At 42.4% G+C, this 255,149-nt stretch overlaps 3 protein-coding genes across 15 annotated transcripts; 1 reads left to right on the forward strand and 2 right to left on the reverse strand.

Moving 5' to 3' along the window:
* Window positions 1-9,509: 9,509 nt before the first annotated feature.
* CDC42BPB (CDC42 binding protein kinase beta) lies at window positions 9,510-100,226 on the forward strand. 11 transcript variants are annotated; one of them, XM_066321753.1, is made up of 39 exons: window positions 9,512-9,930; window positions 37,886-37,977; window positions 50,211-50,294; window positions 53,859-53,954; window positions 58,288-58,436; window positions 60,399-60,492; window positions 61,829-62,029; window positions 62,912-63,160; window positions 64,105-64,184; window positions 65,210-65,376; window positions 65,464-65,583; window positions 67,438-67,571; window positions 69,269-69,511; window positions 71,059-71,169; window positions 71,574-71,818; window positions 71,997-72,102; window positions 72,609-72,733; window positions 73,473-73,578; window positions 75,180-75,328; window positions 75,977-76,071; window positions 76,159-76,238; window positions 77,664-77,714; window positions 78,798-78,887; window positions 79,310-79,399; window positions 79,782-79,887; window positions 82,295-82,431; window positions 83,006-83,145; window positions 84,697-84,778; window positions 87,909-88,125; window positions 88,515-88,577; window positions 90,819-91,415; window positions 94,326-94,423; window positions 94,535-94,619; window positions 94,766-94,886; window positions 94,987-95,104; window positions 96,033-96,071; window positions 96,201-96,306; window positions 96,391-96,461; window positions 98,486-100,226. In XM_066321753.1, exons 1-39 carry the CDS (start codon window positions 9,753-9,755, stop codon window positions 98,615-98,617), a joined length of 5,247 nt encoding a protein of 1,748 aa, XP_066177850.1. In that variant the 5' UTR covers window positions 9,512-9,752; the 3' UTR covers window positions 98,618-100,226. The 11 variants fall into 11 exon arrangements, 10 of the variants coding, with proteins under 10 accessions (XP_066177850.1, XP_066177841.1, XP_066177840.1 ...); XM_066321744.1 differs by lacking the exon at window positions 77,664-77,714 and having other exon boundaries at window positions 94,769-94,886; XM_066321743.1 differs by lacking the exon at window positions 77,664-77,714 and having other exon boundaries at window positions 9,513-9,930.
* A 5,786-nt stretch (window positions 100,227-106,012) lies between these two features.
* AMN (amnion associated transmembrane protein) lies at window positions 106,013-127,804 on the reverse strand. The gene is given in 19 exon segments (XM_066321742.1): window positions 106,013-106,304; window positions 106,567-106,669; window positions 108,739-108,845; window positions 108,847-108,914; window positions 109,646-109,832; window positions 110,747-110,829; window positions 111,883-111,921; window positions 111,924-111,968; window positions 111,971-111,989; window positions 112,070-112,134; window positions 112,137-112,206; window positions 113,659-113,712; window positions 113,714-113,803; window positions 113,806-113,896; window positions 115,353-115,398; window positions 115,401-115,446; window positions 125,400-125,444; window positions 125,559-125,677; window positions 127,744-127,804. Coding segments are annotated over 19 exon segments (1,434 nt in total). The 3' UTR covers window positions 106,013-106,208.
* Window positions 127,805-137,270: 9,466 nt separating this feature from the next.
* On the reverse strand, window positions 137,271-203,421 carry TRAF3 (TNF receptor associated factor 3). Of its 3 annotated transcripts, XM_066321754.1 has the most exons (14): window positions 203,299-203,421; window positions 202,942-203,076; window positions 202,285-202,340; window positions 182,225-182,368; window positions 167,402-167,658; window positions 164,305-164,356; window positions 162,014-162,118; window positions 161,004-161,171; window positions 156,750-156,830; window positions 154,015-154,089; window positions 152,118-152,210; window positions 147,572-147,712; window positions 142,470-142,644; window positions 137,271-141,309 (listed from the first exon to the last, which is right to left on the reverse strand). In XM_066321754.1, exons 5-14 carry the CDS (start codon window positions 167,641-167,643, stop codon window positions 140,738-140,740), a joined length of 1,704 nt encoding a protein of 567 aa, XP_066177851.1. In that variant the 5' UTR covers window positions 167,644-167,658; window positions 182,225-182,368; window positions 202,285-202,340; window positions 202,942-203,076; window positions 203,299-203,421; the 3' UTR covers window positions 137,271-140,737. The 3 variants fall into 3 exon arrangements, with proteins under 3 accessions (XP_066177851.1, XP_066177852.1, XP_066177853.1); XM_066321755.1 differs by lacking the exon at window positions 182,225-182,368; XM_066321756.1 differs by lacking the exons at window positions 182,225-182,368; window positions 202,942-203,076; window positions 203,299-203,421 and having other exon boundaries at window positions 202,285-202,434.
* Between the last annotated feature and the right edge of the window lie 51,728 nt (window positions 203,422-255,149).

Here is a 255,149-nt window from a genome sequence, read left to right on the forward strand (position 1 = left end):
TACTCTTAGAAACTACACCCAGGTGGATGGTTCAGAGAACAAATGTATTTAAATTAGGCATGTGGATTTGCATCTTAATCATGTTATCATGATTAAGTAGTACCTCAGCATTACCTGAGGCAACCATAGACTACACACCTAAACGAAACCTGAAATAGTCAAAGCCCTTCTGCTTTACATATGTCAGTGCAGATTTTCACATCTGCAGGGCAAATCATAGATTAGCAAGCAGCATTTTAATGATTGAAAGAGACAGCCTTGTCCAGGACAGGCCCCAATTAACTGCAGTAATGATGAATGCTTTGAAATAATGTATCCTGTTCCTGGACCATCACAAATTAAATTTAGGTCTTGTCCTACTCCTGACATAATCAATAACAAAACCTTGGGGTCAGATGGACATCAGTGGATTTCAATGAAGTTATGACCGAGTCTATCAGCCCTGGGGAGTTTAGTTATTGACAGAGTGAGTCTCTGCAATTTGCTATTGACTCAAATGAAGTCATGGCAATTTACTGTAGCTGAGGATCTACTGCTCCCCCACCTCCTTCTTAATATCAAGAACAAAAGCAGTATCCATTTGGAATGGAACAGAATAGCGGAATAGAATAGAATAGAATAGAATAGCATAGCATAGAATAGAATAGAATAGAATAGAATAGAATAGAATAGAATAGAATAGAATAGAATAGAATAGAATAGAATAGAATAGAATAGAATAGAATAGAACAGAACTATTTCAGTCTCTTTGGAAGGGACCTATAGTGATCATGCAGTCTAAGCCTGTTCCAGTGTTTGATCACCCTCGCAGTAAAGAAATGCTTCCTAATGTCCAGCCTAAACCTCCCTCATGTAGCTTTCCATCGCGTGTTAGGTCCCTGGATTTCAGAGAAGAGACCAGCATCTCTCTCTCCACTTCCCCTTCTCAGGAAGCTGTGGAAACCAATGAGATCACCCCACAGCCTCCTTTTCTGAAAACTTGACAGGTCCAAAGTTCTTAGCCACTCCTCACAGGACATTCCTTCCAGCCCTTTCACCAGCTCTGTTACCCTCCTCTGGATGCATTCAAGGACCTCACACCCTTCTTAAATTGTGGGGACCAGAATGGCACACAATATTCAACAAGATCCTCTCAGAGAAGATCACAACTTCATGTTCTTCTGAAAGGCCTGAGCCCTTCAGCCTGTGGCAATGGCTACTGCAGTCTCTTCAGTTTTAGAAAAGTTCTCATTTCTCCATCAGAGAGCTAAGACTCAGAACAAGTGATAACCACAGCAGCTGCCTCCTCATGCACCATACATCTGCTCTTATATCTCATGTCAGGGAAGCAGCTCTCAAACCCAAGGCTTCTTGGGTGGGGAATCCTTGATTGCTGTTTCTCCCACAGTGTTTGCTAGTCAGACCTCCTCACATGGCCCTCCTAGCACCACATGGTAATCACTGCCTGGTCTTTTACCTCTGAAAACAGCTTTGATAAGACATTCATGATGCCATAAAATGGATTTTTGACACTGTCACACACCCTAGCAGATGCAGCCTCTACCCCCATGTTAGTAGGAATTGTACACACACCTCCAACATGGAGTTTGTCTGGGAAGCTGAAATCCCAACTGAAGCAGCTCATCATAGAGTACATTTCCAGAACCTCAGGTAGCTCTAAAATGTGGGGAACATTTCAACACTAAATGGAGAAAGCTAAAAAGAGAACAAGATTAAAGAGCTGGAGCTGTAGATAAATTTATACTGGTTGAGAGCTGGCAATTACAGAGCTGGCTGGAGACCTGTGTGGGACCAGCAGCTGTCCTTTCCTTCCTCACTGAAGCTGGAGAGCAAGTCTTGCTGCTACTCCTTCTGAAGCGAGGTGAATGCCCTACTAGGGGCATTGCCAGTCACCATACAGCCCCCATCTCCAAATTAGCTGGTGCATGTCCATCCAGCTCGTCAGGATCCTCCCTAGCTTCTTGTCTTCCCTTCTCCTTGGTTCCTGCAGACAGTATGACCTCCACAGACCTCTGAAAAGTCCAGGGGTGTGCCACTGGAGGATGAGTAACTCATGACTTTTTGCAAAAAGAAGGGGATCAACATGGGGAATGACAGAGAGCCAGCCCTCCTCAGAGAGGTGCAAGTGGGCAGATCGAACACTTCTGGTGGACTGGTGGTGTCTGGGAGCAGGGCAGTCAGGCAGGGGTAGCATCCACCCTTGCCTGCAGTGCCGTCAAGTCCACGTCTCTTCTGAAGTGCTGTCAGTGTTGTCACAAATCTTTGTAATTGCTAACGTGTGAGACGAGATGGAGGGCTTTGGCACAGCTCTGTGCTGTGGCAGGGTAAGTCTGCAAATCCAGACTGAGTGCCTCTGGATGTGCAATGGTGCAGTCAAGATCAGCCTGAAGCTTGGCTGAAATCTTTATTCAGAGCAAATGAATAGGAGCAAAATGTCTTCTTTGCACATTGTCAGAAAAATCACTTTGTTTTTGGAAGAGGTTTTATTGAACAGAAAAGAGAGAATTATCAGGAGTAGTCTTTCAGGGTATTTGATGCTGATACAGTTATTTTTTCACTGTCCCAGGATACTGTGAATTGAAGCCATTTTGGTCCCACCTATGCCTTTCTGAGCAGTGATCAGAAATTTATGACAAAGAACCATCAGCTGGGAATGGCTTGCCAGGTCACCATTACTGAAGAAGTGAAAGCATTTTTCTGCATAGTGTCTCCTGCTGCTTTTAGGGCAGTGTACAACTGCATTTTTCCTGCATGCTATTTATGTTCTGCCTGCATCTTAGAAAGAGATTGGAATATTTTCTGATTTCAACTTCTCATTACCACAAAACTATTATCTATGGATTGTCCATTGTAGAGAGGGAACCAGGGAAGACAGTACAATAGAGCTTCCCATTTATTTTGATTACTCATTTTCTGAAAAATCAAAGAGCACTTTGTCAGAGAAGAATGAAGTATGTATTAAAGTAACATTACTTAAAATGCAAAAATATTTCATTCAAAGCAGATTAGTTCTATTCCTTTTCAAGAGACTTAGTTGTGCTTATCTCCATGGGAACACTACTATTAAAGTCAGTGACAGATTTTTAAAGGTTCAAGAGAGAAGATGGGAGAAGTTTTATTTTTCATCCCCTATCATTCCTCTCAAAAAAAATTTTTTAAAATGCAGTATTAATTTAAAATGTGGTATGAATAACATTGCTACTTTCAGCAACCCAGGAGAACTAATCCTACAGATTAGCTAAGAAAAAGGAACACATTTCCTATCTATTGCATATATCACCTAAAATTCCCCTTATTCTCTGCAGTGAATAGTACGACTGTCAGCTTTGCTGAACCACAGTGCCAGAGCATCTAGCAAAATATAAAAAAGCCCACAAAACAAAATCAGATAATCTTAGTCTAGTGTCAACCCAGGCGCAAAAAATTGCCTCCAGCAATGATGCTTTTCACACTTTGTACAAAGATTGATCTGACCAAGTCTGGCAGATGTGAAGTTGTAGTAACAAACACTATTAAATGACAAAATGGTAGGTGTACAGACAGCAAGACATGGCGCTGTGACTTGCAAGACATCATAATTGTTGACAAGTATTTGGGGTTTCTAACATCATCTCTGTACCACGGTTTCCACCTTCTTTGAAGATCCATGAAGAAGTATGAGCCTAGGGAGGATTTTATGTTTTATCTTTCTTTCAACACTTCCATGCACCTAAACAGATTAGATCATAGAGCCAGTGTTTTCCTTAGGATATTGTAGACTCGAAATCAGAACTGAAATAAAAATGAGCTGTTGTCTTGCCTAAACATGGTGACGACATTCTGTTCCAGATGTCCACGACAATGACTTCATCTAAACCCCTAGTTCTCTACACTTCAGTCTTTTTCAGACAAATACTGGGAGGGAACAAAAAGGGCAAAAACAAGAAAGAAAAGAACAAGTGATCTCATAATGATTTTGATGAAAGCAGCTGCCCACTTCAGTTAATGCTGCACTCGAAGTGTGAATGGAATGGGAAGTCTTTTAATTTGAAGGGATCCATTTCAGGCTCCTCATATTAAACTGCCTGTAATCAAGAAACATATAGATCAGTAAGACCAATGGCTTCTTGAAACAGCAGCAGAGAGGCAAGATCCCTTCTTTCAGGTGAACTTACAAGGGCATAAATTATTGAGTAAGACATCTATATGAGCATGAAAAAATAGATAAAATTATGTGTTTGGGAACCTGCTGCAGCTAGACTGGGGGAAGTGAGGGATTAGCATGGTTCCTTTGCTTATTAAGGCACTCTGCTCCCTAAGTCCTACAAAGCAAACCAGTCAGAAGTGACAGTATCCCTAAAAGTCTCTACTAATACACCTAATCAAATTTTGCTTCATTTTTTGTTTTCTTTAAGGAAGCATATTGTAAGTACAAAATCTTTTCATATCTTAGTTTGCTTCACCTTCAGTTCAAAATGTTGGGTTATACCATCACTAAATCTAGATGCTTAGAAAAGCAAAACAGAAGCACTGCCAACAAATGCACCCAATGGAAGAATGCACTTAACAGGAGGTAATTTGCCAAATAGTTTTGTTGCTCTCTCTTATTTTTTTTTCTTTAATTTATGTTATGGGAAAGCATTTTAGTGAGAATTGGAAATGACCAGACTCTCAGCCTTTCCCAGCATTTTCCTGTGAACGACTGCCCGTTCTCTCCTCCCACTTCACTCATCATCATGTGCAAAGGGAAGAACATTAGTGAACCTCCCTTGCTTGGATATTGCATTACAGGAGAGCTGAAGCAGACAGAGCTCTCTGGAAGCTGAAGCACAGTTCTAGCATTCACCAACAAAAGAGCAGAGACTTTGTCTTCTTTGAGAAATTTCCTATGTACTTGCCCTCATGGTTAACAAACCAGCGGTGACCTCGCAGTTGTTGTTTTTAATATTGACTGCATGAGCTCAGTGTTCAGGCTTACATGGTGCAATGTCATCAAAGACAGCCCCCACTGATAGATTAGTTTTGGCTCCCAGTGTAGATGACAGCTGTATATTTACACTGCGTTTGGCAAGAAGGGATTTTTTAGAATATTGCCAAACACAAACAGAGCTGGAAAGGTGACAGTTTCCTAAAAAATAATTCCAGGAAGGAAAGTCCATGATAACAAGATACAAAGCAGTCGTGTGACTTTTAGGCATGTTTAACTCTTTTTTATATTCTACCTTTAGAACTCATTACTGTGAGCTTTCTCTGATTTCAATGTAATTATATTTTGCATTCTGGATCCTTAGAAAACTCCTCCCTTGCTGCATATTAGTCATCTTCTCTCTTAGTTAAAAATTTAATCTAATTTCCTTAATGAATAGAATATATTTAGGTCTTCTAGCTACATTTTCTAGCTCTTTAGACTTTCCTCTTTGTTTATTACTATAAAAATAATTTAGGCAAGAAACAAATAAAATATTGAAACTTGGGTTATTTCTCTTTTTTTCTAGAATTATCTGTCTGAATGTAACAAAGGAGATAGTTGCAACTTCTTCACTTTCTATTTTTAGCATGCTGTTTTCCTTGTTAATGAGACATACTTGCAACTTCTGTCCATACTCTACATTTCTTCATTTTCCTCAATTCCAAAATGATCCGTGGGTGGATTTTCCTGAAGTCATAAGGCAGTGACACAGCTATTTCCTGTTGCCATCAAAATTCTGTAACAGAATTTCTTCCTCTACAAGTTACTAAGTTACTTGGAGCACAGCCAAAACAAAACAAAAAATAAAACAAACAAAACAACAAACCCAAAAAGAGACCTAAGTTAACTGAGTTGATTTGATCCACAAAAACTTTTCAGTAGCCACATGGACTTTGTGTCTTCAGTACTGCAGATCTACAATGATTCCAGATAAGTGAGAAAACTGAGAACCTGTTCACTTGCCAAAAAAAAAAACCCAACCAAAAAACCTAAAAAACCAAACCAAACCAAAACAACAACAAAAAAAGAGCCCACCTTAAACAATTTTAAATCAGATCCGTTAAAAAAAAAAAAAAAAAAAAAAAAAAAGCTGTATTTTTCCACCTTAATATGTCATAGGAAAAAGAAACTGGTAAGATGGATAATTTAATTCATTTTAGCCAGGTCACATTTATTTTTAGCCTATGGAATTGGCACAGATGAGTAACAGAAGCAGAATACCTTCAGCTACACTTCCAAGTTTACCTACAATTCCCAGTCGGAATACCAAATGTCACCTTTTAGCTCAGTAGAGTTTTTTGTAGCTGAAACTCTTGCTATGAACACCCAGGACCATTTACAATGCACATGGCTTTTAACTCTTCCCAAGGGTTTTTCAAAATAAAATTTCAACTAATTCTGGAATACCTACAGTATCGCTCCTAAATAATCCTGCACGTGCTGGTCTGATGTACTAAACCTCCCATAGCTGTTAAAGCCGGATTCAATATCATCTGTCACCCATCTGTCGTTTTTCCCAGCACTGGACCCTGGTTCTTCCCTGCTACTGGTGCAAGTCAGGAATAGCTCCTGAAACCCCTGAATTCTGCTAATGCAAAAGACTGAGGAGAGTGGAAACAACAGGGCGATTGGTAGGCAGAGATGGCTATTTCTTCACCGAGCTGCAGTCTCCTTTATCTCTTCCTTGCTGAAAGAGGTGATGATAATCTCCACCTGCAGGAACAGATAAGAAGGGCAAAGACAGATATTATAACAGGATCTTTAAAACTCTGTTCTCCCCGGCCATTGCTCTGATCAGCTGCCCGAAAATTACTCTCCAAAGTGGTAATGAGCTGAAAATGTTAGGTTCTCCTTTTAAATAAAGCAACAGCACCAGAAGAACAATTAGGATTGTTAAAGCACCAAGGCTCCCCTAAATTAAAGTATCTGTGATATGACACAGTATGAGGTCAGATGAAACAACTGTAACCAAGGAGGAACACAGCGAGAGAACAATGAAAACTTCAAGATCTGCTGCGAATTTTTTTTCAAGTGGATGTTTGCAGAAGGAAGTAGAGAGAGATAGAAGTTATTCAGGAAAAAGAAAACTATATTAGTTTACTCTGGGTTTCCTTTATTTTAGAATTATAGGTTCTCTATGTGATTCTAGGATCTTCTATCAACTTGCATTTTTTTAGAATTAACAGGTCCCAACACACCTGTATCATCTTGACCCAGGTACTAGGTCCAAATGCACAGGATGGTATTATTATGAACTGAACAGCTTTCAAATGTAAGAGATGCTGTCAAAGAAGTATCAAACATGCCTGATGGCCAAGGGATCCTAGAAACAAATATGTCTGTAATCAGCTGCTGGTCCTCTGTGTCACATGGGAAGCAATACCTCCTGCTCCACAATAAATGCCCCATCGCTCTGCCTGGGTGTGCTGCTGACCCTCGGGAAAGGGCAGCTCCCCGTGGGCAGCACTGCTTGGGTTTGGCCTTGCTATTGGCCCTGGAGGTGACAGATGGGAACGTCCAGGTCTTTCAGCAGTGACTGAACAAAGCCCAGTCTGGCTCCCGCTGCCAGAGGCAGGGTGTTCCCAGCCCAGACAGAACCAGCGCTCGGCTGCCGCCTTTCCGGTGCGATGGTTTTGAACGCACAGCACTCCAACTACCTGCCGGAGGAGACAGGCAAGGAAACAGCATCCTTGCCAGTTCAGCTTTGCATCAGGACCTGACTGGCTGCATTCCTATAGAAGTAAACTCCCATCCCAAGCTACTCAGCATCTTGCCTTGAGGTGCTGCAGCTTTCAGAGAGAACAGTTCTCAGAATAAGCTGTGATGGGAAAAAAAGCAGTGCTGCAGAAAGTTTTGAGTGCCTTACACCCAGCTGCCTTCTCCTTCAAGGATATCAGGAACAGCAGCTATAAACACGCAGGGATTTTTTCGCCCAGGCTAGCTGCTGCTGCTTCGGAAATAAAGCACCAGGGAGGTTCTGAGAGGCATAAAAAGCCACAGCTTCCAGACACCATGTCCTGCTGCAGAGCCATGCCTACCCTGCCAGCCTCCTGCCTATTGCCACTGAGGCAAGTCACAGAGCAGGGAATCATGACCAATGCTGGGAAAGAGAAGGCCCCACTCCCAGTGTGGTCAAAGAATTCTCCCAATGGCCACATCCAGTGAAGGCCTGTGGGGATGGTGGCCCTGAGGTCACCATATCCTTCATGGGAAGCCATGGCCTGGTATGGCCAGGTGTGGGGTTGGGCAGCTCAGGCAGGAGCTGGGTGGCTTGGGCAGGCTGCCTGGTCCCCTGTGCACCTGCCTGAGCACTGGGGAGCGGACTTTGCCCCGGAGCCCTGTCGGGATGGCACAGGCCAGGGCACACACCCTGGACACACATGTTGTCCATGAAATGGGAATCATTATCTGGTGTGCAACAAGCCAAGAATTGCAAACTCGAGAGACATTGATTACTTATTTCAGCATTGTGCAAGCCTGGGTGCTCAGTGGTATTCCACAAATCAAGCACAAGCAACTGGAGTTTCTCCACCATTATTCATAAACAGAAATTCAGTTAGCAACTTCTCAAGCTCAGCCCCTCTACTAGGATTGGTTAGTCATTTCCATACAAGTTACATAACTCCAGCTAATTTGTACACGTGCTCAGAGAAAGGGTCTTCATCTGGGCAGGGGTCTTTTTGACCTGTAGGTGAGATCTTTAGCATTATAATTAAGGTTGTTTAGCAATAGGATACACAGACCTTGAGGGTTTTGGCGAAGTTAGCAATGGAACCCCTGGAGCAGGTCCAGTGAAAGACAGCAAGGATGACTGGGACTCTCTCTTGTGAGGAAAGGCTGAGGGAGCAGGTCTGGGAGGGGACCCCATCAATGTCTACAAGTATCTGAAAGGAGGGTGGCAAGGTGATGGAGCCAGGCTCTTGTCGGTGTGCCAAGCGATGGAACAAGAGGCAGCGGGCAGGAACTGACGCCCAGAAATTCCACCCGAACATGAGGAAGAGCTTTACCGTGCAGTCACCACGCACTGGAACAGGCTGCCGGAGAGGGTGTGAAGTCTCCCTCACTGGAGACATCCAAGAGCCACCTGGATGCCACCCTGTGCCATGTGCTCTGGGGTGACCCTGCTCGAGCAGGGTTGGACAAGACGCCCCGTTGTGATCCCAGACCCATTCCAAGAGCCTGTGATTCTGTGCACGTAGACAGCAGCATCGGGACGTGCTGCGCGCTTGAAGCTCATTTGCGCCAGCATGTCTGTGAATGAGGCATGCTGGCTGCTGCCGGTTCCACTGACGAGGGGTCCTTTGTCACGCTTGAAAGCGCACACAGATCTTACACCAAAGAACCTCCTGTCGAGGATCACACACACACACAACGCACGAAACTGCCGACGCGGACGCGCAGCCCGCGCCGCCCCTGGCGCCCTCGGCGGCGAATCTGCGGCTACGGGGCGCAGCCCGGCCCAACCTTCCTGAGCGGCTTCGCGCCGCCCTGCCCACGTCGGAGCGCGCGGGCGCCGCGCGGTGGGCGTGGCCGGAGCCGCTCCGAGGGACGCGCCGGGCCCGGGGAGGAGGAGCGGGATCGGGAGCGGGAGCGGCCCTTCCCCGCCGCCGGGGCGAGGCCGCAGCGGAGCGGGGCGGGGGGTGGCCGGGTCCGGCCCATGGACCGTCCGTGCCCGAGGCGGAGCCCGTGGAAGGAGCCGCTCGGCCGCGGGAGGTGGCGCGGGGCGGCTGAACGCGGCTGAGCCCCGGGGCCTTCGCTTCGCCCCGTCCCGTGCGTGCCCCGCGCCCGCCGCCCGAGCGGCACCATGTCGGCCAAGGTGCGGCTGAAGCGGCTGGAGCAGCTGGTGCTGGACGGGCCGCAGCGGCACGACAGCGTGCTGAGCGTGGAGACCCTGCTCGACCTCCTGGTCGGTGTCTACGCCGAGTGCAGCCGCGACTCGCCGCTCCGCCGCGACCGATACGTGTCCGACTTCCTCGAGTGGGGTGAGCCCGGGCGGGGGCCGCGGGGCCGGGGGCTGTGCGCGGTGCCCGGGCGAGGGGCGGCGGGCCGGCCGGGGGCGGCTCGGCCCCGCGCTGCGCTCCCACCGCCGCTCCCGGCAGCGGCCGGAGACGCCGCCCCTGGATGCGGCGCCTCCCTGGGGAACACCCCCGCCGCCAGCCGGGCCTTGACCCTCCCGGTCTCCTCCCTCGGTCCCAGCGAACCGCTTGGCAGCCGGCAGCAGGAGCAGCAGCGGAGTGTCCTTGGCCTGAAACCCTGCTCGGCTTAGCCCGAAATGTCAGGCTAATCCGGCGCTCCTCGGAGGGTTTCCTACCTGGGGGAGGGGAGGAGGGGAGAGCACCGTGCTCAGGCTTTGAAATGTTGCTCTGGTGCCGGCTCATTGCTTTGGAGAGGGCGTGTGTGTGTGTGTGGCTCCAAGAAACAGTTCACGTTCATCATGCAGTCTTTTTTAATTTGGGCATGCCCCCCAAGGACAGAGTATTTCTAGGCAGCCTTTCTGAGAGCTTTGTTTAATGGTTCCCTACTGTTAAGCAGCCTGATAACGAGAGACCTCCAATAGTCCGGAGCGTGCTGGCAAAAGAAAATGTGGATACTTTTGATGGCACTTAGGATAAAGTTTACTATCCAACGTTGTTTAGTTAAGGCTATTGACTAGAGGTATGTGGAGAGCAGAGATCGTTCCCTGCTGCATGTCTAAATGAATTTATGTTAAAACGTCCATGGTGGCTGACTGGTTTATTCAGCTGAGTAAGTTATGAATAATAATGTATGACGAAGGTGACTTAAGTTCTCCATGGAATAAGAATTGGAGGGGAGGGAGGAGAGATCATTGCTCACGAGAATGTTGTTCCGTTTATCAGCTGTTCCATGCGTGTACAGTTAATTAGGCTTTAAAAGAGCACTCTTAAGAAAATCAAAAAACACCCCCCCCCAACCAACAAAACAAAGGATTTCCTAAGGGAGAGGGAGGGGCAGATTTACTTCAGTAAATGCAAATGTGTGTCTTTAGCACTAGAGACCAGAGCAGTAGCATGAAGAGACAGCTGGTTCTCCTTAATTTCTGTGGGGACCACCACTCTTTGTCATACACTAACAAACTAAGAGGATTCACTTCCTGGACTCTTCTATTGACGTCAGTAATGCGATTGCCAACTGAATAATTAACCACTTTTATCACATCTGCCCCGCAAGGCTGCAGCCTGGGGAACATTGATTATTTGTTTTGTCATGGGAGCTTTGTATGTCTTCTGTAAAGAGCATTCAGTTTTTTTGTTTTCAAGCTGATGGTTTGAACGAGTGAGTACCAGCAAATTGTGAAGTGTGATAGATCAGACTGCAGCATACTTTGAAAACTGAAGTTGGAAGGATTTGGGGCAGGCCAGAGAATGATACGCTTTTTCTATAGCGCTGCTGGTGGTTGTGTCTTACTGATTGATCCCAGCGTTGTCATTTTCTGTGTGATGGAGAGGCCGATTATCCAATTGTTTATAAAATCGCTTCTTTTAATTCTATTTATTTTGTTCACTGAATGTGAAAAGGTTACCGACTTGATGAAAAGTATAGCTCGCAATAAAAACAGTGTGTAGGTTTTACTGCAGTGTGGGATTACCCTGGTATAACAAAGTGCCTATTCAATAAATAATTGAAATGTATGTGAGCTACCATCTGGTGCTGCAGAGTAGGGATAAAAGTTTATAATCCAGGCTCTTGATGGTAAGGGGGCGGGCCTAAGTCTGGACTGTATATTTGTGTTCCATTGGCAAGGGATACCCTTAAAACCAATTACAGTTGATACTGTGTGTTCCTTCCTGTCCTTCAAGCTGTTAAACACAAATCAGTGCCAGCAAGGAGACACCTTTTATCTGTGTCCTAATGCCCTCACAGTGTGTTTCCACTGACAAGGAACTTGTTTCTGCCTCCAGCTAATAAGGAAAATATCATGCCAAACATGCTAATCTTCCTTATGTCATGATGTGTCTTAATTACAGCCTGATTTGCTGTTAGAAGATATTCTGGATTAATGTGCACAAGTTTTCTGTGCTGCTATGTGTCTGTAGAAGCATCGGAGTGTAGTTAAATACTTGAGATATACTTTGAAGATCAGTGTTTCTTTATCAACTGGAGACAGAAGGAATTTTCTTTTGACAAAATGGAGACTTACCACTGACAATGGAAATAAGCTGCATAGGTATTAAGTTTGAATTAAGATGAGCTATATAACAAGCATTCTTTTACAATTCTGATTTTAAAACTGGGTATGAGGTATCGCACATATAAAATTCCCTTGAAATGATTCAGTGTGGCTAATGGACTTGCTTGCCTTCTTAATTGGCTGGAGAAAATAGAGTTCAGGCGTGGTAGTTGAGGCAGGATCTTTCCTGGCTGTGGGGTTCTGGATATGGGTATCTCTGCTTTCTAACAGAGCATGGTGCCGCACATACTCTGTAGCAAGTGGATGCTGGAGAAATGGGGAGTACAGAAAATTGAGTCCTATGTTCATCTTGTGTGACTTAGGCCATCTCCTATCGACATGCATGGAAACCTTGCACCTTAGCTGTGGAGGCTGATAAACTCCAAATGCTGCATCCCATTGTTTCTGTCCGATTAATTCCTCTGCTGCTTCCTGGTAGTCCTGCCACAGGCTCATTTCTTCAAAATCTTCTTCCTATTTGCTAACCATAGAAGAGCGCAGGGTGTGGTCCTTTGCCTTGAGGCAGCTTGTGGCTTCCATTGCTTTACAAATCTTGTAAGAATCTGCCATTTTAACCTTGTCAATTATAGCTTTCCCATGGTGAATGGCGCTTTCAAACAGACTGTTCTTTCCCTGTACTGGATGTGTAATACACATATCTTTATGCCAAGTGTCTTTGGAAAAGAGCTAGCTGAACTGCAAGTGAGGAGTCCAAAGTCCTTTTCTTCTAGTTATTTTTATTTTTAACTTCTGTTGGATAAGCTCTCATCAAGTGGTTATCACTGTTATATTGTTTATATAATAGATACTGAAATAATGCTCAATATTCTTAGTGGGAATTGAATCCAAGTTTGTTAGGTAACAGACCCATGTCTACATGTTCAGAAAGAACTTCTCAAATCTGTGCTTAGTGTCTTTTAAATTGTTGCTGCATCTGCTGCTCCTAGAGTGAGAAATAGTGAGGAGTTCCTGTTTATTCTAGTTGGCTTTGCTCATTCCTCTCTGAAAGTGAGACTGCCTGAAGCTATCAGCAGGCACAGAGGAAGCTGCATGGACTTTGGACTTACCTGATGGACAATGGGAGCTGCACTGTGGTGTTGTCCATGTGCTGCAGAGGGATGTCCCAGGAGACTTCCTGCAGAAAATGTATGCTGTCCCTTGTTTACCCTGACAAGGAGAGAAGTACAAGAGTGCTGGAGCAGCACAGTCACAGCTCAGGTGTCTGTGCACCACCTGTCCTTTAGCTTTCAGGTACAGTGTGTTCCTCCCTGTGGAGCCTCCTGTTTTCTCATATTGAGGCATCTGAGTCTTGCATAACCCAGTGCTACAGTGGCTGCTCGCAGGGCACCTTGCTGGCTGGCATCACTTCTGTGCTGGTTTGACATTACGTTGTTTTTCCGGAGTTATCTTAGCTGGCTGTGGCTGGTGCTCACTGCCCCTTCCTTCCAGTCACCTGGGACTGGTGCAACCGGCTGCTCTGTTTCTGGACAGCTGCTTGTCACAGTTTGCAGCCAGTCGTCAAACGTGTTCAGAGGAGAGTCTGACAGGAATGGGCCTTATTTGTATTCAAAATGATCCTGGTGCTGCACAACCTCTCTTGCTTCAACCTTTGTTTCCTCTGGCCCTGTTTCGTACTGCTGGCCTGCTATAGAGGGCAAGGTGGCACGTGTCCCTGTACACTTCATTTAGTGTTGTTTCACTCCCAGACTATCTACTGGCTGGTTCTCTCTGTAACAACACCTCAAAACCCATGTCAGAGTAGTTTAGGCTGATCTGTGTTTGGTTTTTTGTTTGAAGCAAGCTCAGAAGATACTTCTGAGGACTGTTTTTCCTCATTTGTTATGAGTTTTCTGTTTGAATGCTAACTTACCTTCTGTATTCCCAGTTTGTGCAAGGTCTGCTACCCACCTAGAGTGGTGTTCTGCTTTTGGGTGGTGGTGGTGGAATTTTTTGTCTCTGTATTTGTTTTTCTTTTTTTCTGAGAGGAACTTCAAGTATGCTGAAGCTGTGGGCAAAATGAAGAAGATGCAGATGATTAGCACAAGTAGGCCAGCTTGGCACCTGCTGCTGAGCTCTTGAAGACAGTCTGGTATAATAGACAGTGGATGCTGTTGTAGTAACATCAATATATTACCAGTCTGGACTAGAGGAGAGAAAAAATGTACACACAGAATGCTCAAAGCAGCCTCTAGCCTAGCCCTGAACTGCCACTTTTGGGTATATATTTGTTATACTTGAACATGGACCATAGATGGAAAAAATCATGCACAGAACATGGACTTGGAAGGGCTGCTGTGCTGATGCAGTGGTTCACAACTTTAGGTCGCTGTCAGGACTGGTGCTTCAAGTTTGGATCCTGCCATTTGGAGGGGCTCTGTGAGCTTTGCAAATTGACTCCATGGCCTAGTCTTTCCTCCTTCCCGTTCTGCTTATAGAGACACCTTAATCTTTCAGATAAAAAAAATACCTAATTAGGGAAGGGATAACCTTGCAGGGTGGCCTTTCTGTTAGAACAGTGTAGAGCCTGTTTTCTCAGCCTGAAAGCAGTTGTGTTCAGAAGTGTACATGTGAGCCTGAGAAAAGGTCTTTCCAGCCTGTATTAGAGCATCTTCTAAACCAGCTGCAGGGTTGACCTAGTCCTCTGCCACAGGTACTGCTGTACTAGAAAAGTACCAGGTAAGGGCAGGAGCACAGTATGTGGCAAGTGTGCTGCTAGCATAGGAGGCAGAACTATCCTTAAATATTTTTGAGATTACCTCAGAGCTGATGGACTTTTAGGGTTTCTTGTGAGGATCTGTTGGTCTTTTGCGGTTACACCAGGAAGAACTGTCACTTGGTAACACATCATATCTCTTGACTTGAGGGCTTAAATTCCTCTCTTCCTTCCCTTTGGCATTCCCCCCCTCCCCTGCTTGCAGAAATACACATAAAAATCCAGGAAGGCACCTCAGGCTCTGCCAGTTGGTATAATGTCTTTCTCTGTGCAGGCAGAGACTGTGCAGTGAGAGATAAGCCTGTTGGGCACGTGTGTGAAGTGACAGTGGTTGGGTAATGAAGATAGCTCATGAACAAGAAAACTGAATTTCAGATTTTGGCTAAGTTTCCTCTACGTCATCCTCTGTCCACCAAAGCCTGATACAATCCCTTATACTAGAGCTAGTGGCAGGAAGGAGTGAACTGAGGGCCCACTGGGGCAGGGTGCAGCTACAGGTGCCTTGCAGATGTTCTGGAAAGGTGAGTGGTGGTGGTGACCATGGGGTTTTTTGTGCAGTGTGGATGCAGCTAGAACTCTTCCTGCTCCTGGAGGCTTTCCTGTGGGCATGGATGGGGCACCATAGCTTAGATCACCTTCCGTAACAAGGTCATGATCATCATCTGGCAGAATAGTGTGACCCTGGGCGCTGAGTCCTAGTTTCCTGCATTCTCTGCTTTGATTAAATTGATTTTGTTCAGAGATGTATCTTAGGATAAATTCATGCTGAAGTATCCCAGACTGCCATGTTAGCTTTGACAGCATTGTAGTTTGGCCTAGTGACACGAGGGCATGTGGGTTTTAACCACTGCTGCTGTATGATGATGGACTCTTTACAGGACATCTGTTTTAATCTGTTATTTTTAGAATGAGGCAGAATCTTTTAATGACTTTTTCTGTAAAACTTCATGCTGTGAAGCACTGGTGCTGAATGCTGCAGTCATGTTTTAGTAGTGGCAAAGTAACATGGTCTGGAGGATGAGAGGCCCATTGGCATGTGCTATTAAAGTGACAGATGGCCTGGGTGAAGATTGTCTTTTGTCCCATAGGAGGAAGTTGTATTGCTTTTCTGCTGTGGATGAAGGTGCTAATAAATAGCACCAGTCTTTAGTTAGGGTTTGAGGAATTATGTGGTGTATTGAAGGCTATGGTCTGTATTTTGCATTAAATCTTTGTTTATCTATGAAAACTCAGAAGGGGTAAATAAGTCACTGATAAGTTTGTCTTCATACAGGAAAACATGCTACTAGTTTCTCACTGATGGTACATGATAAAGTGTAAGATTGTAATGCAGAAGTAAGATTTCATAAGCATCCATAAATCTAGCTTTTTTTCTCTCTTGTTTCACTTGCAAATTAAATTATTTTCATATTGATTTTTCACAGATAATATTAAGATATATTTTGCAAAAAAAATGACTCAATTTACATCCTTAAAACTTGCATGGTCAGTGGAAATGCCTTGAAAATCAGTTCAGTCAACAGATCCAGCACAATGAACTTTTTTATCAAATTAAGTTGAACTAATCTATTTTTGCAAACAATTAGTGTGTGGGAATGAGTCAGTTTCTTCCACACCTACTAGAACAAATGATTTTAACTGTGTGAATCAGAACTGAAAAGACTTGTTTCATTAGCATTTTTTGCAAGTTACTTCTACTTTATGATTGTATATTAATGTTTTAGGAATGTTGATCTGTAGTTGCGATTAACTGGGAATGTTAAACTACAGATTCTTTTAAGTTATAAAAAATTACAGTTTTTTCCCTTACATGTAATTTGAGGCAATTCATGAAAGCTGGTGTAAGATGGGTATTACAAAAAGGAAGGATTATAATACTTAACAATTACATATTTATCTGCACCATTAACAGAATGCAGTCCCTAGGATTACAAAAAATTTTATGGGTTCATCTTTTTCATTACCAAAGTCTGAAAAAATTAATAGGATGATGGACCACTAATAAACTGTTTAGAAAAATAGAAGGGAGTTGTTAAAGCTTTTTAATGTATTTTTCCTTTTGATAATACGTTAGGTAGAGGTGACATTTGTTTCCTAAGTATTTAATGAGGTATGCTTGAGAGTTCCAGTATATTCTTCATGTTAACCAAAGGGCTTGTATCTTGCTCCCTATTATAATGCATTGAAATGCTAGGGAGTTTTGCATTTTATTTTATTTTAAATTTGGGAGGTTTTTTTTAAGAAAAGGGATTTAATTTAAAAAAAAATTCTCCAGGTCTGAGAATTTTTATGTGCATTTGCTCTGTGGTTCAATGTGATCTGTTCATTTTTTAGCTGTCTCCTAACACTAAAAGCTTCCAGCCTATTTTTCTCATCAGCATATGCAGATTGCCAGAATGCAGGCTTTCATTTATAAAGATCTTGTTCACTATAATGAATATAGCTTTCTTCAGTAGGAAACTACGTGCTGTTTTCTTAAGCCCTGATTTTGCATAGACCTCAGTAATCATGTCTGTAGATATACTTAGAGTGCATTCAGATTAAGTGTGTGCATCCATCATTTCCAGCTGAGGCCTTAGGCATCCTGAAGTGCCTGAGATCTTAATTTCTATCATTCATGTCATCAGGGTCTTAACACTGAAATGTGTTATTACTTAACCATGGCCTAAAGCTTCAAATGTGATTAGTACCTCTGGATACCCAACCTAAGACATCTATAAAGGACTCTGAGATTTAGGAAATGGTGGGGATATTTTTACCAAATATTAAATCATTGAAACTGTGGAATTTATTAATCAGATGTGCATTTGTAAAGTCTGAGGGATGGTTCTTAATTTGTTTAAGTGCAGTGCATTTGAGGGGTAAATATGTATAGCTGCCTTTCCCCAAAAGGCCAAGAAAAGATCAGAAGCAGCACCAATTTCAAATATATTCAAAATTCTTTTCATAATTTATAATTGTTCTCCAACATAAAAATAAACATGAATAATTGCTTTGTGAAGTCTTGCTTGGAACGTGTTTATGCCAGTTTAGTGAAATGTGCATGTTCAGGGTTTTGGAAAAGTCAATACAAAATTTTGTCTGGACTTTTAATTCAGCTTAAGCCTCAATTATGTTCTAATTGTCATCAAAAGATTTGGTGAAAGGTGAAGTAACAAGTAAGATGACACCTGTTTTAAATTCACTTGAGTAGGTTTATGGAAGTCAGACCTAGAGAAGTGTTGCAGCTATTCTGGCAATATTATACTTTTATTTGGGACTGTGTACTTTGTGGGATGTGGATTCATCCTTGTTACAGGAGGTATAACTTCATCCAAAGCATAGCAACCACTATAGAAATATGGGGGTTCTATATTATGATGTCCCTGCCAGTAATGGTCCCTTAGCCTAAGAACTGAACTGTATGCCTATGAAATCTCTGTCCTCATCTGAGGAAGGATAAGGTTTCTAGTAATTGCATGGTAATACTCATGGGACATCTGGAATCTCTTTCCCACTCTGTCCCTGGTTCCCCCCACTACTTCTTACAGAGATTTGACGTGTACCTTGGTAGTGGATAGGTATTGTCTCCATAGCCTTTCACACCGTAGGATTTCTGATGTTATAACATGGCTTCTATGATCTTCATTTTGCACATCCTTGCACAAAAGTTGGCTTCTTCATGGATCTTTTCTGTGTGCTGCCAGCCTTATTGCTGCCTGTGTGACTTGGATTATTATACAGGAAGCTGGAGTGTTCAGAGTGCCTTTTATTTTACTGTAATTAAGGCAGAGTAGAAACAGCAGGAGGGTGACTTCAGGCATGAAGATCCTATTATATTGTTTTGAAATATGTTCCCAAAGATTTGCGCTTTAAGATGCGTGTTTAGTCTTTAGATTTAGCTCTTTTTCTGACAGGATTAGTTAGGTTGTCAAGTGTTGTTGTTCCCTCCACCCTCATTTCTGTGTATCATGGCTGCATGGCTGTGGTCTGTCTCTCTTGAGCCCTGAGAGATGGACACCCAGTGTGCGGGCTCTGCAGGCCTTGTTCTTCAGGCTTCTGGCCAATTTTGGACTCTGGATTTGAAGGAGAATAAGCAATTTTTCCTATTGTTAGGTGTTTTTTCTATAGCTGTGTGTACTTTAATAAGAAGTCTGTATTGAAATTTTGAAATTAAGGATTTAGTCTGTCTAGTCTGTGATTGCTTGCATTATGTCAGTGTAAAATGGGAATGTAATATCTGACCACATTTTCTTTCTTTTTTGTTTGTGTACTCTTTAAGCCAAGGAGGGAATGTCGCTGTCTTCTCCCTATCAGTGGTTCCTCTTAGGGTGGTGGTGTTGACCTGGAATGCTCTCAATTACACACTTTGAAGGAAACAACATTTTTATGATTCAGAACCATGGGACTTCCTCCAGGAGGCTGTGAGAAGAGAAGCTTTACGTGCACAAGAGGCTAAAAGTGTTCTAGAGGTCCTAGTGGAGTAACTGGTAGCTAGAAACTGGAAGATGTTGGGTTGTAAGTGCAGAGTGAAGGCTGGAGCCTGTGGTATTTAATATTTCTGCCTTTAATGGGTAATAGGTATTTTCCTAAACTCACAACACTTCATCTGTCAGAGCAGACTTTCTGAGAAATTGCAGATCAGCTGTGTCACAGAGAAGAAGCACAGAAATTTTCCTTCCAGACCAGCTTTAACTAGTTGTAGTAAAACGCCTTAGGTCATGTGGCATCATATCACTGCATAGAGGAGTTAAGTTTGACTGTGTTGACTTACTCTGGTATGTAATTGAAGATTTCCATTACCAGTTAGTTCAGCCTTTGGTTTCCTGAGCAGTTGATATTTAATTTGGGAATAATGTCAATATACACACAGCTGTTTTCAAACTGTGGTTCTTCTGGCCTGGTACTCCAGATAATATGGGACAGCATAGTGTGGAGATGCCTAACTGGAGGCTGTACCAGGCCCACAGACTGTCCTTATCTTACCCCTAGAAATATTTACTGGTTATTAAGGCAACTGAACTCTGGTTATCAGTCTGTGTTTGTTGTTGTGGGCCAGCAAGATTTACTGGATTGGATGTAGTGCTGTACTGGGCAGGCTTGACCCTGGCAGGCAGGACCTAGTCAGGTTTACATATGTGGCTAGAAATAACCAATCCTGGTGCACCCTAAAGTTGACTCTGATGGGAATTGTCAAGATAAAAGCCTTGACATTTTTGGGAAGGAGGGAAGTGGGAGATTTTTAATTAAGAAAATTAAAAGCCATTTGTGAAGAAGCTTTTACTGCCCTTAGGAAAGGGCTTTGCAGTAATTTTCATCAGTGCTAAAGGTATGCATGCATTTGAGTGGCTCAGACCAGGAGAAGTTGCCCTGGTTTATCCTGACAGAACCAAAGCTGTAGGTTGTCTAGGTATAGACTTCCTGTTCTTGTGGGTAGTGTTAAACATCATAAAGATTGTGTTTAATGTTTCAGGCATGTTTTGAGGGTGGGGATAGCAGATACTACATTCCATCCTCTACCTTTTGTGTACAGCATTATACTTCCTTCACACTGTGAAACATCACTAAATTCAGCATGACAAATGCAAAGTCTTGCTCAGTGCAGCTGTAAAAGTTGGGGAGTAACCAACTGGACAGCAGCCTTACAGGAAAGAATTTGTGGATCCTGGTAAACAATTAGTTGAAAAAGTTAGTGATGCATCATTGTAGAAATGGAAGCTGCGTATGTGCAGGGCTGCATCTGGAGAATGTAGCCAGCAGGCTGAGGGAAGTGGTTGTAACTCTCTTTACACCACTCTTCCGAGGCCACTTCTCTACTACTGTGTCTAGTACAGGGCTTCCCAGTACAGAAAAACCACTGGGAAGCTGAAGTGAGTCTAGGAGTAAACTACTGATGAGGTGGAGGGCCTGAAGTACGCAACATGCCACAAGAGATACCTGGATCCAGATCAGCCTGGAGAAGGGGAATCTCATTGTTATCCTCTGCTGCCACACGTGTGCTTAGGGAGAGCACAGAGACTGATGCTCCCTGGGTGCCCTGCCAAGAAGGACAGTGGATACAGGAGGATGCCGACTATGTGAGAGAAAAATAGAAGTTCTCCTCCTGAGGATGGTCTTGCACTGGAAGAGTCACCTAGAAAGGTGAGAGGCTCTTTATTCTGGTGACAAACCTCAGCTGTACAAAGGCCTTTGTTACCTGATTGAACTTTGATGTTATCTCAGCCTGGAGTAACTGGGTGGACTCTAATGTCCATAAATCCTTTCCAGCCTAAATTTACTCTGTGGTTCAGTATATTTTTTTCATGTGTTCACAAATGTATTTAACATCACGGCTGAGCTAATAGAAAGCAGTTGTTCTTCATACTTCTCAGAAGAAAAAGCAATACATGAAATAGCATCTTCTTGTTGTAGAAAAAGTAGTTCACACAACTTGGTTTTTTTATAGTCTTAGGTGGTCACCTTGGTTGGCTGGCATTTTACCACAGTCTGAACATAAGTATTGACAAGCTTGTAACTAGGCTTGAAAATGAAGGGAAACTAAATTTCGTTCATGTTGTTCTTCCATGTATTTAAAGAAAGCACCAGTTTCCTTGTTCCTGGCAGTGAATTGCCAGAACAGGTTTTAATAACTTTGGACCTATATTTTATTTTTATTGCTGTTTCTCAAGTGTGGTTTCCTTGTGTCTAGTTAGCCTTGAGAGCACTTGGATATTTTAAAGCATTCCTCCGTGGAACTGTCAGAAGAGCCTGCAATCCCTGCACAACTGCAAGCCTGAATCATCCTTTATGAGAAATACAGGTTTAGTTGTTATAATAGCTATGTTCCCACATCACAAAGGATCTCTATCTAGTAGGGCTCCTGATATGCTTATATCTGACACTGTAAGGAGTCTGGCTAAGCAGTTGCTAACAACAGGGTGAAACAAATCTTCTTCATAAGAGGAAGATCTAATGGGAGATACTGGCTGGAGTTTTTTGTTTCCTCTGTAAACTAAGAACTTATATGACTTACATGAAGTTGGACTTGCCAACATGGTTTTAATGCTGATATTCTCGATTGATGATAGTGGACTCAGCTCACCAAAATGCGCAACAAATTCAGTGTTTCAAAATCGTATTGGTATATGGAAGTGCTATCAATGATGAGGATAACAATGTACAAATGGAACAAAATCTAAGAAATGAATCCTTTATTAGTGGTGTTTTATACTTAGAAGGTATCCAAAGTGGCGCTTGACTTTCCTTGAAATGAATTTATATCTGTCTTTGAGTATTTTGCTTACAGCAAAACCCTTGGAAAATAACAAAGTTCTTCAAAACTCTTATATTCCTAAATGCTTGGAAGTCTGGTAGATATCCTTCTCTGAGAACATACATTGTCAGCTGTGTCATGCAGGCATTCATTGAGAGCACTATATAATGTAATGGTCCACTGCCCTTCTGGGACAAGGGCTGTGTCTGTGAGCATTTTATAATGTGTGTTCATTTCTCAGAAGAAACTTTGTCTCAGAGTGTTGTGTAGTTGTTTCAGATGCTCTGGTAGCTGCACAGTCTGTAATGGCAATAACTTTTTTTGTGGACTGAGACTTGCTACTTAAAACTACTGAGAAATATCTTTCTCCTCCTCCTCTTATGCCTTAATTTTCTCTTTCATTTAATTGTTCAGACTCTCCACTTTTCATTTTTTACTTGTATTTAGAGAAGGCACTTTGCAGTGATGTCTTTAAAACAGCAGTGCACACTTGTGCACACATGGCAGCAATGATCTTTTGTGTCAGTTACTGTAATATGTCATTGTGCACTTTGGTAATGATAGCTCTTTCTTCAAGCATATGCTTGATAACTGCAGAATAAATAATACAGACCTCACTGGAAAATGTGCTCCAGTAATTCACCTTCAGACCTCTGTGGGTGACAGCTGGTGAAAGATAATGGATTATCTTTCTGCAAAAGGAAAGCATGGGCAAGACCTACTTCTTACTTCAATCTCCTTGCCCTCATCTCTCCCTCCCCCCTTATGTCCCATATAACACTTAAGAACCTGTCCTCTCCATTTTCTGAGAGACTTGGGTGGAGATTGCTTGTTATCACTTCTGTGTTTAAAAAAATAAAATAAAAAAAAATTAATTGGCAAGGAAATAAATTTAGCTGTGCATAACAATTCATGGAAGAGGAAATCAACACTGTCTGCTTGTAATCTTTTAACACATAGCCAGAAATAGATTGTTGAAGAGTCACAGTATTTGTTTTAAAATCTGTAGTATTGGAATAAAAAATAAGCAGGTCTGTGAATTAGAAAGAAATGGAAAAAACCATCATTTAAAGTCCAAAATATTGGTCAATATAGTACAAACATTGGTCAAGCCAAATGTCTTTACCTGGTGCTTCCAGAAGTTCCTGTACTTTAAAGTATACTTTGAGATTTTTTTTACTAAAATGTCTGTTAAGAAAAATTTTGAAGGAGAGATGGAATTGATGGTACTCAAAGAAAAACTTCTCATATGATATAACAAAGAGTCTTACTAGACTTAGGGATTTTGATCTGTCCAAATATGTTCACATAAGAAAGGTGAGACCCCAAAGTGACCTCTTGGTTCCTTGAAAATACATTCCTTAAAGAATGTTTCTTCAGAAGAGTAATTCCTTAAATTTTGACTTCATGTAATACAGTTGTAAGTGCTCCTGTTTTCTTTCCTTCCTGTAAAATACAGCTGAATAGTCAGTCAGGAGTGAGTTTTTGCCAACAACTGCATAAGATAGTCTGCTATTATGAAATTTCTTAATTAGGTAGATTTTTGTTCCTGTGTAAGAGTAATGACTGGTGCAGTCTGAGCATAGTAATAGACATAGTGACAAAGTGACCCTTGGTGCTTATGTGGATAATAAAGTGGAGTAGTTTAATATATGACTGTTATTTCTTTTTTATTATGACTGATACTTGTTTTGAAAGATTTTATGGACCTAGGTTTTGGGGTTTTTTTTAATAATGCTTCTGTGCACTTGTTTTAAAATTCAAATTATATAAGAAACAGGATCTCAGCTTCAAGAAATTATTATAGAAGTTAAATTTTAGGTATAAAAATATGTTAAGGTATAAACAGTAGGACAGTTGCCAGAAGTTTAGTCTTCAAGGTTTTTAACTTCTTTACAGACAATTTCATCAACAAAAAGCAAGTTTTATAAGCAGAGTCCTCTTTCCCTCAGTGCTGTGGGATATTTGTGTCCTGCAGACCATTGCCACAGACCTGTGTTGTGTGTGTACTTGCTTATGAGAACCAGAGTCAAGTTGTATGTTAAAGACTGTGAAACTACCAAGAGATTAAAAACATTTTTGGTAAAGGTCACGTCCTTGCTTGATTCGCAGTGGCAATCCAAACATGGAATAATGTATTACTTAAAAAAGGAGTACTGAACATGTTTTTCATAAGGAAAAAAAAAAAAAAAAAAGCCTTTGGTGATATCTATATTATCTTATGTAAAGTAAAGGGAAAAAAAATACAGCTCTTCCAGACTTTTACGTTAAAGAATTACAAAGAAGTTTATGTAGAAAAAGGATTACATACCCTCAGCTCCATAATACTAGTATCAAAAATGAACTGGCTTGTCTGAACTACTGTATCAAGGATGAAGAGTTTGACAGTCTTTATAAGATTGTGGTTTGGGACTGGATGTGTTTTTAAAGTGAGTCGATGCAAGTGGAAAATATTACTGAAGAGCTAAAACAATCATGAAATGGGCCAAGTACCCAAGGTTTACTTAGATGACACTGGAGACAAATTAGTAAAGGAAAATATTAAATTCTTTATGGAAAAAGGAGAGGAGTATAACTAAAATGATGTGTAAGAAAGTAGAAGGGCAACCATTTGGCTTTTGTCTGTGTAAATATTGGCTCAATGTCTATAGTCGTTTGCAGTTGCATTGAAGTAGATTAAAACATTTTGTAGATTGACTGAAATTCCTTGCTTTTCTGTTTGCGGTCACCTCTTCTGCTTGTGGTCTTCTCAGAGGCCAAGTGCTATGTCAGAAGATTTCTGGAAAGAAGTTAATGTGTCTTTACTGGTTCCTACTCTGGAAATGGGAACTTGTAAAAGCACATCTACACCAGTAGGGTTTTCCAGCTGCATCTGTACTGGCATGCAGGTGCTCACCCTGGTGTTGCATAGGAGCTTCCAAATGTTTGGTTGTTATTTCCAAGTATGAGTAAAGAAAAAGGTTGGAAGCCAACAGAATGGACCCTGAGGTATAGATGAAGATTTGAGATTGCCAGCCTACTACAAGCTTGTTCTGAATGTCTTAGTAGTTGATATTCTGTTTTGAAATCAACACACCTGTCTAGATGGGCTGTAAATGAGGAAGAAAAAAAGGAATTCTCTGCTTAAATGCATGGAAATAAATCTTAAAGCAAAAGGATCATGGATGTAGTGTTTATTAAACATCGATGGCATGTGGATAATGTTACTCTTCAAGTAAGGAGGAGTGTACAAAACTGGCAACTTATGTTTAAAACAAGCTTAAAAGCAGAATGCTTTAAGATACTGCACCTGATATAAAAACTTTGTGGGATGATCCTCACTTGATACGCCTATCTTGCAAAGCTGAGGAAGAAGACATAGAGGTGAGATACAGTATTTGCAGTTGTGAGTACAGTGGTTGAACAAATTTTTGTTCCCTACCAGCTTTAAGAATATGCAAGAAAAGGGAGCAGCTAGAACCCAGGGATCTTGGCCTACTGCTGATCATGCTGGAGTGTACAGTAATGGGAGGTATGATCTGGATTGGAATGGTAATGTGGAGGATACAAGATTCCAGGAGCCTACAAGAGGTTTGGGAATGCCTAGAAGCATGTCACGTGGGCTGGCAGTCTGTTGAGAGCTTTCCTAAAATCATGATCCAGAAACTAGATTTAAGAATTTCTGAAAGATATCACAGCAAAGATGTTAGGAAAAGATGGGCTATGAATACCAAACAAAACCAAAACTGTTCTTTGAAACACAAAATACTGAGATAAGGGGAAAGAGCTTATGCAGTGTACTGTACATAAATTACCAGAATTTGGATAGGAAAGCATGATAAAAATACAGAATGAGGGGGAGAGAAGAAGGAAGAACTTCATCCTGCCTTTACTAGAGAAAGCTGAATTTATAATGCTCGGAGACTTGGAAATGTCTCTAGGAAGAGGCTTGGGGTTCTATTTTTAGTTTCCTGTTCTGTATGCTTTGCATACACATGTGATGTTAAAGCTCTATAGTCATGTTCTAATTCAGTTAGATTTTAAAAATTCACTCTTAACTGTTCCAAGATTTGCCTCCACTAACAATGACTTCTTGATTTGAAGGGGAGTTTAAAATTTTGAAGCGGCATAAACGGTCATATGTCTAAAATTCTAGATTATCGTTTATCCAAAACATTTTGTTTCTTAGGTATTCACTGTGTGTTAAAAAGCCAAACCCTGTTTAAATGATTTTTTTTGTTATTTAATAGCAGATGTAATGGTCCTGGTCAGTTTGAAACTTCAGAATAAGTAGCTGATGCTAGCAAGCTGATAACATAAATGGCCAGTAGTCTAAAACAGAATTCTGCAGGCTTCTTGGTTTATTTCACTGATAATTACAATTTTGGGCTTCTTAAAAATTATTTTAGCCATAAGCCCTTTAAAAAACATTGGTACTGCTAACGATTGACTCCAATCAATCAAATGGAGTTTGACTCCATTTTTTGAAAGCTACATCTAAGGCCAGGGTCAGATTTTCTCAGTATTCCAGTAGATTCTCCCCACCCCCGTTCTTGGTAAAAAATTAGACCTTTCTTAACCATTTTAAATTTAAACTCTTATTATGTGGAAAGCCTGGGAATAGATACAGCCAAATTTTGAAATATGCTGAGGCAGTGTCAGACATTAAGAAAAAGTTGCACAGTGAAATTTGAAGCATGTTGCCTTATCTGGGTAAAGTTTTCATCACACATTAGAAGGCTGAGAGATGTATTTCTCTTCCCTTTTGACTCTCTTTACATCCTGTCTGAGCAAGTAATTTGTCAGGAAGCATCCTGATAATGCCCTCTGGAGATGTGCTTACTTTCTGAGTACCCCAAATCTCAGTGACTTTTCTGTTACAGGCAGCTGGCCATGCTCCTGATGCCCTGCTTGCCCTGAGTTTTGTTGGTAGTGACCTTTGGAACTTGAAGTCAGTGAAGGCAGTGCTGCTGTAAATGGTCTTGCTCTTGCTTGTTGCCAGCCAGTGGCATTGGATTGAGTAGCGCAGGACAGAATAGCTTTGGCTCTAGATTCCTGGTCTAGAGGGGGAACTGAAGAAGTGAGAGAATTTATAATAATAAAAACGCCACTCTGAGCCGTCCACTATAATGTGTAGCAAATCTTAGCATGGGACTTGTTAGTATTGTCTGCAGATTAAAACACAGTTCCCTTCTTCTCTGCTTCTGAGTAACTTGAGCTACTCCAAAGATTCTTGTGCCTGGTTACAGTAATTGCTTGTCGCATGTCTTTGTGGCCTTTTCCTACAGCAAAAATCTGACTTTCAGTGACCTTTTAATTAGATCTCAAGCTCCAGGCAAGTTTTGAAACAGGGTGAGTAATGTCTGAGAAAATGTCCTCCTGCCTGCTGCCATTTAGAAAGAAGTGAAGAGAAAGATGTGCCACACCTGTTCTTAAAGTAGCTGTTGCTACCTGAACTCTTGAAATTGAAAAACAGCTCAGGGTATTTATATGTGTAGTGTTGCAGCCTTGAAAAAAGTCAGGTGCAGTTCTATAGCACCGTAAGCTCACCTGATTGTCCCATCCCTTTAGTCTTGTATTTCCTACTTTGTGATGTTGATCTGGTTGGGAACTGTCAGGCAAAAGGTAATTGTCATTTGGCTGTACTTCCTTATCCATAGAGCTCCCTGTGTCAGCAGCAAGACAGGCCACCTCTGCAGCAGCTGGACGCGGTGCAGGCTGGTGCGTGGGCAGCTCATCACACCCTGTGCCACTTCACACTGTGGCTTCAGAAGAAATGCTCTGCTCCTTTACCCTCCTTGCTTGTGCTGGCGTAGCAGCCTCTCCTGACCCATCAGCTATGATGATTCAATTTCTTCAACTACAGGGTGATAGTTGTGTTATATGTCTTGGTAGCTTGGGATCCTGCTGGTTTAGTGATTAGAATCAGGTCAGTGAGGTGAGACCAGCTGGATTTGTTGGAGCGGATGGAAGGAAGAGAGTTGATCTGTAGAACTGCCCCTCTGGTCACAGCAATCTGCTACAGTCGTGTCATTGAACTACTTTGCTCTAAATTTATAAGCAAAGAAAAGGGATCATCATAAGGTGGATTTCACTCCTGTCACTCTAAGTGCATTTGTAGGGTGTTTTGGCAAGAAGAACTTACTGGAAACTTCTAAGTTCTAAAAATAAAGGGGGTGGCATGTGGTAAATACAGTGCCAGCATAAAGTGTAACTTGTTCTGTTATATAATGCACGTATTACTGTTATAGTAACTTGAGAGAAAATCTGCTGTATATCTGGAGAAAAAAGGTACATTTACTATAAGTGATTGATAAAACAGCTATGCTGCTCTCTTGTTAAGTTTTACTTCTAAGATGAAATAAAGCATGCAGTCAGGAACTAGAACCTTGCTCATACATTGATGATGTAAGTTGTGGCTTAACGTAAGTGTATGTACGCGTGCTTATATCAGCACAATGTGGTCATCAGATTGGAATTGTTCTTTTTCTTAGGATGTGCAAGAGGTGCTGGGTCTGATGAAATTTAGTTTCATCCTATGTTATTGAAATTTGGGTGAGCTCAAATTTGAGATTTTCTTAATATCTACTTTGAAACTATCTGAAAAATGCCAAAAAAATTTTTGAGCAGTGATTCTCAGACTATTCTACCAAAAAAATTATTAACTATGCTTTTAAGACTGTTTATCATGCAGTAAAATAAGTGTATTTTAACAATATTTACAACGTTGTTATGGGATTTAAAAAAAATAGAAAAATTGAAATTTTACTGTTTGGAACTAGTGATTCATGTAAACCCTCTGAAACAACTTTTCCATTACTGATGTGCTTCAATATGTGATTGCCATTTGCTGTGGCTTAAATGGCCTCCCCAACACCTGCAAAATCTGGCCTTGAACTAGGAGTACAGAAAAATTGAGGCAAGAATAATGCTAAATTAAACAGATACTGCATTCTGTGGTGTTCCTTACAAGCTTTGAAATGTGTTTTGGAAGAGCCTGTCCTAATGTGGTGTAGGTTGACTGGAAACAGGCTCTACTATGGCCACTTCCATGGTTGCTGTGCTCCATGCCATGGTCACCTCAATTTCCAAAGCCATTTTGCACTTCTGCAGCCTCGTCCTGCTCTCTGACTTGTGCTGGGGCTCCAGTATCACAGCTCTAGGGGAGTCCCGTTGGGGGAATGGTTTGGTGAGAGGGGGTGGAATAGGATAGACAAGTTAGCTTTTGCCTGGACATATTCCTTGTTTGACATACCACATGAAGGCTAATGATGATCCAAACAATAGACTGGAGAGTGGTGAGAAGGAACAAGGAGCAACTCCTTCAGGAGAGTGAATTTCCTGGGTTGAATGGTCATGTAGTTCCCTATTCAGTTGTCTCAAATGTCTGGGATGTCAGGCAGTCCGAAGGAAAGTCTCTATATGGCTTGATGTACATGTGTCTTCCAGGCTGGGTACTATCATCATGAGGAAAATAAAAGGAGTGAAGTTGAAGCTTATGAAGGCATGGGATATCAACAGTTCTATAAGAGCAGGAAAGTTCCTTTATTGTGGAATAGTAATCTTGTCTTTCCATTTTTTTTTAGCAAGACTAAAGAGGAAGTAAAGTACCATCTTTGAAAACCTTGCAAAATTTGAGTAGAAGCAAGATCCACTTGTTTCAGTCTCTTCAGAAAGTGCCAGCTTGTAGACATTGTTGGATATCTGCTCATTATTTTAGTTAGTGAAGGTTCTAAGGCTGAAGAGGCTGATGGACTGCCAGGGAATCTAGGGCTTGGTACACAGTCTGATGAGAGAGCTGGGAATCTTGGGAAAAAGGTTAGAGAAGCATGGCAACTTTTCCTCTTCCAAACAAATGTGGCAAGTTGAAAAGAGGTATGAAAAACTGGACTACTAAGTGCAGTCAGGAGCACTTTCTCTAAGGGGCTTTCTTTGTTTCCCATGAGAGTTGGGCTAGAATTTAATCTCAAACTGCTGAGTGTTTTCTGAAATGTCATTATGAGTCTTTATAAAGGTGCAGGTTTTCTTGTCCAGTCTTCCTGCTTAAAAAAATCCTGTGTCCTGACAGCACTATTCTGAAATACTACGTTTTGTGAAGCATCACCAGGTTTGTGTGCATAGTAAGTCACTTCTGGCTTTCCTGAAGTCAATGCTACTTACAATCACATTCTTCTTCAGTGTTAGTACTAACAGTTTCATCTTCCAGGATGAGATAAGACAAACACTGCCTGAATTTGTTCTGGAAACGAAGGTCTCATTCCCTAAATTTGGATTATTCAGTGACAGTAACATGAGAATAAAAAGAGAAATTGGGCGGTGAGCTTCACCCTCTGTTTGATTCCGATACAAGTCTCTTCTCCTTGTACTTGCATCCCCTGTAGTACTAGCACCCACCATGGTCTGCTTGGCATGGTCTGAGGTTTTTATTTTACCTATTATTTTTACTTTGGTAAAGAAAGGTCTTGCATATATATGAGTACAGCAAATAGTCGTTTGGTGTGTTTCTTTGGATGTGTGAGCCAACCCTTACTTCTCTCACCTGCTAGAACTTTTGTTTATGTTTAGTTCTCAAAGACACGTGGTGGCATTGACAGGAGTTAAAGTGGCCAGATGTTTTGTCACTTGGACTACTGGAAACCGTCTTTGTGTTCCTCAGTACTTGTCTGTACAAACCTTGAGGATTATCTTGGATGTCCTTTCATTGTAAGCATGGAAAGCAGTGAATGGGCCGGGCAGGCAGATAGCCAGCTATTAAGTGTTTGTGGTAACATTCATCAGCGAGCTGGCATATTGCTGCTGATTGAGTCCTTCTGTGTGGCACTTGCTTTTGGGACTTGCCACACAAAAATAACAACAGTGAACACAGATGATATTTCAGGGTAAATGCCTTGCTCTTCCGCTGGCAAATTTAGCAACACTAATAGGGTCAACATCAGAGCTACTACTTGATATTTTTCTTGAAAGCGTTTCCCAGTGCCATTAGCCTTTAGCTTGATGATAAGTTTTTCATGCAAGTTACCACAGACTAGTGTACAAATTCCAAATGCCAGAATCAGTTCTCCTGTAACTGATAAAGCCAGTTATGGAGCAAGATGCAGAAGCTACAAACAGTCAGTCTAGGTTTATGCCTAAAATCAGTGATGTTTTTATCCTTTTAAACCTTCGAGGGGTTTTGCATGTAATTATTGAATTCAAATGTTATCCACATTCTTAGTTCTGTTAGGTGTCAGCAAGGTATCTGATTAAAGGTGCTCAAACGCTCTTTTACATATGTCAGAAAACTTTCATAAAATGAAGCAAAATCCATAACTGGCTGCAACTGAATGCCTTTGTGCCATAGTTCATCACAAAGCTTGAAGGCTTTTTAAGCATTTGTATACCAAATAGAGACTAACAATTTTATATTTAACTTAATAATTGGCTACCACCTTCTGTCTTGAAAAAAATCAGCCTCAAGAAGACTCCGACTTTATTGCTGTTGTGTTCGTGTCTGTCTCTTTCTGCTGGCATTTTAGTAAATGCCAGTAATACTGTTATAAGATAACAGTACCAGCCACTGTTAAACTGGCTGGCCTTGTTAAGGCAATAAAGAGGACTCGGACAGCATGTGAAACAGTTTTGTAGCAGCAGGCTGCGCTGCAAACTCTGCAGGTACTGTAAGAGGTAACCAGGTTGAGCTTCTTTGATTTTAGAGCCAGTGGAGTTTGTGTCATTGCAGTGATAACCAAGAGTGTTGCACCACTGCATTGGTCCATTGGATGTTGATGAGTGATGAAGAACTGGATCATTGGCCAAGAGGCAGACAGAGTAAGCGAGGTGTGTGTATGTATGTTATAAAAACAGGAAGGAGGGCATGGCAGAAGTAAAAGGCCCAGAAAAAAAATGTGTCAGAGAACACAAAATGTGTCACCTTTGACTTGTAAACAGCAGAACTTTGGTGAAGTTTGTCTTCCTGTAAACTTGTATTTATCAACTTTACTAGGCTCAGTGGAATAACTGCCTGCCCTTCCCACTGCATGACCTTCTCTTTTCTGCTGCACACTTCCTTTCTTCCCTCTTCTGTGCAGTATTGCCCCAGTGTTCCTGCATGACTGTGAGGTATGTCTGCTTTGCACCTGGGTGTGTGCTGGCTGCCAGCTAAGCAGGTGACTGCTCTATTCCTGCTGCCACCTTTTTCTTAGTGGAGGTGGTACTGTGGGTGTCTCCTATTCGCTGCCATTTTTAAAATAAAACTTCTATCAACTTGCTGTCTTTGGACAACTTCAGTGAAATTTGGTAAAGGGGAAGGGTCTTTTTTGAGATCAAAAGGTACTGGGTGAGAGGAATGGCCTCAGAACTCAACAGTGTGATCACACATACCTTACTTCCTTAGGAAACCAGACTGAAAAAAAGCATTCACAGAGGTAGACAGTAAGAGGAAACAGGCTAGCACAGGAAAAGGGAAGCAAGGATCTATATTTGGAAAAATTAAAACTGGAGTCAGCATAGTATGGAAGAATAAAAATAATTTGCATTTTTAAAATACAGGGGAAATTTCACAATCTGATACAAGAGGATTGTACTTCTTTAAAACTCAAGTGTGGGTTGTAACAGGTATTTATCACCTTAGTAAGCAGGTTGGGGCTACCTGGGTGTGGGTATCTCCCGAGACATGCATACAAGCACTAACTTGCTAAACCTGCCAGCCCGCTGTTTTAGTAGCAATATCATAGGAGCACTGTTTCTTTGAAAAGGGTGCACAAAGGGCACACAAGTTACTTGATTTCTAGAATGTAAGTTAAGAGAGGTGGCTGAGGGAAATGATAAAATTTGCTGCTCTTTCATGTTCTCCTCCAAAGAAAACATCTTAAATAAAATACTGGATCTGCCTGGCAGGAGTATGGCTCCACAGACAGTTATCTGCGTCATTTTGTTTTTCCCTGACATTAATATTTTGCAATTCACATAGTTTCCTACCACAATGTTTTGTAGAGGGGATGAGGAGATAAAGGGAGCATGGTGGCAGATGAATTTTTGTCTGACCAAACAGTTTGGACATACCTTCAGGGTAGATCCACCTGAATGTTTTTATTGTGTTATATAATTACTTAAACCCCAAATCACTCACAGGATCGGTTCTGAACTGTGAAACTATCTGGTGTAGGCAGTCTGTTATATGAATAGGTTGTCCACAGAGCCCATGGAGTCTCCATCCTTGGAACTTTTTGAAACCTAACCAGACAGAATCATGAGTAACCTGGTCTGAAATCAATATTGACCGTGATTTGAGCAGGAGATTGGATTAGAGGCTAGCTATTCCCTTTCAACCTGAACTGTGAGTCTGTGTATTATTTTCTTGCATTGTTGTCACATTTATTTAAAACTTGGAGTTGGCAATGACACAAAACATCAGGTGTTCTTGAACATTTGGCAGCTTCAGCTAAGTGGTTTTTGTGAATTTCTGGAAATTTGTACTACCTAACAAAATCTGGAAGAGTCCTCAAATAAGAATACTGGGGTAATTCCACCACTGAAGCAGGAGTGATGGTAATCCAGCAGGTTGCCTTTTGCCCATTGCAATGTAAGGGTGTTAGCTTTTGTGATTCCAGATGGTAAATTTCTTACACAAATTGAATGATCCAGAATATGAACAGAAACTGGAAATTCAAAACATACCTTGATTGACACTTCTCATTTTTAACCACTCTGTAGGTGGAAAGAGTTGGCCTATTACTTTTTGAGGATGCTGTTGAAAACACTGCCATCCTTCCCTGACCTGCTCTCAGAAATGAGAGGAAATTTGACATATAAAGCCAGCATGCACCCATTCCTGGGGTAGCAGTGCAGAGTGCCCAGTCTGCTGTCAGATCATCTCCACTGGCATTTCCTGCAGCTTCCAGGCAATCTGAAACTGCCTGCAGATATTTTCTATTAGGTGGCATAATACAGATTGACTGCACTGTAGATGCACCAGCTCTCAAACCTAAATCACAAACCTATTTACCTGTGAATAAAACATTCAAATTATGTTTTCAAATTATTAGAATCGATGATTTCTTTTTGTGTAAACAAAATATCCTAATCCCATTTGTCAGTGGAAGAGAAGAATATGATCAGAATAGAATTTGTGTGTGGAGAATTATGTCTTTCATATGTACCCTGGTTTTCAATGAGGAAATAAATGCTGGCATTTCACTTCTCATTATGAATCAAAACATCAACTGTTACTGTTTTGTATTATTTTCTGGAGAGCATACATTACTTGGCTTCTGAAAATTAGTTGTTTGGGTTTGGCTTTTTTTCCTTGCCTGGTGTTACAGCAAACACCCTTCTTCCAGACAAGTCCAATAATGCAAAATCAGCTTGAGGGAAAAGGCAATGGTGCATATAAAGATACTGCACATAGAATGTCTACCCCAAATTCTTATTACATCCTCACAGTCATGAATAAACAAACTCTTGCAATTACTTGCAGCTAATGTTACCTTGACAACAGTGTGTATATATAACAAAATTCAGTAATCACTGCCAACAAAACCCCCAGTACAGCTAATGCTTCTGTTTGCCAGGATGAAATACTTTCATTAAGGATTAAATCAACTCCAGATCATAAGTTCTGCCTTCAATATTAGGATCAAAAGTAATTATTCATTCCAGTATATGGAGATTGGTTTGAGTTCCCTGTTTATCAAACAGTGATATGTAAAGGGACAAGCTGTATCTCTTTTTACCAGTTAGAAAAATCACTTAGCATTGTTCTGGCAAACACAGTGGATACAGTCTGTCTCTGATGCTTTTTGGGGCAAGTTTCTTCTCACTCAGTTTTGCCAGTTCTGTGCATGTTACTGGTCTGCATATTTGCAGTTGAGGAACAGCAGCCTCCTGGGACAACTGCAGGAATGCAAATTGGAAATATTTTTTGATTTAACTTACTAAGAGATAGAATTGTGGAATCCAGTACTTAAATGCAGCAGGTCACATCCTGCTGTAAACAGGGTTTTACTTCAAAATGCCAGTAAAGTATATATCAGTTTAAATAAATTACTGGTCTGCTGCCTCCTCTGAGCTCTGATACATTCTGTTGTAGTCTCTGTGATCATTAGATTCTGTTGACAGTTTTATTTTTAAGTTATATTTACTTTTAAGAAATCTTCAGTGCTTTGACAAAGACTCAGAATTTTTCTAGTTCAGGGGAAGTCCTGCCAAGTTTAAAATTTTTCTTTACATTCAGATGTTCATGTTTGGTGCTTTCTAAGACAGAGACCACTGAAGCTGCAGTATTTCTGAACACCATTCTGCTAAATACTAAAAGCAAACATTAGTGAAGTACACTAATGGCTTGTAAAAATAGTAGCTTCCTTCTATGAGTGAATTCTTTTAATTTACATATGTGAAACCAGTTTATTTTATCAACTAGTACTTCAGTTGACCGATTGAGATGGAAAAAGCAGGACCAACCTAGGACTCCTGTAGATTTTATCAGGAATAGTGGTCAAGAAAATGAGGGCTGCTCAGCCTTCCTTCTTCAAGGATACAATTTCTAGAAAGATGGCAGTAATGCCCTTCCCTGCAGACTCTATTTCTTCTGTTTACTGAAACTTTAGCATGTGCTGTGCTCAATACACCGTATTCATTAATATTAAAATACAAAACTAATCAAATTAACTTGCTCTTATACAACTTCATGCACTTCTAAACAGAATCCCAGTTTTAGTGGTGTGAAGTTTGATTGCACAAGTGGGGAAATTTGTAGATGAAATAATAAGATATTTTGTCAGCAAAAGTGTAAGATATAAAGGGGGGTTTTTTGAGTGTACAAGAAAGCTTGAACTTTATTAGGTTTGTGTCTCCTGGCTTTGAAGGTTGCTTGTGATCAATTTACAGCAGCAGGGCTTTTTTATCATTAAACCAATTGTTTTATTGCCCAGAGAAGCTGCAGATGCTCCATCCCTGGAAGTGTTCAAGGTCAGGCTGGATGGGACTCTGAACAACCTGGTCTAGTGGAAGGTGTGCTTGCCCATGGCAGAGGGCTTGGAACTAGATGATCTTTAAGGTCTCTTCCAACCCATTCTGTGATTCTCTGATTTTGATATTTTGTTTACTTAGTAGAATTATTGCTAAAATTTGTTATTTATTTAAAGCAAAAAGTTATTATTGGGTTAGTGTCCTCTAGAAATAAATACTAGATTTCATTTCCTCTTGAATTTTAATGACAAAGCTGTTCTGCAAAATTAGTTCAATGACCAGCATTCTATAGTAGCAAACCCATACTTAATAAAGGACCTTTCATATTTGTCTCTTGTCTGCAGTTGTGTTATGTCCATCTCTGTTCATTTGATGGGAAGGAGGTGAGAGAACCTTGCCAAATAGTTGATAATACCGCTGCACATAGCTGTGGTGCATTACTTTTATAGGTGTCTGATTGGACTGGTGTGTGTCTCTGACTGGTTTGAGGTGGTGGTGCTAAGGAAGTTCAGTGGAAATTATTTTGGGTTTGAGGTGATAATCTCATTGACCTTGTGGTGAGGGAAAGTGTGATTGGCATTTCTGCCCAGCTGAAATAGGGAGTCTAGCAGAAAATGTAGCAGTGGCTCTTTATATTTCACACTTTGGATAGACGAGGAACTCTCAGTGAAAGGGGTAGTACTTCTGGAGGAAGCCTTTTCAGTAACACTCTCCTAAATACAAAGAAGCCACACAGCTGTTCTTCAGTACGGCTGTTTCTTCATTATTTGAGCAGTTAATGCGTTTTCAGTGAGAGGTTTTCAGGCATTCTTGGTTAGACTTCCTAATGAAATTTTCAGTCTCCAGTTTAGACTTCGGTATCTCTGTGTGGTTGTAAGGTTTGATTTGTTTGTGTTAGCATCTGAAATACACTATCAAGGCAGTGACCTCTCTTGTAGGAATTCTGTTTGGCTTATAATTTATTAGCTTAATCATAATGTAAGGTGAGGTAAAACAGGAGTCTGGGCTGAATTACAAGTAGCAGTTCTGTGATGTTTTATTCAGTTGCAGATAGGAAAAAAATACAAAAAAATCAAGTGTTGGAAAACTTCGGTCTTTTTAGTCCGATAGTGTTTCTGATGAGTTGAAGAGCAGCAACATTTTTGTGCTTAGTTTGAGGAGTAAACTGCTGCTGTGCTTGTGCAAACTCGTCCTTGTGCAGTTGGCTTCCACTTGCACTGCTGTTTTTCCTTATTGATCTAGTCTTCAGAATAGTGACTTGTGACAAACGTTCTATCTAAATAGAGATCCACATGCTGTGATATGCTGGAAATAAATAAAGTATTCTGAATGGGATCTGGAGAGGAGCAAACTGATGGATCTGCAGGTATAGTGGAATTTATCTACCAAATATTTTGAGATATGTAGGACAACCAGAACAAAGTAATTGTAAGCCAGTTAATCGCTGGACATCTTTTTAGACTGCAGCCTTTCAGTGCTTGGTCTAATTGAGATCTGGTGAGTGTTGCTTAGCAGAAAAGTTCAAAGTAAAAACCTTAAATTAGCCACAGATCTTGTCGGAAATGGTTTTGCTGCTGTTGAGTAGAGACAGCTATCTCTTGAGTTTGGGTTGTTAAAGCCTTAGCTGGTACTGGCTGAAATAATAAAAAGTAAAGCTGCACTCCACTTAAGAAGAGAATTAATCTAGTGCCTGCAGGGTAGGACAGATTGTCCATAGGGTTTACCAGTAATGAATGAGCTTTCCTTTTCACGTGGTCCTTCACTGATTCACAAAATTTGCTAATGCTCTGGGTGTGTAGTGGATATTTATGACCTCCAGTTTATGGGTTGGCTTGCAGTATTTCTCTTTTTTAATTGATTTATTTTTTTTTTGTTAAACAGCAAAACCATTCACAAAATTGGTAAAGGAAATGCAACTCCATCGAGATGACTTTGAAATTATAAAAGTGATCGGAAGAGGTGCATTTGGAGAGGTAAGAGATTTTTACTTTCAGTTCTAGCAATAAAACTTTTATCATTTGTTCATCTGATTTCTTGTTACGGTTGACCTGAGGAGAAAATGTCACACAGATGTGCTAAAATACTTCCAAATGTGGGATATAGCTAGGTACCTAATGCAAAGTCCCTTTGAAGCAGGCTATCCAGTGTCCAGGTGTGCCATTTCAGTGACTGGCTTTCTGACTTCAGTGCAGCCAAACAAGTGTCTCTTGGATGTGTGTATGAACGGGGTGGTCCCACCTAGCAGCTGCACAGCTGAATTTGGGATCTCTTCTCCCACTTGCCATATGTACTGCTCGGTGCTGCTCTAATTTAACACAGAGCTGGGCTGCTTCTATGGTAGGAGTGCAGAGGCTGCTCCACCCATCTGCCTGTCTCTGTAGCAATCTGGTAATGCAGAAAGACGCATTTGGCTGCCTCAGAGGCTGTTCCCTGTCATCTTTGAAGATCAAAGGCTGCTGGATCTGTTTTTTGGACAGCAAGTTGAGTCATGCTGGGATGATAGGAACGCCTTGTGTTTTGAGGACTCGCCAGTCCCAGGACCCTGGACTGAGGCTTTACTTCTTAATATGTTTGATGAAAGTCTCATCAATCACACAAGCGTGGTAGGGCTTGCCACTGGCTAAAAGCATTCACGGGCACCTGAGACTTCTGGAGAACCTCAAAGACCACATTTTCAGCATTTAAGAACAGGTAACTAAAGTCATAGCTATCAGCAAAAAAGGTTATTAACTAGAGAATTTCTAGAAGTAAAAAGCCCCTTATATTTATTTCAGGAAACTTCTTTGAAGTAATGCCACACGAAAGTGAAACACAGAGACTGCCATTAGTGGCTCACTTCAGCCCATTAGCACTCGGTTGCAGCTTTTGCTGCCGGTGGCTAAGGATAAGCTTCCTGATCCTCATGTCCTGTTGTCTCCAGAGAGAGCAGGACTCTCTGCCATGCCAGGCATTCCTTCTAAGCGTGGTGTGCTCTGGACACCTCAAACTCTTTCATGTAGGGTTTGAATGTAGGACAGGGGTAGCACAGGGCAACCAGAAACTCAGCTAGAGAAACATCAGGCCCCTACATGACCTGGGTTCTGAAAACAACGAGGTTTCTGTGTGCATATGCACTTGGTAGTGGGTGAAGTAATGACTTCATATCCATGTAATTTTTAGTTACTTCAGAAACTACCTTTGAGAAAAGTGAACACGTAAGACAAAAATTAATGTTTCAAGAATATCTCTTGGTGTGTACCATCAGCTAATGATGCGGTAACATGTAGTTTACATGTAATCATCATGAATACAGCTGCTGAAGGAAGTGGAGCATTTTAATAAAATGTCCAGATGAGCAGTAACATCTTGCCCTGTAAGACAAAAGTTCACTTTCTAGTGGATGTTGAACGTTGATGAGTGCAGTATTTGTTACAAAGAAGGAAGTGTTACCTGAGAGTAATGAAAATACTGCATGAAAATCATTTATTTCATTTGAGTGAATCACTTCAGTATGATTTGAACACAAATTTTAGAGAAAAAAGTTAACTATAAAAAGTCTTCCAGGAAAAAGCAATAATTGGAAAAATATTTGTTAGTCTAAGGGAGAGGACTGAGAGCTACAAGGTTAGTTCAGAAAAGAAGTCTAAGGAGGGAGGTTTATAAGTAGATAAAAGGCCTAAAGAATCAAGACAGTAGTAGGTACCTGTCTGCTTCTCTGTTAGGGTTTTGGTTCAAAGCAGTGGCACAGTTTTGAAGACAATGCCCCCACCTACTGCATAAGGATTTTACTCTCCATGAGCTGGGTGTCTTCTGGAGGAAACTAACCAGAACCTCCATTCCAGGTGTGCACCAAATGGCCTTTTGGATCCAAGGAGTGCATAAGAATCAATCACTGGGTTTGACTCTCCTAACAGCTTCAAAGCATGTTTGGTCCAGGAAATTGGGCTAGATACAGTCTGAAACAAAATTCCTGAGCTGTATACAGTATAGATGGGAAGGCTCAGCACTGGATACTTTGATGTTGTTCTGCTCTTGCTGTGCCAAATGACTTGCTATAGTGGCTGTGACCAGTGATATCTAAAGAATTTTAGATTAGCGTTTTGGCAGTTTGTTTTTTGGCAGGATTAGAAAAGGTTTCTGGATCTTTTCAGAACTAGACTTGTGATTGCTTTAGCTATCAAGAATGGGAACCCTTTATAGTGACTTTCAGAAGGAGTCAGTGTTGGGAATGCCTTCCCACAGTATAACATTCAAGGAAGGCCTGTTTTCCATAGTACTTGTTCTGTTCTTTTTCAAAAGATGCTTTTCTCTACTTAAGGAAGTGACCAGCTGGAAATCTCAGTACAACAGCAGATGAAGTATTTATATGCATTTCAAAAGACTTCAGTTTATATTTGGTAGGGGGTTTAGGATGACCTTAGCTTTGGATCAAAGTCATAAGGTGCATAAAAGATACAAATTCTGGATGGAAGCTCGTGTGAATCGTGTTTGGGGTGCCAGAATCAACAATGTGTTTCATACTCTTTAATTTGCAAAAGCATGGAACTTTACAAAAGCAATTCACACATCCCATCCCCCCCAGTGGAAATGAAATTTCACAGAAGTGAAATGAGAAAGTATCTTGATTTCATCCTTCTGTTAGAGCTGTGAGTGCTCACAGAGTCAGTGGTGTCAGTTACCTGTCAATATCACATCTTGTTCATCTCTTATCTAGAAAAGTTTTAGTTTATAGTTGCAGCAGCTTGAAACTTTTGATCAGTTTAAATTATACAGGAATCATTGATTTTAAGTTCATTATACTTTAATCGTCCTTGCCACAGAATATTTTGTGCTTTTTGCTTATGAAAGAATCCTTTGACCCTTGTGTATACCACAGTGCTGTAACTGCCAGATTTTATAGGTATTATAAAATTGTAATTATTTAAAGGTTGACATTCCATAATTAGAAAATGAAATATGGTTTCATGAAAGGAACTGGTGGTATCTGACTTGTATAAAACAACACTTGAGAAAACGGAATACGGGAGCTGTGAGTAATTTTTCCATAGTACTTTCATACATACATGGGAACTGTGTTGGAAATTACTTGATGGGCTTTACAATGAAGTAGTTTAATTTAAAAACTGAACAGCTAAACAAGGTAGACTTCAAAAAGGATGAAAATTAGATTCCATACTTCTCAGTTTAGCTTCTTTGGATTTTTTTGAGAATACCAGGGACTTTATTCTTCCCGAAGAACTTTCTCATAAATAAGTAGCTTTGAAGAAATATAGTTTAAACAAAATAAAAGCATGATATTAGCTATTAGTCAGGATCAGTGGTCAGTTTTTGCCAGAAAGTATGTAAGCCAAGAAACGTGGTATTTGACCAAAGAGAGGATTGAGAGCACATGTGAGCTTATCCCTGTGAATACAACTACAAAATCAGTATCTAAGACAGATTGATACAATTACCAGAGCACATCTGTACTGGAATGTCAGTACCTTTTTCTCTCTTTCTTTCTCTTTTTCTACTTGGTTCTTTACACTTCTTTCAGGAATATGAGAACAAAACACAATGCAAAACCACCTGAATGAAAGTTCCTGTAGCGCGGCATATCTGAGAAACCAAGAGGAAAAACGTTTCTTAAATTCTCAGTATTATCCTAAGAGAGAAACAGCCTAGCTTAGAGCCTAGAGATTTCCTCTGTAGCCACCTGGACTTCTCCTTTCACATAAAGGAAGCCAACCACTTTGCAAGCAGGGTGAACTGAATTGTCTGAATATCCCTTACCAGCAGCATGTAAAGCTCTGACTCAGGAAGCCACTGGCTTGAGAACATAATTTATTTTTTTCAGACTTTTCATAGTTAGGAAGAAAAGTTTGAAATGTTATTTGAGTGTGTGATAGTTAGAATAGCTTATAATTTGAAATGCTAGAAGGAAGGTAAAACTGCTTATGGTTCTCCTCATCTCCTAGGCTGTATTTGCCTGGGTATATACCCAGCTGGGTGGAACATTTTTGTAAATGCCCCCGTGTTACTTTCAGATTGTCGTTTTCTGGGTCATACATGCAAGTAACTCATGTACACAGGGAGAACCTCCACAAGGAACAAAACTAATAATAAGTGAAAAGCCCCCAGAAATAAAATCAGAAGTAAAATGGTACTTTGTTATCTTAATTCTGGTTTCTATGAATAAAATGACTGTAGAAGTCTGTGTTTGTCGACAAGAAAGTAATTTGTGTAGCATGAAGTTTTTTGTGAACTACACGGAAAGCACGCAAACTACACAAGAGTGAAAATCACTTTTGCAAACTACACAGAAGTGAAAATACAGTCTTTAGAAAGTTTAAGGAATATCAGCTTAGAATGCAAAACTCTTGCAGATTTTCAGCCTTTAGAAAACCACACCAAAACAACAAAGAAACCAAAAAAGCAATCCACCTGTGGTTTGAAGTTTGCCTGTGCCTGACTGTTCCTTTCATTTAGAAGCACCGTGGACCGTTACTTGAAATGAAAAGATGTCCTGAGAACCTGTGCTTGGTGGGATTGTGCCTACCTGGGAAACTCAGGCCAGCCTGAGAAGTGCTTTCTTCGTGCTTGGTATTTGGCTGTGCATGCCGAAGGAACAGGGAGCAATTGTGCTTACAGCAGGGTGAGAGGGATAGGAAGAGGACACTGTATATATGACTGCGGCTCTATAAACACTTGCCTGTGCTTCTTTGCAAGGTTTATCTGCCCTCAGTAATGTGCTTGTATGTCTTTAAGGTCCCATGTCCTCATTTTGTGTAAAAGACCATTTAGGCACACTGCTATAGATCAACACATTCCAGTCAAAGAGCAGTTGTTGAAGGAAAAATGCGTCAAAATGCACCTTGTTTGAGAACTTGGATTGTATAACGTGGCTGACACCTCCTGGAAATTTGGCAGCGTGAGACTGAAATAGTTGTTTTCCTTCCCTCGTTTGTTAGCAGAGATTTCTTGAATGAGCAATGCTTACTGTGGTTCCAGCAGAAGGGTGGAACTGCTTGGTCTTGCTTAGCTTTAAAATAACTAAAACTCTTAATGTGCCCCACCTAAGTATTACTGCTCTGAATGGATTAGAAATACCTTTTCATGTAAATGCTGTTGTGTACAGACTTGATCTGTGTAGTGTTCGGTAATAATACGTCACCTCAACTTGGGATGCTTAGTCAGAGTCTCAGCTGGGATCAACAGACAGAAAAATGTGTTTGCAGGAGAAAAGAACGGCTGTGAGAGAATAAGACTGACCCTTTTGTACCACAGGTTCTGATTACTGATGTAGTTTCTAATGAGAGAGATACAGGCTGAGGTTGCAGTGAGAGTCAGAAGTGAATATGTAAACCCTAGGCTTCCCGTGGTCAGTGGTGCTTGGCAGTGAGAGGCAGAGCTCTTTGTGCCCTTTTCACCTTGTAATCACAGCTGTAGGGTACTGAGTTCAGTGTTTTGATGTACTTCTAGAAATTAACCTGGGGCACAGGGAGCCTGTGGACTGCAATTAAGTCTGTCTCACCTATTCAGAAACTTTGGTGGCTCCCTTTAGGTGCCCAGCAGGGACTATACCATCCTAGTAGTAGATTAATAGAATTCCAGAGTATTGCACGCCACATAGGACACTTTTCATTCAACTATTCAAAGAGTCAAAGCATTCAGAATACGGTGCAAAAGAAGTATTTAATTAGCTCTGCTTTTCTTTAATATGCCCTTCGTGAAAAAAGAAAATTAAATCAAAGCAATCTATTTTCTGCTGTGGAAATGGATGAAGAAAGAAGCTGCTTTGTTTTAAAAATGCTTCAAAGGAGCTGGTTGCTATCTCAGTCCTCCCCAGCTCCTTGTGTGTTTGTGTGGCAGCACCAAGTAACTATGGAGACAGGCAGGTTACAAGGAGCCGGAGAGACACACACAGTTCATTGTGGTGCTGCTGTGAGAGCAGCCATTTGTCTCTGCAGGCCCCCCGGTCCTGGGGAACGGCTTAGGTGCTATTTGGGGGCCTTTCTTCTTCTGCAGAATATTTCTGGCTGGTACTTGTAAGGCATTTCTTATTTGCACAACACAAGGATATACACTGTATGCTCAAAAACCCATGATTTTGCTTTGGAAATCTGCACCATGGCGTATGAACTCTATCAAAAGACACTGCAGTTTTTAAATTTATATGTAAAATAGGCATTAAAAAAACTGATAGAGCAGCCCAAACTAGTTTTTCCTCAAAGATGCAGTATTAAAACTATCAACTAATGAGCTCTATATAAAAGATTTTTTCCTCTCTAAAAGTGTCAGGAGGATAAAGTAGTTCCTGCAGTGTTTTTGCAGTAGCTGGTATGCAAGGTATCAATAGCATGAGACAGAAATAGTAGAGTAAAAGTGGCATAAGCAAGGTTTAATCAAAGGAAATGAATGTAATATTCGATTATAAATCTGGTAATAAGACATTATGGGTAAATTGTTTACATCTGAAATGACATTTTGTCTCTTCTCCCAGTTGAAAGGCTTGACTAAAATCTCTCCTCAAATGTCTAAAGCCTTTCCAAGTTCTCGTCAAAGGTTAATTCATGGTATTTTACACTGGTTTATCCATGTAATTTTATTGTCTGTTAGACTAAGGAGATCTTTTATGATCCACTTTTATTGATGCCCTTGCTTCCGATTTTATTTTTAGGTAGAATCATAGAATTGTTTTTATTGGAAAGGGCTTTAAAGATCATCTCGTTCCAACCCCTCTGCCATGGGCCAGGGACACTTCACTAGACCAGGCTGGTCAGAGCCCCATCCACCCTGGCATTGAATAATAACAGTAATGCCTTTTTTTTTTTTTTTTTTTTTTTTTTTTTTTTTAAGCGAGTAAGGCTTTTTCTATTCCCACAGTAGCATGAGAGGCATTTTAGTTTCTTGATCGCCTCAATCATCCTCTTTCACACCTGCTCCAGATGAAGTTTATTTTTCTGAGGTGTGGCTGTGTGTGGAGTTTCCAGAGATTCTGTATTGCAAGGCAGTAATGTTTACCCATCCCCAGTGGTGTGTATCTGCCTGTGAATTCCAGACTCGGTTTGCCTTTCTTCTTAACTACCTGCCATTATGAGCTGTTTGAACAAGTACTATCACCTAAATGTCTGTGTTCCTCTTCAGCTGAGAACATTTTGCAGTTTCACCTTATTCCCGTCAGATAAGTTTTACCTGAAAGTTTAAGGTGCCATGAACATGAACAGTGTCCTAGTGATGGTTTTTTGTCTCTGCTTTGAAATTAATGCCAGCATGATTTTTTAGAAGTATTTGTCTTGATTGTTTTCTGGAAAGCCAGTGTTATATTTAAATGTTTTCTCCACTTTATTGCCCCATACTTACATAAAAGAAAATTTGTACCTTGATGCTGCTTACTAATGTTCATCATGTCACTCAGAGGGCAAAGTACAGTGGTGGGAAGTTCTGTCATGTCTGTAGAGGATGATTTGGCTCAGATTTGCACCCTGTAGATTTCATTGGAACATTGGGAAAAGTGGAACTTGATCTGGGAAGGCTTTGCACAGTGCAGCCCTAAGTATTGAGTAGGTTTTGGAGATCAAAATACTCCTATAAAACAATTCAAGAAGCAAAATACTAACCCTTGCTGAAGTCTAGAAAAACTACTTTAGCTTTATTGGTTCTTTATTTTATTTTATTGCACTGCAGGTGAAACAGAGACACAAAATATGGGAAGGAAATGGATGGCAGAAGCAATACAAATCTGATAGGATGTTGTGGCTTGTGGTTACCATAGCTGGATCTCAGTTATGCTTTAGCCTCACTTGTCATTTGGTTTTTGACATAAATATGTCTTAAGTTGGTTGAAGGGTAAGCACTAGGATTCATTAGGTTTTCTGAAATCCTTGAGGAAACATACTTGAGCTTTATTGCAGGTTTCCTGTTGCCTCAGTCTTGAGCATGACCAGTCATTAGTGTTGCTAATGAAATCAGATGGTGATCAATCCATACAGACTGGAAGGGGCTTGCAGTGGTGGGGGAACTACTATAATAGCATCTGCTATTGTTTCTTGTCACATTTTTAAGACTTAATAAAATAGAATCACCTAAATATCTACCAGACTACTCTGTGATTGTTGAGCATTTGGCCCTCCTGACTGTGCATTCCAACCTGGCATTATGAGATGCAAATTGAGAGTAAGTTTTATTTTCCTTAGTTTGACACAGGTATTAAAGGTAGTAGTTCTGGGTCAAAGGTGTGTGGATTGGTCAGCCCATGTCCTACCCGTTTGGCCAGGTAGAGAGATGTAGGAAAAAATCCAAGAAGAGAGTATAGCTGAATCCTCAGTTTCCAGTGGCTGGGGGTTCAGGGACTCCCCAGCCCACCCCTCTAACTCAGTGGTCAGTAGTCACTGACGCCCACACTGCAGTGTGTGTTACTCAGGTATTAAGCATGTCTGTATTCAAATACTTTCTAAATAGGTGGCTGCAGCAGCCTGTGGCTGACTTACAGAACTTTTGTGTGACAATAATACTTCCTTTTTGTTAACTAACTCTATACTAATTCTTGTTACCGTTTTTTTGTTTTTGTTTTTTTAATTTGATGCTTTTCAATGTCTGTGTTATGAGAAACGGCAAATTGTTGTTCTCCGTTCATCCTTTCCATGACATTCGTGCTCTCTTGTGTCTCTCATAGCTGTTAACTCTTCCAGGCCTGGAATATTTTAGTTTATTAAATCTTCTTCATGAGAAGCTGTTTTATCATACCTCTGCTTGTGCATTTTTTCCTTTTCATTATCCTTGACATACTTCCTTTTTTAAACTTCTAATACCATATAAATTGTATTAGGCTTGGAAGTGGAGAGTGAATACCAATATTAAATCCTGGTTTGTGCATAACATGAGCATTTTTTCAGCCAGTAGACTTTTAAACTCTGAAGATTGAAACAATGCTTTTGTTCTTAAAAGCAGGCATTTGTAGCAGTACAAATCTATGTCCTTTGGAATACCTTGGAACACCAACAGAATGGTTTTTCCTTACGTTAGTAGATGTGGTGGATTGGTATGTAGGATAAAAGCCATCATATTTAAAACCAGACATCTTGCATGGTTAGCACAACTGCAGTATAAGAGGCCTCTGTTTGATCTCACAAAGTGGTCAGTGTGGTTATTGTAACTGAATTTGAGGTATGCCAGAGAAGGAAGAATTAATATAAAAGTAAGTAAAAACAACTCTATTGCAATGCCTCAGAAGGAGACAAAGCATTATATGACAAAAGTAAACTTAGAAATGCTGCCACCTGATGAAGAAAGTAAAATAAAGGTAACTCGAGGAAACACTGAGATATTTTATGGAAGAATTTATCTTTTCCAATACTGTAACAGTATTCTTCCTTATAATAGCACTGAGTTTATCAGGGCATAGTTTTGTTTATGCTTCCCTGTTTCAGTTCAGACATCAGTGAAGTTTGGGTTATGCTTTTTGTTTGTTTTCTTTTTAAAAAATCCTAATTATTTGAATTGGTTGAGCAGTCAGGTCTAGTGAGGCAAAAATTCTGTCACCTCTATGAGTTATCTTCAGCAGCCTTAAGATTTCTTTCCAGAGATAAAATTCATGGCAAATTGCCTAATTTGCTGTGTGGTTCAGTGAATTTTTCTGCTGACATGAGAAACTGTCCCACCATCACCCTTATAACTAAAGCAGCAGTGTGTTTACTGGTGCCATAACTTGATAACCACTTAATGTGAAAATATGAGTCAGCTTTCTTTTCATGAACTATACTTTTTCTTCCAATGAAGACAATTATCTTCCTCCAGAAAGTTTAAATTGGTCTTTTTAAAGCACTCTTTTCAGTTGAAAATAAATAGCACTAATATAGTTAGTGACTGGGGAATTGCTAAATAAGTCCTACAGATTTGGCATCCTTTCTTCTTTTCCTTTCTTCTTTTTCCAGGCCTGTTTCATTTGCTACTTTGTTCTAACATTTGCACAGCTCCTCAGCTGTGCCTGCCCTCTATGATGCCAGGTTCCCATCACTCCTCAGCAGTTGAGCATGCTCCACACCTGTGATATCCTGCAGTGTCTTTGGACAGTGATGGCCTTAGATGAAGTGCAGTAGATGCCTATCTGGGCTCTGATTTGTGCACTGTATTTGTACTTAAATGGCTGAGCAGTTCTAGTGTTATGGTGTGAACAACTTGAATGAAACTTCATTTCAACTTGTGGTATGAAACTTGAATGTTGCCACACCGGGGCTCACAGAGCTACGCTCAGTAATTGCAACCAGAGCATCGGTTCATTCTTCTGCAGTAGGTGACCTCTCCTCAGCAGTAGGTAATCCCTCCTCTGCAGCAGGTAACCTTCGTGCTGCTCTGTCCCTGTCCCTGCACTGGAGGTGTGGGCATTTCCTCAGTCACTATGTTCTGTCTGGAACAGTTTAACAAGTGTAGTGGGTAATGTCAGCGCCTTGCAGTTTCTCAAAAGCTTTTAATGCACTGTTTGACTTAGAGTGTGCCTTCAGCTGGATCAGGGTAATGACCCAATTAAGTGTATGAAGAGAGGTTTTTACAATGACTTTTAGCTGTGATGAGAAGAGCAAGGCTGTTTACATTTAAGGCCATTACTGAAGGTCAGTTGAACAGTTTCCTATGTGCCAAGGAACCTCGTGTATTTGATGGAGACTTTCTTGTCTTGCTCATCCTTGCCTTGCAGCATGAGCAGTGTCTGTGGGAGGTATTTCTAGGCCAGGAGACACTGGGGTGGTAATGTAACTCTGGATATTCTACTTCACTTAGAGAAGCTGCTGCCTAGTGCTGTGCCTTTCCCAGCTGTTTCCAGGGCCAGATTCCCTTGTCTTTCCTGCAGTGGTACCTTTTTTCAGAGCTGGGTGTCTGTTACATGACTGTCCAGCTGTATACAAGGTGCTGTCACCCACTACATCACCTGGTGAGTGGAGCTTCACTTACTGAAGGGGTGGAGGGCTGAGCTATGTTCCTGCAGGGTGAGATGTCTGTGTAAATGTGAATATCCTGTTCTTGTGTTACCAGAGAAGCAGTACTTTCCCTGCCCCTCACTTGAAACTTCTTTACTGGTAATGTGCAGGATGATACTACATTTCCCTCTTCCCTCCTCAAGACTTAAGACTTTTATAGTGTTGCTCTGCTTGATGCACTATTCCAGCCTTTCTTCATAGTCAGCAGCTTCTTAAAGCTGCTGTAGCTGAATCCTTTCTAGATAAGAGTTTTTAAGCAATAGAAGAGGTGAGGTGATGTCATTCCTTTTCACACAGTTATTCAGAGCTCGGTTGGAAGCAATGAAAGCTGGGTGGTTTTCTGCTTCTGAAATAGAGATGAGCTGAGAAGCACTAGAAATAGCAGTAGAAATATTCAAGCAGTCCATGCATAGTCCTGTGAAAATGTTGCTGTGTTAGTCATGATGCCTCTTTTTCTTCTGCCAACTGGAAGAACTTTGTGGAAATGATGGCATTACCACAAGAAGAATTAGTTTTGGTCTTTGAGAATACAAGTCACGGTCAAAATAAAGTCTTTGCATTCCTAAGCCTTGAAGTTTTTGTATTCTTGGTTTTTTTCTTCCACTTACAGCTGTGTGCAGAGCTACTGTTCATAATAGATCACTGTAAGCCAATCTAATACATAGGATGCGTAGTAAAACACTGTAAGCAAAATGGTAAATAAATTAATTCTTTTCTTTTAAAATATCTGTATACAGTACACAAAAGCATGCTAATTTGCAAGTATCTTTCAAGTTTCTGAGACCTGAAATGTAAAAACAAATTAGTCAAATGTAGTGTACTTCTATTGACAGCAGCCTTTCTTGTTTTCTCAGGCCGCCCTTTTAAAATGTTGCCCCACTGGCTGCAGGCAGGACTACAAGCCCCAGTTGTTCTTGGGAAACAATGCAGCTTTACTACACATCTTCATATGAAAAGCTTAATGCTCCTCCTGTATCATCCCCCGTGTACTTCATCATGAGCTCTTCAGCTCTTGACCACACATGGTGCATCAATGGTGCATCCAGCACGTAGTAGTAATGTTGGAGGAATACAGGAGCAAAGACTCAGACTGCAGTTTATCGATGTATCAGTTGATCACTGATGATTCCTTAGTAACTTATTTTATGGATTTGTGAACATTAAGCTGTTTGAAAACTGTATTTCTCTGATCATGCTTTTGTGTGAGTATTGATCTCTTTAAATATTGTATTTTTCTGACTGTGCTCCTGTTAAATAAAGATATCTTATTGTTTCAGGTTGCAGTTGTTAAAATGAAGTGTACAGAGCGCATTTATGCAATGAAAATTCTAAATAAATGGGAAATGCTTAAAAGGGCAGAGGTAAGTAATACGGTTTTTAACACAGAGAATTTTTAAAATTACGTTAGGAAGATTACATTGAAGCTCTTTCAGACTAGGAAGAATTATTTCATGAACATAGGAGCTTCATTCTTTTCTCTCTTTTTTTTTTTTTTTCTTAAGCTGTTTTAATGCAATCAAGTCTGACAGTCCCTTCCAGGCATCTGTTGTCTCAGCATTACTGTGTATTCATTTACCAGACAGTCTGCCCTAGTTCTTACCCTGAATTTATTGGCCAGATTTTTGTTTACAGTAAAGGCAAGTTAAAGACTACATGAAAGCTGAGATTGGTGCTACTATGACATTCACAGCTGTATACAAAAATGTTATGTAAAAGGTCTTTCTTCTCTTCCATTCAGAAAGCATGCATTAAGGAGCTTTGCATCCTACAGTTTGTAACAGGATTTATATAGCTAGTAAAACTGGAACTAAATATTTTGGAATCAGATTCAGATTGTAAAACAAAACGTGTTAAGAAGGTAAATCTGTTTAAGAAGCGGTTTTTGGCAAAGGGAGGTGTGCACTGTCACAACAAATTGTGTAAATGTAAAGGCAAATGGGTACTTCACACATTAGGAAAACAATACTAAGAATACATAGTGGGAAGCAGTTTTCTAGGATAGATATTTCTAGGATACATACGCCTCCATGGTGGAGGAAAACCTTATGGCACATACATAATATTATATAAGTTAGCAGATAAATGAGCTATAGATTTGAAGAGAAAAGACATGTAGTGCATCAGGACTTGCAGCAGTTCTGTTAAGGGGCAAGCAGGAGCACCTTTGCTGAGGTCTGAGTTTGCAGACCCCTCCCTGTCCCATTCTTCTGTTGCCTTCCTGACACCTCCTCCCCCCAGCCTGCCCTTCCTAGTCCCTCCCTTCCTTTCAGTGAGTCAGTGCCAGGCCTTTTCCTGTGACAAAATCTCCTCCCTCTTGTTAAGCTTCTCTTCACCGCTGCCTTTGCCTGATTTAGTCACAGTCTGTCCATCCATCCATGCACTTCTTTAGAGGCGGCAGCAGCCGCTGCCACCCGGCTCTCCTTTGAGCTGTCAGGAGAATTCACACCCTGGGCTGTGCTGCATCAGCGGTTCTGCATTAAGCCTTTCCCTGTAGGAGGGAAATTTGGTGCCTTTCTATGCAGATTTCAGCTGTGTTAATTCATTGGTCAGTATAGAATTATTTTAAACACAAATGTTTGCAGGGGTCTCCCAAACTCTAATGGAAATACAGCTATGCTGCCTCACTTCAGTCATTTTTAAAGTGATTTCATTAAGTGGCCTAAGTAGATGCAGCTTCTGCATGTAGAGAAGACAGCTGTTTACATATTGTATTCTAATCATGCAACTAACTCGTCTTATCCTCTCAGGCAGGCATGAAGGATGTATAATGAGCAATAGTTTTCCCAATACAAACTTCAGAAAAGTAACAGTCAAAAGAAATTTTCTTTCTGCTGATTTTCCCCATCTATAAAGGACAATAAAGGAACTGTCTTCTCTGCAGGACCACTTTGTCTTTTCCTAATCAGTCGGTTCGCTTGATTTCGCTTTTCTGGATAAGCAGGACCTTACAACCTGCATATCAAGTTCATACAACATCTGGGGGTTAAAATTTTCCCAAATGTGGTAAAACCTGTTAGTTTTTAAAATAAAGCCTACAAGAATACAGTAGCCTCTTAAATGGAGAGTTCCACTGAAAAAGCAGACTTCAAATATTTTATTAATCCACCTCATCTACTATTATATAAAAACATTAACATTATTATTATGAGGGGGTTAAGAAGCACATTACACTGGTTTGTTATGCATGACATAAAACATAGCAAGAAGTTAGCAAAATAATTGCTTATTCATGTACTAGCTGCAAGGAGAAAAACCCCATATGGTTGGAAGCCACTAAAATAAAGGAAAGGTTAGTGAATATCACCTGACATCCATAAATGGGTTGGAAGCAAAAATAGGCAAGCCATTTATGTTGATAAGGACCATTTGTATTCATTGTTCTCACAGCAAAATGCATAGTCATTAGCGTATTACTGTTGACAGTTCCAAATAAGTCCTGACTGGCTGATTAGGTAGCCTGTCATGCTTTTTCAAGTCACTTCTCAAGGCCTTTTAAGCTAGTGTAAGCAGAGAAGGAGAATTTTGTGCTCTGAATTCATGATGCAGCGTTCAGCAGCATTCCTGGGTTTTCAGTGTTCATAACATTCCTCGCTATTTGAGGTTGCACAGTGAACTGGATCAAGGGACTGATGTCTTCAAAAATAAACAAACTAGTTTTCTGTGTTGGCAGCCTCCGCACTTTGTGGTGCCAGGAGAGCTGAGAAGTGCTGTGCTCTGGTGCTGTGGGAAGGGGATAGGATTACTTGGAGCTGCTGTAGCTGCCAGCCTTTTTTTGCAGAGCGCTACTTTGGCCTTGCATTCATAAACCGTTAAACCACTCAGTTGGCTTTTAATTACAATTTACTTCTCTTTACACCAGTGATTACTAATTTACAAAGTGGCCACAGCACGGTCTTCTTTGCTTCCTTTGATAGGAAAATAGTTGGAGATACATTCATAAGGTGCAGTCAGTATATAGGAAGGTTTGGGCTTCCCAGGCACATTTCCATAGTAGATTTTCTAAGACATCTGAAGAAGTGGCAACGAACAACAACAACAAAAAACATCAGTTCTTTTCTAGAAACTTCCAAACACTTCAATCTGTAGCTTTCAAATATTGTGATAATGCTCTCTGGATTGAGAGTATAGAAGAGTCCCAAGGTCTGTTTCATAATAGTTCTGATCCAATAAAAACATTAATATACTTTTATTGGGGAGGACTTGCTTGAAGTTTATGAAAGTTGGTTTTATGTAAAGATGCTGAGAAAATCTGTTACGCAGAGCTTGCTTCTCTGAAGTGTTGTAGTGTGCTGTTTGAAGTAAAAATTATTGAAAATGAAAATGTATTATACTGGACAAAGATAAGACAGTAATACTAAAATATGCTTATTTCCATAGTGTGTTAGCAGTGTATGGAACTGGGACTGTAGTGTGATAAAAGTATACACGAAACTGTTTTCATAGAGGTCTTTTTCAGAAGAATCAGACTTGCTTTCCTAGAGCCATTATCTTTCTGCTGCAGATGGTAGTGACAAGTTATTATTTTCTGACTTTTAAAAATGTTTTGTAAAACAAAATGTAGCTTTGACTTGAATTGGCTTGTGAGCTTTTTGGTGTTGAGGGGTGTTGTGTGTTGGTGGGGAGTTTTTTGGGGTTTGGGTGGAGGAGGGGAGGTTGGTGAAGTTTTTTCATTTGGTTTGGGTTTTTTTGGTTTGGTTTGGTTTTGTTGTTTTTTTTTAAAGTCGCAGTCAGGATTAGAGTGAGTGAATGCCTAACTAAAACTTGCAGAGATTCCCTGGCATGTCTCTTGTGTAGACTGAATTCCAATGAATAGAGACCTCTGTTCAGTAATTTGAAATAATCCCATAAAACATCCATATATATTCATCCTGTGAAAACTACTTGTTGATGTTGACAATGGCTTTTCTCCCCCTCTCTTCCTTCAGACAGCTTGCTTCCGAGAGGAGAGAAATGTCTTGGTGAATGGAGATTGTCAGTGGATTACTACATTGCACTATGCCTTTCAAGATGAGAACTATTTGGTATGTTTGATTCACCAGTAAATAAAAGCTCTGAGTTGTGAAAGAACTTCATTTTTGGTATATTTTAAAAATATTGGTGCATTAAATCAGTCCACCTCATGCCTCACAGCAGTGTTTCAATGTTCTTGTTTTGTCCTTGAAGCAAAACTTCAAAGGGTCTGACTGTAACTCCAGGAGAGTGAGAAAGTTGTGTAGGACTGTAGTATATAGAAATTTAGTTAAGCATCTTAAACTAACTAATCTCCCCTTGCATAAAAAATGCCATGTTCAAATTTAGTATTTTGGATAAGGTTGCAGTGAAGTAATCTGAGATGTGTTAACTCCGTGAAAGTAAGAAATATTTTTTAAAAAACTTTCATAATGTCTTTTAAAGTAAGGTTTTGCTTTAAATGGGCAAAAGTAATTTAAAAGGTGTTCTAAAATCCTTAGGGGGAAAAAAGATCCTATTTCTTAAAAGTATTTCTATGAAGTACGTTTTTAAATCAACAGATTGGCCATCTCTGTAATTTGAGAGACTTGAGCAAACATTTATAAAGAAAATTGGTACTTGTATGACGTTTCTTTATGATTGGTTACTAGAACTGTGACATACAAGCCCTGTTTACTTTAGTCACAGCATACTGCAAGGCACTGGTTAGGAGCAAAGTCAGTTAAGCCCCAATATTCTGCAATATACTGAACCACAGAGCTTCCCTGTGGCTACTTCAGGCTGACTTTCCAAACATGCTGTTTCCTTAACATCTGACATAGCTGAAGTGTGAAAGTTTTCACCTTCTTGACACTTCAGTAGCACAATAGCAAGTCATTAATATAAATAAGAAAAAATGTATTGATAAAAGACTGCCAAAGAGTTCAGGAACTAAGCGAGAGTTAGTAAATGCTCAAACATTTCCAGAGATGCTGAGACAAAACACATTACTTTGTCATGTTAGGAGTATTTTTAGACTAAGGAGCGCATTGCATCATAGGAAACGAAGTAGTCACATCTTAGGCCCTCATATACAGGCTATTTCCATTGAATGGTTTGTGATAGGTCCAGATTTTCAATCTCTCACAGTTTAGTTATCTCTGGCACTGCCTCATGATTTCAAATCAGCTTGTAGTTTCAGATTCCCACAGAACTAACCTTCAGAGTTGTATAAAAAGCATTCTGTTTTGTATTTCCAAGTAGCTTGTAAGAATGGAGCTACCTAAGGAAAAATTGTTGGCTGTGTGAGATAACAAGCAATAGCAAAGACAGCATGGAGGTGGAATCTTTTCCCAAAGTTCCCAGAGGTGGTCAGATATTGAAGTTTCACTTGACAGCAGAATGTAGACATCCAATTTAAGATCCAGTATCTAAGAAGGCAACAGTTCTGCCCGGCAGCCAAAGTCAGCAGATTTCGAGCTTGCCTGAGGTCTACTTCTGCATGTGCTGAGATGCTGTCTTCCAATTTGGTCTGTTATTCAGAAACCATCTCCTGTAAATGTCTGGTGCTCACAGATGGAGTGGATCCACAGCTCAGTCACCATTGTAAATGATGCATGAAGAAAAGGTGAAACACATCAAGAAATCTATTCATCCAAAAATGTAGACAGAAGGTTCTCTTCTGTAGTACTTGTCCAGAGGCTAAGAGATAGATCTCTGTTCAATTCTCTTTGGAGCTTGAAGAAGTTTATAGCTACATTTTTCCTGATCCTGGAGAGTGCTGCCTTGTTACAGAGCCTGGGCAGATTTGGTTTGCTTTTTAGCTGTGCTGTTCATCCATGGTCCTTGTACAATGGAATACAAAGCTGAGAAGAAAACAAGAACAGACAACGGAGCTTGGTTTTCCAACCTGGTCCTCTGCAAGAGAAATTTCTTGCAGAGGAAGGTTCCAGTATTTCCTCCCAGTGATATTTGTGCATTATATCTAGTGATTCTTAAATGCAAAACCACACAAGCTAATACTGAGCAGAGGGAGAGCCTTGTGTCTTCCCCCACCTAGTGCTCTGCCTCCTCTGGCTGTATGATACAGGGTCCAAAACGAGACAAAGAAAAAGTAAGTTACTAATGTAGAAAAGTAGTAGTTGCCTTTAGAGAGTCTAAAAGTACGTAGAGTTTTATTCTCTCCCTTTAGTATTGACAGAGCATTTGATACCGCACAACTTATATTTAAGCAAGAAATACAAAATTCTATGAAATATATATGTTCTGGAGTTCATTTTCTGGTTCTGCTCTTGTAGTTTTAAAACCTTTCAAGTAAATGCACCATGCATTTCTGTTTTCTAAACAGCCAATTCTCAAATGACATTACATGGAAATGCTGTATAACTTTTTTCTGGTTCTTAAAAAGTTTTCATAAGAGACAGCTTATGCCAAGATAGGTTAAATAAGCTTTTGGTGATTTAGCTGAAGCAGAAGCGATATAAGCAAAACATAGTCCATGAATATTGAAAAACTTGAAGTTCCCCATCTCTTCAGATCTCCCAGATTCAGATCTCTTAATTTTCTTTCCCAGTCTCATTAATGAAAAAGAGCATATGTGTATTTGACTACTGTCAGCTTCTTAAAGGCTTCTGGGTACTCATGAGAGTATTTCGATATCCTTTTTTCCTTTGATTTCTAACTACACTCACCATTTGATGTAGTCACTTCCCTGGAAGAAATGCACTACTGCTAGATTTCAGCATCAGAATAGGTTTTATTTTAACCCCATAGGAAGGGAGAAGCACCTCTTGGCAAGCAGATCATTTTGAATTGAAAGATTGATAAAGTTCTGCTTCCTCATAGACAAGATTCACCATCTGTCTGTGATCCAGGTGCCTTCCTTCATGGGTCACCTGAGTTCTTGTTGAGTTATAAATGCTTTGGGAGCTGACAGAAGTGCATTACCTTGTCTCTGACAGGGAGGATATTTCACTTCCCACAGAAGGTTCTATAAAGTCTCTTTGCCTTGAATTTTAGATAAAATACTTCAAGATAATGTCCCTTTTAGAAGATCGATGGTTTCTGTCTGTAGCATTTTGCTTTCAAATGTAAGTGTTTTGTGTGTACAGTGTTCAGTACATGTTTAAAGTTCCTTGGAGCAATACTCACAGGTTGATTCCAACATAAATGATGCATTTGCCTGTGAGATTAAGTGGTAATTTGAATAAAATAGAGAAAAATACCAAAACTTGTGGCTTTTGAAGTCACTCCTTTAATCCAAAAGGTATTGAAGAAATGGCTAATACTGCACTTGAGGTTCTTTGCATTTCTATCTTCTTTGATTTGCTTCCCTTGTGGAAAAGACAGTGGATTCTAGGTTGCTTTACTTTGAGAAGAAAAATAAGATGATGGCTTTGGGAACTTAATTCTAAAATAAGCAAAGTTAGTCCTAAAACCACGCATCAGATGATCTTGGGAAACATGGAACAAAATGGCTCAAGACTGGTTGTACTAGATGAAGTCATTTTACTTGAAGTGATGGTCTGGATTTAGGTGGATATTGCTAGGAAATACCTGAAACACAATCCTTGTTTTGTGATATGAGAAATAAATAGCATGCCTGAGTCCTTTTCATTCATGTCACCCTATCAGTATTGGTCCTTCCCATGGATAGGATGGTGCATGATTGGTCTAGGAGGCTGTTTACTTTTCCACTGAAATAGATTCAAAAGAATATTAATCTTTGACTTCTAAATTTCCCACTTTAGTGCCTCTGGCTTGACAGTGCTTTTGGTTTGTTATGGGCATCCATGTATAGTATAGTAATGTAATGTATAGTGTCATCAAACTCCTGCCAGCTGTGCTGTGTATCCATGATGTGGAATGTGCCAAGATGAGTATTTGAAGACATTGATGTGATCAGTGCCACTTCAGGAACAATGAGTAGTGTTGAGATGATACCAAAACTAAAAGTAGTAATGAAATGTTTATTTTAAAGTAAGCTGCATCAAATATTGATTTTAACTGTAGGTTTTTTTCTTTCATTATCCTCTGGAAATTTTCCATTTAGGAGTCAATAATATACATTAGTTTTGGTGATATTAGGTCATTTTCTTTGTGGTACTAGTTAAGACAGAAATAAATTCATCCTGATTTACTTCTTTGTTGTTCGCATATTTTGTTTGGGGTTTTTTTGTTGTAGGAACTAAATGCTGATGTGCCATTCTTACTGTGATTATTAAAGGAATATGATACTTTTTTATACTAAGTAAGTAAATAAAAGTAAAACAGAAGACCACCAATTTTGACTACTTTCCACAGGCAAAGAAGAAAAATAGTGAAAGGGTTTTTTCCAGGAGTTAACTGATGAACTTTATTTTTTTATTATTATTTTTTTTGCCAGCTGTCTCTCAGTACTTGATTGCTTTATTTCTCCATTTTCAGTATCTAGTGATGGACTACTATGTTGGTGGTGACTTGCTGACGCTTCTCAGTAAGTTTGAAGACAAGCTTCCTGAGGATATGGCTAGGTTCTACATTGGTGAAATGGTGCTTGCTATACATTCCATACATGAGCTGCATTATGTGCACAGGTAAAATACCTTCTCATTTGGCAGAAAATACATGTACAGTTATATGAAGTTAACCCCAAATTTACTGCTATGTATGCAAATGTGCACAGTAGCCAAAGGCAAACAAACTACTGTAGTAGTTATGTTAGTATTATACTTTATGCTGTATAATAGCTGTATTAGCCATTTTATTTTAAATATCAAGTTTTGATGGATTGATATCAGAAGCAGTGACATTTATCTGACTAACCTTTTAAAGTGTTCTATTTTTAATCAGGGCTCTTGACTTACTCTCAATTCATGTAATAAATATTTATCTGCCTTTGTCCAAGCAATCTAGAAGTTTGAAGCAGTTTGAAATGGTTTGAACTTTGTACAGATGTTTAGACATTTGCAAAATTTATGCAGAGTAAGCCCATGATAACATCAATGCATCTCCTTACCTGAGGTCATTCTCGAACAGGTTTTGTAATCAGTGGGCATGTGCTGGTCTAATTGTTTTTGCACACAAGATGTGTATTCCGAATCAGTGGCTACCCATCGAGTAAACTTAGGTTGTGGTTGGTAGTAGCTGCACAGTTAAAGTTTAAAAAGCATAGGGAATTCTCAACTATAATGCTTTGAACTCTTCTGCTTGCACTTTGATTGCTGTTTTAAAAATTGAAAAGATACTTAAACTCTCTAAAGCTGCTGTGAGTAAATATGGACAATATTTGGGGGTTTAAAAATGTTACAGCCTCAGAGAAGTTCACCAGAGGCACCATTGCACCAATTTCCAAGGAAGGTGGCCTGACTTACTGAGCAGCTATGTCTATTCACAGGGCTGAATGAAGGTCTGTTGTGGCAATAGGAGTGTGTGGCTCTGTGGCCAAAACACGTGCTTTGAACAGGACATGTGCCAATGCCCAAGAAATTACTGCTTGGCAACTGGAATGGATTAGGGGAGGAAGTATGATTGCTCTGGAGAGGGTTTCAAGGACCCTTTAAGGGCTTATAGACCTGTTAGGCATAGATAGGAGACAGTGGAGCTCAGAGAGGAGCCATTAAGCCTTTCAGAACAGCAGTACTGGTCCCTGAGGCAAGTGAGAGCTGCATGCCAAGCGGAGATTGGCTCATGCCGCAAGTGCCACTGTGAGCAGTGTTCTTTAAAAAACAAACAAACAAATTAGCGTACAATTGTATATTAGTTTTCATAGTCCCCTGCAACTACTGAGCTTAACTTGTGGTTGTGGAACGTTGACAATATCTGGAACTGAAATGTATGGAATAAGTTTAACAATGTAGAATTACTAATTAATTTATTGGGGAAGCATAGTGACATAGTCCAATTTTCTCAACACATATTTTTGTGTATTATCACAAGTAAATATGCATTTAAATTTATGTAGGCAGGCATAGATTAACATTTATTATTTTGTATTAATACTGCTAATGAGCTAGCAGTATTAGTGACATTTCAGTAATTAATTTCAGAGCATTAGCTCTTGGTTAATAAAGGTTAATCCAAGTTTGTGTTGGGAAAATATATCAAGTTGGCTGGATTTTTACACATATTAGGACCGTTGTTAAATCTGTCATGGTTTTTCTCACAAATGTCAAGTGTAAAACTTGAATTCAGCGTCTTAAAAATCAGCCATTGTCAGCTTCCACATCTAATACACCTTGTTTTAGGTGTATTAGAGCACCTTGGTTTTGTTTATTCCTAATAATTCTGGTGTCCTTTTCAAAGATTAAACTGAAGGGGTTGTACAGTTTTTAAGTTTTTCAACACGTGTAGTGGCATTTGGAACTTCACACTTGAAAAGAAGCTCAGATTCTATGGTGCAAAACTGGGGATTTAAGGTTGGTCAGGAGGAGAGAGTCATAAATAAAACCATAAAAAGAGTTTACATCAGTGGCTAAAAGTCTATTATGTTATTTTGATACAAGATTAATCTTTACAAGCAGAACTAATACTGTATGTTTAAATCTTTTCACTTACAGGGACATAAAGCCTGATAACGTTCTTTTGGATATGAACGGCCACATACGACTGGCAGACTTTGGGTCCTGTCTGAAAATGAGTGAAGATGGCACAGTATGTATGAAGCAGAATTTATTTGGGTCGTTGATGGTGGGATCTTGTAAGTGAGTTGCTGGTTTTAAAGAGATCAGACATCATCAGTGTGCATCAGGGATGTGATAGAGATTGTGAACTTTCTGACACACTAAAAATTGAGGGTATAGCATAACTCAACATACTTGAATGCATTTTTGACATCTTTATCTCCTTGTTTTACAGGCTGCTAACTTTTTGGGTTATTCTTTGCTATATTTTTCTGGTTTTCACTTTTTCTTCTGATTTGAGTGCAAGGGAGAAAGGTGACCTGCTGCACCGGTTAGGTACACACAGTTGTGGGGTCACCATTCCTGTAGGTATCAAAAAGATGTGTAGGTATGGCACTTGCGGCCACCATTTAGGGGGACTTGTCAGTGTTCAGTTAACGCCTGGACATAATGATCTAAAAGGCTTTTTCCAAACTAAATTATTGTCTTGATTCTATAATTAATAAACATTTTATTTTATATGCCTTTGACAAATGGAACAGCAACATAATGGTAATTGGCCATCTTGTGCAGCAGATTGGATTTACCTCTAAAAGCTGGATTGCTTGTGACAGGTTGTGTTTGTTTTGCCTCATTTAGGGCACTTCCAGGGGTGCCAGTCCTGCCAAAGTATGGCATGCAGCATCATTCCCTGGTTTTGGCACTAACTCACATCTTGTTGATGTTCTCTAGTCATAAAATGCCTGTCAAAGCTTTACCATAAAAATGCAGCATGAAGGAGAATTGAGAACATTATTCCTAGGGATTAGTCTGCCCTGATGGTCAGGGCTTCCCTACTGCTAGTGCAGAGTGATTTTTCCACCTTATTCCTGTAGTACATGCAGTTGCACCTTAGGCAATAAACATTTGAGTGATTTCTGACATAATAAAACTAAGTCAGGAAATTTATTCAGTCATCTTCAAATGTAACTGTAAAATTCAGGAGTAGGACCTGGTCTCCCTACTTACTAATTTTTCATTTCAACTTCTGGGCAGTAAATTGCAGTTTTAAAATATAAACAGACACAAAAGCAAAATATATTCTGTATTTCTGCTTTCACAGTATCTGTGATTATTTTGGGTTTCTACTGTGTTGGGAATAAAACATATCAACTGATTTTATGTACCAGTAGAATGGAACTTAATCTTTGCAGTCTTTGTTACTTTCTTAATATTTTCTTTGTTATGTTGCTGTGAATTTATGCATCTCTTCCTTCTCCAGAATCATGTTGTGGTGTCTCTGTTTGTCACAAATACTAGTATTTGAACAGGACAGTTGCTGAGAGAAACTTGAAACTTATGAGAATTATGTTTGCCTTATTTTTAAGGTACAGTCATCAGTAGCAGTGGGTACTCCTGACTACATCTCTCCTGAGATATTGCAAGCGATGGAAGATGGAATGGGGAAATACGGGCCTGAGTGTGACTGGTGGTCACTGGGTGTCTGCATGTATGAAATGCTCTATGGTGAAACACCCTTCTATGCAGAGTCACTAGTGGAAACCTATGGGAAGATTATGAATCATGAAGTAAGAGCTGTATTAAATCTCTTGTGTTCTGAGTTTGTTTACAGAGAAACTTACCACTTAAAGATACTGAAGTGATGGTAGTTGTTTGCTTTTACACAGTGTTTTAGGCTGATGTTGTGTAGGTTTGTTGGTTCAGGTTTTAGGAATGCTTGCTTCTCTGAACTGCAGAAATTTAATTCTTTGACAAATTAAAATTTTTCTCTAAATGCTGATTTTCTTGTTGAAAAATGTAGGCAATCATCACAAAATAAAAATTAAAATCTGCTCTAGTTTTTTTTAGTCTAAAGTCATTACAGTTATTAGTGGTAATTAAAATTTTAGATCTTATGTTTGTTTATGATAATAGAAATATTTTCTAAATGTTGATAATATTTTAGTCAGAAAAACAGGTATTTAGCCTATATATTAGAAAAATACATTCCTAAATATGACAACATAAAGAATTGAATAATGTCATGGGGATCTAAGAGTTGTAATTAATTTATTCTCTAGGAGTACATCTCCAGGAAATCAGTGGATCTCTGAGTAAGAATACCAGTCTGTCTTTATTGTAGGATCTTTAATATACTGTAGTGTGTAAAAATCCCGGCATGTCTTAAAAAAAAGTTTGCTTTTCCTAACAAAGTTACTGTAGTCACAGATCAGACAGATCTGTTTTAAAGAAATTGGAAAATGATTTCTTGTACTTGAAATCCACTATAAGACAAAAGGTCTCTCACTGAATGTATTGAATTGTGCTCTGTCATTGCTCATTGTAACTAGAACAATATTTGACTATTCATTTCCAGTTTTATTGGTGTAATTTAATGGGTTTTTTGAAACGACAGTTGAAAGTTGGAATTAATTCCTTCTCTAAAAGTTTCTGTGGCTTTTGTTTTCTAGGAACGATTTCAGTTTCCATCCCATGTTACAGATGTATCTGAAGAAGCAAAAGATCTTATTCAGCGACTTATCTGCAGCAGGGAGCGTAGACTGGGACAGAATGGAATAGAGGATTTTAAGTCTCATGCATTCTTTGAAGGACTTAATTGGGATAACATCCGAAACCTAGAAGCACCTTACATTCCAGAAGTTAGCAGTCCTTCTGACACCTCAAACTTTGATGTAGATGATGATGTACTAAGAAATCCAGTGAGTCTTTATTTTTAGATATTACTAATGGAAATATGCATCCTTGCTGCACTGTAAGCTAGTAGGCAGAACCTACTTCAAAATCAAGAGTCACTCCAAATGTAAAAAATTCAAGTTTTTCATCTCTTTGGAATTTTGTGTTATCAGAAATTATGAGCTGCTTTTTTAAGTGGTAGCACTTGCCAGACTCCATTACTGTTACGTGGTTGAAGTTAAAGCCTATTTAAGTAGGTGAAAAAGCCTCTTAGTTGTCCTTTCAGTTTACCTTTATAGGGAGCTAGTATTTGGATCTACACCTTTTCAAAGGTGAAAAAAAAATCTGTCTTTAGAAATAGAATATATTTTCTGTGTAGCTTGCAGGCACAGCTGTGCAAGTGAGAGGACTCATTCTGCTACTTCTCCACTGACTTAAGAAGCAAGAGGTTGTTTCTTGGAGTAGAGAACATTGGTGTTGCACTCCTCCATTTCTATTGTCTTGTAGTTTACAAATGGGTCAGGAGGAGTGGAGAGCTTTTGTGTTAATTTGTACACCAGCTTGTATTCCAAGAAATTAAGAGCTTTTGGCACATTTTTTGATTACATGTCTGACATAACTAGAACACTAAAGACTAACAGCATGCATTTTGGTGCCAGGTCACTTTTAATTAGGAACTTGGAATTTTGGGGTTCCTATTACTGGCTGCATTGTGCTTTGAACTTGTTGAAATGCTGCCCTTTCAAGTGCCAGTTCAAGAGGCTCCGAAATTCAAGTCATTTTGTTAGGCGACCTAATCTGAAATAAAGCTTGTCCAGGGGCAGTGGAGCATAACTGCCAATTGTCAGTTAGTGTATTAAGAAAAATCTTTCCATTAGCTGTCTCTCTTTTAACTGTTGAGGCTCAATGAAATGCCTTTCACTCTGTATGGGTTCTCTCTTGGGTTTTCATGCACGTTGTTTTCATGCAGGAAGTGGTGCCACCAAGTTCTCATACAGGCTTTTCTGGATTGCATTTACCATTCGTTGGGTTTACGTACACAACTGACAGGTAAGCAAAGGATATGTTTTATAAAGGAAACTTGTTTCCCAAATGCAGCTAATTCCTGGGAATTCTCATTTTTATAAACATATAGGGAGGTGGATGTCCATAGGTATACCTATGGCCAAACTTTTCTTCCTTGGTTTCTTTTTTTTTCAAATGTCTGAACATATTTTGATCCTGTTTGCCAAGATTAGGTGCTTTTGTATTTAATATTTTTTCTATTTGACATGGAAGACTAGATGTGTCAATTGCAGTCCCTTCATTGAGAGGCTGAGAGCAAGTCTTGTCGACGCTGGACATCTGCCAGGAACTGTTCAGGATTATCTCACTGCTCCACTGTCCTGCTGGCAGACCAAGTTATCAGAAAGGGTTCTGAGCATGAACAAAGTGGCTCACTTTGCATATCTTTGAAATGGCCTCCATCTGACTTCAGAGATCTCTCAAACATATACTTGTCTATATGATCTTAGGGTATTCTGGCCTGTTTGTTATTCCGTTATTTCTCTTTATTGGGGTTTGTTACCCTATGAAGCCAAAATATGCCTGTCATCCTTTTTCACAGTGAGATCATGTGCCTTAACTTAAATCTTAAACTAAACTTTTGGGGCTGTCCCTCAGCTATCTCAGTGCAGGTACACTTACTGCTTCCATTTCTGACAGGTACCTGTAACCTTCGGCATGGGAGAGTGTGCTGGTAGCACTTAAACCACTACGCTAATTTTGTAAAACAAAAATTGGTGAACTAAAACCACTACATGAATATTAACACTTTCAATCATTTAGGCAGTTTGTGAAGTGAAGGTACATCTGTATCATTGAAGTTCTGCATGCAGGTATCTTACTTCTACAGGAGCATGCACAGTAGCTAGGGAATAATAACTTTACCCTGACAATTGTCTCTGCAGTAACAATTACTGCACTAATTGTACTTGTAAATTTAAGGTGCATATTTGGTGGAATCCCAGCATGTCCCAGCTATAGACTGCTGTGAGTATTTATTAAAATGTCCTAACTTATGTATTTCTTTTCAGCTCTTTATCTGATAGAGGCACGTTAAAGAGTGTGCTGCAGTCTGACACTGTAACCAAAGATACGGATGTACAGCGAGACTTAAAGAACACTTCACAAATAGAAGGCTATGAAAAGAAAATACGGAAATTAGAGCAAGAAAAGCAGGATTTGAACAGAAAACTCCAAGGTTAGTGGTTTATATTTATTTGGATTCTTAGTTTTGCTCATTGGAATATTTTATTGAAAATCTTTTCCTTTCTTTTCGGATTTTAAGAATCTACACAGACAGTGCAGAGTCTCCAAGGTCCAGTGTGTGTTACAGCAAATACAAGCCGTGATAAGGAGATTAAAAAACTAAATGAAGAAATTGAACGGTTGAAGAACAAATTAACAGGTAAGCCTCTGGCATGGTAATTATAGTAATGCAATTTATTTTGCAATAAGTAGCATTAATGTTCTTGAGATATTTAAAAAACAAAGGATTTTTTAAAGGCTTATTCAATATTAAGAGTCATTTCAGTTTTTTCCAGATGAGTACTTAACTAGTCCTCCTGTTTGCTTGGCTTGATAGCACATACTAGCATGGGAGGTCCAGAGTGTGACTAATTGTGTGGATGGATTTAGTTAAATGTTTTGTGTGATGTTTGCTTCCCTAAAAATCTCAGGAGATCATGTTCTTATTCCTCCGTTTGGGGAGGAGTATTGTGTTGAAGAGGTTTTACTTGGAGGCAGATGTAAGAGACAGGAGATTGAAGTCTGGTTGCTCGCTCTTTTGTAACATAAAGGAGTAGATAGGGGGATGTGTAATAGTAGTTCACATTTAAATATTTCTGAGTTTCTGCTCCCTTTGTGTTTCTGTGTTTGGTGATGCATTAATTAGGAAGCACTGAGCGTTGCAGAAAAACAAATATTGGCATCTGTCCTGAGGGAAGACTGACTCATCCGTATCACTGAAAAATCTGTTGTTTGACAATGCTATTAGTTTATCCGTGCAAACCTCCTGTTAACACCTAATTTTTAAGTGGGAATCAGTGATAAACAAAGTGGTAGTTTTGAATCCTAATGACTTGGCTGAGAGTTTTACAGAGGCCTGTATAGTGTGAGTTCAGATGCTGAGTTGCTGATGAGGATTTTTTTAAAATATCGTTTCCCTATTTCATTTCTCAATATGTGCATACCTACCTTTTTGTAGGTATGCACAGCAAAAATCAGCTCTGCTCTCCTGCGTAGGTTATCTTCCAAAAATTATATTCTTGCATATTTTGAAATTAGGTTTGAATCACAATAGTTTGATTGAAGTTCTGCTTTTGCATTCAGGTTTATCTAGAAATGAAGATTTAGTCTTTCAGGTTTATCTAGTTCTTCAACCAGTGATGTCCTGTTAAGTATAAATTCTAGCAGTGTTTCCTAATTTGAAAAGAAGTAGCATTGGTTCATGTAGGGTGGGAGGACATTTGTTCTGAAGTAAGAAAAGGAATAATACTTCAAGCATTACAGCAGTGCTTGGGATCCTGAATACTTGGGTCCATTTTCCTGTTCTGCCACAGATATCAGTGGAACTTGAGTGAGACAATTAATTCCCTGTGAAATTCCTTATTTATTTGTTTAATAGAAGTAGTAATTAAAACCAAATAGAGAAGGCAGTTCATTTTCTTAGAAACGGTGAGACCGAGCAGGAGTATATAAAGGTGGCTATGTTGGGTGTTTTGCACTTAAAACCAATAATTTCAAATCAAATTTGTTTATTTGTCTTTGCAAGTAAAGCGAGAACAAGCTGCCAGGAGTATGGGCAGTCAGGTCTCCAGGTTACCTTGTGCAGGATATTTCTTTCCCAAACTATTCATTATTTTTTATCTAGAAAATAAATAGTCTTTGCCTGTCTTGCTGGATGCTCTAATGACTGTTGCCTTTTTGTTGCATAACAAAAACTATTTAGGAAACACATTACTAGAACTGGAATTGGAATATTTCAAGTTTATTTTAATATTTTCAAGGCCTAGAAGTCGTATACCTCAAAAACAAAACAAAGCCTTGTGCTAAGGCATTTTCACTTAGAGATCACAATCTTTGGGGCAGAGAAATACAGAATTATTTTCAGGTATCAATGTCCCCCTACTTTCAATAATCTAAAATGGTGGGAATAGGAAAGAAGTTGATTTTTCAAGCAAAGTGATATCAATTAGCATGAGTAATGTGGCTTGTTTTATTGGTGTTAATTAGGTTATCTTTAATATGTATTAATCTACAGATATAAGTAAACTGGAAGCACAGCTTGCGGATGCAGTGGCTTTTCGACAGGAACATGAAGACTCCATACACAAGTTGAAAGGACTAGAAAAGCAGTGCAGAGTACTGAGGCAAGAAAAGGAGGACCTTCATAAGGTACAGATCCATAGACAGATACTTTAAAAAATGGTCATGTAAAGTAGTTCTAGAACAGTTACGTTGTGATAGCAATTTTAATGTTTTAAATGCTGCTTTTTAAAACTATGCAGAGATGTTCAGGAACCTGTTTGGCAGTACAGTTCCTTTCCAAAGTATCACATGTTCTTTTTTGGAAATTGATGGGCTTCTTAAATCAGATCTGTTCTGCTAGATGAAACAAACACCTAAAGAATGGTTTTAATTAAGCTGTTTAACTATTCTTTAGCTGTTTCAGTAGAAGTCTGTGGGGAATCAAGAGAGACTTTGGAGCCTTGGGATGACTTGTGAAGGGATCAGGAACACAAGTATTGTTCTCCTTTATTCTTCCAGTTTCAGGGAATGATGAGAGAGGAAACAGACCCAGCAGATACCTGTCTGGTATCCCTGGCAGAATTATGGGTTTTTTGACCATGAGTCAGTTTACATGACACTGGGCCTACTGGTGACATTTGGGGTACACCTGTCTATTTAAGGGGAAAAGGATCTTTCCACAGAAGCTAGCAGGACTCATTGAAAGAGCCCATTTACTCTTTTTATCCCAAAAGGTTCATTATTGCTTAAGGCTGATGATGACTTTCATGTAATCACCGAATTTTTGCTGCTGTGTAAATTATCCCTTTGTTTGCTTCTTAAAATTCAGCAGTATTTCAGTTTTAAGTCAGCAGTATGATCTGTAGTAAAGTAAACAGGGATTTGCATATACTACCTACCACAATCAATAATAGTAAAAAAAGGCTCTTGTATTGGAATAACTAGTTTTGCAAAGTCTACCAGCCATATTGTTCCTGAGCATTCATACGGATCCAAAAGTAATCCATGGGCCAGAATTTCTGGGCTGTTTGTGCACTAGAAACAGTCTCTCTTCTGTCTGTTAACTACTGATATGGGTTATTTGCTAGAGTGCGTGAGTAGCAGAGAAGGTGGATCTGCTGCTTCTGGTCTGAACACCTGCTTTTTGGGAAGTCAGTCTTCCTCCAATGCTCCTACTAATGGCAGGAATTTTTAGAATTCCATTGTACAGTATACATTTCTTTTGTTGTGTCGTTCTGCTCTTTTTCTTGTTCTTTCTTCCCACTCTCAAATGATTTTATATCAAACATTCCATTTGTATTTTAATCCTGGTAATTTTTGTTGACTACTTTCTGTAAAGGAAATAGTTTTTATACTTTCAATTAAAGTATTAAGAGCTTTGCAATTTTCTTGAAGGAATCTTCCTCAGTTTTCTGAATTATCTCACATTTGCTGCAGCACCTCAATGCTGTACAATGTATTTGATGTCTCTCCTGAATCTGATGTCTGCTAAAGCATTCCTTTAAACAAGGTTGCAAATGTGCAGGTACATGGTGGTAATCTAAAATCAAATTATTTAGAAGTGAGGTGGCCTTGTGTAGTCACATTTATTAAGAAAGACTTCTGGGATACCAAACGTAGCTTTGGAGCTGCTACACTAGAAGCAGAGTAATGGCTGTCCTTGTATGTCACTGCAGCTGCTTAGCTAAACAGTTGTGTAAATTAACAATTAGAAATCTTTAGTAGTTATGTGAGGTGATCAAAACAAGCACAGGTAGGTCCAGTTTCTTTCATCTTGGAAAGAATATATGGAGTTCAAATTACTCTTTTTTAATACTACTCTTTTTTTATTTTTTTTAAACCAGCAACTTGTAGAAGCCTCAGAGAGATTAAAGATGCAGTCCAAAGAGCTAAGGGATGCCCACCAACAAAGGAAGCTGGCTGTGCAAGAGTTCTCTGAGCTCAGTGAGAGGATGGGAGACCTGCGCTCCCAAAAGCAGAAGCTGTCCCGGCAACTCCGCGACAAAGAGGAGGAGTTGGAAGTGAGCATGCAGAAAATCGATGCTCTGCGACAGGACGTCCGTAAATCAGAGAAGATGAGAAAAGAGGTAGCGTGATAAAACAACTGGCACTCGTGTTTCAGCTGCTGCTTGCCCAGTACCTGACATATGATTGCACAGAAAAATCAGGAGTGTCTTTGGGGATTTTGGTGGGATCTTTTATTTGCACTCAGACTGATTTCAATCTTGAGGAAAGTATTCTTGCTCTGTGCCCAGTTTATTAGTTCTGGTGTTTTGATTCTTGTACAGTCTTGACTCACAGTCAGCTTGTAACCTCTAAAGTTCAGTGAGTGTCTTCATATGCTCTGAGGTTGGAGTATTCTGACTTCAGTGTTTTTTTAACTGAATGCTTCTCTTCAGCTGAAGGGAGGAATAGTGATACAAAACTAAATATGTGGTTTTCCTTCCTCTGTATCGAAGTCATTGTAAGAGTATCTGTAATATCTTTAAGCAAGTTGATTTCCAGTTAATTAGTATTCTAGGCAATAGTTTTACATGAGATGAAGTGGATAGTCAGAAGAGGGCATAAGAAAAAATTACTGTGGTTAATCTGGAGTGTTTTAATCACTGAAAAATCATCATGTTTTCTGTATTCTCTGTGTGAAATGTAGAAGAGAAATTCAAGAGCTCTATAAGCATTGCTAGAAAACTTCTGGCAAATTGAAGGGTAGTCTATGAAAATATAGTAGATGATGAAGTTTCTAAGGCTTTTATCCATGATCAAGACTTGATAGTTAACTGGGAATTGATGAACTGCTGTGGCATCTCATCTCTAGAGCAGAGTGCAGCAGGCATTCAAGTGTTGTTGCTAATGCAGTTAAATACTTTCATGCGAAGCTTTAAAAATCTGTCTTTGTTCTTAAAAATTCCTCTGTACTCCCTTTCATAACAGTTGTATCAATCTTCTATTCAGAGCACAGTCTAGAAGTTCATTATCTTGTCCCACAGTTCTAAGTACAATCCTTTTAAAAACAACTTTGCTAGTTTAATTTGAACACAGAAAAACAAATCTTATCTTCCTGTCAGGATTTGAAACTGTGCTGCTATTGCGTGAATTCCAGCAGTTGCCTTAGTTGCCACTAAATCTAAATTGTCTTTCTGATAAGCTTTCTGAAGTCAAGAAATGGATGATCAAGCTTCTTTTGTTCTGTAATTGCACAGTAAGAGTATCCAGTGTTCATATTTAAAGTGTTTGTAGTAATTTGGTTCAAAGGTTGATATTTTTAAGCTGTCTTGCTTAGACACTAAGGCATGGAGCTGACCTGTAAGTGTGAGAGACTTTCTTGTTTCTCAGCTGCAGTGTCTTCCTAGTGCCATTTCTTTCTCTTTGCTGTAATAAAAGCTGTGCAGTTATCCCTGAATGGGCTTGATGTAGTTCACATCAGTACAAAGAGTCATAAAATAATAGTTCTCCACATGAGACAGATGGATGCCTGAATCACTGAAGGCAAAACAATTATCATGACATACTGAGATGGTTGTTACAGTGGTGTAACTTAAAATAGAAATAAGTAAAACTTGCTGCTAGGCCCTATGGAGGAAAGGAAATGAATGATACAGATAGTGTTATCTTGTGTTGAAATGACTCGTTACAGCTGGAAGCCCAACTTGAAGAAGTCGTAGCAGAAGCATCAAAGGAACGCAAGCTCCGTGAGCACAGCGAGGTTTTCTCCAAACAACTGGAAAATGAACTGGAAGCTCTAAAGGTTACATGGCTTTTGACAAATATTTACTCATGGCACAGAAGCTGCAATAGTTTAGCTTACTCAACTATTGATTGTGGGAGACTTAAAAACTACAGCATTACCAGAAACCTGACCTAACCCGTCCAGATTTATTTGCCTTTTTTGCTTGAAAGCCTTCAATTGCTGGATACCAATGTCTTGAAAATGCTCAGTTTGTATAAATTCTAAGCAGCTACTAAACCAATGTGATCTAAATCTGTTATCTCTGCAAGCCATGCCTGGGGACAGGCACCTTTTAAATCACTTAGTGCCCAAATAAAATTTTTGCCCAAGTTCCACCGATGGGACAATTCTGACTTCTAATAATGTTCTCAAAATATAAAGATCATAACTTCTCCCTGATGGTTTCTCCTCTTGTGCTGCAGTTGAAGCAGGGAGGCCGGGTAGCTGGTGCCACACTGGAACATCAGCAGGAGCTTTCCAAAGTTAAGTCTGAGCTGGAAAAGAAAATCTTATTTTATGAAGAGGAGTTAGTCCGACGAGAAGCATCGCATGTTTTGGAAGTAAAAAATGTGAAAAAGGAAGTACATGATTCAGAGAGCCATCAGCTTGCACTCCAGAAAGAGATCATGATATTAAAGGATAAATTGGAGAAAACAAAGCGAGAGAGGTAAGCTTTTGAGCATGCTTCCCTCTCTATGAATTTCTTCTTGTTGTGTATATGTATTGCATTGCATGGGTGCCTGTGCAGGCTGGTATTTCACCTTCTCTTTATTCCTTTTTGAAAATCCCAGTCTACAGGTTCAGCAATTTGACAGTGTGTTTCTATTTCTTGTCCTTCTCTTTAGGCACAATGAAATGGAGGAAGCAGTAGGAACAATGAAGGAGAAATATGAGCGTGAAAGATCTATGCTCTTGGAAGATAACAAAAAACTAACAACAGAAAATGAGAGGGTAATTATTTCAGGAAACATAATTCTTACTTCATTAGTCTCTGATGTTGAAGTAGTCTGCTCACTGAGAGAACAGGATCTGTAAATGTTCAGGCACTATCTGAATTTTTAAAATGTCATTTTTGCTATATGAATATTAGTGGTTTTTCTACATTATAACTTTAGCATTTTGGTACTCTGCTCTTTGGGGGATTGATTCCCACAATTAAGAGAACACCATCCTTTGCTTCTTCATGAAGGCTGCAAAGAGAGGGAATCATTGACACATACTGCCTGCCTTCCAGGAGGTTTTACAGTTAAACCTTATTCCTCTCTGACCTCTACACTTGCTTTTTTGTTTTCCTTTGTTTTAGACTATTTCGTGTGAACTAATAGTTCCACAAAAAAGAAGCCCATCCATATAGCCCAGGGTTGTCTTCTTTGTTCAGATTCTAAAGGTGTGTAGGCATGCACATATAAAGTCTGAAACTGACCTAAGTTACAAGTGAAACTAATCTCTTGTTTCAGCTCTGCTCCTTCGTGGACAAATTAACTGCACAGAACAGACAGCTGGAAGATGAACTCCAAGATCTAGCAGCAAAGAAGGAGTCTGTTGCTCACTGGGAAGCCCAGATTGCAGAAATCATTCAATGGTATATGGTGGTTAGAGATCCAGATATGGCCACTTTCAACTTTTGAAGTACTGATTGGTTTTTTGTTTTTTTAACGTGTAGCTAGGCCTTGTCTGTGTTTGAGATCAGCAAAAGCATGGTACTTCTAAATGTTACTTTGTTAAAATTGCCAGATGTCCCTGAAACAAGTACAAGGCAGAGTCCTGGTGTCAACTTTCTTCAATCTCTAAAGCGATTGTTAAGTCATCCAATTTGGAATATTTTGATAAATTCATTCCAGAAATCGGTCATTATTTAAAAGATCAACGTTAACATATAGAACCTTACTAGCTTACTAGACAAGCACTTAGACTTCCATTCTTCTCCCCTATATAATTCACTGTTTTAGCAAGGGGAGTGCAAGAATTTCACCGTGCAAAACAAAAAGGACTGGAAGGTAGACCTTACAGAAATTGAGCAAGTAATATGCAGATCATTTTCATATAACAGTGAATCTCTGCAGAACTCTTGCTGATGGCAAAAGGGAAGTTTCAGTTTCCCTAGCAACTGCCACAATCAAGAAAATCAGATAAAAGAAAAATCTAAAGCAAGCAGTCTGAGATGTATTCAGTTTTCTGTTGCTGGGAGAGTTTTCCCTGCTTTGTTCATTCCTGTTATGTCCCTAAACCCAGAGCAGATACTCTGATAATTTGGTGGTACAGTATTTGGTGCTGTTAGCCGTGAAGCTGCTAAATTACAGGTTTTTGTAATTGCACAACAGGGTAAGTGATGAGAAGGATGCTCGTGGCTATCTCCAAGCATTAGCTTCCAAGATGACAGAAGAACTAGAATCATTGAGAAGTTCCAGTCTGGGGTCACGAACACTGGTAAGGAAATAGGAAACGTTCAGGATATTCTGAGCATGTCTGAGAAGCTACAATTTTGTATCTAAAATGAATTAATCCTCTGCTCTGCTTTATAGTTTTTAGCTACTGCTTGCAAATCCAGCTGGGTAATTTGATCAGAATTTGGTAATTACAGGGCACAGTTGTTTCATACTAGTATCTGCTGTCACAGATATTAAACACTGCAGAGGAGAGAAGAAACAATAACTTAAACCATCAAAGGGGAGTACAGAAATATACTTTACCATGTTATGTGCAATTGAATAATTGCTGTTACAGTGAGGCAACAAAGTAAGTTTTCTTCTGTGAAAAAATACTATCTGGCTTATCCCAGTATGAACTAGGGACACACAGAGCATGTGGCTTTATTTACATGCAGAACAATGAGACCTTTGTGCCATAATTTTCCCATAGAGTAGTAACATGAATTCCCCAAAATTTAATACAAGAGCTTTCATAAAGGAGTATAGTTTTAAAGAGAAAAGCACCTGCATAATGAAAGGAAGAGCCATTTGCAGCTTTGGGGAGGCCACACCCCTACCAATGCCAGTCAGCAGTCTGCCATCCAGAATCCATCTGCTGCTGGTTTATGCCTATGAGAAGTTACTCACCCCTTCCAAACCTATGAATATAAGAGAAAAAGAGAAAGTTTTATTTCTGTGAGCTGACATTTGTCTGCATCATCAGACAATTATAATATTGAGAGGTTTAACGGGAAGAAAGATTGGATCAAATGCAGTTTGCATTTTTATCTTAGCTACTGTCAGAATAAAGAACTCTCTCCTTTATATTATAACTGGTTTTGTAACTTCTACAGAACCTGCTCTAAGGCAGTTACTTCTCAACATAAAAAGTGCTTCTCAATTTTCATGACTCTTATTTGCAAGTTCATCTATGACTAGAGAGGTATTCTTTAGGGAAAATCAGAAATGTAGTCCACACTGAAAAATGCCTGGAAAAGCTCAGAATATTAGCTTTTGGGGTAGTATGGAGGAATTTCATGGTATGTGCTGAAGTATAGCATGCATGTATGTAGCAGATGTTATATGTATAGTAGCATATATACTATATGCTACTTAGCCAGCATAAGACTTGCTTAGGCAAATGTTCCAGGTATCTTGAGTGTCTCAAGACCCAGATTCTTTCTTCCTTTTTTTCTTCTCATGGTTTTGCTACTCTTGGTATGTTTTATGTTAGTATGTTTCACATTAAATGTTGACATTTATCTCATCTTTGAAAGTCCATTATATCACTGTGCAAGTTCTACACTCAGTTCTAGATTGGGCAGTGGAAACTAGTCATTTCCAGTGGGTTCTGTCTGTTTGACTTCCATGCTTAGTGATCCATCACTTTGATTTCCAGCATATTGTGTTAATGGTGTAACCAATATTAAAATTGCTCATTACTTAAATTTTGTGTAATGAAGACTGACTCCTGACTAATTTTCATACAGCAGGTATGCTGTCCATAGCTGATTAAAAGAGCATTCTCTAAACCAGTGTGAAAGCTAATTTATGTTTTTGGACAAGAACAGAAGTATCCTTGGGCTATTGATAGTAATATTCAGTAACTTATTGCAACAGGATCCACTTTGGAAAGTGCGACGCAGTCAGAAGTTGGATATGTCAGCAAGGCTGGAATTACAGTCAGCCCTTGATGCAGAAATTCGTGCCAAACAACTAGTTCAAGAAGAGCTACGGAAAGTTAAAGATGCAAACATAGCTTTGGAAAGGTAATGAGGGTTTTGGTTCTGTTTGGGGATTAATGTGCTGATTTAACTGCTGATTGGAAGAGCAGCAACTTTCTTAAAATGGCCCCTTGTGCCTAGGATATTGGACTCTGTTCAGAAGGATCCCATTCTACAGATTACACATTTCATAGTCAAATGAGAACTGTAAAAATTTCTTCAAGTAAACACTTCACTGCTATAGTAAGTTATAAATCTTGGGTATCTGAGAGAAAAACGTGTAAGAGCAAATTCAAAGCAAATTCACTATCATTTCTTCGACTACTGGACAGTTAGACATGTTCTTGGAAATTTGAAGTCAAAGTACTATTAAAATAATTTTGTTTGGCAGATACCTGCAGTGATAGCGGAAGACTTAAATACAGTTTTAACTATCTAGTCAAATAATGAGGTGTCTGTTCAGGGGAAAAGTTAAATTAATCATCCTTAAAAAAAAAAAAAAAACTCACTTAAACTCCAATGCCCCTCAAAAAAATCCAAAACGATCCCCCCAAAAAACCCAAACAAACAAACAAAAAGACTTTTTCCGAAAGTCTGAGATGTAGGACCAGGAATGAACAACCTTGTGTACTGTTATTCCTGCCTTTGAGACATTTCATATTACATTTTGGTCATTTTTTTTTTTTATTTTAGTAAATTAAAGGAATCAGAAGCAAAAAATAGAGAACTGTTTGAAGAAGTGGAAGGTTTGAAGAAAAAAATAGAAGAAAAATACAGAACAGATTCAGGTAATTAAATTTACTGTGTTCTAATATAGTTCTAACACAACCTGTGATGTTGCCTTTTAGCTAAGCCTGTTCTCCTTTTGGTTTTAGGTCTCAAACTTCCAGACTTTCAAGATTCCATTTTTGACTATTTCAACACCTCTCCTCTTGCACGTGATTTGACTTTCAGAGTGAGTTACTACATAAATAACTACAAAAATTAGATAATCAAATTATATTTTTATTATGTAATAGTAATTCTTAGGCACAGTATGGCAGATTTGTATCTTGCATATTAGCCAAGTCAGCATGGCACAGAATTGGATGCCCAGTAGATGTCAGATTGCTTGACATTTTGTAGAGAGGCTGGCACCTCTGGGAAATATTCCCAGAAGTTCACTTTAATTATTTCCCATTCTAGATTCTTTGTTTAGGTTAATCTCAAACATTTGCTAAATGAAATATATTCAGGGTTTTTTGGAAATACTGGCACACCCTGTTACAAATAAGGAATTAAATGCTTTGCAGTTGGAAGATGCTGATTATTACAAGGAAAAGTGTTCACACAGTTCAAGGAGTGCTTAAACAGATACGTAAAATTGTTGGCTCCAGATCTTAATGGAGTGCTTAGAGGAGAAGGAGCTGGGAAGAAAATCAGAGGACCACAGATGTTGGTATAATAAGTTTATTGTGACACACCCTGTGATCCTTAGAAAACTGATAATACAAATCACAGCTCCAAGTAGGCGTTTCACTTTAAATGATTTGTGCATTCCCTGAGGAAGCAGCTGTTAAATGCAACATTGAATCACATTTCCTTACTTTATGAACTCTTGATCCTTGAAGATATTTCTGGGGTTTTTTAAATTTTTGTTTTGCAAAGCAAGGGGAGTTTAGGATAAAACCAAGAGCTTGAACTGTAACCAATAATCTGTTTATGAAGTGGAGTTAAAGGGGCTCAGGTTAAAACCTCATCAGTCTGGTTAGATTTTCTATCTGAGATGTGTCCTCTCTCTTTTTTATTTTTCTATTTTTTTAATTGTTGCAGTTGCTATAAGCAAGCCTATGGATGTGCTGTGATATTTTCATACAGTTTGTGTATTTGCTCTTCCCAGTCACAAAATGTCTCTGCTGCCTTTCTGTTGAGGCAGGAAGATGTGCTCTATGGGTGACAAGGAAGGAAGGGAGAGAAGCATGACATGTGCTACTTTCTCAATACAAGTTTTTATCTACTGACCTTACTATTTTAAAAGATTGCTTTGAAAAGTACCAGATAGATGTAAAACAGTAACATGTAAAATATCAAGCCCATAAGTAAATACGGTTCCATTCTATGGATCCTGAAATAAATACATATTCTCTATGGAAATGCAGGTGCATTTTCTGATGGATTACATTAAAATTGCTGATACTCTACTTAATAACTTACATGAACTTTTTTTTTCTCCACATATACTTATAAAAATATTTTGTATCATCTGGGGTTAATTTAGTTTGAATGAGTATCATTTGGCCATACAAAATATTTTATATAGCTAGTCAACTAATATTCTATCTGAAGTTTTCCTGTGGGTGATAAGCGATCGTTTTTATCCCTCATATCTGTTACAACAAAGGATTCTGTTTCCTCTTCGTCTACATCTTCTCTGCTAGCCTTTTGGGAAGAAGTAAGTTTTTGCTAGTAGTTTTGTGTCCTTATTTTGTTGTGACCTGTCTTAGTAAGAATGGCCCTCTAAAACTAGATACTTTGCTTCCTTAATTTCTCTGTAACTTAATCCACTAAACCTCTTCGAGGCTTACTGTTTAATAGTTTGACTATCTATATAGCTAAAGCTGAATCACGCAGCATTTTGAAATTGTTCATATTACATAATGATGCAATTTGATCTTAAATGGCCCAGCCCTTCCAATCAATTTGGAATTAAACAAAAACAAGTATCTGAACAAATTTCTTTAGCTAACTGAACTTGAGATGTCTTCCTGTCTGAACTGGCTGGGAAGTGAGTGATTCATTACTTGTTGCCTTTAGTGCTAATTACATCATTGATGTGAAGTCTAATCTCATGTTTGTTAATCACAGTTTTCATGATGTCCTGAGAGTACAGTAATACAGAATCCTACTTCCACACCCAGCTGCTTTAGCTCTGGAATTGTAGCATACTTCCCCCTTGTGCTGGCAATTAGTAGTTGCTAATTTAAGTGTGAAATTAATAGATGGCTTGTAATGGATGCTAGCTTTAAATGTTAGTGAAATATAAACACTGATTAAGTAGACATGATTCTTTTGATGACGGAGGCCAATCATTCTTAAACAACGTTTTTAAAGATGAAGTACTACTACTTTAAGATTTTTTTTTTTCTTGTAGCAGACTTGCTGGCTTCTGTGTGCAAGAAAAATCCTAGTGTAGTAAGCTACCATGAGAAGTCAGCTATTTCAGGGATGAGTAGCCAAGCTACTCAAACATCATTCCATACCTGCAAGCAAGAGATTAGACGCAGCCTTGCTGCAAGAATACAACTGTTAGAGCATTTATGCTGCCTACTTTGAGATTTTGCATTTCAGTACTTCCAGCTTTTCCATCAGGTGTCAGGGTTTGTTTTGAGGAAAGATCTTCCTTCAGAGTGGATGTTAAATGTATGTGTACTTCATACAGAAATCGGCACTGGGTCTTGTTTCCATTCTGTTGACATGAGGACACTTCATCAGATACGCGGTATCTAATATAACATGTTTGCTGTCACTTTTGCAGACCAGCTCTATTAGTGAGCAGGAAATGCAGGGTCCCAAGTCAGAAGTTTCACCATCTACTTCAGTTGTAACTGCAGAGCAACAACAAGAAGTAAGAGATGCATTATTTTACCCTGAAGAGTAATTCACCAGAAAGTCTCTGTCTTGTTCACGATAAATACATACTGCAGCATTCATAATGAAGAAGCAGAATTGAATGCTGAGTATTTGCAATGTCTCAGTGTTAATTGCACCCGCTTTGAGGACAGTTGCAAATGAAACCTTTTCACTGGCTCTGTGTATGTTGATGTACCTCATTTTCATGTTTTCTGTATTGCTGCTTGTTTGTTAGTGTGCAGGCTTTCCTGTGAGTGCTTTAAAACACAATCTGTTTCTATTAAATCAGAATGGCAATGTTTATAATGATTAAATTTTTGATAATTTGCAAAAAAAAAAGGAAAAAAATCAGAACAATAAGCTTTGCCGCCCCAATCTTGAAACAAATTCTTGAAGCCTTATTTTGCTCAATTACAGTTTCTTGTGATTCAGGAACCAATTCGGCTTCAGAGGATGCCTGCTGCTCCTTCCCCCACCATTCAGTCCATTTCTCTAGCTGTACCAAAGGTAGGGGGACTGTGCTAACCTTATTCTAAAGAACAAAGGAAAAAAAATATCGTTTATAAATTAGCCCTCTGTGTTTTCTTGTCCTGTTTGGGTTTGTCGTGTGTGTTTTTGTTAGGTCTGTGTTTTTAATCAAATGTTTCCACATGCATATCACTGGGTTTTGTTTTGTTGGAAGGGATGACAAAACATGGTTGTAGTTTTGGGTTTGAGTGTCTTTTGGAGTTGGAAATAAAACTGTTACTGTTGTCTTGCAGCAGCTGCTACCAGATGCACAGGCTTCATAATGTACACACTGATATTACTGGAGGGTGGTAGAGGGAGGTGCTTGCATTATTTAAGTCCAGAAAATGAAGTTATTTTTTATCCTGAATGTATCTTTCAGCCTAAAGCTCACCAGCTCAATATCAAGTCCTTCACAAGCCCCACTCAGTGTAGTCATTGCACCTCTCTTATGGTGGGATTAGTTCGACAAGGTTATGCCTGTGACGGTGAGTTGGTGAAACTTTTTGTAAATTTTCAGCAAGTCCCTCAAAAAAGCATCCAAATGTATTTTAAGACAAGCATTTCTTTGGGGAGGGAATGGAAGAAAAGGCTGGCTGCCAATGGATTTTTTCCCTTTCTATTGTATCACAGCATATTCCTGAAATCTCTTTAGAAGAATGATGTCTGATGAAATATGGTTTCCTCTCATATTGTTAATTATTTCTACTACCATTAGTGCTTTTATAGTACAAGGGAGGGGGTAGGAAAGATAGAACTCGTTTCTTTTGTTGTACTAGAGAAAACTGCAGAAATGGTCTGGTGACATGAATCTGGTTATATCTATTTTATGCTATTCTGGTCATAAAGCCCATATGTTGGGAGGACTGTTTGCTCAATTATTTGGCCTGTAGCCTGTCTTGGTGTCCATTAGTTTTATTTAAAGTGCTTTCTCTGATGCATGTATCACCACTGAATTCCATGTTCCATTATATGGAGGTATTTTCATTTGAAAATACTTACTGTATATTGATTAGACACATGAACTCTGTTAAATTAGGCCACAAATCCATGTAGTATATTATATACTACAGTATAAATAACTTTATTTCTGTGCCCAGCTTAGTTCTTGCTAGTGGCAGCCTCTCCATTGACACCCTCAGTATCACATGTAGATTGCCTCATCTGCCCTTCAGGGCTTTTTTCCTGGCAGATCTTCTGGTGGCAGTTCTTCCCCAGGAGGACCTATCACTCTGCCAGCACTTGCCCTGGGGCTACCTTTTGCCTCCTGTTACTGACAGTTCTCAGCTCTTGTTTTGCATCTCTTCTTGCAAGCTTGAAACTGTCTTTTTTCTTTGGTGTAGCTATCGGCCTCACTCTTCTTTTGTCTTGTGTATTTTGATTAAGCTCTGCATTATTACTTTTCAGTTTTGCCTAATCTACAGCAGTCCTTGATTGCTACGGAAAAAGCTAAAATCACATTGATATAAAAATAGAGATGACTCCAATAGAAAAAAATTTTCCCAAACATTCCCCTCTCAATCACTTGAATTTCCCAATTCCTCCTTTCTAATCTTGGAGACTTTGGTAAAATACAACTACACTTATAGAGGACTGGAATTGACTCTGTTCTGTGGATTTTCCCTCTTCTGTAATTGGTGTACGTTGATATCCACAGTCCCATGTAACAAATAATCATGATGCCTGCTCAGAGAGTTGAATTTATTACCTGGTCTTGGAGAGGATCTACAGTACTTTGTGTGTATGACTTTTTGGTAACCTCTGCCCTCCTGGGAAACAGACAGTAGCTCAAAGAACAAGCCAGACAACCTGCTCTGGGCTGCCCTCTCTGCTGTCTCTTCCGTCAGGCAGCACGAGGAAGAGGTTTGTTGTCCTGTCTGTGGCTGTAGCCGAAGCAGGCTCTTTCCAGGTTTTTTGGAATCCTTTGACGCTTCATAAGTACAGAAGGAGATGTACCTAGGATATCTGCCAGATTCCCACTTCTGAGAATATGGTTAGGAGGAAACACAGGACAGATCAGAGTGTCATGCCCCTCTCTTCCTGCCTTCCCAAGCCTACTGGTAAAAACAGGGTAACTGGGACAAACAAAGCAAAATTTCTGTGGAAGGATCTGGCCCCTAAGTTATGGGTCTGATGCCTCGATATAACACATTAACTCATTCCATAGTTCTTGTAGTCTGTCTCATGTGAAGTGGTATGCATTATGAGATTTTTTTGTGTACTGCTTCTGTGTGAAGTGCTCTATAGACAAGACCTAGAGACCTCTGTCGCTTGCTGGTGCAGCACAAAGTGGTGCAAATGGTAAGGAAGCATGCAATGCTGGTTTGCTCATTATATGAACTTACTTGAACTCTGGGCAGTAGATATATATATGGCTCTTTCATTGCAGTATTGCAGTCCTTGTCCCTGGTTTCTACTTTTTTTATGCTTTATTTATATCTATATATTTTGTTTAATAGTTTAACCCTTCCTAATTTTTTGATCAATTTAGTTTTGCTTTGTCTTTGCAGTGTTCTTGCATACATGGATGAAATTAAACACCTATTAGCAATACCCTGTAATTTTTATTGCTCCTTTATTAATACTCTTTCTCTTCTGTGACTGGGTTAGTTGGTGCTTAACACCAGCAAGGCTGCCCAACTCGTTTTCCTTGAAATGTGGACTCAGTTCCTGCTCTTTATGAGTGTAATAGGCTAAAAAGAGGAAATAAAAGCACTTTGGAGAGTCTCATACAATATCTAGGTGTGTTCACTCCTTCAGCATAGTGAGCTATTGCAGTATTTGACTCCCAGTTTCAGTGTGATTCATTAATTTGCTGAGTGTAGACTATGCTAATCACCTGTTATGATTGACTCATACACATATTTCACTGTGAATTTTCTCTTTTGTACTTAGTGTGTTCATTTGCATGCCATGTTTCCTGCAAGGATAGTGCACCTCAGGTCTGCCCTATACCCCCTGAACAAGCCAAAAGGCCTCTTGGAGTAGATGTGCAAAGAGGAATAGGAACAGCCTACAAAGGTTATGTCAAGGTAACAATCTTTTCTTCTTGGACAAGAGAAGAATACTTAACTTCACTTACAGCTCTGCAGCTTGGAACCTCTAAGTATGTTTAGACACATCTCCTAAATAGTGCTAAAGCCTTAAGGCTTTGTGTGCCATCTCTGTAACTTATTTAACCTTCATTGCTTTAGATGTGGGAGAAACACTTGGTTTTACTGCAAGAGCTGAAGGTCAGTAGATTAATAGCTACAATGTTCATAAGCAGCAGGGGGGGAAAAGAGAATGATTTAAGAAAGAATTTCTGTCATTTTTTATGTAAAGATAATATAAAAGGTAAGCTGTCCTACCATTCTGGCAGTGGTGGAATATCCAAGCCTAATATATACAAGTCTCAATATATTTTTTAACCTGTAACAAGGAATGGTTGAACTTAAAACAGGAAAAATGATTGCTTGATTACATGACATTTTTCATCCTGTTTTGAAGGATAAGTAGAACACGCTCGAACTCCATTGATCCAAGTATAAGCTTTTTAAAATATCCTGCTTTCTGTGTCTTCTACATGTGCTTATGCATAGTAAGCAATTAATTATTTACCTGCAGGTCCCAAAGCCTACAGGAGTTAAGAAAGGGTGGCAGAGGGCTTATGCAGTTGTCTGTGACTGTAAACTGTTCTTATATGATGTGCCTGAAGGAAAATCCACCCAGCCTGGAGTTGTGGCAAGTCAAGTCTTGGATCTCAGGTTTGTATTGTTATGGCAGAATAGAAATCCTCTCTACTCTTTTCTTAACTGGAGTGTTTATTCCTAGTACACAAGAAATTATAAGATTTTGAGAGCTCTGGCCCAAGAAGATTTGTGTATTCTGTACATAAACTGCAGCTGAGTTTAAGCTGATGAAGTTGGCTCAACAAGAAATTACTTAAGTGACTTTGCAGTCATTCACTCTGCAATCACTAGTATTTACAGCATTAGCATTCTTCCTAGAATTCCACCTGTGAAAGCAAGTGTATGTTGGTAGATTGCTTTTCCAGTGCACTCTGACCTCAACACTGAATCACACATCATCCCATAGCCACTAAGTTCAGGAATGTAAGAAAAATTGAAGTAGTCTGCAGAAAAGCACCATCTGATTTACACTGCAGATGGCTCTGACCCTGCCTTTTAACAGAAGTTATAACTTCATGGGGAACCATCTGAACCAGTGAACACAGTCTACGAAATATCTGAGACTTAACGTTGATCAGAGTAACCAAGGAAGATTTTTAATTTCAATTTATGGAAATATCAAGCAAGTGTAATACGTTTTAATGTTACAGCACCTCTGTACCTGTGTTGAATATAAAGTTTGCATTCACAAGCAGCTTGATTTATATTTTTTCCAGACAGTAGTACTGTGAGGTTGCACCAGTACCGCTGTGCTGTTCTCACACTCACTGGGAACTGTCAGTGTCAGCTCCCTGACATGTTGGCAGCAGGAGCAGGAACGTGGAAGTATTGCAAATAGCAGCATTCACATCAGTACATAGCTGGAAGCAACTCAGCCAGATACCATATACCAATTGTCCCATGCTTTGTCTGCTTATTGTCGCTGCCTCTTTGAGGCTGTCATCTGAGGATTCTTAGATATTTTTAATAGATGTTAACCACCACAGCTATGAATTCTAGCACAGGCAAGTTTCAGACATCAGTGTCATCTTTGCACCAAAATTGGCAATTATGGTGATCAACTTAGTCAAATTCAGTTTAAAAAGGCTAGTGTAGACAAGCCCTCTGGGGTGGAGCACTCTGAAATGCAAAACTTGTTCTGATGTCTGTTTATTTTACTGTAATAGAGAATAAAATCTAGCTGTTTTGAAAACCCTTATTTGAAACCCACAAACTATAATTACGTTGCCAAGAGCTTTTTATGTGATTTTTCTTTTTTTCCAAAGGCCCCTCTCTTGCTACACATTGAGGTATGAATTATTAATTTCTAATGTGTCTGCTGGGCTGGAAGAGCAATATTTTTGCTTCTAATTGTAGAATAGGTGTGCTTGGGACACCAAAGCTACACAAAGCCACCCCACTTAACTTCAGGTGGACTGAGATATATGGACCAGATGCTATAGAGACATAACTGAGGCTTGTGAGTTGTTTGGGTCAAGGATGGTTAGAGCGTAACAAAGCAGTTGTGACCTCTGTGCGGTGTTAGGAGATTGCAGCCTATTGAAACAGTGGTGATATCAATTAGATTTTGCTGAATAATCCAACTGTGTGCTTGTATGTGATGCTCTTGTTCTCTTTCCTCACTAGAGATGAAGATTTTTGTGTGAGTTCTGTCCTAGCATCAGATGTAATACACGCAACTCGGAAAGACATCCCTTGTATATTCAGGGTATGGCTCCCAACTGACTCTTACAGAACTACCAGTTAAATACCAGTGTTTTGTTGTGATAATGGCATATGCTGTCCATATCTAATGTTAATTAAGTTGTGTAGAAGTGTAAGAATTTACAAGGGCTGCTGGCATTTGTAAAAGAACAATATGGTGCTCTTCATATAACTAAGCTGTAAAGAGCAAAGTTCTCCTTCTTTAGCTGCTTTCTTGTATATAAAGTTTGGTGCTTTTTTTATTTTACTGATTATAATTCAGTATGTTTTCTCTCTTTTTCCATTGGTATTACCAAATTCTGTTTTTTCTTTCTTAGCTTTGGACTCTTGCTTTAGGAACCAGTGATGTAACAGAATATTTTGAAAACTGATCTAGTTTCCTTAATTTCATGTTTAAGTATTGTAGGAAAAAAAATAAAATAAGAGAAAATAATTAGCTGAGCTATAATATCCCCTTTAGTGTATGTTCTATCTGAATGCTGTATTTAGTTTTTAACAACAGGAACTTAATTTTTACGTTTTGTGTGAATCATATTTAGTCTGGAATTCTAAAATTTAGAAAGGAATACATTAGTAGCCAGTATCTATAGTCCCTTACATTTGAATGCAGAAACTCACTGTTTTCAGCATGCCTGATCTTCATCCATTTAGAATCAAGTCAGGAAAGCACAGAAAGGAAAGAGCTGTCAGTCAGTTGCAGTCCCTGTCATTTGGTCCTTCAGGATTTTACTTGGGAATTGTTTTTGCTGCTTGTCTGCCTCTGTGTCTCTGCTTTTCTGTAAAAATATTTTCTGCCGTGAATTTTCATACTTTAGTTTACTACTACCTTTACCTTAAGTTTCATCTTGTTTGTATTTTGGGTTCTGAGTGTTTTAGCTCCTATCTGCCTGCTCTCTTCTTAAATTCGCAAACATGGAATACTGTAGGAAAGGTCTTCCAAGGTGAGAAGATATAGTGTGCAAAATGATAGTTCATTCATTTAAGAACAAAGCATCCATACAGTTCAACCTGTGCTTCTCTAATTTCTTGCTTCTCTAATTTCTGCCTGCAGTTTTTAACTGAAAGGGTATCTATAGAATAAAAATAATTTTTGTCAAATATCACTTTGTAAAAATGCTTGTGTGGACAGACATGATCAAATATCTCCATGGTTTGATCAGCTTGGAAGCTGATATGTGAATATCTCCATTTAGGTAGGGGACCAGAGAAGCTGCTGAATTACACCTCTTTTTCTTGGTTCTGTGTCCTCCTCCAAAAGCAGGAATTGCTAAAACTGGAAACAACTAAACCTGTTTGGCAGAGTCTCTTCTCATTTTCATTTTATTCTAGATCTGCATCTTGCTAACACAGGTCACATAGAGTAGCTTGTACAGAACAGTTTATAGTGTTAATTCACATCATCTGTATAAAATTGTGGTCCTTCTTTTGTATGTGTCATTGCACACAACACATGGTGATATTGTTGGCCTACAAAAGACAGATTTTAATTTCTTCTACCAGCAGAAAATAATACCAGAATGCTGCCAAACACTAAAATGTTCCCACCTCTGATCCCCCATGATTTCAAGAACAGTAAGAATTTGTCTCAGATTCAAACATTTCTCCTTGGTAGCCAGTTTTTGAAGCTGGATATTAGGTCATGCTGACATTCAGACACCTCAGTCTTAAGTGCTGCCATTGGTACACATTTTTAGTAATAGTCCAAGAGTTGGTTGTAGTGGAGTGCTTGCACAGCTTAGCAGTTTGAGTTAAGAAGCATTGAGTTTCCTAGCAAACAATGGATTTTTGTATGATGAATAATGGAATATATATTATGACGAACTGCTCACTTTTTTTTCTTGCATTTGACTATATGTAAGTTGCCAGCTTCAAAAGACTGAGGATTAATATATGGTGGTACTTCAAAGGGAAAACCATTCCTGGAATCTGGTTTTGTTTTCTAAACATATTATCCATTATGCCTCCATCTGTCTTTAAAATATTAATGCTTAGTTACATTTTAGACAGGAACAAACCCTTATGCAGAGTAGTAGGGGCTATGAGCAATTGCAACTACTCAGTTCTTTCCCTACCTTCTTCACCTCCACCTTCATCTTACTTCTGAACGTCTCTCTTTGACATCCTATTGTCCCAGGTTTACTTTCAGTTATATTTTATTTTCAAGATGAGTGTTACTTTTTAATTCACTCTTCCAGGAAGAGTATGTGTGTGTGTGTGTGTACGCATTACCACAACATTCATCCTTACAATGATTTTCTTATTATGGCATGTAGGCTGAAGGTCTGATACTCCATGTTGCAGCCTTCAGATTTCCCCTTTGCATTTTTTGTTGCTTTTTTCTGTTAAACTGTTGTTACTCAGAGTCTGTGGTGAGGGCTGATCCTGGCTGTTGGCCTGTTTGTCTGTGGCTGAAAGTATAGTTCTTATTATACCATAAACCTTTCAGTCTCTTCATGCAGTACAAAAAACCCAAAATATTGAGAAATATTGTGTGCATTCTTCAGGCAACAGAAGTTCCTGGATAGTTCTTCTGTGAAGAACACCACCTGTTTTGAGATCTATGGGATGGTTTAACTGAAAATTAAGTAAGCCATAGTCATTTTCTTGTAACACAGGGATGTGAGAGAATGCAGTACTTCAGTTTTAAGTATTACTTTCCTCCAGAGCTTTGAATGCAGATGTGATGTGTTCTTCCCCTGGAAATATTTGGAAAATTAGATTTTCAAAACAAAATCAAAATCTAGAACTGATGATAGCAATGCCTTTGGGTTTAAATGCATCTGGTTCACAAAGCATGTGTGTCACTCTCCTGGGTGTATGGGGAGGAGAGATCAGGACAAACTATGGTTCAGAGCAGGAAGAAGCCTTTCACTGCCATGTGTTGATTATTGTAACATTCCTTGCCCATATTTTAGGATTCAGAATTTTTAAGCAAGACTGAATACTGTGGCTTGTGCAGAGGTTGTTTTTTGGTGGTTTTTTTGAAGCACTGTGGCTGTATTAGCTATGTGGTGTATGGCCCTTGGGAACATCATTTCATTGTCATGAGAAAGTGTAGTTTATTTGCACAGTTCTGTGTGATAAAAAGGGCTTTTATTACTCTAACTAATTTCACTGTCTCTGTCTGTTTAAAGGTGACAGCTTCTCTCTTAGGTTTGCCTTCAAAGTCTTGTTCTCTACTGATCTTGACAGAAAATGAGAATGAAAAGAGAAAGTGGGTTGGAATCCTAGAAGGATTGCAGTCTATCCTGCTCAAAAACAGGCTGAGGAACCAGGTTGTGCATATTCCACAAGAAGCCTATGACAGTACATTGCCTCTTATTAAAGCAAGTTTAGCTGCTGCTATTGTAGGTATGTTTGTTTTATCTTTTATCATTTTGTGAAGGTTCTTGAAATTTTTAGATGGGCTTCTATAATGAGAGCACTGACACCTTGAAATAAATTCCTCAGCTGAATCCCTTCATAGGAATTTAATAATGGGTGAAAAATGCTAATCTAGCATTGATATTCAGGTTTCTTCATCCACTTGGAGTAAATAATACTGTTGAATTGTTCAGCAGGTTGTTTTAGCAATATGGTATATTGCATGCTTTTGACAGACTGTGTGAACTCAAGCAAAATTGATTTGTGGTGAAAATCTGCGCAGAAATTTTTTCAGCTGTTCAAAACAAACAGCCTGTTTTAAAGATAAGACCAAGTGTAGCTGAATTAATGGCCTGTTTTTTCCCCTCTTGGTTTAGATCGAGATAGAATAGCAATTGGTTCAGAAGAAGGACTGTATGTGATAGAGGTGACCCGTGACGGTAAGTTAGGCCGTAATGTATGCAGTAATTACATACAAAATAATGAGCTCCATAACTTTTAGTGCTGCTCCAATATAGGTTGCACAACAGCCTTTCATGTATAGTAAGTACTAAGCACTCAGTTAATTGATGAGAAGGAAAAGTGAATGTGAGATATAGGCACTAATTTGGTCATTATCGTTACATTCAGTTGACTGACTGAAATTAAGGATGAGTTACTGGGCATATTCTGACACATTCTCACCTTAGCTGTGTTCCCACAGCAAATAGCAAAATGTTTCAGCACACAAAGCATGCACAGCACACACAAAGTTTGTAGACTTCCCTTTAAGCCCTCCATATCTCATCTGTTTCTTCCAGAAATTTGACAGCCACTCACATTCTCTTGCAGATCAATGGTGTCCAAAGCAAATGTGTCCTGGGCTAATAGTCTTGTCAGTGATTTCCTCAATTCCTTTTGCTGTGCAATTTAGTTTGTAGCAATTTGAAAGTTGGATTTTACTCATGCTAAAGCTTTCATTTCAATGTAAAAGAAAGCAGTGAATACAGGTTTTTGAAGACTTACTTGACTTTCAGAAGTGGTTTTGGGTCAAAAGAAAAATGTTACTGCTTCTTCTTGTTTAGAATAAGACATTACCCAATTCCAGGAGAAACTGCTTTATACATGGAGACAGCAGATATCTGAAATTCTTTTTAGCAGTAGTGAATGCCATTCCTTTGAGTAAACATCCAGTGGTCACCATTCTTTAAGTAGTTAGATATAAACGTAACTTGAGATGCACATAATTCCAGGGATTCCAGTACAGCTTCTTGCCTAAAAGAAAGTTGTAAATTTACTCTGAAAGGTCATGTCATAAAAGAACAATTATCTGCATCACTGTGTCATATGTAAATGTGAAAATTAATTATCAGTTTTGGTTTTAAGTTAAGAGATGTTTAGCAGGAGTTTGCTATGGCCAGTTCTGTGTGTTAATAGCGTTTTTATGAATTGTAATCTGTTTTTCATTTTATGGCAGTTGTAATTTTTAGTGTTAATTATCTGCCAGCTGTTTATAGCAAAGGTCTTTGGTTAGAATATTGCTTAATTCTTGACAAATAAGCTGGAGTTGGAGCTAGGAAGAAAACCATTTCTCTGTGGCAAAGCCAGTTATTTCATAGAATATTTCTTCAGACATTTCATCTATTTATGCAGATGGGGTACACCACAACAGCACTTTGTGATTTAAACAGCCAAGGGCTTTTTGCCAAGTTTAGAGAATTTGGTAACTTTGGGTACATTTCTCAACTGTTACTGAAAAAAGGCAAAGAATTTCTAATTAAGAGTTCTCTTTTTTTTTAAACTACAATTCACAAACATTTTTAATGCATTCAGCTAGAAGAAAAATAAAGTTACAATTTAATTTAATTGGTTTATGCTTATTAGGTTTCGTAGTTTGGAATTGCTCTTCTGTGTATACCCCATGAAATAGTCACTGCATTCTTGAAAGCTCTTGTATAGTCAAGATCCCCAAAGAGCACACATTGTACCTAACCCCCTTAGCTGCCTCCAACCCTGCTTTGGAAACAGTGCCTCAAACAACAAAAGTCCCCATGGGTAGCCTGACCAGTCCTTGCTCTGAGGAGAGTTTTCCTGGTGCCTATCCTGAGGCTCTCGTCTTGCAGCCAAAGCCCATTCCTTCTTATCCTTTCCCCATCACCCAGCTGGTTTTTTTTTGCCTTTCCATATATGTGTTTTACACCCCCTTACAGTATTGCTTTTGTATCTGGTTGAAAGATCTACCAACAGCACAGTGTTTTGTCTCCTCACTTATCAGGATTAAACACTTTATATTTTTTGTCTTTGTATTCTGCTAATTTGATCTTCCTCCAAAATTTACTGAAGATGTTGATGTTTTCCTGGAGGTGGGATCCATTTCTGAAGACGCAGCATCTTGCACTGTACAGATGGTACAGATACAATTACGTAAAAGAATTTCTCAGTTTATCCTACATGTTAAGCAGCATTTTCCCGCAAAGTGTTGTTGAGATATTTTATGAATAGAGAGTGTTACAGGAATGCTTAGCTTCATTGCTTGCTCTGAGAATTAATAATGGAGAATCAAACGTGTAATAAGTGCACTTTCTCACCTGGTACATGTCTGTGCTAAGATTAATTTTCAGGCATCACTATGTAGCATTGCAGTGTTTCCAAGCCTGGTGATTTTCCTATTTAACTTATGGCAGCTCTTGCTTCCTTTGCAGTGATAGTCCGAGCTGCTGACTGCAAGAAGGTGTACCAGATAGAGCTTGCTCCCAAAGAAAAAATTATCATCCTCATCTGTGGTCGGAACCATCACGTCCACCTTTACCCCTGGGCCTCTCTGGATGGGTCAGAAGGGAACTTTGACATTAAGCTTGCAGAAACTAAAGGCTGCCAATTGATTACAACTGGAACACTAAAGAAGAGTTCTTCTACTTGTTTGTTTGTGGCTGTCAAACGACAGGTTTTTTGCTATGAAATTCACAGAACTAAACCTTTCCACAAAAAATTCAGTGAAATTCAGGCTCCAGGAATTGTACAGTGGATGACAGTGTTCAAGGACAAGCTCTGTGTTGGCTACCAGTCTGGGTTCTCTCTGTTGACCATCCAGGGAGATGGACAGTCTATAAACCTGGTAAATCCTAATGACCCCTCGCTTATCTTCCTCTCACAGCAGTCTTTTGATGCCCTTTGTGCTGTGGAGCTCAGTAATGAGGAATACCTGCTTTGCTTCAGCCATATGGGAGTTTACGTCGATTCGCAAGGTCGAAGGTCACGCATGCAGGAACTAATGTGGCCTGCAACTCCTGTTGCCTGTAGTATGTATATGTTTTTCTGTTGCCATATCCCTGTTGCTGCTTTACTTGTCAAAAAATACTCAGCATTGTATTCAATTATGCTTCGGTTTGTCTTCGAATACCGAGTTTACGTTTTGATGAGCTAACAGCCATGTAGTGCTTCCTGATGGTAGTTTTGGACTTGGAGATCCTGGATGCAAAATAATTTCTACAGGGAGTAGTCCTGGATGCAGGACAGTGCAAGACTACTTATCTGTGAAATTCTATAACGATTTTTGGTCACCTAGAGAGTATAAATGTCCAGTTGCCTGTAGGGTGTCTTCTGTGTATTGTGTACTCAAAGTACAGTAGGAAGTTGAAGAAGAAATGTAACTGCAAGTTTAAAGGTTCAGAAAGATAATAAGAGATGAAAATTTTCTCCTTTTGGTTTTAATTTTAGGGGGACAATATCCAAAAGTAGTATAGGTGGAGGGTAATATTTGAACCATTCTGCTTGTTTTCAGAGCACTGGTTATCAACTTGGTGGAACAGAGGCACATGCAGAGCATTTTTCAGTATTCAGTAGTCAAAGGCAGTTGATGATAAATCTGATATTCCTATTTGAAGCTCAAATAGCAATTAAAATTTTTTGAATGATTGAAAGCAAGAAATAGCTTTTTGTTTAAGTAGTACAGCAAGGAGTTAGGTGCATGTTGGTTTGAACAGGCCAGGCCTTAATAGGAATGTGTTTAATTTTATTTGATTTGAACTGAAATTGTTTGCTTGCTTTACTCTGACCTACTTCTGTACAGAAGTCTGAAGCAAAGTCCCAAGGAAACAGTGTAGTGGCAAATTTACTTTAAAACACTATTAGCTAAAACTAATGTTTCCTTTTCCTTAATCAGCTTTACAGTTTTTTGCATTTCAGCAAACTAGATTTGCTAGTTAATGGTTTTGTCTGTTATTATTAGAAGTATTCTTACTGTAAACTATTTAATAACATTCTTGTATCTGCAATCCTGAGTAGTGCTGGCCCAGGGCTGTTTTTGTAGAAAAAGCAACGTTTTCTGCTGCCAAAGGAAACTGAATTACTTCCCTTTTCATTAGACTTGTCCTCACTCCTCAGTCCTAATGTCTGTTGCTAGTGATGGTGGGTTGTTTTTAACTATCCCATCAGGAGGTTGTAAAATCACAGAATGGTTTGGGTTGGAAGGGATCTTAAAGATCACCTGCTTCCAACTCGCCTGCCATGGGCAGGGACACATTCTACTAAATTAATTTTCTCGAAGCTCCATCCAACCCAGCCTTGAACACTGGCACAGGTGGGAGTGGAGCTTCCACAGCTTCTGTGAGCAACTTGTTCCAGTGCCTCACCACCCTCACAATAAGGAATTTCTTCCTAATACCTAGTCTAAACCTACTCTCAGTTTAGAGCCATTTCTCCTTGTCCTATCACTCCATGCCCATGTAAAAAGTCCCACTCCAGCTGTCTTGTAGCCTCTTTAGGTACTGGGAAGTGCTGTAAAGTCTCCCCAGAGTCTTCTCCAGGCTGAGAACAGCCCCAGCTCTCTCAGCCAGTCTTCGTAGGAGAGACCAACAAAGTGGAAGTGATTCTGCTGTGGTAAAACACCACGTTGTAGAGAGGTTTTGGGCTAAAACAGAGATTTTGTGTCTATGGCGTTCAGTGCCCTCTCCCCGGGAGAGGGCAGGGTGAGCACTAGCACACCTCTGTTACCCTGGCTGGCCCCTCGGGGTTCCCCTACACCAGCCTGGTGCTGGTGTTCTGTGCTGAGCCAGTGGGTGTCCTAGGGCTGCTTGGCTCTCGTGCAGCCTGGAGCAGAGCCTTGGAGCCAGCTGGTCTGGAGGCTGGAGCGTGGGCAAGCCCAGTGCAGGCACTGACATGGCTCCCTGGGAACCACTTGAGATCTGGTCAAGCTCATCAGCTCTAACTGGCAGGTGCCAGCCTTGGCTGCAGATGGTGTTTCTGGCTGATGTTTGGTTCTCCCTCTTGATTTGGACATCCAGGCCAATTAAGACTGCATGTAATAAATGCTTGACCATAAATCACTTTTGTGTTACATTTTTATGATAGCTGTCCAAGGCATTCTTTTAATGAATGAAAAAAATAGCACCATAACTGTACTTCAATTCTTTTAAGAAGATTCTATGATGTGTTTAGTGTCCTACTGGGTTATTTTCATTTTGTTTATCGAAGCATCTTCTCTCTATTAAATCCCTTAAGTTTCTAGTAACTGCTTTTTACATCAGGAGACAGTCTTTACATGAGCAGAAGCATGTTGGTACAAAGCTCTAGAGATCTCTGCATTTCGTTTGACCTAAAATAAATTTGTCTGCTGATGCCTTTTATGCTTAAAAAAAAAAAGTTGAAAAGAGAATATGAGTTACGGGCTTTAAGCATTGTGACATTTTTCTGTCAGCTTGATGAAAGTAACCCATACATGAATATCTAAAGCTAGAAAATTGTAAGCAAAAGAGGAAGGAAATTGAGAACAGATATGCATTGTGAGTTCATGACCCAGCTCACAGATGGTGGCTTTCTCATCTCCTCTGCACACAGCAGATGTATAGTTGCTTTGCTGCTTCTGAAATGAAGTAATCCATAGCAAAGATAGCTGCTCCGTTCCTACTACCTAGCAAATTTGTATGCATCTGAAAACTTCAGATGCCATTTTGCAGTTTTATGAAATGCCAATGTGAAGTTTTAAAAAATACCGAAAGGATCAAATTTAAGTATTTCCATGATGCTGATAGTTGTCATTAGCAAATCTATTCTCATAAATCTGTTTAAAAGTGGGACTTTGAAAATGTGTTTTAAAATGTTATCTTGCGCATAGTGGAAAACTTGTAACTATTGAAATCTGCTCAAATATTTGTCAGTTCTGAACTGCTGAAATGACATTAGGGTTTTCTGTTTGTTTTCAATCGATGCAGGTTGCAATTCTTCCTATGTAACAGTGTATAGTGAGTATGGTGTTGATGTGTTTGATGTTAACACTATGGAATGGGTCCAGACTATTGGCCTGCGAAGGGTAAGTAATTTTCTTTGAATATTTAACTTAATTGGGTTGCTTTCAAATGAGGTGTTTCTTCACAGTGTATGCTAGACTTGAGGTAATCCTCTGTCTCCTTCCTCAAAACAGATCAGACCATTAAACATGGATGGCACGCTGAACCTCCTTAACTGTGAGCCGCCAAGGCTAATATATTTCAAGAACAAATTTGCAGGTGAGTCCTGAGCAAGGGGAGAAATGGGGAGCTCATTCTAACTGGTTGATTTTCACCATGTTACTTTAGCACTAGATGAAATTTGTGCTGAGTATGTCTGGGTCAGCGTGTACCTCTGTATGTGAAATTGCATTGTGCTCTTACAGCAGGAGCTGGCCTCAGTGTACCAGAAACGTCTGACAACAGCAAGAAGCAAATGCTTCGAACCAGGAGCAAAAGAAGATTCGTATTTAAGGTTCCCGAGGAAGAGCGGCTACAACAAAGGCGGTAAGAATTTATTTTGAAATTTGTAAAAAATAACTGAATATACATGATGACATGCAGAGACTGGGAATGCTAATAGTAAAAATCACTCTTGTTTTTTTAGGGAAATGCTTAGAGACCCTGAGCTAAGGTCAAAGATGATTTCTAACCCAACAAATTTCAACCACGTGGCTCACATGGGACCAGGAGATGGAATGCAGGTCCTCATGGACCTCCCACTGGTAAAATACATTTATAAGGGAGGGATATATATGTGCATTTGTTCTTGCTCACAAAAGCTGTGAAGATGAGCTGGATGGGCTCAAGTATTATCTCTGTACCGAATTCTTTAAATCCTTTTGAGAAAGGTGAACCTTCCTGCTGTGCAATGCCTCTAAATCCTGTGTAAGGAAATACTGTTAGCTGACTTATGAATGAGACACTGAAAGACAGGTATCACTGCCAGGAGCTTGTTAGTAGTTTTGTATATAATCAGTCTCTCCTCCTTCCTTTGTCTTGTTTGTCTTCTTAAAATAACAGAATGAATTTCCTTTCCCCTCATCCTCTCAACATTCTGCTCTTGGTATCACCTCCAACAGGCTTTGAGCACGTCTATCACATGAGCCCTATCTCTGCTGCAATCTCTCTCCAGAATGACCATTCCTCACTGCAAGGCTCCCTTCTGCTTTCTTCCTCTTCCTGTCCCTCCTCTGCTTCCCTAGCAAGGGTAGGAGTAGCTACAAACTGTTAGGAACTGGAATATGGTATGCTTGTGGCACTTCACCAATTCTAGAGCAATAACAAGGGGAAAAAAACTAATGCTGTGGAGGTAAATAAAATGCATGCAACTTGCAGTGCTTTATAGCATTAACTTTATTTTGTATTTAACTAATGCATTTTCAGTGAGCTATTTTAGTATTAAATCCACAGGAGGAAGATGTGAAAGTGCACTTTCATGTTCTATATGTACCCTCCATCTTAGAGCTGTTAGTCAGGCTTTCTCTTGTCTCTCTCAGATAGCCCAGATGTGGGTCAGGCATTTGTCATTTCACCAGGAGGAGGAAGGAAAGCACAGCTGTTAGTACAGTCCCTGCCCCTTCATAGAGGGTTTGCTGGCTGACAGGTTCCAGTGGCTGCTATGGGGCTTAGTTCTTTCTCTGTCTTTCTCAGGGTTTGTGTCTGTTACTGAAAATATGTGGATGTGGTCAAGTAAGTTCAGTTTTTCTACCAACACTGGGTTGTAATAGCTTCAAAAGCACAGTAAAGTTTTCATGAGTAACAACTTCTCACTGGATAGCTTTTGTTGCTGGCTAACAGGGTGTTTCATTTCAACTGTAGAGTGTCCTACCTCCTGCCCAGGATGAAAAAGCTTGTCCATCTTCAGCTAACCTGTCACGGCAGCAGCAGCAGAGAAACAAAACCTACATCTCATGGCCCTCATCAAGTAAGGCTGGGAGCAAGCTGGTCACTTCTGAGCAGGAATCTGTGATGTCAGCAAGAGCTGTGAACTGTCATTTTCTCTCTGCAGGTGGCGGTGATGTGGGAGCAGCCATGCCTTCCCGAAGTATGTCCGACCCTGACCAGGAGTTTGACAAAGAGGTAAAACAGCTTCTGTAAATGGAGACCAACGATACCCTGTTGACGTAGATTGTTCTCTTTTTCCAATAAATTACATTCCCAAGGAAATATTCCTAGAGTCATTTGTGGGGATGTTTTCTTTCCACAAGTGTTTTTCCCAGCCTGTAATACATGTTTGCAAGTTAGATACGCCAGCACAAAAGCGAAGCTGTGAAAAGATCGTCTTACGGTGGTATTTTAGGAAGTCTTATGTCTTCGATTAAGCTTTATAGACAATGGAAATTTGACTAATTGATGAAATGTCCTCGAAGCTCCTAAAAATGTTCTCTGGGATATTAGCATAGAATAGCAAAGTAATATGAGTAGTTAAGTAATTTTCTCTGCTGCCTTAAGGAAGACTTTTTGTCATGCAACTTGAGAAGGAATCAAATTTATAATACATAAAACTGCTTTTAGCAAGAATAAGAGTATGTGCCAGTAGTCACCAAACATAAAATCTCCTGGCTCTACAAAACTGGTGTTCCTTACCTAAATAGAGAAGATACATGATTTTTGTATCTGTTAGTTATCATGTCTTTTCTTCCGATCTTTGTCAAAGCACTGTCTGTGCAAGGAATGTGTTGGGAATTATTCCTGGGAAGCAAAGTCCCTGATCATGATCTTTTGTAGTGCTTTTTGGTACTCAACTGCAGGCCCATATAATGCTCTGAATTTTTAAGCATGTTTTTGTGAAGCCAGACTTTTGCTGGATGCCTTAGCACATGCCAAGTCCAGAGTTCTGATCACGCCTGTGGTCTGACTTCCTTTGTCACCTTCAGTGAGCCATTAAAAGCACATGAAAGTGCTTTTAGGGATCTCTAAACACAGATATTTTTGAAACAGTCTTGGTTTTCAAAGGTGGTTATGATGGACTATGCTAGTTATTCTGCTCACCCTTCCCAAACTCCATTGTATTCCATGCTCTACTGGTAATTGTTGATTGTAGGCACAAGTAATGACAGATTCAAAAGAGATTTTTTACAGTCTTTTCTCTTTTTGGTAGCTTGTACAATTTCTTATGACTTCTTAAATTTAAAAGATAGTAGTTTGGAACTGGAGAGAGGCTGTAATAACACCTTTTGGCTTTATACTATTTCCCGCATGGCTTTTGGCTTTATGAACTGGATCATGTTAGGATAATCTTGTTATAGATTATCTTCTTATTGTTTGAGCCATGCAAAATCTTCTGAACAGCATTCTTGAAGGATGTTACCTTTGAATATATTTGTTAAATATATAGTTCCCTTTCTTGAAAATAACTTGCTGTAACGGTGACAGGGGTTTTTTGTGCAGTGTTTCGTTAGCTGTGAATGTGTGCAGTGCTCAGAATTGTAACACACCAAAATAGTGGGAAACTTGCCAGCCATCCCGTTGAAGTGAGACCAGCCTGTGAAGGCAAATATCCAACAGCTGATCTAACACTGGGGAAATAACTGTGGATGGTCTTTATTAGATATTGACGTAGGACGTACCCATTAAGTATATTCTGTTTCCAGATCTCCAGCCAGATTCTTGGCAGCCTTCACTCGTTTGTCAGGCACTTCACAGGCTTGTTGCTGTTTTGTAAACAGTTCATAATGCTTGTTTCCTTCCTCCTCACCAAATTGAAGATGATTTGACCATAGTTTTTATATGTTTACATGGGCAGATAAACCTACTCCTGGTCTATAAAAATTGCAGACTGGTAAATTCTGAACAACAGTGAACAGATAGGTGCATTCCATCAGGAAAGCTTTGCAACGGCCAAAGGAGAGGAGCCAGAGATGTAGCAATTTTCACATACTTTACTATAATTCCTGTTGCGTCAGAATGTCACCTTAGGGACTGCACTAGAGCCTGTTGATGGTAATGGAAGTACTTGCTTGAATGTTTAACTGTGGAATTAATCTGGTGCACACTGCTTCGTAGGTGTTGCTCACTCTCATTTTTGAGTGCCTTTGAAAGCTTTTGAGTATAAAGAATTCACTTCAAGTAAACATAATTTTTTTAATGTTTCTCATTAACAGCCTGATTCAGATTCCACCAAACACTCTACTCCATCTAACAGCTCAAATCCAAGTGGTCCCCCAAGTCCCAACTCTCCTCATAGGAATCAGCTTATGCTAGATGGACTGGACCAGTCGACCTGTGACGCGTAACACCACCACTCTCGCCATTCCAGCTCCTGTCATCCGCTCCTCCATGGTGTTCAACAGCAGGGCAAAGCTGTCTCAGATGCTAGTGCCAAGACTGACACAGACTCTCTAGTGTTGTACAAGAATAATTATATATCCAGATTGTAGATACAAAGTATGGAAATGAAGAAAATTCTTTACTAATAGTGATTGAGCTTTTTATGCAGAATTGTTCACTGCTCAGTTATGGTTGATTCCTTTCTGCACAGCTGTGACACAGTTTTATTGCATAGGAGCATTTAAGGCCACCAGTAAATAGTCTTATTCTTATGGTGAAAGAGAAATAGAGAGAGTTACTGATAATGTTGCTACAATATCAGGAATATTATTTTTCTATAGAATGATGTAATGTCTGATTAGCAGGAAATCCTTTTAGACAGAATTTGGACTTCTAAATAGGAAATGTGAGCAGGTCTAGTTACATCCTCAGATGAATACACTTTTCCCTTTTTCCTGTAACTGTTTTTTTCCTGACTCTTAAGGAGAATGGTAGGAAGCTGTAGGTCTTTTCCAGCATCAATAGAATCACCAGGAAGTCAAAGAAAAGCTGGTTATAGTTTTGTGGCCTTTTAATTCATTTAGCCATTACATATACAGCTGCATAACTGTCTTTCTATCTTTCTACCAACTTTTTAGTCTTGTACATAGGACTACTGACAGTTATCTCTTTACCCATTCCCTGCTTTTAGTCCTCATCAGTCATTAGTCAGGGCTTTTAAAATACTGCTGTGAAAAAATAATTGCTCCTAGTTCCTGCCTTTCTCCTCCTGAGAAGCTGCTTCTCCTGGGTTCTTGGTGTAAGGACACACTATGCTGTTTAGCTAGCAAGCCTTCTTGTGGACACATTGCCCTCGGAGTCTGCTTGACCCAAGGGACTGTATCGCACTAAAACATCAGTCTGTTCATTGGTTACCAAAGTGGAACGTGAAGGATGTGTAACTGGGGGTGCTGCTTTTCTCATTAATTGTATCCTCACCTGCATGAAGACCCCATGATTATTAATCAAGTATTGATCATGTAGAAAAATGCACAACACACTCCTGTATATTTTGCGATGGCCCACGTGCGGTGATGTTTTGCGTGTATATTTAATCTCATGCTTCCATGTATTATACATTTAGTACTCAAAGATTTGTGACCATGTTTCATTAAAAGCTTGTAATTAATTCAGTGGCTGGCATATCCAGTTTGTCATTGTCACACTAGTGTGCCTTCTGTGCCAATTTTATGACAGTTGGATGTCACTTATTTAAAATTCAGTTTAAATGGGCTAATGATATACCAACGGCTAATGTTCTTTTCTGAAACACTGTATAGGATGTGCACTTATCTTTAGTTTAAACTGAGTGTTCTAGTCAACATTTAATCCTGTTACGTTAAGTGTTCGACAGTACTTGCTCTTTTTCTCAGATTCTTGATAAAGGGGCTCAGTTAGAGCTGGACACTACTGCTTTGGGGGTTTTCTGGTTTTTACTTTTTTAATGTAAGTCTAAGTCTTTGTAATTATTGAATTGTGAGAACATTTTTGAACAATTTACATGTCAATAAAGCAGAAGAGGGAGGTTTTAAAGTTTATAGTCGTCTGTCTTGACATCTGAAAACAATCTACCACTGACACTTGCTTCAGTCTCATGGTAAATTCACTTTGTTCACATGGACATTTGACATAAACTGAAGATATTTGGGAGCTCCATACCCAAGCACTACAAGAGAGGTACATATTACTGGAGGTGAATGAGTGTTCAGGAGCAATGGAAGTCCTTTTGGTGGAATACAGCACCGAAATTTTGTGCCCTCAGTTTGTTTTAGAGTTGTCATTTCATTGATTTGCTGGCCATATTAATTCCTTTTTAAATTATTTATATGACTCGTTACTTACAGCTGAAGCATAGTAAGGAGGCTGCAGGGTCTATTCATGCATCTTAAGTATCGTAAAACAATAAATATATTTTACTTGTCAAAGTAGTACTCCAAAGAAAGGCTTAGGAACATGTCAAGGATTGTTGTGTGAATGGTGCAGCCACTCATACATAATACAGTTTTTTTTTTAAAGCTCTCCTCATGCTCTGGTATTTGAGCACCACAGAGACTACTGTAGCTAGACAGTGCCAACATCTCCTCTAGGGTGTCCTAGGTAAGCATCCCTCATTCCTTACAGAGTGCCAAGTGTTCCTGAATTGCCTCCTGCTTTGTCTCACCCTTCCCAGGAAAGGCCGAGGTGAGTGTTTTGGACCCTGCTGTTCCTTGCCTGACCAAACCTACCTGGGCAGGCTGGGATGGGCTGGCTTGGGAGAGTGTGCCCACACTGCCCTGGGTATGGGGTGATAGCTGACAGGGGTTTTGAGGGCTGTGTGCTGGAAGCCTTCTCACAAGTATTCATGCTAATCAGCCTTTGACTTTTAAAAAACATTTCTCCTGCTCTTGAGCTGATTTTTCTCTGCACAGTGAGGACTTGGTATGACAACAAAGTCTTTAATTATGGGGGTATTAAATCATAGCACTCAGCAGTGCCAGGGCTTGGTTATAATTTAAGCAGGAGAACGTTTCTAGAAAAATTAATTAATTGCTCATATGAATACATTATTCTTTTTTTTTTTTTCCTGCTTAAGTCTGGCCAAGCAGAATTCCTTCCCAAGTCGTCCACCACAGCCCTTTGCAGATCATCTCCCTTATGGATTTTGATTCTAGTTACCTAAAGAGTCTCTTGAGCCCTCAGGAAAATTTGCATAAGTGCAGAAATTTGGATGAAATGGTTCTCTTACAAAGCACTTTTTTATCCCTGGAGGCTACCAGTCTAGGACTGAAAGTGAGGGATTGAGCTATGCAAGGAATGAGGGTAATTTGGTGTCTGCCTGCTTCTCTGCTCATTCCATTTTCACAGAGATATATCAGGTCCTGAAGCTGAGTGGTGGGTGCAGCACTCACTGGAACAACTGGTCACTTCTAGCACAGATCTTTGCCCCAAACAGCTGAGTATTTTGGAATACATCATAGTATCCCTTGCCACCCAAGAACTAAGCTCATCTGCCACCATCTCTGTCTACAGAACAGGTGTGCTGAGGATAAACACCTTCCTAAATCGGTGCAATCTGCTGGAGAGGGGGGTGGTGCATAAAATCTGTTTTTGTCTTTGCAGGTTAAGTGCTTAACACAGCTAAGTCACAGGGAGGGGGCTTCAGTGTGGAAATGCTGGAGGTGAAGGCACCCTTGTTCTGCACAGCACCAGACTGGCATCCCTGGGAGAAAGCAGATGGGTAAAAACCTTGAGAGCTGGTGCTGGTAGCCTAAAGCACTGAGAAGCAGGAAAGTGTTTGAGGGAAGAGATGACTGTGGGAGCTGAACTGCACCTTGAGGTGCAGTTAAGCAAAGGATTAGTGAAAGGAAGGTGGTGTATCATGATCAAAAACCTTGTCTTGCTGAGTTTAGCTTATTTTGAAACAAAAAGGACACATGGCATTCTTGCATGCCAGGCTACTGGAGCATCTTGTGTTCCAGTTTGCACCATCTGCTCGGGATGAAGCAGCTCTGGCAGGCAGAAGGGAGGAGGACAATCCAAAAATCAGTGTTCAGCTGCCCAACGCTTGCCTTCCACTGCTGTGGCAGCAGCTCTGGCCTGCCTTCTGCCTGCTTGCACCCCTGTAAATGTTTGCTCCCCTCTTAGTTTCCCCTTAACATCCCTCCCTGACAGCCTTGGGGCTCCTGGCAGCTCATGCGCTCAAGAGCTGCCACCCTCACCCAGTGCAGGGCAGCCCCTTCCTACAGGGTGAGCGAGAGCTGCTCTCGTGTCCTGGGCTCGCTGCTGGCAGGGCAGTGCATGGGGCTGGAGGGGCTCTGCTTGACGGGAGGGCGTTCCATGGCCACAAGGACCACATCAGGAAGACAGGATGGAAGGCACAGTGCCAGCACGATCTCAGTGCTTGCAAAATGTTCTAAACATATTTTTGGGGACAGGGGGTGATGAGAAGACCGGGCATCAACTGCAGGCCTGGTGTGGGATGCCCAGGAAAGCCAAACTTTGGCAGAGTGTGTCCCAGCGGTGCCTGATGCTCAGGCCAGTGCTGCCGGCAGGGTTAGCTGAGGACAGGAGCAGAAGACAGCAGGACGTGCTCAGCCAGCGGGAGCTGCAGTGCTGTGCTCCAGCCAGAGGAGGAACATGGACTAAGGAATCAGCCCCTTCCCTGTCCTTGCAGCAAGTATTTTCCCTGCTCCCCAATAAGCTGCAGCACTTGTCATCTGACTACACAGGTTCATGCAGGCTTATTGATGCTTTCTCATAGATAAAACTCTCAGATTTTTTTTCAGCCTCGCCTCCTTTGCTGTTTCTTACGCAGTCCCTGCTCTGCGGTCCCGTGAGGACGAGCAGTGCAGAGCCCTGCATGCTGATGGACAGAGCTGCTGCCCCGCAGTGCCTTGGCCAGCTCCTGTGCTCCGGTGAGACCAGTGCCTGCCAAATGCCCTCCCGCCACTGCTACCTCCTGCTAAAAGAGATATAAAAAAATAAATTCATCGAGCCAAGTCTGTCTTTAGGCTCAGGGATATTTTGAGGACTCTGCCATGATCTGGGTTTGCACAACTTCGGTGCGCGGCTGTATCGTGCAAAGGGAAGGCACTGTGCTATGAGTTGGTGTCCATTAATAGTGTGCAGTTTGCTTTTTCTTTTGAGACTCTGGGAAGCAATGACTCCTGAGATCTTGCCATTAACACTAATGCATTTTGAATTAGTCTGTCACAGTGGGAGACCTCTGACACTCAGGACCAGAAGCAAAACAAAGCCATCAGGTGCCCAGACGTGCAGTGCACAGCACGTCATAAACCACCCATCTAATGTGCTGCTTACCAAAGATGTCTGTGAATTAATTTCCTTGTTTAGGCAGGATCCCAGGAGACACTTACGTACCAAACCCCTTTGCTCTGCCCTGCCTGCACCATGGGCTGTCTGTGTGTGTCAGTGTGCAGCAATCATAGATACAATCACAGATACAGCTGTTTTTCCAGCAGCTCTTGGTCCCCGGCATTGCAATCTGACTCTGCTGCCTCATTTTGTTTCTGCAGAGCTCCCCCCTCCCTGCGGCACATTCTGTACGAGGAGTGGACGTGGCTCCTGAAGGAAAAGTACAGACTGTGCTCTGCTCGTGCACTGACAAAAATTGATCTCTGCTTTAATTAAAGCCTCTATTGTAAGTGACCTCGAGCTGCTAATGCATTTTAAAAATGAAGCTTCACCAACAGCAAATCCATACACGCCAACACATAGGGCTGACCAGGTGGAGATTCCTGCCGCAGGGTGGTCTGCCTCCCTCTGTGCCAGTGATGTGTCCCAGGATGGTGTCTGACTCCACAAGCACATGCCTGCCTGTGGCTCACCCTCAAATCCCTGTATGTCCACGCAGGACACAGAGCTGATGTCCTCAGCCACTCAGTGGAGAAGGACATTATCCTGACACCATCTTGTGCAATGGTTCCCATTGCCAATGGGCTGTCTCTTCTTTCCCTCAGTCTGTGGCCATTGGATGCTCTTGCCTTTCCCCTTCTGCACATGTTGCAGGGATGCAGCCATCGAGACCCCTCCCAATCCTCATATCACAATTCACACTCACAATGAGCCAGGGAAGAAGAATATTTGCTCTGAGGTGAGGGGCCAGGGGCTCCCTGAGAGTCAGCCCTGAGCCCCTTCCTTGTGTGGGCAGTGCTGGTGTGATTGGGCTGACTGGTGCAGCAGCCTCCAGCGTGCAGCACTGCATCGGCTGCAGAAAGAAAATTCCTCTGTGTGTGTGTATTTGAAGGCTTGTGGGCTGGAGGAGACACAGTCACCTACAATGAACTGATGTGAAAGGGGAAGAGAACACAAAAAGGCCCTCACAGGCAGAAAGTAGGGATGTGGCTGGTGGAGGATGCAGCTGCTCTCCCAGGCACCATGGTAACACCACGGCTGCTGAGCTGCACGGAGCCCTGGCCATGCGGTGCTGTCTGGCCCTGTGGGGTCAGCAGGAGGGCTTTGGGGTGGGGATCCACTTAGGCTCATGTCACAGGAGTGATTGTGTGTTGTGAGTTTTTGGGTCCTGTCCCTGGGTCACTGCTCCCCACAGTCATAGACTGGTTGTAGGACCACGGCATGGCGGGGATTGAATATTCCTAACATGCCCATGTCAGCTGCTGCAGGCTGATGGCTTCCTCTGCTTTTTGACTTGGTCAGTGACTATTTCACCCAGCAACAAGTGCCTGACAGAGGCAGCAGAAACTCCTGCCCAAGCAAGTTGCTTTTCATCCCAGTACTGCTGGAGGAGCACCCCCAGGAGAGGTGTGCATGGTGAAATCCCAAGGGCGTGTGTGCCCTGTGCCCTCCTCCTGGCTCTGCCCCGCTTGCAAATTCACCTCAGCAAGCAGGGGCTCAGAGAGGCCTTGTTCCCTGCCTGCCCCCTGCTCTTGTTCTGCCTGTTTCCAGAGGACAGGGCTGGTCCCACATGCTGCCTGTGTTACCCTTCGTCAGGGCTCTGATGCACCTAATGATGAATTCCGAGGCCTTTGAGAAGGGATTATGTCTTCCAGAGAGTAGAACAAAATATTATAAACTTAAAATAGCTGCTTCCTTATGGAATATGCCAACAAGCCCTACTGAACACTCAGTAGAGTGTAAATTTGCATTCATTTGCATACATATCCATAATTTCCACCTCAGCCATCAGCCCTGCTCCATAAAGATGCACTGCCTGACATTGTGGGCAGATGATGGGGTTTGACACAGGCCAGCACTAACGAGGCCCCTCGGTGCCACTGCCCCCACCCTCATCAGAGATGGGCCGGTGTGACTGTCCCCAGCCCTCAGTTCCTGCCTGCATCCCTCCCCGGGGACCCAGCACCAAACTTCCTTCACCTTCTACCATGAGAAGACCTTCTCACCTCGAGGAATAACAGAATAAATCCCAAAGGTCCAAGAGGGTTTCTTACCTATCAGTCCAGGCAGAGAAGGAAGAAGCAAGTTCCAGAAGCTTCCCTGGGAATTGTTTGATCAGGACTGCACCTCACCAGCACCCAGCGGAGAGGAGAGGAGGAATGGGGACCCTGAGCAGAGATCCCCAGCACTGAGCACGCTGCTGAAAAGCAAAGCAACCTTCCAGTTAATGGGTCCAGGCCCTGAAGGCTCTGGATCACATTCTATAACGTGGTTGAGCACTGAATTTCTGTCATGCATCCAGGAATGCTTCCTTCAACCTGCTGTGTGCCCAGCATGGGGTGCTGAGCTAGACCCCAGCTTCTCTGGATGCCATCTGAGACCCAAATCTCAATGCTGAACTATCTAAAAAAAAACTGACACCTGCAAAATACAGTTTAAAAACCAGAAGTAACACCAGAGAGGCCATGTCCATGTGACTGAGTCCCAACAGTGAAGGTTTGCTAGGGTTTCCTTCACTACACAGACGCTTTTATTCGTGTGGGATCTGCTTCTGGCTTAAATCCCACCAGGAGTGCTATGAAGGACTGTGAGGGGCTGTGAAGGCTGGAGAGGTAGTGGTGTCCCTAGGGGAGTGGTGTCTGCCCCCAGCATGAGTCCACACCATCACGTCTCTGTCTCACTTGCATCGTACAGAGGGTTGAGATAGAAGACCTGGAGATCTTTAGGTGTCTCCTGTCCAAGATCAGCATCTGGAGGCTCCTGCAAAAGCAAGGGAGGAAAAACAACCGATGGGGAAGAGAAGCAAAACCCTCGGCAAAGCCCACCCAGTGCCGAGTCCCCACAGCAGTTGAGAGGCTGGTGACCTGAGGGAGAGCAGGAATGTCCCACAGACCCCTCCTGGCCAGGGGGAAACAGGGCCCCTGTCATGGTAACCCCAAGAGGCTTTCAGGAGTGTCATGGCACCCTGCAGCTCCTGCCCCTGGCCCCAAGCACCCCAGTGTCCCTGGCAGTGCTGACTCACCACATTGAACACGGGGTTGTCAAAGCCTTTGTCACTGGCTGGTGCAGGTGACACTGGGTCCTCCAGCCTGTCCCAGGACCGGGACAGGCGCAGGGCAGGCAACCTGGGGAGAGAGCTGGACATCACCATCCACAACCCTCCCATCCCTGCAGCTGCCCCAGCTGAAACCCTGCGGCTTTAAGAGGCGGATGGGAAAACATATGGGGAAAAATGTCAGGCTGTTACTGAAATGGGGTATCTGTACCTTTTCCCAGGGAAAAAACCGCTGTATCCAGCTGAAATCATTAAGCATGGGGATCTGGGACCTGCATTCTGGAGGGAGGAGTTTGTAGAGGCAGACAGCTCTAGCACAGGCTTCACTATGGAGCAGTCATTCCTTCCCTGTGGCCTAAATGAATTGCCACAGAGCTGACACCTGTTCCCACTGCAACCTCAACAAGTACTAATTACTTTTATCATGTTACAATTTTTTTCATCTTAATCACCATCACAATTTTCATTATTTTCTTCATTACTTTATCCTAAGGGTCCCAGTCACTGAGCACTCCCCTGCACTGGGCACCTCCTGCATGTGGGCTCAGCAGCAGGACCACACATGTCACCTCAGGAGCTCTGAGGGAAGCTCTGCCAGGCTCCTTTCAGTGGAAATAAGGGGAACCTGCAGCAGGAGTGGGACAGGCCCAGCTCTGTCTCCTGCAGCTACACAAAATTCCCTCCTGCTGCTGACAGAGCTGGTTTCAAAGGCCTGTCCAGCATCCAAAGAAACATCAGTGAAAGATAAATCATCAAGTAGCAATTACGAGTCTGGGAGTTTATTTAGAAATTAAATGAAGGCATGGGGTTTACTGCTAGGAAATATCATGTCAGCATGTGTTAAGCAGCAGGGCAAGTGTTCCTGGCCAGGGCCACTGCTGCACAGTGACAAAATCCCAGGGGAGGAAGCGGGAGGGAACAAAAAAAACTGTCTTTTGAGCCTGTGACACCGCAGCACCAGGGAGCTCAGCCCCCCCTGGCAGAGGTGCACTTTGCACATGCAAATTTAAGAAATTCCTGGCCCCTGGTTATGAAATGTGTAAAGTCAACCCCATTTGCCCACAGCTGGGTAAATGAGACAACCCACAGTGGCTCAGCAGGTAGCCAGTAAACCCTGCAAAACCCTCCATGTGAAGGTGGGTGCATGTGGGAGGAGCAGAGGTGGGTGCCCCAAGTACCTGCAGTGGGCACTGCTGGGATGCTCTAATCACTGCCAGGCTCCATCTCCAAGTTGTGAGGGAAAAAGATGATGGAGAAGGGGGTATTTCTGATTAGCTCCCAGCTGTGGTGCCATCAGGTGCACCCTCCAGCCCTCCCCTGGGACCTGCACTCTGTACTCCATGCTGTGTGAACAAGCAATGCACCAGAAGCTGCACTTGCTTTTGGATGCTGTCTCTCCCTTTAACAGTTATGAAGCTCTGGGATAAGTGTTTTGCATTATTTTGATGCATTTCTATCAAGCAGCTGGCAGGTTCAGTCCTCCCCTCCCCGCAGGGCTGCAAACTAAGGGTGCCAAGGAACAGGAGATGTCACCAGGCACCACGACCAGGCTGTGCAGAGCTCCAGCAGAGCTGCAGCAGCCCTGCTCCACCTGAGCACAGTGCACCCTGCCAAGAGGCAGCTCCTCCTGGTCATGGAGGAAGAATGAAGCAACAGTCCAAGAGTACAGAAGTGCCTTTCAGCCACCTCACCTCCAGTAAACCATGAGGAGCAAGGACAATTTTTTAAAACTGACACAGGGCAGGTTTAGATTAGATATTGGGGAACAAACACTCACTGTGAGGGCAGTGAGGCACTGGCACAGGTTGCCCAGAGAAGCTGTGGATGCTCCATCCCTGGAAGTGTTGAAGGCCAGGCTGGCTGGGGCTCTGGGAAACCTGGTCTAGTGGAAGTGTCACTGGCTATGGCACGGGGTTGGACCTAGATGATCTTTGACGTCCTTCCAGCCCAAACCATGTTGTGGCTCTGCGAACAGCAATGTTGGGGGTAGCAGGCTGCCAGGCCATGCCCCTCTCCCTGGGAGCTCTGGGCAGCACCATGTGCCCCTGTGTGCCAGGCTGGAAGGACAGCCTGGGCTGGCAGCTGCTCTCAAGCAGAGACAGTCTGAATATTTGCTGCTGGCAGAAGGCCCATCCCTACCTCAGCTTTCCCTTTCTGTAGAGAAAGAGGATCCCTCCAAGGAGCAGGAGACTGAAGAGTAGCCCCATGACCGTCCCCGCTGTGATCCTGCTCACTGGGGGGCTCCCCCAGTTGCCCGCTGGCAGTGCTGCCAGTGGCCACTTCCATTTTGCTGCTTGAAATGCCGAGAGCTTCACCTGGGAAGAAACAGGGATGAGGATTATACAGAGGAACACATCCCCCACCCATGGCAGAAGGAGCCTTCAGCTGGGTCTGGCTCTGCTTGTCTGGTTGATCGCCCTTCCCTGGGAACAGGGATGGGATTCACCAGTGGATGGACCCAATGAGGATAGACCTGTGGGTCTGTCACCCACACAGTGACCACCAGGTCGCCTGGCTGTGACCTGTGCAGCCATCAGCATCTGCCAGCTTCCATTGTCTGCCTCCACCAGCAGCATTCTGGCTGCAGAGCAGCTCTGCAGACAGGACCTGGGGGCCCAGGCAGGCACCAAGCTGGTCATGGTCAGACATGGCATGGAAGCACACTGGTATCCAGGCTGCTTGAGGAGCATTGCCAGCAGGGCAAGTGAGGTGACCACTCTGCTCTGCCCTGCCCTGCTGATCCACAGCTGGACTGCGCCAGGCTCCTCTCAGCAGCACCCAGTGACAGGGCAAGAGGCAATGGGCAGATACTGAATACAGTAAATTCCACTTAAACACCCATATTTATGTAAGTATATAAAACCCTGGTCTACTGAGAATATGGTGAGTGATGGAGACAGGTGGAATCTCCGTCCTTAGAGGCATTCAAACCCCATTGGACATGTGGGCTGCTGGCAAGGAATAGAAAGCTCTGGATGGGTCTGAAAGCTCAGCAGTGGTCTGGATGCACCTGCAGGGGACCTGCTGAGGAGGACAGGGGCGTTACCGTGCTGTGCTATGCTCTCCATGATGTCTGCTGCCAGCTGCTCTGCTGCAGTGCCCGCCTGCACTCCTGCTCTGTCATCAATCAGCACAATTTGGATGAGAGGAGTGGCACTTCGGGACATGATGTCCAGGAAGGTCTGTGCTTTGTGCACCTTGGATATGGCCATCTGCACGCCAGCGTATTTGGGCTTTCCAAAACACAAGGAGACACGTAAAGCCCGTGAGAGGCTAAGCACAAATTAGGCACATCACCAGACAGCTACGATGGGTGCAGCTACAAGGCCCAGCTGAATCTTCATGTGAGCCCCACCCTATCACAACAGTGCCATTGCATTTCCCAAAGGAGAGGCTTGTACATCCCCTCTCTCCCAAGCTGTGACCAGCACCCAGCACACAATGAGCCCCCATGGAGGAGAGCACACTGAGAAAGCAATTTCATGTATCACACCCATTAAAAAGCTGTATTAAGACATGTGGCTGTGAGGAGGGCAGGGCAGACAGCTTTCAGCTCAGGATCAATAGAGCAATATTCTGGTATCGAACCCTCCCAGTGCAACGCAGAGCACACCTCCTCCCCCGTCAGCCCCTGGCAAAGAGGAGAGATGTCATGCTGTGTCTGACAAGCAGCAGCATGAAGTGATGCTCTGTAGAGCATCTGAGAGCTGACCCAGTGCCAGTCACCCAGCCAGTGCCTGCCAAAGGGTGAATGGAAAAGCAGCTCAGCATCGGCCAGAGGCCAGGGAATGCCCTGCTGCAGGTGTGCATGATCCCAGCTGCGTGCGCTGAGCTCCAGTGTGACCTAGCCCTGACCTCCCTCATTTTCTAGAGCAGGGTTGCCAGCAATCCCCTCTGCATCCTTCCCCATCCCATCTCATCCCCCTTCCTGCCCTGAGCTGAGTAGATGGTGAGGCTGTGGTGGGGAGCAAGGGACCCACCCCCCACAGCGAGTGGGCACAGGGGAGGGTGGTCCTTGCTGTGGTGGGGAGTGAGCTGTACCCTTGCCCACCTGCCCAGCCCAGACAGTCCCACATCAAGTTACTGGCAGATGTGGCCAGTGGCTTGTGGTTTCATTATCCCCTCCCAATCTGACAGACTGATGTACCTGCCTCAGCAGCTCTTGGATCAATCTGTCCTGGTACTTCTGCAGGTCAAAATCCGGAGTGAAATCCAGGTTAATGATGGCCCCTGCAGCCAGAAAACAGACAGACATCAAACTGTCACCACGTGTGGGCAGAGAGCAGCTGCAGCAGCACAGCTCTGACTGCCACAAAAGGCACTGGGGACCCTCTGGTACCCTGTGCAACTGGTCTAGCTGGGCTCAGAAAGAAACCTCTCTTGCTGGTCTTTAGTCAGCTGGGTTTGATGAAGTCTTTTGGCTTTCCAACATATTCTGGAGAGAACTTTTCCCTAGAAAGCTTTCTCCCACTTACCCTCTGTGAAGATCTTCATGTCCCTGGTTTTGGGGCTATGAGGCTGTAGTGCACCAGCACTACTCTGGCTTTGGGGGCAAGGCTGAGAGGAGGAACCACCTGCACTCTCTGCACCACTGCACTGCAGTCATGGAGACAAATATTTTCCCGGGGAAAAATACAATTAAGCATTTGTTGAAATTTTAAACTGTCCTAAAGACCTGTAAGGGACTATGCTTTTAGAAGCACGTTGGAGAAACATATGGTGCCATTTTAATGAATTTGGTATAACATACCAAATAATGGATACCAAATAGGTACAGTTGTGCATGAAAAATTGTCCCTAGCAATATTTCATGCAGATTAATGGAGGAGCGTGCATTGCAGAGACAGCGCTGTCAATCTGCATGCTTTGTATTTTAAATGAAATTAAACAAGCTGGCTGCTGGGAAGCTGACATTACAGTGGAAAAGGTGCATTTTCCTCTGCGTATTTTCGGCTGCATAAACTCAGCAGAGCCCTATTAGCTTGACGAGCTGTGACATCCTGACAGGATAAACCAGAAGCAGGGACAAAGGGCTGCGACTCAGAACAGGCTACCAAAAGCCAGGATCTTTTCAGAGAGACATGCTGGGAAGGTGGCAGGATGGGATCTGCACCTGGGACCCACAGATGGTCACACTTTGCAGCAGTGATACAGCCAAACTTCAGCTTACAACCAGCAGCAAGCACTCCCTGCACTCAAGTTTCCCACACAGAGCTAGGGGGAAGCAGGCTGGGACAGCTGGCATGGCAGGGAAGAGGGAATAGGGCCGTGCCCCCCACTCACCACAGACTCCACAGCAGTGACCAAGGGGCTGCAAAGGCTCTGGCACGCTGGCTCTGGGCACTGCCTCCCTGATGCCCTGAGCAGGCTGCACAGATGCGGGGGCCATCCTAAAGGAGAGCAGGGCAGCGTCAGTCACTCCCCCTGCAAACTGCACTGGAGCCCCCAAAATAGGAAAGGGAAGACTCACCAGGGCGTTCCCACAGGCACAGCCAGACTTATCAGGACAGCCAGTGCCTGTCACCTGGAGAGTGCATTGCCATGAAACTGCAGCGGGGCAGAGGGGCCCCCCAGGTACCCAGCCCAGGATGATGGGGTGTTCAGCTCCTGTGCAGGGAAGAGCAGCAAAGCAGGTGAGTATCCCAGGGCTGCTGGACACCTGGTGTCACATCTGATGGCCATCACTGGGCAGTCCTGCTGCAGCCAGTGATGCAGCAGGAAAACTCTGCCAATGCAATCATTCCATCTTTTCCCCTGGACCCATAGAAAAACTGTCTCTTAAACCAAAAAGAATGACAGGGAGATGGCTGGGCCTTTTCTTCTTTTGCTTTCCATCTTTCTGCTCAAAGAATTCAAGTACCAGCTTTTCACTATTGGGAGGAAGGGAGCTGGATCTGAGCTGGTTCCTTCTATCTGAGAAGAATTCTATGTGCTTTGCATCAGCAAAGGCTGAGTTGGATTGACCAGCCTCATCCTGCCAAGTCACCAGTGATTCCCTCACCCACTCTCTGCCACAGGAAGTGTCTCCATGCTCTGGCACGACAGGCAGATTTCTCAGGGCCTGGGGTGAAAATAGTCATCACAGAGCACAAAGTAGGCTGTCTAACAAGGGATAGAGAAGCTCCTAAGGCCAGTTCTTAGGAAATATGCTATGATCATAAAAAGCACCTTCTTCTTCTGTGTCATCACTCAGGCAGCAGCTCCTGCCCTGAAGGACAGCCAGCAGTGATCCCTGGGGGTGAAGATATGCTGTGATGCAGTCTGAGGCCATCAGCAGGGCCAGCATCACTCTGAGCACCCAAGAGCATCCACCTCTCCATCCCTGGGGCTATGTGTGCCTGAGGTGAGTTCCACTGGGGCGCTGCCTTGTTCAGACTTGCCTGGGCACCAACCGAGTCTTATCACTCAAAAAGCAGCTACCTAACGCCTGGCCCCGAAATGGCAGATCCCAGCCAGCGCAGCAGTAGAAATAATAAATAACTTATGAAACGCCTGCCACATCTCCCACTCCTGGAAGGAGCCTGTGTTTACTGCTGCAGCGCCTGTGATCTTCTGCTCCCCCAACCGGGAGGGACAGGGCTCACGGGAGCCTGATTCCCAGGCTGAGGCACAGCAGGCTGCCAGCGCTTCTATAATTATCCCTCCAATCAATTAAAGAGCAGTGCTGAACAAACTGGGAGCTGATCGCTGGGCACAGGCCATGCTAAGGTCGGGGGCAGGAGGGAGGTGTCCCCAGAGGGTCCCCGAGCAGCAGGCTGCAGACACGTGCTGGGAAGGGAGAGACCCCCGGGAGCCAGAGGAGCTGCCATGTGCTGCTGGTTTGACCCTGCATATTGGCCGCTTTTTAAACATGCACCAGCGAGACAGCCTGCGCTCCCACACCGCAGGGAGGGAGGCCATAACAAACTGCTCGATGCGAAAAGCCATCGAGGCCATCCACAGCAGCAGCAGCAGCTCACCAAACTGCAGCCCCACAGGAGTGCCCCATCTCCAGCTGGGCCTTCGCCGGGGCTGTGGTGAGAAGGTGTCCGAGCCAGTTCCTCACCCTCCCCACCTTACCTGGCCCATGACATGGATGCTGCGGAGCTGAATCACGGCCTGCGATGAGTCGGTTGTTCACCCGGAAGGAGGTTTCGGGCGGGAAGATAACATCATCGTAGCGGCACGGGACGCGCTCCTCATCCACAGAGAAGATGGGCCCCGCTCGGACTTCAGCTCCCCGCCGGGAAACACATCCTGCCACAGCGTGGGGTCGAACCAGGCGCGGTGCTCGGCATCAGCGAACCTCACTGTTCACCTGGAAAAGGGATGGAAGAGGCCTGAGCATGACTCAACCCCGAATCCGAAGCCCCGGCAGATGTATCTGGGTTGGTGAAGCAGGCGCTGTGTCCTGAAGGATCTCGCCCTGCAGGCGAGGAGCCAAGGGCTGGCCCTGGCGGCACCCTCATGGCCACACACTGCAGGCGTTTCCCAGAACTTGGCAAAGCTTCCCAGACTCAGGGCAGGGCCCTCAGCCCAAATCCCACATCTGCCTGCAGGCTTCCAGGCCCAGATCCCACAGGATATTTTTTCTCCATTTTTAAAAAACTCATCCTTCTGGTTAAGGAGAAAAAAACATCTGCCTGAATGCTGAGAAACAGCTAAATCTGACAAAACAGGTACAATAATTCATGTCTGTTCCCCAACAGCCTGGCAGGTCTGCAGAAATGTGACCAGCCCCTGTCCCCTGCAGGTAACCCCAAAGCCAGTGCCCCATTTACCTATCAATTATTTAACCACTAACCATTTCCCTGCTGGTTTGTCTCATCATGCAGCACCCTGATTCCTTCTCTCCCTTTCCAGCAGCTGAACTTTTACCAATTCAGCCAGCATGCAGGTACTGAGTGACTGAATTATATGCACTCATTTTGAAATTGTGCTTTAAAGAAGTCCACTTGTGAAAATTGTCCAGAAATGCCAGCTGATTTCAGGGAGCAGGGCATGGTCAGCAGGAAAAGCCCAGTGCCAAGCAGCACAGATGCCAGAGCATCCCTGCTGGGGGGCAAACAGCCCCAAACAAACAAACAAAAAAATATAGGGAAGAAGGATTTCAGAGCGGCTCCAGAAAGTCTTAAGCTACAATCCTTTCTCTAGGGAGACTAATTTAGACTTTTTTCCCCTTTTTTTTCTCTCCTTTTTTTTCCATTCAGGTGCTCTGCTCAAATGCTTCCTTCTCTGAAGAGGAGCTAAAAAGTTACTTGCCGCTGAAAGCATGGGGTAGGTCTCAAGCACCCAGAATACACCTCCCTAGAAAATAGCTTTCAGATAATAGCAGGCACCAACGACACAAACCTGCTGTCTCAGCCAGGGGCTGGAGGCTGGTAGGAGAGGATGTGTGTTTGGGGCCAAAGGTCAGTTTGCTGTGATGGCCATGGTTTGGCTCACCAGTGTGGAAATCCTAACTGGTTTTCTTTAGAAACACCATGGCAGAGAAAATAAGGGCTTTGATGTGGCTACATGCTTAATAGGCAGGGGAAAATACAAACAATATTTGCCTCTCTGCTACAACTTCAAAGGGTTTCCTACTATAATTACCTTTTAGAAGACAGGTGATCTAGGAGGAAAAAAAGATCTGATGTGAGGGAGGTCATCAAAGAAAAGGTAAGTATTGAAGATGAGTGATTCACTTTGCTCTGAGGTAGGACCTTTATAGAGGGATTTGGGCTGAATTTGCATGATTCACCACAGGCTGATGAGGTGCCTGGTTTGGGCACAAAATACCTGAGTCACAGCCTGGATCCCAGCTGCCGTCGGAAGCTGGAATGCTGCACCAGCTGCCAGCACGAATTCTCCGTTCAGGGGCAGGTACTAGATGAAGGGATGCGAGTGTTACTGTCCTGCTGCCAGCCACCCAGGCTTGTAATCAAATAACACTGCTAATTGTTAGGCCTGCCTATTATGCTCATAGTCTCTTTACAGTTGTCAGGAGCTACCCTTACCGTGCCCCATGTAAATGGAAAAGTATCAGCTCCTGGTTTTACAGATGGGGATCCTGCAATGGGAGAGGCAGTTTGACATTAATCTTCCATAACACAGAAAAGCATTCAGAGAAGCAAGAAAAGGAAAAAAGCAGAATAAGCTGTTGACAGTTTCTTCCTCCTCTTGTACACACCCACAGCAGCTCAGGAATAGATTTATAGATGCTTGGTACACCAAAAAAAACAGCCTTACTCTACAAGTGCCAGAGGCCCCTTCACTTAATGGCTTCCCAACTCCAGGGGCTGTGCTTGCCCCACAAAATATAACTCAGGGACCCAGGCTATGCTTGGTACAGCGTCAGGTTGTGAATTCGCACTGAGCACAAGCTCAGGGAAACACACAGTGGCATTTGGAACAGCTTGCCAGAGCCAGACCTTCTTCTTGTTGGGTAGGACATCACCAGCCACATTGCCAGGGTCACAGTACTGACCTGGCTTCAGCCTGGGGCCATTGACAAACCTCAAAAGGCACAGCTCTGCCATGGGAACCTTTCAGCAAGAAACTGTGGCCACCTGGGTCACCAGCCAGCACTGCTAACTCTAAGACAGGCCCTGGCAAATGATCGGCTCAGGCAACTCGTTCACAGCAAACAGGTTATTCAGCCCAGCCCATCTTACTTACATTCAGAAACTGCAGAGGGAAAGTCATGGTTTCTCTCATATTTTAGAGTCAGAGATTGCCTTGATGCTCAAGGCTCTTTCTCTTATTTGATCTATCCAGGTGTTTTAGCATCACTCCCCAACAGGAGCTGAAAGCCCTCCAGGACTGAGTTATGCCAACTTACAGGGTCCTGTGCTCAGGCAGAAAAGTTAAATGGGATTTTAAGGTTTTATCTACTTAATTGGTCTTTAAATATGTATGTAGGTTGGAGAAAGCAAGACTTATGACTGACTGCTGCAGGTGGCCATGACAGCTCTCTGTCCCTGGCCAGTCTTGCCTGAGGATGCTCAGTCCCACTCAGAGGCCACCATGGGGAAGGCATAGGGGAGGTGGACAAGGCAAAAAGCTCATCATCCCCAAACTGTAGGTAGGCATCTGTTACAAAAATGAGTGCCTTGGTGGTGCAGTGCTGTGAAGGCCTTTGCCCTGGTGCCCCTCTTGGTTCAGGAACCATGAGGAGCCAGGATAGAGAGCAGAGGGTGGCTGCCACCAAGAAGAGTCCCACAGTGCTTCTCTGCACCATCTGCTTTGGAGCCAGCAATGCCATACATTGGGCTGGACAAGAGGGGGTGATACTGGAATAACTGAGGTTGGGACAACTGTGCCCCAAGGGTGTGGAGTCTCCTCCCCAGGCAGGAAGAAGCCTTTGCCTATGGACATTGTTCCATCAGACCACAGCCTGTGTCCTGCCATCAGGTTCTCTGAATTTCTTTTTCTTATTACTTTTGAATAGAGAAAATTTGTCCAATATTGAAGCATTGAAAGAAGCTGAAAGGTCTGCCAGGACACAGGAGGTATCATGTCCTTTAGCTGTAGATGAAAAGCCATCAAAACACATCTGTTTTGAGGCTCAGGACTTGGCCTGCATTCAGCTGGGTGAGGGCAATGCTACCAGCTTCAACCACAAAATGTTTGTACTTCACTTCAAGTGCCCTGGCTTGTTTTCCTGTGAGCTCAGACGGAGGAGCAGGCAATGGGACATTTTGGAGCAGTCAGCTGTTGCCCATACTCAGGCCAGTGCCAGCAGCACTCCCAGCCCTGTCTCCAGACTGGCTAAGCCATTGCAGCCTGGAGCCCCTGGGGGCTGCCTCTTGCCCAGTTTGCAGGCTGGCCCCTGCAGCCAGCCGTGCACAGCAGGGCCAGGCAGCAAGGGTGGCCAGCTGCCTCTGGCACCCATCCGAGCTGCTCACGTGGGGCTTTGGATTTGGTGCAGCAGATCCTTTCACCAGCACAGGGTACCAACTCTTTGCAGCAGTCAGCTCTGGGCACTCAGACCCAAAGCTGCAGGGATCTTTGGGTGGAAGGAGAAAATCAGCCAGCAGCTGCTGGTGAGGGGGATGTTTACACAGCAGGACCATGATTGGTCTCTGCTTGGTTCCCAGGCTGCTGAAGTTAGCATTTGTGAGTGTCATGGATCGGGAAAGTCCCTGCTCTCATCCCTCCCTGCCTGACAGCTCTCTCCCCTGTAGTTATCACTTTGACTATGGCCGTGGGTCAGAGCTTCCCAAACACCCTGTGATAACCATGCAGGACATAAGAAGCTTTGTGTCCAAGAGGATTGTTCTTTCAGACCTGCACAAACTAACTAGGGGAGAAGGAAAAACACATCAAGGATTCACATGGCAGGGCTGAATTCAGTATGGTAAGAGAGGAGGTGAGGTTTAAGAGGATAACTTGCTCAGTTAGGGACACAAACAGATGCACAACATGGGTTTCATGACCAAGCATGGTGGTGCATCCTGCACATGCTTGGGAAGGTGGGCAGGTCTGGATGGGCCAGCAGGACACAGCACCTCTTCTGCTCAAGAGAGACCTGGGAGAAATGCGTCATGCCAATATGCCTTATGCTAAATCTGCCTCATGCCTGCAGCGCCTGTGCTCTGGAGACATTGGCCTCTGAGCTCTCTGGACAAGATGCAGCTTCTCCAGCCACCACAGGAGATCCTCCTCCACTGCTGAGGCCAAAACCCCAAGCTGGCTGGATTTCCCAAGCCCAGAGGAAGCTGCTCATGTGGGTGTCAGTGTGGCAGGGGAAATGAGAATGAGCGCACACAGTGTCCCTTCACACCCTGGGACTACCCAAACACTGCAAGCCCAGCCCTGGAATTAAGATGCAACATAACACAATTCAAGACAGGGGACAGGGTCACCTCATCTCCACAAACATGAAGTTCAGGAGAGCTCTGTACTTCTGTTTGGTCACAGGAATTTTTGGGGCTGGACCCTGCAGCTATGGCTCCCTGCCCACTGAGGCAGCCGTGCTGCACATTTCACCACCAGCCCTGCCTGAGATTCTCACCACTGGGCAGCATTTTCAGGAGTGTCTCCATCATCCAGTGGATCTCTGTAAATAATTTGCCCTTTCTTTTTTCCTAACATAAGTTTAAGCATCTCAGCTCACCGCAGTGGACAAATGAGACTCTGGTTGGGCAGTTGTTGTCTACCTTTGGGAGTTTAGTATGGAAATTGCATACAGGTTGGGCCACTTTCCAAGTACATTTTGAACTGAGCAATGACAGTACCAACGGACCAAAGCCAAAAAGCTGGCAGTTTCATCTGCTTTCCCTTCCTTCTGCCAACCTGTACTCCAGGGCCAATTAATATAGCAAGTGCTTAGAGTCCATTAGTCATGTTCCCATCCCTGTTACTGGTAAATCACTTACCTCCTCAGTTATCATTATCAAGTGTAATGACAACTGAAACACAGTCATAATTTTTCTTATCAAGTCAGGAAAACAAAAAACAAAACAAACACCACCCACCCCCCCAAAAAGAACAACAGCAACAACAAAAAACCAAAAACCAAATCCCAAAAAACCTCAAACAAAACAAACAAAACAAAAAACCCACAAAAAAGAAAAAAAAAAAGGAAAGATCCTCTGGGACCAGCCCCAGCATTGCACTACACAGAAAGAATATGTTGCCTCAATGAGTAAGTGAAAAAGAAACTAACCTCCAAATATGAAAAAAAAAAATAGCAAAGTCCTGAGAGATGGCTTTCCAATCAGATGGCCTCAACCAGCCTCTGGCACATTCTGGCTCTGCTTGAGTCACAAGCATTGGGCTGAGATGACTGACAGGAGCACTGTGACTGGCATGTCACCATCATCAGCACAGGAAAAATGCAGCACTTGTGCTTTAACCTGGGTGAACAACACTTGTTACTGCAGCCAGGTCTTCCCCAGCTTTGCTTTATTTGCATCAATGCATTTGAATTCCTTGCTTGGATGAGATGGTGCCACCATCTGATCATTCAACCCTAAGACTACCTGGGAACACTGGGCTCCACAGTGCTGCATCCACGGCTGCACCAGCAGGAGGTCAGCAGCCATCAGCCCCCGGGTACATCCCTTGCCTGGCACCCAGCCCAGGAGCAGCTGTGGCACTCCTGCTGCTGGCCCTCCATTGAAAAACATCACTGGGATGAGATGCAGGTGGCTACTGCTCCAACACAGATTGTAGTAACCACCACAAGCGACAGTGCTCAAGGTAAATGACTTCCATTTTATCTTTCCCCCAGCAATGCCCTGCTGGGGCAGTGGCAGCCCATGGACAGCATCAGGCAGTGGGGGCAGCAGGCGTGTGGGCCCTGCCCATTCTGCCCACAAGGTGGGAACAGCAGGGATCTTCCCAGGCCTGCTGGGGCTGGGGGTCTCTGCACAGCTGGTGGTGGTGCCTGGGTGATATCCGACTGTTGGCTGATACCCCAGAAAGGCACAGGCCAAGTTCACCCACAGGTGAATCCTCTGACAACTCTGGAGCATCGCCAGGGACTCACAGCAGCATTTCTTGGGTTCATTACTGGAGCTTCATTATTCACCTTCTGGTCCGGGTGAAGCTTCACCTGCACCCTCAGGACAGTATCCTTCCCCCCAGCCACACATGCCACCCCACACCCCAGTTGCTGCCAAAGCCAGCCTGTTCCTTCCATGGCCCTCAATCCCACAGCAGCTAGTACAGGTCCCCGGCAAGGCAGGATAACCTCCTGCCACCCCAAGACCTCTGGTGAGCCGAGAAGGGTCACCTGCTAGAGTAGTACTTTGCTGCCAAATGACCTCTCTGCCCAGGCATATGGTCCCACAAGGAATGGGGCTTCAGCTGCCCAAAGAAACCAGGCCAGAAATGCAGCCCATATCCACATGAAGCTCTTGCTCATGCAGGCTGGTGCAGCACGCCTGGGGCACAGAAGCTGGTGGCTGCTGTCCATGGGCCCCACCAGTGATTGTGGGGGATGCCCACAGCCCTGCTCTGATCCCAACCATAGCTCACACCTCTGCTTCTGACCCAGGGCAGGCGGGAGCACAGGCACAGGAGCGGCGTGCCAAGGGATATCATTTTCCAGTGTCATCCCCTGCAAGCTAACGAGGTGCTTGGCTGCTCTCCCCCTGCCCGTGTCCCTGCCTCCCCTCCTGCCCAGCAGCAGCTTGCAGCAATGCCATGCTGTCATTAATGCCAGAGCCGGCTCCTGCAGTGTCCTGCTCCTCACATTTTAGGTTGTGTTTCAGCACAGGGGGTCCCCACAGCATCTGCCCAACCTGGCCTTGCCACTACAGCCCCTGGCACCGAGGTGGCCTGGTACATCAAGTTCCCAACACATCAAGGTCCTGCCCATCCCTACAGAGAAGCCACAGCCACTGGCCATCCCCCACAGGTGCTGGCTGGCACAGCACCTGCCAAACCACCCCCCAGCGCCCAGTGAAAGCCATGGGAGGATAAAAAAAAACAATGGACCCAAAAAGCCCATTACTTGATTGAAAATCCCCAGTACACACTTCTAGCCAAACAGGTTCGGACAGTGTACAGAAATCAGGTGTCATAGGGAAGCCCCTTGGGTAGCTGAAAACATTGAGCTGTGGATGCAGAAGACACAGAGAGGCTTCAAACCATTTGCCAAATCTATTTCAGATCAGTTAAGCTCCTTTTCCTGAAACTTTCCTCTACAGACAAGGTCAGAGAAAGCCGGGAAGAGGCTCGAGGTGTGAGTGGAGGGGGCCATGGCCAGCACTGAACGGATGGCAGACGGTCCATGGAGCAGCTTCCCAGCCAGATGGGTTCCAGCATCCGCTACAGCCCAGGATGCTGGCAAGCTGCTCTGCTCATCACAGACTTTAGTAACTCCTCCTGCTGGAAACCAGCCTGAAATGAGCAAATAGACTAGGGAGATGAGTGTAAATGGCTGCTTTACAAAACTCCTTTCCTAGCACACACCTTCAGTGTCAATGCTGACACAGAAAGACTGCAGGATTCCATCTTGGAATTACGTGCTGGCACACGCTCCCCTTAAATTTTTTACCTTCATCTTAGGGGAAGGAAAAATAATCCCTTTTCTGGTTGTCTCATTACCCTGCTGTCTGGGAAGAGGTGGGGGAGGGAGCACCGGTGCCTGGGACTAGCGTGAACTGTGGCAATTCATTAGAGCCGGTGCCCCTGGAGAGCAATTGGCATTTCAAGATCAATCTCTGCCAGGAACCGAGCGGGAGCATCCTGCAGCAAAGCCGAGTACATTCTGCTCTCGCAATTAGGCAGCTAAAAATATAAGGCTGGGGGAGGTGTCCCTGGTCAGACCCCAGTGCCCCACACACTCCAAACCCTTGCCCAGCCCTGCAGCCCCTCGTGGAGCAGGCAGGGAGGGGGTACGGACAGATGTTGCCCCACAGCAGAGCTCAGGGATGGGGCAGAGGTGGAAAGGTGATGTCAGAGCTGCTGAATAACTCCAGACAGTGTCCTGACCCTGGGGTCCGAGCAAGGCTGCTCAGCCCGTGTGAATAACCCAATTCCTGCCACCCCAAAAATAGAAGCAGCAGCATCCATCCCTGGCCTGCCTGTCAGTGCTGGCTGGCTCAGGCACAGACTGCACAAGGGCTGATGTTACTGGGGCAAACACCAGGCTCACTGCTGCAGCAATGCCCTGGCCTGGCTCCCTTTGGAAGCACAGCCATAGCCAGAGGGTCCAATCCCCCACAGGAGTCTTTTTCCACCATCAGGAGACAAAGCCAAAGTCTGCCTATCCCTGGAGCACCCATGCCAGGCATCATCACCTCCATTTCCATCTTTTCTGCACATTTAGTCTCAGGCACCTCCAAAAGCTGGATAAATACTGATCTGCATCTTTAGGCAGCTAAATACCATAGAAAATCCAGCCTAATCACAACGGTTGTGCATCAAAGCCACTTACGCTTAAGCTGGATCTGGATTTAGTGTGTGACTGAATTAGGGATCCATTTGAAACTTCAAATAACCACTGAGCTGGGTGCTCAGTGAGTGAGCTCTGAGCAAGGAGGAAGGCTCTGTGCCCCAACAGCCTCCTCCCAAGAAGGCATCTCCCAGCACTTGGCTGGTGCCCACATGGGATGGATGGGGAGGGATCTGCAAAGCTTGGCTGGTGCCCACATCAGATGGATGGATGGGAGCTGGAGAGTTGACCATATGGAGGTGAGCTTTCACATAAATGTCTAGGAGAGGAGTGATGGTGACACATGAGGACTGCCCAACACTCCACTCAGCTGGGGAGGGAGAGCTCATTCTGTCCCTCCACCACCAGCACCAAGCATCCTCCCCTACATTTGCCCTACATTAGCAGGCACTATCTTCATGAAAGTCACTGAGAGCCTAATCCCTCCTCAGTTGTGAATTTCCTTCTATGCTACTATAGCAAACAACATTCTGCTTTTTTCTTTTTTGGCCAAAGGCTGTATAGCATCTCCATGGTGACTCTAAAGCTTAATGTATTCTTGCTGATTTAAGTGATTAATGCTCCAGCGCGTGTGGCTGGCAGCTGAACAGGTGCAGCCCAGTCTCTCTGCAAAAAGCCTCATGACCAATTCATTTTCTAACCAGCTGGTTGCCAAATTTCATGCCATTTGTATGAGTGGCAGTCCAGCTCAGGTGGTAGGTTTCATTCCTTTTTCATCCCTAACCTTGGCAGTCTCTGTATCACCTGATGACAGCAGAGCACAGTGAACACGAGGGAAGTGCCTGAGTTGAAATTAAAAAGAAATATTAACCACCTCACTAAGAGACATGCTGGGACAGTTCACAGGGAATCTCTGGGGCAGTGACAGTCAGAAGGAAGGTGTGAGCTGCAGTACAGGTTATAGGCAGGGTTAACTGCTCACCTGCAGTGCAATTCAGTGCAGGAGGGGAGCAGTGCCCTCACAGCACATGTGATGCTTCATTCCCTCATGGGTCCCCTAGCAGTCCTTCCCATCTGCACAGCAGTAGGACTATAAAATTCACTAACCCTGGAGCCTGTGCAGCTGCCTGCCAGCAGCAGGGGCCCAGAGAAACCTCAAGGCAGCAGAGAGTCCCCAGGGGCTCCTGCCAGCACTCTGGATCCTTTGATTGGGATGAGCCAGGGGTCACTGGGGCACCCTGACCCATCCCTCAGTCACAATAGGAGCCATCCACCGGAGCGGGGGGCAGGGCCATGGATGTTGTTTTGTGCTGTGCAAAGGTTGTGTTGATCTCCCTCTCCTCAGGCTGCTCAGCTCCGCTCTCCAGCTCGGCTGAGGGAGGCTCAGCCGTAATGACTGACGCTGCTCTGCAATTATGCACTTTGCAGGCCTCTGATGAAAGTACTTTAGAAATATTATACATTCATCTGTAAGTAAAATAAAATCTACTGGAGTGGTATTTTGCTCTTTTCTTCTCTGGGTAAATTCCACATCATTTATTACATTATATTTGTACGTATTTCCCCAGTACATTCTTCCCTTCAAAAATCCATATTTAAAATGCCATATAAATAAGTATCTTCTCCAAATATTTGTAGAGGGATTAAATGTGGCACATGGCGTTATTAAAGCATCAAAACTATTAGTGTCGTAGACAGCCTGAACAAATTACACCACATAAATTTCAAGGGCTTCTTCAAATTTAATGGCCAATAAAAAAGCAAAGCTGCCCTAAAACCAAGAGAAGAACTCATCCACAAGCTCATCAGGTCTAGAGGAGGAGGTTTTCCAAACAGGATCCAGCCCACCTCTTCCTGTCCCAGCACTGAGAGAGGGCTCCACTGGTGACCCAACCCCCACTGGCAGGTTGGGGCAGTGGGTTTGCTTTTCCCTTAAATCTTCCCTGTTAAATTTTACCCTCCAAGTGACAGAGATTGAGGGCCGTGTTTTCCATGGCTGCCTGTCAGCCTGCTCTAGGGCAGAGTTCCTCATGTGGGGAAAAACCAGGTTCCTCAGAAACCCCACCGAACTGAGCCCCCACAATCTTACATCGCTCAACACACACATTTCAGCAGGGTGTCATGCCCCTCCTGCTGCAGCTACACTGATAATAACACAGAAAAATATAAAAGCCAATGGCACTTGAAAGAAAATTTCTCAAGCAACATTTTGGGATTTCCAGAACAGTTTGTTTTCATTTTGAGATATTTTGATGTCAGCTTCACTTAGCCTCTGCCCAGGCTAGTGCCTGCTCCGTGTCAGCAATGCTGTGGGCTGGTGCTCCTCAGCCAACTACTGCCAAGCTCTCCATCACATGGAGGGGGCTTTATCCCTCCTTTGAGGAGGAAAAATCAATCTCTTTCAAATGAAATTGGGGTTTGCTGTACTCTCTTTCACCTCCTCTAATTTAAAAAAAAAAAAAAAAAAAAAAAAAAAAAAAAAAAAAAAAAAAAAAAAAAAAAAAAGTGCAAACCAAAAAATCAGCAAAACCAGAAATGGGCTTTTTGGTTCCATGGTTCCACAGAGAAACCCAGGCTTCTGTAGGACTCTTATCCCCTGCCCCAACTGCGCCATCCTTGGTCTGGCTGACCATGGAGGAAAGTGTCAAAGTCCATGGAAAAACTTTAAACTGACAAGAGCAGTAGGACAATAGATATTAGGAAGAAATTCTTTACTGTGGGTGATGAGACACTGGCACAGGCTGCCCAGAGAAGATATGGATGTCCCATCCCTGGAAGTGTTCAGGACCAGGTTGGACAGGACTTTGAAAAAGACCTGGTCTGGTGGAAGGTGTCCCTGTCCAAGGCAGGAGATTGTGACTGATGACCTTTAAGGTCCATTCTAATCCAAATCATTTTATGATTCTGAGGAGGGGGGGACAGAGGAACGAGCTCCAGGGCTGGCCCTGCCCTTGCTCACCCGCTTACACCTCTGCACATCATGCCTTACCATGTCTGTCAGCGCGTGGGGAGACCTGACGAAGACTGAGACAACCTGGAAGAAAAGCAAGAATAAAGCATGCTTTGGCCTGTCAGGTAAAGGGGCTTTTCCAATGCCTGACAATGTTTTGAAAAAACAAAAATAAAAATAAATTTAAAATATCAATACCTTGTCCTTCTCAAAGCGAACCACATCCCTGGCACAGGGGACTCTGCCTTTATCCCAGTTGGAGGCAGTTTCAAAATTGGTGTTGGGGATCCACTGCTTGTACACGGCAGTGGTGGCAGCTGGGAGGGAACAGAAAAAAACCAGTTTAAACCAAGTCCATAGAAGGCACTGGGAGCCTGCTCTGGGATGTGCTTTAGGATGGTTTGGCATTTTTTAGGCCAGATTTGGGGATTTTCCACCCAAGAGCAGCTCCTGCATTGTCCCAGCTGAGCAGTCACAGCCCTTCTCTACACGGGGGACTTTTTTTTTGGCTGGGTGAGGTTTTAGCCACCCAGACAGGAAGAGAAGCAAGAAACAACACTCAGCAGGCAGGAAAGTGTCCTGCAGGCAGAGGGTGAGAATAACATACACCTGGTAGTTAAGCAATCCTTGCAGGGGGATTTGTTGTCTCTCAGAATAATTAAACAAGTAAAGATTCCTCAACCTTCAGTTTCCAGAAGGTGTCGAGTAAGCATGGAGAGCTGGGATCCCACTAAGACAGGGCAAGAGAAGAAAGTGCATTTGCTATGGGACACGTAGCACGAGTGCGGGCTGGTTTCATGTGTTTGGAGCTAGAGGGGGAGGATTAAATGGTGTATTTCAGCCTGAGGTGTAAACATGTTGGGAAACAGGGCTCTTCCCCTTGGGTTTTCCTAGGACAGTGGCAGTCCTGCCCTTGGGGCCCCACAGGGATGAGCCTGCTGGTCAAGGACAGGACATGGCAGAGGGGGTTTTCACTCTGGCCTCTCTGGCTGCACAAACACAGTGGAGCAGCCTCCCAACCTGACATCGTCCAGGCTTGGCTGGGAGATGCATGTTCAGCTGAAGATGAATGAATCTCCAGCAGCCTGAATTAAATGGCTTCAGGCAAGTGGGTATGAGACAGAGAAGAAAATGACAAAACCCCACTACTTTTTGCCGTTTTAATGGATCATCTTTTCTGCAGGAGAAAGATGCACGAAATTACAAAGGATGTAGAGAGCCCGTGTGGGAAGGGACTGGGGCACTGGAGAGGGAAGGGCGGCCCAGCCTGGGGCAGGAGGGGGGCTCTGCGTGACTCCAGCTGACAGAGGAGCGCGCACAAAGCCTGCGCCCGGCTACTCCGAATGACGGGCCTGCGATGTGGCTGCAGAGACTCCGTCAGCACACGAGGATCACCCTGAGGTGTTATTTGCGCTGTTGTACTCTGCCAGGGGCTCTGCTGAGACCACTGGCTGTAGTAAGCCATCTCCAGGATGAACAAGAAACGGCGTATTTTTCACCAGAATGGAAGTCCTGGAGCCCAGGTACAGGGCGCAGAGGGGGTCCCCTGCCTCATGCCCGGCTGAGGGTGCCTGAAGGAGCCCTCAGGCAGAGCCAGCACACCCGTGCCCTGTCCTCTTTAAAACCCTCCGAGACGGGAAAAAACATTACCGGTGGTGAGAAGTGGAGCCAAGCAGCTGCTCGCAGTGTTGTGGGCATAAACACGTTGCTGGCTCCGAGCAGAAAAGAGCTTAAGAAGGAAAAAAAAAAAAAAAAAAAAAGGCCCCTACACAGTACTGGCAAGATGTTCCGTCCTTGCTGCGGTTCCCTCGTGTCCCTGCCGCCTCGGGAATGGAGAGGTCAGAGCTGCAGCCGAGAGGCTCGGCCGCCCCGTCACACAGAGCCTCCCGTCCCGCAGGTCAAGCGAGCTCAGGGCCGGGCACAGCCCCGACACGGCTCCGGCTCCCACCCGGCTGCAGCAGCGGCTCCTCGGCCGGAGGCTAATCCCTCCGTCCCATGCAGCAGCGCCCTGCATTCCTGCACCCTCCCCAGCCCTGGAAATATCAGTGTGCTGTTTATCGGCCCTGTCTCCCGGGAAGCGCAGTCCTTGAACATCAAAGACACATGCATATTCAACAGGCAGCGTGTCCTGCAGCGCAGCGCTGCTGACTTCAAATGAGAGGCTCGGCAGGCTCCGCACGGCTATCCCAGCCTCAGTCAGCCCCCTGCCTGCCTTCCCCGCGTCCGGCTGGAAAAGCCTTGTCCCGTTTGCCTGTCAGGTACGCTGTGAGTGACAGAGCCTGCCGCTCTGCCCCGCACCAGGCTGTGGGCAGCACACGCGAAATGCGGAGGTCGCCCAGCGTCACCTCTGCTCGCCCGGCGGCCGGGCCCTGCGCCTACTCACCAAGGAGCTGCAGGACAGCCAGGAGGAAGAGCAGGCGCTTCATTTCCCAGCCAGCTGCCATCCTGGGCTCCCCGATCCCTGCCCAGCTGGACCTTGGGACCTTCCCGGGGCACGTGATGGGCTCAGCCCGGGGAGGCTGCAGGGAGTTAACACGATGGGAGGCAGGTTTCTTCCACCATGAGCCTCAGCCTTGCTCTGTTCCAGAAGCTGCTTCGTGCTCCTTTCCCAATCTCCCTGTTTCCTTGGGAGCGTAGGAGAGCCACCGAGGAAGTAGCTGGGGAGGCAAGAGTGGGGCTGTCCCCAGCCTGGCCCACAGACCTCGCCACCCACACTCCCCCCACCCAGCCAGGTCCAGCTGAAGGATGTTGGGGTGAACACGCTGCATGCACATCCCACACCACTCTCCCCTGCTCAACAGCGGCTACCCCGTAATTACTAATAATGGCCTCCATGTATTTTCAATTAGCTGTCTTGGAAGGGAGCAGCTCCCAGCCAGGACTCGTAATTGTACTTTGGCCACCAGCTGATTTGATCATTATCCAGCAGCGGCAGCAGAGCCCCACGCTGCGCCTGTGGCAGCTGCTGGGGGCTGCTGGCAGCAGCACCAGTGCATGGGGACGGGGCAGGAGGGGGGACTGCACCACCCCTGTCGTCTGCCACAGCATGGAGCAGCGCCAGTCCAGCCTCATGTCTTTGCCAAGGGTGTCTTAGGGGCAGAAAAGGATGAGGGGAGTGCATGGGTGGTGGCAGAGGCTCATGCCCAGGAGAGAGCTGTGGGGCTCAGCTGCCCTCAGCTGACTGGTACCACCAGGGCAAGGGCAGAAGATTGGTGAATGCAGGGGTTTACTAGAGGCCAGGAAGAGATGGAGAAGTTCTTGGAAGGGTCATCCAGTGCAAGGGTCACAGACCATAAGAAGCTCTCACCTGACGCCAGCAAGGATTTAGGAGTGGGAAGCAAACCACCCCCCATCCCACAATTCGTACTCCCCCTGCTTCCTAGCTTCCAACTTGGCAGACAGACTGAGGTGCCAGGAGAGAAAACTCCTTTAGAGCTGCAGCTCTAAGCTTGGGCATCAGCCAAAACACAGTCAGCACTTTCTGCCAAGGGAGCTCAATGCTGAGAGATGTCCTCGAGGTGAAGGCTCCTGCACTCTAATTACCACTCACAAATCTCTCCTAGGGACTCTTAGGGTGAATACTGGCTGCAGTGAGATCTCCTGTATTTTAATTGAGAGGGAAAAAATTATAAATCATGGATACTTGGCAATAAGGGTTTGGAGAAAGGACTGCAGTGTGCAGAGGGCAGGTGCATGCTTCTCTGTGGCCTCAGCATCCTGCAGCACAGCCAGGATGGGACAAACTGCTTGTGGGACCTTGTGCAGAGAGCAGTGCCACAGCCCCTGAAATCCAGTGTGCTGAGACATGCTCCACATCCTTAGTTTTAATTCTGTACTCTGCTGATGCTGACTCTCAGTTCTGCTTGTCCCACCAAAGCTGATACTTGATTTTAAATGAGCTGGAATTCATGTGGCAAGCAGGCAGAGGTGAAAAGTCCCCAATCTGCCTGTGAAAACCCTGTTCAAGGATGGACAGTTTCCTGCTCCAGTATTAGGGTAGGACTGGGCAGGGTAGAGGAATGACAGGAATTCCAGCAAAACTTATTACTGGGCCCAGGTGCTCACTGCAGCATCATGAATAACCCAGCCCTTGCTGTGGGTCTCTCCCCATGGCTGGTGCATGCTCCTCTCCATCCCAGCTTTTGTTGTTGCTACTGTCCCAAGAAAGGTGTGCAGGAGGCAAGGTTGGGTCAGGTGGTTACAGGGAAAGTGAAACAAAGTTGAAAGGAAGGAGAAATCAGTCCTGAAAAACTAAAGCAGCTGCCCTGATGCAGAGATCAGCACATTTTACTCCTTGCTTCCTGCCTGTCCTTCTGCTCCCCCATGCTGGCTGCCCACAATGCCCCTGGAGGGGCAAGAACATCACCACCACAGAGGGGAAACAGCATCCAGTGGATGCTTGACCTTCCCAGCATTGAACTATAAATGGGCATCAAAGCCAAAAACACTGTTCCCCTTAGCTAGCCAGCAGAGCCACCTCATAAAGCCCTTCAGGGACATCCAATACCTCTCAGAATTTCCCTGTTATACAACCCCATCTCTCCTCATCGCTTGAAGTTGTATCCTGCAACACAAGGGACTTTCTCCAGTATGACTGCTCAGACCAGCACTTTGCATCTGGAAAGGGAGCCCAGGGCTGAGCACAAGCAGTGATGGTGTGGGCACCAAGCCCCTAGGTGGATGCCCCCCACAAGCACATGCTTCCTGCAGCCCTCCAAACAGCCAAGAAGCAATGGCACCATCCCCAGAAAGTCATTAAGTGAGTGCATGGAAAAATTATTCTGTGGTAACTGTATTGCATGCCATGGCCTCAAACAGAGAGAAGGGAGAAGGCAGAGCTGTGCCAAAAACTGGCTCCAAACCCTCAGTGCTGAAGCCACCCCCTGTGGGAGTTGGGCTGTACCCAGGCACAGAATGTTTGCCAGCCTCCTTGACACAGCGCAGTCTTGCTGAAGGCTGGAATGTGAAGGTAAGCTTAAATAAATGGGGAGAAATGCCTGGCAGGTGACAGGGCATTTCCAGCTTTTATCTGTCTCATGGCTGCCCTTAAAGCAGGCAGCCCCTAGCATCAACCAGAGAAAATCCTCACCTGGGATTTCCTTTAATTTAAAAAAAAATACAGTCTTGGGTGCAGCAGCACTGTCTATGCTGCCAGAACCAATCTCTGGTGGCAGAAGAGCTGTGTGTGCTGCCAGGAGAGGCACGGCCTCATTTCAGGGCTGGTCAGGAGCTGAAGTTGAATATCTAGCCAATCTGGGGAGTTAAATCCCACTTTGGAGCTCCATGACAGTTCAGCCAGAGGAACTCACCCAGCACTTAGAGGCCTCCAGCAGCCACACAGTCACCTTACCATCAGGGCAGCAAAGCAGGAGAAGTCACTGGAGGGATCACATTTGATCTCAGAGCTACCTGGAAGCCACACTCCAGCTCACTTTTATCTTGTAGTGTGAAGCAGGGGAACAAGAGCTTCCTGGTAGGGGCGTCTGCAAGGAGCAGCTAGAGAGCGAGATCTGTGTGGATGCAGAGGTGTGAGCAACCAAGTTTGCTCCTCAGTCCTGAGCCCAGGCCAAGCTGCACACTGGAACCAGCCCACTCCATCCAGCCCTGTGCATGGCTGGGATTTCTTTTTGTCCTCAGAAAACTGAGTGCCTTTCACCAGCCAACAGTACCTACCCCAGGGACACTTGCTAAAGGGGCCACGGCCGGGGACAGGCTCACATCTTGCCTGTGTTCCTGCGGGCTGATGGCACAGGGTGTGCCGAGGCAGATGCCTTTTCTACCTGCCAGGTAGAAATACCTGGTAGAAATCCAAGTAATCTCTGCAAAGCTTCTGCCTTGGCACAAAGCAGCCATCGAGTGCTCACAGCAGTGTCTGCAGACAGCTCCCCACCTCCACTCACACAGCCGTGCTGCCAAACAAGGCTGTACCCAAACCAGCTGTGCCCAAACATGCTTAACCCAAGGTGCAGCCTGCAGGGTGTAAGTCAGTCCCTGAGGTCTCTCCTGTGTTTGCCAGCCCAGACAGTAGGAATTCAATTCTTGGCTTGGGCCATTCCCTGTTCCTGTGAGCCTACAGAACACACCAGAGCATGTGCTGAGGTCCAGTGTTCACTGCCAAAGGCTCCCCTGAAGGAGCAAGAGATCTGAGTGAGCTCAGCCTCCCCAGGTGCCACGTTTGTCAAAGGGGTAGGGAAGATACCTGGGTTTTCACCTGTTCTGGCCAAACAAACCAGACAGATTACTCGACAGGAACAGCCTCCAGGGCTCAATCCAGGCGTGCAGGAAGGAACCACACAACTGACTCACGAAATAACTGGCTTCGGGGATGGTTGGGGGAAATCATGTCTTTCACCACTTGTTTTGATCACTGGTATTTCCCCATTCCTCAGACAATTCCAGGACTTGGTCACATCGAAGCAAACAGGGAGCAGGATACACAGCACCGAACATTTTGAAATCCTCTGACTTCTTACCAGACAGCAAGCAAACCCACGGTTTGAAACTCTGGAATACTTTCCAAAAACTTTGGAAAACCCCTGCAGTTCTTCCAAGTGAGGGCTCTAGCAGCAGGTCCAGGCTCTGGCGGTGTTCCTGTCAGCCAGCACCCTCTGTAGCCCAGGAGCTCAGCTCCTCACCCTGCTCTCTCTGCTGCTTGGTGCTCCCAGAACTGGCACTCTGCTCCTGTCACCTTAAGTACCAGATGGCCCACTGGGTGAAAGCACCCCACAAAGCTAGCAGTCACCTTCTGGGACCTGACATGAAGGAGAAACCTTTTATAAAGCCTCACTGGAGCCAGGGGGAGCACCACGTGTCACATCAAATTACAGTTCTTTCCTGGGGGAGGAGGAGCACGGAGGCAAGGAGAGAATTAATGTTTGCCTTCACCTTTAAAGCAATTTTTCTTACTGTCTGCTTATCCTGCTGCTCTGTAATGATGGAAGTGTCACATCTGAGCAGCACCAAGCTCCACGATTTGGGAGGAGGAGTCTCCTCTCCGGAGGACTCTGCTGGAAGGTAACCCACTTCATTAAGGCGAGGAAGCTCACCAATACCCCTTTCACGCTTCCACAGCAGATATGAAGAGCTTCAGGCAGCGCAGCCTCAAGTGCCATTGCTGGGAGTGCGAGTGGAAAGGCTGATGAGCAGGACAGCAGAGGCTGGAGCATCCAGAGTCACATACACTGACCGCTTTCAGCAGCAGAGGGAACATCCACCTCAGCACATCCTGCACAAGGTGAGGATGGCACTTCTTAGCCACCCTCCCCTCTCACCGTGCCCACCTGCCTCTATTTCCCATTTCTCTGGCATCCCCGTTTTATCAAGAGAAGGCACTGGGCTGCCCAGCACTGTCAGAGTGCTGCTCCAAACACCGGTATGGGCTGGCCAGGTCGTTCTCACATTGCAGTGCCAGCAACGCGGCGGCGGCTTCTGCCAAGGCACTGCAGTCTTGTGTCTGAGCACAGGCAGGACATTCCTGCATTGCTAAACCCAGTACTGCCCCTGCAGCCATGGGAAGGAAGGGAAACTGCAATTTCAGTAAGAGAGGGGTGGGAGGGATGATAGGGAAGAAACAACTGAGTGGTGCTCAGCAGAAGTTGCATGCTTCATACACCACCGCAGGGGATCAGGGTTTTCATCCCTAGGCTGAATCTGAAACGTGGCGGAAATATTATTGCTCCGCACATTCCAGAACGGTCTGGTGTTTTCACAGACTGCATCATGTTCTGTGACTTCAAGCACACACCTGGCATGCGGTTCTGGGCTGAGAAGAGTCACTTATGACACAAGAAAAGAAAAAATAAGAAACCTACATCTTTAGACATTTAAGCTATGCTTCAAGTCTCCTTTCCCACACCTCTTTGGGAAAGCAGCGTACCACAAATGCATGAAAAGCCATTCCATTTATTTCTACTCTGCACAAGGGCTCTCAACTCTGATGTTACGATGAACACCATCGTCTGGTTTATTCCAGCAGAGTTAGCACATGGAAAATAGGACTCTGACAGAAGTTATGGCAAGTTACCTGTGCAGAGTTTGGGAAATGCCACAGTAAAGCACTCTCGGGTGTGTGAGCCCAAAGCACAGAACAGCCAACATGCAGCAGGCTCACAGAGCAGGAAGGATGCACCCTGCCCATCTGCAAGTGAACAGTAGTCATTCAAATTCAACACACCAGGTTTTTTTAAAAAATATGATTTCCTACTTATTTATTTTTCCTTTAATAACACAGTTTAGCATTTCAGAGTTCAGCATTCTACACTCTTACACACTGTCCTTGTTTATTAGCATTTAAACACAAAAAGACATAGCAAGACCTCCAAACACAAATAAATACAAAAACACAATATACAGTAAACTGAAATACAACATATAATAATGCTATTGGGAAATTAAGACATGTTGCTAATTCCTTTTTTATTATTATTTTAACAACATGGTTATTGCTGAGCAATAAATTATACATTTTAAAATTGTTTTTCCCCCTAAAAGAAAAGGACGAGAACCACTGGTTACCAGATCACTTGCACTGTATCCTTACAGCTATTGATAATTAAGACAGGCAGAATATACACAATCAAATGAGGCTGGCCTTCTTTGGTCTTTGTTTTTGATCATAAAACTGAACGCAAGTGTACCGTTCACTGAAGAGTATGAGATTAAAAAATGGATACACAAGTTTCAAACACATTAATTTGTACATTAGTCTCAATCACTGATGTCTTTTCCATAGATAGTTCTCACAGAATTTCTTGGAAACAAATGTAAGCTTTAGTTTTCCCGATTATTATGTTGTTCCATGCATCTTAAAAGGTTATCCTACTTGTCTAAGAGAAATGGACCTACATTTAGCCCATCATCTCCTAATGGGGTATTTTTCACAGGTCTCTAGTCACCACTAATTCATTGGAGTTTTATACCTTGTAGAAAAAATCCTGAACTTCCCCATTTTTTTTCTAGAAAACCAAAAAAAAAAAAAAAAAAAAAAAAAAAAAGTATTAACTGAACAACAGCTACACGAGAAACAAAACAGGTGGATTACACGATGCATCAGCAACAATGGAAGCTTGTACCTTCCCATTCCACAAGTACAGATTACACAACTCTCTGCCAGTGATGCAGGTCATAGTTGGAAGATGTGTCCTTTCAGGTGCGAGCTATATTCAAATACAAAGCTCGGAACACTACGCAAGAAAATGACCTTTACGAATGATAATGCTGGTTTATCTCAGTAACCCTTAGACAGAGTCAAATTTTATCACTACGCATCGCACTGCCAGCAATGGAGCGTGTGAACACCGGCATCGCTAAGAAGTTAAAAAGTCCTTGCAGAACTGGCAACCAAATTAAAAGCTTAGTTCCAAAGGACCGAAAACACAAACACCACATAGAGACAACAACCCTTCCCTGAATGGGTAGGTTAGTAAGCCACAGAGTTGGGATCCAGATTTGAATTCCACATCAAGTCTGGGATGTTGAATCCAGGGTTTTGGTTCTGGTGCTTCTCTGTGAAATTCAGAACTTACTTGAACCCTAAGGAACTAATCCTAACTTGGAGGGAAAATAATGAGAAACACAGCCTAGTATCTACACTGACATCATGAAATGGAAGACAGAAGCTGCAGTCTTGACCGTATACTAGAAGAGAAACAGGAATAGTCAGATCCCTTATGTGTTGTACGACTCTACTCTTCTAAATCTTAAGAGGATGTCCCTGAATCAGCCGTCCAAAGTTTTCCACAGCCTCCCTATCTGGTGCTTCTCTGCAAAGGCCTGGATTAAGAGGCGAGAAAGAACAATTAAGCCCTCCAGATTTTGGTTTACAGAAAAAGGGAGAAAGCCTCACAAGAAAGAAATGATCAGTCACACCGACTGGTAGAACAAAGATGAACCCACTTCAGTGTACAATGGTATTCTCCCTCCTTAGTTAAGAGGAGCATCAAACGAGACTGGTTTTGTTGGATGATTCTGAACAAACAGAGCAGGACACAGTTAGCTGCTGTTACTCACGTTGACATGCTGTGCTGGCCTTCACGCCACGCGTCTGGGCCACCACGCGTGTACAACCCCAAATCACGACAGCTTAAATGTTTAATTCTAGCCCTTACTGTCCTGATGTGGGTCTGCAAGGTATGTCAACTTATTTTCCAGTTCCTTTCAGGGACAAATGTATTAAAAGAGCAAAACCTCGTGATTCAGAGATAACGCTAGGGAACTGGAACCTCTCATCCAGTCCCAGCTCCAGGAGATTCCTTTTGTGACTGGGCAAATCACTTCACATCTCATCCTTGATCTCCTTGTTCCAAAAAAGAGAAACAGCACTTGCTATACACTGTACACAGTATTTTAAACTATTCTCAGATTAAACTGTCAAACCAGTAATTTTTATTGCAGTAGCTTTGACTTCTAGGTCAACCAGAATATCAAGGTACTGACTTAACAGGATAGGAATTCCAGGGAAGAGGTCCAGATGCTTTTTATCATTTTTTGTTCCAAATTAAGAGGAAATAATTTGCAATTTAAAAGTTGCCCATCACTACAGTTGTTTAAAATACAGGAATCTCCAAATTATCAGAGCACGAGGAAGAACATATGTCCTAAATTACAATTCCAAGTCTTCGGAAAAGCTAAATGAAGTGTTTGCTACATACAGGTCTTCAAACCTGAAAGATATGAACCAAAGTTTGCTCTTAGCCAAGATCCTCCCTTAGCAGCAGCAAGTTATATTTGCACCAACTGATCAAGTATAACTTGGAGGAAAGGGTTTTGTTTCATCACTTCTACATAAAGAAAAGACTTTGCATATTTATGTGCATGCATGTCTGTGTGTATATGTATGTACCTACACACATACAAGTAATTTACAGAGCAAAACCTAAGAGCTTAGGTACACAACCCAAGAATTTCCCCCCTCACCTATCTGTATATTTGCATAGTTAAATCATATCAAAGGCATCAATACTGCAGCCATGTGTTTCACTCTTCTGCAGTGCAGGCAACTTTCCTTGTCACTCCCTACATGCTTCTCTGTCTTGGAAGAAAGAGCACCAGTGTTTTAAAAACTAAACAAAATATCAACAGATACCCTGCACTGTTGGTGAAATGCCTATCCCAGGTGATGGAATACAGGTACAAATAGGTGGCAGCTTTTAAACTCCATCTCTGCAAGCCATGATCACAGCAAGATGAGGAAACAGAAGCGATACAATCACAACCTAATATTCATGGGTTCAACACTTAAATCCCAGCTAACAAAAATCCCTATTACCTTTGCATTTGAGAAATTCACCAGGCACAGAAACAGGCACATTACTTCATCTTTCCTTTTCCAAGTAGAAAACGCCACGAGAAAAGGAAATAAACTGCATTTCTTTTTTTTCCCCATATTTTTAAAAATCTAGCGTGTTTTTTTCCATCAGAAGTACACCACCCACCATTCCCTTCTCCTATTGCACATTCTCTTTGTGAAGAACATTTACAGTACAAGGCTAAAATCAACATTGCATATTGTAAGTCAGCAGTTGAAGGTGTACCGTGTAGACAGTAACTGAAACAAGACCCCAAATAATTAGCTCAGAGAAGCAATGCAGACATGGTCATGCATCATAATTGCAGGTTGGTCTTTGAACACCCCAATAGTTTCATCCTGTTTAGGATTCAAGACTAGGCAACAGGTGCACTCGCTCTGTGCTGAAGAGTGTACACAAAGGGCAACATCCAGACTGTCACACACTGGAATCTCCCTAGAGGAAGCTGGAAACAGAAGAGGTTTGTACATAACTCAGAGCATCACCGTGAAGAAAGAACACCAGCAAGAGACTTCAGTTGTGTGCTGCTAAGAATTACTAAGTAGAGGACATTATGGTTCCACTGAACAAATTCTGCTCAAAGTAATGCAAATACTCTGGACTCCCTTGCAATAGTGGGACCCCCCAGGAGTTTGCCGGATTCAAGAGTATACATGGGGGCAGGGTGTTGTCCCACGGATCACTTTAAACAGACAGTCCCTAGAAAACTTTGGATACCTCAGTCAGGAACAAAGAGAAAAAGGATAAAGGGCATTTCAGCTATGAGAGAAACAGTTAAATAACTTAAAAATGTTGAGTAAAGCACCAGGTATCTTTTCCTTTCAACTTAAGAGAATATACAGTGGCCTTGTTTTCACAAAATGCTACATACTCCTTGCTGGAAAGCAGAGGAAACCGATTTCTATGTACACAGTAAGAACTCTACAGAGATAGCCCTGTGAGCTCTGCGGAGAAAGGGGTGTTACAGTCAAGGCTTCAGGTATTCCACAGCAGGCGGTGTCTACATTTGTGTAGCAAGATCCTGGATTTCACAGTACGCAGGGTTGGCAAACTGGAAATTCTCTGGCAGCTTCATGTAGTTTTAAAAAATAAGTGCAGTAGGCCTCCATTTTATTAACTGTGATAAAAAGCACATATGCAAAAATATTTTTATATCGATAGCACATTACTGCATTATAAAAGCTGCCCAAGTGAAGCTGAAGATTCTGGCAGCTGGTGCTTTTGGCACTTGGGAGATGTGGAAAGCAGCATAGAGATCTGTGAAATACAACAGTGACTGATGTTTCTGCTACAGTGATCGGCATTTAGATAGTTAGCAGTGTTCATATTTAAACTTCTCTGTGAAGTTTCTGAGTCAATATCCCACCAAGACGAGATATTCAGATCTCTTAAAGCTACTAGTTTAGGCTGTGTGCAGACTCAGGAAGACTTCCCTATTGGTTTACACATTTGCGTGTTTCAAAGTCCTCTTTCAATCACCAAGGCTGGAAATGCTTTTTTTTCCTCCTCTTTTAAAGAGCTTGGATTTAGAAGGACAATCCTGTCACAGAAGTTGGAAACTGTAGTCACAAATCTGCAGAATATGCTGGGCCTTGCTTATACTAGAAATCTCCTCCAAGTCCCAGATTGAAACAGGATATAAACTGTTTTGAGATGGCCAAACGGTTTCATTTAATTTTACAAGACATGCATTAGCAATGGGAGGAGAGTCCTTTGGACATTTCCACTTGGGAATCCTGTTTTCAGTAAAATTCTGTGATGCACAAACACAAAAGCTCAGCTGCCTACATTCACAATTATTAAAATGACACAAGTCGAGCGAACCTTCGCCCTAAAGCGTAAGTGATGGGTTTACTTATGCAGCCTGCATAAAACTGCAAGTGCCATACAATTATATCTAGAGATATAGATGCAGGTATATCTATAGATATTTATCTCTTGTGCAGAACATCCTCCTTCCGTGCTAGGATTTAAATGCTAACACGTGCCTCCATATTTGAGCTTGCACCTGTTGACAGCCACGTACCACAGAGGGAGTACAGTACCCGGACAATGGAAGGCAAGAAAAGGAAGACAAGTTGCTGCTGACGGTCAGGACAGTCAGCAGCAGGCAGTATTCTAGCAGGTGCCTGGAAAACCCATGAAGACCACTTAGCATGCATTGTATATCCATAAATACTTCTTGCAGGCACTGTGTGTGAAGGCACAGCCAAAAAAGACAACGGCAAAGACAAGCTGAAATACAAAGGCATGAATTCAACTGCACCTTAGACAAAAATCGTGACTATGCCTCAAAAAAGCAGAAAACTGATACAGCCTGACATTAAAGGCTGAGATGCAATAGTTTTTTTCAAGCCCGTGAAGGCTGAAGACACAGTGGTGCAAGCCCGCTCTGCTTAAGCAGGACTTTAAAGAGCACCACAGTCAGGCTGTGTCTCTGGACTTGCTTGTCACAGGCTATTAAATAGAAGCAGATGAACACAGCAGGTTGCAATCAGCATGTTTCAGGGCTAGCAAATGCTTTCCACTGCAGTTCAGGCTGTTACAAGAAAGAAGCCCATGCATTCCCCATTAGGATGCTTGTCTGCTATGAGAAGCTGCCATGAGCATCCATATTCACAGCCCCAGAGTTCTCAGATGGATTCGTTTCAAGTGATGCCACCTTACAGCCACAGGCATTAGGGGAAAAATGTCACTTGCCTTCACAGTGGCCATGGAGACTGTCTAGTCCAAGCTCCATAGGAGCACTGAGCATAACGTTTTGGCACCTCAGTAAGGATGGATTCCACCATGGCCAAGTCATAGAAGCTGCTGTTTCGTACATTGCAAGGTACCTAAGGGCTCTGAAGACAAGGCTAAACATTATGCCTGAAGTCCAATTAAACTACCATTTCAGATATCAGAATTAATCTGAATAAAAAGCTATGGTTTATAAGCAGCACAGCACATCTAAGGCACATGTATGCATGCAAGCCACCATCACTGTATTAAGACATTGCTGGTTTGTCTTGAAGCAATGGCTGCTAGTACAGAACAAACATAGAGGCTTTTTTCAGCACTAATCCTCCTCCCCAATACTGAAAATACTATATACTGCTGACAGCATAATGTGCAACATATATAGCTTGATTGGAAAGCATGGGGCAGAACTTTAAAAAATGTACAGGATTCCGTTTAGAACTCCAAAGTTCAACAAATGCCCTATTTTAGGGTGAAAACAATTATAAATCTGATAATGATGCACAGCATCCATGAGTGATTTTTCCTTAATTTTGAAATAGTGTCATTAACTACGACATATATTGTAGGTTTACATTTCTAAAGAGAAATAACAGAATTGAATAGTTTTTTTTTCCTATCACAAGTGATAACCAGTGTTTGATATCTTCTATTTTTTCTTCCAAGAAATATCAGTCTATCAACAGTTTTAAAATAAAATGTTTTCTGTAACAATAGAACTTTAAATAAAAATATGATTTTGATTCAGATACTTTTGAGAAGACATGGATACTTTTCCAAGGTCTTCTGACAAAGTAATTATTAAAACAGAGACCAGATGAGGCCTTAAAAAGACAATATACTATATTTCAGACAAGATTGCACCTCAGTTTTTCAAAGAATATCATAACTGCAACATTACTTCATCTTCTTTTAACATGCTGACAATTTCCAGCTAGCCCACGTGTGAAGGGTTTTTCTTGTATTCTAGCTTAAAAGAAATAAAAGTCAGTAATTGATTCAGCACATACTGTATATGTCTTTTCACCTCCAATTGACTAGATAATTAATAAGTTAAAAAAAATCCTCTCTGACCATAATCACTATCCTGATGAGGGATAAGTGATTCTTCAGAGCTCAAGTGTTGCTAGTTCTAGTAAAAAATATACCATGGTATGATTTCTTAATGTGTTGCTACTTTCGCAATTGGACCCTATGCAGTTATGCCTTCAAACTCTTCCATCTGTTCCACAAGGTGGTTCTGTGAGCTTTAGGACCTCTGATTGAAGACAAACTGATACAAAACCCCCAAACGGAGTTGCCTTCTGCTTAATCCGCCTCCCCCAGTGTATGTCAGGGGTCTGGTAGATCCGATGTATCCACTATGACTTTAATAAAAATAGTATCATCTTTAATATACGTTCCGTTCTCTAGAACAGTTTGAGCCACGAAGACCGGGCAGCCAGATGCAATGTTCATTTCTCCAGTTGGCTTCTTGAAACTGCTGCTGTTTGGATCTGGCTTGAAAGCATCTCCCAAGTGGCGTCGAGACGGTCCCTGATCCATGAGCATGAGAGTCACTTTCTGTTTGAAGGGCCAAGGAAGCAAAGCATCGTACTCTCCACGCATTATGACAAAAAACAGAGACAAGTGCGTCCCCTTTCCCATGCCATCTCCGTTCAGGTAAACTCTGGCACACATCTTATAGCCAAAGTACCCGGTATAAAAGGGTTGGCTGTACAAGGACAGAGTCTTCCCCATGACTGCTTCTTGCTTCCGACGTTTATAATCTCGGATTTTCCAAATCAGCACTCCATTGTAACTTGCCGTTTCTAGAACCTGGAAGCGGAGGTCCATGTCAGCCAGCCGAATGTCGTGGACGCTCAGCATCTGATCGTGCCTGCTCAGCTGGGTTTCCAACAGGCCTGCCAGAAACAGAAAGAAGGGGGGGGAGAAACCTGCTGGTTACTAAAGACTGTAAAAATGAAAACACTTTCCTCCTTGAGAACCTAAGTGCATTTGGCCACTGATGAAGCAATTTCTACAGGCTTTGATTTGCTGGCTGGTATTTTTACAAACATGGGTGTTAATCGTACATGCAGTGAAAGTCAAATATTCAAATCATCTAACAGATTTTTCCTGGTCACTAAACAGTGTAACTAGAGGCTTCCATTTTTTGAAAGGACACTTGGCAGCATTACCTGCAGATTGCTATCTAGCAGGTAAGACCTTGGAAGCAGTTACACATCCTTTGCAATCCCTCTGAAATTCAGAAGTATTCCTGATCACTCAACACATTCTTTTTAGACACTATTTGTCTCAGAAGCACAGTGCTGTTACAATGTCTACAGTTCTTCACAAAAAAACCCCAAAAAAATCAAGCTTAGATCTTGTATTATATGGTCATTTATTTAGTTTGGAGGGAGGCCTATGTTTTCTGTGTCCCCTTTCCCTTTCATGTTACTCTTATTTTGTTACTGGCAAAACTGGCCAACACACAATACTGAGAAGCAGATGAATTCATAAGGCAGGTTTATCTTATGTAGGTCTATTTAAATGTTCTTTGTCACAATCATTTAAATGTTTGCCTATGATCTACACTGTCCTGCTGAATTCCAGTCTTTATTCAGAAACACAATAACCTTATTCTTAAGCAGATCTCAGTTTTCTTGGGATCAAACACACCTGTCTAACAGAATCAGAATGGGTGGTTTCAGGTAGATAACCATACTGATCCATTCACAGGGGAGGAGAGTAGTTAAAGACATCAATACACCAAGACTTTATTTAAAGAAGTTACTGAAATCTATTAGCTATCAAAGATCAATTGAGAGACTGTTCATAATGAGCTAACAATGCAATCAAGACAATAGTCAATAAAACAAAATAGAAGACAAGAATCAAGCCCAAGAAAAAGCACGGAAGCAATGGCACACCATCAACAAATGAAATACACAATCTCCTACTCAAAAATCAGAAGAATCAGCATTATTGATGTTTCCATATAAAAGTCACAAAGGGAGTGCCACTCAAGGGACACCGTTTTCCTTCCAACAGCACCTCCGCCCACTGTGCTTACACTCACTTGTATTCCGAGCTCCTTGCCCTGCAGTTTTATCAACACTTTCCAGCTCAGTCACTCTGTTCTGGAGGGATTCCACACTGCTCTTCATGCTGTCAGCCTCCTCCCAGTTCTGTCGGAAGGGACGGATTTCTTTGTCCAGTTCTTTGAGTTTCTCTGCTTGACTGTCTATCACTCGCTTTATAAAATAACAGCATATGAGTTAAAAAAACCACAAAGACATTCATTTATGCAAATTAGACAAAGATTGTATGTTGGTAATAAGACTGAATTCCAATATAAACAAGTTTTGCTTATGTCTAGTATTTTAATAACACAGATATTGAGAATTTAAAGGAATAGCCGAGGTATTTATGAAACACTTAGAAAATATTTAGTGCTGCACAGGTAGAGCACTATCAGAATTGACAACAGCCTTATTTTAAAAAAGGAACATGTTAGTGTGTACCTCTTGTCTAAGGTAGTTTGATTTTTTTTAAATACCTTTTAATGTAAGAACAATTTTCTGAACGTCTCTATGTCGGTATTATGGGCTGATACTCGTTGGGTTTCATGTGATAATACTTCAGCAACAAAGTATGGGCACAGCTTCCTGTGGTGTGGATCAAATGGCTGCCCATGTGCACAGGTTTATATTGGTTTACAGCACCTTATATAACTTATGCCTCCAGGAAAACATCATTATTCTTGCACACACGGAACATGAGTACACACATGTGCAAGCTCCCAGCTCACATAAATCAGTCATCAAAGCCTAAGTTACTATGTGCCCATAACTATATCAGAAGCCCTCAAAAATTTAAGCAAAATGACCATTTCTGTCCCCTTAAGTACCTTTAAAATTCCCACTCTTACTTCTTAAACTCAATAAGCCATGCATTTTGAAGGTATTTTCCAGTGAGTCTTCTTAAGAACACAAAGAAAAAAATAACCCAGTTTGTTTTGGAAAGGTACGAAATGTAACACTCAAGAAAGAAATGGACAGAAAGGCCAGTATTCTCTGAAAGAGGGACATTGAAAGCACCTTATTGTATTACAAATATAAAGAACATATTTCCCAGTCTACCTGAAATCTGATACAAGAAATACATGGCACTTCACATTATCACAGCTAATTTGGACTAGCAGGAATTTTAGCCAGAACCCTATAATCAGTTGTGAAGTTCGTATGATAACAAAAGCATCTGAGAGAAGAAACTACTTTTGCTACCACCTACAGTTAAATTCCAAATCTAACTTTATAGCTTTATAGTTTATTATCATATAGAGCCAACAAACACAAAAATGACTTTTCATTTCTTCACAAAAACGAAGTGGCACTTCAGTAGAAAACAAGAAAATAAATTTATTTTGCATTTGCCTTCTGGTTGGCCATGTGGATTCAGTGCTCCCCACCGATGGGGAAAACCCTTCTGCTTCATGCAACCTCCATTTCCCCTTTGAGCCATTTGCTTTTAATCACGTGCTTTCAGTTATACTGAAAGTTCTGTAACCATTAATTGAAGGTTGTTAATTTGATGAGCCAGCTAGCAAAATCAGGTTCTCGGACTCTTTATTTTTTGTCTCAAAACCACCGAGCAATCTAACATATTTCAGGATTAACGATTTATTTCTATGCCCATGTTTTAAAACAAGTTATATATCTCTCACTTCCAGAATTAGGGCTTTGTGATGGAAAGCAGTGCACTGAATCATAAATGCCAGGGGATGGGCTCAGTAAATATATGAAGCAGCTTGCCTGGACTTAGGAAACACCTACCAACACAGTCACACCCTCCCCCGTGGGCTGATGGCAATCAGACAATAGAGCAGGGAAGGGCTGTTAGCCATATATACAAGGAAACATACCACAGCATGGCCTGAATGCATGTTGTTGGAGCAGAACCAAAGCATTTGGCCCCTAGTTCACAGTTAACATGCAAAAGTAACTCAAAATATGCCCAAGTCTGATCTTTTTCCTTTACTCATACCAAACATGAACTCTCCAAGGCAAGACCAGTAACATGCTCTGTTCTTGTGCCTCGTAGCTTGCACCCTATTTGGACTAACACAGCATCGAACAAAATAAATTATCACATTTTTACATGAACTGGGCTAGTGCTAAACATGCAGAAGAATTGTAAGCTATTCTTTTGGGAGAAGTTTTCTCAAAGTTGTTATTAGGGACCCACTTCTCTCCATCAACCTGTGCAACATTCTACCTTTGTACATTCATAACCAATCCTGGTTTAGCTGCTTCTGCTTCACATTGCCAAATGTGTAGCATTTTTATCTACCTTACCTTGACATGAGAATTCAAGAGATATAAATTAATCAGAAACAAGACTTCTATTTAATTTTTAAAAAGCAGTGGGATCTCTATCTTTTTAGCCTACAGGGAGTCAACCTCCCTCCTGCTGGGAGATACTGATGTACTAAATCTGAATTTAATGCAGCAGTAGAGATTTTCATTCTAATTATTCCATTAGAAAGCACACAGATGTCTCACACTGTACTCATAAATTTTCAAGTAGATATCAATTTTCTGCATTCACTTTTTATTCTAGCAACTGACCTCTCTGGATCATTAATCCTGAGTTATGTGCTTGGCAAACCATTGTGAGCTCCTTTTGATGTTGATTTTCATATAGGGTTTTGTTTAATATTTCTAACAACTTCCAGAATTTTAGCACTATACTTACTAAAAGAATTTCAGAAAATGTCACGAGGAACTGAAGAGCTGTAATGACCTTTGCATTGCAACTGATAGGGCGAAACTGAAAAGCTAAAGAACAGACTAGAAAAGGTACTGCTTGACTTGGAAAAGAAATCACGTGTCCTTCTCCTCTGAAGGAACATATTACTCATCAATTCATTTTATGTTCATGAGGCTGCTGTTCCTTTTGTCCCTCAATACCTCACGTCTCCACTCCGATTACAATGGGATTACTCACTCACACGCTTCCATTTCCATGTGAAAGACTGGACACTGCATGTTAAAGTGCCTCTCCACGTGACAGCAGCCAAAAAAAGTATCACACCCCCTTGGTAAAAACACTTTCCCTAGAGACCAACATATAGAAAACTCATCTAAAAACAAAACACTTCTAGGCTGAGGTTCCTGCAAGTGCCCAGACTCCCCTGATGCATTTACACTGGTTGTGTCAGATGCCTCACAGTGCAGATGATGCTCAGTGATGCTGCTGCCACTGCCCAGCCAGACTGGGCACCTGACAGCCAATACTGGAACTGTACTGGACAAAAGTAGCATTTTTGTGGGTCTTGGGGGACTAAGCAAATACCCCTTGCCCAGACCTGAACTTGGTAGTGCAGTATCTGTGGCTCCCGTGTAACCACAGCTGCTCAACACAACCCGGGCAAAGAATGGCTCACAAAAGGTAACTAATTCCTTCCACTCCTGGTGGGCAACAGAAGGAGGCTGATCATGTCCAGGAAAAAACAAAGTGAGGTGTGTTTCCAGGATACCCTCAACAATCAGACTGAACCAGCAAATTCCACTAAGTGGAAGGGATCAGGTTGAAATAGCTTTGAAATACAGTTTGGCTTAAAATAACTAAATTGAAATAGCTGGCAAGAGGAAGTAAAGAGCAGGAGCGGGGAAAAAAAAAAAAAAAAAAAAAAAAAAAAAGGGAAAAAGAAAAAAGAGTAAAACATTTTCTCCAGTACTTATTATCACCGCAAAGCCACCTGTTGGAATCTGCTGCTTTGTAGTGGTTTGGGGTTTTCTTTTCTCCTAAACCAACCATTTGAAAATTGATTTTGCTAACACAGCTCGAGGAAAAAGACATTGCAATCTGTCATTTAAGACAATAATGAAAAACCCTGCTCTATGGTTTTTCCATTTTCACTCTCATTGCTGGCCATTGAGACAGCATGTGTAAGAACTCCAGGCTTACAAATTAACTTACCTCCTGGTAGATTCAATCAGCAATATCAGTACATACAAGGATTAGCTCCCCAGTGTCAGAATGCAATATTGCAAGCAGGCAGCCATATCCCAGACTATCATCAGACAAGTAACAAGGACTAAGGCAGGCTGCTGAGCTGGTTACTAAGTGGGCAGGCCATGGAAAGAAATTACTGCTATAAGAAAAAAATGTTGCAGTTGCCAATCTTGAAGGTTTCCTTACAAACCATCATCAAGGGTCTCTGGGCTCTGAGCTCCTGAATGTGTTTTAGCCACATACTGGTTTGGATACCTTTATCTTTCTTGAGTTATCAACATCTGCAGTTTATAAGTGAAACAAATATTAAGTGAAAAAGATAATTTTATTTACATTCCTTTAAGGTGGATGCTACAACAGGTATCTGATATTCTAGCAGCAAACATACTACATTAATGTGTAAATGATACCTCCACAATTGCTTGCTAAATATCTCCTGAGGTTTCCCTAATTGTGGTTAGTATCATGCAAGCTAATAAAAATTCCCAGCACCCACATTCCAAGTCAGCTCTGAATACTGAGCAAGGAATTTCAGCTTGGGCTAACCACCATGCCAGAGCATCCAAAGGATTTCTAGTTTCATGCTGGCTTGTGGCCAGGTCATTCAAAACACAGAACATGAAACTCAGACCTATGAGCAAAGGAACAACTAGATAAATTTTCCTCACAAGAACAACAGAAATGTGGATTTTTAAAAAGTGCATTTAAATGCATTATGCTATGTTTGAATTAAATCAATATCAGACTGATCTCACTCATGATTCATATTTTTTGTTAAATACCAGCAAGTAGAAAAGAAATACACATACTTGACAATTTTAAGGTGTAATCTTACCCTTCAGTAGGACTTCCTTATGTAGTTTTTTTAATTAAAAAAAAGATTATTCTTCATATAAGATTTCTACTATGTTTTCAATCTTTTCCCTTTTTAAAGTTTTTGTTGTTGTTGTTGTTTTAACACAGGCTAGGCAATTGCACTGTTTTAGTGAAGTATCTTAACCCGTTAAACAACAAACCAAAAGAAAAAATCTGAATGGCTCTCTAGTAATGTAAAATATATCCCCCCCTTTTTAATTAGTCCACCTCACTTCACAAGTGTAAAAGCACAGAACAGAAGCTATTAGCATTTCTGCTTTAATGGGGAGACTCTATATTTCTTACCTGTAAATGAAGTATTTTAGATTCATTATTCCGCAGCATTTCCTTCTGTCTTTCAATTTCTATTTCAAAGCTACAAATTTGATTATGTAAAGTTTGTATACTCTTGTTCTTTTCCAAACTTTCATTCTGGAGCAAGGCCACCTGGAAAAAATTCTACAATTACTCCTGCCAAAGTTTATTACAACACCTATAACTTTGTTAGTTTAAAACTATCTTAAACACATGAAAGGGATAAGATACTAATAAAATCTCTCTTCATGTCTTGCAAATAAACAAATAAATAAATAAAACCCAATCTTCTGATAGCTGTTTTTGCACTTCCAGTATACGGCATTGGGACAATTTTGGCTTAAGAAAGTGCAGATAGGACACAAAACCAGCACAGAACTTGTGTCTAAATGTAATAGTTTCTTTATTCACTTGTTTAATGGCTTGGTTTCCTGGTTTCCACCAACTGACTTGGGAGTTGCTTGGAGTTTGGAAGAAACAACCTCATTCACTCTAAATTGGTGTTAAGAACTTGAGCCCTGCACAGAACAGACACCAGAGAGAAGCTGAGCTGGTTGGGTCAGGGAACAGTAATCTTCACCTACTCCAATCTGCACTGATCTAGAGCAAATTTAAGGAAAAACATCTGCATGGGATTGACTTGACTCAAAAGAATGTGATGGTGATGAAAACTCTTGAAATGAGTGAATACGGAAGGAATCCATGCATTTGAGGGATAATCCAATGGTGCCTACTAGTAGAAAAGACCAAAGAACTACAGACTGTGAATTATATTCTCCCTCTGTACTGACATTTTATGAATTTATTCATTAGTGACTCATGTTGTTTTTAAAACATGAGCCTTGTTAAAGAATATGGTATTATATATCTCCTTGGGGATGAAAGTAATACAGCAAATATTTTCTGTCACACTGCTTAGTGCTTGTTCATTAATGTGGTTTGGAGATAGGGGGCTGCTTGGTGATGGTGCATTGCTTTTTTAAGAAACGTAGTTTTTCCCCAGGCAAGATCATTCAGCAGCAAAAACGTAGAAAACAAACACTTGGCACAAGATGATGTTTGGACATGCCCTGACTATTCCACAGATAGATCTTTATACGGATATGACACAGCACCACTGCAGACTCAAAAAAACCCTTGATAAATGTTTCACATCAAGACCAATTACTTGGATGTTTCACATTCTCAAAAAAATCTACTCCCTGGCCTCTACTACAGGTGCTAGCTTGAGGTTAAGCCATCTTCACCTCTGATGTGGGTGCCACTGCAGAATTCCATCCCCCTAACTGCCCTCTAATCAGACACCATCACCAAATGCCTTATGTGTCACTGCATTCCTAGCACAACCTAGCCTGTTTGAAAAGGCAATTTATCTCAAATCTCTCAACCAGCCTAAACTAGACAAAGGACTGTCAAAGTCCACAGGCATTCAGTAAGTTCATTACACAGGGGCCCAAAAATACAGAGATACCATAATATATGTGTGGGTATCTACTTTTCAATATAGTACTGTACAGTATGTGTGCATATACACACATAGGGTGCTTCTGCACTCTATACACAGAAAAACTGGCAAAAGAAACTAACAAAAATGAGACAAAGCTAAGTTTGTCAGTGCAGAGAGAGAAGCAATATTGAGGCTGAAGGAATGCATGCCTAGGTACTAGAAAAAAATTTCAAGAACAAACTTAAACCAGTACCTCTGCCTCCCAGATATTTAAGATCTGCTGCATGGATGCTTCCTCCATTTCCTTAATGAATCAGAGTTCTTTAGTTAATAGTGATCTTTACATTTCCCTTTTCTCACTGTTTCCTCCCCAGGCCTCCCAAGGCAGTTATGCTCTGGGTCACTAAGCATTGCACTTCTATTTTTGCACAAGTTATATAACGTGGGCCTGTCTTGTACTGAGATTTTCCAAGCAGCTTTACAGAATACAAGAGAAATAGAATTATGTCCTGCAGTCCTTATTATACAGAACTGTCATTGCTAAGTCAGCAAGTGTAGTTTGGCTGTGATTTGTGAATTTAAAAAAAATTGACATTAAATAGTTTCCCAACTATAGTTTCAGCGTAAGTCTTCAGAACTTCAGTTAAAAAAAGGGTAAAGGAAACATGGCATCTAATTACAAATTGCATCAGCTTCCTTTCTTCGCTGCCATATTTGAAGCATTCCTAGGAAAAAGCACGCTCTTATTCAGCAATCTCGCAAATTAAACTCTTGCTTGTTGTTACCTACTAAAAAAGAACGGAAAAAACCTTATGCCACAAGAAACTGTACTCAAACAGGTGCCATATTTAAGTCTCACATTAAAAAAGAAAAACAGTTTATACCGGTTCTCTGTAACAATGTGATGAAGATACAAAATTATGTTCAACTGATTACATCCAACATTACAAAACTGTGGGAGCTCAGTCTGCAATTCTACACCATCACAGCGGGGAAAAAAGCACTGAATTTTAATTCCCCCCACAAAATTCTGATTCAAGATTTTACATCTGACCTTCTCTTACTACTCTCTGCCACCAGCACCATTCAGTACCAAACTCCGAACTTCACACAAGCTTTGCAGCTCTGAAGACTTCCAGTTTGCCTACTCCACATGCACTGCTAAAGAATGTGGTGACTGGGAGAAAACAACTTCTCCTTTCCCCTCCAGATGTGCCACAGAGAGAACCTCAAACGAAATCCTGATCCTATGCAAACTAAGAAGACTTCCACTGACTTCAGCAGGGCTAAGATTTCTGAGATACCCATCAATCAGCCAAGCTGGCTTTGCACTGTTGCTCTTCAGTGCATTCATTAACATTTTTCTCAAAGCTGAGCACAGCAATGAAGTTACAAATCATTTTGTAACCCTTCCCTAGAATAAAGTCACTGACATATGACATGTGGTTAGCTATTCTGGTAACTTGGCACTGGCTTGGGATTTCCAGTGATTCAACTCTTTATTATGAATAGGAAGAAGTCTACAAAGCAGGAAGTAAAAAGAAAAAAAATGGACATACAATGATAAGCAGTTATGTCCTAAATGAAAGTTGAAACAAGGATTGAACATAAAACAGTAGTAAAATGTATAGTCTCTAAGGTCTGTAAGAGACAAACATAGAACCACTGGGCTTTTTTAAAATGACAAAGCACCTCTCAGGGCACTGACAAAAGGCAGAACATGATCTATTCTGCAAGTCACAGGGAACGTGGGTTTTTTCCTATGATGTGAAATAAATTGCGTAGTTTTAATCAGACTAATGAAAAACGAAGTAAGGATATGAATCTGTACCTCTCAAAACCGAAAAATGTAAAGTTCCTACACTGACAAAGTTTCACAATGCAAAAGCAAACTCAATTAATGTTATGGATCGTCAAACTAAGACCTTCCTCCACATGTAGAAAAATTCTACCTAAAAACCCTGTATTAGACCTCTCCCAAGTTCAACGGCTTCAAGTTCAAAACCAAGCAGTTCAGGAACAAACATGCTGGGGGCAAAAAACAAATTATGCTGTTCCAGTTAATGTCTGCTTCCTCCAGCTGCATGACCTTGATGGAGACATAGGCAGAAGAGATCTCTGTAGGCCAAGAAGGGAATGTGCTTTCTAGACAGAGCTTGCTAAACTCTAGCCTGTGATCTGCTCTGAGATGACAGAAATCATATCCTAAGTGCCACTGAGCTTACACTGGACTTGCTGCTTGTGAACCCATTTGAGAAAAATCTGAAGGGGCTCCTGACTCTTGTGCCTGCATTTGTAGAGTACATTGCTAATTCTGGGATCTTCTTTCCCCTAAAAATATAGAAACATCAGTTTGATGTCCATGAGAGACTTTTTCAAAAGGACTTAAGAAAACAGTAATTTGTCCTGAAGTTTTGTATTTTTTAAATCTTAAATCAAAGCCTTGAATTTTTATTCGCAGAACACGTGGTTAGGTCACTCAAGTTTATTGACAAGACCATAGCTGATACAACTCCCAGCATCTCCCAAATCCCAAACAATTTAAAACCCGGAGTCCCAAGGAAACACTGCAACATGAACTTCATGCTGGTCTAGCACTAAAGCAGACATCATCATGCCCATGAGTTACGGTATATTTAATTTAATTAAGCTGTGCAGATCTTTAAGTTTGGAAAGCAAGAACAAAAATAAATAAAAAAACAGTTTATTACACACTTCTGAAATTATGTCAGGAAAAATGATGAGGTAGCAAAGATACAGCTCATAGTGCTGCCATGGCTTTCTGAACTCTGTTCTCTAACAGAGCAGCTCAGAGAGGAAATACTGGACTGTTTATCTGTGTGAATAAAGTGTTTTAATGAAGTTATCAATGAGGAAAATTGTCCATGGAGTTGCGAAGCCAAGTTTCTCACAGCATTTTATTATACAACAAAGGTACAAAGATATGCTAAATGACTCAATAGCTTTTGAAGCCTACTAGTGTTTTAGCTGTGATGTTGAACAGCTGTGAACAGGGAAAAAGCGCTTCTTCCAGTACTTTCATATGATTTAAAGAAGTCAATGAAAATTAGAAGTGAGTAGAAGATATACCTTATTTTCTAGAGCATTGCTCCACTCTTTCAATAAGTTAACATGCTGCACTGCTGAGCTGGCTTCATGTGCTTTAATTTGTTGGTTTGTTCCCTGTGACAACAAAGAATTTATACATTTTAGCCAATTCCACTTCTTTTAAACCTACAAAGAAAGAGTATATAAAGACATCGAACCAACACTACATATTTTGGTTCACAGGTGCTTGTTGCAGAACTGTAGAGAGGAGGGAAATCTACTTGGGAATTTACAAAAGTCAGGAATACATTTAATATAACAAGTGTTTTGTTTTATATAACTGTTATGTATCTCCATCCAGTGTGCTTGATAACTCAGAAACACTACAGATGAACAAGATTTACAAAATGAATTGTATTTTAGAGTGTTTTGTGTAGCTTAGAACTAAACAAAGCACAATAAAACCCTTGAGTCATATAAAATCTGAAACCTCCAATTCCGCTAACTGTAATTTAAAACTTCCATTCTAGTTCATGAACAGCTTCATAAGCACTACATTTTCCTTCAGCTGAGTATTAAAGACAAATATTTAAGATAAGTTTATCATCACTGGAAACTGCCAGCTTTATAACCCACACTGAGAGTTATTACAATGCCTATTTTGTCACGTTTAAGATGTTACCATGACTGTTCTCTGATATTCAGATATGCTGCCTCTGCACAACCTATAAGTGCTGTTACAAATAACCACTATATAAAGAATTTACAGAACACACATAGAATTATATACAGAGTACATAAGATGCAGACCACACTACTTACTTCATTTGTATTATGTTGCATTACACCTACTTCAGTAAGTGCTTTGCAATGCAGAGGATATTAGCTTTGTTGGTAGACAGTGCTGCAAAGCAACTGAAAGGGTTTCAATGATCCTCAAGGTATGTACTCTATATAAAATACTAAAAATATATATGTGGATATATGTACATATATGCACACATATACATACATAAAATGAATGGCAATACGTACGACATAACAGTGGGCAGGGTTACAGCATTGATCAGTTCTACCACTAAGAGCATTACTGTTGACACTTAAAAAGATGAATGCTCTTTATTTAAGAACCTGGAAATACCTGCAGGACATAATCTGTTGAGAAGTGTTGCTCCTTGGCAAATCCTTGTCTCTTCAAATAGCCATGGGCTAACAAATGAATCATTGTATCAGATAAACACCATTTTTTCCTGTCAGCGGTTTCTGAAATGTCCTGAGTAATACCTTCATTACATAATCATCCAAATTCCCCAGGATTTATGGCAATGGAAGCAGAATATTGGAAGAAACTGGAAAAATACTACTGAAACTAAACTCTGAGGTTTGACTATATTTTTTTAAATATTGCAGGGATTGCCAGGATTAAAATCTAAAACTTTTTTAAAAATAAATTTCATGCCTTGATTATATACCTGTGTGCACACAGACATATTAATGCACATAAAAATACATGTTTTAAATGTGCTAACCTGCGTGTAACCTCAATTAAAAATATTAAGAGACACAAATGAGAGAAAATATAAACATACTTAGTTCAAGAAAATGCTTTCATAGAAACAACTGAAGTTACTAGTCTATTTTCTGAAGAATTAAAGAGACCTTCCTCTTATCCTAAGGTAACAAGTTCTTCAAATGTGTCATATTCCTATTTCTACAAGATACACCTAATAACTGAACTTGCAAACCACTGCAGGAATGTGTGGGCTTTCCATGTTGTTTATTTTTAAAATGCAAAGTCAAACATCTCCTGTATAATCACTTGGTGCAACTGGATGATTTTCTTAACTGAAACTAGAGAAGTCCAGAACTTTCATGTCAAAGAATTAGGTTCCATTTGCAGAGTTTCATCAATTGGGAAGTATAATTGTTATATACTGACCTGAAAAGTGCAGCCATAACGCTTAAAACTACAGGTACTTGGGGCATTAATACATTCTGACAAATGTGCATTCAACTGCAATAGGAAAAAAATGTGAGTTTTGGCAAAAAGACTTTTGCATGATAACATAAAGGGCAGAGGTTATCAGGTTTGTATTGTGTGCCATTTGCAGAACATACAACACACATGTGTATATTTTCTCCAGTCTGATCTCAAGTGCTAATTCTGTATATACACATATGTAAACCACACACACATGCCAATACAGTATACAGTGATACATTTAATATACAGTGAAACTTCTACCAAAGACTATTTCAAAAGGCAACCCAATTTAAAAAAAGCCGAAACAAACAGAATGTACTCAACAATTATTTGATTTCATTTGATTTTAGTGAATGGCTAATCTTTTCTCAAACACTGATTTTTATTTTTTTTTAATACCGGTGCTCTGAGCAAGTCTTAAGATCAGTTTCACTGTAGTAAAGTACATTTTTTTCTAATCCTAATTTCACAAGGAACCAACTTTTCAAAACATAACATGCAATTCTCCGTGCCTAAATTGAACAGTCAAATTACACAAAAAAGACTAAACAAGTACTGCATGAAACAGACAAAGTTTTAGAATAGGTACAGTAAAGAAACTTTAAAAAAATGCAGTACACAGGATTAAAACTGATTAGTAAAATGCCTGCATTTTTCACAGATTGAGATTTTAGTCCAATATCCTGGATTATTACAAGCACAGACCACTTTTCATTTCAAAGTAAACCAATTCACAGAAGCATATACATTTATATGGACAGCAGCAGCACAGATGGCAGCAGCTGGATGCAAACTGCCTAAAAGTTGGAGCAGAGAGACATTTTTGGAAAGGACAGCCTAACACTCTCTTTTCAAAAACAGAGTCTGCAGTTTGTATTTCCCACAAAGCAGATAGGAGCCAGAGCCTGGCTCCTCAACTGGCATCACTCTTTTGGATTGCAGAATCTCATTTGAAATTCCCACACCTTAAGCCCCACATGACTCAGCTCATCCACCTCCCCGGAAAGAAGTGGTGAATCAACACTGCTTTGAATGTGTAGCTCTGGAACAGACAAGAGAGGCTTTAAAATCTCACAACCAAGATGCCATCAGTCACTCATCTCTGATTCACAACTACTGTGTTCTAAACACTACCTGTAGAAATTCACAGTATCATTTCAAAAGACATGTAGTGCAGAAAAAAATAAGTAGTAAGAAAGGGACATGTGGTCTAACAGGTTTTACGAGAATGCCACGTTTTTCAACTTCTCAAAACCAGAAGTCTGCCAAAGAGTTATGAATTAAACATGAAAACTGCCTTTTATTCTACAGTAAGATATCCACTTGTACACTACAGAATTTTCTCAAACTGTTAGGCAGGCATTTTCCCATTTTCTGCATAAGACTTCTTGTCCCTAATCATGCAACCAAGAAATACATACATTTTCACAGTATTAGAAAAAAAATTAAGCAACATACAGCAACAGATGATGCAGGGCAAAGGGCTGCTTAAAGTTCTGTTTCTGCCCATGGTTTCAAACCCCATTCTGCCTCTGTGTGTAACAACCCAGCCTTTAATGGTGCAGTTCTTACAAGCACTCAGACACACCTCTTCTGAAAGTAACTGCTGAAGTCGGGGTTTAAGAATAAGCCAAAGTGCTCCAGAACCAGGATCTAATCTTGGCAGTAAGCACTGGTAGGGTTTTCTCTTTTCTTAACAGCTCAATTTCTCTTAATAAATGCAGTATCTATCATATATTTTGTATTTCATTATCTTGGAGGAAAAGACTGCATTAAACTTTGGCAGGAGCCTTACATGCCTTCTGCACTCTGCCATAATTAATAATTTACAAGTGCAACTGAAAAATGGTATGAATTCAGCTCGAGAAGTAAGTAGCAGAGGAAAGAGAAAAGCTCATCCTCAGATCAGAAACTTCACTTTCCTTAAAAGAGGCTTACTGAGTGATGAAGACTTCAGTAAATTCTTCTCTACCCTTGGCAAGTAAGTTCTACTTTTAGGGAAAAATTAAGTACCTCAGTTTTGACATATGCTACTTTTATCTTTTAATGCACAAGAACATGGATCTCTTCAAAGCCAGGCTTTATTTTTCCTTTTCATCTACATATTACTGGAAGCTTCTATACATTAGGAGAAATTTTTATGCATTGCTGCATCTGCTGTTAGAGGGATGTACTCAACCTTAATTTTACACCGTTTCTGTAAGTATCAGTTATTACTATTTTTTTTACCCAAAATTTAATAGATTTCATCAAAATTTAAGTTTTTTTCATGAAATTACACATCTGTATAATTTTTGTAGTCTCTACTAACTCTTGCCAACATGCACTGCATTTTAATTGTGCATTTTTATTTTAATATAAGCTAACTACCCCAAGATGCTGCTCTGTGGTGCTGAAATGAGGGAAGGGCAGAGGGAGAGCTAGTAAAAACGAAAGCAGGAAGGACATGCGCTAATCTTGGACAAGCCAAGTGTAATAATGACTCAAAATTAAGAAATTATTGCTTTTGAAATAGCTTTTCAAGAAATCATTAAAATATTTGAGTGTTATCACACTTAACTGTGTGGTAGAAAAAGCTTTTCCTTGCATCTCACATTTTAACAAGGAAATGGCTTCTGGCAAAATTCTTGCGAGATCTTAGTAAAGACATTATTTAATTTTTCAGCACAACACTGGGCATGACTTCTTACCTCGCTCCTCATCAGTGTTTTAACACTACATTTATGAGGACATGAAACCATGACACATGGGCAGTCTGTATCTTCATGTTTCTACAGAGGAAGAAAGCAAACAAACCACAAATCAGATCTTGCTCTTTTAATTAAGAGAGGACTTACCTGCAAAGAAAAGCATCCTACAATAATTAAAAATCCCACAAGATTTTTTCCAATGTTATTCCAAACTGTGCAGTTACAGAACTGCAACTGCTCAAACATCAGTTTATACTCTTGATGGAGGCATGAATATTTTGAAGCAAACCCAAGGTTTTCCTTGTTTTCCCATGCAAAGCAAATTTATGTGCTTACCATTTTATTGGCTTAACTTCAAACAATATAAAAGTCAAGTTTTAATCCCCAACAATTACTCACAAATTTGAGTAAGAGAATCTTTAAGAGAAAGCAGAACCAGTGTAGATGTCCTTTCTAGTAAAGGTATATAGTGCATGGAAAAGTTAATCAGAAATGCTCACTGCCCACAATCAGAGATTCTCTTTCCTGTGCATGGATATTCCCTTCCAATTCTTTTCTAATTTTGACTCCTTTCGAACACCTGATACTAAGACTCACTGTTACACATCATGATGCCAGGCAGGGATTTTAATCTGAGCCAGATGACAGGTATCTCAGCATAGCTGTCAAACCCGATCACCCCAGTGAGGGAAGAAAGTCAGGCCCAAGATAACTGAATTTACATTTCCTCTCAGTTTTCTCAACAAAATGAAAAATCCGTTTCTCATCAAGTGACATGTCCCATTCAACTTGAAACACGCTGCTTCATTTCTGGTACTTAAGAAAAGCAAAGCAAACAAAGCTCTAGATTTATAAACCTGTTAGAAAGGGAAGAACAAAAAGCATGCCCATTTTGCCCAGTAACGAGGTCTGTTTTTTGAAACAAAATCAACACGTAAAGGAGATCTCATCTCCAAGATGCAAAAGGCCTTGGTCAGAATTCTGGCATAAATCTGCCACTGTGTGAAACTCTCTCTCCTCCTTTCAAAGCAGGCCATCAGATGCTGTCCTGACTCATCTACCCTGCCTTGCCCCTCCTTCACTCGGGACATGGCACAGCCCCAGTGACAGGAGCCAGGGAGCCCTCAGCTGCCCCTGAGCCAGAGAGCTGGGACAGCTCCTGAGCCATCTTCACTCCGTCCCCCAGCAGGGCACCCAGGCAGGAGCAGTGCCAGCCCCTCTCCTCAGAGCAGCCTGTCAGGGTGACAGCCAGGCTCTCTTCTGACAGAGCCCCAGAGCACCACTCCTGCTCAGAGTCAAGAGCTGGACCTGGCCTCTCATTCTGAACACATCTGGAATCGTGCTGAAGGGAGACATCACACACGGCCATGTGACTTTAGGAGCCTAATGCCCTACACACTTCCTCAGTTATTTATCAACTACAAACCCAGAAAAGTAATACTTCCCTTCAAATGTTCATTCTCTAATTTAATTCCCTGACCCTGTTCCCTAACCTACCCAAACCATCTGACAAAGGCTGTGACACTGAGTCTTGGTTCATGATAAAAAGGCAATACGCAACTCCTCAGCATTCTCTCCTGTTTTCCTCCTTGCTCCACATCCCAGTGTCCACCCACTGAAGCCAAGACAAGCCTTTCCAGCAACTTCAGGATAAACCAGAGTAACCCCAGTCCAGTGGCAGAACTCTCTCCCCACTAATCTAAATTCACCCAGTTAAGCACATAAAGCCAAAGACAAATCCAGTACAAAGCACAGGGGACACCACATGCAGGGCTCTCAGCAGAGATGAGAGCACGGCAAGATTTTAACTCCCAGAAAAGCCAGTGCCCCATTAGGAACATGTCTGGCTCCAGAGCAGTGACAGGGAGCAAGGGACAATGTCTGGGGTCTTGTCCCAGTCAGCTCAGTTGTATTCCAGAGCACTGAGCAGAGCCCAGATTGCCCTGGCAGGGTCTGGTTTATGGCCAGGGTTTCAAGGAGGAGCCCAGGCAGGAAGCAGTGCTGTCCTTCCAGATCTGTGTCACACTGCTGCTGTCTAAGGATCAATTTTACAGGACAAGCATTTCCATGTAGCTTTGTGGATTATACATAGAAAAATACAGTAATCCAGAAGCATTTCAGACTACTAATTTCCATTTTATCAATGCACCATCTTTATCTGTCGGGAGGTAGAGGATGAAAAAGGCAGGTTTGTGACAAAAAGAAACCCTATATTTTTAGATGGTTTGAACAAAAGACATTAAGAGGCTAAGTCACTGAGTGAGCACACAGGCAAGACAAATGTAATTTAAAAAGGCATTCTACTAACATTGTTAACTTGTTGGAGTCTGCCTCCAACAATGGGGATTTCCTACCCCACAGGTCACGGGATTCTATGAAGACATGAACCACATGTTCTCCAGTAAAATTTTTTGTTTCCATTTGCATACCTTTTTTCTCAGTCTGCTCCCCCTATCTCTTTTTTCAGTTCAAGTCACTGAGGCCAGCTTCAGTCATTATTACATTAGAGAAAATTCTAGGCTACAGAACCCAGAGATGAACTCAAGTTCATCTCTAAAAGCTCCATTTTATGAACGGGGTGACAAAACTCAAACAAGAAGTCAAAAGAAACCTTATGGTACCTAAAGAGGGCTACAGAAAGCCTGAGAGGGACTCTTTACAGGGGCACGTAGACGTAGGACTAGGGAGAAGGGCTTTCAGCTGATAGAGGGAAGGTTTAAATTTGGTGTCAGGAAGTTCTAGGTTGTGAGAGTGGTGAGGCACTGGAACAGATTTTCCAGAAAAATAGTGAATGCTTAATCCCTGGAAGCATTCATGGCCATGTTGGATGAGGTTCTGAGCAACCTGGTCAAGTGGAAGGGGTCCCTGCCCACAGCAGAAGGGCTGGAACAAGAATGTTCTTTAAAGTCTCCCTTCTAAGCCAAACCATTCTGTGATTCTAAGATTCAAACATACAGTCTCAATAAGCTTCTGATTCTTATTACTAAAGTATAGGGAGGTAACATTTTAATCAGGCCACAACAAAAAAGCCCATCTCCATTTCTATAACCACTGAACTTTTAAAAATCTAGGAAAAAGCCCCAAAAATACAGGCCAATCCAGTTTGCAGAATATAGTTAAAACTCAGTGATTAAATACACTTTCACCTCTGTATCAGAATGTGGAAAAATAAATACAGGATAGACTTAATTTTTTCTGTGCATTTTCATGTCTCAGCTGCCTTATCCTAGGTAAGGCCCAATTATTGAACTACCAGCCCCTCAAAAATAACTCAAGTAACTGAGTGCCAAATCTAAACCAGAACTTGGCAAGTTTCTACCTACACCTTTTTGTAACATCTCCAAGCAAAGAACACTTCTCACTGTTGTCAGACTTCACCTAACAAACAACACACAAGGATAGAAATGAGAATAAAATTTACATTACTCTTACTATAGTAAGAAGGTGTGAGATCCAAGATCATCAAACTACAGAAACTACGTGGACAGATTTTTTTTTTTTTTTTTTTTCAAAAAAGTTAAAATCAAACCAAGATAGATTCAGCATTGTATCTTTCAACGTGAAATAATGCAACACAGTCAAGTTAAAATTCTATGGGTAAAGTAAAAGCCTGACATTCTCAGCCTCTGCTCTGTAATTCTAACCCTCAATATGCTGCCTATCAGACAAGCTACTCTGACGCCAAGAACAGCAGTAACTCATCCTAGGCCTGTCATGTACCACTGCTGGTTATGGCAAGGTACAATTTGCTTTTACATTCTCCCTTTCCTCTCGTAAGACACAATTGGTTTTACGAGATTTCACAATTCTTCCCTTCCTCCCACAACAGCTCACAAAGTACCCAAGAAGGATTACACAGAAGATGCTCTTCTGCCAATCAATTGCAATGCTTATGGCTTTTCTTGTACAATATTTGATTGTTATTATGGTAGTTGCATTTATTACCTATATTGTAAAAAATTTTAAAAGGCATAGCAAAATTAACTTCAGTATCAATACCAGGCAGCAGAGCTGAACTTTTTAAAATGCAGTATCTGAACATCAGAACAAAGAAAATATTTCCTATTCAATGCATTTCTTTTTCCACAGGAAAACAACATGTTTTGGAAGTCAGCCTATTTTCTTTTCTGAATTATTAACTCTGACTGAGAGGGCAAAGCTCTTTTGGCAGCTACAGAGAAGGACAAGAAGAGTTGTTATTGTTCTACATTAATGTAGAGAATCTTAATGTATATACACAAGAAAATACTGCACCTGCAACATAATCATTGGGACTTGGCTTTTACAGTATTTACAGGTTGTCTCCCGGTATTTACAGGTCTTCTCTACATGGTCTGGCAAATCTTTTCTCAGTATTTTTTCTTTGCAATCAGCACGAGGACATGGGAGTTCTTCAAACTGACAATCAGTTCTCAAATGCATCTGAAAGATTTAAAAAACAAAGTCAATCCAATTGAGTTTTGTGCATGTCTTCCATCCTTTTGAAGACATCCAACATTAAATAACTTCAGAACCAAAGCAAGGAGAGTTATTTTGTGAACTGCATCCCACACTACTCAGGAATACAGCTCTGACAGTATAGTCCCTTTACCTGGACAGCTCATTTCACTGTGTTTCTACACTGAAAGCATTCTAACAGAGCACAAAATTCTACACAGGCTATTTAAAGAAAAGATAAGCACTCTTTTTAAAGGCATATTATTCCACATAAACACAGATGCTGCTTTTAGTTGTTTAGGTGTGTGAGCTTGCTCCCTCACAGCAAGAATCTACACATCTCACTGCAAACTGCTGTGCAGCCATTTCATAAAACTGCTGAATTACTGCTATCTCATGCCTTCACTGAAACAGCTACAGGTTATTTTACACAACTCTGGAGAAGCCAAAGGTTTAATTTCATGCATAAACATCACATGAGAGGATTAATATAAATAAAAACACACCAAAATAGAAATAAAAATTCTCACATTTGTCAAGTACAGATTAAAATTTTCCACTACTTTATTCCTCCTTCCAGTTTTCATTTGGTTCATACATTTATATTTCCAAGCTTTAGTGTCAGACAATCACATGATCTTTTACTGTTCCTTACAGTTCATAAAAAAGCTGACTTTCAAAACAATTTAAATCTATCATAACATTTATAAATCACATTAACCACCAGTGAGAGCAAGTTAAGTAATTGACTGTGCTTTTAATTAGTAAGAATTTTTTCTTCATTCTTTAACTCAAAAAGGAAGCTTATGACTGTTAGATTAACTTACCAGTAATTGACCCAAAGACAGCTGCTCCTTACAGCCCTTGTTTTCATTTCTGCAGTATATCTGAAGGGCGAGTAGTTCTCTTCTGCAACAATTATCTTTAAATACCTGAAAAATCAAAAATCACTTTTCCTTAGAAACTGAAAAGCACTTAAGGATATGCAAGTCCAAATGAAGTAGAAGCCATGCAATTCAGCCACAGCAGTGTCATTCAATCCTAGCTTTATATGCCAGCAATAAAAACCCGCTGTTCTGTTTTTTTCTAGAATATGCACAACACTGAGGTTCCTCCACTGGAACGCAGCCCAATGAAAGAGCATTTGGAAAGATACTCTACTACTGTCTCAGTTTTACTATAAATACAGTAAGAGGAAAGGTACAAGAAAGGACCACATTTTCTGCTATTTGCTTGCCAGTATTAGGCCTGCACAAGCTAGAACTCTCTCCATTGTTTGGGGAGACAAAAGAGACTCAAGGCACAGTAGTTTGGAGGGGAGGTGTCTCATGGATGGGATGGTGGTTCCAAAATTACTAGATTTGCTGGCTGGAATACCTCCTTGCACTTCAGTGGTAACACATAATTACAGATATTTCCTAAGGTTTGGAAGGAGGTTTTTTTTTGTTTTGGTTTGGTTATTTTTAATTTCACAGATAAGTGGGCTTTAACTATCTCTCCACTTTAATATTGATAAGCACTTTCAGCGGTTTTTGTCCACAACAAAACTGGAGGAAGTTACCAATAGAAAGGTTGAGTTTTGAGCTTGACACCTTTTATGGGAGATACCCCATAAGAGACAACACAGCTGAACTCTCAAGGAGTCAAACTGTGAAGGGCAGGAACTAGAGAGAGACAAGAACTGGAAACCATTACCGCTATTTTGAACTCCAAAACCAAAGAGATGAACTTCTAATTGTTTTCAACTGCTTTAATAGCCATTAAGAAATACCTTAAGAAGCCCAACCTATGACTGCTTCGCTGATAAACAGACTCCTGTGATATGAATACACTGCAGCACTCCTGTAATTATAGCATGGTTCTGCATGCTAACACTTAACCAAGAATTATGACCCACCTGCCCACAGTGACCATGAATCTATCCCCAGTACCAGTGAAGAAGGGAACATTGCCATCTCTCTCATCTGATCCCATCTGACATGGGTCACTGGTTTCTGTTTACTTCTCAGAAGGGTGTGGGAAGTATAATGAATCAACAAGTCTCATTTAAATAATCAATTGGCTATGCTGCAGTGTCTTTTCCAAAGTAATTCACAGGGTTAGCACGCAGAGTTTTACTGACTGAAGCTATCTAAAAGCATTTCTGTGATTTAGGACTGCAGCATTCTGTGGGAAGAGAGGTTTCCTGTTTCATGAAAAACACTGATTTGCACAGTTGGTCTGTATACTAAACAGGTATTTAGTATACATTGGCTTTTTTGTCCTGTTTTAAAGATACTTGAAGTTTTGTAACAAAAGTACATATTTATGTATATTGAGAGCCAGACTGTCAGTTAAAAGAACAAATAAATTAGGCATCATGATTACTGGTCTGAACTCCTGGAGAGTCCATCCATGTCAAAACCAAATTACACTGAGCACAGTTCAGAGAACTGTTTTGGATCAAAGCAAAGAGAGATTAACATACCCATCAACCTTTTCCTGAAAATGGTTATGAGCCCAAGTATTCATTTATGCAAGAAAGGCTACAAGCACAAATAACTCACTAAACACTTTAGCAAAAATGTAAAAACCACACAAACCATGTACTAAGCCAAGCTTTTCTACCTTCAATGTTTCAAAGGCAGCAAAGTTTTGATGTGAAAAACAGTGAAGAGGGTATCACTGAAATAACTCATACAAATAAAAAAATTGATTCCATTACCATTACTGGTAACTCCCCACTGTCCTATTTCCAGTGGGGTTCACTGAACACCACACTGTAAAAGAGATGAGTGAAACAGCAGCCACTGGTTTAGAGCCAAATCAGTGTTCACCTAGACATTCACATTCCTGCATCTACAAGAGATGGAATATTTTTTATCACCGTCTTGGTTGATGGGAGGACAACTGCCACCTTTCTGGACTTTTTGGGATGAAGCTGACATGTTTTCTACCATGAGGTTAACAGGAAAAATGAGCCACCTACCTCTATAAAATGCATGGTTTAGGTTTTATGACAAACCTACCGTTACAGGTAGCTTATTAGGTTTACGAAATAACTATCACATAACAGTAACACAACTAGTGTACATCACACAGTTCAGTACTCTTGAATAAGAAACGATTTTAACAATACCTTATCTTTTACTATGTTTTCTTGACACGCTGTACATTTTGGACTAGAAGACCTGAAGAGAAAAGAAAAGTGAAAAACTATTTTAGGTCATCTGAATTTTTGTAGTACAAAAAATTTCCATTTATGAGGCACTTAGTTTTGATTTTTCAATACATTCTAAAACCATAAAAAAATGGATACAGTTCATAATAAGGAGAAAACACAACGTTATTTCAATAAATTTGAACATTTGAGTTTTCAGTGGAAAGTATCTGGCATTCCCAAAGAAGTAAGACCACCACAATGTCTCCAGACAACTGCACAGTGATTTTCAAGCTGGCAAAATTCATTCCCTATTTTTCAGTCTGCACCTGATCCAAAATTGTTGTCAGTTCTCAATCTGTGCAAACAGGCAAAATGTTGTCTCTTCAATTACTGTTTTTTCAAACACCACCTAATGAAAATTTACTTTCTCTGACAGTCAATTATATATCCTTTTAGGGTAAAAAAGTATTTATGTCCACCTCCTTCAAGTCTGTTCTGGTTTTAGCAACTGTTACAGATGCTTGCTGCCTCCTTTATCTGAACTACTGCTTCACAGCTGTCCTGGTAAACTAATTACCAAACTTGTGACCTCTTGGACAACAGGCAGAATCAGGAGCAGGCAGACTGTGAAGAGAAACTGGAGTGCAGAAAACCTGAGTTTCTACAGCTGTTTCTGCCTCTGACCTGCCAAGTGTTGTAGTGTAAATCCCCCAGAATCATTGAATGGTTTGGGTTGGAAGAGAGCAAAGCCCCTCTGGTTCCGCTGCCCTGCCATGGAGAGGAACACCTTCCACCAGATCAGGCTGCTTTGTTCCTTTTTACTTCCTTTTGCCCACATAAAATGGGAACAGTCAAAATTATCTCCCTTGTAAAGCACAGAGACGAAAAGCACCAGGTAAAAGCTGTGTGAATTCTTTCATAAAGCAACTCACTGACAGGCTAGCTAAGCTGTGGCTGCCAGCAGCAGTGCAAATCAATGTAAAAGGCTGAAAAGGTTCAATTATGTTATATAATCTGTATGGTTATTTCACATCATCTCGCTGGCTTCTGCTCTTCAGACCAACCACTTTGTGTCTCATCATATTTCTGAGCATCTTAAGTACCTTGAAGCTTCAATATCTCTAATGCTTTTCATAAGTCAAAAAAAAAAAGGCAATCTGAACTACATCAGGGCATACAGTGTTAAATACAATGTCATGCTTTCCTTGCTCTTACTGAATTCACTCAAGCATCCAACTTGCTTTTTCAAACTACTCTTGCATACTGAGCAAACATCTTTACTGCTTTATCTCCACTAACTCCCAATTTCTTGTCCTCAAACAACCCTGGAACAGAAGTTGCTAGCATATAATTAGTGTGTTTGTGTATGCAGCAGCATATCAACACTGAATGAAAAAAAATTGTGCAAATACAGGACCAACATAAAACTATTTTACTTTCAATTTTATGGCACGTTTTTAATTTTAAAAAATGGGAGGTGTGGGGGGGGGTGGAATTTAAATCTTTAATAAAATATTTCTTTGCAACAAGCACCTAAATAAAGTGAAATAATTCAATGGCCTTAAGCACGTGTCCTTTTCCGTAACAGACTGGTGTGGAAGTCAGGAAGATAAAATTACACATATTCTAGCTACACTGTAATAAGCACATGTGCATGCCTCACAGCAGGGAAGGAAAATTGCCCAGATTCTAGCAATGCCAGAATTGTTACTGCTTAGATTGTCAAGGCTCTGCTCTGTCCACCTGTGCACATCGAAGCAGGTGATTGGTTTTTTGCAGTCAGTGCCATTAACCATGTAAGAGTCCTCCAAAAACAGGTACTGCATAAGAAATAACTGCATTTCTTAAATACCACACTTCACTTGACACTGCGTATCAAAAGAAAAGTTGGTGGGTTTTGTTGCTGTTTTAAATCAGAAATGCTGTAGGCACAAAACTTGCAGGAGTGCATTAGTGAGCTATGGACCCTCGTGTTTGCCCAATACAGAGATTATTCTTCCTAAGAGACTGAGCATTGTAATAACTTCCATACTCTTTTGCCATGCTGCACGTAGTCTTGACTTAGATATCTAAGTATTAGATATCAGATTACAGTATTTCCAAGTGACATTTAAACCAGCACAGCGTCAGGGTGGTCACAAAAAGTAAACAGATCTCAAGGCTTCCAAAGTCAAATCCACTCACTGATAGTCCAGTATGCAGCACTCATCAAGCCAAGTATCTTCTGTATTTATGCTTTTCCAGCAGTAAATTAACGTGTTCACTGCTTATGTGCCTCAGGAGATTAAAGTGTCCTGAACGGTCTCCAAACATTACACAAAGTTTTGAAATCACACTACTGAATACAGCAAAGTTGAGAGGCAAAGAAATCTACTGATGCACTTCTGGTACTTCTTAAAACCTAGATATCCCTGAATGATTGCACTTTTAGTCTTATCTAGACTGGGGAAGATTGCACCTCTCAGCATTAATTTTACATCTGTATCATTCACTCACGCTCTCTGCACTCTGGCCCAAACATCTCAGTAATAGACACCAGCCTTTCTGACCCTCCTGCAATCCACAGGACATACAAGTCCCATAACAAACAGTTGGAAGGGCTACAGGGAAACTGCTCCACAGGCAGTTACATCTATCCAAGGGTGCCACTACCCATCCCTGAGGCTGGGTGCACAGCCAGGTTAGGCATCATTACCCCAATGAACATGCACAAGCTCACTTCCTCACAGAGACAATTTACTGTGTGTATTTGACACCAGATTACCCAAGTTAGAGCTCTTGTGAAACACCTACTCCATTTGGCTTCCACAGGGAATGAATGAAATTCTTACCTAACAAATTGCTCACAGGACTACACCACCATAACAACTGTTCCAACCATACTGATGGAAAGCTCAGTTGTCTTACCCTGATCCAGGGTAGAGCACAAATGTTTACAGCAGCACACCAAGATTTAAGCAAGCAAGAGTAGAAAGCTCAACATATTCCTAAGGCTGCAGGGGAGTTCACAGTAATGTCAGTAGTTCACAATATTTAAAGGTATCAACATGCTCAACCAGAAAAAACAACATACCTCAGCAAGGCATTCATGCAGGTTTCACAGAATCGGTGTCCACATTCAGTCTGTTTAGGATTGCATAAGATGAGGTGACATTTTTCACATTTGTACTTATCTTCCACGGCATTCACAAATTTCTCTTTGTAGCCACCTTGCTCTGGAACATAGATGGATGCTGATGGACTGCGGTCAGGATTGGCCCTCTGCTGTACCATTTCTACAGATAAAGGGGGTTCTGACTTCTTACTGGTGTCCATGCTCTAAGATAGTTTCTGTGAATCAAAAGTGAGAAAAACTGAGAAATGAGGACCTCTTTCACCACTTAAATAAAACAGAGCATTTGAGAGACTGCATAAAATCAAAGCATCAAGAACAGATCTGTGTCCACACATCACGTGAACATAAGACATACTTTACTGACTGAGTATATTTAGCATAACAGATCTGTAAAACACTCTACATATTCAAAGGCTCTAGAAAGCAAAGAATCAAAACCTGCTCCTGAAAACAAAGTGTTAATTACAACCGTCACTCTAGGAATACATAAGGGATTCTTTCACATCTTTCTCTCTCTCTCTCTGAAAAGTATTGCTTAATATTGAAATCCAACCATTACAGGCAGCAAGAGGTGTGGTGAAGAAGCTGTTCTGGCATGGTACTGCACGTGATCCTGCTCCAATGCTACTGCAAAAGCACACAATCACCAGTGTCCTACACAGGGTATCCAGAGCTCACCCAACTCTCCTGCCCACTTTTCCTGCCTGTCTATCCCTTTGCAGTGGCACAGTGTAAGACATGCTGCTTTCAGTCTGCTCTTAACACCACAAAAGGGTTTTACTTATTAGATACTTTCCAACCTTTTCATTGCACATCTTCACTGGAAGACAGCAGCTGAGCAAAGTCTAACTGACAGCAGAGAAGGGCCTATGTAACATGCCCATTTGATTCATTTACCAGGGCTAAGCACAACTGACAGGTAGCTGAGAAAATAATTAATCCAGCTGAAAAGTAAATTACAGTACCTATTATCCTGGACAATCCATCTTCTAGGTCAGTATGCAAAGCATTGCCAGAGCAACAGAGGAATAATATCCCAGGTTAAGTTTTAAAATGTGTTTTCAATAATTTCCTAGCTAATCTCATAGTCAAACAAGCATAAGTGCTCTTAGAAAGCCTCAGGATATACAGGAGAAAGCACAGTTGAAGGATACAACAGATATTTACCTATGAGAAATGTCTGGCTATCTGCAAGAGGAAAGCAAACTTAAATTCTCTCTCCATGTTAACCAGTAATTTAGATATAAACCCATTCCACAGCCCTGCAGTTGCCTCAACTGATAGAGTTATAATTCAAATTTTAAGTAGCAGAATGAAGATATGAGGCTCAGTTCACTTCTCAAAGTATGTCCACAAACACCACAGAGAGCCAAATGCTTCACATTCCAAATACACAAACCCTCTTGTACACAGTTTTTGTGGGATCTTACCTTCCCCTGCTAAGCCTAAAACCACGCATCTGTAAAGAAACATTTTACTTCTAGATAATTTCTACATCTATAATTTTGGTACAGAATTCTTCACGTAAACTAACCGGGTACAGAATTTTTTTTGATTCCCAATGTCATTATTTACAGAAACAAAAGACAAAATCATTGTGATTCAATGCTGAGACCATTTAATGTTTGTACACCAGCTGAGCAAGGGTAGAGGTGTTGAGTGAAGAATTCTCACTTCATTGCCCCCTTGCCCAGGGAAAAGCCTCTCTGATCTCCATCAAACTCAGAGAGCGTCCAAGGAACCCATCCTCATAACTCAGCACAGAGACCCAGTGATTGTGTCTTATTCAAAACCAACCAAACGACACAAACACACCCAAAAATAGGAAACAAAACTTAACAGGTTCTATGAACTGAAAAGGAACTAAAAATTCTGATCCATAATTTGAATTAATGCTAGTCTATTCCTTGTCTGCTTTTCAAAGACTGCAGAGACTTACGTCTTGACAGGACAATATATGAAAGAACTAAAAAGTCTGTGCTGAACTGAAAGTGACTCACACTTCTCATTAATGAGGAAATTCAGACTATTTCAGACCTTAGCTAGAGTTTCACCAGCAAGCATAAAAACCCAGCAGGTAATAATGACACTGAAAAAGCAACTCGAGATTGTAACCAGCACAAAAGAAATGAGATTGATGCCAAGAACATGATTCAGACAAGGAGGTTCACACAAGTGCCCCGGATGAGAAAGGAAAGCAGCTCACAAAAGCAGTCTAGATTTAGAGACTGCCCAAGGCATGAGTGCTGCTGCTGTACATCAGTGGCTGGACATGGGGAAATGCAGCCATGAGCTTAGGACTTGACACTTCTCTGTGGTTGTAAGAGAAAAGATTAGCAAGAGATGGAAAAAAATGCAACTTCTTAAATATCCAGACTGCTGAAACTTAGTTACCAATGGACTTGCTTCCTATGTGCAACTGGAAAAGCTTTATTTGGCACTTGCAGTTTAGGAATCTGCAAATGTTCCAATTCCTTGATTTATAGCTACTAATACCTCTTTTCCCTCTGCAGCTGTGTATTCTTTAAATCATATTCAAGACCTCCACTCTTCTTCATCAATTCTTGAGGTCAAAAGCCAACTTCAAGCATATCGATTTGTAGGAACCACACAGGGAGCATTGCTTTCCTTAAAATGACAGAAAAAACAAGGCATGACCTGCTTCTGACTCACAGAAAAAAGTATAGGAAAAGAAGCAATAAAGAGAGGCTGACAGGAGAATTTTAAAGTCAAAAGAGCACAAAGTTCCCAAACTTGCAAGTAGCAGTCCACAACTACTGAACGTCTGCTTCCCCATTAAGTTTCTTCTGAGCAAAAAGAAGCTGAAGATGATTGGAGATGTGAAGTCTTCCAAAACAATGATTTCTTCAAAATAAAGCTGAGTAATTAGTCACAAGGAGGCAGGCAGGGTGACAGGAGAACAATCAAGACTTAACACAGACAGCACCAAATGCCAAATGAACTGCAGGTGAGAGTTTCAGGGAGATATGAAACTGCTCCGGGCTGGACTGTCAGCTGTCAGGAGAGATTTCACACCAGAATAAACAGCACAGGGTGCCACAGGACTCCACTTTTGGAACTGACATCCTAGATACCTTGTCATAGAAAACAAGCAGAAAGCACACTGACAAATAAAACATACTATGCGATAAGCCTAACAGTCAGGTTTGTCTGCCTTGGGTTTTGTATTTATTTTATGAAGAAGTATGTCGGACCAGAAAATCAAAACAAGCTCAGCAACAGAGCAGCCAGATTGGTGAGGAATTCTCTTCCACAATACTCTGAATGTCAGCATTTTCTTGTGCAGTAGAACTAGGAAGCTACTCATGAAGTACTGTCATAAAATACAAGAGCACTGAGCTTACAAAACCACCACAACCTTACTACAAGGAACAAGCTGTATTCAACAAGGAGATGGGGAGAAGTGATGTCTATCTGTATGCACAGGGCTTTGCCCTCGTGCATATTAGTTACATGCTCCTACACCTCCATGCAGGATCAGTGCTGAAAACAAGCACAAATAATACAAACATTTCAGCTGCCATCCTTTTGCAAATAGCGTTGTTACAGTTCCCATGCCACTACAGGGTGTCATCTGCAATGGCTTCTCTTCCTTTTCAGGAACCTTTAACAGCAGGACTCGGGTTATTCCCCCATAATCATGTTTCAAACTGCCAACAAGAAGCAATTTTGAAGTCACACCTCAGTAAGATACTCTGCACTTCTGGCAGTGAAGTTAACATACTTTCAGAGAGCAGGGAGAGGAGCCTAGCTAGGGCATTCAATATGGGCTAGTTCTGGTAGGAGCCTCTGATTCCTAAAGGCATGGCAAGCTGCCATCCAGCCAAAGACTCTGGTTCTTGTTCAGCAAGCTAAATCTTAATGCCTAATTAATCACCAGCTAGTTCTTACACTCCAGTTCCTTATCTGTGGGAAAATATCACCACAATAAAAGTATGTGACTTTTATATGACTTTTGAAACTGTTAAACCTTGGACAATCACTTTTCAGGACAGATAAGCACACGAAAAGGGAGGCACAGTCACCAAGGTTGGTTCTGTCTACTGATGCTTGTCTATCAGCCACCTCTCCTGCAGCCAGCATATGCTAACACTCACACCTGAGTGGACACTGCTGTGGCCATCAGATATGTGGCCACAGGACATCACTTGGGTGACACCGTGACACTGCTTGCTCCAGTCTGGTCACTGCTCTTGTTCAATACAAGTGATATTCAAGCAACTGATGCTGAACCTCAGTTGATACTTCAAAAGCTGCATATACTGCAGTGAAGGTCAAAACAATTTGTTGGTGCTTAACTAATGCTAATATTAGTAGAGAGGCCTAGAAACTGGAAGCAAAAGTGAGTTTACCCACAGAGTTGTTCCAAGAATTAGAAAGCACAGTAATTCCCAAACAAAAGGCATTTTGCTCTTTCCTTATTTACACAAGGATGTTGTTCTCACTGCACAAAGAGCGAACACCCTAAAAATCTGCACTTGTGTCCTGTATTACCACCTATCTTTATGATTCTTTGGGAATAAAGCCAGTTTGTGACACAGATATACAATAAAGATTCTATAGAAATTCAAAATAAATCCGCATCCTAAAGAAAACAGAAAAAAAGTTAACTCTTAAATAAATCTAAATAAGAAACTCCTAAAAATTTGTATTGCGCTAGGTACCACAGCACTTGGAACCTAAAAAGCTCTGCATGAAGACAGTTTCAGTAAATCAACAATATGAAGCAAATAAGCTTTTGCCACAGTTTTAAAATTCAAAAAGAGCAAAAAGCTATTAGAAATAAATGTTTTCATTACAGTACCCTAGAAGAGAATAATGCATGACACGGTTCAATTTGGTTATTACTACAGGACAGCAAAGCGTTTTGATCAAATTACAATTTGCACTGAGAACAGGAGTTCCTCAAACAGGACAGCACTGCATGCACAACATCTAAATTAAGCTCTGAAAGAGAAACCTAAAGTGGGACAGGGAGCTTAAGATCAGAGCAGAAAAGTAACCTTTCCTCTTCAAAAAAAATTTGCTATCTGAAATGGGTAAAAGCACACAAACTTCAGCATCTCATCCTAACTAGGTCATTTTCTTGGGTAGCCTGGGGTATAATTTTTCAGTCTGGCTTTTAATGAGATAAGGGCTTGTGACTGTGCTGTGTCTCCTCTCAGCCTCCCAAAACCACATCGGAACCAACTGGACAGTTTTCATGAAAATGAACAGCTGTGAGGAGAACAGAAAGAGAAACTTAACGCAGTGTCCCAGTGAGCAAGAGGCTATAAAAGTGCATCACCAAGGTCTGTCAGTCTGTCAGTGCACAGACACACACAAACCAGCCAAGAACACCTGCTCCCTCTAGTCCCACCAAGCTTCATGGCCTTAGTCTCCTCCTATACCAAAAAAGCAGGGGTGGGATGGAGATTTAGGGAGTTTTGTTGTTTGGTTGCTTTTTTTGGAGGGTTGTTTTTTTTTTGGAGAAGGGGGTGTAGGCATAAAAAAGGGGATGTAGAACACAGATTAGAGGAAAACAGACTTCATCAGTTTCACTGCTCTTCATGGAATTCTCTCCCACACTCCACAGGATATCCTCAGCCAGATAACCAGGTACTAGGAGAGGTATTTCCAGATCTTCAGTCTTTCCAGCTCACTTGCTTTCTATCATCAAGAATTATTGCTTCAAGTTAGCACTCGGAAACCTTTATCTTAAAATTAAATTATTAAAACAATCTGAACTTCTCCTCTGTCTTATATTTCAGCATTTTATAGCCTCTAATAAATTCCTAGCACATACTGAAAAGAATGTCCATCTTTCTTTCACCATTTTTAGACAAGGCTTCTGAGTTGGTTCTGCTTCCAAGCGCTATTATAATGTGCAACATACATTGGCATACTGTGATGTCTTGTTAAAACAGTAATGCCAACTGAAAGCAGTATATTGGTGACAACATATTAGCAGTTTACTCAGGGCACACGTGTCAAAAAACATTAAAATAAGGCTGAGCAGGAGGCTGCCATGGGAATCTTGACTCTGAAGCTCTCAAGCATGAAGGGGTCCTACTGCAGAGTATTGTTTGCACAACATCCAGCACACCTCAGCCTGGCCTCCTGGCAAAAACACTGCTGAGGCTGGGCAAGGGCACTGAACAACAGGCAAATAAAATGCAAATGGCTTGAATCACTCCAGAAAAAGACTGAGGCCATGACTGAGGCAGCACTGGAGTGGCAGGTTTGAAAGCAGACTGCCATCCATCAAATTTGTTTGGTGTGAGGTCACAGGTCTTGGTACATCCACTCCTCTTTGCTTGCACAGGGGAACTACTGATTTATTTATTTTTACCTCCATGCATTTTTCATGCTTGAAGTGCTATTTACTATTTCTCCAGAGCTTATATATACATAGGACTGACTAACCAGAGGTTTAGGTATTTCCAGGACATGCTCTGAGAGAATATCCTGAGGAGGGTAAAGAAGGGTTGCTAAGTCACTGATGCTGATACAACTTTACACAGTGAGAAATGAGACCACTCCTCACCTTCTTTTATATTTACACTCAAATACTAAGTCTAATTCCTGTACAGAAATGAAAGCAGCATTGATATTTAAAACTTCCTTTTTCTTTGTGCTAAAATAAATAGGCTATTTTAACTACTTTAAACTTTGCCCTATGGTTTCATAAGCATGCCCCTCCCTTGCTGTGAGGAAGACCTGGAGATCATACAAATTATAGAGCAGATGAAGACCAACAGGAAAAATCAGTGCTTGGATACAAGCAAGTAGGCCAAACATCTGAAAACACACAGAAGAGGCTCACTGAGTATTCTCCACACAGGAAGCTTCTGCCACTTGCAAGCTCTCCACAGCCACTCATCAATGCAGGATCCCAGCTGCTGAGCTTGGAAGGCACCTTTGGAGGTCATCCAGCCCAACCCTCCCTTCAGAGGAGATCATCTTCAAAGTCAGGTCACCTTGCCCACTGCTGAGCTTTCAAAACTCCCTGGGTGAAGAAACTGCAACCTCTCCCAGCACTTAACACCCCCCTGTGAGGAGTTTTTATTGTAGCAATTATGATGAGATATTCTCAGGTAGCAAAAAGGTCTGTTCTGGTACTTGAACTGCTATGAGCCCAAGCAATTAAACCATATTTCACCACAGTCTCCACAGGCTCTAGCCTGCAGGAATTATTGAACAAATAGGAAAAGTATTTTTGGTTTGGAAGGTACAGGCTATTCCTTCTTTTCCTATCTGACCTGGAAAATCAGAATTATAACCAAGAGATGCTATCATTATATTCTTGCAAAAGAACAACCACATGTGTCACTGGAATCACAAACATTGTGTATTCCCATGTTCTAGTTTGCAAGATGACTGAAGAGCTGAAAATGAAAGGTAAGTTATGTTTTACATTGTTTTATTATTTTAACTTATCAATTTCCTTAGCTGTATTTCTCTCAAAAACAAGTCTGTATACCCATGTGAAGTGTCTTAGAGGATTACACAAAACAGCATCCCCATAACAAGGCATCTCACTTTAGCAAGTCTGCTGGACTATGCTCTGATGAAAAGAATTCTAACATATACTCCCCTCCTGCTCAGTGTAACAGATTTGTAGATTCTAAATAAAGGACAGATTTGGAAAGTAATTACATCAGCACTAAGAGGTTAGAACAGTAGTATTTATAAATAATAGCATAGTATTAACAAAGTTCAGAATGCCCAAGAAGCCAGGGACTGACACTTTGAGTAACTATCCAGTAAAACGCTGAATACAATTAACATTTAGTCTAACATATATTTCACTAGATGAGAGGAAAAAAAACCCCACAACTTTTAAAGGGTTTAAATTTTATCTATTAAAAAAAAGACAGCAGAAAAACTAAGTCAGTGCAATTAAGGAAAGATGATTTTTATGTGACATTATGTTCAACTCTCACTTTTTTTAAAGTTTACAGCATTCCTTTGAATCATGACACATGGGTTGGCAAAACAGCTTTAAGATTCAGCCTGAGGCAGCAGTAAAAATAAAATGTTTGTATTTTGACTTACACTTGCTATCAACAGCTCTCAGTAATTACTTCCTAATCTCACTGGGCTACCAAAATACAGCATAAAGTCATCTGAAGTGCAGGAAATCAAAAGCATCTTTTAGAAATCAAAAGACCTCTTAAGCTCTGAAAGCCTGAGTCACAAGACAACAGATAAGAGAAATGCTGTCCAAACTCACCATGAGTATTCTTCTGCATTTCCAATTCCAATTCAGGTTCCTGTACATTTCCTCTCTTCTCTCATGCGCCCCCAGACAAAGCTATTGCATTTCACCTATGAAGTTAACCCCCAGCTGTGATCTGTATTTCTATACCAGGCTTTCAGTAGAAGCAGATAAAGAACAGGAAAGATCAAAAGATGATCAGATGATCACAGAACAAAGTATACTTTAATCTCTTCCTCTGCTGTTTAGGGCAAGTCCACTGTAATTGAGATACATATGACAGTCCTATGTGGGGGAAGTGGATGAACACTATGAATTTTTGATTTTTTTTAAACTTCTGGCTCTGTTTACAAAGGAAAAGTACTATCGTCCACAGAAGAAATATATTCAGATAAAATACTACCAGAAACGCCATGAAAATCATCATATTTGAAATAAAAGGTAGTTTCCTCTTTTAAAATGGCTTTTTATGTGCTTTGAAGAGAAAACTAGGAAAAAACAGTTTATACTTACATTTGGAATACTCTATTTTTACAGAAAGTTATTTCCATCAATCCAGATTTCTTCAGTTCTTGTTTTACAGCAAGCCTAACACTTCCTTGACTTTTGCTGCACAGCACACAAGTCTTCAGCTCACATGATCCAAGTGGTAGTGCCAAATCACAGACACCCCAAACCACAACTGCTCACTGCAATTCCCCTTTCTGCCTGCTGTGACTGGGCAACAGGGCATTTGAGGCAGCCCCAACAAACCCTGGCAAGCATCAGCAAGGGTCAAGGCAGAGGGCATGTCCCAATCATTCTGACCCTGGCTTACAGACCTAGAAAATGATGTCTCATCCTCTAGTGAACTAGTCTAGCCCCCTTTCCCTCCCAAGATGTGCCTTCAAGAAAAATCTGCATGAATAATCAGAAACGACTTGCTTATAAATTATAGCAGCTTAAGACAACAAAGTCTCTTCATCTCTGACATCACCAAGTAAGAATCAAAAAATTATTGCAGTATTTTTGTCAGCCTTTTCTTTGTTCTTAAACCAAGACCTATTGATCAATGCTCTTCTTTTCATTTCTGTCAGTCAACGAGATCGTCAGCTTCAAATCTAACAAAAGTTCAAGTCTATCAGAACAGCAGAAGATATTTCCTCAAATCAGAGTCTACCTATCCACACTGCTGTCTGCCAAGTGCATGAAGAATATTTCTGCATTGCCAATTCCTGACACAGTGCATCTGTGCTGTCTCTTAATGAATCCAGCCTTGAAATCTCAGCAGAGGTAAAAAAAAAATAAGACAGGTAGCACCTCATCTTCTACAATTAGAAGAAAGTATGTGAAGGCAAAGGTGCCAGAGATCAGCAAATGAAAAGGAAAAAACCCAAAGCACTTCAAGAAGCTTATTATGAATAATTACTGCAAAACTGCCTTCTCAAGAATACCTACAAAACACTACTTAATTAGTTTTAAAATGCAGCTCATCTTTAAGAAAAATAATCCTCCCAGGAAATTCTGAACACAGTAGAGTTTAGAGGAATCTGGTAAATGAAACCGAATGCAACTTCAAGTATAGCTCGGCACTTTTTGAACTCAACTCTGAAATGAAGTGCTGTGCAACCAGAAATGACCACACCAGAAAACTGAAAACACTGTATCTCACTCCCACATGAAGTTTTTTCCACTCTACCTAAACTAAGTTTTCTAAGCCTACATCCAAAACTTTAAAAAAATCTATCTAACTTGTCTTTTACGGAAATTAACGCACTCTCATAAAACATTTCCTGCTCTTCCATTTTATCCCAGTGAACACAGGTAAGAAAGAAATACCTTTTTACACTGCCCTAAGTACTAATGAAAATCTAGAAATTAACATAGCATGTGACATCATCAGAATATTTCACTGAACACTAAACTGCATGGAAGACATTTATTCATGCACAGAATTCAACCTCTCACTCATCCTGAGGGAAATTTCCCACCATTCTAGATGATGTCTTCAGCTTTGTCTGAATCCATTGCTTCTTATTCAGGAAGGAAAAGGAAAAAAAAGTAACAGTAACTCTCTTTTCATTTGCCTATATTGTATTATTTATCACAATGTGAGGGGAAAGAAAAACTGTCCACTTATTTAATGAAGCAATAGCAGGTTTAACTTCAGTGATTTCAATGTTTACACTGTACACTTCACTGTTTAGATTGTATTATCCATGACCAACATCTTGGATTTGGGAAAAATTTGGGAGTTTAAGATTTTTCTATTAGACCAAAAAACCCCAAAAAACCAAACCAAAACAAAAACCACAACAAACAAACAAACAAACAAAAACCCAACCCCCCCCCCAAAAAGTGTGTGTGTACCACCCCACACTTGTAAACAGAATCTGGAAGAAAGAAAAAAAAATTAAAACCCCTTTAAATTGTGCCAGAATTTCTAGTTATACTGAATTACATTCCAGTTTCTACAGCTCTAGCTAAAAAGTATTACTGAAGTTGAATTTTCAGGAGAAAGTCACAGACCCTTTACCCAGACTTGTCACAGCACTCATAATCACAACTTCACATTCACTGCTATCTAAAGAATTTCTTACCTCTATTAAGGTGCTCATGGAGGAAGCTGTGTTTTCCCTAACTGAAAATTTAGATTCACAAAACATGTTTCCCAGCAATGTAAGAAAGGAAGGAGCATACTGCTTCCTCTTGTACTGAACACAGACTTCAGGAATCTTCTGCAGGAAGCCAAGCCCACATAAGACACAAATGCCTGCTGGTGTAGGACAGTATTCATTATTCCAACCGTAAAGTGTCATTAAAAGACCCTTTTATCTGGAACCTGCATGCAATTTCCTCGTTTCTCCCACAGTCTCTATCTCTTCTTTGTGATTACTTTGCCAGGTAACAAACTACATTATTATTTTGTCTTGCCAACCTTAAATGCTTTATTTGCTGCCTGTAGGTTTACACCAACTGCAGTTCTGGAGGTTTCAGATCCAGAGGCATCACTGACATCTCGAGAACAAGCCATCTCCACTGCCCTGGGTCAGACAGGATACTACTAAGGACCAAAAAACCCCAGGTTTTTTTTGAAGGTTTCTCTTGCACTGGATTAAGAGAATTAACAAAAATCGATGAGAATGTTATCCCTCTACAACATACCTAGCGTGGAGCTTGTAAAAGTAATTTATGAATTTTTCTGACTGAATTTCACATCACTACCCAGAAACAAGTGTTTATCACTGTTACACAGTCAAAAGTGATAGCACAAGCAATAGCAACCTTTCAAAGAAACTTCTGATAAAATTGTACAGTACTGCTGCTGCTTCAGAAACATTAAAACTGATGCATTCCACACCATCCATAAGGTCTTAAAGAGATGTCTTCAGATTAGGAATATGAAGTTGACAGTTTTAGTTGAAAATTCTTTTTGCGTGCTTATCGCCGGAGGGCTTCTTTAGTTAATATTAATGAAATCATGTTCACTTCTACCAAATCAATACTTAATAAAGCAATTCTGCTTAATGTATTAATGGCAATCTAACCTTTAAACACGCATTTTTATTTTTGAAAATTCCAACCTGAAGGCCTCCAGGTGTTACACTAGAAACTGAATGAGAACACTCAGATTCCTTGGAAATTTGTTGCTCATAAAGAATTATCTGCTTGTTATAAAGATTCACATAGGCACAGCCTAGATATACAGAATGAAAAGAGTAATTTACAACTGCAGCAAATGCCAGATTTAAAAGTATGCAGAGGACACTCACTGATAGAGCAAGAGGCTTAAGTCCTAAGATTAGAGCTTACAGGATCTTGCACTGCTAATGATACTTCAGAGGAAAGAGTGCTGATTCCCACTTTTTGCAAGTAACTTGTATTTAGCAATGAAGCTTCCAATATTACAGCAGTGGTTTGGAATTTTCCCCCACCAATTCTATATAATTGCTACATGATTTTAAGACTTCATGACTTTGTTTCTCCCTGAACTGTATAACAAGCAAAACATTGCTTACCTTTTATAGCATCCCCGGCCTGAAGTGTTCTACAACAGTAGGAAGTATTATTTTTGGATATATTTCTCTTCTAGAGAAATCTGTCACCACCCTAAACCCTTCCAGAAGTCTGGATAAAAAGAAATAACTTGCCCACACTTCTTAAGTGTCATAAGAGACTTTTTTTTACATGATTCTTCCCAACTAAACTGTACACCAATGCTTTATTATCTCAGGAAGCAATTTCAGGACCCGAAAACAACTAGGTATACTATTAAAGGCAAACCACATGTCTCTATATAATGAGAACTACCACCTTAACATTATAAACGCTTCTCAGACAAATCCACTCTTCAACCTCCTTCACACTGTTTTGGAAGTTCTTTTATAACTGCCTTTAGAAGATCCCAAAGGAGTGTCAAATTTAATCCAATCCAGAAAATATATAAATGCACTTCCTGCAATACAGCATAAAATTACAAAATATATTAAATATGTTGTAATGTTGATCCATCAAGCCAGGTTCAAAGCAGTTCCTGGAACTCTTTTCCATCATTATACAGCATCTACAATACACTAGAGGATAAGTAGAAAAAAAAAAAAATGAGGGGAGAGAAGGTAGCTCCAAAGATTCTGTTAAGCATGATTTCTATTTCCTCTATACATGCTACTAAATTTACAAGCAATTATTTTGATGCCAAGAGCAGAAATTCTTAGTTTTATCTCAGAACAGTGCGTTCTACAGGTTATACAAGTGTCATAGTGTCAAAAAGTGGGTTTTCTTTGTCTTGGGGCTTTTAGAAACAATTTTCCATTTTTCAAGACAGTTACTCAGGGGGAAAAAGAAAATCATTAAACTAGGTATATGTAAACTCGTACTGCATTTTTATCTTTATATGGTCTTGCTACTTTGCTAATTTATTCTCTGGGGAATTGGCTGCACCAGAGTTATACTTATTCACTGACAGCTGTGCTGGTGATAGTTTTGATCAGTTACAGTGAAGGCAATTCCATTTTGGAACAAGGATGGGTTCTGTAATCAATCCAAACATCCTCTGTGTCTCAATGAAATAAGGGACTTCATCAGTGCACTAACACATGACTGAGGGCTGACAACAGCTGTAATTAAGGCAAATCCACAGTATCTTAAGTTCTGCTGAGAGAGGACAATCCTAAGTTTCTCTCACTTCCCACAAGAAAATTCTACATCTTTAACGATATGTCATCACCCAGTTTTTTAAAATCATCTTCATATATCTTTTTTTAGAAGCGGCCTAAGCTGAATGTAATAGGCACATAAGAGATCATCTCTCTTAGTACAAACGTTTTGTAGTCATATACTTCCCTTTATATAGCCCCCTTTTGTCTCTCATCTGCTCAGTTTTCACCAGTAATTTCAATCGAGTCCTCCACTACCACATTCAAGTTTTACTTCAATGCACAACACAAAAATCAACAACACAGATGCCAGGAGAATATATTGTAAAAATCTATTTTTCATCATACCAGCAGTGCAATGCTGAATTGGTGAAAGGATTGCACATGAAAATCCAGACCAAGGTCATCAAAACAAATGCTCATTCTCACAAAAGACTGTATTATATTTTTGATGTAGAAGAGGAACTATTATGTGCATGACTAGAATTAAAACTAAGGGAAAATAGATTTCCAAGCATGTACTTCATGGCAGTACTAGGACTGCTAAGGTAAAATGTCCTCTTCTACCCAAATAGTCATACTTTAGAAGAAATTAATTTAAAAAAAAATCACAATATCCCTAATAAATGTAGCAGCAATTTGCCTCCTAACCAGTACCTAGCAAGCTTATGAAGTTCAGATTGAGTACAGCCCAGTTCAGCCATACATTCAAACACAAGGCAAAAGAAACCTTTGAGAGAAAGTTTATCAAACAGCAATTCCAAATAAATCTCCTTCAGAGTTCATCCAATGCTATCAATTTTCATGTTGGACAAATGTAAGAATTTTCCCAGTGGCCAAAAAATCCTTATGTTAAAAACAAAAGGAAGGATTTTACCATATCATAGCCACAGAAGCAGTAGCAGGGCCACCAGAGAACATGCCATGTATGTGAATACAGTTCCAGGTTACACACAAGTCAAGTTACAAGTGTTAGAAGTCTAAAGGTGAGTGTCCAAACTCACAGTAACACGATTCCATGAAATGTAGGTATTTTCTTAGGATCTAACCTTTAGAAAAAGTTCACCTTAAGAACAGATTACAGGACCCTTTCCCATTTAAATACCTCGTCGGTACCACAGATGCTGCCAGAACAACATAAAGGCTGAAATCCTTTTCAGTTCTTGCCCAGCCTTTGTTCTTACTGCTTGTTCTAACCTCTTCACTAATTACCTGCTAACAGGAACTCTGTATCGGTCTGGAAATAATATGTTCCTTCTCATGTAACAATTCTCCTTCACAGACAACTGAAGAGACTATAATATTAAAAACTGAGTTGTTAGCTTAAATAAAAGCTCCAAAGTCCATGCAACAGCTTTCTTGATCAAATCTGTATACTTCTCCTCTTCCCACGCCTCCCCCAAATTTGGAAGACTCTCTGCTTACACTTCCTTCGTTTTATTTGAATCTCATTTGATCCGCAGCTTGAGAAGAAAGAAGAACAGGCTTTCTCAATGCTCTGATAGGGTTCTCTTTACTCTTGCCAATAAAGGGAGCTTTGCTACAGTCTGCCTGGTTTCCTTCTTTGCCCTGAAGAAAGAAAAAGTTTGAGTTATATTACTTTCACTCAAAAACCCTGTAATAGGCTTCTCAGAATCTATCAAGTTACTTCGTTAGTTTCATTAGACCATCAAACTAATTCTTAATAATGAATTTAAAAAATAACCTAAACATAAGATAAATAAGAAAGAACACTACACAAAACATATCAACTTGATTTTTAAACTATTGTTTTCTTCTCCTTCACTATTGCTCAGAAAAGACTCTTGGCGGAATAGCATCAAAGGAGGACGTGCAGTTAAAATCACAGCTAATATTTCCTGTCTTCACGCACACACAAAAACTTCTCCACCCAGATACACTACAGGTCACTAAAGACTGTAAAATCTTCAAAGCAGTGTCATTTTCTTGGAGAGTCTGAGAAATTTCATTTGAAAATACCGGCTCAATTCCAGGAAAGTAATTACGTGCTCTGCAGAGCGTTTCTTAAAAAAACCACCCCACGACAATATTCCAAGAGGTCATTAGAAGTAAGCCACTTAGTTTGGGGAAGCTTGTTTGATTATGGAATTTTTACAAGCACAGAGAAAATGAAGAAAATTTTCAAAAGCATAACTAATAGGGATGGATGAAGATTTATATCTATGTGCGTTCTTAAACGTGACAGTGCAGCTCCACGAATGCTACCACGACGCCCAGATCGCCGCCACACAAACTCTGAAGGCCCCACAGCCTCTCTCATCTTTACGCACCGAGGCCAACTTGCTGTGAGCACACAGCAGCAGCCTCACCTGGCCACGGTACAAGACAGAGCCAAAGCCACGTTTTACGGGAATTTCAGGCGCCGAGCCCCCGCCAGTGACCTCTGCACCCACCTATCCCCGGTCCGCGGCGCGCGGCGGCCGGGCGGCTATTCCGTGGTGCCGGGGCAGCGACCTTGGCGGGCACCGAGGGCCGGCAGCGTGCTCCCCGCTGTCATCCTGCACACAGCATCAGCCCCAGCAGGTGCACACAGCTGGCTGTGGAACGGCACACAGTCACAGAAAGGCTTACCTGACCCTCCCGCCGCCGAAATGAGGGACTTTGTAACGCGAGACCGAGATAAGCCGCTCAGGAAGGAATGCCACCGACTTCCACGGCTATAAAACACGGGCGGGTTGGGGCTTTCTGATTTTTTAATTTTTTTTATTCTTAGTCACGTGCTACAGTTCACCTTTGGTCCTCAGGAAGTGGAAAGGAAAGGCTATTGCTGCTAACAAGGCAGCAGCAATGCTACTTTGGACCATAATCATAGTAAGAAACATGCTAATGAGTAGTTACAGATTCTGGCAAAACACACACAGGCCAATGAAAGCCCAATCTGGCTCATTCTAGAAACACAGTACCTGGAAAAATAGCCTAGCACTGAGATTACAGAAAACTCCAGGAATAAATGCTTACTCAAACAAAAAGGAGATCTGCAACTCTACACTTTCCCCACTAAAACAATATAGAAAGTACAAGTCAGCCCATTATACCTACTGATGTCATCAAAGTAGTACAAATTTCTGTACCAAACATTTACATATTAACTCAGCAAAAAACTGAAGTTCTAAAACTCTTAGCTCCCATACTGACTTCAGGCACCAATTATATCAATGACCCTGGGCCACTGCTCCTTCATAGTCTTAGGTATAAATCCAAATTTAGTTCAGGGAGTTTTGCACTTTCATCATCTCCCTTCCCGCTCAAGACACCAACCAACCCCTTCCAGACCACAGAGAATTAAGGTGCCTCCAAAGTTTCATTCTTACTAAACAAGCACACTCCACAGCTGAACAGCAGCATTATGACAGTGCTACGCCCTTAAAAATCTGGCATGAAAAAAAAAAATCCAAATATTCTGGTAAGACATAGAAAGAATTGGGGATTTAGGTCCTAAGATTAACATAAAAAGAGGAACATTCTCAGAACAACTGAAAATAATTGATCTTGAAAATAATTCCATATCATATTGGAAAGCCAAAGAGAAAACTGACTACAAAAAATATTTTAATACTAATGAAGTACACAACTGTTTCTCAACTTGAATACACTAGATAATTCAGTGAAACTACTACAAAGAATTTCAATGAATTACAAGCAATAAAAAAGGCAATCAAAACTCTTATTTCCAACAAGCATAGTTATTGTTGCATGCTACAACATACAGAAATTACTTCCATTATCCTTTATATGTTAGTCAACAAAAAGTACCTTACCTTATTCTCCACTGTCTGAGCACAGAAGATTAAAAACAAAGTATTAGGAAGAAACTGCAGGTGTTATGTATCAAGAAGAAAACCCAAACCAGTGCATCAATAAGCTTAGTGGCTGTCCAGCATGCCATGCACACTCCAGGGACATTTAAACTTATCCACTTTTTTTTTTTTTTTTTTTAAGCTTCCAGACTTCTGAATTGGAAACTCAAAGGCAGCTGTTCATTACCTCCTCCAAAACGCAGATCTCAGCAACACCACACTGCAAGACAAGCCACCACAGCTTGATTTTCCCTCCTAGTAATTCCCTCCTTGCCAACTACTGCAGTGCAGTCTTTCTGAGGGCTGTGCAAAATGCAATCGGGGAGGGCTGAAAGAGCCCGGCAAAGAAACACAGCTACAGCAAAGTTCTTTTACATCATTTCATGACTTCCTACTCGTGGGCTGAAAATCATAAACTGCAGAGTTTGGTGGGATCTCTTAGCATTTTCACTGCTGCCTACTTTTTATTTCATTTTTCACAGGATCATTTGAGGATGGTACTTTATGGCAAGACTAGAGGGAATGAGGGGAAAAAAAACGCAATTTTGTTATAATAAAGCTATCTTTAATTCTCATAACAATAGTATTTTAAGGGATTAAAAACAAAATGTCTTTTAAGGTTTAGGGTGTTTTCTCATTCAGGGAAGGTGGAGATACTGGAGGATTTTTTTTTTTGCTTTTGTTGCCTAAATTGGGGAGTTTAGTCAATTAACTACTTAGCACTTGGATGCTTTCCCTATACAATTAAAACTGCCGAGATTACACAACAGCAGTATTTGTGAGACAAGTGCCCAGCAGGGGCATTTGTAATTATTCCCCAAGTGTTCCACAACAGCAGCAAAAGAATACATCCAAATATTAAAGAAGCTTTCGGAGAAGCGGTGGGGTTGGAAGGGACATCTGGAGACCATTCAGACCAGCCCCCTGTGCCCAGGCAGGGTCAGGCAGAGCCGCCCAGTACAGCCAGGGGTTTGAGGATTTGCAGAGTGACTCCACCATCACACTGGGCAGCCTGTTGCAGTGTTTGAACACATCCCCAGTCAAAAGACTGTCTTGTATTCAAACAGAATTTTATATTTTTTTTTCCCCTTAATTTATGTCCACTGCCTCTCTGGACACTAGAAGCCTAATCCATGATTTGAGTTACCTCCATCTGCCTCCACTCTCCACATCTGCGTTTAAGAGCAAAGGCAGCAGCAATGAGCCCTCAGTGTCAGTCAGCCAGTTGTTGGCTCATTTGAAACAATAGGCTCATCACTGCTTTCCACCCCTCCTTCCTTCTGCATCCTGCAGAGCCAGGCTCCAGGCCAGATCTTTTAGCTCATCGCAGCTGCCTACCATCAGCAACCTATTATTCCTGGAGAGCCAGGTCCTCCCTGGGGGAGCATCCTGCCCAGTCTCCTCTGGTTCAGCCTCCTGGGAACATCAGGCAGGGCTGAGCACATGCTGGCAATGACATGGAAAGCTCAGAAACTCCACAGCCCCCTGGCACCTCCCCACCTTCTGTGCAGCCCCCAGGAGAGGGGCAGTAGCCAGCAATCAGAGCGTGGTACATGGGGATGAGCAGAAAGGAAATGGCAGAGTTTAGAGGTGGTAGATGCATCCCTCGGGGGTTTGGCTCAAAGCAGTGCAAAGGCTGGCTGGTTTTAGGGGCATGTTTCAAGGTTCTCCTTTCCCTTAAAAGGCCAATATAATGGGCAACAGGTACAGACTCAGATACAATGAACACAACTACTAACCCACTCCCTCACCAACAGATGGGAGGAAGATTAATTTCTCAAAGCTGTGCACAAGTCCTTTGCTTACTCTTTGCAGGGGCTCCTGAGTTTCATGCACTGAAACAGCAATTTTACAGTTTTTCTTCTAACATGGCTTAGTTAACAGTGACATTCCAGTAGTGGACAATATATATCCAGTTTAGGCTCCCAAACAAAGTCTTAGTCAGTTTTAAATTTTTATCTATTGAAAATAATTTACCGCTAAATGTCATCTTCAGCTTCAAATCCCATCCTTGGTTTGCAGACCACATGACATACAACATTTTAAAGACATGATCACAAATTTGAAAAGGGGAAAGAGAGGCCTGTTGGCTTTGAAACAGAAGAACGAAATCAGAAAAGCTGTCAGAGGCTTTTTGTGTGACTTAAAGCACTTCTGTATATTTCTATTCTCCTTTGTTGAGGAACAGATCCCCTTTCTCTGATCTTACCTGGGCACCTACCAAGCTCCCATCTCTTCATATGTATTACCTTGTATAATAGGACTCCAGTCTTAAGCTGGGAACTGTCAAAAGTGAAAAAATAACTAGAAATAAGGAACACAAAAACAATTATATCTTGGTAAAGTTGAGGAGAAGAAGGACCAAAAATATCCCTTTCCCCTAAAAACCAAACATAAATGGCAAAATAAGATGTTTAATAATATTTTTTGTTTCTGCAGTTAGTCTAAGACTAGCACTTTAACACTTCTTGACCTGTTTTGCTTCAGGACAGTGAAAATTACTTTAAGACAGCCATGTGTAGCCAAGTTGTTTTCTGGCAGGCATTCACACACCAGCAAAGAGGCACACAACATTTCTTAGGAAAACACCACCTAATACCTAGCACCAACTTAGATGATGTGGCCAAGGGAAAAAAAAAAATCTTACAGAAAGAGAGCAATTCTGCTTCATAAATTGTTCATGGTCCTGTGTGGGAGAGTAAAAGAGAAAGAGAAAAGGCCACAAGAGTGTCCAATTATTGCACCAGACTACTTCCTTTTCCGGCACCCTTCAGATACTACTTCTAGATCACAACCTAAAAAGGACTTGTTATACTGCTAACTGAACCTACAAAAAGAACTTATCGTGGCAAGAACATGAACTTCTGCATATAAACACCATCATTAATGCACATAATTTATTACCAGCAAGAAGTTCTTAGTCACAGCACTTAACATATGGTCTAGTAATAGTGTAGCCAATAGCTTAATTTTCATCCCTTTCCACAGAGAATTTTCCAAGAGTCTCTCTACCTTCCAGCTTTATGAAGCTGTACCTGTTCCAAGGAAAAAGCCACAGAGTGGTCCCAGAGCATCACCTGCTGGTCCTCTCCAAAGACACAACCCCCATCAGACTCACCTGAAGGACTGACGAATTTCCTATGTTCATGTCAAGAAGTTGAAAGGAGCACGTTTCACTTCTTTTATCCATTCCTAATTTAAAGCTTAAACTGAAGGCAAACAGGACTAACTTTTTTTTAGAAGCATAATTTCTTTTTAAACTCTAGAAAAAGTAGAGTGGAACAAGGAAGGAAAGCACAACCCCAAACATATTTAAGGTACTGTTCTAAAGGATTCAATTAGGCTGTGACTGACTGAGGAAGCTGGTTACCACCTATGAGTTCTAATCATATTTTAATCTATTTGAAATCAAACATCTGAGAGGAAGATTTTTTGGTGAAATAGAGATAATAATTTGCTTACCTTCCTTGCAAATACAACTGATGAAACAAAAAAACCAAGTCTCCATATACTATCATGCAACTTAAGTCCATCAGGCAGAACGCAGAATTTGCCAAATAGTCCGTTCTGATTGTGTGCAAGACACACAACGAGACAGAACAATGCTACAAGAGGGTTTATTTATAGAAATGAGAATGAAACTTGTTATGATTTTTGAGGTATTGCCCTTCATTCATAACTAAACCAAGCCCAGGCACTGGAGATGATTTGTTAAATTAATGTGATCAACTTAAAGATGCGAGAACACAAAGGAGAACAAGGTACTTTACAGTGTCATGCAATGATGCTAATACTACAAAAAAAACCCACCCCAAAAGCAACCAAAAAATCCCTCCAAGAAAACCCCCAACTCACACAACTGTCATGAGGTTTCTCAACGCACATATTAAAAACATACACAGCAGAAGAATTGTTCCTACCTACCTGTTTACATGAAAAAAATTCCCAACACAAACCCCAGTGACACACAAGACTGCAGTCTGTGCTTCCGACAGATTAATACATTGTTTCCCACTGCTGAGAGCTGGTCTTGATTCAGTTAAAGCCTAAGCACTCAGGCTTTCCTGCTGGGAAACAAACAAGTCAAGTCGGTTTCAAGCATCTCCTATTAATATATAGAAACAATTCTCACAAGCCTGAAGGCAAAAAAAAAGAAAAATAGTAGGTAAAGGCTGCACTAAACCATAACGAACTACAGCAAATCAAAAAGCTGCACTGAAACTTACTAGTTCACTAGAAAATTCATTGCAAAAGTCTGTTTACTTCATGGAGGAAGTCACCACTACCATCACTGAGTCAGTATCTACAAGAATGTTTTACATAATGGGAAAATTTTTATTGGCCAGAGGTTCACAGTGTTCTTAAATTTCCAGAAACTGCAGATGTAAAGATTCTTCTGTTAACCTAAACCAAAACCAAGAAAAGAAACTATCTTAGATGCACGCTCCATTTCACAACACAGCTCTAATTTTCCTGGCTACTGTTCTTCAACCTACCTTCTCAGCAAAGGAAAGACTTACACACTGATAGTAAAAGGATGGAAATGTGAGCACTGGAAACAGAGGCAGCTTTTAGACTACCACCATATGGTATTAAAACATATTAGCCAGCATAAAATTTTAGTTAGCACATTGTTGCCATTTCCGAGTTGTGACACTTAAGAACTGAAGTAGCTTAAGGAACCAGTTTTATTCTTGCAGAAGATTAGCGAGCCAGTCAGAACATATTTACAAGAAAGCATGATACCATCTTAGCTCTTCCATTTTCATTTTATTTTAAAAGCTAATAAGAGCCAAGAGTCTTTAGTCAGTAATGAACTGAAAGGAGTTCCTTCCTTTTTTAACAAGGAGAATATGCTGCAACACCACTACAGTATAAAATCCAGTTTACTCAAAACAAAGTAGCTTGAATGAAGGAATCCTTTCTCAGTTTTCAGAGGGCCGGTAACAGTTTAAGGATTATATTTAAAAACCAAAGTGTAAATCCAAAACATCACACAGGTCATATTATTCCTCTTAATCTGCTAGAACTTGCCAGTTTAAAAGCGCAAACTGTATTTTAGTTGCTGCTTTTAAAATATTTAGAATGATACTTAAGAGTAAGCGTTTTCACCATACAACTTTTTACAAGTCAGAAATTGAATAAATATTTTGAATAAATGTCATGGAACATACACACACAAGTATCAGGATTAGAGTTCTAAAACAGACTTTAAATTACGAAGCTGCCCATAAACTAAAGCCTATGCGTTATGTTTCAAAAGCAAAGAGACCACATTTGTTTCAGTACAGAAGTAGCACAATCCTATTACCATGACAGTGCAAAACAACTTTCCTAGCAGGCTACAGAGCATTCAGGGGGACACACAATTAGAAGCTCAGAGAGTTAAGTTCGTATTCAGCCAACCCTTAGTGCTAGCACTCCATAATGCAATACATGAACAACAGTTTCTATAGTTCTTACTTTTTATCTGCTTTTGGTGACACAAATCCTTTCTAAAGCATTCTGTCCTACTGAAACATTCTCATCCCCCACAGTACATCAAGACATCCCATCTCACTTTTCTTCTCATGACAATTTAGCTATGTATTTGCCAGCAAAAGCCACACTGATGGTAACAGAAGAATTAATGAGAAAGGTCTTTTGACTCAAGTACCTATATGCTTCTCTTTAAATTGAAACCTAGTGATGGGGGCTGCCTTCACTGCACAACAGAACCAACCTGTAATTATGGAGAAAGACAAAAAAGCACATGCAGAACAGGAAACAAAAAGCATGTTCCTTTCTGTTATCTGCTGATGCACTCATTCATCTGAAGGCCTAGATTCTATGCCTGGAACATACAGACCAAGATCAGCAATGCAACTGCACTGCTCAACTAAAAAGCAACATCTCCACACCCTAATTACCAAAGCGCTCTCTTGGGTCCTCAGCACAGTTCCCAAGGTGGCCATCAGTTCACATGGAAAGCAAACAGCAGCACAGCTCTGTTTTCTGGGATAGTGAACACTTCTCCTCAACTGCAGGTAGACTCTTCTGGTCAGTCTGCACACTGCTGTACTTACATGGACTTCACCATCTTTATCCAAACACAGATGTAAGTCCTCACCCTCCATGACCTGGCAGGGTGCACTCCTGATTTACCAAATCTACATTTAAAAATCTACAGCCAGAAAAATACTGGCTTTGTGGTCTGCCTTAGGTCTTCCACTCCAATTTAAAGAGCAAGCACAGCTCTTCCTACCGTGCGAAACATCTGGAAATCATGCTGGAGCAAGCTTAATCTGCTACTTTGCAAGATGGCCCTACAGAGCTCAGAACCCTTGGAGCTATTCTTATAAGCTAAGGTGACACCATAAAACCCATTGCCTTGATTCAGATAGGAACATAATGGCAGAGAAGCTTCAGTAATTCTTTTCTAATGCTGTATCTCCACATGGCACAGGGAAGAATCTCAGTACAGTAATCCCAAACATGAAATTGAGAGTACAAATTAGGACAAAAACTCCAAACAAAACAAAATAACCACACAAGAAATAAAATACTATTTAAAAACCTAGACCAGAGATAAAGAATGAATTAGAAAAAGAAAACCTTCCAGCAGCAATGAACAGCTGTGTTCCAGCCTATAGTCCAGCCCCTGATCTAGGCCTCTGGTGAATGAGAAAAAGGAGAGATGAAAGCAGGCAGGACACCACTCAACATGTGAAACGCTCTAATTTCTGTAATGGAGACTTGTGTCCTTCTACAGTGCTCTGCCCACAGACAAAGTCCCCCGCAGGACATATTGGCTTCCCAGACTTCACACCTCCTTCAACTATCCACAAGTCTGAGTACGCACTGGAGACAGCCCTGGAGCCTTCTGAGTTTAGACAGCCACCAGAAACAATTACATCTGGGCAAACTGCGGGCAGTGGTTAGTGATTTAACACGTGTAACACTCCAACATCTATTTCCCCCACGCATTTCTCCCTCATTTGGGATCGGCAGTAGATCAGTTTTACCAGTTAACGCAAGGCTGAAAATTCACTGGCCTGATTTCAGCTCTGATACTGCCTGCTTTTCCAAAGTTAGATGGGATTGTCTAACTAGTCCTCTCGCAGTCATAGCAAAGCTGTGATACTGCCCAAGAGGACTGCTTGACCACAGTGGCTATCTGCAGAAAGAACGACCCCAAGTCACCACTTGGCCTAGCCAGTGAAAACAGATCAATACCCTACCTACATCATCTTAGAACAATGGAAGCTGAACTCCTCTGTATTAGTTTACAGCCATTATACACCAGCCTCTGTGCCCCTGCAGTGAACATCCGGATAAGTAGGGCAGCTGTAGGGAAACACTACCTCAAAAGTCACTCGTATCCAAACACTAAAGCTTTCTCAGAAGTATTTCTCTTTACAGGAAAATTAGCAGAGACCAGAAGAACAGAGAGACAGTTCAAGGAATTAGTTTAAGGAATGCATCATATGGGCTCAGGGAGCTCTAACAGGGAATAAGGCCATACAGAAACGTTATTAAAACACTCATTAAATGCTCTTGTTTCTATTTTACTTAACAAGTATGTGATACTTGGCAATAGGCTCTGATGCTTGAGCCCTGGTAACTGACTACAAAATAAGATATTGGTACATCTTTATTTGGCCTTCCCACCTCCTCCTTGGAATTTACTAGGCCTTCAGTAGTGGAAAAAACCACCAAAAAAAAACAAAACACCAAAACAAACCCAACCTAAAATCATGACAAAATTATGGCTTGTTTTTTACAGTTTACTTCACAACATCACACAACATAAAACTCATGTTCAGCAGTGATTTAAACACTTGGTTTCAGGGCACAAAGCGAGTTCCAGTACCCTGCAGTCCGGGCCTAGTCTTGAGACATGGAGATACACGATTTCATTTTGGTGTCAGTAACAGCATCAAGCCTGGCACATTGCATCTAGTCTTAACATCAGGCCCTAGCATTCCATTTAATAACTCAGGACAGACATCTGTATTCATTATCAGGAGCTTTCCTTTAATAAATTCTTGCACAGGTGTGTGGGACATGTACTCCTTTCTCAAAAGATACTTTTGCAAATAAAACCCTTCATTTATGCAAAATCTCGTGTTTGATCATTTATTTACTACTTTCATTTTTTTTTTTAAAGCAGAAATACACCATCCCACTCATTTTTGGTGGGTGTATCACAAACCTGCTCTCATCACTCCCTAGGCCTCTCCACACTACCTTCTTCACCTGAAAATAAACAAGACACAACCTCAATACACTACAACATGCTGTCCCTTCTTCCCTGCCCTGATAACATCCTCTTAGATCAACACGCCAGTGGGATATGCTGCTGGATACCATTTTGGCTGTAGGAGCAAGTTATTCCTCAATCTGGAGTCTAAGCACAGCAAAATGCCATGACAAATCCTGTTAATTGCCAAATCTTAGCCTGTAAACAGAGCTCGTCTCCTAACCACTCGAAAGCCAAGGTAGGAGGGAAGAGGCAAGGCTAGGTCTTGGTATTTTTATCCATCTACTAAGACAGTGCAGAGTACTATGAGCCTTCTCTCTGTACATGATCCTGGACAACATCAAAATCAAGGCTTTCTATTCAAGGTGAACCAAGCACAACTTTCTCCCTTTCTGATTCATTTCCACCTTCAGCTTTGGCCTCACTCATGTAACTATGGAATGACAAGTTCACATTTGATACAACATGATATGGCTGGACAACATCATACCTGCTATCTTTTAATTGCCCCTTTAAGGGTTGTTATTATTAGCCAGCTCTAAGTTGTTATTAGCAAACTAGTAAAAAACTAATGGCCAAATTCTCTCACACAACGACTTGCCCATTTTTGCAGTTATCACACTGAGTTATTCCAAAATAAATGATTAAGACCAAGAAGAACCACACCCCTGCCTATTGCTTGAACCTGTTATATTTTGAAGAACAAACAGCCTCTGACAATCACAGATTCTAATCCTGGCCAAGGTTAGAAAGTCAACAAAGATTTTTGTAAATTTTTCTAGTTATCTTTTGGAAAGTCAGAAAATTGCATGTGATACCCACTGGCTCTCTCACACTACCTTCAACAGCTGTTAAACTCAGGTCAAGTCTGTTAAGCTAGGCTTCCAGCTGTTAGATCTGAGATTATTTGAACTTTCTAACTCTAAGAAGTAGATTTTTGCTATGCTACATCTTCTTCAAAAGAAAGAAAAAAGGATTAGTCTCAGTTTCTTATGAAAAAATTCATCTCTGTCATTTCCTGCTCAGTGCTTTTTAATACTACTAAACTTTTTTTGCTATCTGGTTATAGTTACCTAGATTCTGTAAATCACACTAAAAATACTTCTACCTGTAATGAAAAGAGAATCCAGTCTGTCTAACTTGATTGCTCTTGGCCAACACCATTTCTAAAAATGAACTCTGGGGTTTTTTTCTACTTACAGTCCTGTAGTGTGGGAGAATTCAAGGACCTCAGCAAACTTGTTCTGCTATCTTTGAAGAAATCCTACCAGCAAGGAGTACTTAACAAATTCACTTTTAATTTAGCTCATATCTCAGCTCTAACTACTGCAGAGAGAGTCAAGGGTCTAATCACAGGTGTTTAGTACAATTCCAGATGCCACGTCCTGTGTAGAACTGGCAGATAAAAAGTTCAGCCATATGGAAGATCTCGTACTTTTTGAGCATCAACTTCACACCACAGGGGACAGACAACATTTAAGCATTTAAGATGCCACTCAGTGCCTCTGTGTGTAGGCACTGTCTTTGTTCTCTTAGATTTTTCTAAAGCCAGTAATCAGTCAGGGCTTACGCAAAGAAATACCATCATGGTGTGTTTAAGTTAAAACACAGCACTTTAAAATAAAATGGTAGTAGACAGTGTAAAAGAAATCATAGAAACTCAAAAGATTCACAAGAGCGTTTCTGTTGTAATAGTCGGTCAAATTAATTTTGGGATTTTTAAATAATATATTTCTTGAGCTCTTTCATGCTACAGTATCCCCATCTACATGGCAGCAGGGTATGAACATAACAGAGTCAACCCTTGAACAGATGAGAGCTACAACAGAGGCAGCTGCTAAAATCTAAATCACCCACACAAAAAGCATATGATTGATTCCTTCCATACCTCCTTTCCATTATGACAGCCTGTCTTTTTAGTATTTTATCTAATCACTTCAAACTGAAAAAACTCCATACCTTAGGAAGTATTCTTGCCTTTGAAAAGGTTTTTGGTTGTTTTCTTTTTTTAATAAAGAGACGACTTTAACAAGAAAAATACAGACATGGAAATAGTTCTAGGCAGAAGCCTGCTTCCATTAGGTATATAAATATTTCAATCCCAGCAGCACCACCTAATGGAGAGCTCACCAATTTTTCCCCTTCTTTAACATGACAAATATTTGAGTTTGGAGGTGTTAACAACTGGTACTTTAGCACATGGCCTAATTATTACCCTATAAATAAGCTACAAGAGAAGCCAAACCATTTCTCCACAGACAATCACGGTCCTTTTTCCTGCACACACCCACATTACGTTCATACAAAAATTTCTGAAGTACACAAGGCGTTTGTTTTACCAGGAGATAAGATTTTAGGAAGATTTTAGCTAGAAGTCTCCAAAAAAACCCCAAACAACAATAACTGTGCAGCAGCACCAGCTCCCGTAGGCATGTTTGAACTTGTCCTCAGAAAGGAAAACAGAGCTGTCACTCTCTCTGCAGTGTAGAGAACACTGATAAACCCCAACCAAAGATGGAGTTATGCATTCCCAGACATCTTCAGCCTGCAGTTCTGCTACAAAACACCCTATGGGAGATGTGCAGCAATTTATTGTAAGCACCAATAAAGTGTGCAGCATGGTGCCTGTCGAAAATGTTTATCTCTTGCAACAGACTTGACAGAACTTACGTACAACTGGATACGTGAGAAGTTGGGTTTTTGCTCACTGCCTTTTGTCCTCCGTGTTCGTTATATAAATCACAACATTGTAAGTAAGGGTTCAACTACTTTGAACTTTTCCAATTAACTCAGCATATGGACACTTGTTCTGGAATATCTGCCTTTTTATGTATGGCTCAGAGGACTTTCAAAGTCTGTCTGCCCAAGCTCATCTCAAAACAGTCAATTAATATACTGAGAATTCATATTGGAAAAAACAAAACAAACAAACAAAAAAACCAACACAACAAAAAACCCACCACCAAAATCTTAGTCATTAATTCCGTAGAATTACAGCATCATACTTAGGCTATACTAAAGCTTTGTTTACACCAACAGGATAATTCCAACCTTCTTCCTCATTTATTTTCAGAGAGTCTCCTCTGCAAAAATATACAGAAGGTAGATATTTATTTGCTTGTCCTAAATCTGTCTTCAAAAAGCAAACAAAAGCACACAAAAAACCAACCAAACAAAAAACCCCAACACAATAACAACAACAAAAAACCTCAAAACATCAACCAAACCACACAAAGTACGAAAAGAGTAAATCCCCCAAAATTCCCTAAAAATCTTACTGGATAAAATACTGAAAGTTGCATGTCTAAATGATCCTTTTCAAAATGAAAGTGCAGTTCTCAGGAATCTGCAAGAAGGAAAGAGGAATAGGGGAAATTTATGGTGCCAGCTAGTGAAAAATATCTGATGAAATTCAATACTCAAATAACAATAAACTTGTTTTATCTTCCTAGAGACTGCAAGAGAATTCTTCTGGTTTTGCTCAAAACCATACAGCTACAAAAACCACCTGCCAAACAGTATGAGCAACACAACAGCAATATCTGCTAGCTGAACTACAGCACAGGATTCATTGGCATTTCCATCACATATTGACACCGTGGGTGAGTAGTGAGATGTATCTGCTAATCTCAACTATAGCATGCTCAGGTTCTCTACATAGAAACATGATTCAACTCCTGACAGAGAACAGCATACTACTGACTTCAAGGGATACCACATGTCCTTAATTTCAAATGAAGTTAGCACCCATCCTTTGTTCCCCGCTCCCCCCTAAAATACTAAATTTAAAAATGCAGTGAAAATATTACTGCATCAAAGGATTCCAAAACAGCTAAAGATGTACACGTGTAACTCTGCAGTCTTCATTTACTGAGGTATCCAACCTCCCTCTACTCAAACTGCCAAATGGCAGCATTTTGAGAACATGGTATTTTACAACCACAAACACTTTTTACCTTCATCTACTGAATAGGGAACTGCTATCCTAATCAAGTTCAACCACAACAGTCATAATGATAAAAACATTCCCAAGCACAATATCCTCTCAAGGATGTTGTGCTGAACACAAAAGAGGATGGTGCAAATGATGGAATAAGAGCAAGTGTAGAATCATGGACATATGTACTTCAGACAACAGCAGTGTACGCTGCAGTGTATCTTTGGTGACCTGGAAGAGAAGAGCATGTTAATTCACCTGGAGTGGGAGGTGGGGCAGAGAGGGAATCACAGAAGCAGGTAGCTACAGAGAGGTCAAAGAAAAGTGGATTTTTGCAGACAGAAATTACTTGCCAGAGTGCGAAAATAAGCACAATCCTGGAAATGGGTATTTCAAGAGAAGAAAAGAATTATGTCAATGGAAATGAAGAGGAGAATGAAGTTACTTTGCTCAAGTACAAGGACAAAACCACCTTGGAATAAGTGTCATTTAGCAACTCTAAAATTGGAAGAAATCTGATTGAAAGCAGATCAAAATAAGTCACTTCTAAGAATCAGAAGAACCAGCTGGAGAAATTAAGAGCATTTATATTGTTTGGACAAACAAGATGGAAGAGAAGCACAACACGGACAAGAGCGAGCCACTGGTAACTGGAGAGCGTAAAATGCAGAAAGAGGAGTCACTTGGGATGGTTTAAAGGAGATTAAAACAAGAACAAGTTAAATGAAAATTATGAAGTTATACTTCCTGTGCAAAAATCAAGACTTACATCTGCGAGTCATTAATTTGCAAGCCCCAACACACAAAGCAATCCACCCTCACAAGATTCCTGTGTAAAGATACAGAGTGGGCACAGTCAATCTGGTACAGCACACAAGATCTTCATTATAAAAAACCTCTAATAATTGTTCTAATTATCTCCTTCTCACATGTACAGAGATGAGCTTACAAAACAAAATCCATTCACATTGCTAAAATTTGGCTTGTGAGCTGGACTTTACTGTTACTAAGTGCCACAAGTATCTTGCAAGCTGGCTCCACAAAATAAGTAAAAAAATGTTACTTTTCTAGAACTTTCAAAGAGGAAAGCCAGGAACAAGTATAAGCAGGGGAACAGCTACCACTGAAAAAATTCTATCCTGTACACTCAGCTTCATAGAGCACTGCAGGTTTGCTGTGGGCATCAATGGAAGAGTGAAGCAAGCGCTGTTTCCTGTCCCAGGATGCTGACGGTGCAGGAGGGCACAGCTCTGCAGGGGAGACAGGACTGGATGCCTCCACACAGCACTTGTAATTCACTCACTTTATCAACAGATGACGCTTGCACTGTCCTGCTGGGTCTCAGCATCTCATCATTTCTATGTCTTCAGACATAGGAAAGTACCGCTATTCCCACGTTATTACAGACCCGGAAAATAGTCTGTGTACGGAGCAAGATGCTAGACACTAAATAAGCCACTTAGCTGCATCAAAGTTATTTTCAGAACTCCCAGTCAGCTACCACCTAGACCTGCAGAACACCCAAGTAAGTACCTCTGCTTTCCCAGCACATATTCTACACTTAAGAAAACATCCTGACAAGGCTGATAACCTCAGGAAGAACAACTTCAAATGCATGAGGAATCAATAAACAAAACAACAATGCATGAAGCATCAGCATACTCCAAGTCTTTACTCATCCTGGTAATCCTAAAAAAAAAAAAAGTCCTAACCACTTGACTGAGACATCATGCTTCCTCTCACTCTGTTTCTTGGGCACACTGAACTTTGATTTTTCCTGGCATAGCAAAAAGTTTCAAGAGAAGGAAGTGACACTACTCTTAACTGGCCTGTGGCTTGATGATGAGAATACTCCCCAGGGAAGTAGGAAACTTGGGACTGGAATCCCCCTTCTGCCCCTGGGACCTGGACATGATGTCACATCACTCAGCACTGCAACATCGAAGCCCCTTGTTGGTTTGGCCCTAACTGAAAGGCCTACAGTGCACACATCTACAGGAATGAGGAAAAACCAAAGCCCAGCCCTCCTGGTCTCCTAGTTTTACACTGGTATCTGCAGGGGACCATCTTCTTCTTGATAAATGTAAAAGCTTGCAGGAACAAAGTGGCAGCCAGGAAGGCACTCGTCTTACACTAGCATCTGCAACACACTTTTCAAGACAGACAAAATCCAAATCAACTTGTTTTCCTCGACACCTAAGAAAGCTGTAAAGACTCACGGCATTTTGAGCTAGTCTTCAGTGAGCATATCTTACTTTATCTACAAAAACACGTTTTTCACGTTAATGCAGACACCAAAACATGAGACAAAAGTCCAGTATTACTCCAAATGTTAAACCTTTCTAATTATGAGCTACCATACATTCATCACTGAAACATGCAAAATGGAAGATTCATGACTTCTTTCACAAATATTTTTGAGAACCATTTACTGTTTGTGCTTGAAAAGAGCCACTTCAGAGCATTTAAATTACTACAGAATTAGCAGAAACTTCTATTATAGTAAATAATCTACAGAAAGTTTTCTCTGATGTGTAGAGGAAACAATTTTACAAATCGATGCTTTACAAAACTATATAAAATAATAGCAGAACTATGCAATATTCCAACTTAAGGTGTTTCTGCCATGCTCACTGAGGTTCTAATGCCTACAACTGGCAAAAACTCAAGTCTTGATGTCCAAGTACACAACACCCCAAGTCTCAGTACAAGGAGCGAGCAGGGGATGGAATCCATCGCATGTATACAATATTGAACTTCTGCACACACAAGCATGTCGAGACTTTGTTTCCCAGGCTGCCTTGACTAGATGAACAGCAAAACCTGAAATTCTACTAAAATCACATTTTGTACATGCAGAGTAAATCAGCGGGGAAGAACAACAGCGTGGAAATCAAAGGCTTAACATTTTTTGAGGGGTGGAGAGGATTAGTGACCTACAGTTGTTGTATATAATTTTAGAGACACTTGCCCTGTTAACCTAGTTATAAAGCCAACAGTCAGTAGCAATTGAAGTCACAGTGGCAACGATATTTTTCAGGGCTCCAGAAGAGAGGACCTGCATGAAGAAAACAAACACTCCCTCAAAGACTATGTAAATATCTCTCCCTCTCTCACACACAGAGAGAATTCTCAATACCAAATCACCTTTTGCTTCATTTTCTCATTAAATTCTAAGATGTTTCCACTGGATACTTTCCTTACTTCCCTTAGATATCCCAACGGCTTTCTTGCATTTATTTCCTTTTCTTTCCCATTACAAAAAGGAGAGAGAACACATCTTCCTACACTGTGGGCACCAAATGATAGTTCACTGTAAGCTGACTCCCTTTTTCTCCCAGTTCTCTAGCCCTTTCTCCTGCCCTAAGAAAAAAAAGACAGGAAAAAAAAAAAAAAAAAAAAAAAAGAATTGTTTTGTGATTTGGCAAAACTAAATGTACTGACTTTAAGCTATCCATTTATGAGGGCATGTGCTTCCAGAAACAACGTTAGTAAAGGGCAGGCTGAGCTGGGAAACCACTTATATTCTCTCTGCCAGCCCTTTACTAACACAGAAAGTTTAAGATAAAACCTAGTGCAACTACAGCGCTCCCTCGTGTGCTACAATCACACCTTTATTCTGCTGCACAAAACCACACAACTCTCCCACCCTTGGCTTCTTTTCCCCATATCTCATTTTGGTATCTCCAACTTCTCCCACCACTTCTGGTGTCCCTGAGCCAGACACCAAAAATTCAAGGAAGTTTCAAATACAAGCATTCTATTCAGAAAGTATCCACAGCTTAAAAACCAAACAAACACAAACTTAAGCCCCAGCCAATTCTTTAAGGGAACTGTGCACCAGTTTAGAGATACATGAAACCAATGTGTAATGAGCAATCTTCACACATCATAAGATGCAGCACCTTCAACTGAGGAACACTATAATAATAAAAAAACTCTAATGAAATCCAGTAACTACATCACCTAAGATATAAGGCATCAGAATGTTTTATTGTTACAGTATCTATTCATACAAGGCCAGTTTAGGATATTGGAGCAGATTTAAGTCAGTCCTATTTTTAAACTGCCTTTTCATCTGAAGAAGAACTATGATCGGCTGCTTATCAATCAAAAATGAAGGTTTTTGGCTTTTTGTATTTTCAGCACTGTCGTATCTACTATAGAACAGCTGGACTTCAGTACCAAAAAGCCATTCCTCTCCTCTCTTAAGCGTTCATTATGGACAAGAACAATGTAAAGACCTAAAATATAACATCATCCCAAGATCTTTAAAAGACAAACTGTATTAACATAGATCAGTAAGGCTTCATAAATAATCTTTGGTCACTGATGCTAACTACTGCCATCTTACTGAGTTTTCCAGGGTATCAACAGTAAATATACTTACACAATAACCAAAAGCTCTGAATCTATGCAAGAATGGCTTCTCAAAATTGGTACCATCAAACTTAATTGCAGGAGGACTTCAGGAAAGCCTAAAGACTGCGTCATTTAGCACCCCCTTTTGATTAGAATTGATTTGCTTTGAAACCGAAGGCATTTTATGATTCTATATTCTAGGTCCAGCTATTATTAGAAGCACATCACCAAGTCATTTTTCAGTAAAACACCTACCATTCTCGTGCTGGAACAACCCAACTTTTATAACCCCCTAGTGCCGGCTGCTTGCAATGCCCAAGCTCATGATACATCAGTGTTTCCATTACCAAGCTCTATGACAAGGGGTTTCCCAGTGCAGCCATAAAAAAACTGATTCCATCCAAATGTTCAAGTATTTCTTACCTTAAATGAACAGCCCGCTCCCTGATCACCACAAATAGCATTTAGATCTTAATCCCTATGTGGTAGGAGCCAATGGCTCATTTAAAAGGACAACATGGAGTACATGCTGTGGTCTCTCCAGTTCTAAACAACCATCAGTGCAGCCTTTTAATCCAGGCTTCCAGGGAAGTCAATAGCCATTTTAAATACAGATTTTTATTAACTATTCAAATTATACTATTTCATTTGTCTAGACACTGCTAGTACACGGTTGTATTATGCACTAAACTCCTTTTCAGTCCCTGAACGCAAGTTCAGATTAGTGCTCAATAATGCTACGCTCATCCTATGGGACAAATCTGCTAGGAAAAACGCACCATTCTACTCAAGAAATAGAAGACGTGTAAATTACAACACACAGTACATAAGGATCAGAACTCAACAAGCCACAGAAGTCACAGACCCAAAGAGACAGCGTATTTCAAATTGTATCATTGGAACTTCCCACATTTTACTACTACAGAAACAGCAAAAGATGAAAGATGCCCTAATGCGTGGTAAAGGCTCCACGCAGAGGAGCACAGTCTGTCACGTCACACACAAGCTCCGATCGGCAGAACATGAGATTATGCCTCTGAACATTAATACAATTTCGCCCGTTTTTCTGCAGGTAATTCAGATCTTAGGCACTCAAAGACAAAATAAATCAACGTAAATGCCTTACCTTCCTATTTTACAAGCCACTGCAGTTCTCAGATTATGAGTCAGTCATAGGTTAATCTGCAGAGGAATGACTCAGTATAAACTTTTAAACATTCATTATTTTTTTCTACCCTGCAACACGACGATTCATTCAACGCGCTAAAACGCGGCGTCGCGAAACAGCGCATGAAATGAATGGCGTGAAAACAAAACACTTTTCTTTCCGCTCACGGCAGGCAGCCGGGGATAGCGCAGCGCCGGTGCAGGCGGGCGGGCTTTGCGAAAATACAACTCCTTCCGCGCCGACGAAGGGGCAGCTCCGGCGGCTCCGGGCGCAGCCCCATGGCCGGGGAGCGGCGGGGCTCCGCCGCAGCGGCAGCCGGGGGGACGCGCAGCCGGGACCGCGCTCCGCGCCAGGCGCGGCGCTGCCGGCAATGCCCCTTTAAAGGCCGTCGGCCCGCCCCCAGCACTGCATATGGAGGGAGCCAGGAGCGAGCGAGTCTTCTGCATTCAAACGACACATCAAACGCCGCAAGCGCCGCCGCGGCTCCCGGCTCCGCTCCGGCCTCGCCTCCCGCGGCTCCCCGCACAGGCACACACGCCGCGGGGAAAGGGGCACAGAGCGAGAGGAGCAGGGGAGGGAAGGGGAAGGCGGGAATAAGTAAGCGAAAAGGGGCACCTGCAAAGCCCTGGAGTGCGAGTGCGTCCGGGCAGGAGAGTCCGCGCCGCCCCGCCGCAGGCTGATCTATCCCCGAGCACCGGCCGCCGCCGAGGTCCCGGCACGGGCTGCGGCTGCAGCGCGCTCGGCCCCTGCCTGGCAGCAATGCCTCGGTCAGCGCCGCGCCCCCGCCGGAGCGCCCCCGGCTCCCGCCCGGCCCCGTCCCCCTGCCCGGAGCGCCCGAGCGCGGGCAGGCGAGCGCGGCCGGTGCCGGAGCCCCGCGCGGGAGCCGCCGCCACGGCGGCAGCGGAGCTCCCGCCCTCCCTCCTCTTCCTCCGCCGCCCGGCCGAGCCCCGCCGAGCCCCGCGGCCGCCCTACCTGCGAGCGTGTGCGGGGAGCGGGGCGGCGGGCGGCAGCCGGAGCCGGGAGAAGGCGACCGCCAGCCCGGCGGAAAGTCCCGACCGCTGTGCGCCGTCTACCCCCACCCCGCACTTCCTCTCCCGCCCGCTCGGGCTGGAAATCCCCGGCGAAGCCCGCTGCTCTCCCGGCTCCTCCCAATCACCGAGGGCGGGCCCGGCACAGCCGCTCAGCGCGCAGGCGACGGCCGGGGGCCGGGCTTGCCCTGGCCGCTGGCCCCGGCTGCACCTGATGCTGCCGTCACCCCCCTCCCGCGGGCGCCGCTCGGGCAAAGGGGCCCCGCGCCCGGCGGAGGAGGCGCGGGCTCGCTGCGGGCACGGCGCGGCCCCTCCGGGCGCGGGGTGGTGCCGGCGGGGCCCTGGGGGCTCGGCCGGAGGGCGGGCGCTGCTCTGGGCACGGGGGGAAGGAAGGGCGCGGGGATGGCGCCGGGACGCGGAGCTCCGGGAGAGCGGGATCGGCGCGGCAAACAGCCGCTCGCTTCCCCTGCCTGTCCCGAGGGAGGTGCAGCAGCCCCGCTGAAAGAGCGCCGCGAACACAATAGCGTTTATTAAACAAAGAAAATGCCACTGGAAAGAATGGGAGGGAGGGGAAACAGCGGTTGGGAGGGGGAGAAGGGTCTGGAAGAGATCAGGAAAGAGCAGCGAGCCAGAGCCGCTGGCTCCCCGGGAGAGGCCGGTCGGGGCGCCCCGGCAGCCGCCGGCCGAAGGTGCCAGCCCCGAGTGCCGGCGGCTGCAGCGGGTGGGGGCTGTTCCCTGCCGGCCGCCCAGGGGTGCGAGAGCCACCCGTGTCCCCGCCGTAGGCGACCGGGGGAAAGGGGGCGGCGCTGGCAGCCCACAGAACCTGTCGCTCCCGGCAGCCAGGTGAAATAAATGCCTGCGTCGTGCTCCGCTAGCATCGCGGCGTGTCCCGACCGCGGCATTTGTTCCGCCTCTGCCGGCGGTCCCGCTTTTGCACGGGGCATCGTTGGCTGTCGTGGTTTGTCGTGTCCCCGCCGCCTCAGCGGGCTGCGGGGAGAGAGGCGGGGAGGGGGAGAGGCGGCTCTGGCGCAGCAGCGGCGCGGGGGCTCAGCCGGAGCCGGGAATGCCCAGCCGGAGCTGGGGATGGGGGCTTAGCCGGAGCTTAGTCCAGGGTGGGCTGGAGGAATTGCCCCACAGGGGCCCTCGGAGCCCTGAGTGCAGCGATGGGGCTGGCAGGCGGGAGAGCCGCAGCTCTAAGGAATGTGGAGAGCTGAACACGGAGAAATGTGTGGTGTTTGGCTAATTTCAGTGGGATGAGGTCACCGTCTTTTTTGGACGTTGTTTATCGAGGGATCACTAGGGAGGAACAGTTGGATGCGTGATCCTGAACGGACAAGCTTTGCGTCATAGTTGCCGCTTGCAGCATCTCCACGAGTCCCGAAATCCATCCTGACCCTCCTCGGTCTTCATGTCCCCCGGCTCTCCGTAACGCCCACGCCACGCCGCCCTGCAAACCTAAACATCTCCAGCTCCGGCACTGTCCTCACCAGCCTCTAAATCACGAAGCTTGGCCGCACTGCTAATTCCCTCCTGTGTGCTGTTTTCCCCCTCATCCCACTTCTCTGCTTTCTCTCTTTCCCCCCTCTCTCCCGCCTTTGCTGCTGTCCCCAGTTAAAGGCTGGCTTAGCTGTCAAGACAACTGCGGCTTTTGAAGCGATGCCGTGAACCTGCCATCAGAAAGACAGAAAGTCTCAGACGGATGTCTTACATGTTCTCATCACTTGTTCAAGATTGCTTAGCTCTGGACCAGCAGAAAGGATTGTGCACCAAGCCTTGATTTCTCCAGCAGCAGGGCTGCCAATAAGTTTCTATCAGAGACAAACCTGCAATTTCCTCCTTTGCCACTCTTTCTGCTGCTGTGTATGTGTCCTCTTGTTTTGCCCTAAAAAAAAAGAAAGAAAAAATGGAGAAAACATAATAGCATTCCAGTGCCTGTAGCTCTAGCAGCTGTATTAATGTATTCTTCCCCAAAAAGAGAGAACAAATTCTTACGCCATTTAAAGATGTCAGAAGCCTTCCCACATTAGAAAACGTCTCTTGACAAAGGGGAAAAGTGATGATTTAGTTATATACCTAGCATTCCAATTGATTTGCTGGGCTTTTTTTTTTTTTTTTTTCTTTTTTCATATCGTGGCTCCAAAATTTGAGAGATTTCTAATGCAATTATTACAGCAAAATATGTCACTGATGTTTAGTCTTTAACTGGTTTGGAATTCTGTATTACAAGCAATGTTTTCTCTGGGGCTTAAGGCTGCTGTGATATGCTAAACACTTCTGCTTGGCAGTAGTATTTAGAATATAATCTTTGGAGGGGTAGCTACTAAAACAGCAGAAATTATAGTAAAGACCATGGAGTAGCTCTATAATTTAATAAATTATTTGAAGAAATAAAATAACAGTGCATTACATTGGAAAATCACCTGAGAGGAAAGAATTTAAAAAAAATCCACAGAGAGAAGAGTGAGAATCTCTTACAAACGTGGACAGGGATACCTATCTCCAAAAACTATTTGGAAGACATAGAAGAGCAAATGGCGTGTGATTATGGGAGACTAATTTCTCAGCTACAGACTGGAAGGTACCACTGGGAACTGGTAGGGCTTAAATGTTCTGGAGTGTTGTAGAAACTCGATTTCTCAAGCAAACAGTCCATGAGAGAAGATGCTATTTTAGGACTGGTATTAATAAGCAGCAAGGACCTTGTAGAAGGCCAGAGTGTTGAAACTGATCATGAACTGAGTGATCACAAACTAATCCAGCTGAAGTTATGCTGCAAGAGGGACAAATGCAGATATTTGACTAAGATTTAGGATTGCAGAATGGCAGACTTAGAGGAATGGGGAAAATTCCTGAGGCTGACATGATGGATGAACCCAACGATGGTTTTTACTTAGAGATATTGGAAGAAGCAGCAAATAAAAATTGCCAAAGCAAGGATTTGTTCAAGGTTAAAAAGGCTAGAAGCAATGCCCTGTGCCTAAAACAGAATAGTGGAAGATGCTGGTAGCCTTGGGTCTACTCCTCTGACCTAACTATGGGGGTAAGTTTCTCCACAAGAAACTTACTGTGAGCTGCCAGAAGAATGGCTATGGAAAAGACTCACTTGAGTCTATGATGCACAAATCATGATATTTTTAGTAGAGAGAGGGAAGTATTAAGATGGCTTCACACAGTACAGCTGAGGAACCTTGTTTGGAAAATTGCGTCCAGTTCTGCTGACTTACGGTCAGAAAAGATTGACTCAGGTTGCCACAGGTGCAGAGGAGGAATACTGGGGTGGCAGGGGAGCAGAGTATCTGTATTCTTGAATGGGAGCTGCAAGCAAACAAACTTATCTTCCTCAGCTACCCAAAAAAAAGCCAAAATAGCCCAATTCATGCAGTAAATATCAAGGAAAGAGTGCTATTTAAATTAAAGGATTATGTTAGCACAGTGGCACATGGTCATAAATTGGTCATGAGTACACTTAGATTGAAAAGCTTTCTAACCATTCTAAGAGCAAACAAACAGTACTCTGGGAACAAACATCTACACGATTTTAAATCAGGGCATGATGCTTTGTTGTGTCCAAAGGGGATCTGAAGATGACTGAGCTGCTGACCTTTGACACTGTGCTGTAATAATTCCCGAGGTTCAGGCCTACTTCTGGTCCTCTGCTCCATCTACATTTGGCTTGTGAGTGTTTTTCAACTGCCTCTGAGGCACTGGAAATTAGTCAGAGACAGGATGTAGAAAGAGCTGGTGACATTAAGTCATCAGGTGCTTTGTGGTGAATCTTGCTCATAGGCATACTGTGATTGCCAGATTTGTGTCACCACAAAACCTTTTCCCTCAGGTGAGCATGGGAAAGGACTGTTTTGTGTTCCCCCTGCCATCTTCTCAGAATCTTCTGGGAGATTTATTTGGTAAATATCTTGTTGCGTGGGTACTGGTTATAGTCTTCTCTGACATTGTGCTTGAGAGGTTTAGCCTTTTACTGCAGCTCTTAAGTTTATTACCTCTTACCAAGAAGGCTTTGGTGAGTCTTGATGAGTGGGGGTGCAGAAAAGTAATTGCTCTGAGATCTCCTAAACAAAATGGCCATTTTGTGTTTGTAGAGGGGGATCATTCCCAGTCCTGTCTTCCCAGAGGTGGCATCAACAGGTTATTTTTAATTCTGGAAGTAAACCTGAGAGAGGGAGAGAGAGGGCAGCAAACCATTGTTTCTTGTGTGAATTTGCTTATTGCAATTAACAGTCATTCTGCTGAACATTTGAAAGTTGGAATGGTACAGTATATCCTAATTAACCCTGCTGTTACAGGTGCAATTTGGCACTGCTTCTGTATGGAATGCTAACTCTAAGTGTCATGGTTTGAGTGCTTCACATGGCTTCTCCACAGTTTCTGCAGAAGGTGCTTATGGGTTGCTTCTAATCAATACCTACTGTGGATCTGAGCAACACTTTGCAGGAGTCAGTTTCTACATTTCTGGCACTGAGGTAGTTTCTTGCAGCTTCCTCAACCTATGCTTTGGATTGAAGACACTTATTAACAGAATATAAAGTCATTAAATGTATGTATATTTTTTATTGATGAAGCATTGCCCAAGAGGACCTGTATTGTGGAAATACACATTCATTTATTGCATCCTATACATGAGATAGGGGTTCCTCAGGGTTTGTTTCAACTACTACTAAGCAATAATATCTAATGTGATAGCCCGTTTGTTTAGGGAAAAATTTCCCCTGCCTAAGCTATGATTTTCTACATTAATTTCCTAAAAGGTGACAGTTTTCCCAATGACAAGCATTTAAGGTGAAACATCCCACAACTCTTCTAGAAGTAAGTTATATATGCCTTTCTTCATTTGCTATGTAACATATTTCTTGTCTTTCAAGTTAATTTTAATTCTCAAGTCAACTTGCAGAGCTGCCTCACACTTGACAAGGAATATTAGTATGGCATAACACAACTGTGTCTCAGTAATCTTAGGCCCTTCTTACTCTCTTGTTGAGACTATTAAACATATATTGAGGTCCCCAGGCTCCCCTATTATCAAGGCTGCCATTGTGCCCTTGCCAAATTGACTTTGGAGTCAAATGAAATTTTGGAGTGCATGTCAGTGGATTCCCAAAGAGGCCTGTAAAGTGGTTCACGTGAACTCTTAGCTGTGCCTGGAAAAAGAGACAAGATACAGCCCCACAGCAGGGAATTACTAGAGCACAGCAATGCAATGCCTCAGCCATAAGTCTGCCTCTCAGTATGGCTGCAAAATCAGAGCTATGATGGGAAGAGTGCAAACTCAGCAAGATCAAGCTCTCCACCATATGGAGATTTCCCTGTGACAGCTGAATCTGAATATAACTGATAAAAGCATCTTAAAGGCTGCTCTGTGCCTTTAGAGCAACACAAAGAAGCTTTATCAGGAAGAAGGATTTGGTCCAAAAGATTTCTCCAGACATGAAGTGTCAATTATTATGCTAGTTTGTAGCTAGCAACTGCAAGGATTCTGTTGAAACCTGGCAAAGCAAAAGCTGACATGAATATAACAGCTGTATTGATTTACTCAGATGCCCTCATTTTCTGGATGAAATATCCTTAGGATATCCTGATGTTCTTAGGATCTTTTCTCCATCAAGAACCTCAGAATCTAATCACACAAGAGAAAAAGCCTTACCTAATATTGTCAGAAAGACCAGGTGGGTATACTTTCAATGCTGAGAGTCTTTCATTATTGTACAAATTGTCACAGGCTCTTCTTCAGTAATCAATAGTAGCTCTTTCTTCAGAGTGATGTAACTACTTTTGCGTTCACCTTTTCTGCATGTAGTCATGGGAACACCAAACAACCTGTGAGAATCAGGCTTCAGAGTAATTTGAGCATTTGCGATGATTGGGATGTGGTCACTGTCTCAAATTTTTCCTGGCTGCCAGCTTAGCTATGTGCCTTACCCCCAGTGCTGTCAGAGCATCAGAACAGCTCTGAGAGCCTTTTTCACCCTCCCTTTTATTGACAGTGCTTTAGGTAATTCTAGAGCGATATTTCAGAGTATTCTAGAAGGTTGTTTGAGCCTCTGGATGTTCTTTCATTTTAAGTAAACTGTCCATAAAAGGTGCATTTCCAAAGCCTGAAGTATTCTGTCCTGAATTCACATGCAGCCTGACCCAGTCAGACTAACCAGACTTCAGTACTGAAGAGATTACACAGGCTGGAACCTCTGTGTTTGCTGCCCTGGAAGATTCCTGAAGAGAATCCAGTCAGGGGAATTACCATATAAAGAACAGTTGTTCTAGAAGCCCAGAGGAAAACACTTCTCTTGTCACAATAGTTTCCTTTGTCTTAACATACATCCAGCCCTCTAGTGGAGCCACACTTGTGGGATTCAAGATGTGCACACCTGTACCACAGCATAAACTGCTTCTCTCTGGCTTTTGCCTTAAAGCTTGTAGCCCCTTGTTGGTCTGCCTCTTGTGACTCCACAGTTTTTCCCACTTAGCAATTCTTTCACCTTGTACAGGAAAATGATAATTCAGATTTACAGTTTCCCAGGTGCCGTTCATTCTGTCTCATGACAGTATGCATAAAATGAGGTAACTCTAGAGAAGCAATAATTATCCAGCTGTTTGTCTGAAGATACCTCTGAGCTGGATTCTGTTTATCCACCTGGGTCTTGAGAGTTAGGAGACATCAGCATATTTACTGGATGATTTTTAGAATTATTTCACTTTGACCTGTAATTTTTTATCACAGGGGTTGGGAAGGTTTCTGACCTGTGCATATGAACAAAATGACTAAAAGTACTCCAGGTGGTATTGGGAAGAGAGTGGCTGTCTTGGGATGAAAACAACTGGCTGTCTTAGCAACCCCCACATATTGCATTGTTAAAACCCAAGGGCAGGTATCTAGATTAAATGTATCTTCAGGGAAGCATGATTATACTCAAATATTTTCCTTGCTGAGTTTCAGCATTTTCTATATTAAATGTGTTCAGTTTTCAAGTAAAAAAAGGAAAATACAAGTGCTCTCAGGACAATTTCAGCCTAGCCCTTATGAATCAAGCTTCCCTTCTTCTCCCTTCTTACTGGTTATGATGAATGCTCTGCAAGCCACATTACACCCTAATCAGCATTTGCATAATCTTTACTATCTCTGTGATTGCAGTATGAGGGGGTTATATATAAGCTAGACAGTAATTAACGAGAGCTAGAAAGAACCCAGTTCCAATGATTAGCATGAGGCAGCAATGATTCATGGGCTGTGAGTCTTTCATGTGCAGCATTTGGAAGAGAGCTACCCTGCTAAGAGGACTACTTCGAGTTTCTTAATCAGGAGGAGCTATTCAGATTTTTGGGTGCAGATGTCCACGAAGGCCCAAGGAGCAAAAGGAAGCCAGACAGACCTGCTGGACATTGTGTCTTCGATCACTGGATATAATCTACAATTCCACTGCAGAGGCTGCTGTTTTGGTACTGGGAACATAACAGGCAAGTTCTGTTGGCACCAACCCACACAAGAGCCATGTCCACCAGAGAAGTAGCCCTTCCTGCTCTTCCAGATGCTGAAAGACCTGTTGTGGAATTGGGAAGGTGCTAGCCAAGATTTTGCAAAGGTCTGAGCTAAGAGTATTTGAAAAATTCCCTTGGAGCCTTCAGATAATTGGGAAGGAGTGTGCCTGATGAAACTGGCTTGAAGATTTTCCACAGTAAATATATGAGCTACTTCTCTCAGCAGTGGTCATCTGCTGTAGCCATGGGATGGTGTCTCAGTCACAGGCATCACCCTGCTGAAAAATGGGCAGAGGGGGTAACCCTTTGCTCTAGCTGCTCTTGAAACTCAGAAAGTTTACTTAGGCTGCAGCTCCATAAAGAACCCTTGGAGCACAGAAGATTTAAGGACAGGTCAGCTTACAGGACACACTCAGTAATCTGCTCTCAGTGTAGAAAGCAAGGATTCTTTGCAAATCAAAATGAATTTTGCATTTATTTGTTCATAAGAACAGATCATAATAGAACAGAACCTGTTGTCAAACTGCAGACAAGCCCAGACACTCTTGTAATTTTAGCACATGGAGCTAAATGAGCCCCAGAATATTCTAAGGACAACCCTCTCACTTTAATAATAGCAGGCAAATGTTGTCAGTGGGTTTGAGGACAAGGAGCTGCTTGTTTACCCTCAAATGGAATAGCTGAAGTCTCAGGATTCTTAGGGAGCTGAGACAATGGGATTTTACCATTCACTAGGTCACACTGCAGCAGTTCCCAGTCTTTCACTTCTTCATCCTTCCTAGTTTGTATCCCAGAGAGATAAGAGCCTTTTTCTGATCCTGTACTACTTTCCTGAGTTCAGTCCTCAGTGTCTGTTCCAGCTGCTAAGAAAAATGCTTTCACATCCTGAATTAAATGCTCCCCTGTTGCAGACAGATGTGAGTTAAAATGCACAAGCTCTTATGTCACCTTTGCACTGAATTAAAAGCCACAAAAAGCAAATTGGCCTCATTCTTACCTGGGGAATGCTAATTTGTCTTTGTGCAATTGCTGCAGACTGACATCAACATAATCCAGAGCACAAAGAGGCCCCGAACCTCTCCTGGGCTGTTTTAGACACTACACAGTCATAAAACCAAAACCCATCCTCCCTCCCTCCTCCAGTTTCCCCAAGGTATCAGGAAACATCCTGGTCTTAGGTCCAAAGTGGAAAGCTGTGGTATTTGCACTTGCTTTCTTGGAGTTACTCCCAACCCATACCGTGGTAACAGACTGTCGACTGAGCTGAGAACAGAACTATTTTTCATTAGCTGGGCCTCCCATTTCAGTGGCTGTGGAGAGAGAAGGTGGCAATCTGCATCTTTCCCTGCAGAAAGAGAAGTTATTTCCAAAGGTATTGCTGCTAAAATATAGCTTTGCATGTTTTATAGATCTCAGGAAGTTCTTTATTTATAAGAAGGGCATTTCTAAACCTCAAACACATCTGAGGAGCTACAAATTGCCAATTCTCACAATCTTTATCATAAGTTTTGTGATATTTGAGGCTTTTTCCTCAAAGTACCAGCTCTTGGAATGATGTGATTATGTAAAAAAACTCGCATTTTTTCTTTCATTTAAACAAAAAGGCAATAATTTTCCTGCTCTCATGGTTATAGATAGAAGCTTAAAAATATAAACTGAGCACACTGAGGAACCAGAAGGCGAAGCAAAATTAATTGAACATATATTCACTCCTAAACATTATAACTGGAAGTCCTTTTCCTACTTTTTTTAAAGATCTGACTCATTATTTTTACATTATTCAGCTTGGCAATACCATATAGATTCATTATGCTCTTGGATAAAATTCTTTGTCACGCTAAAGGCTAAATTGAGCCAAGAGTAAGCTCACTATAAACAATTACATGTATTTTCTATTCTCAGCTTCTTAAAAACATCATCTACTTTTTACAAAAACTCTGTAACACAATGAAGACTAAAGCTTTCATCTAGGCAAGCTACAGTGTATGACAAATATAAAAATTGAAAGGCACAATGGAAATAGAAGCAAATAAAACTTAAAATAGTTGAGATTTATTTCTTTAAAGTCTCACTTATCTCATACCCACTGGACCACAGTCTGTTCTGGATTACACCAGGGTAAACCCAGAGTCAATCCAGTGAAATAATCTGACTTTATTGTTCACATCTTTTATATTTTGCAGTGAATTGTTATCAGTTCTGCTAAGTGTATTTGTCATTCCATTTCTAGTTCCCCCACTTATATCAGAATCTAGTGACAACAATGTGAGTGGGGGACTGAGAAAGTACAAATATTAAACCTGTGTGTGCAACTTCAGTTTGTCTAATACCCCTTCTGCCCTGCTTCTGAATCTGTATTCTGAAGCCCTTAATGATGCAATCACATTTTTTTGCACAGGATCTGCTACCTCTCTGAGTAAGAGATCATTCTGTTGACGTTTAGATATGAAGCATGCAGCAAGAGAGACTCCTGCCTTCCAGATCTGTATTTCACTTTATCCTTAAAGAGGAACTTGGTGCTACAGAAACCAAGCCCTACAGAAAGTAGGTGAAAAGTGGGTATTTGCACACTCTGCTAGTAAGGAATCCAGGATTGTGAAGAGTTTAACATGCTGTGCTTCAAACACCTTCAGTGAGAAGGGAAAAGCATGCAGCCTGCAAAAGAAACACTATCCAGGAATCATACTTGCCATCCTCTAGTTCATAATCAGAAGGTGTTATCCATTATGCTACCAGAATGCTGTTGGCAAAGTCTTTGCTTGGACAGATGCACCCTATAATCAAAATTGAAAGATGGATAATGAAATTTATTTCTAAAACCCCACCTAATTTTCCCAAAAATAACAGAGCAAAATGAAACCCTTGCCAAGTTGATATGAAGATCAATTGAGTGTTTGTGAAGCCCTCAAGAGCAGCCGTGATGAGCACTAGAGAGAAAATTTTAGGACTTGAGCTAGCACATCACTGACAAAAAGTAAGAGGAATAGAAGTCTTACTTGGTTACTCTCAAATCTTCCAAAGCCAAGAACACTTATCCATCAAACCCTCTTTTAAAATCCTGTTTACAGCCTAAGAGAATCATCCAGCTGAGATTCAAATGGCAGGAAAAAGTATGTACCAGAGAAAAACAAATATATAGCACCCTTACTTAGGAGAGCAAAGATGGCTTTTCAAACAAGCCTGGATAACACAAAATAAATATGTAGTGCACCACACATTGAATACTGCAGGTAAAACAAAATGACTAAGGGGTCCTCTGTCCATCTTGTGTATCAAAAAAATTCAAGTCTTTCGGAAAGAACAGTATCCCACTAAGGACTGCATCATAACACTGTCTTCGTTCTGACATTTTTCTGAGTCATCTGAATTTCTGAATCACCTGAACTTCAACCTCATTGTCACTTGTTCATGTGGATTTCTATTTTGGATTGAGGGCAAGGAGAGTGATGACTGATTTTTTTTTTTTTTTTTTTAATTGTGTCATCCAGAGTCATTCATATTCTCATGCTCAGATAGAGGAGACTCTTTACCTCCACCCCACAGACTTCTACTGCTTGACCTAAGAGAGCAGCTCCTCACAGTGCTGCAGCACTGGCTGCTCTGGAGGAAGAGCTCCTCTGCTGCCACCACAGCATCACTGCTGTTTAACCACAGCAGAACAGTGAGGCTCAGTGAGCAGCCTGGATGCTTTTCCATGTCCTGATGGGGGCTGTTGCACATCTTGATGGGTCTCCAAAAGGATCCCTACTTCCTCTCACACTGCTCATTTTTCCTGTTGTTTTAACTTCACTCTCCATTTCTCAGGGATACCATCCTCATCCCAATCTCTCTCTCATTATAACCTCCAAGTCCTGATTTTCTGTCCAAGTACTGTTCTCTTTCTACACTGTCAATAAGTTTGCACCAGCCATCTTTTACTGTTCATTCCTGTTTTTTCTCCCTTGCACAATTTCCCTTTCCCTTTATATCTCTGTCACATCTAAGCCTGTGCCCCACACCAGCTATCATTGTAACACCTTTGCCAAAATAAACACCCAGAGGTGGATGCCATCCTACAATCTGAACCCTTGCTCTAGTGCATGAAAAGTACAAATAGCACAAATTATTGAAACACAATAAAGAACCATGCAGGAGCAAGGTGCAGTGTGTTTGTCTGTTGATTCAAGTTCAGAGTTTCATTGTCCATCATGCAGTGCACTTCACCTGCACATTTTAAGATATTTATAGGAGGGCCCAGGAAGCCCAAAATCTGTCTAGAACTGCAGGGTTCAAAAATCAAAATTTTTAACATGCTGTGATCTGCTGAAGACACCAAAGGAAGAGGGCTAATTAGGCTTGACACACTTTTCCCTGCATCAGTAGGCTTGGTTTTACAACTCAAATGGGATGGGAATATTCTGATGAAGATAATTATTGAACAGGAAGTAAATCCAGACTCAGTCCATTCTATACCCTTAAAAATTAGACAAAAAAAAATACAAAAATCCCCAGACTTCTCATGGCATAGTGAAAAGCCTTTTCTCATTCAAGAAGGTCAAGGAAAACAGGTTTGAAAATCTAAAATTCACTTTTGAAAATCTAAAATTCAAAGAAAGAGAGAAAAAAAATACCCACCAGATGATTTTACCATGAAGCATTAAAGGACACTGGTACAAGTAAAAGGGTCATAGTAAATACAGCATAGCCTGAGGCCTTCAAAGGGATAGCAATAACACACTTAATAACCAGTGTCAAATTCTTGTGCCCTTGGAGTATTCCAGTAATAACTGGAATAAGACTGATTTTTGTCTCTAATCTTATACATCTCTTTCCCCACAGTTCAGAGAAACCCTGCTGTCTGGAATAAAGTTCTGAGAAGACAAAGACAGAACAAGTCTAGGCATGACTAGCTAAATTAATAGGGATGGCCTGGGATGCTGAGACTCAGAGGTAGGTACTGTAATATCTGGAACAATTGTTCTCCCCCTTTGTTTTCTCTCAAGAATCTCCAATTAGTTCATGCAGCAGATAAAAGCGTTGAAAGGTCTTCATGATCTTCCCTTGTAGCACAGTTCCAGCCCTGCCTCAATGCTCTGCTGATCGACAGGAGGTGAATGGATCTCTTTGTCAAGGGCTCTAACCCCTGCCTCTTGTGTCATCTCCAGCAGCTGACACAGAAACAGGACAAACAACAACAACATAACACAATAAAACAAAGTTTCAGGCATCAAGCTGCAGTTTGAATTCTGAAAGGAGACAGGCAGTGCCTGGTGACATGCAGTCAGATGGCTCTCCCATGAGAAAGGATGGATATAAAACTTGAGGTGGCCTCTTGCAAATGTAACTGTGGCAGTGTAAGAATGTCCTTGTCCTTCAGCTACAATTCCTGGCCTGAAAACTGTTGCTTTCCCTTAGCAGGGCTGGCAGAGCTGCTTGTGACATAACTCATCTGCCTCAGAGGTGAACTGGTCCGACATTGCCCTGGGGCAGGTGAGGAGTGCTCAGGTGAACTGCTGGGCTATGACAATGGAAATCTCGGGCAAGGACATGACCAACTCAAAAAGCTGAAGATCATGTCTTAAACTGATGCAGTTTCTTCTAAAGTGGTAATGTATACCCAAGGATGGGTATATATATACATCTTTCCAGCACCTCCTATTTTTGGTAACTGGCATCTCAGTATAGTGCCGTTTGGGATCGTCTTCTGAGGTTACCTTGCCATCCTGGAGAGGCCAGGGAACTGCCACAGATCTGCAGATCCTCTTGTGGCTGGTGTGCAGCTGTGTTCTAATTACCCATCAGCAGGACAATCCACCTTTCACAGCAACAGTACACTAACAACCCACTACTAAATGACAGGAAGGAGGCCCCAAGGCATTTTTTTCCCATACCAATCTCACCACAGAGTTGGTCAAGTTTAGCCAAGAGTCACTTGTATCAAAAGAGAATATTCTTTAACTAAAGTTAATTGTAACACTTACATGATGATCCAAATAATAACTTGAAATGAACCTTTACAGAACTGAACCAATAGCAGCAGAAAGGCTTGGAGATGCCAGATGGTGTCTTTAGGGTTCCCAGACATGCACAAAGCCAGCAGGCTGCCTTTTAAACCTCGAATGTTTTCACTGTCAACTGACTTTGCCCTCTCTTCTGCCTCCCTCCCTCATCATCACTATGGTGACTACTGTATCGCAGCCTTTGAAACTCTCTCTTTCTCTCCCTTATTCATTCTTTTTCCTTTAGCATCCCTTTTCCTTTTGACCCAATCCTGCCCTTTAAATGATAGGATCAGCTCTGGACTGAGGCTGAAGTCATCCCAGCTGTCCAGCCTGTCCCTGCTGCGTGCTTGTCTCATTGCTCATCAATCGTCTCCTGAACTACCTCGGTTTGCCAAGCAACATTTTAAGGCAAACTGAAATAAGCAACAGTTCACCTTGAAACACACACTCCCAAGTGTGACAGCCAAAGATCTGGCTGACAAGCAGCTGTACAACAAAGGGGAGGGGAACAAATGTCCTAAGGTAAACTTTCCCTTCTCTAAAAACAGTCTCCTCTGTAACACAGGTAATGAATGCTCATCCATCTTCCTCTTATTGATTTAATCTTATGTCAAACCTACCTTTTCACATATTCTAGAGGAGATCCTGTTTCCCTCCACGTGTCACCCGTGTCACCCATCACCACATAGCACAGCCAGTGATAGGAGCAGGGTTCTGGGAGGATAACAAGCTGTGTTGTTTCTGATGCAAGGCACAGCCCCAGAGGCTCAAAAGTGCTAACTCAGCTTCAGCTTGGGAAATGAAGTCCGAGGCTTCAGCCAGAGCATCTCAGCCCTGTGTGTCCCCCTTAATGTATTGGAAGGGAGAGGAAGTATTAAAAGCGTCAGATATGTGAAGGTCCAAGTACAACTCTTATTTTAACATGACTTGCTCCCTTTCACATTTTATACTGATTTCCTATATAAATAAAGCTTATGAAATCAGCTGGGCAATGAACATCTCTCACCCTTCAATCTTCTTTCCCCCATGAGCCAATTTCAAGAGCACTTGATAGAAAGTAAAGTCCTTCAGGCTTGAATTAATTCTTACAGGATTTATAAAAAACAGTGGCCAGGAAGCTGAGACTCAGAGACTTTGGACTTTCCCAAGTTCACCTCTGATGATTTTGCTCCTGTCACCCAATTTCTAGACTATCACTTTGCTTTAAAATCCTTTGGTGGGGTGAAAGGGGAGTGGGAGGGAGTGGGGTGGCAGGGGTGAATTATGTTGGAGTGTTGTAAGGGCAATGCAAAGGGGAAACACAGTGCCATGGTGAGTACACCAGCGCATCAGCTGATGCCGTCCACAACAGACACTGCGGTGATATTGTGGTGATGGCCAAAGACAGGAGGATCCTCACAGCCACCCTCGGGCAGCATGCCATGGACAGGCATAGGAACAGGAGGGGAATAGGGCAAGATATTGCAATGCCAAACACGGTGTGGAAACACCAAGAAGCCTCATGCAGCTGTGTAACTGTGGTCACACCAGCGGGACTGACAAGCTTCTTTTGAGCAGCCTACCTTATGGTCCAGTCAAGAACTAACCAAATCCTGGCCTAGAGGTCTGAAGTCTGGCTTAATATGAGCCATAAAAGGATACTGTACATTAGGGATATGTCATCCAGGAAATGTCTAAATATAGCTTTACATGAAATGAACACGGGGTGCTGACAATGACAGCCATGAATGCACGACCTTAGGATAAGGATGAAAAATTAATCAATTAAAAATGTATAATAAGAGATAGCAGCCACTGAGGAAGTGCACTGCACAGTGCAAAGGGCTGATTTAATACCAGGGAGCAGCTGTGGCTCAGTTCTTCCACCTTTAGCTGCTGTGTCATGCAAGCCCTGGTACAGGTATCAAGCTACTGTCTCCCCTATCAAATGCTGGGGTGAGCCCTGTCCTGTCTAGAGCTGTGTGAAAGAGCTGCTCAGTGGCAGGCAGCAGGAAAAGGACATTTCCTAGCTGAATTGTGGTCAGTGGATAGATGGTGAACAGTGGAGATGGCCTCTTGATGGGCCCCATCTCCAGAGCACACCAAGCTCTGGAGAGTGTTGTGGTTAATGGGATGTGAGACCTTGAGGGCAAGTTTGTGGAGGAGTGGGGTGAGACCTTGTTTCCTTGGAGCTCCCCGTGTGCTGGGAGTTGTTACTGCTGGACCACAGCCCTGCTGTTGTTCCTGCTGACAGCAGCAGCTCACACAGCCCCTCAATGAGAATGATCAAGTCAGGGGAAGAGATGGGTTAAAAAGGAGGAGGAAATGACAAGATGATCTCAAAAGAAACCTGGAGCAGCAGAAAAACACAGAGGCTGTAAAGTAAAGAGAAGATGGAATGGAGGGTGAAAGGCTGAAGGCAGCAGAGCAGCTGTGGGGAGGTCAGGAAAGCAGAGTGGCTGAAGAACATGGAAGTTGCAGGGCATGACATCCTTTATGCTTTTTGCAGAGATAACAGTAGATTTGAGTATAATTAACTTAAAAGTCAATACTGCCCTTTACATGATAGGAACACAGATCTGCAGAGAAACAGGCTTCATTATTTTTCCTGCTTACAGGATGACCTACTCTCAGGGAAAGTCACTCTGTGACTGCCTCTTGTAAGGTACCGGAGGTGACAAAAACTGTCCATTTTGGCAAAAAGGGAAAAGGTTCTTTTAAATGGGCCACAGGAGATATTGTTCTCCTTTGTTCCTCCAGAGCACAAAAAAAAAAAAAAAAGACAAGAGCACACAAATGGAAGGCAAGAGGGAAGAGCTGCAGAGACAGAAAAGACAGCAGCTGTTGTGGTGCTGACTCTTCCTCTCCATCTCATTGTGAAAGAAAAGGCAGAGCTCACTCTCACCATTTCCTCTGAGATGATTTGTACCAGCACTGGGCTGGTCAGGGCACTGCTCTGCTCAGCCTTCCTGAGCACTCTTGTGGTTCTCTAACAAAAATGCAATCTTGGCTGCCTCACCCACACTGAAATAGGGGAGAGGAGAGGAGAGGAGAGGAGAGGAGAGGAGAGGAGAGGAGAGGAGAGGAGAGGAGAGGAGAGGAGAGGAGAGGAGAGGAGAGGAGAGGAGAGGAGAGGAGAGGAGAGGAGAGAGGAGAGGAGAGGAGAGGAGAGGAGAGGAGAGGAGAGGAGAGGAGAGGAGAGGAGAGGAGAGGAGGAGGAGAGGAGAGGAGAGGAGAGGAGAGGAGAGGAGAGGAGAGGAGAGGAGAGGAGGAGAGGAGAGGAGAGGAGGAGGAGAGGAGAGGAGAGGAGAGGAGAGGAGAGGAGAGGAGAGGAGAGGAGAGGAGAGGAGAGGAGAGGAGAGGAGAGGAGAGGAGAGGAGAGGAGAGGAGAGGAGAGGAGAGGAGAGGAGAGGAGAGGAGGAGGGGAGAGGAGAGGAGAGGAGAGGAGAGGAGAGGAGAGGAGGGGAGGGGAGGGGAGGGGAGAGGAGGGGAGAGGAGGGGAGAGGAGAGGAGAGGAGAGGAGGGGAGGGGAGGGGAGGGGAGGGGAGGGGAGGGGAGGGGGAGGGGAGGGGAGGGGAGGGGAGGGGAGGGGAGGGGAGGGGGGGAGGGGGGGGAGGGGGGAGGGGAGGGGAGGGGAGAGGAGAAGGAGACGGAGAAGGAGAAGGAGAAGGAGAAGGAGAAGGAGAAGGAGAAGGAGAAGGAGAAGGAGAAGGAGAAGGAGAAGGAGAAGGAGAAGGAGAAGGGAAGAAAATAAGAAACCGAAGCCAACATGAAAATATTGGCTAGATCTTTTCTTCAATTTCCTGAACTACATAACTTTTCTAATATGAAGTAGATTACACCCATTTTAGTGACTTAGTTGTTTCTGTGATTTGAGAAATGCTTGGGTAGGGCAGATCTGAGAGCTAACAACTCCCCCAGAAATGTTTACTTCACCTAGTGCCCACTGCAATCCCAATATGGGCAGAAACCCCACTCACTTATTATTTAGCCTTTATTTAATAACCTTTTCGTTTGCCATGTGCATCTACAGAACCCTGAGTCCGTGACAACAGGCCTTTTGTGCTAATCAATTCTGTGTTTTATTAACAAATTCACTGCATTTATTTTTTAAAAAGTTTTGTGGGAGGGACTGAGTTCAGCCCTGGGTAACCTCAAATACCTTATATCTGTTGATTTTCATGTTTTCACCTCTCTCTATTCAACCACAGTTAGTTCTGCTATAATTTAATGTTGTGGACTCTTACAACTGCTGCATTTAGAAGCACTCAAGAAAGTCCCCACTGCCCATGGCTGGAGCCTGTGTTTAGGGCATTTTGTTCATGGTGTTTTTCATGATAGGCTGATGGTCACAGCTGCTAACTCCTCTCTCGCTGCATTTCAATGGTGTCAGTCCCACATCAGCCATCCCAGCACAAACACTTACTCTAGGAATACAAATGCAAGGAAAAATAAGTTGTTAAAATATTGACCCTGCAGTATGGAGTGAAGCAGAGAGTCTCCTGAGAAATCCTCCTCTGCTGCATTTTATTAAACAAAAATAACTTGCAGAGCCCAGCAAGTTGAATATTTGCCCAGGCACCAGTGAAGAGATTAGATTTTTATTGTACTCTTGCCTCTTTCCTGTGAAGGAAAGAGGATTAAAACACCTCCCCAGGTGGACAGGGGGGTCTGAACAGGGCCCAGTGTCCAGGTGAGGCAGCTGACAACCAAGGATGATGCTGGGGCTGGTGGGAGAGAAGGGTCAGGAGCAAAGAAGATCACACAGGTTTTCTGCATCACTCAGTGACACACCTGCATGAAGTCACCCGAAGGACTGACATCCTCCAGGACATTTTACACATCTTTACTTTATGCCAAGAGAACCGAAACAGAGCTAAACAGACATTTTCCCCCCACTCCCTGTAAATTTTCATTAGTCAGCTTGGTCTTTGTTTTACTTTCATTTGCTTTGTATCATTTTTCATCATAACCTGGTCATTGCTCCAAGAGGTGCCTCAGAGCTGAAGGAAGGTTAAAGCTGAGGAACAGAGGAGGCAAGGAACTCACCAGCCCAAGAATTAAACCAGTAGTCCTTGACAAAACAAAATCATTACTTAGTACTTTTTTTAATGATTTTTTTTCAAAGTGTAGAGTCCAAGAACTAAATCAAAGTTATCTAGAGACTAAAGTGTATGTATTGGTCTCTCTAGATTCTCCCCACGCCCCCACAGATGACACCTGAGATACTGGGAGTTCAATGGCAAACACTCACAGAAAGAAATCAGCCCATTTTAGTTTATTTCTTGCTCTTCCATGGAAATACCCACTTTAAGTTTCTTCTTATCCCCCAGGCAGATTTACCTGCATCTTACCTTTGGGAGGTTACTTTGGGGAAATTACTTAATATTGTGCTGTATTTGGGCTGTTCAGGATTTTGCAGTGAGAGCTGACCCATTCCTTTATTAAATAAGGAGTCATCAGTGTGCTTTCAAACTACTCAAGCATCAACAGAACCTGAAGTGGTCCTTTCTCACACATCAGCAGCCAAACCCAGCCCAGAGAGAGCTGAAGGTGACAAGGTGGAAAGCAGCTACCTACTTCTTGGTCATCAGCTAAAATAACAGATTGCAAGGCAAGGCCCAGGCATGATTTGTGTCACAAACATTCAAAATTAAAGACTGCTTTTGGGTCATTAAAAGCCCTTCCTTTTCTCTATCTAAATTACTTATTTCTTAGGTTATTACCAAATCCTTTTAGCCCTCACATGCAAGAATTGTAAGAGGAATTTTTATTTAGGTGACAGGTAGATGGAATATTCCTGTGGCAGCTGGGAGGCCCATGCTTCTACAAACATTGGCACACGGCTTTCCACGGGCCAGCACTGCTTGAGACTGTGTGAGCAGTGTCTGAGGAAGCTGAGACGCTGCAAAGGAGCCACTTTCCTCCTGGACATGTAGTGTTTCCAAGAAAAGGACGTTCTGTTCTCCGCCACCTCTAAAAACAACACTGTTTCTGTCCTCTCCAGGTTTGTTTTGCTACGTCTGATATTTTTAAATCGTTTATTAAAAGTACTGCTGATTTAATTGGGTGTTTGTAATAGCATGAGATGTGTGCCACTGGCTTGAGCCAGAAGGCTTCTCCCATCCCACTGGCATTGCCAGGCCCCCGTGGCTCACAGAAAACCCCTTTCCAGTCACCCAGTACTAAACCTCCTTCATGTGATTCCATGACCAGCACCAACTGGGGTGAAACCAGTGTGGGAAGGTGTCTCAGGGTCTGAAGTCATGCACAAAATCACCTTGCTTTAATTTCACCAAAATTATCAAAATTTTTCTTCAAATCCTGTTGCAACCACAATATAGAAAGAGTTTATGTAAAAGTCTTCTCTCCTCACTGCATTTACCAGAGTCATGATGCTGCAGTACCCTTGCACCAGAAACTGTTATAAGGAAAACTCATTAAACTTCATTGCAGAAGTGATCAAATATGAAATGTACAGAGCAAAATATTCTCAAGGAAATATCCTAGAAGAACCCATTTCAGGAAAATGAAAATGCAGCTTTTTCCATCTGGAAACTGAAGAGAAGAGTGTGCCCATGTAGTTACAATGCTAAAACAAATACTAATAAAATACAGAAATCATCTTTGTAATAGTTAAATAAAGTCATTGCTAATTAAGTGACTGCTTACACAAAATACACTAAACTAAAACAATGTTCAAAATACAATATTAAGACATAAATACACAAAAGGGGAATTCTAAATTAAGTCAATTATTTGCTTAATGCTATTCTTTTAAAAATTACACTTTTCCAGAAAGATACTAATTCCCAGTATTTCATTTTTCTGTGTACCAGGCTATAGAATAAGAATGAATAAATGATTGTTTACACAGTTTAATTAATGCTTCATATCTCACATCCACAGATAAATGTTTGGGACTCATGGAACCCAGCAATGTGAACAAGCTGCCAGGTCTCCATTTCTCTCTGTCTCTCTTCCTGTCATCCTGCACGGTCCAAAGTCACTTCTGGAGGGGAATTTTTTGTGTTGTTTACATCCCCCTACCCCATGCCTTCCCCAGAACCAAAAGCAAATAGCATGCCATGAAGCCTATATCACCTTTCTCTCCACTGCTGTCCTTCCACACAGCAAGGATGAGCAGCTGCCTTACCCCAGAGATGGCAGGGTTTGTGTCTGAGCCCATCACCCGCCCACAGCAAAGGGACAGAGGTGACAGGGAATGCACACACCAGGTGCCACAGGAAACAAAACACGAGGCCAGTGGGAGAAATATGAGATAGAGAATAGGATGGAAGAGACAAAAAATTGAGGAAAGGAAAGGGAAACTAAAAAAAGTACTTACTCCTCTTGAGGAGGAGTCACTGTCCCCTGGAAAGGTCCTTTTTAGACAAAGACTTCCTTCTGTTTCCAAATTGCTCATGCAGAAATGTGGACAAGAAAAATTTTCCTCCTGCTCTTGACAAAATGAATTGGGACGTGCCCTGTGAGAAAAGCTACTGAAGGAAAGTCAGCACTGGCACAAGGACAAATGGGTCTGAGCTGGCCACAAATTCGTTTAAGGTGGCAGCGAGAAGCTGGTGGCTCTGGAGTGGGAAAAGACAAGAGCTTAATTAAGTGTGGAAAGGAGCTTGATGCATTTATTAAAGGGATTATAGAGTGTGATTACCTCTGAAGACAGGCAACTTGGTACCTGAGACCCCCATCTCTGTTCCGAAGTCCCATTGTACTTTCTTTGCCTCACTTTTGCCAACTTCTGGTACTTTCATGGACCCACACTTTCAGCACCACATTTCAAGAATAAAGGTCCAAAGCACAAAATAAACTTTGGATGCTATCAATGCAGCGTCACACAGTTTTATACTCTTACACAAATAAGACCAACTCTTTCACTTAGAAAGAAGGGCCTACCAAGGGCTGCAAGGGTACATACAGATCTATCCCAAAATAATGCTTTCTGTATATTTCAGGAATGAGCCTTAACTATACTTAGGATAAGGAATTTGTCTTCATGTGATGAGCCTGACCTCATCTTCTACAAAGGGAGAGGTTGTAAGAAAGCAGACACTCCTCTCATCTGCAAGGTCCAAATCACCAGTATATTTCATATATTTAAAGTACTGATCTGGAACCCATTGCCGTAGTGTCTGGGTGCCTCATAGTCTGCCTAAAAATAAACAAATATCAGTTACCCAAGTGGGTGACTCATAATCATACACGAGCCCCTTCCAGTGTGAGCAGATTGGCTGGTTAATTAACTTGAAATCTGACTAACAGATGATCCTAATACTATCTTCAAACTACCATCAAACCACTTTACTTAGTGTAAAAGGGTCAGAGTGCACAGAGCTAGTAAACTAATTGCCTTTCCCTCGTACATCATGTACGAGGAAAAATTCCCCATTCCCATCCCAGAATTCATCCTTACTGGCAAGAAATGCTCATAGAGCTCTTTCTGTCCCACATTTAAAATATGGGCAGGAGGGCAGGTTTTCATCATGGTACCAGTGAAAACCTTTCACCAAGGCATGAACTCAGAAAAAATTCAATCCGCTCTTGAAATACGTGCTGCGATGCTCATATATTTTGTTGTTAATGCTTCTGATAACTTAACCTCACCTTTCATCCCCTTCACACTCCAAAAAAATACTGTCTGTTGAGAGAATCCTTCTGAATCTTGATCTCATGAGAATTTTTTTTTAAATAACAGAAGTATTTTAAAATGAAAATATTTTTGAATGAGCAGAACCCATAGGGATTTGATAAGTGGTTATTTTCCTTGAGTTTAGCTTTTTGTTTTCAAAAACTCCTGTCTTCCTGTAAGTATACATACACAGAAGAATAAATATAGATATAGATATAAATATATAGAGATAGATGTAGATATATACAGGGATACATAAAAATATATAGGACCACATGGAAACCTCTTTGCCAAGCCAGACTCATCCCAGAGGGAGCTCTGCTGGCAAGCACGGGAACATTTGCTGTCCTTTGACTCAGTAGCAGCCCTCACAGTGCCAGCAACATTAGCTGAGTTACCATTGAAAAATGCAGAAAAAAAAAATTATTTCAGCCTAATTTCCTTAAAAAGCTACCAAACTCAAGTGTTCCAAGAAAAATAAAATTCACCTTTGGGGGAAAAAGAAACAAAAACCCAAACACATCTACAGATCTTGTGGCATCTCTATGAAGTGTTATAATTGGCCACCTCTAAAAGGAAATTGAAGTTTAAACCCATGTCTTACTCCACATGCTGCTTTCTTTCCAGTCTAAACAACTCCTCTGGGCTGGAGCAGGAAGCAAGGGGGATCCTGAGAGACACTCCTTATCTATAATCATCACCTATAATTGCACTTTCCTTTAGCTGGCTCTAGCATTTTCCTGGCTAAACCCCACCATTCACACGCAGGGAAGACTCTTTGGGAGTCAATACAGAACTGCAGCTCTAAAGTCATCCTGAATTGACTTTTTCAGCCTCCCTGCAGGTGCCAGCCATGGTCGCTTTTTGACATCCCTGCATTATGTTGGCTTTGTGTGTACAAGCGAGTGAAGTTGTTCCCTAGTGACTGATTTGAAGAGACTTATTACTACTAACAGCTGCAGGAACTCTCTTTTTGCTCAAGACATAAAAATGTGGGATTTGGAGCAAAAGAACCAGACAGGCAAAGTAAAACACACTGAAGTTGATGAGAAGACTCTACCAGATTCAGTGGGACCAGAAATTCACCCTCTCTCCTGGGGGCTGACAGGTGTGTGCAGTTGTGCCTTGGATTTGGGGTTTATTTCCAGCTCACACCTGCCCAGGTCCGACTGTGCAGCCCTGCAGCACTTGCACACAGCAGGATCAGGTATAAAACCAGAGCTCACATCACAAAGAGGTCTTGTATCTCCAGCAATCCCAAGGTTTTTCTGCTCAGCATTACATGCTGGCCAGCACTGTTTAATGACTGAGAAAAACATCTGGTCTCATAACTGCTCCTGCAGCTCCATGGAGCTGGACTGAGGCAACTCCTTACAGCTAAATGTGCACGTACAATGCTCCTCTCGGTGTTGCTGCTCGAGTTTTCTATCAGCATTCTAAAATGTGTGAAAACAAAGATAATTCAGGTTTTCACCTTACTTTATTGACTGTTTCAAAGCGACGTTCACCAGTGCCTACATAATTATCTAAGTGAGATAATACAGCAAACACCTTTCAAGCTGCAGGACTGCACCAGTGGATGAGCCGTGCATATCATTTGTACTGTGAAAAATAGTGTTGAAGGAAGTAGGGACTTATGCTAATTTATCAATCAAAACTTTTGGGGGTTTTGGGGGGAGGGTTCTGATGATGATTTTTTTTTTTTTTTTTTTTTTGTGGTAGTTATGAAACTACTTGAAAAGAAATGGAAAAAACGTGTTGTAGAGGCAAACACAACATTCACCACAAAAGCCATACCAAAAGAAAAAAATAATTCCCAACATTGTGCTATGTGGGTTTTGTTTCAGGAATAATAATAAGCATGAATAGCATGAATATGCAGTTTTCTGAACTGACAGGAGTCTGAACAAAGGCAAGAAAATCTTCATGTTGTGGGGGTTTTTTTTCCTTTTATTTTAAGATGATTGTGAATGCCATGAGATATTTTCAGCCTGGTGTTGGGATTGTGGTAGAAAATGCAGATAGTTTCATGTGCCACACCTGGCCTTTTTCTCTCACTGCATGCTTTTCTGGATATATAACTGCAGTTGCTTTTTTTTTTTTTTTTTCCCCTACTTACTCTAGAACAGATCTACACAGAGCTACAAGGGGAAAAAATAGCTGATTTTTACATGAAAGTAGCAGCAAAACCAATTGTACAGTGGATGTGGTCAAATCTGTCCAGTGAATGAATAAATATACGAGAAAAATAGAGACATTTTAATTATTTTGAGTAAAAGCAGTGTGATGCTGAAGCTGGTAACATCCTTTCATCATTAGCAAAGGCTGCCAGTCTTTGCTGGAGGTCAGAGTCTTGTCTCTATGTAATGGGGATACACATCCCTGGTCATTGAGCTGGGGTCTTTTTCTACTTCAGATAAGTAAAGCAAGAGATGAAATGAGAAAGGAGCACAAAAACAACCGACAACTTTAAAAGACATTCAGAGTACAAGTTTTATTTCTGTGTAAACTGTGTCATTTGTGCCAATGCTCTGTGTGCTGTGACCATTACACTGCAATAAAGGGAATTCTGCCGTGAATGTTACTAAAGGAAAATAGCTTCTGTTGTAACTCCCACCTTGGGAATTGTGTCTGGATTTTTTGTTTGAATGGAGGCGTTTTCTTCCTTGCTTTAAAGTTCCTATGTAAAAAATACCTCCTTTTTTTTTTTTAAATTTTTAATTTGTTTAATATTAATTTATTTTAGTGCCTGAAAAGAAATGCATCCCTTTTGTTTGGGTGAAACCCTGTGGTGGAGTAATGCCCCATGCTTAGGGGACTGCCTTTGCCAGTATCCTCAGGATAAGCCTTTCCCTTTCATTCCACTCTGTGATTCAGTGATATGTGTTAACCACATGGGTTTGGCCCCTCTCTCCTTTGTCTATATCCTGAAGCAACAAGAGCAGTGAGTTCTATCTTCAGAGCCTCCACCACTGCACTCCAGCACACAGGGTTAACTCCACCCATGCAGGGCACACATGCTCTGGACATTCCAGCTCATGGAATGGAAACAGCTCCCAGGTGCTACACATGGATGGTTGAACCAGACCAGAAATGGGTTCTAAAAGTCCATAGAGACCTCATAACTGAGAGAGGTTTTTGTCATACCAGGGACAGAGGGACTTGGAACACCTTGTGATCTGGTCATGAAGAAAGGGCTACCCTACAGCACTGCTGCTGTTTGGGGTCAGTGATGGCAGGCAGATGGATTTCAAAAAAACCTGCTCCCAGCCCTGGATCCTGTGCTTCAGATTCCCTGAGTTGCAGATGATGCTCAACACCCATGCCAGCCCTGTAAGCCCCTGAGGCATGTCCCCTCCATGCCAGCAGTGTGTGCCTATGTGACACCCAGCCCATGCTGCCCTGCCTCACTCTCATATCACAGCCCTGAAATACCTGCTGAGCACCACCAGCACCAGCAAAACCACGTCAGTTCCCACACTGGTTTACACCAGCAGTACAAACTCAGGCTTTGAGCACAATCCTGAGGTATTCTGGTACCTTGCCATGAGCAGTGTCTGAAGCTCCCTCACCCACTTATCCTTCCAAAATTCAAGAGAGAAATTACAGCCTGTCATCACCCTACTTTCTACCAATCCATCATCATCCAAATTTGACTTTGTTAGCATTTTTCTCCCGGCATGTTCAGGTTGTTGTTACCTTTCTTCCCAAGTGACTTACACACCGAACAAACTGGCAGGTCCAGGTCAGGTTCAGGCAGGGGTCTCTCTAAACTCACTGTGCTGGGTTTTGGCACAGGCAGCCAAACCACCCTGATGAATTCCAGGGCTGTCTTAGTCTGTGTCACCTGACTGCTCCTGTTCCAGGCCATCAGTGCGGGTCAGCATCTCCAGGCTGTGTTACAAGGTTTGCCCATAGGGGACATCTGAAGAGCAGCTGCTCCCCTGTTCACCCCTCTCCTCCCAAAGCACCATGGCATGACAAGGTCCAACACAGAAGGAAAGGCTGTCCTGCCCCTGGGCTTTAAATAAACCCTGAGTCCCAGTGTCATGGAGCCCTGCTTGGGATCTTCATACAGTAGAACAGACAAGTGCAATCAATCAAACAAAGAAACAAGTAGTACTGTGTACAGCAAAAAGTTTTGTTTTCTACCAACAACATCTTGAAGGTGAAGCTTGATTCTTACCAGACACCCAGAGAAAGATGAGTTGCTGTTCCTTTTCTGTGTTAGGAGTGGTAACAGGTCTTCATACCCATGGAACTTAGGGAGCTCAATATTTCTGAGGTCCCTAAAATTTTGTCTCATCTGGTCAAATGAGTTAAAAACCTGAAGGGGACAGAATGATAACATGAGCACATAGCATCACTTGCATAGTAGCCATTTAGCCCCAGTCACAAACACCTTTCCTGCAACTTCTAGTCCTCTGTGAGGACTGAGGGCAGGAGAGCAGGACATGTGCCACCTGGACCTTCTCATGGCGGAAAGTTTTCTCATGTGCTGAATAAGAGCACAGTAAAGCGTGTGTCACAGACCTCAAACAGGAGGGCATGAATTCATCTCTACTTTTTCCCTGCCAGCCCACTAACATCAGGAAGACAATTCACAACCAGGGATTCCCATTCACTGCTACGCAAGTAGTAACATCCTGCAAAACCTGGGGTGGTCCATTCAGGCTTCAAACCACCACCACAGGACCTCCTAGAGCTCCTCTGATAAAGCCCTTGGTCTCTGTGGCTTAGTGGTTGTCATGAATATAAAACTGCTCCCCCTTTCCTGCTTTCAGTTTTCTGGGTCTCACAGTAAGAGCAGAGGTTCAAAAAGCATGTGGGAGAGGACCCTAAAAAGCTGAGGTTTGTTTCCTCGTTTTTTGTTTCAGTGGCAGAAAGGCATATGAATTTGCAAGTGGTTGGTTGATTAATGTTTTCACAAGGATATCTTTTCCTTCCTGAGCATCCCCACTTCCCCAGATATGGGTCACAATTCTCGCCAAACACCCTTAAAGAAATGCAGCTTATTGCAACCTCCTTCAGCTGGAATATCTCAGACTGGCTCTTAAGAGATAGCAAACAATGCCAGCAAAGTCCTTTTCAAGTGATACAACTGCATCAACACTGGGACATTTGCCAGCACAGATATTTTCTGGCAACAGAAGAGTGAAAAGCCACTGCTCCAACCATCATAACAGTTCTGGCAAAACAGGAGGACAGACCACTGCATCCCTGATAGCATCTGTCTCCTCTGTCCACCTTCCCCGGCCCCTCTTTCTCCCACCCTCATTTACACAGACCATTTTGGGTCTGCCCAGGAGGGGGAGGGATGCACTGCTATCTTCTCATGTAGATAAAATGTCTCGTGTAAACAAGTCCAAGGGATGTGTGGGAGATGTGGGCTGTATGCTGCAAGTCAATTCAGTCACTCATCACTTCATTGAGCCCCTAACCCGACAGCATCTCCTCAGATCCCATCTAACTACAAAGGCTTTGTTTCAAAGAGGAAAGCTGAATTATTTTTGTGCAAGAAAAGATATGTTGGCACTGAGGGCTGCAACACTGCTGCTGCTGCTCATTCTGTGGAGCACAGCTAAAAGCACTGAAGAGCCCGTGAAGCTGCAGCCCTGTCACTTTAATAAGCAGAGAACTTCACGGGGGAGTCGGGGCTATTTCATCAATAACACTTGCTCCCCTACCTCCTGCCTGTGAAAAAGGAGAGAAGTTCAATTCTGGACTCTGTGCCAATGCAACTGTAAAATTACAGTTTAAAAAAAGCTCAGAAAGGGGAAGCTGAGGGGTGTTTCAGCAGCAGCCATAGTCCAGCCTTGCTGCAGTGGCCCAGGTGGGTTTCCCTGGGTGAGGACACACTGACAGTGTTACAGCTTCCATCATGATACTTTGGCAGAACACAGAGCTCAGGGAGACTTGGCACAGCCTGGACGCAACTTCCAGAGCCTCTGCAGGCTCACACCTTGGCTCTCATTTTAGCAGTCAGCCCATGGTGCGCTCTGACAGTGCCTGCAAGGAGCCTGTGCCACACATGCATGCAAGCAAACTGAGGAACAGCTAGGAAAAACAAAGTACTATGAAGTCACATCTCTGCTGGCATGCAGGTGAATCCTGATGACAGACTCTAATCCTTCTTGTTAACATACCTAAATTTCTTACTACCATTTAGCAAGTTGATGCTATTTGGACAAAATGCCACAATCAACATATAAGTTGGCAGGCACAGCAAATTGAAAAGGCTTTGAATAATGTTGATCCTATTCCTAGCTGGAAACCTTATAGCTTACAAACAACATAACATGTAACAACATTGTGTATTGATTTCATTAAATAATAGCATGGGGGGGGGGGGGGGGATTGCTCTGAATAGCAGCTTTTAGGAAAATCACTTTACAGTCCGTAGCATCTGATAAAAAGCAATGCTAGCAATCGAGACCAGGGGGAGAAAGAGCTGAATCAGAGGCCCTTGGGATGCAGTGCCAGTCTCTGCTGCAAGGGTGTGGGAATCCTGCAGCAAATTTTACTAATTCTCCTCCAGCCCTGCAGTAGCAGCATGTGACTGCAATCCCCCAGCCCCGCTCTGCCCTGCGTCCCCAAGAAGCGCCGCTGAAATCCCTCATGGCCAGACACAGCATCAATCCTTCCGAGCAGCACTTGTGCTCAGGCTGGGCACATCGTGCCACAATTAATTGTGCCAGCATAAAATGCTTCAAACTGAAAGTGGAGAGATTTAGATCAGCTGTTAGGAGGAAGTTCTTTGCTGTGAGGGTGGTGAGGCACTCGCACAGGTTACCCAGAGTAGCTGTGGCTGCCCCATCCCTGGAGGTGTTGAAGCCCAGGTTGAATTGGGGCTTTGAGAAACCTGGTCTAGTGAAAAGTGGTCTTTAAGGCCCCTTCCAACCCAAGCCATTCCATGATTCTAGGATTTGGGTAGGGACTAGAGCAGCACTGGTGGGGTTTTACCAGGACAACTAGACCAGGATATCCCCAGGCAAAGTTGTCTAGGTGCAGGTGCTCCTCATCTGCAAAAGTGAATTTCTGCCAGATAAATGTACCCAACATCTCTGGTCCCCTTACCCTAAACAAGCCCTAGTAGGAAAAAAGCTGGTTAGGGCATATCCAGTTGGCTTTTTCCATCACTTCTGTCTCCATTACCTGCTGGATCTCATAACACTTCCAGCTGGTCTGGCTCTGTGGAGGTAAGACCAGAGCCTGGCCTCCAGTAAGACAAGTGGGAAAGGCCTCAAAAATTGACAAATTAACTCCTGCTTAGAGCAGCACGAACTGTGTTGGATCTGTGAGACAGCTATTTAACCTCACCGTTAAGTTTCCATCGGGTGACACCACTGCCCTTGCCAGGGTGGATCCCAGTTAATTGGGCTTGTCACCTCCCCATCCCTGCCTCCTCTCATTCAGAGCAGTCTGTAAAGGCACAGACCTTGCCAGCCAGAAGCACACTATTAGTAGTACTAGCAGTGGCACTGTTATTATTAGCCAGTCTTGTATTTATTTTTTAGGAAGTTCTACTGCTGGACTGCAGACCTGCCTGCAATGCTTTTCCAAGGGGGGGCTGGGGAGGGCAGACTCCCCGGCACCAAACCCATCATTAATCTATTTTCAAAACAAGATCGTGTTTTCCAAATAGCACTGCATGACTCGCTCGTTCCCATTCTGCCAACACATTTTTATGGTGGTTTGGGATTTTTAGGGGGTTTCTCGCCGATGGGGGGAGGAGCTTAATGACTGATAAGTGTACTAGCTGCTTTGCAGCCGGCCAGGGATGGAGCCTGCGCCGCTCCCCCTGGGATGCCGAGGGAGCAAAGCCCTTCTGCGTGCGGTGGGGAGCAGGACCGCGGGAAGCCCTTTTCCCAGGCACTGCCTGTAATCCAGCACCAGGACGTGTCCATTCCAATATGCAGCAGCATCTGGAGGCAACGGCATGGCTGGCCAGGCTCAGGTGCCGGGGTCCCGCCTCTGTCCCTGTGGCATCAAAGTGAGGCTCAGTGACAGGCTGCGTGTCAGAGCCGCTCAGAGGGTTTACAGCGCCTCAGCACAGCGCAGTGCTCCAAATCCCAGGGGATTTGCGCTGCATCTCGGTACACACCAGCTCAGGATGGAAAGCTTGTTCAGGGTCCCAGCTGCTGGTGTTAAAGGAGATGTGTGTTGTCCAGATGGGAAGAATTGAGCTGGCTGCTGGCAGGATCGGGGAGGGGGGCAAGCACAGACCATCAGCTTTGCAGCGAAGACAATATGGAAAGTGAAACCCCAGCATTTTAGTCCGTAGCTCTGGACCCCTTCGGGGAATTCCCAGCATTCAAGATGGTGTTTGCTTCCTGCCGGGCTCCTCTCGGGAGCCTTGGGGAAATTAGAAACGCGCGTGGTGAAGCGCAAAGCCTGGCTTCTCCCGGGGGCAGAGGAGCAGCCGGGGAAGGGCTTCCCGCGGCCCGGAGGAGCCGTGCCCAGGGCTCTGCACCGCCCGTGCCCCCAGCCAGCACAGTGTGGGTAACCCGAGCAGGAGCGGCAGAGGTGAGAGCACGGATACAGCTCAGGAACAGGAGCTCCACTTCCAGCACCGCCTTTGCCCCCTGATGATCGTGTCCGAGGCGCCGGGCCCGTGCCTCAGTTTCCCCCGTGTGTGAAGGGGCCGGAGCCGCCCGTATGGCGAGCGGTGACGGGCCAGGACGCGCCGCAGGAGCCGCTCGGCTCTGCCCGGGACGGGCCGCGGGTGGGTGGGTGTGCCAGCTGGGCGGCAGAACAGCAGAAAGGACCTTAGAACCTGGGTTTCCCACAGCATTCGTTTTAAGAAACGAGGAAACCTGGGTGAAGGGAAAGAAATCAGGAAAGTCAGGCGAGATAACCAGGCGGCTGGTGAAGTCGCACAACTCGGGAAACTGAGGCAGAGACAAGCTTCACTTGGGAATCAATGCACTGACAGTGGAAAGCCTTTTCGGCAGAGGCTCTCATCCACTCTTGAGACTGAGACATTCCTGGCAATGAGAATTCCATATGCTACTTCTAAATATTGCAGAAAGTCCCAGCTGCTGCAGGGAAAGGAGTCTTCCCCGTAGGACAGAGTCAGGCCGGCTCAGAAGAACGTGAGTGTGCTGCAAAAGAAATCTCTGAGAGAGGCTACTGGGTGCTTTGCTCATTTAGAATGGCATTGTGCTTATTCATCTTTGTGCAATGTCCCCTGTGATTGCACACGGCTGCATGCAATGCTGGGGAAGTTAGGAGAAATTCAATTATATTGATTTACGGAAGAAAGAGACAATAACAAATGTAATGGGTAGTTGCTATTCCATATTTTATCGTGAGCCATTAAGACTTCGGGTTCTAATATCCTCTACCTTTAGGATGAAATTAAAACAATCTTTTTCAGGACGAGGTGCTTCTCCATGCAGAGCCTGGAGCTGCCAGCTAACCAAGCGTTGACACACATAAATCAAGACCTCCTCAAATCTGGGTGCCCTCACACACTTGCTGGAAATCAATTGAAGATGGTTCCTCTCAGTAAAGGTGCTGCTTGGTACAAAAGATGCCAAGCAGGTTCCCCTGCAACTCATGCTGCAAGCCTGGTCATAGGCTGCATAAATACACAGTAGAAATCTGAATCTGAGGAGGCTCCTGTTTAACATCCATGCTTTGAAGACCTACTTACTGTTTCTGTGAGCAGAATTTACAGCAGGGAAATAGAAAGCTCAAAGTTAAGCCAAAGCAAACAGAGAATTGCACTGGTCTGTCACATGTTACAGTTCCCAATGACCAAAACCTGATTGATTTTAGGGGAGACTTGAGGAGAAAAGATTTTTTTTTGAGAGGGATAACAAAACCAGTCACCCAGAACTTGGGGGCACCAGCTAAAAGATCCCTGGCATCTTGCACTACATCTAGCACTACTACACATGTCACTAGAGTCAGCTTAACGTGCTGCTGCTCTGACACCAGGTGTACAACTCCACTCCCACAAGGGATAAATCCCTAAGCCTCTCCTAACCAGCATTCTTTCTCTGGCTCACCCCTCATTAGGTTTTGCAGTACCATGATGGGCCAGATGGAAAACGAAGTGCAAGCAATTCTTCAAATCAGTTCCTTTCAACAAGCATGGTGTGAAGCCATGGATAGGTGTGCTGCCAGTGGTGGAGTTTTCCTCTCCAACATTTAGGTTCTTCTGGGGACACATAACCAGGCAGCTGCTCTGTCTAGCACTGGCTGAAAATGCTTGTTCTTTTTTATGAGCAAAGGCTAAAAGGCTGCTGAGACATATTCCAGCACTGTAATATTGCTCTGAATAGAAAACAGTAGAATAAAACTCCGCCTTCGTGAAGTAGAGTGTATTTATGTTAATTGTGGTTTAGGACCTCTGCTCAGGACTTGAGTGAGTGACCATTTGTTTGCATCATCTTAAGCTACCACTGCATGCAGTTTATGGCAATTTAACTGAGTATTTATAGCCAAGGTTAATAATGTCCCTGCAGTATTTCTTTGCTCCTTGCCATCACCTGACACCTTGAATGGCTCCTGCCCACCCACTGCCTGGCCCGAGCAGCGACGTGCTGCCAAAATGGCAACAATGAGCTTTGAGTTCACCTCTGTCTCAGCTGAGAGATGGGAGCAACTTCTGCCCACCTACAGCATGGCCCCTGATGCTATCGATGCTGAGGGCTTCCCAATAACTCCCCCTTAATAAACACCACAGCAGCCTGCACACCCTCACAGGGTCTGGTGGGACTCTGGTGCAGTTCCTGCAGAACATGAGGAAGACTGCAAAGGCACCCAGCCTTCCTCCAGTGAGCAGAGCGGGGTGCTGCTTCAGCTCACAGCTGTCTGGCACTCCTCCAGGTGATGCTTGCTTGCTTTTCAAAAGCAAGCCACCCACAAGGAAGTCCCACCACATGGGGTTTCCCCAGCACTGGCTTTCTGCATGAAGCCCAGAGACATCTTGGTGGGTGGAGTGACCATCTGAGCCTGCCCATGGGCACTGCCCAGAGCACTGCTCCTGCAGACAACCTCCAAAGGGCTTGTGGCTTCCACCAGCAAAGTCCTTTCTCTGGATGGGGAGAGCCCAGAGGGCAGCTACCTCCATCAGGCTCTTCTCACAGAGCTCCTGTTTCACACTTGTTTGGATGGATGGATGGATGGATGGATGGATGGATGGATGGATGGATGGATGGATGGATGGATGGATGGATGGATGGATGCTTCAGTGCCTCCACCTCCTCAAGGATGCCCAGCCCCTGCAGGGCAGCTCACTGAGGGCTGACTCTGTCCCATCCTGAAGCTTGTCCCTCCAGCACCTTCAGGCCATCTCTGTGGAGAGATGACCTGAGATCTGGGTGGAGGCCAGGCAGGTGGGAGGGGGCTCTGGGGCATCCCTGGGGTGCAGGGCAGAGGTGTGAGGGGAAGCAGCAGCTGCATGCCTTCCCTAGGGAGCAGAGAGCTGAACTACAAGTTTCAGTGCCAGTTTCAAAGGCAGTGCTTCTCACAATTAACCCTGTGACTCCCCTGCATGCCCTGGCAGGGTCAGGCAGGGTAGGTTGCTCCACTGGGCTTTGTACATCTCTGAGGGTAGAGATGCTGCATTCTCTCTGAGGGCCCTGCTCCCGTGTTTGCCCCTGGTAACATCCACAACATCCAGGCTGGAATTTAATCTCAGTCAATATCTGAAAATGTCATAATAGCTGGAGCAGAGTTGGTCACTCTCACCCTTACCCCAAGTCTCCTCTGTTTCTGTGTAAAACTGTCACCCTCTGCCTGGCGTCAGTGCAGCTCTGCTCCCTGGGAGCCTGCACCATCTCAGAGGTACACCAGGACCAGAGACAGTCTCTCAGCTAGACCTACTCCCCTCTCTGAGCTCATCATCCATGTGGTGATTCACAGATTCAAATATTCTACCTCTTGCCATTTAACCTTTGTTGGCCAAGTTAATTTGCAGAGGCAGATTGTGAGCTCTGTGGGACAGAAACCACATTTTTCTGCTGTGTTGTACATAGTAACAGTTTCTATGTAATATTCCATAGAAATAATAGTCTTTATAAGACAGGCTAAATATAACAGCTCTAATGAAGTTACCTCTGGTCTTAAACATAACATGCCACCCTTCCAGCCTGCAGGGCTTCAGGACACACGTTGTTCCCCTTTAGCAAAAATGGGGGAGTAGGATGGTTGTTTTTCTGTCCTCAGGCAGCTTTACCTGCTTGTTTTTTGTCCTGCAAGCTGCTTAAATACATCCTTTACTTTCTAAATACCACATGGTGACCCTCAGGACATGTCACATTTCTCTTTTGCCACCTCCTCCTGCCCAGACTGTTTCCCAGTTCTGTCCCACCACTCCATGATCTCCTCACCCTCACCCCTGCAACTGCCTTTCTTGGCATCTCCATCCTTTACTACCTCCCAGCACTACCCAGATCTCAGCAGAAAACAGGTCTGCCACCTTTTGCTATGCTCATTTTTTTTTTAATTTCTTGTGAGTATATTTAAAAATGAGGAGATAAATCTTCTATGGAAGAAAACAAAATCATCCCCCAACCTCAGAATGAACAAAATGAAGCCTTTTATAGCCTTTAGCTAGAGCAGAATTGAAACTTCCCTCTAAAAGCTGTCATCACAATAGCTTAAAAACTAAGGAAACTAATGACTTCAGCTAATGAATCAGGCAGCTCAGGTTGATTCCTGCTTGTGAGTTACATGGCATCACACACAGTGCAGCAACACAACCATCCAGGCTGAAAACATCCACAGTCATCTCCAGGGCTGCAGACAGTAATGGAAGACAAGGGATTCCTTCTGGGCCTGAATTGAGAGTGCCTTGGATCACTGCACCCTAAAGATGTGAAGCTATTAAATGTGTTTGTTGGGACCATCTGCTCCAAGAGCTGCAGCAGGCAGGCAGGGGAGGCTGCCTGCCATGGCTGGTTGTCTGTAGTTGCTTATCTGGAACCCGAGTCACAGTTGGCTGCTGGTCCAGAACTGAGAAGTGAAAGACACCCAAATGAAATGTGGCTCAAGCTTCGGCGTTTCACTCGTGGGCTACCTCACTTCAAATCACTTACAACTTCTGCTACACATGCAGAGGAAAAGAGCACTCCAGAAGCTACAGCTACAGATACAGATGCACAAAACCAAACAGTGGCTTAGCTAAAATTGAGTATATATATGGGGAGGTGGGGTGGGAAGGAGAACCCAGTATTCCTATTATGCATTCCAGGTTCACAGATAATAAGAATCTCGTTTTCCCTTCCTACCTACCATCTGCATTCTCTCCCACCATGGGCAGTGTTTGGAGAACCCAAATAAACAAAGAGTACCCCGATGATGTGCCACTACAGATGCAGTGGTGGCACTTGTTTGCATACAATTGCCTTTACTGTGTAAAACTGACTTCATGCTCTTGTGAAACAAGACAGAGACCCTGTCCCACACTCCTTCATGAGAGAAGATACTCCTGCTATAGCTGTACCTACAGAACTCTATCTATTCTATAGGCAGAGAAGGTACATTCATTATCTGTACTCAAAGAAGGGCTGGATGAAATAGGGGAGAAGTTCTCTTAAAGTAGCGTTTTTCATTCCCTGTGAAGGCCAGGCCCAGGCAATAGCACTCAGCACCATGCACTGCAACAGGCTGTGTATCCCTGTGTGACACGAGGCTGTCCTGCACACTGTCAAGATGTCCAGGAGCTGGAGACAGGAGACCTTGGTGCCTCCAGCTATCCTGCTGTGCTCAGGAGCTGTGGAGCACTGTGCACTGCTCTCCCTACTGCTCAGTCCAGGGCATTGAAGTCACTCTCTCTGGTGACAGTGACCAGCACAAGTCACAGCCAAAAGCCCTGTGGCTGGGGTTGTTTCATGCAGCCTCTGGGACTCTCTTTGCAAAGGGAGCCAAGCAGGGTGGGGGCTAATGCTGCTGGACAGCTGGCTGGCTCCTGAAGAGTGTTCCAAATAGCAGTGGGGGCTTACCTGCTGCAGCAGGTTGACCCTGGCTGGATGCCGGGTGCCCACTCAGTCGTGCTATCACTTTCCCACTGAAACAGGGGAGAGAATAGGATGGAGAATGACCAGCAGGGTGAGATAAGGCAGTTTTATTACTGCAAAAAAGAAAGAAACAAGTGGACATCTGTGTGTGTGCAAGAGCTAAAGAGGAAAAAGCTCAGTCTCTACTTCCCACCAGCAGTGATGTTTGGACACTTCCTGGGAAGCAGGTCTTCAGCATGTGTAGCAGTTCCTTCAGAAGGCAAACACTGAAAATTCACAAATGGTCCCCCTTTCTCCTCTCTCCCTTAGCTTATGTATCTGAGCTGATGTCATATAGCATGGCATGTCCCTTTCGCAGGTTTGGGTCAGCTGGCCTGGTCGTGTCCCCTCCCAGGATCCTGCCCACTCCCATCCCCTTTGGGGGAATGTCAGAAGTGCTGCTGGGCAGTAGCCAAAACACTGCTCTGCTATTAACACCCATCCAGCTACCTGTGTGAAGCACAGCACTGTGAGGGCTGAACTTCACCTCACTCAGACCAGTACACCTGCCTTATGGGATCTCAGCTTGGGATGTTCAAATTACAAGTAGCAGGCAAATTTAGGGGGCTAGGCCCTGGAGTTCTGTGCTTGCAGGAGCTTGAGATGCTCTTCTGAGCATGACACTGTCATGAGGAGCCAGCCACCTGCCAGGCCCAAGGTTTCCATGCTGAGGCTGTAACTTGACTCCAAAAAAACCCAAAAACCCATGCAACATTGTCATTTTCTGTTTTACCACTCAAGAAGTGTTGTGTCTTCTCATGTGGCCAACAGCACCCAGCTGTCACTGCTGAGTGAAGGCAGCCACAGCCACGCTGGTACACCAAGCTGAGAGTGTGGCCACAGCCAGGGGAAGAGCTGCACCAGAAGGAATGTGAAGAGGCAGAATCTTCCTTCTGCTTTGCTCTCTGTTCAGTGTTTTCTCCATCTATCACTTTCATTCTTCCCCTAACCTTTTCCTGCTGTTTTCTTCCAGCTCTCTCCTTGATCATGAACCCACCCATGGTTCCTACCAAAGCCCGTGGGTTCACCTCTGCCATTTGAAGCTCCCAACACTGATGCAAGCTGTGCTCTCTCTCAGACAAGGATCATCAGCTCCCCACCAAGACTGGTCCCCAAGCTCTGCACTTCATTTCCCCCCACAGCTTTTTCCTCACCAGTCCCCAGAGTCACCCAGCTTCTGGGTGGGGTTAGATTTAGAAACTGCCAGCAGATGTCCATGGTGGCAGAGGACAGCCTTTGGCTGGATCACTGGAGCAAAGCACTGTGGAAGCCTGAGCTTTGATGCCAGACCTGAGTCCCTCACGGCTGCACACTGTGCCTCCCTCTGTCCAGCTGTGTTTGGACAGCAGCTCTCCCCTGCCAAGCTGGCATCTCTGCTCACATCATCCCCCGTGCTCTGCTTCCAGCACTTGCTCAGAGTCAAAATATGCTCAAAGTCAAATGACATTCACAGTCATTAGGTGCCTATATCCTTCATTCCCTCTGTTTCACTATGGCACAGGGAGAAAATACTTTTCAGATTCAGCTGAGTGCAAGAAGCTCTTTCATTAAATGCTCACCAGAAACCCCTGACCTTATCCATGCTGCTTATGCAGTGCAGGACTGGCATTAATCCAAGATGCAGCCACCAACAAACCAAATTTGCTGCTAACAAACATGCAGAAATGCCTGGCTCCTGATGCATCCATGACCTTGTCTCCAGCACCACAAGGAATTGCTGTTTCCCCTTCACCTGATGCCCTCTGTTCTATTTTTCAGGATGTTAAATGACCAAACATGGGGTGGGGAGGGGAGAGGGGAAATACTTCTCCTTGCTCCCACAGAGGAGAAATAAGGAGCTTCAGGACATTTCTAGCCCAAGTAAAAAACATCAGGATAACAGTCTGGCACCAAGACATTGTACAGAAAAATTAGCAACGATCCCCACTGCAACAGGAACAGGAGCTGGCTGGATATTTGTCAGGGTTTTGGCATGTGTGTGTTGGGATTGGTTGGGTTTTTTTTGCTTTTACACAAATTAATTTAGAAATGGAATGCAGAGGTGCCTCTTTTATAGTGGCTCAGCTCAGAAAAACATTGATCTGCAGTTTTTGTGAGGGTTTAGGTGATAATGTTCCTCTTGCTTTTAGTGTAGCAGCTCATTTCTACACCATGGACACACCAGCTTGTTTCCGCTTTGCTCATTTGTGAGGAATATATGTCAGCTATATATATATGTTGTTTGTTTTCTGTGTTTGTATTTCAGACCTCCTTTTTTCCCTCCTCAGGCAATCCTTATTGACAGACTAATAAATATTACAGCCTCTCTTTCTTGTGGATTAGGAGGGCTGCAACTATCAGTTCAAATGCTCAGAATAAGCCATTTTTTCACTGCACATAGTAGGGGAGGGAAGAAAAAGCATCATAACCCACGAAAGGCAATTGGGCAGGGGAACAGCATGTATACAAAACGCTCCGTGGCTGCTCTGGACTTACACTGTACCTGTTTCTGAAAGCTACATTTGTCATTTCAGGATTTTGTATAGCAGAGGATCCAGCTGCAGGCTTGAATCACTATATTCCCATCTGGGCAGCTCACAGAAATCATCCAGAAGGAAAGACACACACCAGCCACCACAGGGTTTATTGTTTGCAGCAGGCCAGGTAAGAATGAGTGTTTCAAAAGAGCAGCGTTGCCTGTATTTCTGGACACACAGAGCTGGGCCTGAGGTTCCTGACTCAAGAGCAATCCTCTGGTCTTCTCAAACACCCAAATACCTCAGGATGGCACAGCCTCACTTGCTGTCCCAGAGACAGTGCTGCATTAGTTAACCCGTGCTGCAGTGTGGGAGCAGACAGGGGAAAGCCACACCAGATGTGCAGGCACGATTTGCATCACTGATGTATTATGGCTGCAAAATTCAATGCTCTGGGAGAGGCCAAGGCATTGGGACTTACTAAAATCACTGCTTTTCCTCAAAAAAAACCCCCTTGTTCCTTGTCTTTACTGCAGAGAAATTACCCACAGACTCATGGAGCTTCAAGAGCACAGGGCATCAAATGGATAAAACTGACAGGAGTAAAGGAGAAGTGAGATATGAAACTAAATAATGGTTTATAACACTTGTCTCTGACTGTAAGAATTTGGAAAATAAGAGACAGGATTCTGCCCAGCACCAGAAATACCATCAGTAAAAGCTCATGCAAGATTTTATTTTTATGAAGACATGCTCAAAAGGAAGACAAGCAAAGCATGGCTCTAAAACAAATATAATTTTTCACAGTCAAAAAGATTAGTCTTGCTCAATAGTCTACAGCTAAGTGGGAAGAGCTGGTAATTAGGTGACACTCAAAAAGAAAGAGAACACTGCAGTCTCACAAAAAAAAATGTTGGAGGGATATCACTCTCCTATAAAGACAGAAACTTCTGATGTCTAAGATGGGAGATTTACATCTAACTCAGTGTACAGAAATGCCCAGTTTAGCAGTAGGTTGTAAGGGCTGTCAGAGACTGGAAAAGCTCCCACTAAGAAAAGCCCAGTAAGGATTCACTATTGCTGAGGATCACAGCTGCAAATCCTGTCTAGAAACCCGTGGTGGGCTGAGTGAGCACATCCCAACACCAGGGACTGGTGCAGAGCCAGAACTGCAAGACCCAAGACAAGATTTGCAAAGTCCAGTGTCTTTGCAGAAAGGGTTTTCCATGCAATGTGAAAGTACAAAAAGTTCTGCTGCACTGGCAAGAACACAGCACAGACCACAGAAATTCACCTTGGAAGCAGCCCCAAAGGTCCAGCCCCACCAGGAGCAGGTGGCCCCAGTACAGAGGTGAGGAGGGCAACCACCTGCAGGGATGTCTCCAGAAGTCGAGGCTCTCAGCAAGTGAAACACCAGTGTGAGGGTCTCTTATAACCTGGATACCTCTGTGAGTGGTAGAGGTTCAGTACAAGGGCTGGAAAGAAAATGTAATTGAGCTCATTGCTGAAACTCAGCTAGCACAGTAGGAAATCATTTCTGTCATAGGCAGAGACAGGCTAGAGGTCTGAGGAACAAAAAACGTTGAGCAGTTTGTTTCAAGTTTCTATCCCAGAGCCGAAAACATCTTAAGCTTCAGCACCTGGACTCCTCTCCCCCAGCTTGGATGGAAACGTGAGTCTGCACTGACTGTCCAGCATCCCTCCTGTGTTGAGGGAGGAGAACAGCCACCTTTGGGATGCAGTTCAGCTCACTTAGTTTAGAGATCTAACTTAGGAGGGCTTGAGTTTTGTCCTAGAAGAGGGTATTTTTCTCCATCAAATCAAAAGAGAGGTTTTACAACACAGATAAACACGAGCTGGTCACATGAGTGACATGGTCTACATATCAGTTGGTGTCCTAGGGTGACTTTATGATGCTTTTATCCCCACTGGTCTGTTCTGTTTATGCTGGATGTTAAGTTCTGCACCTTTAAGACTGGTTCTAAGAGTGAAGGAAGGCAAGACAAAGTGTGTAGTGTGTTTGCAGAAACTGCACTCACTCCGCTGCATTCCTTCTCATGGACTGTGCTGTCTGCAGCACGGACAGCAGTAGAAAGCTCTCCTTTGCTTTTAGTTAGTTTTTAGCTAGCTGAGGCAGAGAAGTTCCCCGGACTGTGGCTTTTATTTTTGGAACTGCTGAGCCCTGCTCTGGACTGAAAACCCAGAAAAACACCAGGAGCTCCCACCTGTGGGCCACCGGGGCTGGGATGGGGCACTTTCCAGCCCAGGAGGGACTGATAAGGGACTGAGTGAGCCGAGCTGCACCCAAACTCAGACTCATGTCTGAGTTTGCCATGTCTTCAGAACTGTGAGAGGGTTTGTTGTTTAATATTATTCATTTTTTATGCTTGTGAATACTTCACTTGTTAAATAAACAGGTTTTTTCCACTTCCCTCCAAGGAAATCTTTTCCTGAATCAGTTGGGGAAGGGGCTGCTTGAATCTGCTTTCCAGAGGGACCCCTTTGGAAGTTCCCTCCCAAATTTGCCCTAAACCAAGACAGTTGGTCACCGTCATCTGAAACCAGGATGGGATTCATCTCATCTAACTGAAGAAAATTTTGTATCATAGTACAGGAGCTTGCAGAGAAAAAATAAAGAGAAGCAGAACTAAAGAAGGGAACAAAACCAAAATAAAAGCCCAATTCCCAGTAGTAGGTGAAGGCAATGCAGAAAGAGATACCTCTAAAGTAAAATAAAAAGAGACAGAATAAAAAAACCTTAAGCTAGTGTTTCTGAACATACAGGAGGAAGCCAGATTCACAGGCCAAGGCTGGCAAAGACTTGCCTATTCTGGGAAAATATATATATTGATTTTGGATCATTGTCCTTAAAATCCCAAAATAGCATGATTAGAGATTACAAACCAGTAACCATGTGTCTAAAGTCTATCTGACAGTCACAGCAGAACAACTATGGAAACAACAGATAAACAAACCACAGCTCATATGTTACAAGTGAAATTGTTCCAGGAGGGGGGAAATTATTGTGAATAAAATCCCCTGAGCCCAAAGCGATTTGGCTCAGTCTGGGATCTTCAGCTTATCTACCTCACGGGAAGCAATGCCTGCTGTCCCAGCCCAGCACACAAATGTATTATGAGGTGTTTCTCAGTGTGCTGGGCAATTCCACCCTCCTCTAAAGGGATTACTAGAGGGGCCAGACCAATAGGAGAACTGGAAGCCCTCATCAGGTTCATCCAGGGAAAAAGGAGCTGGCAGTTCTGGTTCTCTGGGTTGGAGAGGGAGGCTGGCCAGGCTCATGGCACCTGGAAGGGGGCTGAGGGGCCAGCACAGGGACACTCGGGGTGCCCAAGGCTGATGAGGCCAGCACCAAGAACAACCAAGTCCCGGTTGGTCAATGAGAGTCTGTCCTTCTGTCCCTCCCAACAGCGGGGCTGAACTGCAGTGTCCCAGAGCAGCCCAGCCAGGGCAGTTTTGGGAACAGTTTGAGTCTGCAGCCAGGGACAAGCTGATGATGCCTTTCTTCAGCTGGCAGGAGGATTTTTTTAGATTTCTCTAATACACTGCAGCATGCATCCAAGTCATTGCTCCTATCAGGCAATGTCCCTCCTCCTCCTCCACGTCCTGCCCGTGTGGAGAGGCTGTAACCCACAGCTGGGCACCCCAGCGCTGTGGCTGAGCCCTGTGACAGCTCCCTGCAGGAGGAGGCAGGCTGGTCCCCGGGGATCCAGCACTGGCCCTGGAGCTGCAGCTCCTCTGGGTGGCTGCTCTGCATCCAGAGCACTGCAACTTCAGGGTCTGCTGCAAGCTTGATGCTCATGTCTGGAAACCAGGAACTTTGAGTCCCTGGCAGAGGCACAAGAAAAAATGGAGGAGGGAGAGGGTGATGGAGAAGAATTTGATGCTGCTCTGAGCACAGTGAAAACTACAGAAAGAAAAAACAATCCTGAAGAGGTAGAAAACCTGATTTACTGCTGAGCTCAGTTTTAGAGTGGCAGCCACCAACATCTGCTAATGGCAGTAAAAGTCCTCCCACTTTGGCTGCACATCAGCGTCTGTATAGACTCATCTGAAGGCTGGCAGGCATTCTGGGATGGCTCTTTCAATGTGTTTTATTGCTTTGGCGCTTGCAAAAGGAACAAATTTGTGCTCCTAATGGCCAAGGGCCACACATAACCTGTAGCCTGCCCGCTCACAGAGATTTAAACCCCCTCTGCAGCCCCTGTCCCTTGCTGACTCGTTGATGCTGCTCCAGGCTGATGAGTCCTGCCTCAGCACCCACCTCTGCCATGTCCCTGCTTCCCAGAGCAGGATAACAGCACAGCATCCCACCTTCCTTCCACCTGCTCAGGAGGAAGGCTCAGGTGCCCCAGCCCAGGGCAGGCATTGCCTGGAGTCTGCAGCACAAACCAGCCACCCAGGGCACTGCCAGCAGGGCAGGAGAACAGCTACAACTTCTGCTCAGATCTCTCTACAAAGGACTCAAGATGCTAATGGGTTTTAATTTTCCATGAATTTGCAAAAGCAGTATCCTGCAAAGCTGCAGATGATTGTTCATGCTTCCTCACCTAGTCTAACATTTATTATATTTTTCAAACAGACATTAGTATTAATTTAATCTTGATTTTTTTTTTCCCTGAAGCAGACTATAATTAAATATGCTTTTCCCTGTGACATTTGCTGGGATATAGTGAGGCCAGGGCATTTTAAAGGCTCATTCAATATAACTAGCATTTCAATTAGTGTAAGCACATGAAGTAAACATTTTAAAAAAACAGCCTAGTCACTTGAAGTCATCCACATGGGACAATTTGATTTTTAATTGACTGCAGTTTTTTATGTTTTCAAAGGATAGGAAGTTTGATTGAGTGCTGGAAGTCCTAGCAGAGTGCGCATGCTAAAGCATGCTGAATTACGTCTCATTTTCTCCTCAGAGCTGTCATTTATTTTCCTTTCCACAACTGAAGCTTCATGTTGACACTTAATCTCTGTGTTCCTGCCCTTGCTTGGGGAGGTCTTCATATAGGAAATTTCCTACCAAGCAGCACTGTTTCACTGAAGAAAGCTTCTCTTTTGGTCCATCCCATCAACATGCCTGAGCATTGACTAGGAAAAACATGAGTAATATTTTCAATGGCTTACCCTTGCTCTTTAAAACCAGCAACAGAGAAATATTTCTCTATTTCAGGGAACATCTCTTAAAAAAATACAGTAAAGGCCTCCTTTGGGAGTTCACAGGTCCCAGCTACCTACCAAGAAGTAGGTTATTAAAGCAAGAGTCACATCTCACTATGTATCAGTGCAGCATCTCACACAACAGACCCCTGACCTTGCTCGGGGTGCTGGGCAGGAGGCAGCAGCACTCTGCAGCAGGAACAGCCATCAAGCCTTTAATAAGTTGTCTGAAATTACCATAGGAGACATTAAGGAAAGAGACATTTAATTACAGTTCTCTGTTAGAGGGAAAAAAAACAAAAACAAAAACAAAAAAAAAACAACAACAAACCACCAAGCTTCATTTTAATCCATCTCCCAGGAGCATGGGAAAGGAAGGCCACCTCCCCTATGCCAGGTCTCCTTTCTGTACCATGGTGACCGAGGCTGAGGGTCACTGGGAAAGGACAGCAGTGACTCCTGGAAAGCAATGTGGAAGGCTTAACTTTTCCAACCCACTATAAAGGCAGCTGTAACACACCATTGGAGAAGTTCTCCTGCTTGGAGAACGCTCCCTGTGATCCTGCAAGCACCTGATGTTTGCACAGCCCCGAGGGTGGCATATCTGTGAGAGAGCTCTAACAGTCATGGGCTTGTCACAGGAGCCACAGGGAGAAACTCTGGCTGAAGCTGGAGACAGGCTTGGGAAAAAGGTAAACTTGATCTTTCCCTGCAGGAAGCAGAGGCCTGAGGGCTCATAGGGCAAGTGGGGCATGTCCCTAAAGTGGCTGCTCAAAAGCACATGCAGGAGGCTTCCACCATGGCAGCAGCAGCTCGTCCTCGAGTAACCCAACTGGGCTGCAGTAAATTGGGCAGGTCTTTGGCTCCAGTTCTCCCCAAGACCCGGAGAAAGATGGGGACAGCACTCAAGAAGAAACTCAGCATCTGCAGCACTATTTCTCTTCCCAATAATACTGCTGCCATACCAAAATGAAGCATGATTACAAAACCCAACAGTGCTTCTAAAAATAGAGAAATACCAGTAAATGCCCATATATGAAATGCAGCATTTTATCTAACACTCCCAACTGAACTGAACACTGTGCTGCTCACTCTGCCGTTCCCAGGAAAAGCACAGTGCATCTCCAATTGATTTATCCTTATTACTCATTTTGAACTGGGGTTTGCAAATTCCTCTCCCAGTGCAGCACATAATTTTTCTCCATTGCTCGCGAACGGCAGCTGGCTGACTCCGATAAATCCCACTTGGTCACTATCGAGTATCTCCATAATCACTCCTCCTGAGTGGGTGAAACACTGCTGGCACTGCATTAGTGGGAGGCAATTTCAGTAGTAGCCTTTGTCCTTCCTTTAGTCTCTTCCACAGATCCCAAAGTTTTCCCAATTTTTCAGATGCCGGAGAGGCTTTCCTCAACTTAGGTGCAAGGCAATCTTCCCCAACAGGAGGAGATTTGAATGCCATCATCTCTGGGTGGAAAATGAGCCTTTAGAAAGGCTCAACCCAGAACCATCAGCCACTCTCAAGGGGAGCAAAACATCCCACTGCCCTTTTCCTATTTCACCTAGAGGCACTTGGCTTGAGCTGGAACCCAAGAGACCCCATGGTTGGAGTAAGATTCGTGAGCAGTTCAGCACCATGTTTGGTTTTGTGATATCAGCTCCTAAACACTGACAAGTCCCTTAACATGACACTTCTGGGGCTGGCATTTCCTGCCCAACAGGAAAGTCGCTGACCCAGGGGCTCGTACTAATTTATCCCTGGCCATGCTCAGTATTTGCTGACAAGACCCCAGAGGGAGGGTCCACACTCACTTTTCCTGGGCATCTCCTCCTTTTTTATTTTATTGTAATTGAACTTGCAACACGTGAATACCAGAGATAAACAGGGTAGAAGGAGCAAGATGACAAGTTAAACATGGAAGCAGATGTGCCTGCCATGCCAGTGAAGCTCCTCCACTGGCAAACCATTTCCCCACCTCTCCCTATGGCAGCAGAGAGGAGGCACAGGAAAGCGCTCACAGACTCGTGAGCTGTGCCACTCAGTGAAAGGTGACATCTAGAAAGGTCCTTGCTGCAGGAGGGAGGTGATACTCCTGGCTCACTATGCAGCTGGAGCCAACCCCATGCCCCTTCCAGAGGAGCCTCCATCCAGCTCCCTGCCCCATGGGCTGGTTTTGCCTTGAGATCCTGGTGCCCCCCAGGCGCCCCTGAGGAAACCATGTTGTTTTTTTCTCACAGACACCTGGGGCCTTGCCTGGACTTTGCCAATTAGAGGCAGAGTTGCAGAGACTGCAGAACGGCTCTCATTTCATTTTTTCATTTAGATTAGTTCAGGGATCAGAAAATGAATGAGCTTAGCTCAAGTCCCACAAGCCTGCTTTTCCTCCAGGCAGTTAACACGCTGCTCGACTTGCTAGGCAAACATTTAATCACTTTCTGCACTCAGCATCCTCCGTCACACGGGAGGTGGGCTCTGCCTGGGCTCCTCAAAGAGGCAAAGCAGCCACACAATTATTTCCCAAGCAAGTTGTGACAGATGCAGGAGGACAAACACAAAGACAGGAAATCACCTTTTGGAAAGAAGAAACCTTGGATTGGGTTAAATGGATCTTTCAGAGCATCTTCAGTGTGGCCATGAAACAGGACTCAGGTAACTGGCTGCAGCCAGTAACCTACCTGTCTGATAATTTATTCCAGGAAACACAGGAGAAGGGAGATTCACCTCCGCATGTCACCAGTGCCAAATACCATGAGTTTGAGTGGAGGGCATTTAAATTCTGTAAAGTCCTCCTTTCAATGACTGCAGCAGCAAACTCATACTACTTGGTTTATCCAAAATAAGACTGAGGCGTAGCTGCCCCCTCATTTACAAGTAGCAGGCTGGGAAGAAGTGGCTGATAATAGTGTTTTTAACCTGGCAGAAGGCGATGCAATGAGATATGCCAAATAGAAAACAAAAAAGATGCTGGGCAAATTAAGGCAGCAAAGGTAACTTCAAATTGAAGCCACTTGCTTTGGGACCTTGTGAATTCATCACTGCTTGAAGTCAAACCTGGGCATCATTCCAAGAGCTACGTTACAGCCTGAGAATAAATTACAGGTGTGACAGAGCTGATGTTCTGGAAGCGCAGAGATATGATAAAGGCCCTGGAAAGAGTCACATCAAGCGGATGCTATTATGAATAAATTGGCATTCCTTACCTGATGGGAGCTGCTGAAGTGTGTGGGAGAGGAAAGGGGAGAAAGGCATAATTAGGGCAAGCTCCCACAATTGCCTGTACAGATGGCTTGTCCTCCTGAGATGTCTCCTCCCAAAAAGAACAGCACCACTTGTCCTGGCAGGCTGGATGAAGTCTTGAGGTAAATACCAGCAGTGCTGGACTTGGGAGAGCACTCCTCACTTCACAGCCACCATCTGCTCCCTCTGACCTGGGAAAATGGGGACCTGCTTTGTGGGACCCTCTGCCCTCAGCTGGGCAGGTCGGGCTGGCATCCAACACCTGCAACCTACCACATTGCATCTGAAGGCAGCTGCAATGCTTAAAACCCCACTCCTTGGTTTCCAGCCTTCAAAACCTACAAGAAGTCATCCCACTTGATCATTTATCACTAGACATGTGAGTCCTTCATGCATCCCAGCACAGCTGATGCCTCCTCTTCAGATTATGTTCATCCAGACTTTTTTCAGATAAATCCCCCAAATAAATCATTAGTGATTTATAATTTATTGAAGCAGTCCCCAGTTCTTTGGAATATGTATTGCTTGGGCTGTCATCTGACAACATTAATCCCTTTTCAGGGCCACTGGGAACACCTTCCCCATCCCTGTCTCCTCAGAGCTTTGCCTACTCTGGCAAAGTACAGGCTGGAGGTGCCACCTGGCACTTCTGCATTGAACACAGGCTGTTGAGAAAGAGTTTCTGTAAAAAGATAACCAAACTCAAAGTTTCACAGCAATAAAGAAAGTGGCACATCTGTCACTCAGCTCTACTAATGATTAATTCCCTTTCCCACCTCATTTCCAGGACTTTGTCAAGAGCTGATTTCTAGCCCTACCCCACAGCCTGGGCTGTGCATCCACCTGTTCACCCTCCCTGGCCAAAAAACTATCTCCTGCAAAAATAAATTGTCAGTTCAGGGCTCCAAGCTGCTCCCTGCTCCAGGGGCACAGCCTACACTCAGTGTCTCCCTTCCACCCCCCAAGGACTGGCACCACCTCCCTCCAGCCCCTCACCATTCCTGCCATTGCCTTTGTGCAGCCTCAGCCTCACCACTGGACAACAGGTGGATTTTTCGCCAGCAGGTTTCAGTAGCTCTGAATGGCCAGAGTAATGCAGATTTAGGCCAGGAAGGAGTGCAGAGGAAATGCAAGGACACATCCATGCCCCTTCCTCTTGTAGGGTTGATAGTTTCTTCCCTAGCTCCTGCTGCAGGCAGTTTAAGACAGCAGCTTGCACAGACTGCCCAGCTTCCAGCCACAAACACATGGCTTCCCAAGGCTTCTGTGAGCATTAATCAGACACTTCAGGACACACAGTTTTCACGTACTAATTTACTTAAATGACATGTTACTTTGTCTTCTCAGCCGAGACACCTAAACAGCTGAAGAGAAATCACAAAGTGAATCTCAAAGGAATAATTAGTATACAAAAAATAAACCAAGCCGAGCTAAAGCCACCCAGGCAAGTGGCCCTTGGGGGTCTGCCTGCAAAACAACTCATTTAGAACAAAATAGTCACACACTGAAGGAATTTGGACACTGTTCTCCAAAGCTCCAGCTATTCTAGGAGAACAACCTGCTATAAAAGGCTGTTGTGAAAAAAGAGAACTTGCGATGTGCAGCCAGACTCAGCAGGGAAAACAACCCAAACTTTTTATCCATTACTCAGGAACAGCCTTAGAGGCAGGATCATGGCAGCGGTCCCAAGCCCAAACTCCCCCACAGACTGTGATGGTGCTTCCACTGCTCCCAGCGTAGGTTCCAGGTACCTTCTGTTGATTTCTAGACACCCACGCTAATCTGCAGCTGGAGCACAGCCCAGCAATCTTGTTGATGTGTATAATATCAAGACATTCTTCTTGTGCTCTCCAACTTTACTCTGTGCTTTGATTATGCCTGGTTAGGAGTTTCCAGAAAAACCTGCTAAAAATACCATCATTGCCAAGGAGCAAGCCAACACCAAGGGCAATATCCTTCTAGTGTCAGAGAACTTCAGCCTTCAGAGAGTAAGTCCACGCTGACATCTCTCCAGAAGCCTCTTGCATCCAGCTAAGGATCCATCTCTCCAGTCTGCTACACAGCCTCAGCCTCTGTGATGTTCCTCCAACAGGGACATGCAGCTCCAGTCAGCCCCTTTCCACCAGCAGTGACTTTTCACGGGGCTTGTCTTACACCGGCCAAAAATAACCCTTTGCTCTTAGACAAGATCCACCACTAACCTCTTTTACAACACCTTGTTTGATCACGCTGCCAGTTCTGGGGCTTTTGGTAGCCATGTACCACAAGGACCAGGAAAAGTCTCTTCATTAGGTACATAACTGCTCTTCTATTACTGTGTAACATTAGCTAAGGGTTTTACTTCCCAAACACCCACAGGCTGGTAGTGCAAGCCCTAACTGGTCATTATTCTAGGACTGACAAATCCATGGGAAGGACACATCCTAACACTGCCCATCTGCAGATGTCAACTCACAGGTGAGTTAACCTTGCCCTGGATTTGGCAGAAATTAGCAGCAATTATAGTATTGCTCCACCTCCATGAGCATGTTAGCAACTCGCAGTGATGCTCTGAGTCCCCCCGAGCAACCAGCAGTTGTTTGAAGCCTTTAGCAGGTTCTGAATTTTTAAACAAAGACATATTCTCCTGAGGGTTTACAGGCCATTAAGTAAACATTTAACTTTTTAGCAAAATGTAAAAACATTGAAAACCATCTCAATTACTCAGCTTTCATTAATACAGCACTGTGACCTCTCCATCCCAGGAGGCTGTAGAAACAAAACTGAGTTACTAAATTAAAAAATGCACCTTTACAAGGGAAACAGAGATGATTCCACTGCTTTATGACAATCTTTAATTTGAAGAACAGCAACAAAAATCACAAACACTCCCTTTGTTCATTTTACAGATAACTTCTTTTCATAACATTGCAGAAGGATGGAAAACTGGACCACATTCACTGCCTCTTGTTAGTACAATTACTAGTAAAATCTTTGAGATTACCCAGTTCAATCCAAGAAATTACCATCTCCAGTGGATCAGGTGAAAAGGAAAGTGTTTCTTGAATGCAAAAATAATTTCCACCTGTGTCCGTAAAACAGGTTCACCAACTAACAAGGAAGCCATTTGAGGAGCTGGACGTTCTCTTGAGTTGATAAAGCATTGCTGAAACCTTGCTGCTCCTCACAGCACACCAACACAGCCCCTCATTAGCAAAGCACATCCTTGTCAAATTTCTGCTTGGCCCACACCTAATGAGAGGCTGACAGGTAATCATTTAAAACTGCATTTGCTCTAACATTATGAAGTTATTTACTATCCACCTGATCCAACTCTCCCTGCAGACTATGTGAATGCACCTAACAAAGCTTGGATTAGGCTATTTTTTTAATGCCTATAGCAGGGGCTACACCCTCTCATTTGGGGGACTTATGGTTTAAAGCATTAATAAAAAAAATACCTTGGTAAATCCAGCAGAAGTTAGGACGTCATAGGTTGTTTTTATATAGACATATACACACATATACACACATGCACAGAATCAAATTTTCTTCTCTTATTTTGAGAGATTTTTCTCTGCACCTTGAAAGCCAGGCTGGCAGAAGAGGACTCGGTGTATTTCTCATTCTGGAAGCCCTAGGCAGTGCACATTTTAGGGAAGAGAAGATGCAAGTCAGTTGATATTTATTATGATCTTTTTTCTTGACACTGAATGCTGAACCACAAATCTGGAGTCCTGGCAGATCCCAGCACTCACTGCTAACAATGCACTAAAATAAAACCATGAGGAAGAGAAGTTATCCATCCATGCCCTGGGCTAAAGGCATTGTTCATAACAAATTGCTTGACTAGTTTATCTTCCCTGTGTGCATGGAACAGTTCTCTTAAATTATTTTTCTGCTGCTAAATCCCACTGTGGTTCTGGGTCACTCATTGAAAGTCAAAGCGAGAGGCTGCTTGTGATGGAGCACAGGCACAGGGTATTGTTTGCTTCCCGAGTAAAGCACGGCGCTGAACCCACGGCCTCCCATGATTAATTGCAGAAACTGAAATCTTTATACAAATACTTTTAAAGGATAATTTGTTTAAGCTTAAAAGTTATCTTCTCAGAATATTTGTGCCAGTGAGACTTGACCGTACAAGGGGGAGAGAAGCAGTCATGCAGCAAAAGGGAATTAGCTTAAAGGAGAACATCCAATTGACTGCTTTTGGGTTTGGTTTATTAATAGTTGGCTTTAATTCATTTTTTGGAAGCATTAACAGCACAACATATTGATGAGAGACACAAAGCTACTCTTTGGCATCAGAAAAGCTGTCCCTAAAGTTGTACTGGAAAGGCTAAACATGGTAGAAAATATACCAGTTTAACATTTTCAGCATTAGAGATACTTCTTCACAGGACACCTCTTACCCGAGCTGTCCCTTCAAGAGAGGTGGGGTACAAAGCTCAAAGGAATTGAAATTTGGCCCAGTGGGGTTCCCCACACAATAAAGGTACAATTACAGAGCACTTAAAAGGTTCCAAGCCACTGGGCAGCTAGTTCTGTAATCAGAGGAAAATTCCAACAAGCAATGAGAATTTGGGATCTTGAAGACATACTTGTCTAGAAGCTCCAGAAGTTTGCAACCATCCCAGATTCCCCACTGTATCTTGTGTCAAGAACACAACACTCCAGAGGAACTTTCCAGAGCCTTAGATTGAGGCATCAACATTTCTTTGTCCAAGTCCAAGCACAATGCCCAGCACTGCAGTGAGGGGTCGAAGTCCCTGTCCCCTCACTGGGTTAAGCCCAGGCAGCCATGGCACCAGCGTGGTTAATGCCCAGCTCCCACATCACAGAG

The sequence above is a fragment of the Sylvia atricapilla genome, chromosome 6, assembly GCF_009819655.1.
Source record: "Sylvia atricapilla isolate bSylAtr1 chromosome 6, bSylAtr1.pri, whole genome shotgun sequence".
In the NCBI taxonomy this organism is placed as follows: domain Eukaryota; kingdom Metazoa; phylum Chordata; class Aves; order Passeriformes; family Sylviidae; genus Sylvia; species Sylvia atricapilla.

Bases quoted from the DNA above. Each gene is read 5' to 3' on its own strand.
- CDC42BPB (XM_066321753.1), top strand. From the start codon at position 9,753: ATGTCGGCCAAGGTGCGGCTGAAGCGGCTGGAGCAGCTGGTGCTGGAC. The intron at 72,734-73,472 runs GTATATGGTGGT...ATTGCACAACAG, and splicing joins ATTGCAGAAATCATTCAATG to GGTAAGTGATGAGAAGGATG. The intron at 95,105-96,032 runs GTAAAATACATT...TGTCTTTCTCAG, and splicing joins TCCTCATGGACCTCCCACTG to GGTTTGTGTCTGTTACTGAA.
- TRAF3 (XM_066321755.1), bottom strand. From the start codon at position 167,643: ATGGACACCAGTAAGAAGTCAGAACCCCCTTTATCTGTAGAAATGGTA. The intron at 162,119-164,304 runs GTATTGTTAAAA...TTGATTTTTCAG, and splicing joins AAAACATAGTAAAAGATAAG to GTATTTAAAGATAATTGTTG. The intron at 142,645-147,571 runs GTAAGAAATATA...TATTTTATAAAG, and splicing joins CTAAAATACTTCATTTACAG to CGAGTGATAGACAGTCAAGC.